Here is a 228,494-nt window from a genome sequence, read left to right as displayed (position 1 = left end):
GCTCGGGTGGCTGGAGTCTCTGATGATCCTCTGAGCTTTTTTCACACACCACCTGGTATAGATGTCCTGGAGGGAGGGAAGCTCACCTCCGATGATGTGTCTGGCAGTTCGCACCACCCTTTGCAGGGCTTTGCGGTTGAGGGCTGTGCTGTTGACATGCCAGTCAGGATGCTCTCTACAGTGCTGGTGTAGAAACGTGTGAGGATGTGGTGGTTCATTCCAAACTTCCTCAGCCGTCTCAGGAAGAAGAGGCACTGGTGAGCCTTCTTCACAATGGCCTCAGTGTGGATGGACCATATGAGTTCCTCAGTGATGTGGACACCAAGGAACTTAAAGCTGCTGACTCTCTCCATCCACCAGTGCTCCATTGATGGTGATGGTGCTGTGTTCTCTGTCTTTTCTCCTGAAGTCCACCACAAGCTCCTTGGTCTTACTGATGTTGAGGGAGAGGTTGTGCTCCTGACACCAGCATGTCAGAGTGTGCACCTCCTCTCTGTAGGCTGTTTCATCATTGTCAGCGATCAGACCTACCACCGTCGTATCATCAACAAACTTAATGATGGCATTGGAGCTATGTGTTGCCACACAGTCATGTGTGTACAGGGAATACAAGAGTGGGCTGGGAACACAGCCCTGCAGGGCTCCAGTGTTGAGGGTCAGTGATGAGGAGATGTTGCTGCCCATTCTATCCACCTGGTGTCTGCTTAACAGGAAGTCCAGGATCCAGCTGCACAGTGAGCTGTTTAAGCCCAGAGCCCGGAGTTTCACATCAAGCTTGGAGGGCACCATGGTGTTGAATGCTGAGCTGTAGTCTACAAACAGCATTCTCACTTATGTGTTCCTTTTTTCCAGGTAGGAGAGAGCAGTGTGTAGTGTCGATGCAATGGCATCATCAGTGGAGCAGTTGTTGTGGTAAGCAAACTGCAGTGAGTGCAGTGAGGCAGGCAGCACAGAGCAGATGTAATCTCTGATTAGCCTTTCAAAGCATTTGCTGATGATGAGGGTCAGAGCAACAGGACGCCAGTCATTTAAGCAAGTGATTTTGGATTGCTTAGGTACAGGCACAATGGGGGACATTTTAAAGCATGTGGGGACCACAAACAAGGAGAGGGAAAGGTTGAAAATGTCCATAAAAACACCAGCCAGTTGGTTCACGCACGCTCTGATGACGCGGCCCGGAATGCTGTCTGGACCTGCGGCTTTACGGCTATTCACCCGTTGGAAGGATCGGGTTACGTCCGCTACAGAGACGGAGAGTGAACTAACCTCTGTAGCTTCAGCCATGGAAGCTCTCTCCACGAGGGTGGCGTTGTTTCCCTCGAAACAAGCATAAAAAGTATTAAGCTCATCCGGGAGAGAGGCAGCGGTGTTCACGGTGGAGTTTTTATTCCCTTTGAAGTCTGTGATGATATTAATTCCCTGCCACATGCTTCTAGAGTCGGTGGTGTTGAACTGTCCTTAAGTCTTGTCCCTGTACTGGCGTTTGGCTGCTCTGATAGTTTTGCGGAGGGCATAACTGGCTTGTTTATGCTCCTCTGCATTCCCGGAATTAAAAGCGGAGGTCCTTACATTAAGTGCCGCACAAACATCGCTATTAATCCACGGTTTCTGGTTAGGGTAGATCCGTATTGTTTTGGTCGGTACTACATCATCTATGCACTTCCTGATGAAACATGTTACAGTATCAGTGTAGAAATCGATGTCCTCATCAGAGGTGGACTGAACATCTCCCAGTCCACATGATCAAAACAGTCCTGTAGCATAGAATCTGACTGGTCTGACCAGCACTGGATCGTTCTGAGGGTGGGTGCTTTCTGTTTCAGTTTGAAAGAGAATGGAAGAGTGGTCCGATTTGCCAAATGGTGGGTGGGGGAGGGATTTGTAGCCATCCCGGAAGGGAGAGTAGCAATGGTCCAAAACCCAGTCCCCTCGTGTGTTGAAAATGATGTGTTGGTAGTATTTTGGTGCTATTGACTTGAAGTTGGCTTTGTTAAAGTCCCCAATCACAATGAACGTGGCCTCAGGGTGCGCGGTTTCCTGCTTGCTTATACTCTCATACAGTTCCTTGAGTGCCCGGTCTGTGTCGGCTTGTGGGGGGATGTACACAGCTGTGATGATGACTGCTGTGAATTCCCTCAGTAGCCAGAATGGTTGACACAGAAGCATGAGAAGTTCCAGATCAGGAGAGCAGAAAGACTTGATAGAATGTACGTTCCTCTGATCACACCAGGATTTGTTGATCATAAAACATACACCACCACCTCTGCTTTTACCTGAGAGGTCTTTCACTCTGTCCGCTCAGTGCACTGAGAACCCCACGGGTTCGATGTCTGAGTCTGGAATCTCGCGCGCGACAATCACGTGATACACAGCTGCATGTGAGATAAGAAGCATATTCAGAACGGAAGAAGAATGTCATTGAATTTGCTTCGGCGGCCCGAAATTTCACTTAAGTGGCTGCTGAAAAATGGTTAGTACCTGAAAAACCCCGTTTCTTCATTTCTCTGTCTCACGTGAAGCTGCCCCTCCTTCCTCCTCCATTTCTCTGACAGAATGTGTACCGTGTACGTGTTACCTGAACAGAATGAAGTGTACATTTCTTGCCAATCGGTGGTGATTTTGAGTTACCGCGATACAGACGATAATCCAAAATGTATAACGGTTGCCAAATTTCTACCGGTTTATCATGTATACCAGTATATCACCCATCCCTACTCATGACTTGTGTGGTCACACCCGTGACCCATTTAGAGGGTATAAAATACAAGTACAGCTGTTGTTTTGAAGATCTTTCTTCTTTTGTATATCAACCGGTGCTTGCTTGAGCTCTAATAAAAGCCACTCTTCGGAGCCCTTCATCCTCGGCCTCTTGTGTCTTCTTATGGTTCAAGAGTAACATCACCCTGCTCCAACACTGGAGAGAAGAGCATTGAGTAAGTTGATCAAATTTCTGTGAAAATGATTGAAAATGGATTCCCTGCAAATACTGAGGTCACATGACTTTGTATTAAAACTCTGGCATCAATTCACAATTTTAATTTTACAGAAACAAGGCAGCATTGTTAAAGGGTTAGTTCGCCCCCAAATGAAAATCCTCATGATTTACTTACCTTTAAGCCATCCCAGATGTTCATGACTTTCCTTCTTCAGCAGAACCGAAATGAAGATTTTTATAAGCAGATTTCAGCTCAGTTGTACATTCAATGCATGTAAATGGGTGCCATCGGTCTGCTGGCTGTTTGACGGTCCAAAAGGCACACAGTTGAAGTCAGAAGATGACATACACCTTAGCCAAATACATTTAAACTCAGTTTTTCATAATTCCTGACATTTAATTGTCTTAGGTCATTTAGGATCACTACTTTATTTTAAGAATGTGGAATGTCAGAATAATAATAGAGAGAATGATTTATTTCAGCTTTTATTTCTTTCATCACATTCCCAGTTGGTCAGACGTTTACATACACTTTGTTAGTATTTGGTAGCATTGCCTTTTAATTGTTTAACTTGGGTCAAACATTTTGGGTAGCCTTCCACAAGCTTCTCACAATAATTTGCTGGAATTTTGGCCCATTCCTCTAGACAGAACTGGTGTAACTGAGTCAGGTTTGTAGGGCTCCTTGCTCGCAAATGCTTTTTCAGTTCTGCCCACAAATTTTCTATCAGATTGAGGTCAGGGCTTTGTGATGGCCACTCCAATACCTTGACTTTATTGTCCTTAAGCCATTTAACCACAACACTGGAGGTATGCTTGGGGTCATTGTCCATTTGGAAGACCCATTTGCGACCGAGCTTTAACTTCCTGGCTGAGGTCTTGAGCTGTTGCTTTAATATATCCACATAATTTTCCTTCCTCATGCCATTTATTTTGTGAAGTGCACCAGTCCCTCCTGCAGCAAAGCACCCCCACAACATGATGCTGCCACCCCCATGCTTCACAGTTGGGATGGTGGTCTTCGGCTTGCAAGCCTACCCTTTTTCCTCCAAACATAATGATGGTCAGTATGGCCAAAAAGTTCCATTTTTGTTTCATCAGACCAGACGAAATTTCTTCAAAATGAAAGATCTTTGTCCCCATGTGCACTTGCAAACTGTAGTCTGGCTTTTTTAAGGTGGTTTTGGAGCATTGGCATTGGCTGAACAGCCTTCCAGGTTATGTCAATATAGGACTCATTTTACTGTGGATATAGATACTTGTCTACCTGTTTCCTCCAGCATCTTCACAAGGTCCTTTGCTGTTGTTCTGGGATTGATTCGCACCAAACTACGTTCTTCTTTAGGAGACAGAATGTGTCTCCTTCCTGAGCGGTATGATGGCTGCATGGTCCCGTGGTGTTTATACTTGCGTACTATTGTTTGTACAGATGAACGTGGTACCTTCAGGCATTTGGAAATTGCTCCCAAGGATGAACCAGACTTGTAGAGGTCCACATTTTTTTTCTGAGTTCTTGGCTGATTTTTTTTTTTTTTTCCTTGATGTCAAGCAAAGAGGCACTGAGTTTGAAGGTAGGCCTTAAAATACATCCACAGGTACACCTCCAATTCAGTACACCTCCTATCAGAAGCTAATTGGCTAATTGTCTAAAGGCTTGACATCTTTTTCTGGAATTTTCTAAGCTGCTTAAAGGCACAGTTAACTTAGTGTATGTACATTTCTGACCCATTGGAATTGTGATATAGTCAATTAAAAGTGAAACAATCTGTCTGTAAACAATTGTTGGAAAAATTACTTGTGTCATGCACAAAGTAGATGTCCTAAATGACTTGCCAAAACTATAGTTTGCTAATATTAAATCTTTGGAGTGGTTAAAAAATTAGTTTTAATGACTTCAACCTAAGTGTATGTAAACATTTGACTTCAGCTGTATTCTATTAGCCAGAATCAAAAAGTTCAGGATCAGGATCAAATGTTCCTCTGATTCACAAGTCATGATGGTCAGTGGTTATAATCCAAACAGGCGATCCAGGCTGTTTAAACCAAGTATCCCTGGCTGCAGCTTGTAGAATGGGGCGGGGCAACATATGGGCAGGGCTACATGTGTCGCTCCGCCCATAACTTAATCTCATTGGCTCGGTCATCTTTTATAGGTGTACATGATAGGAAATGTGTTTTAAAATAGTTAAGCCTGATAATTTTGATTTTAGTGCTGTGGCTCGTCAGTGATATGAAATTGTGTTGTACCTCACAGATCTTTGCAAAAATATGTAGTAGGCGTCAGACTGAGCATGCAGAATTTTGTTGTTTTAGTCTTGTTGAAGACATGAGTGGAGGGCAAAATTACTAATCCTACTATGGCAAAGATTCAACTGCAATAATAATGCGGACGAAATCAGTGTTAAAATTATTTAGCAAGATACTTTTGATTTTCGTGCTATATCTCGTGATATGTATATAAGTGATATGACTTTGTGTTGTACCTCACATGTCATTTCAAACAAATTTAGCAGGACTGAGTCGCATGGAATGATGAACAGTGTTGATGTGTCTGCTGCATTCAAATCTGTAATTCAAAAAGTTGCAATTTCACAAAGCCATCATTATAACACATGGTTAGAGAAATGAATTAAATTAACAATAAAATATGTAATTTTTTAATATCACCATAGTGTGAAAATTAAAAAAAGTGTATTAGAATTGTTGTAATATAAACATTTTAATATATATGACACACACACACACACACACACACACACATGTTGGTGCAGCTATCATTATGAGGACTCTCCATAGACATAATGATCTTTATACTGTACAAACTATAGATCCTATCCCCTAAACCTAACCCTACCCCTAAACCTAACCCTCACAGAAACCTTTTTGCATTTTTACATTTTCAATAAAACATCGTTTTGTATGTTTTTTTTAAATGATTTGAATAATGGGGACACTAGAAATGTCCTCATAAACCACATTTATAGCATAATACCCCTGTAATTACCAGTTTGTAACCTAAAAAAAGTCCTCATAAACCACTTAACCCCCCCCAACACACACCCAATTGTTATTGCATTGTTATTAGTTCTTATGCAAATGCACCCGAAAACCAATAGCACCATCTTCTGTAAATTAACTGTAAATTACACTCCAATTCTCACAAAAGTTTTAAAGACGTAATGATTCTTAATATAAACGTGTTTTCAAATATCGTAATATTGGGGGACAGAATACAAATACACATATTGTTGGTTCGTTCGTTCGTTTGTTCGTTCGTGCATTCATTCATTCATTCATAAGCATGTGCTTGTATGCAATTGGCTATTCTTGATAAAATGAGAGCAGTTATGCGTGCACTTTTACTCTCCTGGTAGCAGCCATAACAGGTCATCATCATGAGTGATTAATTTGCATAATTAATAATAGATTCATTCATTGACCAAGTTTGCTTTATGCATGCCGTCTGTATCTGCTCGATCTATTATGCTGCATTTTAGGAATTTAGTCATTTTAATTTATGCCCTCAATAATAGTAAACAAGAGGCTGATGAATTGATGAAAATTGTTATTCCATTTTTTAGATAGTTGCGGTGCATTCTCTCGTATTCTCTGTTGATTCATATCCATTTATTTGAAGGGCTGTAAATGATTATCTCTCCTCCTCGCTCCAAAAATGTGTGCTCCGTTATCTCGTCTGTCTAAAAATTACTTTCTAATTGACATGCACACAGAAACCAACGGCATGTAATGAATAGTATGTTACAGCAGAAAATAAGGCATATTGCATTAGGCATATATAATCTACTGTTAATACTGTACTGACAGTGCATGAGCCCAAAAAAAAAAAAAAAAAAAAAAAAAAAAACCACATGCTTCATACATGCTTCTCAGTTGGCATTTCTTTAAGAACATTTTCACATCAGTTTCAGCCTTTAAATCCTGATTTGTTCCTCACTTTTAACATAGGATAAAATCCATGGAATTTAGGATTGAATATCACATAAAAGTAAGCACTATAATTAAATTGTTTGGCTCAACTATTCAGTTTCTCTCAGACAATGATAACACCGGCAATGATGACAACATCTCCTATCATTTATGTCTATGAAAGATGAACGAGCCAATGAGAGTATGTTATGGGCGGAGCGACACATGAATGTGTAGCCCCGCCTCATTCTGCGGGCTGCAGCCAGGTCCTTTTCATTTAAACTGTCAGGAGATTGCTGCTGCTCGCTGGATAGACTTTCTAGCAAGTCAGTCCACTCTCGGGAGATGATTTTTAATAAAAAAAAAATAATAATTTAAACAACTTAACACCTTGAATAATACACAAGTTTTAACAGAAGAATTAATGCAATTGCTTTTATAAAATTATAAGCTTCATATAGGTGTTTAAACCCTCCAAAAATTGGCGACTCACAGTAAACACAATTTTTGCTTTTTTAAAAAAAAAAAGAAAAAAAAAGAGGGATGGGTCGAAATTAATTTTTGCTGTAATCAACATTATGCCACAAATGCTGTCGACTGAGCTTAACTTGTATTGAACCTGGAACATTCCTTTAAGGGTTAATGATCAGCAGGCTTACAAAATATTTTATAAGTATTTTTTCTACATAGTACAAAGTAGTAATTTATGTTCAAGTTATTTATATGACTGTAAGTGTACAATCAACATTTATTTCCATTGACATCTGATGTTTTATTCTGCAACATGTATCCTTCATTCATGCATTTACAAATCCTCTCTGGTTAGATACAAAAGCTTGCAAAGTTGGAAAGTTGGTTACCTCCCCCCATCCCCCCTAGAATCTATGCCCATGGGTACAGCAGAAGACAATGTATTTAAATGTATGTTATATTGTGAGACAAACTTAAGACTTCTACCTTTTTCATGCTCATTTAGACCTCTATGAACATAAATGCAGAAAATGCCACAAGTTTTGTCCCTGAAATTAACAGTGTTTTTGAGAAAGTAATGACATTTTTAACATCTATTCACCTTGTGTATTATTGACTCGCTATGCAGGCTCGCGCGTCATAAGACATTCGTGAGCGGAAGTCAGATAAATGAATGAACTAAAGTTAAGATTTAGAAAACATGAAAATTAGAAGTGTGAAACTGATCATGTTGATATTGCCAATCTCCAATAACTGAAATGAGTCCAACATGGTGAATTATCTATTATATATTTACCTCGGTTACCTGATGCTTCATGGAAGACTGGCTGTGCACAAACAGGCAATTTAAAATTAGCCTACAAAATGACAAAGCAGGAAAGTTTTTAAAACAATGAGGGATAAAATATTTCAACTATAAAGTGATACTCAATGACATATGTACAAACCACTGCGTAAAATTATGAATAAAATATATAATATGTCAGTGTTGTGTTTGTGGGCGAATTCCAATCGAAAGTGATCATCCCTATAGATGAAATTACTCTGATATCACACTGCAGGAAACCGCGCTTCCGGGTTCTTTCGAGCATCAGATTTCAATGGTGGAAACAGCCAGCGCTGCAGTTTTAATAATCTTTGAAGCTTTATAGAATGTAATAATGTATTTTAATGTTAATAAATGTTGGGGGCCTGGGTAGCTCAGCAAGTATTGACGCTGACTACCACCCCTGGTATCGCAAGTTCGAATCCAGGGTGTGCTGAGTGACTCCAGCCAGGTCTCCAAGCAACCAAATTGGCTCGGTTGCTAGGGAGGGTAGAGTCACATGGGGTAGCCTCCTTGCTGTTCTTGCTCTCAGTGGGGCACGTGGTAAGTTGTGCGTGGTTCGCGGAGGGTAGCATGAGCCTCCACATGCTGTGAGTCTCCCTGGTGTTGTGCACAACGAGCCACGTGATAAGATGCACGGATTGACGGTCACAGAAGTGGAAGCAAATAAAAGTTATTATAAATGGTTTATCTATGGTTTACAGTAAAGACGTTATATGGGTTATTTTCTGAAATATCAGAAAAAAAGTATAAACTTGGTTCAATGAGCCTGTATGATTATGTCGGACATGTAACAGGATGATGAATACACATCCTCACATGTTTAACACACTTCTAAAGCCTAAGAAATGTGATATATAAAAATGAAAACTACCACTAGACATGCAATATGTGTCTTTATTGCTTAAATTATTAACCCACATACAATAAATAATAATATTATTCAATATGATCATATTCCATATCAATACTTAATAAAAGCTGTTTTCGATTGAACAATATTATTTACTGCATTCAAAATAAATGCAAAGAGATCATTTTAGCAGTATGACATTATTTTTATTCACTTATCCTTTCACAAACAGTAGTCCATGCACTGCGGTGGTGGAGACAGGATCTGTTCCTCCTGCTATATGCTTATATGGTGGCCTTGATCACATAAGATAATCATTAGATCATATTTGACTTCATATCTGTCAAAACTTTAGAAATTAAAAAAACAGTTTGCAATCAGAGTTTATGCAATTTATTTGTAAAAAAGTTAATATCAACCAACAGCTACTGCGGGTCAGTTGTATCTAATAGAGCAGACGTGATAACAATGACGGTGACCCATGAATTATCATCATCATTTATGTAAAATCCTGTTTTTCCTGATGCAACGATATGGTGGAAATTTAAGAAGCCTCACTCTCCAATAATTTGTGGAAAACGGGGTGTTCCAACCCCACAAACAGCACTTTTTGGGCAGTTTCATCACAATTTGAGACAGCAGTTATTTTCTGGGTAACCAAAAGAACGTTTGTTTGTAAACAGTAAATTCATCTATGCCCTATACTCACTCCAAAGGACAGAGCTCTTGATGTGGGCACTTTGAAGGGAGCATGTGATTGTACCCTTCCCTGACAGTCTTGCGGTAGGGCCCTGAATTTGTGAAAAAATAATTGTCTTACTTTAGTTGGGAACGACCCTATGAGTGGTTTGCTGGGTTTTCATTGGACTGTTTACTGGTCATCATCTGTAAAAAAAATAAAATAAATAAAATTACACCAATGTTTGTACACTGGAGTTTCAACTCCAATGTTGAGCCTCAGAGAGACATGGGACGTTTAAACAGCTGAAACAATGGACATATTTTGGAAGTGAGCAATTTCAGTTTCTGGATATTGTAAGTTTTGGTTGAGTAGGTCTTTGTTTACAAAGGTGGGCTACTGTATTTCCCTTCAGCTTTACTCTACTCTTTATAATACTGAAATGAAACCACCGAGATCCCCTCTGAGGTGTAAGAATTAAATTCTAAGGAAATTGATATTTGGATAAAGAATGACTGAGTAATAATAATAAAAAAAAACTTAAGCCATTGAAGAAATGCATACAGGCAAAAACAAAATTGTATGGCATTATAATCACTTGTAAAATGACAGATACAGACAAATGATGGTTAATCACAAAGCACAATAATCAAAATACATGGAAAGTGCATGTAAACTTACCTTCTTTTTCACCTCAAGGATAGAACAGCAGCGCAGAGACTGGGACTTTCTAAGTGTCCGGTCCATGTTCTCCGGTGAACAGCGATCTACCCACTTTAAGCAAACCACCCTAGTTTTGTTTAGCTCTGCATGTCCGAATAGCGTTACACATCACTGAACAAGCGGAAAAGTAGGATAGATGTCCTTTCAGATAAAATAACAAAAACAATGGCATAATTTCTCTTTTTAATAGTCTTTATCTGCCCCCTGGTTTAGAAGCAGACTGCTGAAAGATGAACATGCGTAGGCCAATTACGGACCGGGCCAATGGGGCCAGTGACCAGGGGCCCGGGAGGGCCCTGGGCTGCAAGGTCTTGCAGCCCATCTACTTTGAAAACAAATATTTAATATAAGCTTGAATATGTGGACCCCACAGCTTATACAAGGCCCCCTCAATAGGCCCCTGTGACTATGAGGGCCCTCAGTCCTTTTATAGAACCCTTTTGCCTTCCCGTTTCTAATTACATTTTTTGAGCTACTCTTTAACCTTATAACACCGCTTGTATCATATTTGATACATGACTTTCTAGAGCCTCTATCTACATCATCAACATGATTAAAACTTAGCTGATAAACCTTTTGTATGCCGTGTACTTGATGTTTACTGCCTCCTGATGAAAGTTTCCATGCTCTTCTGGAGGTAGAAGACCTAGTAATATATTTTCCAATATGGCTACCTTCACATTGCGATGCACTCGTCTTTTTGATGTGAAATCTTTGCTGATTTTGATAAAGAAAAAAGTACAATAACTATTATATTTTTACTGATATTTTAAAATGAGTATTTATTGAATTGAAGCAACATGTGCTCACATAAAATTTCATTATTTTATAGACAAATCATGTTGAAAATGGATAAAATATGATACAACAGGCTTTTGAGGTATATCTCTAAATCATCATTCCATTTCATTCATGTCCACCACAATAAAAAATGTACAAGATTTTACAATACTGACAAATACATTTTACAGATATATTTGAAGTGCAATTTATTTTACATATGCAGCTTGCTCTCTCATTATATAGATCTCATGGTTTTTATCTCATGGTTTGTTATTATAATGTGATCTTACTATAAAAAGTTTTTACAATTGAACGTTTTCAAACATCAATATAGTGTTTGATGTATAAAAACATGATCATTTATTTAAAAAAAAAAAATCATATTGCATTTGAGGTGCTAAATTGTAATGTCATACATTTCTATAGAGCAAGGAGATGAAGTTTGGATGAAACTTCAAAACCTTTGGCATCTCTGAAAAGCCCAGGGTGTCCTCTTAAGATACACAAATTATATACTATTCATTGCTATAACTGCATGGTTTCCCTACATTAAAAAAATAACTTGGCTTAGGTGGTTGGGAAAAATAAGATTTTGATATTTTATTTTGTGTGGTTCAAAAGTACCGATTTATCTAGATCTATAGAGTTTGAGACAAAATATAATGTTGGTTTGACAAAACCTTGTCTTAAAGTTTTTAATTGTTTTAAATAGGGTAAAGGGATGATCACTTCTGAATGGAACGCTGATGAGTTAGAAAAGATATGCCTGAACTCTTTGCAGAGTTTCACCAAACCCATGCATAAATGTTCTAAGAGCCTATTTTTTGTTTTTGTTTGATGAAGCTAAAATATTTCATAATGTATTATTGCCCCTTTAAATATATGCATGTTTACACTTCTTGTTACATGCTTGTTTTGTTTTTTGTTTTTTGTATGCATAATTTTTTTTTTTACAAGTATTTACATTGAGTTTACATTGATATGTATAACAAATGCTAAAATAGTACTGTCTCTTTAAGAACAGTGGCTGTTTAGCAAACAGTTCAGCGGTTTATTTATCACATACGTGCTATGTGTTTGAATTAATCTGACTGTAAATAACAGAACGTCCTGGTTACTTGCATAACCTCCATTCCCTGATGGAGGGAATGAGAGGTTGTGTCGATGTAGTGACACTAGCTGTCACTCTTGGGAGCCTGAGACACCTCTGGTCTTTGATAAAAGGCCAATGAAAATTGGCGAGTGGTATTTGCATGCCACTCCCCCGGACATACGGGTATAAAAGGAGCTGGTGTGCAACCACTCATTCAGGTTTTATGCTGAGGAGCCGAGACAAGGTCCGGCCATTTCAGCGGGTAGTTCAGTGTTGTGGCAGGAGGGACACAACCTCTCATTCCCTCCATCAGGGAACGGAGGTTACACAAGTGTAGGGCTTTACTGGTTGTTTAGATCAGTGTTACTATCAGAAATAATTGGTAATTATTTCTTTAATTATTAAATAATATTTAAATTAATTAATTTAATCTAACTCATTAAAACCTCATATGGGGCTCCAGTAAATGTAGTGCGCTACGTTTAGGAGCAGGTTTGGTTATTAGCAATAATTAATAATTATCAAAGATAATTATTAATTATTAAAATCAATAGAACATTGATGAGAATGTTAGCTTTTTTAATCCTTTAAATCAACAATTATCAAAGATAATCACTAATCATTAACATCGATGAAACATTAATTAAAATTAACACTAGCTTATTGATCATTCAAATTCAACAATTATCAAAGATAATTATCAATTGTCAAAAATCAATAGAATATTAACAAGGATTAATATTGACGGGGCACCACCCTGGAATCAGGGACTAATAACCAGATAGTATAACAGTCTCAATATTAGATTGTTTTCTTAGGAAAATCGACATCCGAAGAATATCGATTTTCGGAGAAAAAAAACAATGAATGAAGGCTTGAATCCGAGCACTGACATCCCATCAGCATGATACAGGTGTATGCAAAACAAACCAAAACACTTCTCTTTGAAGTATAACAAAGTTTATTTATGCAGTAATATCAATTAATAATTAATACAATGCAGTCAATAAACTTCCGACTTACAACTACAAACTAAACAGTGATATGATTAGATATGGAAATCAAAATAATCCTATAACACATGAGGGTGTGTGTGTGAGAGTGTGTGTTTGTGTAAGGAGGGACAAGCACAAAATGGCGGACATGACTCTCGTGGAGAGTATGTCATGCGAGACTTCCGGCCAGAGAATATGGCCACGAATGTGGGCGGAAAGAAACCAGTCAATGGTGTCTACCAGTTACCGCGTGCATCCGCTTGTACGATAGGTTAGGGACAAAGCTGAGCTTTATCACGAAACTATCTACGAGCCAAAAATGTGTGCGAGAATGTTTGTGAGGGGTCGCGTGTGTGTGTGTGTGTGTGTGTGGTTAGTACGAGAGAGAGAATTAAGTGACGGCTCCAAAGCCGGTTTCGCGATCGTGGGAGAGAAAGCAGCTGTTAGTTTATCACTCAGAGACACGGTGGACGGCTAATAAACCATCCCACAGTCTTTGATTCTTTAATGGATAAACTCAGTTTGCCGGTCTCACCCGCGATGGTGGAAATGCACAACAGTCCAATGTGGTTGGACTACAATACAGCAAATCTCATTCGTGATAATTAATACCCTGAGTATTAATAATGAGCGGACCTTTCCGCTGTGCACCAAAGCAGACAAAGAGCTGCTCAGAGATCCTAAAGCTCTGCGTGTGATCCAAATAGATGCATAAAGCACGCACCGGACACAGCAACGACAGGGCTGGGTCTGCCTCCTCCTGGGGCAGCGCTCGCAGGTTCACCACCTGGTCCCTAAAAGGGGTCATGGGAACCTTGGACACATAGACCGGTTGGGGTCTCAAGATCACGTGAGAGTAGCCCGGACCGAAATCCAGGCACGTTTCGCTGACAGAGAACACTTGCAGGTCTCCTACCCTCTTGATGGAAGTGAGCACAGTCAGGAGGGCAGTCTTCAAGGAGAGTGCCTTAAGCTCAGGTGACTGCAAAGGCTCAAAGGGGGCTCTCTGTAGACCCTGAAGAACTACAGAGAGGTCCATGAGGGAACGAGGCGCGGTCTGGAGGGGTTCAGCCTCCTGGCACCTCTCAGGAACCTGATGATCAGGTTGTGCTTCCCTAAGGACTTACCATCCACTGTGTCATGGTGTGCTGCTATAGCAGCAATGTACACCTTCAAGGTGGAAGGGGACAGCCGCCTTTCCAACCTCTCCTGCAGGAAGGAAAGCACCGATCCGACTGCGCATCTCTGGGGGTCTTCCTGTCGGGAAGAACACCACTTAGCGAACTGTATTAAAGGCATACAGGCGCCTCATAGAGGGGGCCTTAGCCTGAGTGATTGTGTCTACCACCGTGGGTGGTAGACCGCTTAGGTCTTCTGCGTCCCATCCAGGGGCCAGATATGGAGATTCCAGAGGTCTGGTTGCGGGTGCCAGATGGTGCCCCGTCCCTGAGAAAGAAGGTCCTTCCTCAGGGGAATTCGCCGGGGGGAGGGGGGGGGGCTGTCGTGAGGAGCGTGAGGTCCGAGAACCACATCTGGGTGGGCCAGTAGGGTGCTACCAGGACGACCTGCTCCTCATCCTCCCTGACCTTGCACAGGCTCTGTGCAAGTAGGCTCACTGGGGGAAACGCATATTTGCGAAGGCCAGAAGGCCAGCTGTGTGCCAGTGCGTCTATGCCGAGAGGTGCCTCGGTCAGGGCGTACTAGAGCGGGAAGTGGGAGGATTCTTGGGAGGCAAACAGGTCTACCTGTGCCTGTCCGAATTGACTCCAAATCAGCTGGACTATCTGAGGGTGGAGTCTCCACTCTCCCCTGAGGGTAACCTGCTGTGACAGCGCATCCGCTGCAGTGTTGAGGTCGCCCGGGATGTGAGTGGCTCGCAATAACTTGAAGTAATGCTGACTCCAGAGGAGGAGACGGCGGGCGAGTTGTGACATACAACGAGAGTGCAGAATGCCTTGGTGGTTGACATGCTATTGTTGCCGTGTTTTCTGTCTGAACTAACACGTGCTTGCCCTGGATCAACGGCAGGAACCTCCAATGCAGCCACGGGCCTGTCCATAAGCCGGCGGCTGCGTGCCCGTTGCAAACAGTGCCTCAGCCCGTTTTGGAGGCGTCTGTCATGACCACGATGTGCCTGGAGACCTGCTCAAGGGGAACACCTGCCCGTAGAAATGAGAGGTCGGTCCAAGGGCTGAAGAGACGGTGACAGACCGGTGTGATGGCCACGCAATGTGTCCCGCGACGCCATGCCCATATCAGGACTCGAGTCTGAAGCCAGTGCTGAAGCGGTCTCATATGCATCAACCCGAGTGGGGTGGCCACCGCTGAGGATGCCATATGCCCCAGGAGCCTCTGAAAGAGTTTCAGTGGAACAGCTGTTTTCTGTTTGAACGCCTTCAAACAGGTCAGCACGGACTGTGCGCGCTCGTTCGTGAGGTGCGCTGTCAATGAGACCGAGTCCAACTCCAAACCTGAGAAAAGAGATTCTCTGAACCAGGAGGAGCTTGCTCTTTTCCCAGTTGACCCAAAGCCCTAATTGGCTGAGGTGCGAGAGCACCAAGTCCCTGTGTGCACACAACATGTCCCAAGAGTGAGCTAGGATTAGCCAATCGTCAAGATAGTTGAAAATGCGAATGTTTTTTCGGTACGTTGAAGTAGGGGCTGTAAAACCCCTTCTTCATCTCAGCCGGAGGGACAGGTTCTATCGCACCCTTCCGTAGGAGGGTGGCGATATCCGCGCACAAGGTAGCAGCGTTTTCGTCCTTCACCAAGGTGAAGTGGATACCGCTGAACCTGGGCGGATGCCTGGTGAACTGAATCACATAGCCGAGTCGGACGGTCCGGACCAGCCATCGCGACGGATTGGAAAGCGCAAGCCACGCATTCAAGTTCCATGTGAGGGGGACCAAAGGGACAATGTCGTCGGATGTACCGGTAGGTGGGGCCTCGCGTCGGGACGGAGCTTGAGGTGCCACACCATGTCGTGGCCGTGCTGAGTCTAGGGACATCGAAGCACTTACCTGGCTCCTTGTGACCACCCCTGGAACAGCCTGGGATGGGGGAGGAAGAGGCCTGTCCTCGCAACCCGTGGAGACTGTCACATCGGGGGCGGATGTGTGCCACAGCTGGGCACGCAGGGGCGGGGAGACCTGCTGGAGCACCAATCCTGCAAGGGAAATAAAGGTGGACGGTGGTCGTGATGATGACCGTGCACACCGGGTATGTGACCCAGGGAAGGAGGAAACCGCTCTTTTGCTGAACTGTTGGGTACTGTATCCACTTGGGCATGCGGCAAAATCAAATGAAAAGGCAAAAAAAGATTCTCCACCCGGCTGTCCACCGGGGGATGGAATGGTCTTACTAACAGCTCCAATGCAGTGGGTTTCGTCGACCCTGGGTTGCCCGTCTCAGGGGCGCTTTGACGACCTTCGTGGATTCTTGGCAGCCGGCCATGAGACAGGTGGCGTCTGCTTCCTGTGGTGGGCTCCACGCCGGTGCCAGTGCAGTCACCACAGGGGGACGCCCTTGGCGACGAGGAGACGTGGTGCGGGATCTTGAGCCGTGCGGGGTAGGATATGCCGGATAGCCTCCGTCTACTGCTTCACCGTCGAGAACTGCTGGGCAAAGTCCTCGACGGTGTCACCGAATAGGCCAGCTTGGGAGATGGGGGCAGCAAGGAACCGTGTCTTGTCGGCCTCACCCATCTCGACCAGGTTGAGCCAAAGGTGGCATTACTGGACCACTAATTTGGACATCGTCTGCCCGAGAGACCGCGCCGTGACCTTCGTCGCCCGGAGAGCGAGGTCGGTCGCCGAGCACAGTTCCTGCATCAGATCTGGGGCGGAACTACCCTCGTGCAGTTCTTTTAGCACCTTGGCTTGGTGGACCTGCAGGAGAGCCATGGCGTGCAGGGCGGAGGCGGCTTGTCCAGCAGCGCTGTAGGCTTTGGCCGTCAGGGATGATGTGAACCTACAGGGCATGGACGGGAGCTTTGGGCGTCCTCGCCAGGTGGCGGCGCTCTGTGGGCATAGGTGCACCGTGAGCGCCTTATCCACTGGGAGAATCACCGTATAGCCCCTGGCTGCCCTGCCATCGAGGGTAGTGAGGGCAAGGGAACTGAGAAATCGCAGTAAAAGGTGCCTCCCACGATTTTGTCAGCTCCTCGTGCACTTCCGGGAAGAAAGGCACTGGAGCGGGGCGCGGCTGTTTTGAGCGGCGCCGCGGGAGGGTTCCACTCTAGCCCGACGCTCGTGGCCGCCTGGGAAAGCATGTCCGTCATCTCTGCATCAGCCTGTGACTGGGCAATCGTCCCCGAAGGGAGGAGCTCTCCGATCGTGACCGTCTGAAGTTGAGAGGTAACGACTGCAACCAGGAATAACACACAATCGGAAAGGCATCTTTAAAAAGACGCGTCTTTAAAAAGACGTTCTGTGTGTGCCGCTCTTTTAGAGAAATATACTCTCAGGAAAATATACTCTCTTTTTTCTGCCGAAGCGCCCAGGGGCGTTCTCTGCAGTGCACCAGTGCAGAGGAGGGAGAAGCCGCTGAAATGCGCCGTCAGATCCAGCAGAGGTGAATGAACAGTCGTGAGAATTCAGCTCAATGAGCATGACCGTTCGGCTCCGAAGAGAAAATCTGAATGAGTGGTTGCATACCAGCACCTTTTATAACCGTATGTCCGGGGGAGTGGCATGCAAATACCACTCGCCAATTTTCATTGGCCTTTTATCAAAGACCAGAGGTGTCTCGGGCTCCCAAGAGTGACCCCTAGTGTCACTACATCGACACAACTTCGAGTGAGTGACAGATAGGGAACAGGTATTAAAAGAGACTTAAATAAAAGAAAATGGATTGCGTGGATCTCAGCTTTAAAAGATAATTCAATCTAAAATATAATTGGCCCGGGGGGCCCTAAATGAAAATTGGCCCTGGGGCCCTTGCAAGTCATAATCCGCCCCTGTGAACATGCAATCAAGATACTAGCCTATTATTGCGCTTAACGGTTGCCTAAAAAAATGGTGGAGAAAACGTACTATTAGGGGGAAAACATTAAGAAATCTGAAATGATTTAATTGCTATTCAATAAATAAAATAAATCCAAAATGACTGCATCAATATGAACAATTATAAACAGCTCTATAATATGCATTACGCAGTATGAAGACACAATGTTATTAATTATTTTGTACAGTAGCCTATTCTAAGTTTATTTAGAGTAATTAGCATCAGGATGAGAACATTTTTCAAACAATCAGGAGGTATATCAATTTATACTGTGCTGTTCAATTTAACACATCTTAAGCCTTTTATTAAGAAATTATATATAAAGTAGGCTACTTAACATTTACAGCTAAGCAAGAGGTGAATCATACTAAAATGACAGATTTTCCCAGAAAATAATAAGATCACATTTACTACATTTTCATTTTAGAACATCATGATTATTCTGTCTAATTAAGGTTTTTTTTTTTCATATGTTTTGCTGGGTTGAAAAGAAAGGAAGAACAGATGGCTCTGTGGTCTGGCCCTAAGCCTTAACCTCATCAGGAGGCTGGCCTCCAGTTAAAGTGACCAAGGCATTGGTCACCATCCTCTCCACCATGACCTGAGTTGTCTCTACAGTATCGGTTCCTAGGTGAGGCAGGACAATAACATTTGTAAAGGACAGCAGGGAATAGTCCCTGTAGAGAATATAGTATCATTAATACTATAACAGTGATGTGTGTAATGCAAGAAAAAGTCTCTAAGGAATGGTAAGCATACTATATACAGTGCTGTGAAAAAGTATTTTTGTGTATATCTCATACTAAATTGTTTCAAAAATTCAAACAAAATCTAACATAAAACAAAGGCAATCTGTGTAAACACAAAATACAGTTTTGAAATGATAATGTTATTTATTGAAGAAAAAAAAAAGTTATATAATACCAACTGGGCCTGTGTGATAAAGTATTTGCCCCCTTAGTTACTAAATCCCCAAATATATGAAACTGCACTCCTAATGAGGTTCAGCTGGACTAGACACACCCAGGCCTAATTACTGCCAGCCCTGTTCAATCAAATCAACACCTAAATAGAACTTTTTAAGCAGCATGAAGTTGGCTAAAAGGTCTCACCCAGTAGCACACTATGCAAAGGTCAAAAGAAATTCATACTTGAACCCGATTGAGATGCTGTGGGAGGACCTTAAACGGGCAGTTCATGCTTGAAATCTCTCCACTGTGGCTGAACTAAAGGAGTTCTGCAAAGAAGAGTGGGCCAAAATTCCACCACAGTGTTGTGAAAGACTGATCTCCAGTTATCGGAAGAATTTGGTAGCAGTTGTTGCTGCTAAAGGTGGCACAACCAGCTATTAAGTTTAAGGGGGCAGTTCGTTTTTCACATGGGTAATATAGGTGTTGGATGACTTTTTTGCTTAAATAAAAAAATATATATATTTGAAAACTGTGTTTACTTAAGTTGCCTTTGTTTTATGTTATAGCTTGTCTGAAGATCTAAAACAATCAAGTATGAAAAATACACAAAAATAGTAGAAATTAGTCAAATACTTTTTCACAGCACTGTACACTCATTGGCCACTTTATTAGGTACACCTGTACATCTACTTATTCATGCGATTATCTAATCAGCCAATCGTGTGGCAGCAGTGTAATGTATAAAATCATGCACATATGGGTCAGGAGCTTCAGTTAATGTTCACATCAGCCATCAGAATGGGGAATGGCTTGTTAATGACAGTGGGCAGAGGAGAATGGCCAGACTGGTCCAAACTGACAGGAAGGTGACAGTAACCCAAATAAACACGTGTTACAAAAGTGCTATGCAGAAAAGCATTTCTGAATGTACAACACATCAAACATTGAGGCGTATTGCCTACAGCAGCAGAAGACCCCTCCGGGTGCCACTACTGTCAGCTAAGAACAGGAAACAGGCTGCAGTGGGCACAGGCTTACCAAAACGGGACTGTAGACGATTGGAAAAACCATAACCTGGTCTGATAAATCTGGATTTCTGCTGAGGTACACAAATGGTAGGCCCACTGCAGCCTCAGTTTTCTGTTCTTGGCTGACAGAAGTGGAACCCAACATGGTCTTCTGCTGTTGTAGCCCATCTACCTCAAGGTTCGACATGTTGTGCATTCTGAGATGCTATTCTGCTCACATCAATTGTACAGAGGGATTATCTGATTTACCATAGCCTTTCTGTCAGTTCGAACCAGTCTGGCCATTCTCCGTTGACCTCTGTCATCAACAAGGTGTTTTCATCCACAGAACTGCCGCTCTAGAGACTGTTGTGCATGAAAATCCCTGGAGATCAGCAGTTACAGAAATACTCAAACCAGTCCATCTGGCACCAACAATCATGGCATGGTCTAAATCGCAGAGATCACATTTTTCCCTATTCTGATGGTTGATGTGAATTTTAACTGAAGCTCCTGACCCATATCTGCGTGATATTATACATCACACTACTGCCACATGATTGGCTGATTAGAGAATCGCATGAATATGTAGAAGTACAGGTGTACCTAATAAAGTGGCCGGTGAGTGTATAATCATATATATAGTGACTAAGCAAAGCAAACCTAGGCTGAGGTTCAGGATAAGCGACATCTAACGCTGCAGCTCGTATCAGTTTCTTCTGGAGAGCATCCACTAAGGCATCTTGGTCCACTACAAAGCCTTTGAGAAAGAAGTATGCTTCATGTCATTGAACAGGTCAAAAACATATGTTCAGTACAGCCGAACTAGCTTAACATGAGAAAATACTAATGAATGTGACAAACTGGAAGCAAACAAAAAGTGAAAGTTGAAAGCTTAGTCAGGGGTTTTCAAATTGGGATCTAAAGGGGGTGCTAAGGGGTCCTTGGAAAATTAGAGGAAAAATTATAAACTGTTTATTATATTCCGGGTTAAATACAATTTAAGCTCAATTAACAGCTTTATTTTTTGGCAAAATGTTGTTTACCATAAAAAATTATTTAGACCCTCCTTTAAAATAAGCAAAACTCTGAGTTACAATGAGGCACTTACAATGGCAGTTACTGGGGCCAATCCATAAATGTTAAAATATGCACTGTTTTAAAAGTATATCCACAAGACGTAAATAATATGCGTGTTAACATGATTTTAGTGAGATAAAATCACTTACTAACCTTTTCTGTGTAAAGTTCTATCCAATTTTACAACTTTGTGTGGAATGACAAACACTGTTAACCCTAAAACAGTTGCAAAAACAATGATTTAAACAACTTTAAAGATCAAATAATACACAAGTTTTAACAGAAGAACAAATATAAGTGCCTTTATAAAATTATAAGTTTCACATAACTGCCATGAAGCCCTCCAAAAACAGATCCCATTCACTTCCATTGTAAGTGACTCACTGTAACATCGATTTTTCAGAAGCAAACGCTGACATTTATTTTATTTTATTTATTTATTTATTTATTTTTTTTTTTTTTTTTTGTGGTAATCAACATTATGCCACAAATGCATTTGATTGAGCTTAACTTGTATTGAACCCAGAATTTTCATTTAACGGTCAAAAACAAATCACAGTATACAATATACAGTTTGGAGAATTATGTTCATCTCTCCTTCAGAATAGTTGCTGTTTTGCTGTACATTTAAATTTAATACTGTATAAATTATTGTAGCTTGAGTACAATGACAAATAAAAGCCAATTTGTATTTTACAAATATATTTATACTGTATGTCATTACAATATCATGCTTACCATGATTCACAAACTTTATAAATAGGTCTTTATGAGAGAGAGAATAAAAACAGCCTTTATAGGAAGGGGTCCCTTGCAAGTGGATCATCCTTTTTTGGGATCCTTAGCATAAAACATTGGAAAATTCCTGGCCTACGTCACGATCACATCTGAATTTCTCACATTCTCTAACAAGGCTGCCTCCCTTTAATTGGACCGCATTGTTCGAGCCTATAATGTTACCTCTGCTAATGTTGATAAGGGTACTGCTGGGTTTCATCATGGCAAGCTCTTTGGCACCAATCAGTTTGTGTGTATGAGGGGACAGATTGACCACCACCATGACAAAGTCTGACCTCTGTAGCAGATCCTCCATCCTTTGACAATATGTGGCCCCAACTGCGTTCTTTTCACTCTCTGTCCTGAACATATATAAACAATGTATAATTTAAAGGATTACATTTAGTGAACATAATATAAAACACTTCCTGACCAATAAGAAATATCATCCTCATCACAGACTTACTTAGTATTGAAGGGCACAATTTTAAAATGAAATCTCAGTAACTCTTAAGATCATGCATTGGCCCTTCAGGATTTTAACATACAACCTTTGGATTACCACGGGGAAACCTGGAAATAACTCTCCAGTTTATGTATCATTGACAGATGTGGGTAGTCAAAAACTGTACTCAAGTAAAAGTACAATTACTTTAACAAAATAATTACTCAAGTAGAAGTGCATACATAAATAATTACTTGAGTAAGAGTAAGAAAGTATCCAATTAAAAGAGTGCTCAAGTAATTAGTAACTTGTTACTTTCACAAATGGCATAATGGACATTAAGTCCCCTATATTCCATTACATAATACACACTGAACATGCATTACAGAATTATTATTATTATCAATAATGGAAATTGTCGTCATTCACCATCATGTTGTTCTAAACCTGTATGACTTTCTTCCATGCAACACAATAAGGAGATTTTAGACGGAATGTTAGCCTGAGTCACCATTTACTTTCAGTGAATGTGTTTTTTATTCTCTGTATTTTGAAAGAGAATGGTGACTGAGACTGTCAGTCCCTAACATCCTGTTTAACATCTTTTGTGTTCCACAGAATACAGCAGGTCACATGGGTTTGGAACAATATGAGTTTAGGGAAATTATGACAGAATATTAAATTATGGCTGAGCTATCACTTTATAGGGATAGTTCACCCCAAAATGAAAATTCTCTCAGAATTTACTCACCCTCATGCCATCCCAGATGTGTATGACTTCCTTTATTCTGCAGAACACAAATTATGATTTTTAGAAGAATATTTCAGCTCTGTAAGTACAATTCAAGTGAATGGGTGCCAAAATTGTTATGCTCCAAAAAGCACATAAAGGAATCATAAAAGTAATCCATACAACTCCAGTAGTTAAATCCATATCTTCAGAAGTGATATAATAGGTGTGGCTGAGAAACAGATCAATATTTAAGTCCTTTTTTTGCTAGAAATTCTTCTCCCTGAATGTGAATCACCAAAAACAAAAGAAGAATGTGAAAGTGACCTGTTTCTCATCCACACCTATCATATCACTTCTGAAGATATTGATTTAACCACTGGAGTCTTACGGATTACTTGTATGCCGACTTGTGATTTTTTTAGCTTTAAAATGTTGGCACCCATTCACCTGAATTGTATGGACCAAAGGAGCTGAGAAATTCTTCTAAAAATCTTAATTTGAGTTCAGCAGATGAAAGAAAGTCATACACATCTGGGGTGGCATAAGGGTGCGTAAATGAGTGAATTTTCATTTTTGGGTGAACTATCGCTTTAAGGGCTCTTGTCAGATCTGGATGAATTTGTCAATAAGAAGAGAGGTTTGGAAACCTTTCTAGTAATTATTACGGTGAAAACGTGAACAATGTTCCACAGGGAAATATAAACCGAAGCAAGATCAATGTGGCAGGGCGGAGAGTGGGGCCGGGTCGTGATTCTGCACACCTGGCCCCTAATCAGGCTGATCGAGCCAGAGAGGGATAAATGCGACCAGAGATGCCAGTACAACAGAGAGAGTGTTAAGGGCAGCTGCCCGACACCTGTGTGTGTGTGTCTTTTGCTTAAGTTTCTGATTAGGGGCCGGGTGTGCAGAATCACGACCCGGCCCCACACTCCGCCCTGCCACAATCATGTTTTATTAATGCCTACTTTCGTTATTTCATAGCTTTTAGTTGTTGGTTCAGTGTAGTTATAGTTTTTAGTGTCGAAAGAATTTAGATCATTAGTTCTGTACAGCAGTACCACCACTCCCTAAACGCAGAGTACGCAGCCTGTGTAGGGCACCGCAGAAATGCTGTCTGTTCGCGCTTCAGTTGTCAATCACACATTCAGCAGAGCAAAAGAAATTTACACTTAACGTGGATGTTTATATGTATTTATACTTATAGCTGCGATAGTTTCCAGTACCCCCGCGAGGGCGCGGGGTAAATGTTGAAATACTGCGCACTGATATATTGCTGCACTGTGTAAAACATACACTTAAAAACTGATGTCTCAAGAGCCCATATTTACAGAATCACCCTGAAATGACCATCACTATGTCACAAAGAGCCTGTTATTATTAGAGCCACAACTTACCTCAACACCCTGCCTTAATTTAAAACTGCAATTTTAATCTTGAAATATCAGCTTGTCTTGGTGTTCAATGAAGGCATTGCATGACGAAACTATTCTTTTTCACTGTGCAGAGTGAAGAAAGTGTTTCAGAAGAGCTTGGCGCTGCAGCAGTGATGGACTCGGCTTGAGTGACTGTAACAGCGTGTGCAGCTGTGTGAACGTCCGCTGTCGTAAAAGTCCCATTCAATAATCTATTAATAAATTACGCATTAATTAAAATTAAACCCAGTAATGTAATGACAGGAACGCCACCCACTGTAACGAAGTAAAAACATTTCATTCGAAATTTACGATGGTCTACCCCTACCCCACCACTGACTACAACTTTGAGGTTAGGCAAGGACTGTATCAGATTTTGGTCAACTTTAATTGTCACACCCCACACAAATAGTGCCTGGATTTTGTCTGCGAAGTCTTCTTTCTTCTTTACAAATCTTTCATATGGGATTATAGTGAAGTGTTTCTCGATACAAGGTGCAAAACACTGGTTGATGCCTCCTTTTCTTCCAAGTGTGGTTGCCAAAATGCATGGTTTCTCCATAAGCTATGAGAAAATTAATTTAGAATCTAGGTAAACAAACAAAAACGACAATTTCGCATTTGTCTATGAACCCACTGCCTGTATGACTGTAGATTGTAGATGTGATGTGGATTGACACCTTTTCTTGTCATGTGCAACATGGTATTTTAGACTCTTTTGAGATGAGCAAGTTCCGTGCAGAACCGATCACTGCAGTGATCACCGGCAGGTGCATGCCGGCTAGAAATCTGTCAGACTTGCTACGATGTCATGACGACGTATGTCAAAAATAGGCTTGTTGGAGATGAGCAAATCTGTGCAGCACAAATCACCAGTGATCACCGCGAGGTGCACGCCGGTTAGAAATGTGTCCGAGTGTGGTCCGACTTGCTCTGATGTCATGCTGACGTATGCCAAAAAACTCTTGCGACTGCGAGGCGGCTGTGCCAGGCGGTGCAGTCGAGCGCAGTTACTCTTGTGAATACCACTGAACCTGGGTGGGCGCCTGGCAAACTGAATCGCGTAGCCGAGTCGGACGGTCCGGACCAACCACCGCGATGGATTGGAAAGCGCAAGCCATGCGTCCAAATTCCGCGTGAGGGGGACCAAGGGGACAACGTCGTCGGACGTACCGGCAGGTGGGGCCTCGCGGCGGGGCAGAGCGCGAGGTGCCACAGCACGTCGTGGCCGTGCTGAGCCTAGGGACATCGAAGCACTTGCCTGGCTCCTTGTGACCACCCCCAGAACAGCCTGAGATGGGGGAGGAAGAGGCCTGTCCTCGTAACCCGTGGAGGCTGTCACATCAGGGGCGGCTGTGTGCCAAAGCTGGGTGCTCAGGGGCGGAAAGGGCACCGCTGGAGCGCCAATCCTGCAAGAAAAAGTCCGTGGACGGTAGTCGTGGTGACGACCGTACACACCGGGTATGTGACCCAGGGAGGAAGGAAGCCACTCTTTTGCTGAACTGTTGGGTACCGCAGCCACTTGGGCGTGCGGCGAAATCAAACGAAAAGGCAACAAAAGATTTTCCACCCAGCCCTCCACCGGGGGATGGAGTGGTTTTGCTACCAGCTCCACGTGAGTGGGTTCCCTCGTCCCTGGGTTGCCCGTCTCAGGGGCGCTTTGAGGACCTCTGTGGGTTCTTCAGCGCCGGCTGTGAGACGGGTGGCATCGGCTTCCTGCGGTGGGCTCCACGCCGGGGCCGGGCCGAAGCGCACCGATTATCAAGCGCTGAAACTTTACCAGGTGAAAAACAATCTGGAATCATGTGTAAATCAAATTAAGTCCTCTTTGCAACCTGAACTTCAGAATGTCAGAATGTCGATTTGTGACACCAGCACTGAAAAACTTGATGCAGCGCAACAAATGGTGATACAGCAAACACTCTTAACAGTCCCTTTTATCCTGCTTTACCTAGTGTGATGTCTAAATCTAGCACTTGATGTTTTAAAGCTTCATTCACTTCTATCCCTACATGAGCAGGTACCCATAAGAAGTATATGACAATGCCTAGTCTATTAATTCTAAATATGCTTTGTAGAATTTCACAGATTATATCATCACTGGATGATGGCTGCCCGCTTGCCAGACTTACCAATACTGAATATGAAAATGTGGGATGGATATTGCTGATGCTGTATGACCAGAAATAGGGTCCTTTGAACCATCAGTATAAATCTGTAATACTAAAAATTATTTCTGGTTTATATATTGTCTAACCACAACCTCCTTTGAAATCTCACATGGTTTATTATTGATTATTTCCTGGAGCTACAGATACACTTTTGGCATTGTAAACAACTATGGGGGTATTGCAGACCAAACAATAGTGGGGCTAATCTCCATACTTGTCAGACACATTTCCTGAGTCTTTCTACCAGCAGTCCAACCCAAACTTGTGACTTTGTTGTTTACATGTTCCCAGCAATCCTCTAATATCTTTTTCACAGGATGATTATCTGCACAACCTCTAATTGAACCCAATAGGCCAGTCAATTTATGTCTTCGGATGTCCAGCGGAATTTCTCCCATCTCCACTTGAATTGCCGGGACTGGAGATGTTCTAAAAGCACCACAACATATTCTCATTACCTGTGCTTGTATTAATTCAAACTTTCTTAAGTAATGTTGTTGATGCAGACACATATGCTATACTCCCATAATCCAAGGATGACCTTATCACTGCACAGTATAGAGACCAACGACTTGCTTCCCAATCCAAACCTCCCAGACGTCTTAATATATTTATACCTTTTTTACATTTGGTTATTAACTTTTGAATATGTACTCCAAATGACAACCTTGTATCCATACACACCCTTAGATATCTGATTACCTGGACTTGTTCCAGTGTTTGACTATACATCATTATTCTCACTGATGGCACTTTGGGCCTTTTTTTATCCTTTCTCTACTTGCCTTAATTTCCTCTTAAATATTATTATTACAATGAATGTTGGTATTTTGTCTAAGATCAATGGTGGCATTCTGAAAATCACTGATGTGGAAGTAAAGACTCCCAAAAAATCAGGCACTGTCTGTCAGTAACGTGCTACTTTAAACTGTTTCCAAATCAACGGTTGGTTGTCATAAGAGTTGGTAGTCTCTCAAATAACCAGAAGGGGGTGTTAAAAGCCCACGAATGATATTAATCATAACTTGTCACTTTTTTCTTTCACAAAAAGAAGTACATATATCGGTTTATTGACATCTGCTTCGTGTTTGTACTTGTACACTATGGTAAGCTTTTTAAATTTCTTTTAAATAAATCGTGAATGTACTTTAATCACGAATGTTTTCACATGAAGGCCAAGGTCTGTCAGTTAATGATTGTATATCTCCTTTGTGTATATAGCAAAGGTTTATAGGCTACTATTTAGCTATTAAACTCTTGGTCTCAATGACAGCTGTGACTTTATCTTTTCCATTACCATATTAACAATGTTAAAACTAGTTCACCCAAAAATTTAAATTCTCTCAGCATTTATTTACCCTCACCCTCAGAAGAATATCTCAGCTCTACAGGTCCATAAAAGCTCCAAAAAGCACATAAAGGCAGCTTATAAGTAATCCATACGACTCCAGTGGTTGAATCCATGTCTTCAGAAAAAATATGATGGGTATGGGTGAGAAACAGATCCTTTTTTATTATAAATCTCCGCTTTCACATTATTATTATTTTTTTCATGCGTATCGCCAACTACTGGATGGGGCTGGTCAAAGGTAGAGATTTATAGTAAAAATATTAAATGTTGATCTGTTTCTCACCCACACCTATCATTTTGCTTCAGAGGATATGGATTTAGCCACTGGAGTGGTATGAATTACTTTTATGCTGCCTTTATGTGCATTTTGGACCTTCTGAGTTCTGGCCACCATTCACTTGCATTGAATGGACCTACAGAGTTGAAATATTCGTCTAAAAATCTTAATTTGTGTTCAGCAGATGAAAGAAAGTCACACACATCTGGGTTGGCATGAGGATGAGTAAATGATGAGATAAATTATGGGTGAAATATTTCTTTAAGCTCAATCAATAGCATTTGTGGTATGAGGTTGATTACCACAAAAATTAATGTAGAATTGTCCCCCCTTTTCTATAAATAAAAAAAAAAAAAAAAGCAAAAATCCGGGTTACATTGAGGCCCTTACAAGTATGTGGGGCCAATCTGAAAATGTTAAAATACTCACTGTTTCAAAAGTATAACCACAATATAAACAACTCTTCATCTCAAATAATACACAAGTTCTTTTATTAGTAACCTCACTGTAACCTTGAATTTTGCTCTCTTTTTGTTGACGCTGACTACCACCCCTGGAGTCGCGAGTTCGAATCCAGGGCATGCTGAGTGACTCCAGCCAGGTCTCCTAAGCAACCAAATTGGCCCGGTTGCTAGGGAGGGTAGAGTCACATGGAGTAACCTCCTCGTGGTTGCCATAATGTGGTTCTCGCTCTCGGTGGGGTGCGTGGTGAGTTGTGCGTGGATGCCGCGGAGAATAGCGTGAAGTCTCCACATGCACTATGTCTCCGTAGTAACTCACTCAACAAGCCATGTGATAAGATGCGCGGATTGACGTCTCAGACGCGGAGGTAACTGAGATTCGTTCTCTGCCACCCGGATTGAGGCGAGTCACTATGCCACCATGAGGATTTAGAGCGCATTGGGAATTGGGCATTCCAAATTGGGGAGAAAATCACAAAAAAAGAAAAGGAGGGACGAGTCTAAAGTACTTTTTGTGGAAATCGCAAATTCCACGAATGCTGTCGATTGAGCTTAACTTATATTGAACTTGTCATTTTTCCTTAAGGCACAAGATATATTACACTTTACTTAAAATGTTTATTAACAAACTTTGGAATATATTTAGTCAAAAACAGCCTCATTCACAAGGTCTCAGTAGATTCACAATGCTATGATACTATAATACTATCACAAGCAATGATTTTGTTCTTAAGAACAAAGCACATAATGGGTTATTTTGTTAGAATATTTCAATTAAATACAATACAAATACAAAAATTGCATTTAAGGAAAGAAACTTTGTGTTGTAGGCTTTGTAAGGGCCATAGCATTAATTCCAGAACAGTTATTATTGGCCATGGTAGTGCTCCAGCTTTCCTGCAGACTCCATCTGTTCTACAGACCATGTGTAGAGGTTCAGCATTAGAAATCAACTACCAAATAATTTAATATGTTATGCATTTGCTGAATTCCTGGCAAGCCAGCATATTATATTATTATCAAATATAATTTAACTTACATTTGACAGGACACTAGAGGAATTTCTGACCTATCATGTATAGTCTTACCTGGCAAATGTGGCATAATTTCATTCACTGGGTGTTCTGGATTGGCTGATCCAAGCTGAATACCCCAAATCCATCTGCTACAGCTGACAATATGCAAGAATAAAGGTCCATAATGCATAATATGCTGTGTGGATGCAGTAAAAGCATGGTGTCTAAAGCAGATCCATCTCTACCAACTTAAATTGTGTCCTATATTTGTATAAAACTACTTTCTTGAGGGTTTGCTTTGGTTGGCAAGACACCAAAATCTTTGGTTCTGCTGAGCACTTCCCTTCAGTGTCTTAGTCTTCTCCATTGACTTTGGCCCCAGGGACAAGCATGTTTTAAAGTGATGAATTGATTCCCCTCCAGCAGTGTGCCCCATTATTAGTGAATTACAGCATTCATAGTCTACTTAAAACCCTATTTTTCTAAACTAACCAGAAGAAAATACAGAACAAGCTCTTGCAGACTTTACACGCTCATGTGATTTAACAAAACAAAGGGTGCAACAACCGACACGATCCTCCTTTTCAAACTCAAATTGACAAAAGGTCATAAATAGAAAACACAGCCATCTATGTTCATGAATGTACATTTTTGCTCATGAATTTATGACTAGTGTATCAACGCTATCAACAGTAATTGCTAGTGAATGGTAGTATCATATTGTGAAATCTTAAAATGCATATTTTATCTGAAAAAAAGGTAGTTTGTTCTTTCATGAATTGTTTGTACTTTAAGGCCATTGTGAATTAATATTTTAGATCCCAAAACCAATTGCAAGTTTTCTCAGTTTAGTTTTCCTGTCCTTGGCATTTGCAACTCTGACCAAAAGTCTCTGCTATAATGAAATGGGCACTTGTGCTGTGATATACCTCTTGAGGTATTTTAACACTGTTCCAATTAAAGAGGCCTATCTGCCTTCAGGCACTGACTGAATGATGGCATTTCTGATGTGCTTTCCGGGTAGAAAGACAAAGAACAGACTACCAGTTCTTCGGCAGCACAATCACAGGAATATACCATCTGTATTACCTTTTCAGAGCTCTCCTGCAAAATAAATAAATAAATAAATTATAATAATAAAAAAATAAAAAAATTAATAAAAAAGGAAGAAAAAGAAAACAAAATTCCAAAACTAAAAAAACAGTGTTTGGCAGACTGATAAAATCTGAAGCTTAAAAATCAAACGCTACTTATAACATGGTGCATAGATACTTTGAAAGAACAATTTACACCCTTATGTATCAAGAACAGTTTATAAAGTATTCCCAGTATTGTGGAGAAGTATATTAAGAGACACATCTAACAGAATTGCAAAGTAATAGTAACACAAATCATTACAAAAGTTTTCCCTGTTGTCTTATTCAAATTAATTACACACACGTATTTCACAATGTAGTAGAGAAAGTACCCCATCAGTCTCAACACCCATTGCTTATCAGGGGGTTTTATTTTTAGAAATCCTTGGATTATCACAGAGAGGAGTTGCTATAATCTTTATGGACTTCTTGATTTCACCATCATTGGCACAGTACAATGCATTCTGGGTGTGAGTTTCCAAAACTGACAATTGTTGATTGTATTTTTGAAGATGTTTATTCAGTTCGTAAGTGCAACTGTCATAAAGTGGGAGTTACATGTCAATTGTAAGGGATTTATGTTGTTTATAGGTTCATTTATTATTCATTTTTTAATTTGTTATTAAGTTATTGGTTGTAATTTATTCATAACACAGGTTCATAAAATGTATATTTTAGTTTTAATAAAATTTTGTCTTTGCGGTATTTTAACATACAACCTTCATATGTTTCAATCTGATTGTTATTGCATTTTGACCAGATGCAGGTCATTTAAACACATGAACATATTTGGTTACTTTTGTTTTATTTATTTATTTATTTTTATAATTTAGTAACACTGTTGTTTTTTTATGATAGTGTAAATTACATCATCATGACAACAATCCCAATAACATTTAATGGTAAAAAAAAAAAAAAAAAAAAAAAAATTATTTGTCCTACATGGTGAAATATTTTAATGCAAACATTCAACTTTTGGATCTTCTTACAATCAGTACAATAGACAGCAGATACACATTTTATTTCATCACAGGTTTAATTCAGTGGACAAAAAAAATAAAACTGGTATATATATATATATATATATATATATATATATATATATATATATATATATATATATATATATATATATATATATATTAGCCTATTTGCACCAACCTTTTCAAATGTGCCGCTAAACGTGCCGGTGAGTGATAGGACGGAGCCTCTTAAGACGACACTAGGTCGCATTAACATCGGTGCCATTGAGTTCACACAATATGAGGGAGCACAGCGGCAGCCAAAACCCAACTCCAGATTTTTCAGTTTGGCGTGTTTGCCTCTTGTGCACTAGCATAAATGTGATGTTAAACGAAACATTATAACCTACGAGAGTAGAAGCCCAAATCTGGCTTTTATTTTGACTGCATGAATGTGGTGCGGTGAACTGACAATACGCCGAAGTAGCGTTCAAATGGAAGATTGGCTGCTCTTTCAGTGGATATGTTGCCGTGGTGGTTTTTTTGCATCAATCCTTTTTTAATCGTCACGGATGTTTAGATTTGGACCCTTTATACCTCGTTCGTGTCCTGAGCTGTGAAAAGAAGAGAGGCAACGCCAGCCAGGATAAAACATTCCCTGCCTACCTCGACATATTGCACCAGGGATTTAAATAATCACATGCTACAACAACAACGGAAATATTTTTTTTTTTAAATCAGACTTGATGTTGCCGTCTGACCTTTAATGAATTCTGGAGAGCAAAATGAGTAGGGAAAGGCCGAAGAGAAATATCATTCAAAAGAAATTTGTAAGTGGAGATTTGACATTTAATCATCTTGATTACTCGTCGCGTGACCATTAGATTCAGTGCAGGCTGCATCAATAGAACACTTTTATTTACATTAACCACATCTTTATTGTCCCCTGTGTTAGGCTGTCATCTGTTTTGGTGACGGAATTGGGTCAAATGTTTAAAAAGACCAGCTAGGAAAGCTTATGTGGGCGACTTCGAATTTGGGGTTAAGGACAGACTGGACGGTGGGAATCTTGCTGTTGACCCACATATTGCATTCGGCTTTCGAAGTGTGCCTTGTTACATTTCGCATTTCCGGTGTCTGTGACATGTTGCTATGTTGATTTCGACTGTCAGTTTTGTCATATAGTAACAGTAGTCGATGCGCCGTGAGTCTAATATGAGACGACGGGAAACACCGTGTTGAGTGGGTCGGTTACAGCGTGGTAGTTTGTGGACGTGTGTTTTTGCGGTCAAGAAATTCTCTGTGTGCGTCGGCTTTTCAGTGTCACACGAATTTAGCTATTTAAATCGTGTGTTGATGTTTGTACTGTAGTAGAGGCAGCCTATCTCTGACCTCTGGTTAAATGGTGCTGGCAATATTTACATCTTTATTGCAAACAGAATATGCTAATAATTAGTACCCTACTGACCCTCTATTCGGGTCTTTTCTTATCAGGTGTTTCTGTTTTAGTGCAAAACCTCCAACCCGGCCGTCATCCAACCCAATAATCAAATTACAATTGATAACTCTTTGCTGAGCTCTTTATCTACTGAATTAGGTGAAGCAGCATCCAGTTTTTGATATAACATTGTAACAGAGTGAGATTTGTTTGTTGTGAGGATTACTTTTCTCTTGGTTGACCCATATTTGATGTCGGATTCATTCCATCCTGATCAGTGACATTCAAACCTATAAAATGTAAAGAAAATAAATAATAAATAAATAAATAAATAATAATAATAATAATAATTATATATATATATATATATATATATATATATATATATATAGTTTAAAAAGTGCCCTTTTACTGGACAACAACTTATGATTAGATTTGTACTTATTGCAACCTATATATTTTATTAATTTTTAATTGACTTGTGTTTTTAAGAAAAGATGAGAAATATCTTAAACTGTTAAGGCCTGCTACTGCTGCTTATATTTATACAATATCATTTTGACTGGGTAAGATTATGATAATCTTGGGCATATTTGTATATGCCAACACTGGCTGTGTGCTTTGAAAAATGTAGATCAGGGTCAGAAATGCGCCTTAAAGTGACAAAAATGCCCCCATAATTTAAATTTTGGGGCAAAAATGCCCTCAGAATGAAAAAAAATGTGTGCAGCTAGAAGTACAAGGACAGATTTTTAGTTAAATGTGGCTGGGAATGGTGCATTTGACTGTACAGATGATTGTATGAAGCTCTCTGCTCTAGCTTTAGATGGAAGTCACTGTAATTATTGCAATGTGGATCAAATACAGCTGTTGCTAAGATTTTAGACTTGTGAAGGAGCCTTCACTGTCTGTTAGAAGCACACTCAGCAAGCCTAGTTCCTAAAGGGACAGTTCACCCATAAATGAAAACCATGTCATTATTTACTCACCCTCATGTTGTTCCAGACCCATATTACTATTTTCTTCTGTGAAACACAAAGGATGTCAGGCAGTCTGTCACTTTGATTGCATCTTTTTCTCATGTGATGGAAGTGAATGGTGACTTAGACTAAACATTCTGCTAAACATCTCATTTTGTGTTTCATGGAAGAAAGTCTACAGGATTGGAACAACACGAGGGTGAGTGAATAATGACATGGTTTTCTTTTATGGGTGAACTGTCCCTTTAAGCAGTCGATATCAGTTACTAGCACAATCACTTTTAAAAGTTCATGCAGAAATCAAACATGGTCCAATATGAAGGCAATTTTATGTCTAAGCTAAAAATCTCTAGTGTTTTTGAAAAGCAGTCCCATGAATATAAATAGCACATTTTGATTTACTGCATATTGAGACTCAGATTTTTTTTTACATTAATTCTTCTCACTTGCCAAACAGGATGTGGTTGGTTATTAAATCAACACAGGGATCAAGAGACTTAAGATTAGGACTGCATGAATCAGCAGCAGAGTTGATATACCACTTTGGATTGAAAACTGGCCTGTTTTTACACAGTGGTTGCTCTGTTACAGTTCCCACAATGCAGTCTGAACCGATCTCATTCTTTCTTTTTAAGAGTATTACACAATGTTGTTCTGGATTAGGTGAGGTCACAACACACATCTGTGGATTATTGTAATTTCTTGAACATGTATCGCAGAACTGTTAAAGGCTCTCGTTGTCCCTAGGGTGATATATGAAAACGTCACGGTTACTTGTGTAACCTCCGTTCCCTGATGGAGGGAACGAGACGTTGTGTCAATGAAGTGACACTAGGGGTCACTCTTGGGAGCCCGAGACACCTCTGGTCTTTGATAAAAGGCCAATGAAAATTGGCGAGTGGTATTTGCATGCCACTCCCCCGGACATACGGGTATAAAAGGAGCTGGTATGCAACCACTCATTCAGGTTTTATGCTGAGGAGCCGATATAAGGTCCGGCCATTTCAGCGGGTAGTTCAGCGTTGTGGCAGGAGGGACACAAGGTCTCGTTCCCTCCATCAGGGAACGGAGGTTACACAAGTAACCATGACGTTCCCTATCTGTCACTCACTCGACGTTGTGTCGATGTAGTGACACTAGGGGTCCCTATACGAAACACCACAATTGGCTGAACTGTGTTACGTGAACTGGTGGTGTGTGGTGGGCAGACTACTGTGTGCCTCATAGCCAGCACACCAGGTCGACACGTAACCTCCCCCAACATAGTTATGAGTGTCGAACGGCCCTTTGGGGACAAGTCAACTACCCAAAAGATAGAGACAGGCTTAACCCAGTAGTGGCCTCTTTTCCCCTTCTCTTTTTCCACTCCCTAAAAAAGATGGGGGATTATCCGACTGGGCCGCCAGGTCTAGTCGGGGGGTGTCCCTCCCAAGGGAGGGAGACCACACCTCGCCCAAAGAGAGGGGGGGATATTTAAGTGGAAGAATACATCACATGGTCTTTTCGACCATGTGGAGAGTCTTCAAGGTAGATCCTACCCAACGGGGAAGGAGTTACTACAAACATGGAGACTGGGGCAGAGGGGCTCTGCCCTAGGAAGACGCAGTTTGCCAACAGGGAAACGAACTAGCGGAAGATATATATTGCATGGGGTTAGCCTTACAGGGATCCACCACATGCGGAGCACCTACCTCAGAACAGGACTCTTAGTTAGCACGTGTACTGGGCTGGCAGTGAGTCTCTCCGAAAATTTGACTGCGACAGGGCTCGGAGGAAGTCAACCAGGGAACAAAGTTTGTGAACACTACTGGGAATTAATGGCACACGTCTTCAGCTCCAAGGCAGGTGGAAGGCGCTATGTGCAAGCGATGCACCCTGCCAGCTATCCCGGGCTTATCCGCTTGTGTTGTGTGCCACTACCTGGGACGAAACCGGTTCCACCCGGAGGTTGTAGAACCTTGCAAAGGTGTTGGGTGTTGCCCAGCCTGCTGCTCTGCAAATATCTGTTAGAGAGGCACCTCTGGCCAGGGCCCAGGAAGCCGCTGCACCTCTGGTAGAATGGGCTCGTAGCCCTACCGGGGGCGGCATGTCCTGGGCGAGATATGCCATAGTTATTGCATCAATGAGCCAGTGGGCGATCCTCTGCTTGGAGACAGCACTTCCTTTCCGCTGTGCACCAAAGCAGACAAAGAGCTGCTCAGAGATTCTAAAGCTCTGCGTGCGATCCAAATAGATGTGTAAAGCGCGCACCGGACACAGCAACGACAGGGCTGGGTCTGCCTCCTCCTGGGGCAGCGCTTGCAGGTTCACCACCTGGTCCCTAAAAGGGGTGGTGGGAACCTTGGGCACATAGCCTGGTCGGGGTCTCAGTATCACGTGAGAGTAACCCGGACCGAACTCCAGGCACGTTTCGCTGACAGAGAACACTTGCAGTTCACCTACCCTCTTGATGGAAGTGAGCGCAGTCAGGAGGGCAGTCTTCAAGGAGAGTGCCTTAAGCTCGGCTGACTGCAAAGGCTCAAAGGGGGCTCTCCGTAGACCCTGTAGAACTACAGAGAGGTCCCATGAGGGAACAAGGCGCGGTCTGGAGGGATTCAGCCTCCTGGCGCCTCTTAGGAACCTGATGATCAGGTCGTGCTTCCCTAAGGACTTACCGTCGACTGCGTCGTGGTGTGCTGCTATGGCGGCAACGTACACCTTCAAGGTGGAAGGGGACAGCCTCCCTTCCAACCTCTCCTGCAGGAAGGAATGCACTGATCCGACTGCGCATATCTGGGGGTCTTCGCGTCGGGAAGAACACCACTTAGCGAACAGACGCCACTTAAAGGCATACAGGTGCCTCGTAGAGGGGGCCCTAGCCTGAGTGATCGTGTCTACCACCGCGGGTGGTAGACCACTTAGGTCTTCCGCATCCCATCCAGGGGCCAGACGTGGAGATTCCAGAGGTTTGGGCGTGGGTGCCAGAGGGTGCCCCGTCCCTGAGAAAGAAGGTCCTTCCTCAGGGGAATTCGCCAGGGGGGAGCTGTTGTGAGGAGCATGAGGTCCGAGAACCATGTCTGGGTGGACCAGTAGGGTGCTACCAGGACGACCTGCTCCTCGTCCTCCCTGACCTTGCACAGGGTCTGTGCAAACAGGCTCACTGAGGGAAACGCATATTTGCATAGGCCAGGGGGTCAGCTGTGTGCCAGCGAGTCTATGCTGAGGGGAGCCTCAGTGAGGGCGTACCAGAGTGGGCAGTGGGCGGATTCTTGGGAGGCGAACAGGTCCACCTGTGCCCGTCCGAATCGACTCCAAATCAGCTGGACCACCTGAGGGTGGAGTCTCCACTTTCCCCTGAGGGTAACCTGCCGTGACAGCGTGTCTGCTGTAGTGTTGAGGTTGCCCGGGATGTGAGTGGCTCGCAGTGACTTGAAGTGCTGCTGACTCCACAGGAGGAGACGGCGGGCGAGTTGTGACATACAACGAGAGCACAGACTGCCTTGGTGGTTGACATATGCTACCATTGCCGTGCTGTCTGTCCGAACTAACACGTGCTTGCCCTGGATCAACGGCCAGAACCTCCGCAGGGCGAGCAGAATTGTCAACAACTCGAGGCAGTTGATGTGCCAATGCAGTCGTGGACCTGTCCAGAGGCCGGCGGCTGCGTGCCCATTGCAAACAGCGCCCCAGCCCGTTTTGGAGGCATCTGTTGTGACCACGACACGCCTGGAAACCAGTTCTAAAGGAACACCTGCTCATAGAAACGAGAGGTCGGTCCAAGGGCTGAAAAGACAGTGACAGACCGGTGTGATGGCCATGCGATGTGTCCCATGGCGCCATGACCATCTCGGGACTCGAGTCTGGAGCCAGTGCTGAAGCGGCCTCATATGCATCAACCCGAGCGGGGTGGCCACCGCCGAGGATGCCATATGCCCCAGGAGCCTCTGAAAAAGTTTCAGTGGAACCGCTGTTTTCTGTTTGAACGCCTTCAAACAGGCCAGCACCGACTGGGCGCACTCGTTCGTAAGGCGCACCGTCAAGGAGACTGAGTCCAACTCCAATCCGAGACAAGAGATGCTCTGAACCGGGAGGAGCTTGCTCTTTTCCCAGTTGACACGAAGCCCTAGTCGGCTGAGGTGTGAGAGCACCAGGTCCCTGTTTGCGCACAACATGTATCGAGAGTGAGCTAGGATTAGCCAGTCGTCGAGATAGTTGAGAATGCGACTGCCCACCTCCCTTAATGGGGCAAGGGCAGCCTCTGCGATCTTCGTTCCCGAAGGGGGAAGCCCAGCTGAGGCTTCTGCGTCCGACTGGACAAGCCCGCTCTCCGATGCTGCGCTCGAGAGCTCATCATCTTCGCAGGCTCCAAACAAGTAGCCAGACTCACCATGAGATGAGCTGGCGAACTCATCCGGAAGCCTGATTGGGGCAGACGAATGTGCTGGGGAATGGGAGGTCCGCGGGGGGATACCCGGCAGAGACGATCCCATTGGGGTCCCCAAATCGCCCCCAGTGCTAGCCGCGCTGGCCTCATACCCATAGGTAGAAGGACCAAGGCGGGGAGCCGCTGGGGTGGCTTGCTTTCTTACGAAAACAAGCCGCGACTGCAACGTTGCCATGGTCATGTTCTCGCAGTGAGAACATGAACCATCCACAAATGCTGCCTCCGTGTGGTTCGTGCCCAGACACGAAAGACAGCGATCATGACCATCCAAAGTTGAGAGATAAAGACCGCAACCAGGAATAACACACAATCGGAAAGGGGTCTTTAAAAAGACGTTCCGTGTGTGCCGCTCTTTTAGAGAAATATATATATACTCTTTTAGAGGGGAAAAAGCACTTTCAGAAAATATACTCTCTAGTTTTTCTGCCTTAGCGCCCAGGGGCGTTCTCTGCAGTGCACCAGTGCAGAGGAGGGAGAAGCCGCTGAAATGCACCATCAGATCCAGCAGAGGTGAATGAACAGTAGTATTCAGCTCAATGAGCATGACCGTTCGGCTCCGAAGAGAAAATCTGAATGAGTGGTTGCATACCAGCTCCTTTTATACCCGTATATCCAGGGGAGTGGCATGCAAATACCACTCGCCAATTTTCATTGGCCTTTTATCAAAGACCAGAGGTGTCTCGGGCTCCCAAGAGTGACCCCTAGTGTCACTACATCGACACAACGTCGAGTGAGTGACAGATAGGGAACAAATCTATTTAATGTGACAACAGAGCAAAAATTTCATATATTGCTCTATATTTACAGTGAACAAAGATCTCATATGCCAGAGATGACCATCTTAACTGTAAGCTCTTATGTCTCACACATTTTCTTTGGCCTCAGTAGTCAAAGATATTTGATATATGTTTAGCTCTCTCAGACTCATCCTTGGCATCAGTTTGCTTCGCACAGTAATGGGGAGCTAAAGCCTATGCTACACTGACCCACTTTTGGTTAGCGCTACATTTACAAACGCTGGCAAATCAAAATCATTTAAGCATTGACTTTACAGAGTTTTTAGTTCAGTCTAGAAAAAAGGTGAGTGTTATAGCATGTTTAGTGGGGTAGCCTCACGGTTAAGAAGTTTGGCTGTTAACTCAAAAGCTGCAGGTTTAATCCCAAATAGGGGTTGGATCATAATCAAATCTATTTCCATTACATGTATTTTCATTACTCCTTTGAGCAAAGCCCTTCGATCCAATCCATAAGACTGCAAGGGAAGCGTCCCAGCAATTCTTGCGACACTTGTCACAATAACTAATAAATTATAGTCTGTTTTGTAAAGGTTATAACAACTGGTTACATAGAGCAATTTAGGGCATACGTGAAAAGTTCTGAAAGACAGAGTGGCTGTTCAATTCATCACAGTCTGTTTTCACTTCTTTCATTGGCTTTATACTCTATATCTCAGATCAGATCCAGAGATTTGATATACTTTCATATGATGTATGCAGTGTTGGGTAAGTTACTCAAAAGTAATTAATTACTAACTACTAATTACATCTTCTACAGTGTAATTAGATTACTGTACTAATTACTCTGTCTGAAAAGTAATTGCATTTCTTATTACTAATTACTTTCTAAAACCCTTATCAACCTCAACCAGATGAAAAATATAAGGATAGACATGAAACTGTTCTTTTAATTCTTTCAAATAAATCATATAAAATCAAATAAATTATTTAATGAACTGGCCAAAGAATTTAAGGGGGTAGTGTTAAATTAGTAGTAATCCCTTACTTTACTTTTTTCAATGAAATAGTAATTTAATTACAGTAATTCATTACTTAGTAATGCATTACACCCAACTCTGTATGTATGATTACTAATTTGGTTTGAAATTATAGGGCCTTGGGAAAAACTAGGTCACACTTTATATTCCAGTGTTCATGTTACATGTATATTTACATACAGTAAGTAATGAGTTACACTAATGAACTACATGTGTCTGCTATGTAATTATTTTGTAGATCTTTGTGCTATTGCTATATATTAATTAATTATAGTAACATGCAATCATGTGAAACACTGACACTGAAATAAAGTGTCACCAAATACTCATAATGGTAATTTAACATGGTAACAGCAGACTTTCGTGAATGGTGTCATGTGCTATTGATTCACAGTCTATTTTTTTTTTTCATATACAGGTGATTTTTTCTGAACTTTATCTCATGACACTTTGAAAAATTATATATTTATATATACTGTATACATATAGCCTACATTTTTACTCACCAAAAATTATGATACATGACAATGATAGTTTTCAACAACTTAAAAATGGGTAATAATCAGCTGTGATAAGTTGATATATTAGTCAGGAACTGATCAATATAATTTACGCAGACTACTTCTGTACAACCTCACTTTTATTGCACTTTATCTGTGTCATGAAATTTTGTGGCTGTGTTACAGCTCTCAAATAAAAAAAAAGGATGATGTAAAAACTGCAGGCAACTTGTAATAGCTGCTTTATGCCTTCGTCTTAGACATGTCCAGCTGTGCTCTAAATGATGCAGTCATCCCAAACTCCATGGAGAAATACTGTCTTAGAAAGGGCTTGCTGAACTGGGTGCAGTTTTTACTGTATTGTTATTATCAGGAGGTCGTTATTATCAGGAGATGTCTGTGGGATGGGTTTAAGTGATTTAAAGGCTCTTTAATTTGTTTAAACAGATCATTCTGTTAACTGTCCCATATGAAGTATTTAAAGAATGCAGCACAATTTAAATGATAGGCAAGGGCTTCGGCTTTTGGTGTTTTCTGGTGGCAGTATGGCATTTGAGTCTATTTCAAATAGCAGTAGCAACCTCAAAGGGGTTTCTGTTTTTTTTCCACTATCCGCCTTTTTGACAGAATGTTAATACACTGCTGTACAGCATTCTTAGCATATAAGCAATAGATTTACTCTGCATTTCATGTCCCCAAATGAATGAAAAATTAGTGCAAGGTGACTCCATTTGCAGCTGTTGTCTCTCATGCTTGTAGCAATTTTTTTATGCCACTCTCAACCACTGCATTGGATCACCAAGTCTGCTTTGAAGTATCACCAGCACTGAGTTTGTTTGAAATGTACCCAGTACAAGGCATGTTGTTTAACCCTGCTGGTATGTATGGAGAGAGAGGGAGGTGCATATGATCAAGTGGCCAGGTTTGCTACTGGCATTCTACTGTTGTCATGGCGAGAGAGGGGCTTGTCATAGGGTGGGTCTGTGCTTTCTTGGCTCTGTCTGCAGCAATCTGTCTTCACAGCTAGGTGAATGTGTAGAGGGTGCTGTCACTGGATACAAAGTGTCCTTGATAAGCAAACTTATAGGATATAGTGTTGCAAACATGATTGTGGGGACTCCCTTGAGTACAGTCAGAGATACTGAAGAACAGAGTCTGAAGATTGCATTGCACAGAGCTGAACACTAGATTTAGACATCTGTAAACCAAAAACGACTAAAATTTTTATGTAGTGCTAGTGTAAGTGCAAGTGCAAGAAGAAGAGGACTAAGTATTCTGTGGCTCTGCAGTTTTGCATACAGCTCAGGAAAATTAATCCCCAATGTTTTTCAGTATTTATCTTAGGGATTGTGCATGCTCTAACAAAGAGATGAGAGATCAAAAAGATTTTTCTGTTGGTTCTCATCTGAATACAGCATACACCATTCTGCTAAAATGCACATTTTTGCAATATGTCATTCAATGGTAACATCAAGGTTAAGATAGCAGATTTTCTCAAAGGTTCCTGATCTATTTGCTGTTGGTTGAAGTCTTAGTTTTGACTCTAAATTCTAATTTGTTGAGTTACAGGCAGTTGACTATAAACGTTCCTGTGACGGCATATTCTATATTAAAGCTGAAGTGTGTAATGTCTGTGCCTCTAGCACCACCAAACGGAATTGAAATAAACAAAAATAAACACTGTCTTCCGAATACGCCCCCCCCATCTGCTGTTGGTCAATCAGACAGATAGTTCTGTCCCCAATTCACACCATTGGTTGAGTTAATGTTGTTGTGTTGAACTGGATGGGTCGCTCAAAATAAACAGAGGAATTCTGTAGTGCAACAGTGACATAGTGTTTACAGTTTTCAGAAAATTAACCCATGAATGGCATAATGACAGTTGTCTCTGCAGAAAACACTGGGATAGGAGAAGGTATTTTAACACCAAAAAAGTTACACACTTTAGCTTTAATGTGTAAAGTTGGTACATTTCTCACAAACAGTCTACAGTTAGGCTAATGTACTATATGACTAGGTGTAAGAATTGTTTATTCTGATAATTATAATATATTGTACACTTTTATCAGTGTTTGTGTTTTACAGTGATTTTACCACAGGTAAGGCGTGTTCTTAGGGACTACACAAAGCATAATGTAAAATCCAGACTGATCCCACTGTGAATTCAATGACAGTATGTAGAAAATTCATCAGTTGAAATCAATCCATGCTTACCAAAATTGGAACCAATGCCCCCAGTGGCCAAAGCTGGAAGTGTTGTTGAATGAATGGGCACGTCTGTGCTCCATTTTCCAGGTGAAATTAGGGCTGGGCGATATGGCAAAAAAATAAAATCTTGATTTTTATCAAACTTATGGACGAATTCGATTTTTTTCAACTTTTAAGTGTACTCCAACATGATTCAAATTTTATGTTCTTTATTAGAACGCAAGGCAACCTGTTTAAAGAAATCCAAATTCTTGTTATTATAGGAAACAAAGGTGTGCAGGAAAAATGTACAAATGCACTACAGGGGGAAGTTGTCAACAGAGTGTAAATGTTAAATAAATTAAAATCTAATAAACCCAGATGTTCAGAAATAATAGAATATGAAAACGGCAAAATAATTCTTAGCCAGTGTAGGTATTCATTTGATCTAAACCAAGTCTATCTAGAAAGATATATAGAAATCAATGTCTATAAATTATCAAGTTTATCTAAAAAGTACTCACTGTATATCAAGCAATTTGTGTGTATATTCATAAACCCCTGCAGATAGAGAAGCACCCTCTAGCGGTGCACGTTGAGCAGCACAGCGATATTAAATAATTTATCATTACAATTCAACTAGCAAAGTATCAAAATGATCGCTTGCCAAATGTTGGCTATAGATGCAGTACACTTGAAACACATACAATAATTGTCACGTAACTAACACTTTTTATGGAAGGAAAAGAAAGGAGACCGTTCATCAACTTGCGCACGTCGAGGCCAGTTACAGTCTTAAACCGGTTTATACATGCATGATGGATGAAGCTGAGCTATGATCACACTGTGTACAATCGACATGGGGATATTACCGCTGTCTTTTATATCAGTCTCCATGTTGTTAACCTGTCACATTCATTTGGAGCGCGACATACACGTGCAGCTGATCAGATCGGTAGCGGAATTAAGACAAGTGCTGTGAATTATTTTTCTCTTCCTCATTCAGCCTTTGGTGGATTTACAACATATCTAACTATAGCATTTGCAGTATTTTCTGCAAAATCTTGATTTCTCGATTTAAAAAGAACAAAAAACCGTGTTAAAACGCAAATTCTAATTAATCGGAAAAAACGCCCAGCCCTAGGTGAAATGTCCACAGAGTGGCGCCAAAAGCGAGTTGTAATGTGAGAATGTTCTCTGTCTCGTGATGTATACTACCGTTCAAAAGTTTAGGGTCACTTACTCATTCTTTATTTTATTTTATTATTATTTTATTGTATTTTTTTTTTTTTTTTAGAATAATAGTAAAGTCATCACAACTATGGAATAATAGAAATGGAACTATGGGAATTATGTTGTGACTAAAAAAATCCAAAATAAATCAAAACTGTGTTATATTTTAGCATCTTCAAAGTAGTCACCCTTTGCCTAGAATTTGCAGACATGTACTCTTGACATTTTCTCAACCAACTTCTTGAGGTTTCACCCTGGGATGCTTTTTAAACAGTATTGAAGGAGTTCCCATCTATGATGGGCACTTAGTGGCTGCTTTTCTTAATTATTCGGTCATCCATTTAAAAAAAATTTTTTAAATAACATTTTAGTTTTGTAATGAAATAAATTAATATGGTGGCACAATTATATTTTTGTCTACAAAACTAATTTCAAACATTTAACCATACGCTTTCAGATCAAAAGATTTTTAAGACCATGAGAAACATTTCAGGCAAGTGACCCCAAACTTTTGAACGGTAGTGTATATTTGCAATAAAAAAAATAAAAGAAAAAAAGAATGGCACCAAAAGCTAGTTGTAGTATGTGTTGTAAATGATGTAATATATTCAACAGGAATGCATATTTTATTAACCATACGCCCTAACCCCAACCCTAAACCTAAGCGGCAGTGGAGTAAAAATGTAATCTTAAAGGGAAATTTCCTCTGAATCAGTTGTGCTTACCATTGATTATATGAACGTGATTGCTTCCACGGCACCAGAACCTCTGTCTCTAATGTTGCTTTGAATTGATGTAAAAATGTCTGATGGTGGGTGGCGCATGTCAGGAACTAGGCAGAATGGGGTCGATGTCAGGGTTCTTGACCATTCGGTAGCAACATTTTGATCATGTTGGTAAAGCCATTGTACAAATGACTCTGACAGTGGTTCTAACACCAGATTCACTCATCTGTGAGGAGGGCTGATTTTGCCCATGTAAATTTATCGTCAGTACGTATGTCTTTTCAGACCTGGAGAGATTTCATGCATTGGATGTGTGACATTGAGGCATGTTGAATGGCTTATTTGAGAAGCTTATGTGAGTTACATTTCCACAGCCTGTCACATCATTTACAATCAGCTGCCAGTGTGTACTGTGCTGATAGGCCATCCGATGTAGGCTTTGTCACACTGTTGGCCCTTTGTAAATAATAGATCTATTTTTCCTTTCATGCCAGCTTGCTTCTGTTAACATTAGTAATAATGATCTCTGTGTTTTGTGTTGTGTGTGTGAGTGGCCAGTGACTGGTTTGAAACAGATGGGTAGCAAGGTCAGATTTGATGTGTTGGCAGGCTGGCCAACAGCCCTGCTGCTCTTGCTGCCCTGTTTAAATTGATCTGTGTGGACCAGGGCTCATAGACCCAACTAATGCTGGCAAGCTCTGTCTAAATCACTGTCTTCGCAAAAGTTGTGTTTGTGATTAATGCTTTTAATTGAAAGCTTTTCTGTTAAGGATTCACTGAATATAATGCAGTCTGCTTTTGGATTCAAACTTTTGCGGGACCAATTTGCTCATTAAAGCCATCATGTTTGATAAAGGCAATTTGACAAGATATCTGTATGCAAATCAAACCCACAGACTAGAATTAAATCTGTGCAACAGGCCTCAGCCTACAGTTTATTATTCTGCCATTATGCCTTTGACTTTGTCCTTGGTTGTTTGGTTGCTTGCTCTTTTTTTGTTATTTTGATGACTTTCTTGATCTTTCGATTATAGAATTCAAATGTGAGCCCCCCAAGAATTCACAGTCATGGTGAATATGGTTGTGGCAGAATTTTCATTTTTGGGTAAACTATCCCATGTAATGCTGAGCCAGAGTCCTCTAATTCTATGGTTATATGTTGTTGATCTTGAAAGAGTTGCTTTGTGCTTACTGTGACAGACTTGTCCTCATGACTTCAGACACAATACACCTTTATCAATAATTGACATCTGCTGGCAGGTTGCTGGCAGAGTAATAAAAACCAGCTAACAGATTAAACTCCTGTACTGGTGAGAGATGCTGGTGTAATTGTAAGAGCTACTGAGCCTGAAGCTAGATGACCTGACACAAACAGCAACATAATGTGGTTCTAAGAGGATACGAATGTGGAAGTTATTACAAAGGAATTGATTTAGGCAGTTAAATGAGCAACATGAATCATGTGGTTAATTGATTATGGAGATTTGGGGTTCATGTGCTATCTGTGATTAATGCATTGTTGTGGTTGCATCAGATTCACTGTAAGTTTCTTTCACAGCGCTCATAAACACATAATGGACATCAAGATTTTCACTGAAAAATTACTTAAATTTCAGGTTGTTTCACCCAAACCTAATATATGGCTTCAGAAGACTTGGAATATGATGCAAAACTAAGCCACATGGGCTACTTATATTATACTTTTGGGTGCTTTTTAAGCATTAAAAATGTCACTATCAGCTGCAATTGTATTGAAAAGACAGGCTGGGATATTACTTAAAACATTTCCTTTTGTGTTCTGCATGTGTAGAATCAAGCAAGCAAATTTCATTTTGCAGTTGGCAAATTAACTTATGCTAGCATAAAAACAGTGAATTTGGCATCTATCCTCCATCCACCAATTTTTCCACCAGTTGCCTGAATGACTTTTAAGATATTTTTGTCTCTTTTGCTGTTGAGTGGCATCTTGTGCACAAGTTTATACCTCAATATGAAATTGAAGACAAGTACATCAAAACAAAGAGATTATTTTGTGCTTCTAAATCTGTTATTAGAGAAGGGTGTCCTTTTCTGTCTGGCAATGTATTGATAGCGTCTTCCACTTTTTGGTGTCTCTTTGTGGGACCCTACTTGCATAACCTCATAAATAATACAGCTTACCCCTTGCTTGTGAAATGTCATAGCATTTCGAGTTCACCCTGATGGGGACTTTAACATGACCGCTTCAATAGACCTGTGGAAGACTGTCTCCTAGCGACGAGAAGTTCCCTAGAGAGTGGCACTTTCTTCGCGTGCCATGAGGAGTCCCTAAGCCGAGGTCAGGCACTTCACATCGTCCTAATCATCTCAAGAATTTCACATTGCTCTCACTGGGGGGAGGGGAGCATTCGAGCTTATAATGACTCTTGCTCTCAGGATCCAAAGATAAACTTGTGTGTATGAAGATAGATTTGTAGTGACACAGTCTGTAGGTGGGAAACGTTCTCAAAATATATCAAATGTGTAATGTATTTAAACTGTCTGAAGGTGTTGTCTGGGCGAAGATTCCTCACTACACAGCATTCCTCTGTGTTTTGGCCCCTGGCCAGTCATGCTCTAGAGCTGCTTTCAGAGGGCTTAACCCACCGTTTTACTTGTTACACTTCAGCCAAAATGTTGGAAACTGGGTAAATAGGTGAATGCTATTAGTTCATTGTTTTAAAACACAATTTGTTTGGGTTTCTTTTTCTTGAAAATGTGTTGACCAATCTATTGTTTCCATCATGAATGGCCCCTTGGTGGGCAATTTAGTGGAAGGGCTAAACTAGGGGAAATATCAGAGAACAACAAGTGCTTGGCTGCATATTTCTCCCTGTTTACGGCCGACATGTTAATGAGATCTAAAGGGATAGTTCACCCAAAAAATTAAATTCTGTTATTTTTAATGGCCCACATGTCGTCAAACCCGTATGACTTTCTTTTATCTGTGGAACACAAAAGGAGATTGTCAGGTAGAATGTTAAGGAGTGACAGCCTCAGTCACCATTCACTTTCATTGTTTGGGAAAAATCAGCTTTAGCATTATTTAAATTTCATTTGTATTTATTTAATTTAAAAAAATGTTGGTGTTCCATGGAAGAAAATACTGTAAGTAATGTAGGTTTGGAATGAGGAGAGTAGCCTAAATAATAACACAATTTTCATTTTTAGTTTAACTAACCCTTTAACAGAAGCCTGTATATGGGATTGGATGAAAGACTTGTTTTGACATTTTGACAGAAATGTGTGATAAAGTGAGACCTCGTCATTCAGCTACATTGCGGAAGATGTGTTACTACAGCGCATTAGGTAATCTGTGGGGAACAAATGTTATGCTAACAATGAGAGTGTGTGTTGTGATTGCTTTTGGAGAATTCAGTAATAAAAGGCTTCTGACACTTGCTGGCTGATTGTTCAAGGATTGAGAAGCCGCAGCCAACTCTACTATTTATAGCCTAGTACTCTGTCTGTAGAGCTTTTCTTTGGTTTCACAATACGAAATTTTTTTTTTTCTCACTTGTTCACGTTCAGTGTTTGTCATTCAATACATTTTACAGTAATTTATTCATTCTCTGTTTTCATTGTTGTTTGACCTAAAAACCCTGAACAGTTTATTTAGAGAGCACATTCTTGCTGAAAAGACCAGTTTAAAGTAGCCTAAGGTGGTTTGATGGACTTCGCTGGTTTAGCAGGTCATCCATCCTGGACCAGCTGGTTTTCATCAGCCTGACCAATGAAAACCAGCTTGGTGGTTCGACAAGACCAGTAAACCACCTTAGGCTGGTTTTTAGCAATTTTTTTTACAGCTGGAAATCTTGTGATGTGGTTTTGGGTCATCTGTTTAATTTTTAGATCTCTGATGTTAACAATAATTTGCTATCTGCAGGATGATAACGATGGGATCCCATGGTCAGAAGAGAGAGTGGTCCGCAGGGTTCTCTACCTCTCTCTTAAAGAGTTTAAGAGAGCTCAGAAGAGTAAAGTGGAGAATGGCACTGGACTAGTTAATGGTGAGTATTCATCTTTTCTGGTCAGTGTTGAAACATTTAAGGATATTCATAATGATAATTATTTCTTATTGTTATCAACTGTGTATGTAATTATGGTACAAATGCATAATCTAAGTTAAGATGATGCTTAATTAAATGTAATTTGTCATATACTTAAACTGTTTAAATGCTTGCCGAAAGACGGTTAATTAATCTGACAACCACTGGCTGTATGTAGAAACTTGTTATCAACTTGGTTTGAAACAAAGTGGTTTCAAAATTCATGTTTGAGGTATGACTGTCCCTGCATCTGAAACTGTGTACTGTCACAGTATATACTGTATTTCATAAAGGATGCACTTCTCGGCCGGTAAACAGTATGTTCTTTTACGTATGTATGCGAGTAGTATGAACAGATTCCGGACATACTTCATCCGGAGACATGGGTTTTGACCCGTGACCCAAATATATGACGTAATAACAACAACTGCGGAAATAATCTACTCTGGTTTTGTCAAACAAGCACTATTTAGAGAAAACCGCCGTTCTTTTAAATCCAGCATTTTGAATGTGACGTTGCCTCAGCTCCTTAGGGTTTATGGGATAGTAAAGTGTCCAGTCAATCCGCACTTCTGAATCTCACCAGAAATAGTAGGTCATCCGGGTATTTCTCACTGACTGCTTCATGAACACTGAGGATGCGGACATACTACTCCATTGACATACTGTTTTTGGCATACTATATAGGAGGGAAGTATGGATATTTGGATGCAGCTTGTGTGCAATTTATGATCTAGAACAAAACGTAAAAGTCTCTTTAAGTAATGGTAACCACAGACCTTATTTTACTCGTAAATCCAAAAACGCTATTTTAAAACCCATTCGAAATTCCTGAGGGAAACCATAGCTTGAAAATGCTAATTGTCTTCGGGGCTTTATGATGGCAAACTGAACAGCTCTATACCTTTAGCATCCACAGATTTTAGCTTTAGAGTACTGCAGTATGTTGTGGTTAAATGAGCCAGATGTTTTCATGGTGCCAGTGGAATTCCACTGTGGATCTCCAGGGCAGTGACTTCAGTGCAATAGACCAGGTGTTTTCAAACTTTTTAATTTCAAGGACACCCAAATATGATGATACCTTTGCAAGGTATTGTATAACAATAAATAAAATATCTTAAATAAATATCTGGAAAATATTTACTTTTTATTAAGCTGACCACATGTCTTTTTTCTACCCACTATTAGAATAATGTTACATTTAAAAACCTCAAGAAAAACATTTTCAGTTAAATTCAAATCTATCTGTACTACATAGAAAACAGAATGAAACTGTAATAATGTTATTATTATTAAATTATATAAATTATAAAGATTTTATTTAAATGTTTTGTTTCTCTCTGAAATCTTCCACGGACCCCCTAGCACCCCCTTGTGGACTCCTGGGATCCAGTTTGAAAACCCCTGAAGGATACTTACCTTTAAATCATCTGTAGCAAAGAACTCACTTCTATAGCTCTCAGCATCTGATGGTGCTTTCAGCTGGCATTCTGAAACCCTTTAGATGATATGTGGTATACGTTTGGATTATCATACCTAAACATGCACTGGTCATTTCAGTCTTTTCTCCAAAAATGTTCACAAAGTTTCATTATGATCATTTAATTCTTAAAAATATTGTGAGAAGGCCTGCTTGAGATGCCACTTGAGATGGTAAGTCATATATGGAATGTTCAGAACTTATATGGAAACAATTAGTGCACTTTTAATGATAAAGTTGCACTGCCAAGTATTCTCCTTGTAAAAGACAAGAAAAACCTTTTTTAAATATTGTATTTATTTATTAATTTATTTATGTATTTATTTGTCCCGTAAATAGAAAAAAAGGATAACCAAGCATGCTGAAATGAATCCTCTTTTAAACAAGATGATGTCCCCATGTGGATTCAAAGCAATGCTCAGTAAAATACCACTGTTCCATTTGAATGATAAAGAGTAAGACCTTTTCATTCAACCAGCTCTTAAACAACTAACATGTGGAGACTTCCAGTTTAAAAGGATTACCTTCTTGGCTGTAACCATGCCTACCATTAGAACCTGCTTATAGGTAAATAGATTAAGAAAAACCTTTTGATTTGTGAGAGAAAAAACAGCATTGTAGGATTTTAATTTACTTATGCTAACAGATTTGAGGCTCTATTTTAAGAGCGCTAAGCACAGCGCTATGCTTTAAGAAGGGATGTCCGATACCATTTTTTTGAGAACGAGTACGAGTACGATACTTCATTTTTGGTACTTGCCAATTTTTTTTATTTTATTTGTTTACTCCATATCAACAGTTTATTTAAATGTTATCTTTGAAATGGTGTTTAAATAAATGAATTCATTAAAAATGTTATCAAATGAAAATATAACAATATATTTTCAATATAATATTGTATTATTTGTTTTTATCAAATGAAGTGCTTATATATAGAACCTCACAGCACAATCCAAAATACAGCATTGGAGTTTGTCAAATAAAGTGCTGCATAACAGAGCATCGCAAATGTTAGATGCTTAAGTATAATACATTTACTACTGATTTATTATTATTATTAGTATTAATAGTATTACAGTGAATATTACATAACTTTAATGTAGTGATACATTTCTGTCATAGTTTTTCCTATAAATGTAGCTTTTATTTTGACTGAGCTTTTATTTTGAAGTGTTTTTGTGTTGTTTTGACCAAGGAGCTCTGACGTTGGCTCTGTAAAAATAAAAGCTACATTTATAGGAAAAAGTATGACAGAAATATATCACAACTGTAAAGTTATGTAATATTCACTGTAATACTACTACTGCTAATATTAATAAATCAGTAGTAATTATATTGTACTTAAGCAGTATCTAACATCTGTGATGGTCTGTTATGCAGCACTGTATTTGACTAAATATGATGCCAATGTTGTATTTTGGATTGTGCTGTGAGGTTTGTATATAAGCACTTCATTTGATAAAAAATAATACAATATTATGTTGAAAATTAATTGTTATATTTTCATTTGATTAAAGTTTTAAAGCTGGAGTATGCAATTTCTGCGACACTAGTGCCACCGAACGGAATTGCAAAAATAAACATTGTTTTTAAAACAGTTTTCTGAATACTCCCCTTGCCTGCAGTTGTACAAACAGTCAGATAATCCCGCCCTAACTCAAGCCATTGAGTGCAAGGGCAGTTAGACAGGCAGGTTGGCCATCCAATCACTGCATTCGGGCCGAATGAAATTATTGGAAGGGCCTTTCACAGGCCTGTGACTACCACAGATAGTGGATTTTTTAATTTATTTTTTGTATCAGAGCACTTGATTTATTGATTGCTGTCAGAGACTTTCAACCAGTATAACAAAAAAACACTTCTGGTATAAATTGCATACTCTAGCTTTAATTAATTCATTTATTTTAACATAATTTTGATTATAAAATTGAAAGAAACTGTTGATATGGAATTCGTTGAAACAGATGCAGCGCAAAATGGAACGTGACATCCGTTTTTTGTTGGCACGACGGATGCTTCCAATGTAGAGAGCATCGTTGATTATAATGGGATTCTATTACTTTTGACGTAATGTACCGCTCACATCCAGTGTAGACAGGATGTAAGGCATATTTCTATGACAGTGATTCCTTTTAGACGCATGTAAAATTTGGTTCAGGATTTGGATGTGTAGGCTCCATTAAAATGATAGAGAATGTAAGTATTATTAATCATATCGATCAAGTGACTCACAATCATGGCTGGTATTAAAAGTAATTGTATCGGCCTTCCAGTTTAGGCTGTAGATCGAGGGATCCTTTTTTTGTTTTTTCTTGCACTTCACTTCTACCGGTTGATTTTGCTTTAAAAATTGAATTTGTTTATTGAAACATGAAAACCAAAAATATTTCTAAATTCAAATTCAACTTAAAACGAAATGAAAAAATAATCAAAATAACAAAGTGGTAAAAAAAACAAAAAAAAAAAAACATAAAAATGACATCTAGCAGAGAATGTCTAGGACATGAACAGAACACCTCATGAGCTCACCAACTGTATATGTATTCAGCAGCTGATGCATCCCGTTGATAGATTTGGTATTTTTACTCTCAGTTTTATAGGACAGGGAAGAAGAAAGACAATAACGTAAGCATGCTTTGTATTTTTAGTTATTAGACTCATCTTTAGCTGTTTGACATGAATGAAACCTTAGATAATTATAGCTGGACACTGTCAAGTCAAAAAGGCTTGTGGCTTTTACTTATTCAAAAAAGGCGATGCCAAGCATTCTCACACCCATACAAAGCCTTAGCGTACATTGTGAGGCAAACACCACGCGATGCGCGCAATAGGCAACAAAAACAAGACAGGACACCTGTGCGAGAGTTCGGCCACACACAAACCCAAAACCTTAGACTGAAGTGACCGAACCTCAGCACAACATGAAGACAGCTCGTGACCCGGGCGCACAGCGCAAAGCGAGCGCAACAGATTATTGACGCAAGTGCATCCTGCCGAGGTGATAAGCGCAATGCACTCACGCCAATACAAGGCAAGACATGGAACGTGAGTGTCCGGATCCTGACACCAAAACCGAAACTGAACCCGAACCCGAACCAGACAGAAGGGTCAGGATCCAGACACCATGCTCCGGACATGAGACACGACTGACCAAAGAGCGCACGGTGGGAAATCACAATTGGACCCGTGCACTCACACAAGACAGCACACTCAAACAAGACAGACATCGGACGATGATGTCACAGCCTCCGTGGCTGTGGGCATGGCAGCAGCAAGGGACGGCCTCTGTGGCCATTGGCAGAGGCAGGGGAACGACCTCCGTGGCTGTGGATGCTGGCAGCGGCAGGGGAACGGCCTCCGTAGCCGTGGACGTTGGCAGCGCCAGGGGAACAGCCTCTGTGGCCGTGGACGCCAGCTGCGACCGAGTATAATGTGCCCTTCTCCTCCTCCACCTCCGGGCGGTGAGAAGCACTGCTGCTGAAATGGCCACCACCTTCTGGCGGTCAGTTATGGGTTCCTCCGCCTCCTGGTGGTCAGCTGCGGGCTCCACTTCCTTGTGGTGGTCCGCGCGGATGAAGCTTGAGGAGCTGGCAGGGGCTGGGAGGTGGGAGCGTCAAAGTTGGGTTCCCACAGTCCGAGTAGGAACTACCACCTCCCAGAAAGACCAAGCCTGCAGGTCTCCCCATATCTCCCAATCCAATGGCTCCTCCAGTCCGGACAGGAAATTATATATTAGGACAGCGTCACTATAACCCAAACCCTGAGCCGCATCGAGGAGTGCCTCGGCATAAACACAAACCCGAAACCTTAGATTGAAGTGACCGACTCTCAGCACAATGTGAAGACAGCTCGTGAACCGGGCACACAGCGCAAAGCGAGCGCAACGTGTGTCCGTGGTCGCGAGAGACAGAACAGCTTATTGATGCGAGTGCATCCCACCAAGGTGACAAGTGCAATGCGCTCACGCCAATACAAGACAAGACATCCAGAGACCAAAACCGAAACCAAACCAGACAGAAGGGTCAGGATCCAGACACCATGTTCCGGACATGAGACACGACTGACCGAAGAGCGCACAGTGGGAAATCACAACCGGACCCGTGCACTCACACAAGACAGCACACGAAACACAAGACAGACATGGGACGATGATGTCACGGTCCCGTCAGACACAGACTGACAGAGTGACAGGACCGTGACACATACATGATATTGGATAAATATATTGAGATTGTTAGTAATAATAGGGATGGGGATTTTCTTTCTTCTGTACATATGTTTGCCTATTGTTTAAATTTAACCACATGTCCTTTCACAGGCTCCTTTGCAAATGGTCATTTGAATGGTTCTGGAGCTAAAGCTGGGCTGTTTGCTGGGAGCTGTAAGTCAGACAGGATGCAGCATGCAGCTCAGAGCAAAGACTGCAGCCATGAGTTCTCAATAGAGGGGCCTGTCAGGAAGAGGTGAGTTTACTATCTTTTCCTCTTAGATGTTTGAGATTTTCAGCTCAGTATTTGGTGTTGTTGTGTCATCCTGAATGAGTGCAAAAAAAATTGTGGTTGGATGGTTGAATATGGCATGTATTTTTATGTTTTTATTTACTTTATTTTCCTTCACCTGTACTTCTTGTCTTTATGACACAATGGTTGTATTCATACATTGTTGGATCAGTGTAATTTTGTACAGTGTAACTTTGTAGTATAGAGAATTGATGGAACCTTCTGTTCTTCAATAAATCCACAGTTTTAACACAATGTGCGGACTGTTCTGATGGTCCCTTACCACATCCTCCACAGTATTAGTGTGTTTCAGGACAATGTGTGGACTTTTCAGATGACCCCTTACCGTATGAAAAATTTCCAACTATAATGTATCAGTGTTACTTTAACAATCTGGAATGACTTTGCCGTGACACCATCTGACCAGCTTACTGGACAAATCACGTCCTGTAGGCTATTGTTTCGATTTGGGACGCATCATTACATATCTAAAAATGGGACGATCGCGTATTTTACGGGACAGATGGAAACGCTACCTGGAGGTCAAATACATTCTCATAAGCGTATACTCTCATGTGTATATGGAAAATCGTGAGTTTATCAGGAGAAATTGTAAATCTGGAGTACAGCGGGAGGAGGGGTGGAAAAACATGAGAAACCCAGTAAAATCAGGAGTGTTGGCAGGTATGTTCTAAATCCCTATGAACTTATTCTGTGAAACATCAAAGAAAAAGTTTAGCAGAATGTCTGAGCTGCTTTATTCCATACAGCAGGGGTTGTGTTAACAGAAAATTAAACGTCTTTTACCGATTTTTATAACACTGATAGATAATTTCAAATGCTGTCTATCATTAAGAAAAACATTTTAACTAATCTAATTTAAACTAATTTAATCTAGTGCATCAGTTTTGTCTCTCTCACACATATAAAATCATAATCTTAGGAACCTGTGAGGAACCCGCTTAAACTTAATCATTATTCACTATAAATCTAGCTTGACAGCCATGGTCACCATTCACTTTCATTGTATGGAAAAGAAAAGAGACATTTAGACCAAATATTTGGTCATTTTTCATTTTAAGGTGAATTATTCCTTTAAAGTACAGTGTTTAGAAAAATAGAGTCAATCAAATCAACAGTAATCTGGAGCCGGATTCACGAAAATCAAAAGAAAAAAAATTATACAAGTATTCCGGGTTCAATACAAGTTAAGCTGAATCAACAGCATTTGTGGCATAATGTTGATTACACAAAAAAATTATTGTCACTTGTCCCTCCTTTTCTTAAAAAATAAATAAATAAATAAGAAGCAAAAAATCAAGGTTACTGTGAGGCGCTTACAATGAAAGTGCTTTTATCAAATTATAAGTTTCACATTTCTGCCTTTAAACCCTCTAAAAATTGGCCACATTCACTTCCGTTATAAGTGCCTCACTGTAACCTTTATTGTCATTTATAAATAAGTACAGTGTACCTCATGAAATAAAGTTGGCTGTTCACAGCATTTTAAACAGTATTAAGAGTATGCAATTTGTTCACTCTTGTTAACTTCCCCCGTCTCACAATTTTTCTCTCACCAGACCAAGACTGCAGGCTCAGAGGAAGTTTGCTCAGTCTCATCCCTGTTCTCCCAATGCCACCCCACTAAAAGTGCTAGAGACTATGCCCCTGAGCCCCGCCACCCTGCTCAACCATCTCACTAAACGCAAACCCAAAACTGAAGACTTCCTCACCTTTCTCTGTCTAAGAGGTGGGTCCACTCAATCTCTCTCTCTCTCTTTCTCTCTCTCTCCATCATCTTAACGTTCTTAATCTTTTTCACTCTCTCGACTTTTAAAATGTATATACTGACTCCATAATTCACCTCTGTGCTGCACACATTCAACTCTCATATGGGAGTCTCAGTTATTACTGGCAAACATTTCTGTGACTCTCTCGTGTATGCTGCTGTTATTTACAGTGTTTGTTTTTTGGCTGATTTCCCAGTGTACATCAGAGTTAGAGCCTGTCCCACAGCACTCTGCCTAAACCTCAATCTTTACCTCAGACCCCAAATCTGTGCTTATTCTAAACCCTAATCATTCACTCTCTTTCTTCCAGTCTATTGTTCTCTGCCTCTATCTCATTCATACACACAAACATATATTTGTCTTCACAAACACAAGGCCTTCACTGACCACTATCTTGTTTTTGTGTCTTTTCTGATTACACTGGTGTTGAAGATAAGTCTTACCTCTAAAGATCATGTGTCAGTCAATACATTTTCAACTTAATGGCAATTTTTAACCCTTACTATTCTGCCGTGCAAAGGCAAAAGGCTGTAACTTAGTTTTTGGTTGAAAATGAGTTATTGATATTTTTGAGACTTTCAAGACCTCCTTTATCATGTGGATAAGTATCTTGAGTCAATTCCGTTGTTTTTTCGAGAAAATAATGGGTTGTCTTAACAGTAACTTCCAAAAGCCCAAGAGAAACCAAGGCAGAACTCCGTAACTCCAATTACCGCTCTTTGACTTTGTTTTGGAATGCTCAGATTATGTTAGGGTACTCTGCCTTTGTTTAGCCGTGCGTCAAAATGAATTATAATTTAATTATAATTTTCTTTATTTATCACACATTATACATTTGCACATATACAGTGAAATTCTTCTTTTTCACATATCCCAGCTAGGCTGGGGTCAGAGTGCAGGGTCAGCCATGATACGGCGCCCCTGGAGCAGATAGGGTTAAGGGCCTTGCTCAAGGGCCCAACAGTGGCATCTTGGCGGTGCTGGGGCTTGAACCCCTGACCTTCTGATCAGTAACCCAGAGCCTTAACCGCTGAGCTACCACTGCCCTATTACCTATAACGAAGTTACTGTGCCGGCATGGAGTTACTGTACTCTGCCTTTGTTTTTACATTAAAGTTTACCACGTTTAAATTACGGTGTAGCCTGTGTACTGTCATGCATCTGTCATTGAAGCAATCTGACACACACGATACCTGAATAAAAGTGTAGTAAACAAATATTGTTGAGTGTTTTTCTATAGCATTTAAGGGAAAATGATGGTTGAGATGGCTTTGAAATGCCAACATAAAGGTCAAGGTAAGAAAGTGTGTAACACAAAAGATGCATTAGACAAACAAATTAGATAGATAGATCGCAATCTACTTCATTTAGCTAGCTAGCAGCCTATAGCATAAATAGGCTACTCGGATATCCAATGAATAGGCTACCAAACTGCTCCATATAACAAAGCACTGTAAACAAGCAACGACTGGATAACTTGCCAGCAATAAGTAATCGTATATATTCTCAACATTTTTTTTTTTGTTTTGTTTTTTCATAATGCAGATTATTCAGTCAGAGCCAGCCTATCAGTGACTGCTGTCAACATCAGTGTCAGTGAGTCTGGGGCTGCCCACTAGTTGCACGAGTGTTGACTCGAATGCCATGACAGCATAGCATGTAGCATGATCACACATAAAATCAGTAGTAACAGTTCGCAATTAAATCTGTCCTACCTTTTCTAGTAACCCGATAAAATCCATGGCAATGAACGTCATTGCAGATGTTTAATCCACAGCAATCCACAGGCATTCTGATTTCTGAGCATTATTCCTACTTGCTGGCGTTCACATCAATCCACAAGTCGATCTTTTAGGCTAGACTACTTTCATTCAATTCGATGTAAAAGCACTTAGGCTAACTTATTGTCTTGTATCCTTTTATGTTAGTGAACACTGCAATAAATAAATTGGTTTCAAAACGGTATCCAACCACATGTATAACTTTTTGTCTGGATGTCAGTTACGGTCAGATTCAGAAAAACAACAAATATAGTCACATACTCTATATTATAGCCTTTGAGATTGGCCAATCCAGTCCACCAGTCAGAGAGCTGTGCATTCGAGCATGGTAGCTAAATTTAACCCTTGATTAACCAGCTGTGGCACTAACTTGTAGGCCTGTGGCTGTATTTATTATCTCTTATTCCAATCCATGCATTTTAAATTTGTACATGATTTGTTATATCTTTGCATTCCATTATTAATTAAATTATTATGTTTACTCATTAGAAATATGCTTATCTTGTATTTATTCATATAATTAAGTGTCATCTATCTGCAGTCAACCTGTTAGTTTTGCTGCACACCAATTGAAGATATTCTTTACCACTATGAAGGTATGTGTCATGTCTAATGTATTAAAAATGCCATCAGAATACAACCAAAGCACAGGATAGCAAAAAGTACATGGCTATAAGTAATTGTAAATCATCCAAAATAAATGCCATGATCACTAGATTTTATACAGGTGTTACTATAATGATTTTGTTAATGGTGATCAGCAACCAAATATTGATAATGTGGAAGTTACTGCCTTTTGCCTTGGCGTGAATTCTCACTTTTTGCAGACAATACAAAGGCAGAGTACAGTAACTTCAAAATAGGGGTCAAAAGTAAAGTTTGAGCTCAAGATTTTTTTATGTAGGTAAATTTCATTACTAAAACATCTAATTGCCAGATTTTCAGTGTCCTACCTATAATACATTTGGCTGGACAACTAAAAAACTTTAAAATCATTTTTCTCAGTTCCACACTCTAGCGAGTTAAGGTCTTTTGCCTTTGTAGGGCAGTATTGTTAATGCATTAGCAATGGAGGTAATATAAAAAGTGTAGTGGACAGTCAGCTAGTAAGGATTGTAAAATAAATCCTGACAGGAGGATCAGGACCCTGATGGTTATTGCACAGCTATTTACCAAATAAAGAAATAAATGAACATGAGATATTGATTTGCGCTAAAATTGTTTAGGAATGGAGGGGCCTACAGTATGCAGGAAAATCAGTTGGCTGGGACAATGCTCAATTATACAAAAATATTGACCATTCAGAATTAAGTGTTCCAGAGAGATACGGAGCGGTTTTTGTTGGCCAACCCGGAAGGTTAATTCGTCATGGGTTCCCTCCCTCAGGACTTTCTTTGAATAGTTGTTTCGTTGTATGAACAAAATAAGATTTGTGGTTGACATTATTGAAGAGACTTTCATTAAATTACATATGCTCTAAAATACATTTAAAATGTGGACAAACCCGGTGGGTTGAAAATGTAAATTTTTTCTGGGGTTTTGGGACTACAAGCTAAAAAGCTCTATAAACCCCTATTCAAATGGGAATCTGCCATATGGATTCAGATTACTGCTTGTTTTCTCCTGAAAGACAGGATCCACAAATCTGAATAATTCCAGGGACCGCAGAGCACGCTGATGTGTTTATCTGAACATCTGATGAGCAAACAGCACATTTCAAGTCAGTTTAGTCTTCATTGGGTTGCATATGCATGTGCAGTATACGTTGAAAGAGAGAGAGATATCAGCATCACTGATAATTTAACCACAATCTGGATGTATGACAGCTGTAAGTGATGTGCTGTCCTTCTGCTTCAGTCCCTCATCATATTTTACTTCTCATCTTTCACTGGCAGTCTGAAGCTGAACAAATTTAGAGGACACAAATTGAGCTAACTTCATACTCTTTTTTTATTCCTTCTCGCTCATACCCTTGCACTTTACGTGTGCCTTTGCAAATGGTTACAGGAACATTTCACCCAAAAATGCAAAATTCTGTTGTCATTTATTCACCCTCATGCCGGTCCAAACCTGTGCGATTTTCTTTCTTCCATGGAACACAAAGGGAGATTTTAAGATGTAATGAAAGTGAATGGTGACTGAGGTTGTCAATCCCTAGCATTTTGCCCAGCATCTCCTTTTTTTATTCCATAAAAAGAAAGTCATATGGGACCGCACTGGAAATAAAAAAACTTTGGGTGGGCTATCCTTTAACTTTCGTTTATTCTCTCTCTCTTTCTTCTTGCACACACATGGCTGTGTAAAGACAGGAAACAGACTGATTAGATTTGCCATGGACTCTTGGCTGAGGGCAAAGTGGGTTAATTGATTTTCAGACATAAAGGATGTAAATGAGAACATATTTCCCCAGTCTCAATCTCTCTTTATTATTTGGTTAGTACTGAGAGCTGCCTTGTAGATCAGTTGTTGGATTCTAAAATATAACCGGAGCTCGTAGTGTCACGGAAGTCATGACTGATTTAATGTATGTCATCAGCAATAACTCTGAAATAGATGGCTATGTCAGCTTCTCAATCCTGTTTTATAGTGCACATAAATCTGTTGATAATATCAATGCTGCTTAAAGAGGCTCTATTATGCTTTTTGGAATTTTACCTTTCCTTTAGTGTGTAATATAGCTGTTTGTGCATGTAAAAGGTCTGCAAAGTTTCAAAGCACAAAGTCCACGCAAAAGGGAGTTATTCTCTCCCACAGACAACACTGCTCAAGAACTATACGAAACAGCTGGATTGTAGTCCAGCCATTTTTTCCGTTAAGTATCTACATCACTATGTAACATATTTGCATAATGCCCGCCTAAGGGCTACTTTGTCCCGCCCTCAAACAAACGTAGTTATAGCAGAGGCCAGGATGAGTTGGGTTAGTGTAGTCGCCATGTCGAGATGATGCTGTTTTCTTCACTGCGAAAGCAAAACCTCTTTGTTTGGACTTCCAAAGGCAGACGAATTGAAGAATCAAATGTATTTTTAACACTGTTCCTCAGCAGTACAACCACAACCAATGCCAGATTTTCAAGAAGGTTACTCCTGAAAGATGGTGCAGTTCCCACTTTATTGGGACAATCTGGCACTTCAGAATCACAACCTGTAAGTATACTTGATTATTTATGAATTTATCTGCTTCCGAGAGTTCAAATGCGGAGTTTTGTGTTGTAGCTACGGTGTACACCCAGTGCACAGCTGTAGGCCTCTGCTAACTTGATAGCTAATGTTATTGTGTTGAAACAGTTTAGCTAATCAGCTGCAGGCCCAATTTTAACTACAATTGTGTAGAATTATGCAGATTGTTTGTCGTTCTTACTATCATGAATAGTGATCGAGTTTGGAGATGGATTTATTTTTACAAATGGTAAGTTTACGTCTGCAATCCATGGTAGTGCTCTGCTAACTTTCTATGTAATGTTGTGTTTTGGTAAGGATTTACTATTCAGCTGTGAGCTGGCTTTTACCTAAAACTGTGTAACAAAATGGTCGATCTCAAGAGTCTTATATAATTACAAGCTGTAATATTACGGCCACTATCCATGGTAGTCCATGGCTAACTTGCTCACTAACCGGGAGTAAGCCTCTGTTCTCCGTTCATAGCTCTGGTGAAAAAAGTTTGGCTACACCCATTCCAGTAAAAGATGACGAACTTAGATGCACTACGTGTCTTTTACTTGAAGTTTTGTTAGGTTCACAATAATCAACAGTGTACTTGTAAGAAAAGTAAAACTTACCACTCTGAAACGTCCTGCTCAAGTCGTGCTTGCGAAGGTGGTTCGGGTCGATAAGCTTGTTCTTCCAAACTTTCATTATCGACTCAAACTGGTACGGCAAAAACCGACGCCACTATTACCATAGTTACAATAGCGTTTACAGCTGTTAAGGAAGCCTGAAACTCAGTTATGGTAAGGGGTGTTACATTTCCAACACACGCTCTATGCAGTTGACCAATCACAACAGACTAGGCCAGCTAACCAATCAGAGCAGACTGGGCTTTTCGGAAAAGGGGGCTTTAAAGAGACAGGACCTAAATCAGAGCGTTTGAGCCAGAGGATGAAAATAGGTTTAGCAGAAATGTACAGTATGAGAAAAATAATGTGTTTTTTGAACATTAAAGCATGTAAACCTATTCTAGTAGACCCCCAAAATAAAATCATGAACCTGTAAATTTTCTTTAAGTCAGATGCAGGCATTTAAGTCAGGTGGAGGCATAGGGCTTGGTTGTCGACTAGATGTCCAACAATCAATTAGTCGATTAGTGAGTTTTTAGATAATTTTTTTAATTTAGACAGTTTGCATGGTAAAACCCTCTCTGAAAAGTTGTGGCTTTAAATTCATCCCATTTAAACCACTGCCACTACAGCTATTCACATTCAGGTGGACGTCTTTGGCCACTGCATTTCTTGTGCTGTTTTTGTAACGTTCCAGTCCATTGAATTTTTCAGATGTTGTGTCAAGCTAAAAGTAGTCCAACTTTTAAAAGTGCATCTCGAGACTCCTGCATTCTGTTGCATTTTATTGTATTCTGTCTAGCTGTTTTTGAATGCAAGAGCAAGTCTTATATAAGTGCCCCTAAAGGCCGAAACATACTCTACGCAGACGCTTCTAGCTATGCAAGCTTGTTTTGGTCAGGTGAACCCAAAACCAGCCTAATTATACAGGGCTTCCTTAAGATCAGTTACTCAACTTGTCATGTAGGCAACCCAACGACTTTGATTTTGAAAATATGTACTTTTGCACATTCCTATTCATGTATATTGAAAACATAATTCATAACATTACATTCCAGGGCTGGTACTAGGATGCAAACTTTGGAAGGGGATGGGGGATGGGTGCACTGTGATCTTGGGGTGGGGGAGAAGGCAAATCTGGTCGTTTCACCGTCGGTCCGGGGCAGTGGTTTTTCCTTGATCATTTCCCCCCTTTGACCCGGCCATGCCTCCTTCTGTTGTGCCTCTTTTAGCCTCTCTCTCTCTCTCTCTCTCTCTCTGACTCTCCATCAGCCTATGAGGGACAGACATAAAAAAGATTTGGCTTCAAACACATAGACCCTCAAGCAAAGTCACACTTTGCTTCAAGAAAGAATTAAAATAAGAGGATGTCATTTTCCATAATGTTGCTACTCTTTCAAAACATATTAAGATACTTTATTCAGAGCTTCTAAACACAGAAGCCTTTCCTCTAGGTACATTGTGCATAATAAATGTTAACTGGTGAAAATTAGAGTTACAATAAGGTTGCATGTAACATTAGTTAAAGCATTAGGCATAATGAAAAGTGTTTTTATTTTTATTTTTATTAATCTTGGTTAATGTTAATTTCTAAATATACTGTTGTTCATGGTTAGTTCATGTTAGTTCATAATGCATAATGTTAAAATATACAATATTCAATGTTAAAAATATATTAGTAATTGTACAGATTAAAATGAAATAAGATTAATAAATGCTGTTCAATTATTGTTAATTTTATTTAATCTTAAATAATGCAGTTAATGTTAACAAATACAACCTTATTGTAGAGTATTACCAATGTATTCGTATAGTAGAAATTAAGATTCTCAATAGCATATTAATAAAAGCTGGGTGGCATTTGTTCATTATTACTTCATTAGAACAGTTAATGTGTACAACCTTATTATAAAGTGTTACCATTTTATCATATCAGATCATCATCAGTATTGCTGTAGTGTAGTATTGTGACATGAAAATCGCAGGACATTCATTAATATTCGTATTTGAATTGGCTCTTCTAAACCCCCATAAGACCTAGGCATTATCAGAGAGCATCGAAGAATCATTCAGTTACCTCTTGAGCTGTGGACAATAGGCAGTAGCTGAAAGCCCCCAGGAGCGCATATTAAAGCCCTTGATGATAGAGGACTGGCTTAAAGTGCCGTTCCCAGTAATCTGGGGGCCTAGAGACCCTTTCTTTCACCATTCAGCCCAGCTTTCCTTTCACCTGGACATTATAACTCTCCATCCATAATTAGCCACTAATTAGGTTTCACATAAATCATTTAAATTGATTCCAAATTATTATGAGCAGGTAGCAGTGTGAATTTAACACTCTATTGGTTATTGTGGTCTCTTCAGATTTACAAAATAGTTTTAGGGGAAACGGATTGGTTGAAAAGCAGCTGAACCACCTCCCCTTTCCACAACCCTCTCTCTAGGTGGCCCTCTTTCCCACCCCCACTTCCCATGTGCTCACGTACACAGTCTCTCTTGCACTTGCACACAATCCAATGCTACTGCACATGCGAGCACCATGGACCCAATGACTCTGGTGCAGATAAATGGCTATTGAGGGACAGTGGAATAAAGCTTGTGAACAGGCACTCCTTTGTGAGCACTGGACCCTACAGTGAGGATCAGTAACACGCTAGATGCGTGCTGGACTCGGCCACTCTACCATATCAACAATTAACTGCACTCTCTCACGCAGTGCTGCATTGGACAGTGTTGTTAAACATGATACGGAGCTTTGCACAGGAATACAAATTCTCATTTACACCAATTTGAGCATTAGCATCTTGATGCAGTGGATACTTGCTGTAGAATTTTAGGAAGTTATTATTAGTGACTAGTTATTGGACTCTCATGATCCAGGGAGTGAGAAACATAGAGCACTGAAACTTCTTACATCTTGCAGATTAAGGGCAATCAGATTTCTATCAAAGAGAGATATGTGGAGACTTAAGCATATAGAGGTCTGTTTCTGTCTCAGATGCTGGCCATTACTACTGTCTCTGCAGGGTTCGACAATAAAGATGAGCCAGTGTAGAGAGTTGGGCCAGTTGACGAGACTACCACTTGTTGCATCAGGCCAGTGCTGTGCTGCCACTGTATTTTATGTTCACTGATCATGGAAATGTGTTTTTATTAGAGATGCACTGATACAATTAAGAACGTCTGCCAAAAAACTATTTGGTGGTTGTGCTTTTGTATGCAACATTGTTTCAAATCACTGATAATTATTTGCACAACTTTGAAAGAAATTAAGATAACTTTATTCCAGGACTGTGCAATATTCACAAAAAAGCTTTTATATATATATATATATATATATATATATATATATATATATATATATATATATATATATATATACATACACTACCAGTCAAAAGTTTTGAAACACTTACTCATTCTTTATTATAATTTATTTTCACATTTTAGAATAATAGTAAAGTCATCAGAACTATGGAATAACATAAATGGAACTATGGGAATTATGTTGTGACTAAACAAAATCCAAAATAAATCAAAACTGTTATATTTTAGCATCTTCAAAGTAGTCACCCTTTGCCTAGAATTTGCAGACATGTACTCTTGACATTTTCTCAACCAACTTCTTGAGGTATCAACCTGGGATGCTTTTTAAACAGTATTGAAGGAGTTCCCATCTATGTTGGGCACTTATTTGGTCCAAGTCATCAATTTCAAAAACTTTTTTTTTTTTAATTAAATTTTAGTTTTGTAATGAAATAAATTAATATGGTGGCACAGTTATATTTTTGTCTACAAAACTAATTTCAAACATATAAGCATACACCTTCAGATCAAAAGATTTTTAAGATCATGAGAAACATTTCAGTCAAGTGTTTCAAAACTTTTGACCAGTAGTGTGTGTGTGTGTATATATATATATATATATATATATATATATATATACACTGGCAGCGAAAACCTATGGAAAGAAATTGGTAATTTTATTCAAAATGTTCAGAACTTCTTAAACTACTTGAAAGAGTTCTCATCAAAAAATCCTCCACGTGCAGCAATGACAGCTTTGAAGATCCTTTCATTCTAACTGTCAGTTTGTCCAGATACTCAGGTGACATTTCAGGTGACACTTCCTGTAGCACTTGCCATAGATGTGGCTGTCTAGTCGGGCACTTCTCACACACCTTACAGTCTAGCTGATCCCACAAAAGCTCAATGGGGTTAAGATCCATAACACTCTTTTCCAATTATCTGTTGTCCAATGTCTGTGATTCTTTGCCCACACTAACATTTTCTTTTAGATTTTCTGTTTCAGAAGTGTATTTTTCTTTGCAATTCTTCCCATAAGGCCTGCACCCCTGAGTCTTCTCTTTACTGTTGTACATGAAACTGGTGTTAAGCGGGTAGAATTCAATGAAGCTGTCAGCTGAGTACATGTGAGGCATCTATTTCTCAAACTAAAACTCTGATGTACTTATCCTCTTGTTTAGTTGTTCATCTGGGCCATCCACATCTCTTTCTATCCTTGTTAGAGCCAGTTGTCCTTTGTCTTTGAAGACTGTATGTACACCTTTGTATGAGATTTTCAGTTTTTGGGCAATATCAAGCATTGTATAGCCTTCATTCCTCAAAATAATGATTGACTGATGAGTTTCTTGAAAAAGCTGTTTCTTTTTTGCCATTTTTGACCTAATATTGACTTTAAGACATGCCAGTCAACTGCATACTGTGGCAACTCAAAAACAAACACAAAGACAATTTTAAGCTTCATTTAACAAACCAAATAGCTTTCAACTGTGTTTGATATAAGTGATACAAGTGATCTTCTAGTACCAAATTAGCAATTTAGCATGATTACTCAAGGATAAGGTGTTGGAGTGATGGCTGCTGGAAATGGGGCCTGTCTAGATTTGATCAAATATGACTTTTTTCAAATAGTGATGGTCCTGTTTTTTACATCAGTAATGTCCTGACTATACTTTGTGATCAGTTGAATGCCACTTTGTTGAACTAAAGTACCAATTTCCTTCCGAAACAGCTACATCTGTACATTATTCCAAACTTTTGGCCGCCAGTATATATATATATATATATATATATATATATATATATATATATATATATATATATATATATATATATATATAAACTCAGCTAAAAAAGAAACATCCCTTTTTCAGGACACTGTATTTTAAAGATCATTTTGTAAAAATCCAAATAACTTTACAGATCTTTATTGTAAAGGGTTTAAACAATGTTTTCCATGCTTGTTCCTGTGGAACGGTCGTTAAAACACTAACAGCTTACAGATGGTAGGCAATTATGGTCACAGTTATAAAAAGTTAGGACACCAAAGAGGCCTTTCTACTGACTCTGAAAAACACCAAAAGAAAGATGCCCAGGGTCCCTGCTCATATGCGTGAATGTGCCGTAGGCATGCTGCATGGAGGCATGAGGACTGCAGATGTGGCCAGGGCAATAAACTGTAATGTCCGTTCTGTGAGATGCCTAAGACAGTGCTACAGGGAGACAGGAAGGACAGCTGATCGTCCTCGCAGTGGCAGACCATGTGTAACAACACCTGCACAGGATTGGTACATCTGAATATCACACCTGCGGGACAGGTACAGGATGGCAACAACAACTGCCCGAGTTACACCAGGAACACACAATCCCTCCATGAGTGCTCAGACTGTCCACAATAGGCTTAGAGAGGCTGGACTGAGGGCTTGTAGGCCTGTTGTAAGGCAGGTCCTTACCAGACATCACCGGCAACGACGTCGCCTATGGGCTCAAACCCACCTTCGCTGGACCAGACAGGATTGGCAAAAAGTGCTCTTCACTGACGAGTTGCGGTTTTGTCTCAGCAGGGGTGATGGTCGGACTCGCGTTTATCATCGAAGGAATGAGTGTTACACCAAGGCCTGTACTCTGGAGCGGGATTGATTTGGAGGTGGAGGGTCCGTCATGGTCTGGGGCGGTGTGTCACAGCATCATTGGACTGAGCTTGTTGTCACTGCAGGCAATCTCAACGCTGTGCGTTACAGGGAAGACATCCTCCTCCCTCATGTGGTACCCTTCCTGCAGGCTCATCCTGACATGACCCTCCAGCATGACAATGCCACCAGCCATACTGCTCGTTCTGTGCATGATTTCCTGCAAGACAGGTATGTCAGTGTTCTGCTATGGCCAGCAAAGAGCCCGGATCTCAATCCCATTGAGCAAGTCTGGGACCTGTTGGATCGGAGGGTGAGGGCTAGGGCCATTCCCCCCAAAAATGTCCAGGAACTTGCAAGTGCCTTGGTGGAAGAGCGGGGTAACATCCCACAGCAAGAACTGGCAAATCTGGTGCAGTCCATGAGGAGGAGATGCACTGCAGTACTTTATGCAGCTGGTGGCCACACCAGATACTGACTGTTACTTTTGATTTTGACCCCCCCTTTGTTCAGGGACACATTATTCCATTTCTGTTAGTCACATGTCTGTGAAACTTGTTCAGTTTATGTCTTAGTTGTTGAATCTTTAAATGTTCACACAAATATTTACACGTTAAGTTTGCTGAAAATAAAAGCAGTTGAAAGTGAGAGGACGTTTCTTTTTTCGCTGAGTTTATATAGATAAATTGTGGTTGCGATTTTGGCAAATGTTTTTCCTTATTCACACATTTTACTTAAAAACAAAAAAAAAAGTTTTTCTTTATTCTGTATTCTTTATTCTGTATTCATCTTCCAGATTTTTGTTCTGTTCTCTCACTGGTATCTTTTATGCACTGTATTCTGATCTCGTGGGTGTGCAAAAGATGTGCTCAAATCAGAATGGCGAATACACTTAAAAATGATGTATTAAATGAGTCAAATTAAATACAGTTTGAGCTTGCAGCGATTTAGAAATAGCACATACTCTGCGTTTTTTTGCGATTGCGATTTTATTGCACAGCCCTACTTGATTCTCTATGGGCTCTATTTTCGTGAGCGTGCTAGGCGCAGTGCGACGTGCAATGACCGTGCACTATGTCTTAGCCAATATTTGTGATAGCGCTTAAACTCTGCTGTCATTGCCACCCATAATTCCACACAAGAGACATTTTCTTTCATACAAAATATGAGTTGCAGGCTGACTCATTTTTCCGCCCCCTTTTGTCAAAAAATAATGGGCCCTGATTATCAGCAATAGTGATATTTGTCCTATACATCGGAGCATCTCTAGTTTTTATACTGTGTAAATTTAAACATTTGGTTTGTCTAAGATGCATTAACATTGTTGTTGCGAATTCTGCTGATTTGAATATGTCACCAAATATGTGTCGGAATTGCATGAATGATTTGTGGTAGTTGTGGAAGCATCAGTTAGAATATCAAAAATAATCAACAAATCACTGTATGCCATCGTTTTCCAGCAATTACTGCTTGAAAATGCTTAAAAACCTAATACATTTTTGTGAACATTATTATACATATTAGCCTTTAAAATACTAGGGGTGTAATGATCCATCGATCTGGATCAATGCATCAAATATTTAACCAACGATGCGATGTCATCGATACAACATGTAAAGATCGATGTTTATTTTTTTTAAAGATGCACATTTGTTTTAATGCTCTAAGGCCAGCCACTTCCGTACGAATTTCCGTCATGCGATGCAGCAACCTTATGATATTCATCTCGCTTTATAAGCACTAAATATGCTTCTCATGATGTGGGACACGGATGTGCGTGGAGTAAGTTGCGCTCTGAACAGAGTGTTGAGAGGATTATATGCATTAAATTGGGCTTACCTCAAATATGGTGGCGCATGCGGCACATTTTAATTCAGCATGAGAATTTTCGCTTTTAATGCATGTTGGAGCAATTCAACCATGACAAATAGCTAAAGAGCCTCGATATGGTGAACAGCGCTGACAAGAGAAAGAAAAAAATGCCTGTCCTGCTGCACCGACATCAATTACAAGACTTTTCACATCTTAACATTACTAACTTTATCACTGTAAATTTTAACAGATTTTTTTTCAATACAACCATGGAAGATGAAGCCAAGAAAAAACAATCATAGCACATACTCTCCTGTCGTGTGTATGTAAGTATTTTGGATTGAAAGTCTTGCTTGACTGTTGTAGAGATGACAAATTGTCACTGTATGTTTACCTCATTCCACAAAGCAATGAGCTGTCATCAAAAGATTGATGATCACTTGTATGTCATTGTATGACTTTTTTTTTTTTTATATTATTATTATTATTTTCTGTATTAACTGAAGTACCTTATTTTGTTGTGGATGTCCCAATGTGGATACTGGATTTGCACTTTTCAGAGAACTCATTAAAATATTCAAATCATATTTTGGTTACATTTTTGACATAATAAATATAATTGATTGTGTAAAACAGGCACATAATATCGTAATGTCGATTGCAGGCCCCTGAATCAAATCGAAATCGTATCGCGGCAGACTTTGAGGTATCCACAAACATCGGATTGCTGGCTAAGAGAATCGATACACGATTGTATCATGATGAAACTGGCGATTTACACCCTTATAAAATACATATTAGCCTTTCATCAAATAAAGTTGAATCTCAAATTTTCCTTATAGAGTCAACCTCCTTCTTTTTAAAGTATTGCATTTAGATTTTTGGTTGCACCTCCTCTTTAGTTGGTTGAGCACCTTTTTATTTTACTTTTTGTGAACATTAATATTGAATTTTGTTTTTTCTAAAGTGACCTAAACATCTACTTTATTGAGTAGCTTAATATATATATATTAGCCTAAGATATTAGAAAGAAATATTTTCTTTCTGGAAGTTAGAAAATTATGTCTCTAAAAATAAAGTTTTTAATTTTTTTGTGGTGGGGCCAATAAAAATGTTGGCAGGGCAAGTAAAAATCTGAAAATCCACATTGTTGCATACTGCTTTATTCTCTCTTCTGCTCTCTACTCTATTTCTCTCTCTCTCTCTTTCTCTATGTGCATGATACTCCCTCATTTTGTCTTTCTTCTCTTTTCTTATTGGCTCAGGCTCTCCTGCGTTGCCCAGCAACATGACATACTTTGGTAGTGCTAATGATGATGAAGATGTAGATGAGGAAGATGAAGAGGAGGAAGACACTGCTTGCAATGCCCCTTCTTCCTGCCAGTCTACTCCACGCAAGAGCAAAGCACCCAACAAATGCATTGTCAACGGTCATGGTACCTACACCCCTGAAACTGTCACACACACAATTTCAATACAAAAATACAATACAATTTTATTTCTATAGCACATTTAAAAACCACTTCAGTTGACCAAAGTGCTTTCCAGAATGATAAGAACATGAAATCAAAAAAATTTCAAATTGCTAGTTCACCCAAAAATGAAAATTCTGTCATCATTTACCCATAATGTTCCCTGAATGTTCACTTTTGGGTGAACTATCACTTTAACATCCACTTAGTGACATCATCCATTTAACAGTTAAAGTCTACGTGTAACCACATACTCTCATAAACTTTATTTTACTTTGTCTTTTATAATATTTTTTACTCAAAATAGTGATTTACAATCCTTTTTATTGTGTAGTCTGTGTAGAGTGTATTTTTGCACTGCCAGTAGCAGACAGGGTGGACATTTGGTTCCCATTTAAGGACCCCAGCAAAGTGAGTTATGGTCCTGCCTCTCTCCACACCATACAGTTAATGAGCCGTGTCTATACACAGCTCTCTGTCAGATTGCCTACATTTGCTGTATGCCATCCATATAACATGAGGTATGCACGTCTGCAGTGTTGTATAAAGTATCCATTTGTCATACTTGAGTAAAAGTAAAGATACCTTCATGGAAAATGACTCAAGCAGAAGTTAAAGTAGCTCATGAAAAAACAACTTATGTAAAAGTTTTAAAGTAACTGATTTTAAATTTACTTAAGTATCAAAGTACAAGTAAATCGTATAAATTACAGAACAGTTCATTAAACCCATGGCAACTTATTTGATTGGTGGTGCTCATCATTTACTCACCCTCATGCCATCCCAGATGTGGAAGACTTTCTTTCATCTGCAGAACACAAACAATGATTTTTAGAAGAACATTTCAGCTCTATAGGTCAGTTTAATGCAAGTGAATGGTGGCCAGACATTTCAAGCTACAAAAAGCACAGTAAGGGAGCATAAAGTTATCTATACTACTACAGTGGTTAAATCCATGTGTTCTGAAGCGATTCAGTCAGTTTTGGGTGAGAACAAACCAAGTTGTAACTCATTTTCACTGTATAACTTGCCATTGCACTCTCTAGGCACGATCATGATTTCAAGCTTGATTTCACTTTCTAGTGCTTGACGCATGCGCAGAGCCCTAGGTGGTGCAATAGGAAGTGTAATCGAGCTTGAGATCCTGATCGCCAAGGAGACTGCTAATGTCAAGATTTATAGTAAAAAAAAGAGTTATATTTTGGTCTATTGTCACCCAAAACCAATTGGATCCGTACAGAAGACATTAATGAAACCACTGGAGTCTTATGGATTACTCTTATGCTGCATTTATGTGCTTTTTGGAGCTTCAATGGTCTGGCCACTATTCACTTACATTGAATTGACCTACATAACAGTGATATTCTTCTGAAAATCTTTTTTTGTTTGTTTTCTGCAGAAAAAAAAATGAAAGTCATACATATCTAGGATCGAATGCGGGTGTGAAAATTAAGAGAGAATTTTTATTTTTAAATGAACTTTCCCTTTCATGGCGCATTCAAGTCACATCAGAATTATCATATTTATGGGATGATTGTAAATGAACACCACAGTCCATAAAAATTGGAACACTGTAGGAGAGAGTTGAGTCATATGAGTGACCAGAACAGAGACTTGTGGGGGTGGGCTCTTTTCATTTGAGCCAATAAGCAACCACCCAGAACACCCTGGCAACTGCACAGCAATGTGCTAAAAACAGAGTTAAAACAACTTAACAACAGCATAGCAACAACCTGACAACTACCCAGAACACCTTGGCAACTACAGGTTAATGTACTAAAAACACAGAAAACAACTTAGCAACAGTACAGTAACAACCTGGCAAGCACATATGGTAGCAATGAGCTAAAACACACAGCTGATCACCCTGACAACTGCATATCATGCCCTGGCCACCATCCAGAAAACCCTAGTAAGCACATACTGTAGCATAAATGTGCTCCAAAGCAAATATTACACTTTAGCAACCACAAGAAAACTAGTTTTGCTTAGGCAAAGACCATTCACATCTTCATAAAATACAAAAATAAAATGTGATTGACTTTTATATGAACAGGTCTCCTGGAAAGGCGGGAGACTGATCGCACATAACTTCATTATTTCACAGCTTTTATAATGTTTAAACCTAAACTTATCAAATTAATTATTCCAAAAACAAATGTAAATTTACATGTGCAGTTTCTTGTCTTACCCAGTGGAACATGTAATCTGGTGTGTTTCGCTTGTGATTTTGATTCATATTCATGATTCGCAAAATGAATAATTCAGACTGCTTTTTGAATTTTTTTGTTCAGTTCAAAAGCATCAAATTAAAAAGATTAGAAATTATTCTTTCAACAAATCACACATCACTATCGCCAATCTGCATGCATTTTTGCACGTACAGCTGTTATTTTTTTGCCGTGTTATGTCGCAAAAGGAACAAAAGGGTCTGGAGAAATTTATCGGAGTAAAAGTATCAGTTTTCTCTTCAAAATTTAGTGAAGTGAAAGTTAAAGAAATATTTATACTCACGTAAAGTACGAATATGAAAAAACTGTCCTTAAGTACAGTAACGAAGTATTTGTACTTCGTTACTATAGACCTCTGCATGTCTGTCTACACACGTGTGCATTCCTGAAAGCAATAACACAATATATGGGCAAACGACTTGCAGTACACACATAATAATTTAGAGTAGTATCACAATAAGCAATATACAGTGTAATTCTTATAAATGTTATCTGTTTATTAAAGAAACATCTAATGAGCGTATCATTAAAGATCGCATAATATTCAGAACTCTATTAAAGAAAGAGTTCACCCAAAAATAAAAATTCTGTCATCATTTACGTAACACATGTCTTTCGAAACCTGTATGAATTTTAATCTTTCTGTCTTTATATCTGAATAGATGCTCTTTAATATACAATGAAAGTGAATGGTGACCATAGCTGTGAAACAACAAGATTTTCAAGGAAATTGTTCTGTGAATAATGAGTTTGTTCCTCACACAAAGCTATGAGATGTCTTCAGAAGACTTTGAATATACAGTAACACACAATTCAGGTTGACTACTTGTATGATGCTTTTATGGTGCTGTGTTTGTCCTTTCTGGAGCTTGACAGCTCCTGGTCCCCATCCACTGAAGAAAACAGCTCAGACATTCTGCTAAACTTCTTTTGTGCTCCACAGGAACAACATGAGAGTGAGTAAATGATGACAAAAATGTATTTTTATGGTGAACTAGCCATATGAGGTTTGCTTTATTAAAGTGGTTAAATGTTGTTTCTCTGTATATTAGCGATGACTCATCACTGTGCTCATTTTCTTTGTTCTCCTGAGATTTCAATCCTAATTATGGTTAACAGATAAAAACAGGACACTCAGAATTAAGCACAGATTTGATTTGATACTGCTAAACGTCACTCCATCCTCTGTCTTCCGAGTTCTTGCCCTATGTCTGTCTGTGTCTCTGGGTTTGTAAACGGACCCTTTTGCCCACTCAGCAAGATCTTTTGGGTAATCTGACACTGCAGTCACCTAATACTGCTCCACATCCTCCATGCATGTCTGAGGGACTCTGGACATACTACCACCATACACACTACAGACCCCTACAATAAACAGAGCATGCAGTGTCTGAAACTGGGCGTGCTAAAGAAAATAGCTTTTTGGATTATTGTATTGTAGATTTTCCATCTCAAATGCTTAAAGGTGTACTCTGTAATTTTTTCCCCCATTAAAAATGTTTTACTCCTAAAGAAATGAATTGTAATTTTGAAACCTATGTATAAAATCATGGCCACTCACATGAGATGAGGACTCATCTAGTCATATCAGTAACCTTATAAAAGCTGTTTTAGTCTACATGGGGCAGGGGCACCCTCATTGAATCTGCCATTTTAGAATCACATGACCAGCTGATTACTACTCACTTAAAGAGCACCTATTATGGTTTTTCAAATATTACCTTTCATGTAGTGTGTTATATAGCTGTTTGTGAATGTAAAAAAGTCAGTTATTGACTCCCAAAAGAAAGAACCGATTCTGAACACCTGAAACGAGTCGTTAGTAATTCCAGACTTACTTCCTGTACTAACCTACGTAATTTGGTAACAAAAAACCCGCCTCTGGTCTTCATTGGCTGCTCGCGAACAGCTTTGACCTGCCCTCAAACACTACACTAAGCGGTAGACCAATCACAACAGACTGGGACATCTGACCAATGCAGAGTAGGCTCTCTGAAAGGAGGAGTTTAGAATGAATCCTTTAGAACGGATCATTGAACGAGTCGTTTTTAACACTGGGAATAAAAGGTAATGCTGCAATTTAAATTATGAGCAAATTAAAGTGTTTTTTGACCTTGGATGCATGTAAATCTATTGTATGAGACCTTTAAAACAAAATTAGGCACGTTTAAAAACCATAATAGGTGCTCTTTAATCTCAGTAACCATCTTGTTATTGGACACTTTCATTTTCAATGTCATCTGTAACTGAAAACTATTGATTTTGAATGATGCTGCATCCACACCACTAGGTGTCATTATAAGTCCAAAATGACATGAGCAAAAAGGTACTGAGTGCATATTTAAAGGAATACTGCTCTACAAAGGCCAAACACAGAACCTATTTTGTCAAAATTTTGTTAAAACTGAAATCGGGTCTTGTTTAGACTACAATTTGTATTAGATGTAGACTGATATATCAGTTTTACTGATTAATCTGTGCCTGATAGTTGCTTTATAGAACTATCGGTTATCTGCAAAAGTCTATGCTGGTAGTTGCTGATTTTTTTTTTTATTTCCTCCATGTTCCTCTGTGGCCGTGCTGGAGGATTCTATAGTTAGAACAGTTTGATTCTACAGTATAACAGCAGCCTCTAGAAGTGAAATTAAAAACAATTACTGACACGTTGTGAGGATTTGATCGTAATCTTTTATCATTGATAATATTCATCCATATTTATAACCTCGCTTCAAAGCATATTTTGTTATTTTGATTAGATAAACCAAGTGTTCTGAATTGAAGCGAAGGCATGCAAAGAAAAATGTGAGTATATGGAAGCTTGCTCCATCAGGACATAAAGTGTGTTACCAACTTCATATCTTGTCACTAATAATAAACATTATTCCTCATTAAACCTCATCTAGTGAATATTTACATTAGGCTATGAAAAGCTAAATTTGGTAAATACTTAAATACTTTACAGAGCATTGTAACAGGGCCAAGTCTCTGTCATTTCAAAATAAGAGTCCCCGGCGTGTTTCAGGCTTATTTATAGTTAGAAGTCCCGTATTATGCATCCAATCTTAATTTTTTCTGGTTATTATTGGGATTTTGTTTGAACAATAAGCTGCATTTGGGATTTTATTCATTTTAGACTGGTAAGGAAATTTGTTTTGTTTTTTTTAAGTTTTTAACATTCTATAAATCGATATTAAAATTTATCAGCCAATTAATTGCCTTTTCCACCACCTCAGTTAGCGGTATCTGCAAAATCTATTATCGGTCAACCTCTAATTTGTACAGGTTTGTCTCAACTATAATCAGTTTCAGAGAAAACAAAGTGTGGTTATTTTATAATCCACATTTCGCTGGACAATCAGAAAATTTTTAAGCCATGTATTTCAGCCATCTTATTAACTTGTGTCGTTCTTTCATTTATGAACCACAAAAGATGAATTTTTAGTGAAGTCCTGGCCTCTCTGCTCCATAAATGAATGCAAGAGCGTAGATTTGCCGTGAACAAGTTTTATAAGCTGTTTTTATGGTACTTGCATGTGGTAGTGTTTTTTTTGTCATTTCAGTCTTCATTCACTTTCTTTATATAGACAAGTGTGGGCAGAATAGTCTTGAAAAATGCACCTTTTGTGTTCTACGGAAGAAAGAAATTCTTAAAGAAAAGATTCTTGAAACAGTTTTTGACCAACAGTTGAAATGACCCCTCAAGTTGTGCTGCTGTTTTGAATCAGGTCTCTGCAGAGAAACCCGCATGGCCAGCTGGTCTGGCGTGTGTGGACGTGGGATCGCATGCTGAAAGGAAACTCTGTGTGAAGCCTAATGAAATTGGGATTCATGTTGAGCATCCATAGTTTGTAACAAAACCAGAACCACTTCTCCCTATATATTGTACGAGCCCACAAGCTAAATATGACACTTTTATGTGCGTTGTTGGCCAAGATCCAAACAGTTTGAATGATAAGTTGGTCCCTCTAGAAGCAACATGGTGTAGCTTTCATTTAGAAGAGTGATCCAAAGAGCACTTGTTTAGTATTTTTACTGCTAACACTGGATTCTCTGTTGAATGCACCATCTGTTTAATCCATGGAGGCTTAAAACTTCGCAAACTTTGTAGCTTCTTTTGTCTGGCTGCAATGTGGGTGGCTCTGTGTGGTCTCAGTAAATATTAATGCACTATTATATTGATTGTACAGTCAAAGCAAGAGATTAATTTTTAATCTTTTAGATATAGGCCCTTTTAAGTGTTTTTATAGCATTCAGCAATTTGTGTTACAGGGTTTCATGTTTTATGTATGATTTATTGATGCTAGTTTGAGAGCTGTAAGCAGCTTTGCTGTTACAATATTTGAGCATTAAAAGCCCATAAACTATAGTGTGTCAGGCAAGGCGTCTATGCAGACTCTGTTAGCTCCTTGGCAGTCTTCGTTTACTGGAGCAATTTACAAGTCAAGTGTATAGAAAGTGGAAAACAGAGCAGTCAGGTACAGCAGGACCATTCAGCAGCAAACCTCAAGGCCCAGGGTGTTTTTTTCCCACTATGGCACTAAATCACCTGGTTTAACTCACCTAGGAGGGGAAACCATCTGGTTAAATCAGTCACTTCAGTGTATAGAACTTTGAGGCACTGTGCACCTTATCTTAACACCCTTTAACACAGACATTAAACATGTAAATCAGTGAATCAGTGTTAATTTCCGAGATTTGTCTGATGCAAATATTAGTTAAGGGAACACTGTAGTTCAGTAAAACACTCATGTCTTTTTTCTTTTTTCGTCGTGGAACACATCAGATGAAAAAGATAGAATCAATGCGCTCTACCAGTTTAGGGTGCAGAGATCAATGAGACTTGATAATCTCAAGAGAAAAATGATCCGCACTACTTTTCTAGTTCTCGCAAGTCAGGGGACGCAACAGCCTTCCTCAGTTTTTTTGTGGAACACAAAATGAGTTATTTATAGCAGAATGTCCAAGCTACTCTCTTCAAAACAATCGAAGTAAATGGTGACCACTGCTGTCAAGCAAGATATTCAGTGAATAATGACTTAAATTTCAGCCTGTTCCTCACATGAAGATAACGTATGAATTCAGAAGAGTTGGAATATAACGCACAAGTCATATGGACTACTTAAACAATGATTTTATGGTGCTTTTCATCCTTCTTGGAGCCTCGTAGCCCCAGTCTTTATGTACTTTCATTATATGAAATAGAATGGCCAGGGCATTCATGTTTGAAACAACATGAGGTTGAGTAAATGTCAGAATTTAGATTTTTGGGTGTACTATCCCTTAATGTTTGCATACGTACTCAAAAAAAGTGTGCTTACTGCTAAAGGAGTACTTACCATTAGTTCTGTGCTCTATGCTCTCTTCCTCCAGTATTTAATGGGCAAGTGGGAGCTGCTGAGGAACCAGAGAGCAGTTTGAGGGCCAGAGGTAAAGAGGGAGTCCAGGGGAAGGAGAAAAACTCTGTAGCATCAGCTAGAACCTCCAGCACACACAATTTACGACCCAGCAGATCTGTACAGGAACAAAAACAACAGGTATGGCTGGCTTTATATTGCATTGATTTATTTATTTGTTAACTTTTTATTTAATGTTATAAACTTGGATATGGCGTTGGTAATAGATGGAAGATGCCCACTTATTTTATTTGCTATTCTTTTAAATGTAAGACATAAAAATGTGTTTGTAAAATTGTTTTCTAATGATGTATTCTATTTATTTTAAGAGCTACATAGCCATTTAACAATAACATGTTTTAAAGCATACAATCTCTTAAGATTGTGCTAACATTAAGCATTTGTTATCGCTTTACTAATTAAATGCTGATAGTTTCTAGTCTTACACACCAGAAAAGATGTTCTGATACAGTCCAAAACCTCTCCTTAGCTGAGCCAATATATCCAAAAAAATAAACATTTAGTCATTTCCTTAGTCATCATTCACTTTCATTGTATTGAAAGAAAAATGCGATGACTGCTGCCTCACGTCTCCTGAAAGTCATACATATTTGGAACAGCATGAATAAAAGACTAAATAATTGTCATTCTTGGGTGAACTATCTCTTTATTTACCCTGAAACCGCCAGCACAATGTACACCACACAGGAATCAGTGAATTACTTATTCAGACAGATTTGCAAGAGCACAGAGACAATTATAGACCCATTTGTGAGTGCTCACCAAAATTTCCTCTCCTCCTGCCAAAGCTTCCTATTGCAGAGCAGCATAGCGTATGGTTTACCCTTCCCTACCATCCTGCAGCAGGACTATAGCAACACATGATGTCATATCTCCACCACCCAACCCCCCCTCTGTGTCCACACACAGTCAAAACCAGTGGAGTGTGGGAGTACCACATATTTGGGATTCTGTTCATTTTCTGTTAATGTGAACTGAGTCTCTATGTGGTGGACCATTTGTATATCTGTGGTGGTTTCTGTTTGAACTTTGGTTTTGGGCAAATTAATTTACTCCCATCCCCCACCTTGGAGATGGAACAATCATAGGACATGGCCCAAGTCACGTGCATTCACTCCCAAAAGAATGAAAGAATGGCTCCACTGAGCCCCCTAGTGGAGAGTACACTCTTTTAGAGTGAATTATTGGAGGTCATTGTTAAGGCTTATGGTTTTGAATTAAAATCGAGGAAATTATTGAGGCAGTTTTGTGTATAACAAGACCGTTGTATTTTTTTGCAACTCTAAATTATATTAACCTGGGTTGTCAGGTGGAAGCATTTTTTTCTTTGTTAAAGGAAATTAAAGCTGTAAAAAATATATTTCTGCGCCACTAGCATCCCCATACAAAATAACAAAAATAATGAATGTTTTCAAACAACCCCCCCATCATCCATTGGTCGGTTAACCAGATTTTCCCGCCCCAAACTCATGCTATTGTTTGAGACAATGTTGCTGTGTCGGGCTGATCGGGATGCTTAAACATACAGAGCTATTTTTTTTTTATATAACCACAGAGAAACTGTGTTTACACTTTTTGGTGAAATCAGCCTATAAATGGCTTACTTATAGTTGTCTCTGCATATTAGGCTGGGATATGAAAAAGTTTTTTAACAAAAACGATTACACAATTCAGCCTAAAAATTACAAAATTAACTCATTCTGTTCTTTTCCTCATCCCTCAGCCCTCCAAAATGAACAGAACTTCGGGAGCCTCTGCTGTCAATTCCAGGAAGATGAGAGATCTCCGCACTCCTCCGACCAAAGCTGTGAAATACCCCAAGGGCCACGTGACTTACACCAAAGCCAGACTGCTGAAAGAGGCCAAGCTCAGCCTGAGCACACAAACACGCCAACTCAGCTCGCACCACACCCACACACACCCTCAACACTCCAACTCAGGTAAAGCCCAAACCAGCCACGCCAAGATGCAAAAACAGGTGCTATCACCAGCAACTGCTGGGCGGCTGTGTAGGACGGACACATTCTCACCCAGACGAAATGGACTGAGACAGTCGAAAAGACAGTTGGAGATGGCCGGGGTTAGAGCAGAGGTTGAGGTCAAAAGGGTCAAAGTGCAAGTCATTCCCTTGGAGACCCGCAGTAGGAAAGCAGCTCAGGAGACACCAGCGCCCGGTAGCCATGGTAAAAAGGTGAAACCGCAACTGACTGGAAGACCCAAACGGGCTTCTGCGGGGAAGCTCATGTTCACCAAACAGATGCACTGTAAAGCCGCCATTCAGGCTAAGAACAGCCCCACTACCTCAACACAAGACATTTTGAAACCAGCCAACTCCCCCAAATTATCTTTATCCCCCAAAATAAATAATGCTCGAAAACAAGTCGATCCTTCTGATGTGACCGAGCCCCTCAAACTAGTTGAGCCTAAAGGTGCTACAGACAAAGAGCGAGGCAGGCGAGGCACGGTTGCTGAGGTAACAGAGATAACAGAGGTTCCGGTTTTCTATCCAAGCACACGAGAGTTCCATGACCCTCTGACTTACATGGAGTTTGTGCGGGGACACGCAGAACTATTTGGGTTGTACCGCGTTGTTCCGCCAGTGGGCTGGCGTCCAGAGTGTAAGCTTAAAGAGGAGATGCGCTTTGTCTCTTACGTGCAGCACGTGCACAAGCTGGGCAGACGCTGGGGCCCGAACGTGCAGCAACTGGCCTGTATCAGAAAACACTTACGGACACAAGGCATTAATATGGAGGAGCCTCCACTCATAGGTATGGACAAGTATGAAGTATTGCTTGAGATTCATAACTTTTTAGTAGGCATACAGTGGCTCCAAAAAGTATTTGGACACCCACACTGAAAAATGTATGAATTTCATTGCAGTATTTAAAAAATATCAAACCAAGTGGCATCTGCAAGCACTTGCTTCACTTTTCTGAGCACTTTTTGCAATTACTTTTAACCAGTTGGTTTTAAGGTGATTTTTAGTTGATGCATGAAGTCAGTTCCTCTCAAGTTCACATACGTGCAGAGCAGGGTTAGAAATTTAGTAGGGCTGAGGCCAAAACTGCCATCAAAAATAACAAAAATGCCCCTGAAATTAAAAATGTGGGAGCAAAAATGCTCTCGTAGTAAATAAAAAAAAAAAAAAAAGTGTAACATCTGATTACACTCTATTGTAGTTCTCCTAATTATACAAATTATGGCATAACATGTGAATTAATGTTGATTTAATTCGTAGTGTAAGAGGTAATAAATTCTCAATCTTGAGTATTTGTATTAATATATCAATTAAGTATTACTTAATTATTTTTAGAGTTTATTTAAAAAGGTCTGAAAAAAATATGCTCTCAAAGATAAAAAAATAAAATAAAATAAAAAAATCCCTGAAAATTCGTATGTTGTCCCATAATGTAAAAAGTTCATTTTTGACACTGGTGCAGAGTAACCACAAGTGTAGTTCATCACATTAATTATGGACATGTTCCACTAATGTTTGATAACCAGAAAGTGTCCAAATACCTTGTATCTTCATTTTGAACATTTTAAGCATCATTTATAGTTTAAAACTTAACAGACTTCTTTTTTCAAAATGTGTTGGTATCTTCTGCAATTTCTAATGCAATTTCTAGATTATTAAAGGTGTCTAATTACATTGTGGGACCAACAGATTTGACAATTAGTTAACTGCATGGCATTTTTAGTGGCATGCACATTAAAGAGGGTCTGCTATTTTTATTTACAATAATATTGACCCATATCACATTTAAATTGTCTGTCAAATTCATGCTACTATATCCTCAGTTGAAGTATATCAGATTAGTGTGTTAGGAAATTTCTGTCATTATTTACCATTTCAAACCTGAATGGTGTTATTTTTCTTTAGAACATAAAAGTAGATTTTGTTTTAAGAATATTTACAGCTCTTGCTATACAACAAGTTAATATTGACCACATCTGTCAAGCTCCAAAAAGGAGTCTATTCCAAGTCTTTTGAAGCCATACAATAGCTTTTTGTGAAAAACAGACCAAAACTTAAATCATTATACACTGATAATCTCTGCTGCAGATTGAGACTAGTCAACATCCAGATTTAAAAAAATGGCATGTCAACATCACTGACGCCAAACTATATTGGTTTTCACATGTGTTGCAACTGAATGTGACACACCATTCTTTAATTCTGGATGAGATCCAGACTTGGGCTAGACTTGAACTTCGGTGAAGGTTTAGATTATTAGTGAATAATGAGTAGGATGATTTTTGGGTGAACTATTCTATTTAAGTGCACACATCTGTTGGTCATTCAGTGGCTGACCTGTCCAATTTGGATTGATTACCCAGCTCGTGCCAGGACGGACAGTACATCTGAGCTGTCACAGAGCCAGTAGCTCAGTATTGTAGTTTGGTGACTGGGAAAATCATCTTGTCGATGCCAGACAGCACTGCTTTCTTCTTGTCAACCTTGAATCCTTCTCTAGTTTCTAAGTGTCACTCACATAGTGACCATGTTGTGCCCTGCAAAGACAAGGCTGGCACTAAAATGAGCCATTAGAATGCTTGTGACTAATGGGGTATGTGCACACACATTTAGAGACAAAAGTGAAGCAAAATTAAAGAAACAGCATTTCAATGTCTTGTGGATGAAGTAAAAAGATCATTGGATACATGCTTGAATCGAAATTGGTTTTAAATATACTGTTTTTGTCCATGAAGGGATAGTAAATTTGGACTGCTTTTCACATTCACAAAACATTGTTGGTTTCATTCAAATCATTATATAAGCAGGAGTAGTAAATAATAATCCTGTTACATTTCATAATACAAATAATAAATGATAAAACTCAATAAAAAATATGTTGTTAAACATATTTAAGCACAAAAATATTATACAGACCCACAGGGTTGTTTCTGAGCATATGGGGGCCCTAAGCTAAATCCTACTTGGAGGCCACCGTAATGATAACATATTACTTGGCTACTGACAAGGACTTTGTGTTCTTAAATTCCCAGCTGCCTTTGCTGCACCTAAATATTTCAACATGGCACCTGAAAATAATGCAGACAAGACAAATTTGGTTGATTGAATACTCTACCGTCTACTGCAATTACCATCAGCTAGATAGCTAACTAACTGAAACGAAGATAGCGTAGAGTCTATGAGCTAATCTTGGCTAGCTACACTATGTCCAATGTCTACACCTATAGCTAGCAGAAATGTCTGAAAACATGTTCTTTTGAAAAATAGGACACAACTGCAAAACTTTAGCTACCAAATTGTTGCAATTTAATGCATGACAACAAACAAACACCATCTAGCCAGGTAGCTGGCTTACATTAATATCTTACAGTGGTCTGGCTGTGTCTCTTATCCTCTTTTTCATTTTTTCTGCTCCCAACTTGTAGGTGCACATTATGAAGACGAAAAACCCTAGCTTCAACTCTCTCCTTGCAGTTACATTCTCCTTTCCTTCTCTGGCCACAAGGGGGCCCCCTATACATTTTTTAACCTTGACAGGTGCCTTAGTCTTACTCGCAGCTTTTGGTATATTTAAAAAATCGAAATAGAAAAATCAAATAAATTTTTTTTTAAAACGACATTGCTTTGCGGGCCCCATTGTGGCTCAGGGGCCCTAAGCGGCTGCTTATACCACTTATAGCTAGAAACGGCCCTGCAGACCCATCAAATAACAAAAATAAAAACCTTTCAGCAAATGGATATGTATCCACTTTGTTATTTAGTATATATGTTATTTCACATAATCTCAACTATTTTTCCATGTTTTAGGCATGTTTGCCATGTTTCTCCCTTCTCATTGTCTTTTTGCCTCCTGTTAGGCGGGTGTGAGTTGGACCTGGCCCGATTCTTTCAGCTTCTAAATGAAATGGGGGGCATGCAGCAGGTGACAGACCTGAAAACATGGGGCCGGCTTGCAGATCTGCTGGGCATCCCACGCTCTGCTCAAGATCGGCTGCCCAAGCTCCAGGAGGCGTACTGCCAGTACCTGCTTTCCTATGACTCCCTATCACCAGCCCAGAGGGCTCAGTTGGAGAAGGAAGTGCTGATGGAAAAGGAGACCCTGGAGAGAAAAAGTGGGCCCCTAGAGGGCCAGGGAGACATATCCCAACATGCCGCTCTGCTGCTTCCACGCTGCGAACCCAAAAATGGGTTGGTGAATGGAGCGTTGCACAGGAGCGGAGCACGTGAGCACCTGCGAGAGTTGGACCCCACAGCGAAGAGCAGCCGGAAGAGACGACTAGAGAAGAGAGGAATGGAAGAGGGGGTGCTAAGTGAACAACAAAAGTGCATATACAGGGTACAGTTTTCAAATTTGTTGGTACATAAATATATTGGTTTACATTATTATTATTATTTTTTTGTGACCAATGTTAAAATTCTTAAGACTTGCCCAACAAGGCTTACAACAAGTAGTCTTGATTCATAGTTAATACATAGAGGGGTCGTTGACAAATAAGGTTGTCTGAGATGATAAAAATTCGAAAAATTAAAGAAAAAAAAAACACATTAGTTTAATACACAAGTATCAAGTATCAAGTTCATAGAAATTCAATATTTGTGTCCATGTTGATTTTATACATTTTTAAAAAAAACATTTATAATACATCTAAAAAAAAAAAAAAAACAACAACAACAACAAAAAAAAAAGATTTAATGATTAAAAATGTTTAATAGTGTACAGGGGCGGGTTTACGATTTCTGACACCCCAAGCATCCGACCCAGTCGAAAATGATTACATAATTACATAAAATTTATTTTAAATCATAATTTTAAATTCATCCTATCAAACATTGTAGCCAAGTACATTCAAAATGTTTAATGAAATAAAAATCTTGTTAAAGATAATTAATGCATGTTTTCCAGTTTTTCCACAATACAGTGATAAAAAATAAATAAAAATATTTACCTACATATATTTTTACATAATTTTTTTTGTTTTCTTTTTTTTGTGTGTGTGTGTGTGTGTGTGCAAAACCTACTACTTCACCCCTCAAGCATTTTTTTACGGAGCTTTCCTACCGGGGTTGGGGCCCCCTACCCCCCGACGTCCGGAGCCCCATGCAATTGCGTGGTTTGCGTGGTGGTTAAAACCACTACTGGTTGTGATATAGATATTAGAAGATATTAGAAGTAGAAGATATTAAAATTCCTTGCACCTTGAATACATGTGTGTACATACCTTAATCATTAATTTCAAAAATGTTTCCAAACATATTTTTAAGGTTAAAGATTATATTCATGAATATCAAGATGTTTTCTAAGTTTACTCCATTTAACCTGAACAAAAGGCCTTTTCATAAAAATATCTACATATCTAAACTTTAGTCACATGACAACAGAATGGCTACCTGACTGGGTAAAATAAAAGATTATTCCTTTTTTTTTTTTTTACTTCAGCTTTAATTAGCCTTTTAATATGTGTGTGTGTTTATTTGTTTTGTTTTTTGTTTTTTTGTTTTTTGGACATTAGATATTTTTTTACTTTAAGCCCCAGAAAAAAATATCAATAAAACTTTCAATACAAAATAATGAAAGCATGTTCATAGAGGTGTATTCCACTAATTGTTTTGTGTGACTTGAATCTTTCATGTATTTTTTAATAACTTTCGAATCCGGACAAAAATGAGCACCACGTTCTTGACCCATATTCATAAATAAACAAAATATACATATACATACATAGAAATTCTAATGTCACCCAATTATAGAAAAATAGACAAGTGGTCATGTATTTAAACTATAAAGAGTTGCTCAGTGTATGTCTATGTGCCACATTAATATTGAAGACCATCATTCTCAATTCATTTTTTTTCTTTTTTTTTTTTTCTTGGCATCATTACTAATACACATAAAAAAATAACATAAAATCAAAATTAAACAAACAAGCAAAAAAGATTAAATTAAAGAAATTACACTCAATCTGTGTATAGCCCTGTTGTTTCTAAACATAATCCTTTGGTGTTGACATTCAGTGTTTGCTGACAGTCTGTAGAAGGGATACATTTAGTTCATCTAACTGCTTGTTCTTGTCTTTCTCAGGGGAAATCATTCTCTCTAACAACATTCTACAGGGCAGCCAGGAATACCATGAACATGTGTTTCAGCAAAGAGCCAGACACCGCTGAAATTGAGGTACATCTTCATGTTAAGTGTGTGTTACCATAACAAGCTATCTTCATAAAGCTTTCGTTGATGAGTTTACATGTCCACATTTGAACTATCCTTCCTGTTCCTGTTGAAATGTTATTACAGAAAGAGTACTGGAGATTGGTCGAGGAAAAGGAATGCCATGTTGCTGTGCATTGTGGGAGGGTTGATACAAAGACACATGGAAGTGGATTTCCTGTGGGCAAGTCTGAGCCATTTTCAAAGTAAGATAGAAAGAAAAAGATACATAGTGCATCTCTATTCTGTGGTTTTTATTTAACTTTTATTGTTTTTATGCATACAAAAGTATTGTTTATATTCCTCTAATTTGTTTGGTCTTGTTCTCAAGGCATGGATGGAATCTAACTGTCCTTTCCAATAACTCAGGATTCATCTTACGTCATCTTGGTGCTGTGCCAGGTGATATTTCTCTTTTTCTGAAATGCTGAAAAAACAAAATCTCATGGATAAAATAAAACCTAATAACCAAGGCTTAAATCATATTTCCATACTTCTAGATATTTCAAAACTGTGTGTATATTTTTATCAGCTTGCAAAGCTGTTGGATCTGTGCTGCAGTATGTGTTCGATACTGACCACCTGTTTGTGTTTTTTTAAAGGAGTGACCATCCCCTGGCTGAACATAGGCATGGTCTTTTCTACCTCATGCTGGTGTCGGGACCAGAACAGCCTTCCGTATATAGATTACCTACACACTGGTGCTGATTGCATTTGGTAAGAGTTTAAAGTGCTTCATATTTATTGAAGACATTCGCTGTTGTTTCTTATCTGGTATAAATTCATCAAACTGAGCAAAGTGGTATTGCATCTCATATTTCTGCAAATATGTCCTTTCCTTAAGGTACTGTATTCCAGCTGAAGAGAAATCAAAACTTGACAAAATAGCACACGCACTGCTACAGGCTAATGGAACTCCAGGGCTGGAAATGCTTGAGAGGAACATTATGGTAAGAGAAGACCACTGGCTCTTTTATACTTCTGCACTGTTTAGGTATAAGGTTACGGATTAAATTCACTGAATATAAGGAATAGTTCACTCATGTCATTCCAAACCAGTATGACTTTCTTCCATGGGATGCATATTGATATATTTTGTACAAGTAACCTGCTCCATCAGTTTGAGTTGCATTGACCCAAAATCACATGTTGAGTTTTATGCACTAAAGTAAAAAGGAAGGTCTCAGCTTCTTTTGATATAGTTTTTTACATAAAATGTCATGGTTACTGGTGTAACCTCCGTTCCCTGATGGAGGGAACGAGACGTTGGTGTCGATGTAGTGACACTAGGGGTCACTCTTGGGAGCCCGAGACACCTCTGGTCTTTGATAAAAGGCCAATGAAAATTGGCGAGTGTTATTTGCATGCCACTCCCCCGGACATACGGGTATAAAAGGAGCTGGTATGCAACCACTCATTCAGGTTTTATGCTGAGGAGCCAATAAAAGGTCCGGCCATTTCAGCAGGTAGTTAAGCGTTGTGGCAGGAGGGACACAACGTCTCGTTCCCTCCATCAGGGAACGGAGGTTACACCAGTAACCATGACGTTCCTTATCTGTCACTCACTCGATGTTGGTGTCGATGTAGTGACACTAGGGGTCCCTATTCAAAACGCCACAAGGCTGAACGGTGTTACGTGAACTGGCGGTGTGTGGTGGGCAGACTTGCTGTGTGCCTCATAGCCAGCACACCAGGTCGACATGTAACCTCCCCCGACACAGTTATGAATGTCGAATGGCCCTTTCTGGGGACAAGTCGACTACCCAAAGATAGAGACAGGCTTAACCCAGTCGTGGCCTCTTTTCCCCTTCTCTTTTCCCACTCCCTAAAAACAAGGGGGATTATCCAACTGGGCCGCCAGGTCTAGTCGGGGGGTGTCCCTCCCAAGGGGAAGACACCGCGGAGACCACACCTCGCCCAAAGAGAGGGGGGATATTGAAGTGGAAAAATACGTCACATGGTCTTTCCAACCATGTGGAGAGCCTTCAAGGTAGATCCTGCCCAATGGGGGAGGAGTTACTACAAACATGGAGACTGGGGCAGAGGGGCTCTGCCCAAAGAAGATGCAGTTTTCCAGCGGGGAAACGAACTAGCGGAAGATATAGATCGCATGGGGTTAGCCTTACAGGGAACCGCCACATGCGGAGCACCTACCCCAGAACAGGGCTCTTAGTTAGCGCGTGTACTGGGCCGGCAGCGAGTCTCTCCGAAAACTCGACTGCCACAGGGCTCGGAGGAAGTCAACCAGGGAACAAAGTCTGTGAACACTACTGGGAATTAATGGTGCACGTCTTCAGCTCCAAGGGAGGTGGAAGGCGCTATGTGCAAGCGATACACCCGGCCAGCTATCCCGGGCTTATCCGCTTGTGTTGCGTGCCACTACCTGGGACGAAACCGGTTCCACCCGGAGGTTGTAGAACCTTGCACAGGTGTTGGGTGTTGCCCAGCCTGCTGCTCTGCAAATGTCTGTTAGAGAGGCACCCCTGGCCAGGGCCCATGGAGCCGTTACACCCCTTGTAGAATGGGCTGGTAGCCCTTCCGGGGACGGCATGTCCTAGGCGACATATGCCATAGTTATGGCGTCAATGAGCCAGTGGGCGATCCTCTGCTTGGAGACAGCGCTTCCTTTCCGCTGTGCACCAAAGCAGACAAAGAGCTGCTCAGAGATTCTAAAGCTCTGTGTGCGATCCAAATAGATGCGTAAAGCGTGCACCGGACACAGCGACGACAGGGCTGGGTCTGCCTCCTCCTGGGGCGGCGCTTGCAGGTTCACCACCTAGTCCCTAAAGGTGTGGTGGGAACCTTGGGCACATAGCCCGGTCAGGGTCTCAGGATCACATGAGAGTAACCTGGACCGAACTCCAGGCACGTTTCGCTGACAGAGAACGCTTGCAGGTCACCTACCCTCTTGATGGAAGTGAGCGCAGTCAGGAGGGCAGTCTTCAAGGAGAGTGCCTTAAGCTCGGCTGACTGCAAAGGCTCAAAGGGGGCTCTCTGTAGACCCTGAAGAACTACAGAGGTCCGATGAGGGAACGAGGCACGGTCTGGAGGGATTCAGCCTCCTGGCACCTCTTAGGAACCTGATGATCAGGTCGTGCTTCCCTAAGGACTTACCGTCGACTGCGTCATGGTGTGCTGCTATGGCGGCAACGTACACCTTCAAGGTAGAGGGGGACAGCCTCCCTTCCAACCTCTCTTGCAGGAAGGAAAGCACTGATCCGACTGCACGTCTCTGGGGGTCTTCCTGACGGGAAGAACACCACTTAGCGAACAGACGCCACTTAAAGGCATACAGGCGCCTCGTAGAGGGGGCCCTAGCCTGAGTGATCGTGTCTACCACCGCAGGTGGGAGACAGCTTAGGTCTTCCGCGTCCCATCCAGGTGCCAGACATGGAGATTCTAGAGGTCTGGGCGCGGGTGCCAGATGGTGCCCCTTCCCTGAGAAAGAGGGTTTTTCCTCAGGGGAATTCACCAGGGGGGAGCTGTCGCGAGGAGTGTGAGGTCCGAGCACCACGTCTGGGCGGGCCAGTAGGGTGCTACCAGGACGACCTGCTCCTCGTCCTCCCTGACCTTGCACAGGGTCTGTGAAAGCAGGCTCACTGGGGGAAACGCATATTTTTGAATGCCAGGGGGCCAGCTGTGTGCCAGCGCGTCTATGCCAAGGGGGGCCTCGGTCAGGGCGTACCAGAGCGGGCAGTGGGGAGGATTCTTGGGAGGCGTGCACCTGTGCCTGCCGAATCGACTCCAAATCAGCTGGACCACCTGAAGGTGGAGTCTCCACTCTCCCCTGAGGGTAACCTGTTGTGACAGCGCATCCGCTGTAGTGTTGAGGTTGCCCGGGATGTGAGTGGCTTGCAGCGACTTGAAGTGCTGCTGACTCCAGAGGAGGAGACGGCGGGCGAGTTGTGACATACAACGAGATCGCAAACCACCTTGGTGGTTGACATATGCTACCATTGTCGTGTTGTCTGTCTGAACTAACATGTGCTTGCCCTGGATCAACGGCCGAAACCTCCGCAGGGCGAGCAGAACTGCCAACAACTTGAGGCAGTTGATGTGCCACTGCAGTCGCAGACCCGTCCAGAGGCCGGCGGCTGTGTGCCCATTGCAAACAGTGCCCCAGCCCGTTTTGGAGGTGTCTGTCGTGACCACGACGCGCTTGGGGACCAGTTCTAGAAGAACACCTGCCCGTAGGAATGAGAGGTCAGTCCAAGGGCTGAAAAGACGGTGACAGACCGACGTAATGGCCACACGGTGTGTCCCGTGGTGCCATGGCCATCTCGGGACTCGAGTCTGGAGCCAGTGCTGAAGCGGCCTCATATGCATCAACCCAAGCGGGGTGGCCACCGCCGAGGATGCCATATGCCCCAGGAGCCTCTGAAAAGGTTTCAGTGGAACCGCTGTTCCCTGTTTTAACGCCTTCAAACAGGCCTGCACTGACTGGGCGCACTCATTCGTAAGGCGCGCGTTTGGAGTCCAACTCCAAACCGAGAAAAGAGATGCTCTGAACCGGGAGGAGCTTGCTCTTTTCCCAGTTGACCTGAAGCCCTAGTCGGCTGAGGTGTGAGAGCACCAGGTCCCTGTGTGCGCGCACAACACATCTCGAGAGTGAGCTAGGATTAGCCAGTCGTCGAGATAATTGAGAGCGCGAATGCCCACCTCCCTTAACGGGGCAAGGGCAGCCTCTGCGACCTTCATAAAGACGCGAGGAGACAGGGACAGGCCGAAAGGGAGGACTTTGTACTGACACGCCTGACCCTCAAACGCGAACCGCAGGAAGGGTCTGTGTCGAGGAAGAATCGAGGCATGGAAGTACGCATCCTTCAGGTCTACCGCCGCGAACCAATCTTGATGCCGGATGCTCACCAGAATGCATTTTTGCGTCAGCATCTTGAACGGGAGTTTGTGTAAAGCCTAGTTCAGAACTCACAGGTCCAAGATTGGCCTCAACCCACCGCCTTTTTTCGGTACGATGAAGTAGGGGCTGAAAAACCCCTTCTTCATCTCGGCTGGAGGGACAGGTTCTATCGCGCCCCTCCATAGGCATTGTGAAGTGAATCGCACAGCCGAGTCAGACGGTCCGGACCAGCCCTCGCGATGGATTGGAAAGCGCAAGCGAAAGTTCCGCGCAAGGGAGACCAAAGGGACAACGTCATCGGACGTACCAGCAGGTGGGGCCTCGCGGCGGGGCGGAACTTGAGGTGCCACACCACGTCGTGGCCGTGCTGAGTCTAAGGACATCGAAGCACTTACCTGGCTCCTTGTGACCACTCCCGGAACAGCCTGGGACAGGGGAGGAAGAGGCCTGTCCTCGTGACCCGTGGAGACTGTCACATCGGGGGCGGATTTGTGCCACAGCTGGGCACTCAGGGGCGGGAGACCGCCGCTGGAGCGCCAAACCTGCCAAATAGAGTGGTGGACGGTGGTCGATGATGGCCGTACACACCAGATACATGACCAGGGAACAAGGAAACTGCTCTTGCTGAGTACTGCAGCCACTTGGGCATGCAGCGCAATTAAATGCAAGAAGGTAACAAAAAGATGGAGATCTGCTTACCAGCTCCAAAGCAGCGGGTTTAGTTGTCCCTGGGTCACCCGTCTCAAGGGCGCTTTGTAGCCTTTCACGGGTTCTGGGCGGCCACGAGACGGGTGGCGTCTGCTTCCTGCGGTGGGCTCCACGCCGGGGCCGGGCCGAAGGGGTGGGCTGCGGCGGAGCCGGTGCAGTCACCGCAGGGGGACGCCCTTGGCGATGAGTAGATGGGGTGCGGGATCTTGAGCGAAAACTGCTGGGCAAAGTCCTCGACGGTGTCGCCAAATAGGCCCGCCTGGGAAATGGGGGAGCAAGGAATCATGTCTTGTCGGCCTCACCCATCTCGACCAGGTTGAGCCAAAGGTGGCACTCCTGGACCACTAGTGTGGCCATCGTCCGCCCGAGAGACCGCGCCGTGACCTCCGTCGCTCAGAGAGCGAGGTCGGTCGCCGAGTGCAGTTCCTGCATCAATCCCGGGGCGGAACTACCCTCGTGCAGTTCCTTTAACGCCTTGGCGGACTTGCAGGAGAGCCATGGCGTGCAGGGCGGAGGCGGCTTGTCCAGCGGCACTGTAGGCCTTAGCCGTCAGAGACGACGTAAACCTACAGGCCTTGGACGGGGGCTTTGGGCACCCACGCCAGGTGGCGGTGCTCTGCAGGCATAGATGCACCACGAGCGCCTTTATCCACCGGGGGATTGCCGAACAGCCCTTGGCCGCCCCACCATCGAGGGTAGTGAGGGCGGGGAAGCTGAAAAGATCGGGACCGGGCAGTAAAAAGTGCCTCCCGCGACCTTGTCAGCTCTTCATGCACTTCCATGAAGAAAGGAATGGGGGCGGGGCGTGGCTTTGAGCGGCACCGCGAGCCCAGGAACCAATCACCGAGCTGCGAGGGTTCAGGGAAGAGCAGTGAGATCCACTCTAACCGATGCTCGTGGCTGCCCGGGAAAGCATGTCGTCATCTCCGCGTCAGCCTGTGACTGGGCAATCAACCCCAAAGGGAGGAGCCCAGCTGAGGCTTCCGACTGGACGAGCCCGCTCTCCGATGCTGCGCTCGAGAGTTCATCACTTTCGCGGGCTCTGAATAAGAGGTCGAACTTGCCGTGAGACGAGCCGGCAGACTCACCCGGAAGCCCGATCGGGGCAGACGAGCATGCTGGGGAATGGGAGGTCCGCGGGGGAATACCTGGCGGAGGCAGTCCCATTGGGCAGTCCCCAAATCGCCCCCTTTCTTACGAAGGCGAGCTGCAACTGCAACGTTGCCATGGACATATTCTCGCAATGAGAACATGACCATCCACGAATGCTGTCTCCGCGTGAGCAGTGCCCAGACACGAAAGACAGTGATCGTGACCGTTAGAAGGCGAGAGATAACGAGCGCAACCAGGAATAACACACAATCGGAAAAGCGTCTTTAAAAAGACGTTCCGTGTGTGCGCTCTTTTAGCGAAATATATACTCTTTTAGAGGGGAAAAATACTCTTTCAGAAAATATACTCTCTAGTTTTTCTGCCGAAGCACCAAGGGGCGTTCTCTGCAGTGCACCAGTGCAGAGGAGAGAGAAGCCGCTGAAATGCGCCATCAGATCCAGCAGAGGTGAATGAACAGTAGTATTCAGCTCAATGAGCATGACCATTCGGCTCCGAAGAGAAAATCCTGAATGGGTGGTTGCATACCAGCTCCTTTTATACCCGTATGTCCGGGGGAGTGGCATGCAAATACCACTCGCCAATTTTCATTGGCCTTTTATCAAAGACCAGAGGTGTCTCGGGCTCCCAAGAGTGACCCCTAGTGTCACTACATTGACACCAACGTCGAGTGAGTGACAGATAGGGAACCTTGTTTTTGAGAAAACAGGCTCTAATATTCCGTTCGCACATCATCTGGCCAGGCATAGTTCCAGATCAAAATCGCTGAGGATGCTTCTGAAAATAATGGGGTGCTCTGTATAAAGTGGAGACATTATGTAATAAAATTTTTTTTTTTAGATGAAATCATGTTTAATGCTACCAAAACAACTTAATATTTAATCCACAAATTACGCTGTAAGTTTTTTTTTGTTTTTTTTTTACAATAATTTATAGCTATGTTATTTCTGCAAGTGAATGCAGCAAGCGATGTTGGAAGATGCTGTCCACAACCACTGATCTAGAGTCAGTTTCATGTTTCCCTAATAGTTAAGGTTTGGATTTGGATTTGAGAAACTGATCCTAGACCAGCAGTTATGGGCGCTTTTGCCGGAGCAGAAATAGGAAGCAACAGGCGAATTTAGATCATTTTTAAGATCATTCTGCTACGAATTGTCTACGCGTGAGTGGAGGCCTTAACCAATCAAATGATCATATGTACATTGGAGGCATGAAATCAGAATGCTGAGCCTGCAAATTACGACACACTGATTTGCAAGATAGTACATGTTTATTAGTTTTGATACAGGGTTTTCTGTGTGTGTTTGCCAGGATTCAAGGAAATCTGCTTTGCCAATATAAAGTATTATTAGGCTTTCATATTTAATTGAGGGTGCTCTAATGTTTATTTAAGGGTTCTTAGCAGGGTGCTTAAGCCAGTGTTATCGTTAACGAAAACTAAAACAAAAACTAAATAAAACATTTTCATTAACTGAAACTAAATTTAAATACTTTTTCATAACTCTCATCTAATTAAAATAAGATAAAACTGTTCTTGATTAATTTTAGTGTTAGTTTTTGATACACAGTAGGGTGACTATGGGCAAAGTGGGGCACTTTTAGATAAGTTAAATTTTTTGCCACTTTTATTTATGTTCTAAATGCCACATAAAATGACATTATACCTTTAAAGAAGGATTAGGATGTCTCCTACCTTGATCGAAAACAAAGTTAAATACTCAAGACTGGGAAGAAGTACCTTTAAAGACTCTCTTTTGACCAAATCACAGATTTTTTTCAGGCAGAGTTGGTAAAGTGGGACAGAGTAAAAATGATTGCATTGATAAAATTTAATTTGCTATTAATTTTTACAATTTCTCATACTCTTTCACATTCTAAGTCATTATACTGTATGTAACATTTACAAACATTAAGTGAACTTTTAGTATTTTATCATCTTAAAAAGATTTACCTCAAATTTCTTTACCACTGCTTTCCCCACCGGTGGTCATGAGATGAGATCTGCCAAACATCCTGATGTAAAATCATTAATTTAAAACTTCAGTAAGTTAATTGTTTACTTTGCAAAGATTAGTTTAGTTATAATTTTAACAATTTAACAATTATTGCAATTCATATACCCATCTTTACCCTATATTCTAAAATTTGAAACATTTACTGTACCATCCACCTTAATTAAACAAGAAAACACCACTAGTTAGAGGTAACACAAGACTGCCCTGAGAAATGTAATGATGTTAGATATTTTAAATGATACCAGTAATAAATGATACCAGTAAGCGCTTTAGCTTTGGCAGCCATAAAATACTAAAACAACCTAACTACCTGACTAAACTGAAAATAGAAAACATTATGAAAACAAAATCTAAGCTAAAACTAACAGACAAAATGTGAAAAGTAATGGAAACTAAATTGTAATGACAAATTGAATATAAAATAAAAACAAAATTCAAAATCCCAAACTATAATAACCCTGCCTCAAGCACCCCTGTAGAATCGGGCCTGCATCTGGCACCGAAGCAGTTAAATTCTCTGAAATTAGTTGTGTACACCCTTGTTACATCTCTGACTGTAATAGAATTTAAAATTTTAGCAATTTGCTCATCTCTACAGTTCATTTGAAAAAGCTAATAAACATTTGACATCAGATAACTCTCCTGAAGTAAAGGTATACAGTTAAGTAAAGGCTATTGATATCATTGACGTTTTCCAGTGGTTGAAACACTGATTCATAGATTATATGAGAGATGATAATTTCAGCCAGTGGCATTTGATGTTTACTCATGTGTTTTTGGTGCTGAAATTTCGTATTAAAGTGTAGGCTGATCGGAGGAGAGATGCTATATACGGAGCTCCCGTCTGAATTGACAGTAGCACGATTTGACATAACGCATTAAAGAGCAAACAACATTTATAGTTTGAATTTCATGATAACATTGGCATTATTTGAAAGCGGAGACTTTTTCAAAAATAACATAAAACTGAAAAAAGTCAAGAATCAAGTTTTTGACAAAAATACTGTTTTTTCAGAAACAGACCATTGCAACTCATATATATTTCTATAAAAAATATTTTTATGGTACTTTTGATTAAGTCACTATTCATTGTAATTGCATGAAAAAGAACAATCAGCACAGTCTTTAGAAGTTTTTCTTTTGTGTTTCACTGAAGACAAACAGTGAAAGTTTGGCATGACATGAGTAAGTGATGACAGAATTTTCATTTCTCGTCTTATGTAAATGTGGTTTGAGTTGATCTTACTCAGCATTTTACTTAGTCTCTCTTTCATGACACAGATTTCTCCAGAGGTGCTCCGTCGGAAGGGAGTGAAGGTGTACCGGACAGTGCAACAGAGTGGTCAGTTCATGGTATGTTTCCCAGGCACCTTTGTGTCGAAGGTGTGTTGTGGCTACTGTGTCTCAGAGACAGTGCACTTCGCCAACCCCCAGTGGATGAAACTGGGCTACGAGGCAGCTAAGGTAAGAGACTCGGTGCACGAACGGACAAAGTCAGCTGGAACTTGGCTTGATTTAACCAAAAATGAGCCGTATGTTTGTTAGTTAGGTTTTTCTTATTTCCAGAGGGAGTATGGATTTTTGCTCTGACTTATGAACTTGTGTATCGTATTTGCTTTGCAGGACCTTAAACGGCGTCGTATAGAGGAGCCCTTCTCCACAGAGAAACTGATCTACCAGATTGCCACATCTGAGCGGAATAACAAACAGCTCCTGAAAGCAGTCTCCACTCTCATCAAGGATCTCAGGTAGGTTTCACTGCCTGAGCTTCACTGGCCAGAAACCTCCCAAAAATCTGTTTCCTTGCTTTGATTACTTGCTTTTTGGTCCTTTTTGCAGCTTATTCTGGCTAAGAAATGCCTACTTAGACAGGAAGAGACTGTCTGATTGACATGTAAAGCGGCCAACAAATTTGTGTTTTGTTTTTAAGTGTGGTAGTGTTATCTGATATAGATGACAACACAATAATAACAATTTATTCAATTCAATTAATTCTGCTTGTGGATATCTAGTAAACTTGCTATGAAGTGTTTTAAACAAACACCTTAAAGGGATAGTTCACCCAAAAATGAAAATTCTCTCATCATTACTCACCCTCATGCCATCTCAGATGTGTACGACTTTCTTTCTTCAAAAGAACACAAACGAAGATTTTTAGAAGAATGTCTCAGCTCTGTAGGTCCATACAATTCAAGTGAATGGTAACCAGAACTTTGAAGCTCCAAAAACACATAAAGGCATCATAAAAGTAATCCATATGACTCCAGTGGTAAATCCATATCTTCAGAAGCTATAGGATAGGTGTGGGTGAGAAACAGATATTCTTTTTTAAATTTTTTTTATAAATCTCTAGTTTTACTTTCACATTCTTCTTTTGTTTTTGGCGATTCACATTCTTCCTACATATCGCCACCTACTGGGCTGGGAGGAGAATTTATAGTAAAAAAGGACTTAAATATTGATCTGTTTCTCACCCGCACATATCATATTTCTTCTGAATACATGGCTGTTAAATCCACTTGAGTCATATGGATTATTTTATGCTGCCTTCATGTGCTTTTTGGAGCTTCTATGTTCTGGTCACCATTCACTTGCATAGAATGGAACAACAGAGCCAAAATATTTTTCTAGAAATCTTAATTTGTGTTCAGCAGAAGAAAGTAAGTCATTCACATCAAAAGTGGAAAGAAAGTCATACACATCTGGGATGGCATGAAGGTGAGTAAATGATGAGAGAATTTTCCTTTTTGGGTGACCCATTAAGGAGTTTGTTTAAAACACTTAATAGCAAGTTAACTCTACGTTTTCTTTAAAAGTGCTCATTAGGTGTGTTTCCACTGCAGAAACTTTTCCTAGTTCCTGGACCTACACCGATCATCCACAACATTTATTATTATTTTTTTTTCCCTTTTTCTCCCAATTTGGAATGCTCAATTCCCAATGTGCTTTTTAAGTCTTCGTGGTCGTGTAGTGATTTGCCTCAGTCCAGATGGCGGAGGACGAATCCCAGTTGCCTCTGCGTCTGAGACCGTCAACCCGTGCATCTTATTAGGTGGCTTATTGAGTGCATTGCCACGGAGACATAGCGCGTGTGGAGGCTTCATACCATCCACCGCGGCAACCACACTCAACTCACCACGCTCCCCACCGAGAACGAACCACATTATGGTGACCACGAGGAGGTTACCCCATGTGACTCTACCCTCCCTAGTAACCGGGCCAATTTGGTTGCTTAGGAGACCTGGCTGGAGTCACTCAGCACACCCTGGGATTCAAACTAGTGAACTAGCGAACTCCAGGGGTGGTAGCCAGCGTCTTTACCACTGAGTACCCAAGGCCCCTCGATCATCCACAACATTAAAACCACCTGCCTAATATTGTGTAGGTCCCCATCGTGCCGCCAAAACAGCGCCAACCCGCATCTCGGAATAGCATTCTGAGATGCTGTTCTTCCCACCACAATTGTACAGAGCGGTTATCTGAGTTACTGTAGACTTTATCAGTTCGAACCAGTTTGGCCATTCTCTGTTGACCTCTCTCACCAACAAGGCATTTCCATCTGCAGAACTGCTGCTCACTGGATGTTTTTTTGTTTTTGGCTCCATTCGGAGTAAATTCTTGTTGATGAGAGAGGTCAACAGAGAATGGCCAGACTGGTTTGAACTGACACAGTCTACGGTAACTCAGATAACCGCTCTGTACAATTGTAGTGAGAAGAATAGCATCTCAGAATGCTATTCCGAGATGCAGGTCGGTGCTGTTTTGGTGGCACGAGGGGGACCTACACAATATTAGGCAGGTGGTTTTAATGTTGTGGCTGATCGGTGTATTTCAGGTTCATGTTGTTTTTCCACCACACGACATGAACTAGTTCCAAATCAAACTAAACCCTAAACCAAACCAGGAAACTTTTTACTGTCTGCTCCAGAGTTAGTACTTTCCTTGCAAAGTGGAACTAACATTTCTCGTTGGTCAACAAAAATGTGTCATCAGCCGACAGCCGATACCTGACATTTTTAAAAGACTGGCTAGTAAGCTTAGCTAAAACCTTTGTTGAGTTGTTGTTATTGTAGGTTGTTCAAATCAACATGGATAGATGGACAGATGCTGTGTGCTACTGTGTCGGCCCTGCTGAGAATTTATGGAGAAGAAATAATGCAGTTTGAAATGTTGTCCAGAAATGAGAAGGTGCACAAATAATATCTGACCATCTCTTCAAGTTAGGCTTTGATGACTGCAACATTAAACTATATAGATAGAAAATGAAGAAAATTAAACAAGACAACAAGAGAACAAAGGATCACAACATAATTTACGTTTCATGATTATGGTGTGTATAGTTTGTACATTGTGTTTATTATGTAAATAGTTAGCTTGTTCTACTGTTCAGTATTTAAATGTTTTCCTTATATTTTTGCACAGCCTCATTTGTACAATTGTTTGCACCTTTGAAAACTTCACTGTTTGCATTATGCACAAATAAAGATGTTTTTACTTTACCTCAAGACTATAAGTGAACTTTTTTACGTTCGTTATGTGTACGTACGATCTATCCATCCTGTCACAGCAATGATTTAACTGCTAGTTGAAATCAGTGTTAGAAAACTCAATACACAATAGTTCACATTGTCTAAGTGAAGTTTTGCACAACAAAACAGGTTGACAAAAACAACACAAAATCTTTCACAGAGCCACACAATGTTTTTGTTTTGAAATGAGCCAAGCTGTTATCGCATTAAGTTCAAGTGTCGTTGTTATAACAGCGTCACATACTTACACCGATCAGCCACAACATTAAAACCACCTGCCTAATATTGTGTAGGTCCCCCTCGTGTCACCAAAACAGCTCTGAGCCATCGAGGCATGGACACCACAAGACCTCTGAGGGTGTCCTGTGGTATCTGGCACCAAGACGTTAGCAGTAGATCCTTTAAGTCCTCTAAGTTGCGAGGTGGGGCCTCCATGGATCGAACTTGTTGGTCCAGCACATCCCATAAATGATAAATTGGATTGAGATCTGGGGAATTTGGAGGCCAAATCAACACCTTGATCCTTTTGTCATGTTCCTCAAACCATTCCTGAACAATTTTTGCAGTGTGGTAGGGCGCATTATCCTGCTGAAAGAGGCCACTGCCATCAGGGAATACCATTGCCATGAAGGGTCTGCAACAATTTTTAGGTAGGTGGTATGTGTCAAAGTAATATCCACATGAATGCCAGGACCCAAGTTTTCCCAGCAGAACATTGCCCAGAGCATCACACTGCCTCCGCCGGTCTGCTTTCTTCCCATTGTGCATCCTGCTGCCATCTCTTCCCCAGGTAAATGACGCACACGCACCTAGCCATCCAAATGATCTAAAAGAAAATGTGATTCATCAGACCAGGCCACCTTCCATTGCTCCATGGTTCAGTTCTGATGCTCACGTGCCCATTGTAGGTGCTTTCGGTGGTGGACAGGGGTCAGCATGGGCACTCTGACTGGTCTGCAGCTATGCAGCCCCATACGCAGCAAACTGTGGTGCACTGCGTGTTCTGACATCTTTCTATCATAGCATTACATTTTTCAGCAATTTGTGCTACAGCAGCTCTTCTGTGGGATCGGACCAGACAGGCTAGCCTTTGCTCACAATGCGCATCAGTGAGCCTTGACCGTTCCCCGGTAATAATGCGCATCAGTGAGCCCATGACCGTTCACAGGTTGTCCTTCCTTGGACCTTTTTTGGTAGGTACTAACCACTGCATACCAGGAACACTCCACAAAACCTGCCGTTTTGGAGATGCTCTGACCCAGTTGTCTAGCCATCACAATTTGGCCCTTGTCAAAGTCACTCAGATCCTTATGCTTGCCCATTTGTCCTGCTTCCAACACATGAAATTCAAGAACTGACTGTTCACTTGTTGCCTAATATATCCCACCCCTTGGCAGGTGCCATTGTGATGGGATAATAAATGTTATTCACTTCACCTGTCAGTGGATTTAATGTTGTGGCTGATCAGTATAGGTCAAAGCTTATTTAAATAAATGCTTAAATAAGTGTCCCTGGTGGAAAAACGATGTTATAACATGTTATCGGAGTGAGTATAGTTCCACCACAAACTGATTTTAGTTCAGGTACTGTCTTTACTCCCAGAATTTGTGTAAAGCCAGCCAATAAGATTTTAACTGGCAATGTCAGCCAGCACTTGACATTTTTGTGTGCAATTGCATCAGATGGTCAGTGAATAAGCTATGGGTGTACAGTTTGAGGATAAAACTCTCCTAAATTTAAGGGAATTGCATGTTGGTTGAGGCACAAAGTCAGAAACAGTCCATAAATCTTGGGTAAAATTCCTGTTACAACCTTACAGGGATGCAGAGATTAGCCAGCGCAGGGGTCTTTTCGAGGCTGGGCTCCATCTGTCTGCACGCTATGGCACGAACTGCGAATCTCACGCAGACAAGAAGAAGCAGCAACGTTTAAGATTTACAGAAGACACAGCCGACAGGCGCTGCCAAGTGTGTCAGCATCTGTGTTACCTCTCCATGGTAAATCTGTGATAATACTCATGACCTGTTAGTCTTGGTATATACGTTTTCGATGCAGAATGGTTTGTATTGAAGTTTGGAACTAAATAGTGCAATTTGCCCAGTTTATTATATACACCACCAATTCTGAAAAAGTTGGGACAGTATGAAAAATGCTATTATAAACAAAAAGGAGTGATTTGTAAATGTTATTCATCTTGTGCTATATTGAAAGCACTACTTTACCAACTTTTTTTGGAGTGTGTTGCAATCATCTGATTTGAAATAAGTGTATATTTTCAAAAACAAACAATTAAATTCACAAGGTAGAGTCAAGTGTTTACTACTTTCCTTCTAATAACACTAAGTGTTTGGGCACTGAAGACACAAGTTTAAGTTTAGCTAGCAGAATGTTCCCCCATTCATCTATTATGCTGGTCTTCATCTACACAATTCTACATGGCCTTCGTTGCCATATGGTATGCTTCATAATGCGCCACACATTCTCAATTGGAGACTGGTCAAGACTGCAGACCAATCTAGCACCCACACTGGTTTGGCATTGTCCTCCTTTGAAATGAGTGTATATTAAAAAAAAAAAAACAATTAAATTCACAAGGTAAAACTTCAAATAATGTGTTGCTGTAGTGCTTTTAATATAGGACAGAGTGAATAGGATTTACAAATCACCCCTTTTTTGTTTTTATTTGCATTTTCTATACTGTCCCAACTTTTTTGGAATTGGGGTTGTATAACTTGCCATATTAGAACACATCAATGCAAAACTATTTGTCTCTGTCTTTTTCAACAGGTTGTTCACGAGAGTGATAATGTGGTTTTCTGCCTGGAATGTGCTCTTCAATACATCCAGAAGCGCAGGTCCCCACGTGGCCTCAAGATGATGTTTCGTTACACTGAGGTAGTTCATTGTTTACACTACAGCATGTGTAGTTTGTCATAGAATACTAGAGTCTACAGTTTTTTTTAGTAGTGTGTCGAACAGTATCTAATACTATGCAAATATAAAGTTTCAAACTGTAGGATGCTACATTGTTGTCACATGACCTAATTATGTTATATGTGAAATTCAGCAAGTGCTGTCCAGTGGACTACTTGCACAACTCTTTCCGTGTTCTACGGCTCAGGTGTATCTATCGATTCAGTTCACAAGACATTGCTGAACGCTTTGGGGAATTCCTTTTCCATGACCTAGTTGAAGCCTTTGTATTGTAACGGCAATCTTATGATTGGCAATGGTGTTTGAGCCCTGCCCTTTTGGGCACGCATTTGCCCTATATAAGCGGGTGCTCTCACACTATTTCTTCAGAATTTTATTAATTCAAGACCGGCATCATCTCGTCTTGACTACACACCTGGATCAGCCCTCTCTTCGCCATCGACGAAAACCCATCAGCGGATGGGATTCCCTGCAGACGCATCAGGACGTTCTTCGCCTGACTCTCAGCGTCTTCACCCACCCCCTCTTGTGTTCCGGCAAAGAAGTCTATTGCAACACTTCCTATGCATTGCTTGAATAGCACGCGTACCTCGTAGCGGCTGTTAGAGAGGCAATGGGGTCGTTCCTTGTACCATGCACAGAGAGAATGTCACAGTGGCTTCCGGCCTATCTGCACTTGTGACATTTGAATTGAGTTCTGTTCATAATGATAACATACAAACAATTATCTCTCTTATGTTTGCACGCTCATAAACCATACCTTAGTGTACTTATTAACTTTGGATCAGGCCATTCTTGAGAATTTGCCTTGCTTCCCCATTTCACACACTGTGCACAACCGCTTCCCAATGGTGAGTGGCACGCTATCACAGTTAGTGTCAAATATAAAGCGCCCGCTATGTCAGATTGGGTGCTAAAAATAATCAAACACGGGTATTCGATACAATTTGCATGCAGACCGCCTCGCTTCAACAACGTTTTGTCCTTGATGGTTCCGTCACGGGACGTGCCTGTATTACGTGCAGAAATTCACAATCTCCTCGCAAAAGATGCAATAGAGGATATTCCGAGCTGCCACAGCCACAAAGGATTTTACAGCTTCTACCCTTTCTTTCTGAAGAAAGATGGCGGGCTACGGCCGCTCCTAGATCTGAAACGCATGAATCACACGCTGGCAAAACACCCATTTAAGATGTTAACTCAGAAACAGATTTTATCGCACATCCGCCCATGGGACTGGTTTGCGTCAATAGATCTAAAGGACCCGTACTTTCAAATCCAAATTGTACCACATGACAGGTTGTTCTTGAGATTTTTGTTCGAAAGGATGACATATCAATTCAAAGTCCTTCCCTACGGATTGTCTCTGGCACTGCACATGTTCACGAAATGTGTCGATGCGGCGCTCGCCCCTTTGAAGATGAACAGCATGCGCATTCTAAATGTCCTCGATGATTGGCTATTACTGGCCTGATCAGAGGCTCTGCTATGCGAGCATAGGGACAATATACTTCACCATTTGAACAGCCTGGATATCAATGTCATCTGAGCGAAAAGCACACTTTTCCCCAGCCAACAAATCTCCTTTTTGGGAGTTCGACTCAACTCCCTGAGCATGTGTGCACACCTTAAGTGCATTAACCAATGTCTTTCACAGTTCAAACTGGGAAAAACATTTCCACTGAAGTCTTTTTAGAAAATGCTGTATTTTATGGCGTCATACCGTTAGGTCTTTTACACATGTGACCTCTCCAGTGCTGGCTCAAACACCATGTACTGAGTCATGCCTGGCATCAGGGGCGCATGCGCATCACCGTGACTCACCGCTGCCTGGCTGCTCTAGCACCATGGACAGCTCCAAACCTTTATCAGCACGGTGTCAAAAAGTGGTGACCACGGGTGCGTCCAACACGGGTTGGGGCGCACTGTGTGATGACACCTTGCTTTCGGCACTTGGATAGGTGCAAAACGAGCATGGCACATCGCTTGGAAATGCTAGCCATCTATTTAGCAGTGAAAGCTTTCCATTCCGATATAGTGAATCATCACGTTCTGATTCGTTCAGACAATATGTCAGTGGTAGTGTACATAAATCGCCAGGGAGGCACTCAGTCGCTACCAGTGTTGAGCCTGGCGCAACGCCTCCTCATGTGAAGCGCACACCATCTCCTCTCCCTGCACACAACATATGTCCCGGGCCGTTTGAACTGTGGAGCGGACATGCCGTCACACCAGGGGCCGATGGCAGGGGAAAGTAGACTTCATTCTCAAATGGTTATGAGGATTTGGGAACTGTTCGGCAAAGCGGAAGTCAACCTATTTGCTTCCGCAGAGACATCCCACTGCCCTCTTTGGTACTCCATGTCCCAAGCCCCGCTGGGAGTGGACGCCTTGGCCCAACCAACTATGGTTTCTGGAAATGATGGAGATATTAAGCAGCCCTCCATGGGAAATATCGCGGAGGAGGGATCAGCTGTGGAACCTACATGTATGGCCCCTGAACGAAGCACTACGAATGTGCCAGAATTGGCTCAGTCTGTAATAAACACCATTTTGCAGGCTAAAGCGCCATCTACGAGACGCCTCTATGCAATAAAATGGCGTGTGTTTGTGGATTGGTACTCTTTACACAGCAAAGACCCAGTGAATTGCCCCAAATCGGAGATCCTTACATTCCTTCAAGAGCAGTTGGATGCAGGTCTTACTCTGTCAACGCTTAAGGTTTATGTAGCGACCATCTCGGAATTTCACGCCCCAGAGGCTGGCTCTTCTATAGGCAGACACAATCTAATCATAAAGTTCCTTAGAGGAGTGTGGTGCTTCAACCCCTCTCGCCCTGCTACGGTTCCAACATGGGATTTTAATCTGGTGCTGAGGGCGCTCACACAGACGGCACTGCTGTTGGCTCTGGCCTCAGTCAAATGGGTTGGCGATATACATGCGCTGTTGGTTGACAGTTCATGTCTGGAATTTTGTACCGGCTTTCAAAAGCCACCATCAAACCCAAAAAAAGGCTATGTGCCTAAGGTGCTTTCCACAAACTTAGGGCTCAGATAGTGCACCTACAAGCTTTCTCTTCTCCACCATCTAATTCAAATGAGGAGCAGTTAGCGTATTTATTATGCCCCATGAGGCATTGCACACGCATATGGCGTGCACGCCCCAGTTTAGACTGTCAGGTCAGCTCTTTGTTTGTTATGGAGGATGCACAAAAGGCATGTCCGTCACCAAACAAAGGCTATCTCACTGGATCGCTGATGCGATTGCCCTAGCTTATGAATCACAGGGCGTGAGATGCCCTATTGGCTTGAAAGTTCATTCAACTAGAGGCATGGCCTCTTCATGGGTATGGACAAATGGTATATACCTACAGCATATATGCTTTGCAGCAGGATGGTCTTCACAATACATGTTTGCAAGGTTTTATAACCCAGACGTGGCGTCCATCACTTCACGAGTCCTCTGTCTAGAGAATTTACTATTCCAACACCCGGCGGGTGAGCACGAGCCCCTTATCAAGGACAGGCTACCTGTTATATTTTAATACAGTTGCCTGTGTAGGCCGCTACCCAATTTACTCCCACTAGAAGTCACAAGCACTTCCAATAAAAATAATAGAACCTCTCTTGTACGAAGAGGTTAAATTATACTGTGTGTATTATATGACTCATACACATCCTCAGACTAAGATTAACTTCCCATCTGTTTTTCACCATGTGGGGTTATTCATTTTCATACACACTAAAAGAGATATTATACTAGGTCATATTATAATAAGGGCCTGTGACCTTATATACATATTCTTCTAAGTGTTTTATACCCTGGTGCATCCAAGGGTATTACGTTATGTAGGGCTTTACTGGTTGTTTAGATCAGTGTTACTATCAGAAATAATTAATAATTATTTCTGTAGTTATTAATCAATATTTAAATTAATTAATTGGATCTAACTCATTAAAACCTCATATGGGACACTACATTTAGGAGCAAGTTTGGTTATTAGCAATAATTAATAATTATCAAAGATAATTATTAATTATAAAAATCAATAGAACATTGATGAGAATCAATGTTAGCTTTTTTTAATCCTTTAAAATCAACACTTATCAAAGATAATCGTTAATTGTTAACATCGATGAAACATTAAAATTAACACTAGCTTATTGATCATTCAAATTCAATCAAAGATAATTATCAATTATCAAAAATCAGTAGAATATTAATAAGGATTTACATTGACGGGGCACCACCCTGAAATCAGGGACTAATAACCGAATAGTAAAACAGTCTCAATATTAGATTGTTTTCTTAGGAAAATCGACATCCGAAGAATATCGATTTTCAGGAAAAAAAACAATGAATGAAGGTTTGAATCCGAGCACTGACATCCCGTCAGCATGACACAGGCGTATGCAAAACAAACCAAAACACTTCTCTTTGTAATATAAACAAAAGTTTATTTATGCAGTAATATCAATTAATAATTAATACAATGCAGTCAATAAACATCCGACTTACAACTACAAACTAAACAGTGACATGATTAGATATGGAAATAAAAATAATCCTATAACACATAAGGTGTGTGTGTGACAGTGTGTGTGTGTGTCAGTGTGGTTAGTGAGAGAGAGAGAGATTATTCAGTGACAGCCCGAAAGCTGAGTTTGCGATAGCTGGAGATAAAGCAGCCGTGTTCATCACTCAGAGATGCGGTTTTACGAGCGGGCTCGTAAAAGTCCTGCGTTATTTGACTCTAATGGATGAACTCAGTTTCTGTCTCACCCGCAATGGCGAAAATGCACAACAATCCAATTTGGTTGGACCACAATACAGCAAACAAATTCGTGATAATTAACACCCTGTGTATTAATAATGAGCGGACATGGCGATCCGTAAACTGTACAAGCAAAAAACCTTGAAACACAAGAATAACACACTATAATATTCTATCTCTGCCCAGACGTAACCTCTTACTTGAATCGCATGAGGACACAGGTAGAATGTGTTTTCCTCCGTCCTTTAACTTTGACCCGGTTCCTTGAGGCTCGGGTGATGACGGGAGGCCGTTTCCTCGCGCTGTCGGCGGGCGGTACGGCTGTTGATTCTCGGCGGGCTGGTGGAGAACTCAGAAATGTCGACTTGATTGAAGATGGAAGAGAAATCTTTAATCTCTTCACTTCTGTAGGCCAACGGATGAAGATGCGAATTGCTCGGCGGTCTCCTTCGGATCCGTTAGAGTGTTTGGTTGAACACAGAGTACTCTCAACTCGTCCAGCGAGATGGAGATTGTATGGCTACAGTTTCAAGTCGGACATTACTTCCTTATGCCACGAGGCTGCACCGGAGAGCAGCAAAAAGCTACGTCCGTATTCGGTGAACCAAGTCGCTGGAAGCAACTCTGGAAGCATTTCAGAATTATTTGAAGTCCTGATGATGTCATGTTTGAGGGACGTTCTGTGGTGTGCCTCATCCAATAGGAGTTGAGTGCTCGATCCTTTAGTGAGCAAGGCTTCATGGATTTGTAGTCTGTTTTGGACTCCCTTTGTTTGATTTTGGCGCGATTTTTATCAGTAAAATTTACGACTTAGAAGGTGGGGGCATGAGTTATGTTTTTGTGACTGTTAGGCCTACCTTTGTCTTCTATCTGAACACATGAGGCCCAACAGTTACATAGCACGGCGTGACTCCGTTCTCCAAAGCATTCAGCAATGTTTTGTGAACTGAATCGATAGGGAACGTCTCCGGTTACTCTTGTAACCTTGGTTCCCTGAGATGAAGGGAACGAGACATTGCAAACTTGGCTGCACTACTACTTCAGATTTTCGAGGTATGAGTGATGCGTTCTTATCCTCAGTCAGAAAATTCTGAAGAAATGTTGTGTGGGCGCCCGCTTATATAGGGCGAATTCGTGCCTAAAAGTGTGGGGCTCAAACACCATTGCCAATCATAAGGTTCAACTAGGTTGCGTTAAAGGAATTCCACAAAGTATTCAGCAATGTCTCGTTACCTTCATCTCAGGGAACCAAGGTTACAAAAGTAACCGGAGACGTTTATGGTAATAACGCTCAGCCCGTATACATCTGAGACTATTTAGCCTGAGACAGAGCATTTGTATTAAAATGAATGGGAGAAATTGGAACACTCAATAGAAAAAAAAAAGTCCTGCCTTACAGGTGAAAGAGCCAATCACCTTTTAGATAGAGACATCACCTGTCAGTCAACTCGCATGCGTCCCTTTCAAACGCATGCGCATTAGCTGGACCAGCCTAAAAAATAGAAATTTTAGCGTGATCTTAGCTAAAGAAGCACAATGTATCGATTTTCCTGCTGATTTTAAATGTTCTGTGATTGTAAAGTTAACCAACCATTTTGGAGATTTCGGTCTTTCCCCATTCAAGAAAAGGAGCTGTACTTTCATGCCACTTGTATCCATAGAAAATAGCTGCCCAGAAGCGTTCCAAATAGATGGCGGCTGAGTGGACTGAGTTGCCTTGAAAGTGACTTTGTCTACATGCAGAGATTTATTCATTGGAAGGCAGATTATTTCTACTTTTTAGTACTGTCATTTGAAATTCACAGAAATTTGCCTCTAAATACAGTATAAACTGAAACTAGTGAGCTGCATTATTTTAAAGGGGAAGTACATCATGAAGCTCAGTGATAGTAGTATGTTATAGTATCGAAAATAAAAATGGCATTGTTTTGCATTTTGTATCTTCGATAAAAATGTTTGTAAATATGTCTAAAAATGTGGTGCACATCTAAAAATGTCCATATTGTACATACTGCTGAAATGAGTAGCATGGTAATGTAATATTTTTATGATAGTTTACTTTTCCAAACATCCCTTCAGCTTTAGCTAAAAGGGATAGTTCACCCAAAAATGAAAATTCTGTCTTGATTTACTCACTCTCCTGACATCCCAGATCTGTATGACTTTCTTCTTCTGCAAAACACAAATGAAGATTTTTAGAAGAATATTTCAGCTCTGTCTGTCCATACAATGCAAGTGAATGGGTGCCAACATTTTGAAGCTCCAAAATCCACATAAAGGGAGCATAAAAGTAATCCATATGACTCCAGTTGCTAAATCCATGTGTTCAGACATGATATGATAGGTGTGGGTGAGAAACAGGTCAACTGTCAACAGGTCAATTTTTGGTCATAAATTCTTCACCCTGCCCAGTAGTGGGTGATATGCACATATAATAAAGAATGTGAATCACCCAAAACAGGAGAAAATGAAAGTGAAGGAAAAAGGACATAAATATTGAACTGTTTCTCACCAACACCTATCATATTTCTTCAGAAGATATGGATTTAACCACCAGAGTCGTCTGGAGTACATTATGTTGCCCTTATGTTGATTTTGGAGCTTAAACATTTTGGCACCTATTCACTTGCAGTGTGTGGACCTACAGAGCTGAGATATTCTTCTAAAAATATTCAAGTTCAGCAGATGAAAGAAAGTCATACACATCTGCGATGGCATGAGAGTAAATTATGAGAGAATGTTCATTTTTGGGTAAAGTAATCCTGTAAGTGTTAAGACCTTGAATGCGTAATTACAAGTTATTCAACCATATTTTGCACAGGAGCAAATCAACAGTCTGGTAAATCGTGTTTTTGGCAAAGCATTGGAGAAGGGTGGAGAGAAGCAGAAAGCTGCCGGCCCCATCAAGACCCCACCAGCAAAACGAAGTCCTAGAAACAAGAGCCCTGCCCTGGTCACTCTCTCCTGCTCCACCTCAAAGAGCAGCAGCCGCTCCTGACCAGACATTCCTCCTCACCCAACATCACATACCGTATAAGGCCATAGTGTCTCATTTTATATCAGGTGTTCCTAATACTTGTGTACAAACACACTTTAATAATCTTTGTACCTAGTGTATAGTATCAATACAACAAGCTGTTATATTGCACTTTTGCATAACAGATACGTGTAGTTACTGGCTGGTTAATATAATATATTGAATGTATGGAGGTCAAAGGTTACATCGCGTTTCACAAAAATACAAAGGGGCAAATGCACAACTGTTTAGGCACCTGACATAAGTAAGACTGTTGGGCCTCATCCGGCAAGCACAGAATATTTTGCACTAGTATTGAGATTGGTTTTAGATGAGTATTTTCTGGTTGTTTTAGCATTAAATTGAGTATAGATATGCGTATACATAGATATAAATATATCCTATACTATTCCTATCATTTGTGTTTAACTGGTGCTGTAATGACACTTTTCTCCATCACCCCTACAGCCTGTTTGTATCTTGGGCTCACCTTTTTTAAGTCTTAAAGGGATACTTCACCCAAAAATGAAAATGTTGTCATCATTTACTCACCCTATGTTGTTCCAAACTCATAAGACTTTCTTTTCCCTGTGGAACACGAAATATGATGAATGTTAGACTCACTATTCACTTTCATTGTATGGAAAAAGTTGCATGAAAGTGAAAGATGACAGACTAACATTCTGCCTAACATCGCCTTTTGTGTTTCAGGAAAGACAGTCATAAGGGGTTTTGGAACAATGTGAGGGTGAGTAAATGATGACAGAACCTTTTAGTGAATTGTCCATTTAATATGATGTCAGGAAGAAGGCAGTAGCCCTCTCATGTCAAACTGTATCTGTATAGTACATGCAGTTACTAGCATTCCAGCTCCAAATATGAATCGGTGTCAGATCAGTTTTAACTGACTTATGAAGAAGATCCTTCATATTCACAGATTTCTAAATGCCTTGTGTGATAACACTTGGAACTCCCCATTTTTTCAAAACACATTTTGATGCCTCTTACTAAAATCTTTGAAATACAAACATTTATAGCAAGTTTGATGCCGAGGGCAATTTTTAAAGTTATTATTTTAATTTTAAAGATGCACTTTCCCTTTTATCCCATAAATGTTTCCCCCGCAGGTTTTACATTTGTAATTGGTTACCAGTGTGTTCTAAAATTGCTCCCACCTTAAATATTCTTTTGTTTACATAGAATATTATAGCAAAATACTATGTTAGTTAGCCCCAAATATGTTTATATGCCAGTAAATCAAAAAAATAAAATAAAAAATGAGCCTTTGAGTTCGGGTCTATAGGGGTTTGGACGAGAAAGCCAAGATGAAGAAAAAGCCTTACGTCTATATTGGTTTCTTCATCAATATAAATTAGATGTGAACAGGGTTACTACAAAAACATACAAAAAATAAGTGCTGCTTAAAATCACTGAAGAAGTATGTCATAGTGGTGATCCCTAGTTTTTTAGCTTTACTTTTTTATTCAAAAGTCTTTTACCCAAAAGTAAACTATTGTAGTAGGCCTAGCTACCCATTGCACTGACTGTATCAAAGTCCTGTAATCAAACACGGTAGTTGCCCTTTCCAAATGACTGACTTGTATTTAAGGTTTAAAAACTTAAGTGTCTCCAAAAATGTGGTTCTATACTTTTTATGGCCTTAAATTGTTATTATCCCTTTCACCCTATTTTATACAGTAATCCTTCAGCTCCTTATACTGTTTATTTATATGCATTGTTACTAAATCCTCCAATCCAGTTGAGATCTTTTTTTGTTACTTGTATTTTTATTTTTTTTACTTTTCAGGTTTGTATATTTTTGTTTTAATAAATAAAATCACTTTTTAAACATAAACATAATCATCCTTCCAAAAGTGTACTGGCTTCATGCTTTTAGAGACTTCCTATTGAGTGTATTTTCATGCATGATCTTGCAATGATTATGTCTAACAAGATGACAATGTGAGTGGTCATGTAGCTAAACAACTTACAGGGGCATTTCTTCATTGGGTATGGTCGTAAATGTTCAAGCAAAAAAACACTGATCTGGTGCTTGCGCGCACATCAACGGCCATTTGAATTGTAGTGAGAAATGTTTAAAGGGGTAGATTTTTGTCCATTACCACAATTTCGCATTGCATGTACAATAAATAACTTTTACAGGTGTTGTGTCGAATTTCCACCTAGCAGTTCTGTATCGCTGTCATAATGCGTTCCCCCATGCACAAACCTAAGCCTAACCCTTCTCTACCCTACCGTACCCTACTTACCCTAACCTACACTACCCTACCCTAACCATAACCCCATACCCTATCGGGGTTAGGAGGAAACAGATTCCGATGGGGAACACAATTCGATACAACACCGGCGTTCTCATCAGCTCATCCAATATGCACAAATGTTGTGCGCATGCCTGTTTATGTTTTGCGGTCAAAAAAAAAGAGAATAATCCCAAACGTTTAAATCAGGTAAACCTGATTTTTTGAACATGCTAATTTTTGGTAGTTCAGCGTATTAGTCTGCATGTAAACGCGCTAACCATCATCAAAAATCATGCAGTCAGACATTAGAAGAACCTTTCTATTTCATGATACTAACTGGGTATTTTTTGGGCATCAGAGCAAAAGCTTGCTGTAAATTCTGTAATCACAGATGGTCCAAATGTCTACAGCTAATTATATACCAGAGATGAAGTCCCTGGAGTACGAAAGGCTTTCTAGATCACTACAATATGATGTTTAATATTAGTCCTACACTGATACGGTCCATGAGGCTTATATTATTTCATGGTATATTTTATTTCAGTGTATTCTTTCAATAGGCTCAATTATCTTGTATGCAAAAATGAGCTTTGCATCACAAATTCATGCAACATACATCAGTGATATTATCAGGAACACTGTAAAATGCTTATTATTTTCTATATATATATATATTTCTGATGCAGCAGGTTTTCCTTTATAATACGAAGATTTGTATCATACGTTGTATTGATTTTAAGTGGAAAAGAATAAAAAAAAAAAATCACAGTGCTATTAGTCTGAAAGAGCTGCTCTCTAGGATGAGCACAAACAGTGTTCTAACAAGGCTCCAAAATCCTCATCTCTAAGTGCCACACTAATCCGTGAATAAATGTTCAGTTTCTCCTTCTATCCGGGCCTTGATGTAAAACAGGGTTTCATCATAAGAAACCAGCTTGAACCGAGCAAGTTTCCCCTCCATGGCCACTAGGGGGCCTGTGCGTCACTGTCATCTGAGCTCTTGAGTGGCTCCTCTGTTTCTGCCAGACCCATGAGGGCAGTGTCAGCATGTACCTCCTCCTCATCTGACTGGACTAGCGGGGATTCTCCACTGCAGCTTTCCTCGCTGGCATCCTCTTCATCATCCGGACCCTCGGTCACACCGCTGATAGTGTCAGTGGAGGAGGAGGAGATGGTGGAGCCAGTCTGCCGTAGCTCTGTCTGAGATGTCACCTTCAGGCTGATCTCTGATGGGGATGTGCCAGTTTCCAGAGCTGGGCCACCTGCTGAAAAGACAGAACAAGGTTAAAATGAGTCACGCCATCTATTTCAGAATATTTATTAGCCCTGAGAGTGCAGTAATGACCCTGTATTTTTACATGCTATTAGAGACACAGTATGAGTCAGTATTGTGCTCAGCTTCTGCACATTTCAGTACTCAGGAATAGGTCTAGACAAAATCTGTGGACATGTTATATGTTACAATACATGTATTGTTAGCAAAAAAACAAATATTTAGGATTTGTAGGATTTTTTTATTTTATTTTACGAATGACAAGCATTCCAATTCTGCAGAAATCTGTGGAGATTCATTAGATAATGTGTGGGCCTGCACATGGATTTTTTCTGATTTGTTTTAAGGACTTAAGTACATTTCCATGCACAGTTATAATTAAGCTACAGTGGGTTTTTGCATAGTCAAGCTAAAGTCTTAATTTTTCTGTAGGAGTATACATGACACAATGCGTAATCTAATATTTCAAGGGAGGATGTCAGCTGAAACAGAAAAACATATTTCCAAAAAAATTCAGTAAACAAAAACACTCCATGGAAATGAGATGTGATCTAGGAGCTTTATACAGCTTTTTACAGTGCATGCCATTGAAGAGACTGTAAGTCCATCCCTTGTTTTCATTCCTGTGAAAAATCAAATATGGTGCTACTGTGAATAAGGTCTATTGTGGTCAGATAAACATGTATACGTGTTAGACGAAACCAAGCTAAAATCGCAGTATCTACTAGGTCTGTTTGGTGTGACTTTCCAAAAATCTTACTGGTACGATTTTAGTCCAACTAAAGCATTTGCAAAACACTTTAAAAAGACAAATTATTGGTTTAGTCCAACTGAAAGTGAACTTTTAAAGTGTGTGAGTGTTTTTCTGCAAGTGGTCATATAAGATTGGTTAGTTCGAACAGTGGTGTCAATTTCAGGTACATCTACTGTACACTGGTTGCTATAGCAATGATGTAGGTGTCACTACGATTCAACAAGATTTTCTTTATGGAAAACTGAAAATTTGTTCTCATTTCCATCATCACATATTGAACTCAAAGTGATGGAGGATGTATTCCTGTATTTTCCAAATACCTAGACACTCCTGGTAATTTTGCATGACTTATACAGTTAATGTCCTGAATGATGAGGAAAACTACTCAAATTCCAAACTTGGACTAAAATAGTTCTCTAAAAATCCAGTTATATTCGAATTTGCAAATGTGGTTTGAGTCAGATATGTCTAAAAAACTGATTTGGGCTACCAGAGTGAACAAAGCCATAAACATCAATACAGAGTTAGAAAGCAGGTTTTAACATAACATGTCTGGAAAAGCCCAACCTGTGTCAGGAGATGACGCACCATACTCTTCCCCAACAGAGCTGAGGAAAACATCGAGAGCCTCATGGTCAGACACATCTGTAAGATCCATTTGTTCCAGCAGATCAACATTCACCTCCATTGAGGACACACTGCCTGCTGGATCTGCCCCAGAGAAAAACATTAATCTCAATGACTCCTTTCACACAGTTCATTTCTAATGGTCAAAACCAATCTGACTGATAGGTTTTACTACATCTTGATTCACTTTTAAAACCTACAGAACAGTTGGTCTAGTGCAGAAATATGGAGTATTCTACATATAAATCAAGACAGAGTGCAAGCCCCAAAGGAAGGGAGGTGCAGGGCATACCTCACAAATAGTGCAGCATTAAGGAATGAGAGAAAAGGAGAAGAGCATCAGTTTACCATCAACATCCCTGCATTAGCTCTTTAACCTCCCTATTAACACAGCATTAATACATTTAAATATTAATGAATGAAAGAGCACAGCCTTGATCAGCAGTTTAGAGTCTTTAGACTCCATACAGGCTATGACTTAAACTACACTATATGACCAAAAGTTTGTGGACACCCCCTTCTAATTAACGAATTTGGTTACTTCATTAAATCCAGTAAAGAAAAATCTTAATGTTTCTTTATGTAAAGGCTTGGGCTTTGTGTGCTTCCAAATATGTGGCAACTGTTTGGGGATAGCCCTTTTCTGTTCCAGCATGACAATGCCCCTGTGAACAAAGTGAGGTCCATAAAGAAATGGTTTACTGTGTCTGGCGTGGAAGAAATTGACTGGCCTGCACAAAACCCAGACCTGAACCCCACTGATCACTTTTGGAGTGAACTGGAACAGCAATTGTAAGTCAGGCCCCATCGACCAACATCAGTTCCTGACCTCACTGATAGCCTCATGTCTGAATGAGAGCAAATCCCTGCAGCCATGTTACTACATACAGTATAGTGGAAAGCCTTCCCAAAAGAGTGGAAGCTGTTATTACAACAAAGGGGGAAATTGATGCCTAAGGTTTTGAAATCAAATGTTCATCAAGCACATATGGTGTTCACAAACTTTTGGCCATATAGTGTATTTTTTTATTTTCAGAACTTCACTACAAGGATACTTACGCAAAAGAGAACAGCACATTTTAACTCCTAAATCTGTTTTATGACTATAAACTATAAATATATTTACAACTATTGACTAAAATGTTAAAATTGAAACTACAACAATATGGCAGAAAAAAAGAGTGAATATAAAAAGAAAAAGTCATATTCAGGCATTAAATGTATGTGAAAAAGGGGTATGTGTAAAATAAGAAACTGACCTCTCCTATCAGTGATCTGGAGGTATCCTGTAGAGAGGTACTGTTCCATGTCGTGCTGAAATGCTTCCTCAAAGTATTTCTGCCGCTCCTTTAGCTTGACCTGCTGTGTATGTTCCATCAACAAAACTTTCTGGGCATTTTCTGCATCAAGCTCTGCTACAGAAAGACATAAAACACCAAGTACATTACAAAATGACAGACATGAGCTGGAGAGAGAGAGAGAGAGAGAGAGAGAGAGAGAGAGAGAGAGAGAGAGAATAGGAGGACAAAACAAACTGGAAACTGATGCAGATTAACAAAAATGTCAAGTTAAAATGTCAAATCACACCACACAGACTCTCTAAATCCCCAAACAAAACTTCTTAACAAATGAAGACCAATTAGTGGTATTGCTTTGGCAATGTTCAAAATAATGTGACTTAGTCTGACCAAACTATTCCCACAATCATTGTTCTGCATGTCTCCTTTTAACTAGTGGTGGATTTAGGCATGGGCAGCCGCCCCAGTCAACAAGTTTGGGGGTGTGCTGAAGTGGCTTTTGCCCAGGGCGCCATAAAAGCTAGAACCGCTACTGCTTTTAACACAAAAGAAACAGAATATAACCCTAATATCTGCCTGATCACACATGTGCATTTCTATCAAGACTATCTGCATACTGTATATTTAACACAAACCAAACAAAATAAATTTACCTGTATATAATTCTTAACCCAAAAATACAGGAACTTTAAGATTGGAAAAGATTTTAAACTGCTTCAGTTTTCAAATGTTCTTACTACAGCCCGACAAACATCAAGATCCAACACAAACTTCTTTTCTTACCACAGAATGTGATATACAGTGGCTTGTTCTTCTAGTAGATCAGATAGAACATGCACTGCTTCTTTTGTCTAAGCTGTACATGTGTGTGCATACACATATGAGTGCTTATTCTGAGTGGTATAAACTGTGCAATGAAATTCTTTATCTCTCACAGGAAGTGCACACTCTTTTCTTGAACAGCAGGAAGTCTGCCTGTGCTATTAGAATGTCAGTGTATTTGTGTGTGAGATGTATGCTTAAATAGGCATGCACAAACATCCTGTCAAAGATTATCTTGTTTGACATTCTACTGTTAAGACCAAAACCTGCAGTTTATTTCTGCAAAACACTTCCTCTACAACTCCCCTTCCAACACGTTTCACAAAATGTGCCTATTTCAAGACATGGTCAAACAAACAAATGCCTTCAATTATTATATTCAGGTATGCATGTCTCAAAATCAAACATAGAATATTATACTTCCTCTTTGCAATATACAGCAGACACTTGTTATCCTCCTGTGTATAGTGTGTGAATAAAAGTAGTCCATTGAAAAAGATGAGCGAGCAGTGAGAGTCATACTTTGTTATTAGGATGCGCTTTTAATCACAGTGCTGTCACATACTCTTGTTAAACAGACATGTAAATTGCAAGCCTGAATGCAAGCATACGCACTACAAAACTGCTTAGAAGCCATTGTTGCCCATTTCAGCACAATTTTAACCTGGGACATGTAAAGAAAGCTGATGCAAGCTCACTAAATATACTGTATACGCATGTATTTTCAGGACATCAGTTTAGTAATTCATCAGTTTAGTCTCTGGTTGACACACTCTTTTTGATGTTGCCTGCTTAAAGGTGCAATATGTAAAAATGTTCACGTAATATTCGCCTTTTTTTTGCCAGTGTGTGAACAGCTTGTAACGCAACTTAAAAAATGAGCCCTTCCCGGACTTCCTAGTTTGCCTATTAAAGCCTGTAGACTGATTTTCATGCGAAGGGAGCGGGTCGGTTTTGCCATGAAAATCCAAAGGATGTGACGTTTATGCGCACTCCTTGAGCCTTGCCTCAGTGCTTCTCTTCCACTATTCAACAGCAACAACTGTCTACAACACTAGGTAACGTTATCTTAGAGATGGGATCCAGCAAACGTCCGGCTCCCAGCACAACACCGACTCCTACACAAACTCAGAGTAAGCCAAAAAATGAAACAAAAAATTATCTACTGAATCCCATCTGGCTACACGGGAACGTGATCGTGGTTGAGCGAAAACTAGAGTGAACATCGGCAGGGCATTTGATTCCTGGAGGGACCTTCGTTCGGTTTTGGGGATCAAAACTGACCCTGAACTGGCGTTCTTCTTATTGGACAGGTAAGCTTACATAACTGCAAAGCATGTGAAACATAGTGTCATAAGGATTGATCTGTGTAATTTTAGCTAGACTACAAAAACACATGAAATGAATGCTAGACAATGTTCAAGATAATGCAAAAAGCTCCATTCATTAGTGTAACGTAACTTGGTTATACAGAAAATATATACATTCTATTATTATAAAACAATAGCACATCGATATATCAAAATGACAGTTGTGATGGAATCACATCAATACTGAATTATATCAACATATTTATAATGTACAGTCTATTTCATAAACAGCTACTGTCATCATCCACCATATTTAGCTTACAGCTATTGATAAAGCTGGCTAGCTAGCTAACGCCGACATAGGCTATCGTATAAATGCAGTCAATGTATCATGCAAAGAAAAGTGATTACTTCAATCTACAGTCTCGCATAGCCAGACCTATATCCACACTTTGTTTTAGCCCTGTTCCAGCACTGGAGAGTCAAATATAATATACAGTCTCAAAGTTTGTAGTAAAACAATCATAACTTTATTGCTACCATAATTTTAATAATGCTACCTCATCTGTCAGCATGATGCCGGTGGATCACATTCAGTCTCTTTGTAAGTTACGTCATTGTTTTGGTCGATGCTCCTTTGCTCGCGTCCCTATGGAGTGTGTGCACGAGCGCGAGCACGCGCAACAGGCAGCTGGCTGCAGTTCACTTAATGGCCACAGGTGTCATTAATAACAAGGGTTTCTGAATCTTACATACTGCACCTTTAAGTAATCTTCAATCCCTCCTGCTTGTCAAATCAATATTTCACAGCAGGTCATTATTATCCAATGACTTCCTTTCACACAAGTGCACTCGCTTCCCTTAACACAATAATATTTCAAAACAATAATACCTAGTTTTTAGAGTAAAAAAAAAAGAAAAAGAAAGGAAATCTCAACGCTTGGATTTTATGCCAATTTAATGTTAACAATAAAAAAAAAAAAGTATATACAGTATATTTTAGGTGCCATGACTGGTCACCATGTCCTTTATTTTGTAAACAATTTTAATCACCCTTTTGCATTTCACCTACACAGACCTACGATATATTCCATCCAGTCTCTCTAACAGTATGAGGATGTATAAACGGCATGCATAAGAATCATACAAAAACTTACAAAATATGGTTTAAATAGTTTTAGATGTAGAAGTACAACATGTCACACCACAGGAACATGCTGTCACTCATTGAAATGTGTTGTCAACTACCCATTAATATTGGCTTTGCATTAGGAAAGGCAAAATGTTCATAATTTCAAAAAGCAAATATCTAGTACAGTATATTCTTATGTAACACAAATCATGAATTCTGGCTAACACACATAGCCTTCCATCGACAACAAGTCTTAATTTTAGATGACAACCTTAAGTGATGGATGATCTCAATCTGCTTTACTCATTTTAAGTGGTGTACACTGAAGTTAGCATTGACAAGCTTAAGCCATTTGCAGGAACATATGAAAGAGCAGGTTTGTTGTATTGTACCTGATAACATCAACTGAACTAATTGTCACAAAGTGTGAGACTTCTCCTGCCTAAGAAATAAATGGCACTGACTATCAGCTGCATTTCAGCCAGAATCTGTGTTCGATGTGAAGCTTCCATAGACACAGCATTGGAGAACTAAATCTGGATGGACAGGCTTTGCTTTTTGACACATTTTCCAATGCGTGTCTGTGACGGCTAATGATAGATTACAGCATGGTATAAGCCTCAGGCTCTCTGATCACACTTGTCACATCCTCCACAGATGATCCTCAGAAGGGAGGGAAACACATTAAGAATGCTGAGGGGCAATATACAGAGAACCTCAGCTAAGACTACACAACACATCTTCTGCACTGAGTAACCAAACATCTCTATACAGGTTAAATTGGGGGGAATGATCCGGAACAATGTTCCCCCACATTAGGTTATATTATCAATAAATGACTGCCAATTTGTTTAATGCATTCCATTTTGTATCTCTACACTCCAGTCCAATTTTGGTTCATTCTAGTGGGTCATTCTATAATTGTAGGTACATTTCATGTCTGTGCGATATATATTTAATGAATGTAATCAATATATAGTACCAATGCTTTTGTTCTTAGTACATAATTATAATTTTCCAAATCACATCATTACTTGTTGGTTAAACCATCTCTTTTGTTCAAAACGAAGGTGTATATGAAATAAAACCTTGGTATTCAGCTGTCCGATTTTGTAGAGTTGGTCATTCTACTTTGCAAATATGCATGAAAATGACTTCAAACATAAATGATTTTCATACTTATGCCTTTATATAGATTAGATTATCAAGACATTTTATGCACTACAAAAAGTACTGTTTCTATTGCAATACGCCTCATTTTATGTTAAAAATGAACTGTTACCCATCTGAAAAACACACTTCAAAAAGGAACAGTTTGTCCCATTACCACATAACTTGCACAACATGGTGTAATTTCCTTGGGAAACACAAGGATGGAGGACTTAAAGTTAAGTTCTTTCTCTTTTTGCCAAATATTTGTTCAAAATCCAAGCATGGATCAAGTATGGATTAAATGACTGTCAACAGTGTTACTCAAGTGGTATCGCTTAAAATCTTTACAAGAAAAAATGACAAAGAATTATTCAATATTTTTGAAAATGCATTTCCAAAGATACCATGTGCTCAGTAGTTCTAGGCCTCCTATGTTAAGACGCAAAATGTTAAAAACAGTCCCCCAGTACTAAGTAAAGGTAAAATAGTGGACAATATGTAACATAGTTGACATTTTTAAGCACATTCTACAGATATTAAGAGTTGTTTAAAATGTTCAAATTTAAATTATACAATGTGTTACTGAACATTAGCTTAGCAGTCATATGGAACATTTTAAAATCATGTTCAGTTCAGTAACTTTAAAACAACGCACTGATGGAATAATAAATATAAATGACCATTGTCATAACCTGTCAAATGTTATCCTTTGCTAATTTTGCTACTGTACTTAGTAGCTACTGCTATAATTGACTGTTACCAGAGTCAATTATTTTTGATACGGTCAACTGTTACCATGAGTTTTTACATATATATATATTTTTTAAACTCAGTTGCCTCCTGTACAGATATGAATAGTGACAAGTGCCTTCCAGAAGTGTGTATTGTCCCCTTCTAACCAATAATGCCCTTAATGGTCTTGCCCCTTTCTGAACTTCTCCATTCATATACCCCAACACTCACTCTCAGGTCCCCTGATACTGAAAATTGTTGATCTCTTGATTGCTTACTGCTCATGAAATTGAATTTGTTGATGTCTATTTTGCTCTATTTGTCTTGTCTGAAAATGATTAATGTTTTCCTGTTTATTCCTGAGATTGTAAAGTGTCCTTGAGCTCTGGAAAGGTGCTATATAAATTAAACTATTAATATAAATTATTATTATTATTATTATTATTATCACAATTAATGTTTTTGGTGAGTGGCCACACAATCTATCAAATTACGTTGCTATGTTAATTCTTGGTGTTTTCCAAAAGTGTACAAAATTTGTCAGTAACACGGTTGACAAATTAAGCACTAACATCATACTTTTTTTAGAAAAATATCCAAAATGAGGCTACCCTGAGTTTGCCAAATAGCAAATACATTTAATTTTAAGGGTCCTTTTTAAGATCATATTTGTGTTTTGGGGTAAACTTCTCTTTTTCTCACTATCAAATGCCAAATGTACACCCAATTATAGAATAAACTTATACACCCATTCTGACTCCATTTAGTGTTTGAGTGTACAACATATATATATATATATATTTTCAATAACGGTAATGTTTTAAAGATCATTCATTTTATAATAGAACCATTTCACAGACAGTATATGACCTGTTTCCAACTTATTTAGCAGCAAAATGTAGCAAATATTTGTACATTTTCTTAATTATTTACTGTTAATTTATAACATTATTCTTTGTTATATTACCCTGGCATTCACTAAGAAAAAATAAGTCACCACCGCTGTGATGGGGTTTCTAATACAAATGCTGAAGGAGAGACAGTAAAACTGGCATCTTTCTCTCTTCTTTGTATTCTCTTTTTTATTCCTCTTTTGGGAAGTCATGGAATATACAGTAATAATGGATCTTCTTTTTTCTTTTGCTGTTGGAGCAAATGAGAAAGCAAAATAAAGAATATTTGCTGTGGTCTCCCAGTCACTGCTATAGAAGTTTACCCCACATACTTATTTCCTTGTGGATTGGGTGGGGGGTCATGATGTCTAGGGTACCAGGATCTTATTTTAGAGTTCCCACACCTCCAAAATTCCAATTTAACTCCTGCCGCTAAATCACAAATGCAAAGAATCCATACACCTGTCGACCATGTGATGGAGTGCAGTAACCTGCACAAAGCAGTTTCACGATCAGCGTTCTATGAATATGGTCACACATCATCAGAATAAACTGATGTTAATTTACATAGAAATTCAGATTTTATCATCTATTAGCAGCATACACCAAAATACATTTTAGTGTACCGATAAGCCTGCTGTGAATGCGAGGGGCATCTTGTAGCTAATCATTGGAGCATCAGGTAGCGAATGGAAATGCAGGTTGAGCCTGTGGGCCAGACAAGTTAATGACTCATTCTAATGAGCTGACTGGCCTCCACACATCATCACAACACAGAACACAGCCCCAGTATCCATCACAACAGCAAGAAGAGAAAATAGAGGGAATGGAATGCTGACACATTCTCTCCACTGACTGACAGTTTATTCAACATATAGAAGATAGTTCAGGTGCATGCTTAGGATGCCCAACATTTGTCATTAAGAGTAAAATAGGGGCCCTTTCCAAACCTTCATAACTATCAATGAAAAACTCAATGTGGTGATGAAGTGTCTTAATCTGCATGAAGTTGATCAGTTTTTAAAACAGGACAGTTAGCCCACAAGTGAAAATTCTGTCATCATTTACTCACCTTTATATCATTTGTCACCCGTATGACTTTCTATCATCCGTGGAACACAAAATGGGATGTTTTGAATAACAGGGGACAGGGACAGTCGGGAAAAAAACAAAAACCACACCATAAAACATCAATTGTGGTCACTACCCATCATTGAGGGTGAGCAAATTTCATTTTTCGGTTAACTATTCCTTTAAGGATTCACATGATATATGTGTGCATTATGGCCACAACTCGCACAGCAGGTCTCTTCTGGACCAATCAACACAACCACCTTGAAATGTCCCCATTTTGTTTGAAGTCCCTTTTTGCAACTGTAGCCCTGCAAACAAAACAATGTCCACAGAAAAAATATCAAGGCTCCTTTAATTGTTTCTATAATAATATATAACATAAAATGACCATTTATGCCCAATTATGTCACTGTAAAGATGACATGAGTGAGTTGCTCATATAAATACCCTATATGGGGTTAATGATGAAATCATAAGGCCACAATAAGGTAGAATCTTTCTGGTGCCATGACTTAGAACTATGGACTAATATTTCTCATTACCACTGATGATGACATTTCTCTCAAATGAAAGCTGAATCTCTGAGATAATTGGGCTACTTCATGAGATGTTGTAATGCATGAGCCACTAAGAGGTTGTAGGTTTACAACTATCTCCTCAATTTAAACACTCCAGATTACAGGGCAAATCTAAATACCTCTAGCACATAGATTGGTCAAGCACATAAGAAGATGAGGGCATAAAGTTCACCAATCAGCACTATGGCTCTTTATGACCATTCCTTGTTGCACTGATGCTCTCTGCACATAGCATGACTTGAATAATCACCCTGATCAATTAAACTCTTGTTTTTCCTTTGCTTAAGGTTAATAACTATGACAACTCACAATACATTAGAGCTAGAAGTATGTTGTGCCAGCACAGTCTTTGGGAAAGACTTCACACAGGATGCACTGTTGTGTCCATCAGCACTGTTTTGAATTGCATTTCTTGGTAAACATGCGCTAGACTTCTGTCTTCAACCACTGAAACTTGCCTTTTTTTTTTTCTTTCTTTCTTTTTTTCTTCAGCATTTTGGAAAATGAGCAACAGTTCAACTTTTAAAAATGCTTCACGATACACGTTTTGTTCCATTCCATCTAGCTTTTTAAAACACAAGAATGTGTCCAGTGCAAATGGCCCATTGCAGTAACATTAGGCAATCTGATGAATTCAAAATTACTGTATACTTCATTCATAGGGATGCATTATGGTGACTGTAAATCAAAGCAAATGCTTGCTTAAGTTCCAACAGTATTATACCATCTTAAGTCTGAGATCAAAATAAATAAAAAAAAAAAGTAACTGTAGGCATCCTAATCTGTGCTGAAATTCCATTCCTAAAGCCTGCCAAGCCCAAAGATGATAAACAATGACTGCAAACCCCAAATTAATTCCCTGAAACACCACCAGATTTCTGTACGACACTTCAATACAACATCGCCTCAGCAAATGAACCTTAAAAAAACTGAGAATATTGAAGATTGAATTTAAAAAATAAAGAGTGCCTGAAAACCTACAGGAATCTCTCACGCTGCTGTCCAGAGTTCCCGACGTGGACATTTTGTGTTTCTCCTTGAAGAATTTTGATGGGCAGAACGCAGAACTGATAAGCCAGAGACTGCAGTTAATGTGAGGCTGAAGAATGCCTTAAACTAACATTGTATATTCTACTGCACTTTTATTCCACAAGCAACTCATTTATGGAAAGCAATGCTGAGACATAGCCTGCTCAGGGACACAGAGCTACAGATGCAGTTGGAGTGAGAAGATGCAAGCAGGGAATGTACCATTCACATGCCTGATATAGGGGTGAGGGTCTGTTAAAAGAAAAGGACAAGTAGTGGATCTACTGGAATATGGGTTATATGTGAAATACGTGCCTTCACAGCTTTGCAATTTAATCACCTGATCTCATACCTCATATTTCATTCGGCTAAGCCTATTATTAATGGTCCAAAGAGAGAAAATGAATAAAATGAATATTACTGTTACATCATAGTCACTCCAGATTTCCAATCAAGGATAAATCTAAAAGTTTTATATGGACAATAAAGTTGCATTTTAATACTCTGCACTTAAAATAGCACAAAAATCGATCACAGCTCCCTTTCTCACAGTCAGATAAATAAATTTAGAACAAATAAAAAAAATTTTTTGAAAACATAAATAAATAATATTTATAAATTTAATAACATAATAAATTTAAAATAAATAATAAAAAATGAACAAACAATTTCAAGCAAATACATATATAAAAATCATTTTAAATGTTAAATAAAAAAAGAAAAAAAGAAAAAGAGGTGTGAAGTCTTGAAACATGCTGCCAATACAAAAGTGGAGCCAAGCTCAAGCAACACCACCCACATGCAAAGAGAAGTGTCATAACCACTTCAGCAATGACAACTACTCTTGTGCTATGCAAAATAAATAAATAAAAAAACCTTATCATTTGTCAAATAAACCATGTAGACCTGATTTCTGACAGCTGCCAATACAAACTCTTTCATCAATTTTAAATGAATCTAAAAGAATTTACTGCAGGTATAATAAATGTGAACCTTAGATTACATGAATTTTCAGCAGATCAAGGGCATGGAAATGTGAACAATGATGCACATCCACCAAAAGGTCATTTCTGTTAGTACAACAGCTTTAAAAGACAGCACAGAGAGACAGTATACGTTCCATCATGTCATTTGATGAAAGACTGCTGATCTCTTGCTTGTCAGCGTAAGACAAACATCTCTAACCGATACATTAAAGAGCTGTGATGATGAAAGTGAAGGTTATTTTCACTGACAGTAGGCATGAACAGATGGAGCAGGCAGCACCCCTTGGAGGTCAGTTTGGAATTAATGGCATAATGATGCCAAATAAAGACAACAGATTCCACTCACTAGAGCAGTTTTGGTCTCCCTGAAGTTAATTAGTGTCGGCTGGGTAATTACAACACAGTTCTTCTCATTGTGGAGCACTAAGTGATGTTCATGAGGTAAATAACGAAATGATCAAATAAACTATACAAACAAGAACTAAACGGTAGATTCCACATCACTTTTAAAACATAAATCAAATTAGCTTATGGCACTTTCTTTCTTCCATGTAACATGTTAGTCTCAGTGACCATTCACTTTCATTGTGTTTTTTTACCATGCAATGAAAATTAACATCTCCTTTTGTGTTCTATGAAGGAAAGAAAGTCATATGGATAAGGAAATGATGACAGAATGTTGGATTAAATAAGTGTATTCTGTAAGTGCAGAGGGAGAATGGATCTGCAATGGAGCACTTTGAGAATAAAAAAAGTTGCTTTTTCTTACCTTTGAAAGACTCGAGTTCTTTCCTAAAAAAACAAATAAAGGACAGTTATGTCAGCTTTACATTTTTACAGCCAACTAAACAGCACAATAATTCAGCAGATGTCACATTAAGTCAGCCCCATTTAAAACTGCCACAGACTCCTGAGATAAAGAGGCTGCAGCGCTGCCGACTTTTGCATCTGTGTGTTTGTACTAATGAATACCCACATGCAAAAGAGAAGAGCAATGAGAACTGAGCCCAGCTGCCTTCCTGCTCACTGGGCAAAGTCAGAGATGTATGATTTAGCTTCAGGCTCAAACAGTGAAAACATGAAGCATCCAAAGACGTCACAGATGACTGTTTACAACACACATACAAGCTTTGCATTAGCCCATCTGTTGCTTAGGTTTTCCACACAGAGAGAACATTCCAGTGTTTTCTGTGTGGGGGTATTCACATTTATGCAAATCTACAAAACACACTGTACACTGTGCTGAGTCATCTAAAACGCAGGTGTTATATTGCTTATTTCATCTGTATTTAATATTGCCATTCTAATTTCTGCTTAACATAACCAGAATGCAAAACATAATGTCCATGCCAAAATGACAAGCTATATTTCTGTTCACTTATTTAGCTAAATGAATTATTTAAATGGGCAGCAATTTACACAATTGTCTAGAAGCAATATACTATTTTCATTGCAGGATAATCACTGAAGGCCTTCAGAACATTTCCCACTGAATAAGCAAGTGCTCAAGGGAAATGCCTGTCATGATTCTGGTCTTTAATGGTTTGACAGCCATGCATTGATGCCCTTGTAACTTTTACCTTAATCTCATTGTATGTTTCTACAGGGTCCCCAAACACAGGGATCCTGAGACATAGTGCAATCTAAAATGCCCTGCATACGCAAAATGCAGTAACTACACATTATGTCAAAATTTTGTTATAACCGAAATGGGGTCTCTTATATTATGACCTGTCCTGCTGTGACAGACAGATTTGGATCAACTATGCTCAGACTGAAAGAGAAAATGAAGCCATACTATTAATACATACACAAATTATTGTTTGATCCACCACTGGCATTTATAATAATCACTCACAAGCGAGCGATAGAGATAAGTGTATGTATTTTAATCCATCGACATGTTCAAGTTCCTCGCACCTGCATGACAAATCTTCCTCTTTCTTTTTAATCCTTGCTCATATTCGGGCATCTTGTGTATTTAGTTATGAACTGATTGGAACGCTAACACTATTAAAGTGTGACGAAACTGAGCTAGTCAGTAGAACAAACCATTCACGCCACATGCTCATCAAGAGCCTCTCAAAGTGCGACACACATCAGGTTCAGCAGCGCTGCAGTAGAGGGTCGCGTGAGTAAACGCGTCTGCTTTGCGTTGGTTGCGTTATGCGGTTGAGAAGATGACAGCCTACAGTTTCGTTTATTACTAGTTGTGTTTTGCTTTCAGAACAATAGCGTACTTGCCTGGTGCAAATAAATAGTTACCGCTGAGATTATCAAGATGGCATACACAGTCCTTAACATTCCACACACACAAGACGGTGACTCTTAAAACAACATAATTCAAGGTGCACTCAGTCATTGCTGTCTATCTATCTATCTGTCTGTCTTGTCTTTTTATTTTTATTAAGGAGGGGGTATGGAACAGTGATTAAGAAGGAAAATGAAAAATGTCAATTCATGTCAGAAAAGATGCAGACCCCTAAAGTACATTAAATAATGATTATTTAAATAGCGTTGCACTATAAGCATCATATGTGCATACAATAATATGGTAGCCTACCATACACGTTTTTATAGGAATACAACACAACACTCAATTTAATACAACATGTCACATGGGTCCCGGCTCCATCTCTACCCACAAAGGGGTCCTTGGTTTGAAAATGGTTGAAGACCCCATGTCTAAGTTTTGGTGTAGTAGTAACTGCGTTTTGGATTTGTTGAGGAGTATAAGTCAGCCAATGGGATAAAAGGAGCAACAGATGAAAGCCAGGACAAACACTCATGCTGCGTTCATTTGAAAAGAATAAAGTGCGCTTTTATTTGTTCTCGCTTCTTCTAACTTGAAACATAAATAACTACAATAACTAGTGGTCGACCGATATGGGTTTTTTAATGGCCGATGCTGATATACAGAAAGCAGGGCGGCTGATAGGCCGATCCAATGCCGTTATGCCACACAATTTAATATTGTAAATAACAAACAAAAAATTGCTAATATATATATATACACACACACACACACACACACAAACTCTTATTTAGCACTATATTTACTCAGTTTCACACAAAACTAAAAAAAAATATTGTATTTTAAATGGTAGATAGCAGTTTCTTCAGATTTCTGTTTAGTCATCAAATTTTAGTAATTTATTTGCACATGAAGTTAATATATTAGGAAGAAGGAAATATCAGTACACACAGTAGTCCAGCAACCATGGATGGCATGTCCATATTAGCAATTGCATTTACTCAAAAAATACAGAATCAAACCAATTGTACATACAGTGCATATTGAATAATACATTTACTTATAGCACACGTGAAGTGCTTGTTACCTTGCTGCCTAATCAGTTAATGGCCTAACTAACAGCTGTTTTGAAAGAATGGAACTCTTATGGAAACTGGTCTCCGAACAGTTTGAAAAGCAACTTATTTTCATCCTAGCTCCGTATACAGCCTCTGGAGGTAGCATTTTCCTGGTTTCAGATGCAGCCTTGAAGTTGCACTCATGCACTCGTGCGGATCCAGCGAGCAGCGAACAGCCTGGATCGCCTACTTGGATTGACATGGACTGACCATCATGATTTGTGAATCAGAGGAACTTTTGATCCTGAACCTGAAGTTTCTGATTCTGGCTGATAGAATACGTGCTTCAGAGGAAGATAAAAAAAACTCCGAAGAAAAAGCTGGATTTTCGTGAGGTTTGTGAAAGACATCTGTTTAAACTAGATATCTGCATATTTGCAAATGTTATATAATACAAGTTTTATTGATATTTGCCTTTTATCATTAGAAAAGAAAGTTAAAGGTGACAGGGAACTGTTGAGGAGAGACTGTTAGAATACGTGCTTCAGAGGAAGATTTATGAGCGCTCCACTGGACGCTGGATCTGCTGGAGTTTTGTGAGGTTGGGTTATTACATCTGTTTAAACAAGATATGCGCATATTTGCAGACGGTATATGATATTAGTTTTATTGATATTTGCCTTTTTATCATTAGACAAGACAGTTAAAAGTTACAGGGAACTGTTGAGGAGAGTGAGGGAGAATGAAACAGGCAAGCACTTTAACCTTATGAGCTCAAAAATGTCTGCCGCAGCTCTGATATGCAGACCGTTTAAATGACACTGTGTTGCACACCGGTCTATTATTGTAGTAACACGATGGCACATAACAACAAAAGAACCGTGACTGGTCGTTTACATGTCTGTCACTTCACATGCAAGCCGGCGATTCATGGCGCCCTCAAGAAACAAATGGGAAAATGTATCGGCCGAAGTGATAATTAAAAAAAGTCAGCCAATGGGATTAAAGGAGGATAAAAGGCTTCGGCGAAATATCGGTCAACCACTAACGATAACATTACTTTACAAAATAAGGTTACTAGGCATGTCAAACTGACTGGAATTTTGTTCAAAAGTGAATAAATACCTTTTCTTCTTCTTGTAGTTTTCCAGCTGAAGGATCTGAAAGCGTTTGAAGCGTTGATGTTCACACTGAGCACACAAATCTTCCAGATACATCAGACGACTCTCCATTTCCTCAAAATCAGCCTCCAGATGAGCTGTTCAGATATGCAAAACACGAAGACTTTAGTGATTTGCTGTGTGTTTATTGCGTTTGAGAAAGTAAATTAAGAAAATTAGATCCATTTGCTACTAGCTAGTGACATCAACAGTGCTGACATAAAACACAAGTCAAAATGGTCAAATGTTCTAATTTCCATATTTCAGCTTCACGTGCAAAAACACTTATTAAAAACTTTAAAATGGACACAAATGACTGAATAGTGAATGAAAGCTGACACATAGGCAAATTGTTTAGTGTCACTGCAAGTACATAGAGAGGCAGAACTTGACATAGCTACATTACACCACCAAGTGGCAAAACTAAAAAATGCCTCAATGAGAAATCACACAAGTTCTGTTTAATCACAGGGAATGTGAGCCGCTTTACTTATCTCTGTATACGCTAACATAATAGCACTGCATACTTTAGGAAACTGGTGACTCTCTTTGGTATAAGACATAACAATTTCATAACAACTTGTGTAAATTCTTCTGCTGATGATTTCAGAGGCCTAAATGCATTCACACACACAAATCTATTAAAGCTATAAAGAGACACATTATGTGTAGCAATTAACATCACAATGTAATTCAAGTTTTCAGAGGAACGCAAAACCTTAAGAACAAAGATAAGACAAACTGACAGGTCTGTATGGTCAGCACATCTAATTGTGAGCTTGACTCAGCCAGCAAGGAATTTAAAATTGCTTGCAATTCTTGAGACAAAACTGCAGTAACTACTCTTCAGTTAAACAAACCTACACTAAAGTATGAATCCATTACCTGAGAATCTCTTGCTGTTATTTAAGCTTTAGCAGGTAATACAAATTGTTTGAAGCACGTAACTTGATTCTCAAATGACAAATGGACAGCATAAGGTGCACATGCCTAAAACAAACTATGATAAATTTAGTTTGACAAATATGTGTATATTAAACAGAAAATGTATTTTGCCCTAGATGAAAAACAATCTGACCAATAACATCACAAAAAAGAAATGTATGTGAATGACCGGAGATGATTCCCAATGTCAAAAGAGCTTATGACAAATGAATGATTAGAGCAACCACTATAGACTCTATTTGGCTTTTGTACAGGTATTCTACACAATACAGTTTTTAACAAGGGAGCCTATAGGTTCAATAGGATGGCATGAACAACAGCAACAGACATCAGCAGGAGGAGCTCTACAGGAGTCATTCTAAAAAGCTGCATATTTCAGTAACACACAGATCGTGAAACATTATGCTCAGACAAATGCTTTGCAAAGTCAGTCAAGGTGATCTCACCTCTTTGCTATCACAGTAAAGCTCTATGTAGGCCATGAGATGTACAACAAACATTACAAATTTACAAAAAAAAAAGCTATTACGCCATAATCCACAACATGTGCAGGGGCAAAATACACCAAAGGGAACAGGTGCCCCTGATGCTGCACCGACTGTACAAACAACTAAAACAGCCAGTTAAACTAATTGAAGTCTTAAACTTACAAACAGTTAACTTGTTGAAAATGCATTCTTGGGCCTACAGGATTTTCCAAAGTGGCTTGATCCAGTTCCAAACAGCAACAACACATAACTAACTTCAATAAAGTTAATCCATCATGTTTTCTAATATGTAACAAATGCCTTGAGGCTTTCAATGTAACATTAATCCTTTGTAAAGTAAATCAAAGTAATTAAAATATTTTAATTGCTGTAATAGAATAAATATTTAAAGTACCTCTGTGTGAATAATTTTCATTTGTGCTAGCCAATATGGTAATCATTTTGAAATAATGTTGACATCAAGTGGCACTGATGCAGCATCACACAAAAACAACAGTTTTCTGTTATCACTGCCACTGTAGAAATTCACTTTTTGCAGTCGGTCTAATTTATTTATACAGTGAGTGAAAGTGTCTTATAATTACAGAGATAAAGTATTATTAAGCTGGTAATGTGATCTCAACATGTTAGCCCTCATGAGGAGATCTGCCCCATGTAAAATAAAACACCTTTTATCTGGCTTCTGATGTGATCTGAGTTGTCTCATCTCATGTGAATTGTCATGATTTTAAACATTATCTTCAGAAGTGATATGATAGGTGTTGGTGAGAAACAGATCAATATACAAGTTCTGTTTTGCTTGAAATTCTTCTCCCTGCCCAGTAGAGGGTGGTACGCATGAAGACTGTGAATCATCAAAAACACAAGAAGAATGTGAAAGTGATCTGTTTCTCACCCACACCTACCATATCACTTCTAAAGATATCGATTTAACCACTGGAGTTTTATGGATTACTTTTATGCTAATTTATGTGATTTTTGGAACTTCAAAATGTTGGCACCCATTCACTTGCACTGTATGGACCAAAAGAGCTGAGAAATTCTTCTAAATATCTTCATTTGAGTTCAGCAGATGAAAGAAAGTCATACACATCTGGGATGGTATGAGGGTGAGTAAATGATGAGAGAACTTTCATTTTTGGGTGAACTATTCCTTTAAGTACTAGTAATTTCTTTAGGGTTAAAACTTTTTTTAATAAGGAAAAAATAGTAAGTACACCTCTAAGATTATTGATGTGTGATGGCTGTTTGCAGTGGCGTAACTTGGATCTTACGGACCAAGTGCAAAGTCCACTTTTATCTTTTCGCCTTCCAGGTGGTGGGGGTGTGTCCCCCTTGGCCATTTCCATTTTCCCCCTTTCCTCCTGGGCCCCAGTGCGGCTGCACAACCTGCACTTCCTGTAATAATGCCACTGGCTGTTTGTTAATGTCTTACCTAGCCGTGAAGTAATAGTCTCCAGGTCAGAGAGGAAAGCAGGAATCTGCTGCAATTGTTCCTGTAGCTCCAACACTGCTCCTCGTCTCTTCTCCCAATGTGCACACAGCATCACTACATCCCCATCCACAGTCTGACAGAGAGAGACAACCACAAAGCCTAGTTACAAGGACTACAGCACCACAACTGCTCCACTACTCTGTGTAAGCTCTTCAGTGTGAACTTACTTCCCCATTCTTGGCACACTCTTTAGCTTGCTTGTGAAGAACCACCCAAGTGTCTTCATACCTTGAGAAAAGTAGTACACACATGATCTCAAAATCGTTATGAACACTTTCATCAACAATGAATACTAGATATTTATCAAAATATTTCCAAATTAAACTCTAGGAAAAAAATGCATACCATTCCATTGACATTTTTGGCAATGTACTGGACAGATGTACAGTAGTATAGCTTTTAGATGCACAGATATGATGAGATATTGTTGTTTATCAAAGAAAAGTAACATACCGACTGAGTAGCTCTACTCCAGCAGAATATTGAGGAAGGTGCTCATCTCTTCTGGTGGGAGCACACGTCACATAAACAAAACACTGATATATTACAATGCTTTTGAAAACAATAGAGTAACAACTTTTAAACTCTTTCTTCCACTACCTCTGTTTCTTCTTTACTTTAGCCTCCTTGGATTTGTCACTCAGTGTCTTGATTCTGAAATGGTTGAATATAAGCATAACAATCCAAGCAATGACCTTGTTACAGAAGTGTGTCATATTTTTTATTGCTGTGAGTTGGTTCCCCGGTGGTGCCTCTTTAGTTGTTCTGCTCTATGTAACCAACTCCTTATTGAATATGAGCTACAGGGACTAAAAACAGGAATCAAATAATTTTTTCTGCAAACCAAAGACCAAACGGTTTATTACAGTACATTTTTGGAATTACACCATTTCCCGTTGCCCGAAAAAATTAGGCTTCTCTCTCTCTTTTTAGTACAACATAAACATTTGCTTTGATTCTTAAGGTAATCACTAGTTTAAAAACTAAAGTAAAAAAAAATAAATAAATAATAATAATAATCTTTCAGCCTGCAAAAGATGACGTATGCCCAAGCAGTGTATGCGTGCATGTAGGAGAGAGAGATTTAGGATATTAATTGATTTTAGGTGGCCAAATGAATATTTGAAATATTTTTAGAGATATGCAGTACTGTGCAAAAGTCTTAGGCACATAAGATGTTTTTACAAAAGCATTTGTCTTAAGACGGTTATTTATATCTTCAGTTTTAGTGTGTCAATAGGAAATATAAATGTTAGACTCCCAAACATTACTTTTGCAAATAGAAAAGATTAGAGTAGAAGAACAGGGAGCCCTGCAACAGATGTCATGGCCCCCACAAAGCCTCCCACTGAACATCGTGTCTGTCTGAGATTACATAAAGAGACAGAAGCAATTGAGACAGCCTAAATAAATAAAAGAACTGTGGTGAATTCTCCAAGAAGCTTGGAACATCCTATATGCCAACAACCAAGAAAAACTGTGTCCAGGTGTACCTAGGAGAATTGGTGCTGTTTTAAAGGCAAAGGTGGTCACATCGAATATTGATTCTGCTTTTTTATGTTTACTGGACTTTGTATGACATTAAGTGAAATGAATACTATTTATGTCATTATTTTTGAAGACATCCTCACTATGCAACATTTTTCACAAGTGCCTAAAACTTTGCACAGTACTGTATTTTATATTAAGGATACATTTATTGAAAAACTTTATATTTAGCAGAGACAGGTCACTTCTATTAAAGTCGGCATGAAATGGAAGTTGCAATTGACTCTACTTCCGTATTGTGACGTATTTCTGAGTGAAACTGAGCTTATCGAACAAGAAAAAAAAATGTAGGGCGGGGTTTTAAGTTTATCCATTGGTTGTTGATTGGATTGTGAAAATATGGGCATTGCATAGCGGAATGGAGACAGATCTGAATGTGAGTTTGCAGTAAACACACACATACCCCTACCACCATGCTGCTCGAGTCAACACCGGTTATCGGTGACATTGAGCAGCGATCTCAACACATTTATGATCAAACTGACAACATAAACGCATGAGTACATTGTGGTTTTTTGCTTACGAAGAGGCTGTAGCCGCTGAAAAAATTAGTGAGTAAAAGATAACCATATTTTAACGTTTTGAATCACAATACACTAAATATAAATGAAAAAAAAAAAAAACCACTTACTTGTGCTGTGCATCTCAAGATAACTGCATTCAAAAATATAAATAAACTCCAGGAGCAACCGAAGCATTTTATTCATTAGTGATCAACTCAGCAATTCAGGCATGAAATGTAATGTCTCAAACACAACCGTGAATTCAGCGTTGTTCCTCCTCATTTGAAATATAAATTCAAGCCAGCTGACCCGTAACCAAGGAAGTTTGGGTTAAGGAACGATAGTTTTGAAGGAAAACAGACGGAAACACACCTTGCCATCTTCACCAACATGCGACAGACACCTCGTTCAACTCAACGCAAGGTTGTGGTTTTTATAAGAAAGGGGCAGGGTTTAAGCGGACTAAATGATTGGAGAAGTCCTGCACAGGTCACCAGAGAGAAATCTGTTGTTTCACCGGAAGATCGTGTTATGACATTTTGATTAAAGATTACGAGGTCAATTGACAGTTTTTACGATTTGTGAATTGTGACAGGTATAAATGTAATCTTGATTATTTATTAGATTAATTGTGCAGCTCTGGCACTGAGTACTGTCATTTTAAAAAGAACGTTATTAACCGTTCTTGAAACAGAACGAAAAAAATACAGTTTCTGCTCAGAACAAACCGAAATGAAAAATGTTTTGTTTCGGTCCATGATACATAGACAGCATTTTTTAAGCACCCGGTCCGAATTATGCCCTACTGCCTGCAATGCTGTCTAGTTAGGTAGCTCACAACAGGTTTTGACACACAGCCATTGTTTCAGTTACTGTTATGGTAAAAATAACACATTTTAAGATTCTTTAATGTTAAAAAGGAGAAAGTTCTACTTGATATAGTGTGTAATAAAAGTGCAGAAATGTCCTGTCTCGCCCATCAAATGACAGTCAGCTGGACACTTTTAGTAGAGACTTTGGTACAATTTAAGCATACAGTTGTTAGCATTCGGCTAACGTGATAGCACTAAATATCTTGAATGTGTCCTTCTGCTAAACAAAATTACAAAATTAAATACATTTTCTTTCTACTTCTACGCAACAGTTTTTTATTTTGTGAACAACTTAAGCCAAAACAAATTACACACGTTGTTTTAAAGTCAGACGATGATTAGCCGGCTAATTAGCTAGCATCCACATCTCTCGGCTCCTCGCTGAATCGTGGCAAAGCAAAAGTTGTGTCAACAATGTGTAGTACTTGACGTGTTTAGATTATAAAGACCGTTTTATTTTGCCCCGAAACACCTTATGCCAGACAAAAAATACATACCCTGATGTGAAATCCTGCTGCACCGTTTGCAGTCTCTCTCTGAAATTCTCAAACATGTCTTTTATTTCCTTAACACAGGCTTGAAAGATAACATTTAACTAGATCTCAGTGTGCTTATAGACTTTCACGGGTGCTTCAATCATCCTTAATAAGTGGACAATGTCATGATGTCCCGTTGTAGGCTGTGACAGGTTAACATTTCTGATTCATCGTTGGCTGTGAGATTGCTGTACTACTGCTCCTCCTTCCGTCACGTAGTAGCAAAACAACACACGCCCCTAACTGAGAGTGAACTGAAAGTGAGTGAGAGGGGGACGAGTTGTTCTAACGGAGCACAGGGAAGTCCGATTCATTATACCGAATCGGTTCGTTCGAACTGTTCGTTTCAATGAACCTGGTCAAAAAACAATTCGCCGATCGCAAGTTCTCCACGCACGAGATTTTACTTCTATTGTTCAAGTAAAAAGCAAGCAGCTGAACACTTTGTTTGTTTGTTTGTTGTCGTGTAAATATTTTATTCATAAGAACAAGTTTCTGGATTCTTTGCCCAGATTCGAGGTCTTTTTGGTTGAACTACCTTATATTCTGCAGTCTCTTAAACTCACTAATAATGGCTTTCACATGTCTCAAATATTATTGTTCATGCATTAGGTATCATGAACTAACAATGAACAACAGATTTTTTAAATAATTTTCAGTAATCTTTGTTAATGTTAGTTTGTAAAAATACAATTGTTCATTGTTAGTTCATGTTAGTTCATAGTAAACTCATGTTAACATATACAACTTTTCAGTTTACAAAAACAGAGTGTCTATTTACCCTAAGGGCAAATAGCCCATGTTGTTCCGCCCACCACTGCTCAGACCAAACTCAAGACAGCAACAACAGATTTATTTGGGGTCAACTTCAAATCAAATGAAGGCAGCCATGTTTGAATTTTTCGCAATGGGGCAGAGACATTAAATTGGTTTATGGGTTAAACATTTAGTGGATTAAGAGATTGAATAACTAAGTGACTATTTGCACTCCAATAGTCTGGTGGAAACAGGAATTTATGACAAACTGTGCTTCTATGTGCAGTTGTAGTAGCTCTGGGTGTAACGACAGTATGTATATGTGTTGTTGCACTGGAGATTTGGGTTCGAATCTCAACCCCTTGATATTTCCTATAATACTACTTATAGTAATAAATAAAAGAGATTTCTTGCAGTGATATTTTCACAGTGAATGTCTGGGAGTTGAGACAAGGATTTGATCAGGATCAAATTAACCATGGTTTTACTGTAGTAATATTGTATTAACCATGTGTTTTGGTGGAAACTATATATTTCTGATGTACTAACCAACATGTTACTACAGTAACATGTTGATAATAGTAGTTAATTTTTACCATGTTTAATTTTGTGGTTACTATGATTTTACTAGAAAAATACCATGGTGATACTACGATTGCTGTAGTAAAACTATGGTTAATTTTTGTAAGGTAGTGTCTTACAAAACTAGGGGGTTGGTGTAGGGTGTCTGTGGGACTCCACATAAACACAATAAAAATGCTGCAGTAATGCCACTATACTTTATGTTAGTATTTAAACAGGGGTGTAAGAGTATCTGCCACTATTTGCACTTAGTGCAAAGAAGATGCTTTTTGTTGCTTTTTACACTTAGTGCAAATAGCCTTTGCCTTAAAATCTTTGTAAGTATATGTTGAAATTAACATTAACCAAGATCAGTACATGGTGTAAAAATATTGTTAATTGTTAGATCATGTGTACTTATGTTGTTATCTAATGTTAACCAATGTAACCTGATTTTAAAGTGTTACCAATATTATAACCTTCTGACTGAGAAATGTCAGATTATTTCTCGGTTCTTTGTCTTTTCCCTTTTTCCATGTAATTGTCTTATACAGGGCTATTGTTCTGTTTATGTAATGTGTAAAAAAAAAAAAAAATTAAAAATAAATAAAACAAATCTCACGAGATTTTACGATCGCTATTTTACTAGATTGTGTCAAAGCTGGATTGTTTATGATTCCATGTAACCCGCATATCACAGTTTTAACACAAGTCGAGTGATTTACAAATGCTTTGGGAATCGGTTCGACTGACTCTTTAAAAAGAACCGGTTCGAAAGAGCAATTCGCTGGCTAATCGGAATCACTGTAACGGGGAGGCGGATCCTTGCGTTAGACCAGGGCTTCACTAACCTCCTCTCGCTGGTTTGCCTTTGGGGTTTGAGCCAGAGAAGTAAGTTAAATGTCACTTTATCCGTTTTCCTGGACAACGTGTGAAACAAGAACCTGCATCAATCATGCTATGCCACATAACTCGTCCGGACTCTGTGGTTGTGGAAGTGGAGGTGGACCCAAAAGCAAACGGAGAGGAAATTCTTAATAAGGTGAGCAATGCGAATTCAGGACTTTAGGCACTTCTTGATTATTACATTTGGAACATGCTCGTTACCATCATTCATAATACAGCAAAGATCACCATGACTGTCGTGCCACATGGCTTTTATCAAACAAAACAAAAAATGTGGCTGTATTAAAGTAATACTCATCTCTTTAAACAAAAAGGATGAACAAGAATTATAACTAGCTACAAGAAGAGCAAGCATTTAGAGGTGTAACAATTGAGGAAACGTACCTATATAGCCTAAAATGTCTTTATTTTTTCTATAATTACTTATACAACACCAATATACATTGAAAAGTGGTTTTGTTCCTGCCACCTAAACGTCCCTCTTATGTAACACGTCTTGTCTTTCGAAAGGGGAGGGGTAGACAGAGCCCAAGTCCCAGCATGGATGAGAGCACAATTTATGCATTCCAAAAACTTGTAACGGAATGTTTTTTGTTTGTTTGTGGCAGATATGCTGGAAAATGGGGATCATTGAGGTGGATTATTTTGGACTCCAGTTCACTGGTACAAAGGGAGAAGTTTTATGGCTCAATCTCAGAAACAGATTTTCTCAACAAGCAGACACCCTGTCCCCCTGCAGACTGAGGCTGCGAGTCAAGTTTTTTGTTGAACCCCATCTAATTCTGCAAGAGCAAACAAGGTAAATCTCCACTTCAGTAATGGGAACCTTTTTCATTACAGAAACATTTCTAGTAATATGTTATATATATCTGCAGAATCATTGAGGCTTCACATTTTTGCTCACTCTGGAGAACGTGAGGCACATTTTTTTTTTTTACATCTCACACATCTCTCGCAAGCAGGAAGCAGCTACATAAAGTCAGATGACTGTGATTCATAGCACATTATGCCTCAGCAGTGCTGTTTTGTTTTATTTCTCCACCTTTGACCAACTTTTCATGCATCTTGCTTAAAATGTCACTCTTTTGACTTTTTGCCAGGGAGTTAACTGTTACATGTTTGTTCTTGAAAGTGGCACACTTTTTAGGGAGTGTCTCCTGTATCGTAGTAGTGTACTGAGGTAAAAACTCTTCTCTCTTGGCAATCTAAGGGACATATGTGGTTCTGAATACTCACATGTCATATGTATTATCTGCACATTTGGTTCACTGTAAATGCTTAATTTATAGAAGAGAAGCACCTTCATAAGATGTTCATATAATGGAAGTACAGTGTGTTCCGAACTAGAGGACTAGTGGAACTGTTTGGTCATGTCTGATGAGTGCTGTTGGTTTTGAGGGTGGGTGCTGGGAGGTGTTAGTATGCCGGATTCTGAGTAGAAAAGCGCTGTAATGTGATGCTGCCTTTTACATAATCTTACACAATGTCTGCAAATCCAGGTCCCTCTGGCCAGCCTTTGTTATTCTTTCTCAGACTTTCAAGGTCTTTCATAAATTGGATTGTGCCAACATGGATTATTATTGTAGAGACTGTGGACTTTATTGTGTTATGTAACACTTAATGGGTTTTATCAAATATGTTCATAGTTTTTTAGTAATGCAACAGATCTTTGTACATTAGTGTGGTGTTTTGCAAAAGGTTTGGTCATACATTATTGTGTAATGTATTAATTTATTATAGTATTTCTTTATAGTATCACTTGTACATGTGATTTATATCGGGGTATAGAAATATGTGCCAGAAGTCACAAGTGTACTCATGTTACTGAACTTCACTGGGTTTAGGTCACTGATTAAACCTGGCTTCAAGCAGACACATTGTTTTTATATTGTAGATGGGCTAACAGTGCATGAAACTCTGTTAATGAGAGACAAACTGGGTCTTTACATATTGCAAGTGATATGTTTAAAAAAAATCTAAATAAAAAGTTTATATTTTCATATATATATATGATGTATATGTATTGTATATATATATATATATATATATATGTATATATATTTATACGGCTCTGGAAGAAGATTAAGAGACCACTGCAAAATTATCAGTTTCTCTGGATTTACTTTTTATAGGTATGTGTTTGAGTAAAATGAAAATGTTTGTTTTATTCTATAAAATACTGACAACATTTCTCCCAAATTCCAAATAAAAATATTGTCATTTAGAGCATTTATTTGCAGAAAATGACAACTGGTCAAAATAACAAAAAGATGCAGTGTTTTCAAACCTTGAATAATGCATGAAAACAAGTTCATATTCATTTTTAAACAACACAATACTAATGTTTAAACTTAGGAAGAGTTCATAAAACAATATTTGGTGGAATAACCCTGATTTCAGTCACAGCTTTCATGTATCTTGACATGCTCTCAACCTTTCACATTGCTGTTGGGTGACTTTATGCCACTCCTGGTGCAAAAATTTAAGCAACTCGGCTTTGTTTGATGGCTTGTGGCTATCCATCTTCCTCTTGATCACAGACCAGGTCAATCAATGTGTGGATGGAGGACCACTGGATCAAGACCCTGTCATGGCCAGCCCAATCTCCAGACCTGAACCCCATTGAAAACCTCTGGAATGTGATCAAGAGGAAGACGGATGGGCACAAGCCATCAAACAAAGCCGAGCTGCTTTAATTTTTGTGCCAGGAGTGGCATAAAGTCACCCAACAGCAATGTGAAAGGTAGAGAGCATGTCAATACACATGAAAGCTGTGATTGAAAATCAGGGTTATTTCACCAAATATTGATTTCTGAACACTTCCTAAGTTAAAACATTAGTATTATGTTGTTTAAAAATGAATATGAACTTGTTTTAGTATGAACTTTGCATTATTCAAGGTCTGAAAACACTGCATCTCTTTTGTTATTTTGACCAGCTGTCAAATTCTCTAAATTACAATTTTTTTATTTGGAATTTGGGAGAAATGTTATCAGTACTTTATAGAATAAAACAAAAATGTTAATTTTACTCAAATACATACCTATAAATAGTAAATCCAGAGAAACTGATAATTTTGCAGTGGTCTTTTAATTTTTTCCAGAGCTGTATATATACCTGTATATATATACAGGTAGTTGTATATATACACTGGTGGCCAAAAGTTTGGAATAATGTACAGATTTTGCTCTTATGGAAAGAAATTGGTACTTTTATTCACCAAAATGGCATTCAACTGATCACAATGTATAGTCAGGACATTAATAACATGAAAAATTACTATTACAATTTGAAAAAAATGTTCAGAACTTCTTAAATAACTTAAAAGAGTTCTCATCAAAAAATCCTCCATGTGCAGCAATGACAGCTTTGAAGATCCTTTCATTCTAGCTGTCAATTTGTCCAGATACTCAGGTGACATTTAACCCCACGCTTCCTGTAGCACTTGCCATAGATGTGGCTGTCTTGTCGGGCACTTCTTACGCACCTTACAGTCTAGCTGATCCCACAAAAGCTCAATGGGGTTAAGATCCATAACACACTTTTCCAATTATCTGTTGTCCAATGGCTGTTTCTTTGCCCACTCAAACCTTTTCTTTTTGTTTTTGTGTTTCAAAATTGTATTTTTATTTGCAATTCTTCCCATAAGGCCTGCATCCCTGAGTCTTCTCTTTACTGTTGTACATGAAACTGGTGTTGACGTATTTCTCCTCTTGTTTAGTTGTACATCTGGTCTCCACATCTCTTTCTGTCCTTGTTAGAGCCAGTTGTCCTTTGTCTTTGAAGACTGTAGTGTACAACTTTGTATGAAATCTTCAGTTTTTTGGCAGTTTCAAGCATTGTATAGCCTTCATTCCTCAAAATAATGATTGACTGATGAGTTTCTAGAGAAAGCGGTTTCTTTTTTGCCATTTTTGACCTAACATTGACCTTAAGACATGCCAGTCTATTGCATACAGTGGCAACTCAAAAACAAACACAAAGACAACATTAAGCTTCATTTAACGAACCAAATAGCTTTCAGCAGTGTTTGATATAATGGCAAGTGATTTTCTAGTACCAAATTAGCAATTTAGCATGAATACTCAAGGATAAGGTGTTGGAGTGATGGCTGCTGGAAATGGGGCCTGTCTAGATTTGATCAAAAATGACTTTTTTCAAATAGTGATGGTGCTGTTTATTTACATCAGTAATGTCCTGACTATACTTTGTGATCAGTTGAATTCTACTTTGGTGAATTAAAATAACAATTTCCTTCCGAAACAGCAAAATCTGTATATTATTCCAAACGTTTGGCCGCCAGTATATATATATATATATAGACTATATAGACTATATATACTATATATACTGTATATAGTTATTGTGACTGACTGACTGACGGACTGATATAATTACTTTTGCCTTTCTCTAATAATGTTGTAATTACAGTATTATAACTATAAATATTGGATATATAACTAAATATATAACTGTAAATATTGTAGTTACATTATATTAATATTATACAGCAGGTACATTATAATATTATTTTTACAATATAATATTGTAATTATTAAATATTGAGATTTTAAAAATCTTCTCAGCAGCATAAATTCAATCAACATCAATTTGTCATAAAAACAGTTTAGCAAAAAAAATAAAAATAATAACATTGGTGTGCAAATATATAGGCTATTTTTATTTTGATGGAACTGAACAGTATTAGACTATGGTCAGTGTGTTAAGTGATGAAAATATTTGGCTGGTTTAAAAGAGTCAACTATATTCTTCTTGCTCTTTATTGGATCAACTTTAATATTTAGTTGCTAAATATGGATCGATGTCTGTTAACTAGTTTTTCATGTATTTTTGCTTCTCTGCAGACATTTGTTTCTATTGCATGTAAAGGAGGAGCTTTTCAAAGGAAGCTTGCGATTGGACATGATGCAGGCTATAGAGTTCTGTGCGTTATTGGCTCAGGCAGAGTTTGGAGATTACAACCATAACATGGCCAATTACTGCTACTCACAGATCTATGGTCAAGAACCCAGCCATGACACCATCAATAAGTAAGAACACTAGGAGTTTGTTTTAAATTCTCAGTCAAAATAACACAATCACAGATTCTTTCTCTGAATGTTGTAGAAAGAATAAAACAATACAGATAGAACATGGAAATTCTGACCAAACAATTCTGACTGACAAAACAAAACATCTAATTTAATTTGAGTGTTTATATGTGGAACGGCTGTCTTATTTTTATAGTATTTGTTGGAGGCATAAAGAGTTGGAAGGTGTCAGTCAAGCTTCTGCAGAATATCAAGCCCTGCAGTTGGTTTCCTCCCTTAATAACTATGGTGTAGAGTGGCACTCTGCTCGTGGCTCAGAGGGACAGGAGCTGCTCATTGGGGTTGGACCAGAGGGCCTGTTTGTCTGCAAAACGGATTTCACACCTATTGAAAGGTAAAGACTTGAAAACGATGATAAGAGATCTCATAGGCTCATTATGAAGTACAAATTTCAATCCTATTACATGATTTCCTTCAGAATCATGTATCCAGTCATTCAAATGGCCACTCAATCTGGAAAGAACGTATATGTGACCATCACAAAGGACAATGGAGACAGTGTGGTGCTCCTCTTTAAGTTCATCAGCCCCAGTGCTGCCAATGGACTGTATCGTGCTATCACAGAGATCCACACCTTTTACAGGTGAATATTGCTACAATTCTATCAGCCTTACTTAGGAAAGAGATGTCAAAAGAGAATACAATTTAAGTTATTCTTGTTTTGAACTAAAAATCATCTTCAGTCCTATGACCCTTTGAATTTCACCCTCTGACAACATCAAATTTTATATTAGCTCAGTGGTTCATGACTATATTGTTTTTGGCACATTGCCTAATTGCATAATTATCTTCAGGGAACACGAAATATGAAAGATAGAAGATAAGAGAGATATGAATGTATGTATGAATTCTATCAGCTGCACTGTAAAAAGTGGTGACCTGCTGTTGTAACCTTAAAGAGCTATTTTTCCTAAGCTAACTTTTAAAATTAGTTTGGTTTGTGTCACCTAATGAATTCAGATCGATTCAGTGATGTTGTTAAATCATATTTTTGACTTGAACTATACCAGTTTATTTAGATGTAACCAAATGAAGCGCATTTTTTTAGGTAAAAATGATTTTCATTGTGGTTAAGGTGTGCCAAAATAGTATAGTTTAAGTCTTGACTGACATTCAACTCATTCAACTCAAAACCTTAAAGTAGTACTTTGTAAAGTACTTTGGCATATTCATAATGCAAAAGTACTACTAGACTAACTGCAACAAGGAAACTTAATGGGCTCCATTAGTGTTCATGTAGGCTGTTAGCTTATTGAGCACAGGTTTCCATGAAAAATAAAAAGGTTTTAATAAAAAACAATAATAATCAGAATAAAGTCCCCCTATGCATACACTTTATGTGTAATAATAATTCATGTGGTAACATCTAAATGAACTGGTTTTATTCAAGCCAATATATATATATACACTGAATAAACCTGACTGCATTCTGTTACACCAACAGAAGTCTTTTTTAAGGGTCAGATTTAACACAAATAACTCACAAATAACAAATAAATATTAAAGGGATAGTTCACCCAAAAATGAAAATTCTCTCATCATTTACTCACCCTCATGCCATCCCAGATGTGTATACATTTCTTTCTTTAGCAGAACACAAACAAAGATTTTAAGAAGAATATCTCAGCTCTGAAGGTCCATACAATGCAAGTGAATGGTGACCAGACCTTTGTAGCTCCAAAAATAATATAAAGGACACACAGAAGTAATCCATATGACTCCAGTGTTTAAATCCATACAGTATCTTCAGAAGCTATATAATAGGTGTGGGTGAGAAACAGATACAAATTTAAGTCCTTTTTTAATCTAAATCTCCACTTTCACTTTTACATCTGAAAGCCACATGTGGTGCCTGTTTATTTTCACTTTTACATCTTAAAGTGAAAGTTAAAGTGGAGATTTAGAGTAAAAAAGGACTTAAATATTGTTCTGTTTCTCACCCACACCTATTATATCGCTTCTGAAGATATGGATTTAACCATTGGTGTAATATGGACTACTCTTTTGTTTCCTTTATATGATTTTTGGAGCTACAAAGGTCACCATTCACTTGCATTGTATGGACCTACAGAGCTGAGATGTTTTTCTAAAAATCATCGTTTGTGTTCTGCTGAAGTAAAAAAGTCATACACATCTGGGATGGCATGAGGGTGAGTGAATGATAAGAGAATTTTCATTTTTGGGAGAACTATCCCATTAAGGTAACAACTGCACCTATCAACTTTTTACAGTGTAAATACCTTTGCGTAGATATTTGAAAATGCCTGTTTGATGAATGAGACATGCCTTTACTTGCCTATGTTTTATTAACACAATTATAACTTATAACTCTTCCAGGTGTGACACGGTAATGAGCTCAGTAAAGATGCAATACAGTCGGGACTTCAAGGGTCACCTGGCCTCCCTGTTCCTCAACGAAAGCATTGACGTTGGTAAACGGTATATGTTCGATATCCAGCGGACGTCCAAAGAAGTGTATGACCGTGCCCAGCGTGCCCTGTTCAATGCAAGGATGACTGGAACTGAATGTGGGAGCATGCGAGACAGCTGCAGTCCCTCGTCCTCTCCGCTGAGGCATGTGAAAGTTGCGAGGGAGGAGAGGACATGCATGAGCTGCAGAGAAACTCACATTCTGAGGGAGAGGCTCCAAAGGCTAAAAGAGGCTCTGACCTGCGCTCTGTGCTGCGAAAAAGAGATCAATGCTGCCTTCTGTCCTTGTGGACACATTTTATGCTGCTATAACTGTGCCAGTCAACTTCAGGTGACTATTGTAGTAATAATAAAAATTAAATGTACATATAAATACATATAAAATGAAAGTGTGATTTGTCATGCTTAGAAACTGTCATCTGTACTAAATTGACCAGTTAAGTTAATAATTAAGAGAACATACAGGATTAGGTTTACGTAACTTCTAGTTACCCTCCTAACATATTTCCCTACATGTGACCAACATGTGACGTCATCCATTAGTGTCTGTTCAGGCAAAGATCTTGATAATCAGAATTGCTCTATATGCGGCAGTCCTATGACCTTTTGAATTTAACCTTCTGTCATTATAAAAGTCTTATATCAGTTCAATGGTGCATAGCTGTATAGTTGAAACTGGCACATTGCCTAATTGCCTATTTATCTTCAGTGAACACATAAGATGAAAGATAGATAAGATATAGGTTTATGTTAACAGTTTTACTTTTTTTTTTCTAATCAGCTTTGCCCAGTGTGCCGCTCAGAGGTGAACCGTGTTCAGCATGTTTATTTACCCACCTGTGCTAGTCTGCTTGGCCTGGTGGAGGCAAAATATGTCACCTACAATGCACCCAGAGGGACTGCCATCTCAGAGAACTGTGACAATAAAGAAAAGAGCTGCCAGATGTAGAATGGATAATATCTGCACACTGCATATGGACTGGTACACTATCCACATACTCTTTAGAAAGTAATGACATTTTTATGATAAATAATCTATGGTTCTATGGAGTCAGCATCAAAGGATAGTAGTTCACCCAAAAATGAAAATTCTATCATCATTTACTCAATCCAACTCATTTACTCATGTTGTTCCAAATCAGTTTGGCTTTCTGTCTTCCGTGGAACACAATAGAAAGGCAGAATGTTAGGGAGTGACAACCTCAGTCACTATTCACTTGGTGCAATGAAAGTGAATGGTGTAATATTACAGATTAAAGCTGGCTATCTGTAAGTACCTTGAGAAATAACGACTGAACTGTCAGTGCTGCAACATTCTTCAAACTACAGAAGAGCAGCCTGACAGTATAGTTTTATTTATGTTTCTTGTTTAATCAAAGGCTAATTATACTTTACAGGAGTAAACAAATAATTAATACTGCAGGGGAAAAAACTGTATGTCAGCACAACCCAAATAAAGAGTGTATGGTATTAGAAAACAATACAGAGATGCAAATATTTGCAGGGTAATGTGTTATATGGTGCCTTAATAGTCTTTAATAATGTAATAGACTTTAATACTTTAATACCGAGCCACAAAATATCATTAATGCATAATGTGTATTGCTTTTTCTCAAAAACTCATATTTATTTTATGTTCTGCATACAAGTTCCAGCAAAAATGTGTAAGTTGACCTGATTGTAACAGGATGCAATTGTAACAGGTCTCGATAACACTCCACACCAAGAAGGATTTTTAAAAGGTATTTATGTGTTATTATTTTCAGTTTTAATTATATAAATATAAATATATCTAAAAATACATTTTAGTAAATTATATGAGTTTTCATTCAGTGCTATTGCAGTATTTACAAAAAAAAGGGACACACTTTATATTAGGAGGCCTTAACTACTATGTACTTAATCATTTGACACAATGTACTTATTATGTGCATACATGTTGTTGCATTGTATTTACATTTAAAGTACTTGCATGTAATTACATTTGTAGTTACACTGTTAACATTACCCCTAACCCAACCCTTAACCCAAAACCTAACTCTTGCCCCCTAATCCTAACCCTACCCTTACTCTTAAACCTACCCTTACCTCAACCTCAGTAGCAGCAAATGTGGGCATTTTGCAGAACAATATGTAGTTACACAGTAAATACAGTACATAGTCTTGTATGTATTTAAAGTTAGTACATAGTAGTTAAGGCCACCTAATATAATGTGTGACCAAAAAAATAATCTTATGCACTTTATAACAAAAGGTCCAACTAACACAAATAGTTCTATCTTCTTCTATGTTGACATGCATTTCAGTTTTAATTTTGGTGTGAAATAAAGAGTTTTTACCAACCTTTTAAAATCTGACATTTGTTCTTGTTTTGAAGAAGTTTTTTGTAAGGCTTTGTTTATCTACACAGGATGTTTGTTCTGTTGAATTAATTCTAAGACCTTTTAAGTGCATTCTAGTTCATACTGATACCCTATACACACACACACACCTTTTAATCTCAGGATCCAACCAGATTTAGCTGTATAATATTTTTGACAAATGTGATAATTAATAAAGTATTTGTAGATTTTTGAACAAGCAAACCTTAACATGGCATAACGTTACATGAGCTTCATGCAAAATTAGTATGAAGCAAGCAGCCTTAAAGATGTTTCTCAAACATACTGTAGGTCCACTCTATAAACCCTACTGTAATAAAGTAATATTAGTACCAAGTAATTTTGAAACTCACATTTTGCACATAGAGTATAACTGTACTGATACTGTACATACAACTTTACTGATATGCACAGATAACTACAGTGTCTGATGCATTGATGGTAAAGGTTATGCCTAATAAAATCTCCTCATAACTCTTGACAGACTAGATAAATACAGTAATAGCAAACACCTACCAAAAGCGAATAGCTCATACCTTACAGTGGAATGTTTCCTTACAGATCATGGCCATTTAAATATAATTTTCCATTTGTTTTAATATGATTTTAAGGTCACATATGGATGCAGATGCCTTGAATTATTCAATGCCACAGACAAGGTTGTATCTGTCTGACCCTTTTAGAAACCCTCCTAAGACAACAACATTCTGATTACACATCCCTCATACATGAACTTGGTGTGAGAAAGGATGCCAAAAGCTTGACAGAGGACTCATTGTTAGATTACTCAGCATTTGTCTGAACGGGAGCATCTCTCAAAAAAAATATTGCCCCATGTCACAGCCCCATGTGAGCACATATACTGTAGATAAAAGCTCTCCTGAGACACTAACCTTATATCAGATACGATGTCTTACATAAAACCCCAGCCACCCCTCTGTTACATACAGGGTTGGGGAGTAACGGAATACATGTAATGTAATTATTATGTATTTAAAATAAAAAATATTAGGAACTGTATTCCACTATAGTTACAATTTAAATCATTTGTAATTAGAATACAGTTACATTCAAAAAGTATTTTGATTACTGAAGAGATTACTTTGCATTTTATTGTCATTTGTTTCATTTAATATTTAGTCCTTTCAGATGGAAAACATTTATATACTACATATAAATGATGCGATCCAAAGTGCATCTGAACAGCGATGAAACACTTTCTTATGATGTGTTACATTCATACAAGCAGAAAGAGAAGTTAGTTTGAAGTAAGTTTGGAGCAGAAGAAATAGAAATAAACCTTGTGTAAATTGTCAGCTTTACGCTAAGCTAAAATGCTATTTCTAGTCATTTTACATGCACGTTACCTGCCACAATCATATTTTTTTATCAATAAAATTCACGTTGGATCATAATTTCTTTTTTCTAGTAAGACCTTTGATATTAGGGCAAAAATCATATTCTTGATAAAAATATCTAAAAGTCCTTAAAACAAGATCAATTTGATTGATCTTGTTTTAGAAACAACACTGCATAAGATATTTAGGTTTTTCGGAGAATGTATTTTAACGTGTATTTTTTTTTACTGTACTGGCAGAGTTTTTATAGTCAAAACAATTGAAAAAATCTACCAGTGCTGAAGAAGTAATCCAAAGTATTTAGAATACATTACTGACCTTGAGTAATCTAATCTAATTTATAATTGTTACAAATTAAATTTTACAGCATGTGTTCTGTAATCTGTAGTGGAATACATTTCAAAAGTAACCCTCCCAACCCTGGTTACATAATCATTGATCTTACATTCTGAAAAGTAGTGTGCTGCCTGAGGCCTCAAGGTATAGCTTGACATGTAATTGCAAGTGATTGAGATAGGTTCAGTTGAGCAAGAGTGATGAACTTTGGGCTGTATGTTGTGTGTAAGCCTAAAATGGATGCATGGTCAACATGATCACTCTGGCATGGTAGGAGATTTCTTCACAGAAGACATTTGTCACCTTGTTCAAGTGTCGATACTAACAGGCCCTCCCAATCTGGGGCAGCAGGGGTAATAATGGGCTGTGTACTCTTTTAAAACGTTTACTAATTTATATCCTTATGTCTTTCTGCACTAATTAAAACCTAATTTAATCACTTATTAAAATCTAATATCTCTACTAGTGCACTTCTATACTACCTAATAAAATCTAATTTAAACACTATTTGATATGCAGAATATAAATTGCATTTGCTTATACATTTATAGACATTAACAGAGCAGTTTTCAGCATGTCAAGTTTAAGATAAAGAGCGAATGTGTGTATATTGTAAAGGAATGTGGTAATCTGGCAGGTTTTTAAGGTAGCTTTTTAGAAAATTCTCTTAACATTGTCTAAGAAAATTATCTATAAAAAACACAAAGTAGAGCGTTATCACCCAGATCAGAACTAGAACATTAGACCAGCAACTTGTGACTTCTATTGTGCTTTTAGGTTTTGGCAAGGACAGTGTCATATATTCTTAATGAAAATATTATTAGGTAATAATTTAGTCAATTCAAGATTTTCTAAATAATTTCTTTATGTCTTTAAATAATTCTGAATTTTGTACAGCATCTCCTAAAAGTCTTTTAAAAGAGACCATTTTATTTAGAGTATGTCTTGTCAGGTTTGTGCTCAAAAAATGAGCCACCAGTTAAAGGAGTAGTTCACCTCAAAATGGAAAATGTACTTTTACTCACTCATTTACTCACCCTTATGTTGTTCAGAACCCATATGCTGGGTTTTATCTTGGAACATAAAAATAGATATTTTAAGCAGCTCTATTCCATAGAATAACAGTTTATAGTGAGCAGGAGTGGTCAAGCTTCATAAAGGACAAATACTATAAATTGTTATTAAAGGTTCAGTATAAAGACATCATAACAGTAGTCCATATGACAAGTGCACTATATTCCAAGCTTTCTGGGGCCACACAACAGCTTTGTGTTGTATGGACTACTTTTATAATATTTTTATAATGATTTTTTTTCTCTTTGGACCTTGACAGCAGTGGTCAATATGAACTGTTTTTGTATGGAAAAGAGCAGCATTAGGATTCTTGAAGAAAATATTGTGTTAAGATTCTACTGGGAGTAAAAAACAATGAGGGACAACTTGAGGGCAGTAAATCATTTTGTGTATTTTCTTTTTGCTAGCCAGCTGACACAGTCATGTCATTTTACAGATACATCAATGATGAAAAGAAATTCAAATTATATTCATCTTTTCTTTGAGACAGCACAAAAAAGAAAGAAAAGATGATTGAAACCAGCAAATTGCTAGCAATGCAGACACAGTGTTTGTCTTGTACTGTTTGAACTTTAAAAATACATGTATCTTTTAAAACCATAAATTATACAATTTTGGGCCTTTATCGAATTTCAAGCCTTTATTCAGAAAATTATTGCATTCAGCCCCTTTACTATATTAAAAGACCAAAGAGGACCATTATATTTGTCACCTCAACACCCGTGACCCATGACCGCCCAAAATGGTTTGGTCCCCCCCAATGTTCAAGACATGGTTACGGCCTTGGTAAATTATGACAGAATTTTCCTTTTTGGCCAGGGACTAAAAACGATTCAGGGAACGAAAATTAAAACCGAAAACTGACCCAAATTGGTAACACTTTACAATAAGGTTTTATTAGTTTACATTAGTTAATGCATTTTTAAATCTTTAGTAAGTTAATAAAATACAATTGTTCATTGTTAGTTAATGTTAGTTCATGTTGCATGAACTATTGTTAACATATACTTTTGATTTTAAAAATGTTGTCCTGACCTCACGCGCCTCCTTCGTACAGTTCCTCGGAAGCCGCAGAAGGAGTATAGTGGGAGGTGAGGGGGGCGGCTTCGGCTTTCAGAACGAAAACGAGCCAAGAGCAAAGCACCTTGAGATTCATGCAGTTACAGTGAACACAATCAGCCTCAACGAGCACTGCTTTACGTAAAACAGTGCTCGGGCCCGCCAGACAGAGGGAAATATGCTTGTTATTATGTACTTGTGGAACCATTTGCAAAACGCAATCTTTATAAAGACGTTGTGAAGCAAACGCTCTTTTACAATTGTGCACAGTATACAAATAGCCTACACACAAACACAATCAGGCTGTAGCGCTTATGTTACACTGTACATAAAATTCCAGTAGAATTCCAGTAATTCAAAGGATACTTTCGTTGAGGCCCACAGGCCGTAGAATAATCTGATTGCTGTGAAGCAGTGAAAATGGCGAAGATGCTCGTCTGTCCGCTGTCACACAGGAGGAATATTCCACATGCTGTCGTTCAACGGTGAAAAGTGGTAATCGGTGATCGCCGGAGCACCACAGAGATTACAAGAAAACCAGCCTGGTCTCATGAAATTTACGTGAACGTTGCAACGTTTTTGCAAAACTGAAATTACGCTCTTCATTCCATGTTTGGCTGCAGTTTCAAAGTGTTCAGCGGAGGGCGCTAAAACCGAGCAAAATTAGGTTGTCATCAGACGAGGTTTTCAAGGTGAATTTTAGATGGAGGTTTTAATGGGTAAAATGTACCTCCCTGACCTAAAACTGTACCCTAAACCTAACCAATAGTGTCTGGAAAGATAAATGAGAGTTTAACAAAACAGACATGTTTACCCTTAACCAACACCTAATCTTAACCGATAGTGTTTTAAAATACAAATTCAAAAAAAAAAAAAAAAATACTCATTTACTGAAGCAACCATGTCATTCCGTTTAGCTTCTATGCCACTTTCACTTTCATGTGTCTTTAACTGGATATGAACCGTGATGGTCAAACTCAAAGTCCAACGCTTTATCAGGTGAGCTACAAGGCAAGCTTACAATACAGAAATAAGTGTGTATCTGTAGTGGGTCTGTAATGCAAGTGTTAAAATATATAGTTTTTCAAATCATGTGTTAAAGTAAAGTGTTTTAATATCATAACATAGCAGGGGGTGAGTAATAGAGTGAAAAATAAATTTTTATAAAGTTCTAATCATCAATTTTACTCGTGATTTCTGTGACAATGAATAAAATGCACTGTTGTTGTAGCTCCTCTAGTGTTCATTTCACCAGAAAACTGCAGCGAAATGTAGAAATCGGCATGTAAAAGTCAGTTTGCTGTGAAGAGTGCAAATCTTGAAGGTGATTCTATTAGAGAAAATCCAATTGATGTGCAGAATACGAGAAATAGATATTGCTATCCTGAAGGGGAAAATTCTGACAAGCTAGCGCTGTGTGCCGCCATATATACGCCCAAATGATACGCACAAGGGAGGCAGAGCACAAAGCACTATCTGCCAATTAAAATTGACTTTAGAGATTGATTACACCTGCAGAGATAACCCCTAGCATCAGCTAAAGTGACGCAGCATTGAAATGACTGACCTGTAAGGGAACTAAGATTAATAAATCATTGTTCATTGTTAGTTCATGTTAACTAATGTTGTTAACTAATGTTAACAAATGGAACCTATTGTAAAGTATTACCAAGAAATTTTTACAAAACATACCCGAAAACAGGAACAAAATCTCAATTTTCAATTGTTCTGGAGTGAAAACGTTATTTTAAATGCTGTTACTGGTTAATAACCAGTTAATTTCGGAGTCACGTGATGCCATGCGAGGATCGGACGTGTGAACGGGGAGCTCTGCGCACTTTGCTAGTTTTAACACTTTTAATGACATAAACCGGTGAGATTCGATACACTCTGTTCCATAACTGTTCTAGGAGGACAATATGTCAAAGAATTCAAAATCCTCGGACTCTGGAGACAATAAAAGACACTTCTGTGCTCAAGCTGATGCCCCTGAGCAGACCGCGAGCCAGGGAGTCGATTTAGTCGGAGAAGTGCAGGAAATGTGGTGAGAGATGCTGAAAATGACGGCAATGCTGACGAAAGTCGTTGATGACTTGGAGGATCTTGCTGTGATATGTCGATCGATCACTACCATGGAGGCGAAGTTCACTGAGGTGGTTACAAGAGTGGGGGATGTCGAGAAATGGATCAGTTATCTGGAGTCATCGGAGAGGGAATTATCTGCTAATCCACCAGTGACTGAGGTGGATTTGGAGCATGTCTGGGAGAAGTTGGAGGACATGGAGAACCATAGCTCGCGGAATAACGTCCATATCGTTGGAATCCCTGAGGGAGCAGAGGGACAGGATATGGTGAAATTCCTGGATGGGCTCTTTCTGAATCTGCTCGACATAGCAGGCCATAAACTGAAAATCAAGCGAGCTCACAGGGTTCCTGCTCGTCGATCCGCAGAGGATTCTGGTCAAAATTCTGGCCAAATTTCTGAGATCATCCGATAAAAATCTTGTGTTATGTGAGGTGAGGATTAAAGGAAGGCTTTCTTGGAAGAACCACAGCATTTTCTTGTTCCCAGACTTTGCGAATTTGACAAGAGAGAAACGTGATTGATTCAAGGAATGCACAAAACTTTTACATCAACGTAAGGTCGCTTTTGCACTGATATTCCCGGCCAAATTGAGAATAAATGCTAAGGTTGGCCATAAAATATTCACATGCCCACAGCAAGTGATGTCCTTCATAAAGTCAGTGGAGTGAGCAAGTCATCTCATTGTACTCATGTTGCAGCCGAGAGGACCGGCTCACTGAACTTGAGCTACACGCACTTGACTGTTTGAAGATTCTGCACACTTTTTTTTGTGCTGGTTCCGCCTAGCGGCTGGAGTTTATTTTGTAGAGTGGCACACCTTCGGGACAGTTTTGTGGATGAATCTACATGCTCTTTGTGCTTATTTCTCCTGTTGGCTGGGGTTATTTTTGTGGAGTATTTCTTGCAAAGACATTGGAGTGATTAAGTCATTTGTTTGCACTCATGCTGCAGCCAAGTGGACCGGCTCACTGAACATTCATTTGACTGTTTGAAGAATCTGTATGTTCTTTTTGTGCTGGTTCCGCCTATCAGCTGGAGTTTATTTTGTAGAGTAACTCACCTTCAGGACAGTTTTATGGATGAAACTACATGCTATTTGTGCTTGTTCCTCCTATTGGCTGGAGTTTGTTTTGTGGAGTATTTTTTGCAAAGTCAGTGGAGTAAGTGGGTCATCTTGTTGTACTCACGTTGCAGCCATGTGGACTGGCTCACTGAACATTCGCTTTACTGTTTGAAAAATCTGTGCATTCTTTTTGTGCTGGTTCTGCCTAGCGGCTGGTGTTTTTTTTTTGTACAGTGTCACACCTTAAGGACAGTTTTATGGATGAAGCTACATGCTATTGGCTGGAGTTTGTTTTATAGATTATCTATTGCTGTGTAATTCTGTTTCACAAAATTTGTATAGAAACACCAGACTTGAGCAATCCGATGGCAAAGTTGTCGCGGGGGTTCTCGTAGGCGTACATGGACTGTTTGAGTTTGGAGGGATGGACGCCAGTTGACGCTGTTGTGTGCACATTTTTTCTTTTTTCTGTTTATTTTGTTCTGGGGGAAGTTCAGGTTTTGATTGTCACACTATTGTTGGAATGTGGTCTTATAATCTTGTTTTTGAAAACACATTTTTTTTATGTCAAAATGTGAAATGTTAATATGAGTGGATTGTCTCTCTCCACGTGGAATCTGAATGGGTTGGTGCACCCCATAAAAAGAAGGAAGGTTATTTCTCTTCTTAAGCGTAAGAAATATGATATAGTGTTTCTTCAAGAAACGCATCTTTCTCTGCAGGAAGCTGAAAAATTTGGAAAGATATAGGGTGGGCATTTTTTTTTTATAGTGCTCGTTCAAGTAAGAGCAGGGGAGTCATTATGCTGATAAGTAAACATCTACTATTCAAATGTCTCAAACAGAGTAAAGATAAATTAGAAAGAGTCATTATTGTTTTAGCTGAAATTCAGGGACAAAGTCTTATTTTGGCTAATATTTATGCACCTAACATTGATGATCAGGGCTTTTTTATAGATCTTGAAGGGATGATGCAAGCTGCTGGGACCCCTCATGATATAATATTGGGAGGAGACATTAATCTTTTGATGGACTCAGTCCTTGATCATAGTGAAGCAAAAGTGTGCAAGCCCCCTAGAGCAACATTGACGCTTCACAGGATGTGTAAAAATCTTGGTCTTACAGATATTTCGAGGCTTTTGAACCTATCTGTTAAGGACTATACATTTTTTCATCAGTCCATAAGATTTACTCTAGAATAGATTTTTTTTTATATATATCTAAGTCCCTCATATCATCTGTCATTGATTGCTCAGTTGGAAACATTTTAGCCTCAGATCACGCCCTGGTGTGTTTAGAGGTGTTGCCACATATAAAGAAAAGGAAATTATATAGTTGGCGCTTTAATGTATCCCTTTTGCAAAATCCTGAATTCCAACAAATGCTAAAGGCTGAAATCAGTGTTTACATGGAGACCAAATGGTCCTCAGTATCCTCTGTGGGCATGGCTTGGGAGGCACTTAAGGTGGTTCTTAGGGACCGGATCATACATTATGCCGCATTCACCAAAAAATCCAAAGCACAAGCACTCATGGAATTGGAAGGGAATATTAAAAGAGCCGAAGCGGCGAATGTCATCTAATGGTCTCAGAGAACTGACCTGATTGAAATACAGATATAATACTATTTTGTCGTGGAAGATGGAGTTTTGGCTATTCAGGGCAAGACAGTCATACTTTGAGTCAGGGGACAAAGCAGGGAAACTTCTGGCAAGATATATAAAACAGAGAGAGTCTTTTTCTACCATTCCCTCAGTGAAATCTGCTGGTGCTGAAATATTAACCTCGGCAACTGATATTAATAATGCTTTTAAAGAATTCTATCTTGATCTTTATAGTTCCACATCTTCATCTACTGAAGAGGATATTAGAAACTTTGTTGAACCATTAGAACTTCCTAAACTTCGGCTGATTCTCTTGATTCTGAGATAACCTTGGAGGAGCTTGGCGAGGTAATTAAGGCCTTGCCTACAGGCAAGTCTCCGGGGCCAGATGGCTTTGCCGCTGAATTTTTTAGATCTTAAGCTACAGAACTGGCTCCACTTTTGCTAGAGGTTTATATGGATCATTAAAGAATGGAAAGCTTCCTCCAACCAAGACACAAGCCCGGATCAGTCTGATTCTTAATAAGGACAAAGATCCAAGCGAGTATAAGAGTTCCTGTCCAATTTCCCTGATCCAGCTAGATGTTAAAATTTTGTCAAAAATTGTGGCTATTCGATTAAGTTATGACATCTCTTATACATATAGATCAGGTGGGGTTTATTCGGGGCTGTAGCTCTTCTCATAACATTAGGCGTTTCATCAATATCATGTGGTCAGTGGCGAATGATCAGACTCCGGTCGCTGCCATCTCACTTGATGCCAAAAATGCATTTGATATGACAGAATGGGATTAACTTTTTAAGATTTTGGAAATGTACGTGTTTGGGAATACTTTTATTGGATGGATCAAGTTACTTTATAGACACCTGGTAGAGGCGGTACAAACAAATGGATTAATTTCAGATTATTTTACTCTGGATATGGGCACCCAGTAGGGTTGTCCTCTTTCCTCATTATTGTTCTGTCTTGCCCTGGAACCATTAGCAGCCGTGATAAGAAAGGATGATGATTTTCCAGGGGTGATGGCAGGAGGTGTGGTTCATAAGCTTTGGTTTTACGCAGATGATATTTTATTATTCGTCTCCCACCCCACTAGATCTATGCCTTGCCTCCACAGAATTATTAATTCCTTTTCTAAGTTCTCAGGATACAGAGTTAATTGGTCTAAATCCGAAGCTTTGGCTCTGACAGCGTACTGCCCTGTAATGGCTTTTCAGCCAGGCACCTTCCAGTGGCCCAAACAGGGCATTAAGTATTTGGGTATTTTATTCCCAGCAAATTTGTGTGATTTAGTTAAGAGTTAATTTTGACCCTTTAATAAAAAGGTTTTTGAGCGATGTGGGCAGGTGGGCTTCATTAAATTTATTTATTTATTTACCCTATAGATGTCCCCCTCTCTTATTTCAAGCAATTTGAAAGTATAGGCCGATTTGCAAAGGTGGGCTAGGCCTACCCAAGATTCTGTTTTATTATTATGCATTCAGTCTCAGACATTTGATTCACTGGTCGCTTCCACCTGAGAGAGCCCCTTCCTGGTTTTGTATTGAACAGGAAGTTCTTGCCCCTATTTCGCCATTGCAAAGCCTTTCTATCAAACTAACCGGAGAAGTTAAGTTACAGCCCGTTATCTCGCATTTGCATGTGGTATGGACAAAAGTGTCCAGAGTGTTTAATTCGGACATTTATTTAAATGTTGATTCGAACATATGGCTGAACCCAAAGTGATGTATTAATAAGTCCCCTTTCTGCTGGACAGAGTGGATTGTGAGGGAGGTTATTACACTCAACACTCGGTGTTGAGATCCATTGAAAATATGGTTCAACATTTTGGGATTCCCAGGTCTCAATTCTTCAGGTATTTACAGCTGCGCCACCTGCTCTGTACTATTTTTGGGAGTAGCATACACCCATCTAGAGTGGCAGATACTCTGGGAGTGGTGGTTACTGCATTTGGAAAAGGTCATGAGGCATCAGTGTATTACTCCCTGCTAATTCAGAGTCTGGGGGATGGAGCTTCAGCTTCTTTCAAGAGATTATGGGAGAAAGATTTAATCTTGGTATTGGAGGAGGGAGTGTGGGCTAAGATTCTAAAAAACAAGTCTACATCTAGAGATGCAAGGACGCGTCTTATGCAATTTAAGATTTTACATCGATTCTATTGGACCCCCTCTAGATTATATAGGCTTGGTCTTAAAGGCACACCCACCTGCTGGCGATGCCAATCAGAAGAAGGGGACACAACCCAGGTTTTTTGGTGGTGTGTTAAGATCCAAGAATTTTGGTTGAGGGTTCAGAGTTTTATGAGTGACGTGCTGGGCACTCAAATTTCATTTTGCCCCAGACTCTGTATTTTAGCGATAGGGTGGCCATTAATATAGGGGATAAATGCATAAAAAATTGGGTCCTAGCCAGTGTTATGATCAGCAGACAGATTATTCTTAGGGAATGGAAGTCAGCTGGAGCACCCTCATTTCAAGAGTGGTGCACAGAGATGGGGAGGTTAGCGGCATTCGAGGAAATGTCATGTAGAAGGCTAGGCAACTTAGATTTATTTAATAAAAAAATTTGGCAGCTATTTGGCCATTTTGGAGGGCTCTCGGGGAGGGGCAGTGGAGAGAGAAGTGTAGTTTTAAATGTGTGATTATTTTTTTTAAATATATATATATATATATATATATATATATATATATATATATATATATATATATATATATATATAAAATTTCTTTATTTTTTTTATAATCAGGTGTGACCACAGGGATATTTGTTGAGGTTCAGGGTGGGGCTGGGGATTGGGAGGGGGAAAGTTGGTTAAATGTTGATTATGTGAATATATGTTTTGCTTTTCTGTGTCAATTGTGTGAATCATTAAAAAGTGTTAATCAGAAAAAATAACCAGTTAATTTCATTTTTATAATTTTTTCATGGGGTTCAAGGGTATTATCACAGTACATACAGTTTTGGGAATTACATCACTTCCTGTTGCCTGAAAAAACGTCTCTTTTTAGTTTAACGTAAGCAAGTGCTTTGGTCCTGAAAGCAGGATCCCGTAGCATCACACATTTCTTTGCATGCTGTGGCTGCAGTGTTCCATGACATGCTGAAGACCATTTTAACAACTATATATAATTACTACATTATAAAAAAAAAATTGTAAAATTTTTTTGGCCCAAATGCCAGATGGCCAGATGTGTATCTGAAAATTTTAAATATTTTTGGGGAAATATTTAATTCTAAGAAAACTTTTATTGAAAAGACGTAATTTTATATAGGCTACTGAATACTATGCTTGTTATGATTTCTATCCTAATAATTTAATAAAAAATTTAATTGAATATTTTTACTTATTTTAGTGAGGCAAATCCCTTATTTTTAGCTTGTTTTTCCAGACCAGGTCACTTGTTTCTCTTGCAAGATCTGGCAACACTGCAACTAGTACATCACCCTTAGCACAGAGTTCTGTCATTTTAAAAAGAATGCCATTAACCATTCTTTTACTCCTTCTTATTCCAGTTAAAATTTGTTAAGGAGGCTGTGGAACGCCGGAACAGGAACTAAAAAATACCTTTTATGCTCAGAATGAACTACAATGAAAATATTTTGTTTTTATTACCTGTTTTTTGGTAGATTATTCCTTTAAAGTGAAACAGTTGCTTATGAAAAGAGATTTCCCTTATTATTGTTGTTTTGCAATGTGTCATCCCAAATGAAATCCCATTTCATCAAATAAAAGAGGCACATACAATTGGCACAGTATTTTATTAGAGTGATTATGCAGATACAATAGATTTGTACTATACAGGAAGTCATTGAACAGGACATAATTGCCAAAAGTCTAATTCCTTTTCATTTAATACAAATCAAAACAAAAAACTTGCAAGCACCACCAAAGAAATGATCACTGATTTCACTGAACAGTCTCAGATGCTCTGTTCACATAAACACACAACAGTTAGAAAAGTTGAGGTTGACTTCTGTCTTAATTGCTTTGTGTCGGTTTGTAGAAAAGGAGCTTGTCAAAGAATGAGAAAAATATCACAGGTACAACAAATCACACAAATATAGTAATTTACATTGACTGTATAAGAAAATGATAAATCAGTTATGTGCTATTTTTTGTCTTTTTTAAAGTAAGTGTCACTCTGGCATTGAGGTTTAACAGGAGGTAAAAGATCTACCCCAGAACTTCCTTTACAACAATATTAAAAAAACAATGAGTTCAGTGACTGAGTGTGTTCTGATGAGTCACTCTCCAGACGTCAAGTTTGGTCTCCCAACCCTTAATGAGGCCTTGTGCTATTGCTAGAGCTATTCCTGGCTATGGACCATTGAGGCATATATGCATACATGCATACAGTAAAATCTGACTGTCTTTGGATATATAATATTTTGTTGATGCCCAACCTTGTAGATACAACAGAATGGTGTATTTCTCATATGAACACATTTTCAAAAGAGCACATGAGCTACAGGAACAGAAACAGTCATTGGGCCAGTTTCTCAACCTGAGAATACAGTTTGACTTATGCTATAATTCTTTATAACGCTTTTATACCTTTAAGTGGTTGACAGCCTTAAAGGGATAGTTTACCATAACTGAAAATTCTGTCATCATTTACTCACATTCATGTCATTCCAAACTTTCTATCTTCCTTGGAACAAAAGGAGATGTTTGGAAGAATGACAGCCTGAGTCACCATTCACTTTCATTATATGCAAAAAAAAAAAAAAAAAAGACACAACGAAAGTGAATGGTAACTGATACATTCTGCCTGAAAAAGTCATACAGGTTTGGAACAAGATGAGGGTATAAATGAATTTAGATTTTTTTTTTGATGAACTATCCTTTTAACAAATGTTTACAAATTTGATATAAATTATAATAAATTGATAAATAAAGCACACGTTGGATGAAGGAACATCAGCCGAAACCTGACTATATTCAATGAAGTTCTCGATAGGTCTAAATGTACATAGCAACACAGGAAGAAAGAGAGAGAACAATTATACATTTGATGCAAAGAACAATCCAAAAAACATTGACACTTTCATTATGGTTTCTTGTCTATTGTCAGAGCACTGAGCCTTATACTGCCTTCCCAATATCACTGTTACAATAGACTGTATTAAACATATTGTAGCTCTGCATGGCTACTAATTAACCATCCTTTAATTTCTCTTGTATTGTCCTCTCTCATCGAAAGTGCATAAATCTATCCAAATAGGACTGAATGTGCAATCAAGCATTACTTCTACAACATGAGGTCAATTGTGATTCCATCTGAATATAACCCTTTTGAGGGCCTCACTCCAGGGCCTAGATACACAACAATGCCTTTCTTAAGTTAGTCAACAAACTGAAAACTCACACTTATGACCACACCTATCAAAATGTATAGCTTAGGTGAACCACAGAGCTGGCGATATTAAGTGTTATCTATAAGACTCCATACATACACTCGGCTTTAAACTACTTTAATATTTCTACTTGTGCAAATTGCAAAAATCATATATTCTAAGAATATTTCTGAATTCATACAAGCACTCATGTATAAACAGTCAGTGAAAATGTTCGTAAGATATTTTTTTTTCTTACTTTTTCCCCACAATTATTATTATTATTATTATTATTTTATGTGAAAATATTTCCTTGGCTTTTATTTATGGAATAAAATATAACAGTTGTATTCATGATTTAAAATAAGTTTGTCATATAACCATCTATAATTGCAATGTAGTAAATTCATTCATTTGAATTTGTTTAACATGACCAGCACAGCTAAGATAGAAGAGCAGAGAAAATAAAGTAGAAACTAAAATCTAAGGATATTATTCAACATTCAGGATTTTGAATTTTCAGATTTTTGTTATTTTTCTTTTTATTTACAGAATCTCTACTTTGCAGGTCAATCCAATGCCTTTGTAGAAGTGTCCATGTTTAGGCCATTATCAGCATACTGCTAAATATAGAAAACAAAAATATATAATTTTTAAAAGAAACACATAGATGCAGGCTTATAGTAAAAATAAGGCTGTGAGGGAGTGAAGTACAGTACATTTATGTTTATTTTATCTTTTTGATTTTCCAGTTTTTGCCCAGTATAATTATATATATATATATATATATATATATATATATATATATATATATATATATATATATATAATTTTTTTTTTATATGTATTTTCAGTTAATTTAAATAGCAGAAAGATCAATAACAGTCCCGAATATTGAATGGACTGTACTTCTGTTCTTCACAGCCTCTTTGTCATTTATGTCAGTTTAATACAGCCTACTCTGACTAAGGTCTATTGTAAAATAAAATCTTCAGCAAATTAGGGTTACTCACCATGTTCCAGGACACATCAGAGGCACAACAGGACTCTATAACTGTAGCTTTCTTGCTACTGGCCCAGATCCTCCTTCGATACACTGATTACAGATAATTAAATTCTTAAATGTAGGAACATTTTATGTGAACTTCATCAGATGTTCATTAGACCATTTCTGAATGGGAAAAACCCATGAAGTGTTGCTTGTTTTGAAAAACATCAAGGATGCAACAAATATAGTTGCTGATGTACGTTGATTATTCTGACTTTAAAAGAGCGTTCATTATTGCAGCTGGACTGAGTAAAGACCAAAATACTTACAATGATGTTAAGACATCATTATTGAAAAATACTAAATGAAAAGTGCTTTGCACCTAAAATGGGAAGTAATGCACAAAATTACTTACAGCACTCAAAACTGTCCGTTGCTGTAGTAACAAAACAGAGGTGGGAATGTTTCCATCCATTCATTCAACTTCCCTTAACCTTTCTTTAAAGTGCTTATATGTTGACTTTACTGTTTTGCAATGTGAAGACTTCTCTAATGCTTTCTTACTCAAAGCTAAGATCACAGATCCGATCAGGCCATTTAATTGGGTTAGTTGTTAAATGCACATATGAGGTATGTGAAAGCTCAGTATTGCATATCTAGAAGACTATCAGCAATTGAATAAAAAAATAAGGATAAATCATTCAACATTCAATGTTGTATCTTGATGCTATACTTGACCTAGGTCTGATTCAAAGTAATCACTCAAAGCCTGTCACTCTCAAACAACTTTGTATAAGCAAGGGCTTATTGGGGCAGTAACAAAAGGAAGGTGGCTCCTGTCAAGATAATCAAACTACTACATATTAGTACTCACACATATCTCACTGTTAACCTTTTGCCTTCAATCCTTGTAACAGACTACATGCAATCAAGGCCCTGATTATGAATTAATTCAGCACATACCAGGAGGCTAAATTAGACACTAGACAAAAACTGAACTGAAAATACTCACAAACATACAAGTATATACAACTGAATATTGTCATGCCCAGCTGATTTGAAAAGAAAGATTAAGCATTAATTACATACTTGTATGACACAACAACTCAAATGATCACACACATTCTTGTGTAGAATGATCCAACATTACAGTAACCTGGATATGAATGTCACAGGAAAGCAACAAAGTTCCAAAAAGTAAATCTCAGCTACCTTGTCGCTCATTGAGAATGGGTTCATGGCAGTATTGGGGAACGCTTTGTTTAGAATCTCTGTGTGGTTAAAGCAAAAGCATTTTCTTGGACACCAAGCAAAAACATATAAATGTTTGTCATCTCTCAAAGTCTGAATTAATTGAGTAAGGCTAATTAATGTATTTCTTGGTTTGAAATAGACCCTTTTGCAAGAGTACTCCCCATCACTGCTCTGTGGTGTTCAAAAGGCCTTCAGCAACCTGTGCTGGAACGGCCCTCAATGCTGATCTTCAGCTGATGTGGGAGGAAGGAAAATCTGGGTAAAATCTGAGGGTCCTCCTGTGACCTCCTCGTTTCCCCTTTCTCTGGAGCAGACCATCTCCTCTTGCGGCAAACTGCTCTCTCAGCACCAGATGTGTATGTTTTTTGAGGGTTTACGCCTCCATTCTCTGATAGGGTCAAAATGTTTCCAGGCTTGGGAGTCTCAACTAGTGTTCCTGCAACACTGTTCTCCTCTCCTGATGTAATTTTACACCCCCCTTTAAGATCTGACACTTGGGTTGGTCTTTCCTCAGTGAGCCCATTGCTTTTGGTTCCTTTCAAATGAGGGTTGTGTTTCAACACAGAGTCTGAAAAGTGATCTTTCTTTTTAGGGCAATTTTTCAGGCTTTTAAGGGTGAGAGAGATACAAACATCACCCACAGAGAGCTTGGCACAGGACAGTGCTAGCAACTGGGTGGTGCGGTCAGGACAGCAAGATGACCAACCTTGACCAAACACGAAGAAAGGGTATTCCACCAGTACCTCTACACATACCTAAAATGAAGAGAAAAAAAACAAGATATATTTTAGAGATCCAAAGGTTCATTCAACGGTACTCAAGGTTACCACTAAAAGGGATGAGTTTGAAAAAATGAAACATAGGCTGTGTCCAAAAGCTAGAGAATGACTTTACAGGCAGCGTTTGGTGTATGAAGGCACCATAACATCAAGTGTAATTATATAAAACAAATTCAAGTGAGCTTTAGAGATAACCAAGCAAATATTTAGCAACTATAATGTTTATTGCTCGGTAGAAATGGAGTCAAGTTGAAAAAAAGTAAAAACTGGACATTAATGAACAAATTAACTTCTTTCAACCGCTCCTTTAGACATCATTTTTGTTTTTTTCCACCAATTGCTGAACTACATGAACAGGATTGTGGAATCTCATAGTCAGTGAAGGACACATTTATTCTGCCTTCAAAAACACAGTGAAGGCACCTCAACAGACAGGATATTCAACAAATATTTAAATATTGGATTAGGATGTGACTTGATGCATTCCTTTCACTGAATACAGCCTCCAAAGGTAGCATTTTTCAGCTTTCAGACACAGCCAGGGTAACTGATTCAAAAGAAACTGCCATACCTGTGCTTTGTTCTCTCCAACTGAGAACTGGATGATGACAGCATTGGGTGTGTGGCTGAACTCTATACGCTCTACAGTGCTGGAGTCAAGCTTCAGCTCTCCGCTCACTTCCGCACTCTGCACAAAGTCCTCCGTCCGCAGATCTTCCACACGCTTCAGCTCGCCATCCGCCATTTGGATAATGGAGCCCTTCATGAAGAACGGTGGTAGGCTTGTTGATGGTGATGATGGTGAGCTGTGAGGGCTTGAGGATGTTGGAGGTGTTAGAGGGACCGGAGGTCCCACTACACTGGCTGACACAACAGGCAGCTGTGCTTGGTTTGGACTTTGCATGGCAGAGGGGGCATGAATTCCATCAGAACCTGTGATGTCTTGACCATTCGGTAAGACTGAAGCTGTAGCTGCAGGTGGTCCTGTATTGATAAAGGTTTGAGGCAAAGCTGCTGATGCATTGGCTGCACTAGGGATGACAGAACAGCGGATGACCTCCGGTTCAGCAGTTGATGGATTGAAGTTAGTGGCACTCACCGGAATTAGCAGCGAGGGGCTGCCTGAGATCACCACATGCTGTGGCAGGTTGCTCTGGTAACCAGCTACCGCTTGCTGGGACCCATTAGGAGCATTGGTGATGTAGCCAATAATAGGGAGCTGTGTGGCAGAGTAAAGACTCGTGGAGAGCTCCTGTTGGGGAGTGTTGTGAGGAGCCTGCAGGAGTGTGTGTGGGAAGAGTGTGGAGGCTGGAGACACCTGGCTGCCTGAGGACGTAAGGGTGGACACTCTGGACATTGGCTTGCGTAGACAGATCCCTCCACTCTCGGCAAGGTTCAAAGATGAGTGGTCCTTACCCAAGATACTTTGGAGCTCTGGGTTACTGTTTGCTGCAAGGTGGCTACTGGAAACCAACATCAATGATGTCTGCAGCTCTGCTCTGTCATGAGAGGTGTAGTCGGCTGGGAGCAGAACCTGAGCTTGGGTCTGGAGGCCAAGGTTCTGAATGCTGGAAGCTTGGGAGATGCCAGCAGTGGTGGTCAAGACCTCTTGCGGTGTCCTTCGTGGCTGTGTTGGACTACATGTTGATGGCATAATCTGAGAAGAGATATAACTTGTATAGGGGCCTATGAGCTGGAGATTGGGGGGAAGTTGTGTATACTGTACGGAGCCTATGGTTTGATGAAGGCTTGTGGAGAGTACAGCAGAATTGGCTGTTAGCACGGTAGGCCCAGAGAAGACGTCTCTGTACGTTGAACTATTTGAAGGAAATGAAAAACCAGCAGATGTAGTCACTGGAGGATATTCCATCACCACAGTGCAAGCCTTATTTGATGGTGGGGGGCTGTCAGGCTCGTTGCTGTTACTCCGTAATGGGCCTGCATTGTTAGGGATTTGGGCCATGCTAGCCATGGTAGCAACGCTGGCTAACCAAGCCAAATTCTCTCCACTCTGGCTCTCACTGGCAGCAGCTGACACAAGCACCTGCTTCTCTTCCAGGGCTAAGATCTCCCGCTTCTTGGGCGGAAGGCACTCATTACTGCGCTCCTGGTTAGACTTCATGGTCTTGGAGTTTTTCCCGTATTATAACCCACAAAGCTTGATCAGGATATTTCAGAGTGCAAAGTGGAACTCCGTTCTCAATATTTTCATTGTTCTACAATTGTGCTCCCTTTTTTACCTTAGTCTTGCCCATTGTCAGGCCTCTTGCCATAAATGGATCCATGAGCTTCATGTGGAATCATCTCACTGACTGTTAATGGTCCTTACCTTCATCAAATAAACACAAAAGTAGAAAACACAAAATTTACATTTGAAACAACATATTATATTCCTATCTTACAGACCAAAGCCTTTTTATGCACTGCCTTTCGCATTTAAACTATGAAACCATCTCTAAACTAGCCATAATATGTGCCTACAAGTAGCATATTTTGTGCGGTGGGTTTACCAGTGCCAAATAAAGAAATATTTTGACATGGCATACTAAATTTGGTTAGTGTAGCTGCGGGGGGGGGGGGGGGGGGGGCTTGCTAATGCTTCTGAAAGACTGAACACTTCGACTTCTTTTTATCTTTAATGTATAGCAGTGTAAACCACCAATTAACAGTTTAGAGAAAAAGAAAACATCTAAAACTGCATCAATAGGATCATGCAACAAGTGACCATGCATAATGGTGATACATATGTTTGAATACATGGAAAGAGAGAGACAAAGGGAGAGGGAGAGGGAGAGAGAGAGAGAGCAAGAGAGAGAGAGAGAGAGAGAGAGAGAGCACACTGGCTCTCCTGACCCACATTGAGCTGTGCCTGCAGTGAGTATGGTTATTGAGTTAGTGTTACACTGGAGAAGAAAGAGAAAGAGAGCAAAGGAGGGAGGGAGTAAGAGAGGGAGGGGGGTGAGAGATCCCTTCACCACAGTATAACTGCACCAATCACTGTGCTATTTTCCTCTGCTACAGCTTACACCACACACAGCCATGAAAGGCTTCAGTCTATTGTACACAGAACATTATACACACACGTACACCATTAGCATATCCCTTGAACTGATACCCACTTATATGCATGTAATTTGGTGCAGTGTGTTCACGAATCAAAGAACAATAAAATTATAGTGCATAGATCACAGTGCTACACTGTGTTTAAGGCACACAGCATAACAGAAGCACATTCAACCTATTACTATGTGTGCACATACACATTATTGCATTCAACTGTATCATTTCATGCATTCCATAAGGGATCCATTACAGAAATTATAGTTTTTGTGATACAACATTAGGTCTTAAAACTCAATAAAAAATACACACACATATCGCTAATGCAGATGGACAATATTGCTTAGGTAAAACCTAAAATTACTTAAAATAAGCAAACTAATAATATATGTCTAAATGAAACATCAAAATGCAAAGAGGTTTCTGTGAGGGCTAGGTTTAGGTGATAAACATAATCATTAGTTCAGTATAAAAATGTAGGGCTTTACTGGTTGTTTAGATCAGTGTTACTATCAGAAATAATTAATAATTATTTCTTTAATTATTAATTAATATTTAAATTAATTAATTGAATCTAACTCATTAAAACCTCATATGGGGCTCCAGTAAATGTAGTGCGCTACGTTTAGGAGCGGGTTTGGTTATTAGCAATAATTAATAATTATCAAAGGTAATTATTAATTATTAAAATCAATAGAACATTGATTTGAATCAATGGTAGCTTTTTTTTAATCCTTTAAATTAACAATTATCAAAAATAATAATTAATTGTTAACATCGATGAAACATTGATTAAAATTAACACTAGCTTATTGATCATTCAAATTCAACAATCATCAAAGATAATTATCAATTATCAAAAATCAATAGAATATTAATAAGGATTAACATTGATGGTGCACCACCCTGGAATCAGGGACTAATAACCAAATAGTATAACAGTCTCAATATTAGATTGTTTTCTTAGGAAAATCGACATTCGAAGAATATCGATTTTCGGGGAAAAAAACAATGAATGAAGGCTTGAATCCGAGCACTGACATCCCGTCAGCATGTGACACAGGTGTATGCAAAACAAACCAAAACACTTCTCTTTGAAGTATAACAAAGTTTATTTATGCAGTAATATCAATTAATAATTAATACAATGCAGTCAATAAACTTCCGACTTACAACTACAAACTAAACAGTGATATGATTAGATATGGAAACCAAAGTAATCCTATAACACATGAGGGTGTGTGTGTGTGTAAGGAGGGACGCACACAAAATGGCGGACGTGACTCTCGTGGAGAGTATGTCACACGAGACTTCCGGCCAGAGAATATGGCCGCGATGTGGGCGGAGAGAAACCAGTCAATGGCGTCTACCAGTTTACCGCGTGTATCCGCTTGTACGATAGCTTAGGGGCAAAGCTGAGCTTCATCACGAAGCTATCTACTAGCCAAAAATGTGTGCAAGAATGTTTGTGAGGGGTCGCGTGCGTGTGGTTAGTACGAGAGAGAGAGAGAATAAAGTGACGCCCCAAAGCCGGTTTCGCGATCATGGGAGAGAAAGCAGCTGTTAGTTTATCACTCAGAAACTCAGCGTGCCGGTCTCACCTGCGATGGCGGAAATGCACAACAGTCCAATGTGGTTGGACTACAATACAGCAAATCTCATTCGTGATAATTAAATACCTTGAGTATTAGCAATGAGCGGACACGGCGGTCCGTAAACTGTACAAGCAATAACGTTGATACACAAGAATAACACACTATAATATTCTATCTCTGCCCAGACGTAAACCTCTTACTTGAATCGCATGAGGACACAGGTAGAATGTGTGTTCATCCATCCTTTAACTCCAACTCGGTTCCTCGAGGCTCGGGTGATGATGGGAGGCCGTTTCCTCACTCTGTTGGCGGGCGGTATGGCTGCTGATTCTTGGCGGGCAGGCAGAGAAATCAGCGATGTCGACTTGATTGAAGATGGAAGAGAAGTCTTTTATCTCTTCACCTCTGTAGGCAAACGGATGAAGGTGTGGATTGCTCAGTGGTCTTCTTCGGATCCGTTAGAGTGTTCGGTAGTAATCTCAACTCGTCCAGTGAGATGGAGATTGTATGGCCACAGTTTCAAGTCAGACATTACTTCCTTGTGCCACAAGGCTACACCTGAGAGCAGCGATGAGCTGCATCTACGCACGGTGAGCAAAGTTGCTGGAAGCAAATCCCGGAAGCATTTCAGAGGTATTTCTACTCCTGATGATGTCATGGTTGAGGTGCGTACTGTCGTGTGCCTCATCCAATAGGAGTTGAGAGTTCGATCCTTTAGAGAGCAAGGCTTCATGGGATTTGTAGTCTGTTTTGGACTCCCTTTGTTTGATTTTGGCGCGATTTTTATCAGTAAGATTTATGACTTGGCATGTGGGCCTGAGTTATGTTTTACGACTGTGTTAGGCCTGCCTTTGTCTTCTATCTGAATACATGAGGCCCAACAAAAACAGTAGTTGTTAGAGGTCACCCGATAGTGGATTTTTCAGATACCAATTATTAAGGGGGTGGAAAAGCATTATCGATTCAATATTGAATGTTTAAAAAAAAATCTTAGTCTTTCCTTGCCATGACGGGCACAGACATAGAGGCTGCAAGAGTTCAAAATGAGTTTCAATAAGGGGGTGGAAAAGCATTATCGATTCAATATTGAATGTTTAAAAAAAAATCTTAGTCTTTCCTTGCCATGACGGGCACAGACATAGAGGCTGCAAGAGTTCAAAATGAGTTTCACGAGTTCACCTGCCCATATGATCTTTGTAGTGATGAAGGGTAAACGTATGTGGCTTGCTGTCCGAGAAGGAGGGGCCTGAGGATGAAGCTCGACTCGGACTGTAATTTACCCCCCAAAAAGTGCTAAGATAAATTAGGGATGGCAAGCGCGAAAATACGTCTTTTGCACTTTAGATGAATATTTATAGGATTATCCTTAAGCCGCCTTTGCCGGGTAATTGTAAAGTTTTGAAATTAGATTAAATAGTGATTGAAAGTTTAGAGCCCCCCAAATGAAATAGAGTAGACGTCAATGTGAGGTTAATGCGCGGTGCCGAGTAGAAGCGGTGCTCTTAAGGCTACTACACCACTGGCCAAAAAGCGTGACTGTCTCCTGCAGGAGCTGCTTTGGAACTGGAGGGTTACGACTTCTAGACGCTAGGGATCTCCCACCACAGTGACCATGGCATTGCAGCTCACAAAGTAAAATAACGTGAACTCATGAGTGACGCGAAAGGGTGGGAGCTGTCCATACCCTGAAAGCCAGGATCCAACTACGTCCAAAGGCCGAGTCAGCCCGACACATGAGGGAAGTAGTCCATGGTATAATTTAACGTGGAGACCTAGCATCCCCGAAGTGGGGGCCTCGTCGGCAGATGAATGAGCGAGCCTGTTGTATCCAGGGTAATGAGTCTTGGGACCTCCAGCCATGAACCGTTTGGATGCGAGAACTCGCACTGCGATTAGAACAGGGAGAGCCTCCATGGGATGAACATGAGGGATCACACTGCATTCGAACAGGAGAGCCCACACTGCATCCGAACGGAGGCTCAATCTGCATTCAAATGGGAGAGCCCACACTGCTATTTGAATGGACGAGTCCACGGATTTAAATAACATGGAGGCTCGTGCTGCATTCGAACGGGAGAGCCCACACTGCGATTCAAACGGGAAAGATGAGGTGGTGCAGAGAGAAGAGCTTGCCGAATTATGTCTGAGTGACTGGTACAATTTGAGTGCCCCGCCCCTGGTTTAGCTAGATCAGAGCCAAGTGAGCTTGTTTAATATGAAATAGATTGGTTCGTATATAAGATTGGAAGGCATCTGAGGGCCAACAGCCAAGCAATTTTAATTTGATGTTCAGGCAAACCTCTTTGAGCAGCTGTAGTGGCGGCACCAATATGAAAAGAATGGGAGGAATACGGATGCGAAGGAATGCCTGCGGCAGAAAGTAGGATCTGAGTTTTTTGAGAAACCAATGTCTAGATGCTGGGAGGTTATCGTCGTCAACAAAAAGCGGGTCGAAGGGAGAGTTGATTTGGGCTACTCGTTGCTTTAAGAAGAGAAAGAGAGACTGATAAGGTTGTATGGGGTTTGGATATTGAAGATGTACATGAAGTGGCTTCATTTGGTTTGCTCTGTTTTGCTCTTCTTGATGAGAAACCGGATGGTGTCGTCATCTAGGACTTGAAGATCCGAGAAGGTGGGGTCGATTTCAGAGTTGATTTTGGAATTGATAGTAAATCCCGCACTTCCAAGGAAACCGAAAAAGGCCAATATAAACATTGCTTGTAGCGTCATTGCGGTGTTTTCAGGGAAGAGACCAGAGCGGAGGGTTTTAACGCATTTATTTAGCAGATCTATTGTAAGAGGTTGCCTGATGTCGGGGCGGGGGGATTAATTTTTTGAATTCCTTTGATAAGGAGAGATACTTGTGTATTAGTTATAGCGGAGCACCTCTGACCGTTGATGAGCTTGTAAAAGAAATGGACACCGCTGAGGTAAACTTTGATGTTACTGGATCGGATGTGTTTTGTTTGATATAAGGAAGTGATAAATGAAGATACTGAAATCAAAGACAAGTCTGGAAACGGCAGGTTGAAATTTGCATGATCCCCAGGCGGTCCAGTAAGCTTGCAGTGTACGATGAGAAACTGTATTAATTATTAGGTCCATAGATGAGGAATGCAGGTGTTTGAGCAGATGACTTAACGGAATGTCAGTTTGGAAAATGGAGGGACTGGGGTTGGAGTTCTGCTACTGGAGCCAGTGCTCTGAATTTCTGAAAAAGAAAACGAGACAGAGAGTCGGCAATTTGGTTTTTGTTTCCCGAGATGTGCTCAGCTTTGACAATGAACTGATTGCAAGCTGAAATCCAAATGAGACGTCTGAGGAGAAGCATGATTTTGGGGGAGTTTGAGCGACCTTTGTTGATACAATTTACTGTAGCTATATTATCGGAAAAGAACAAGATGGATTTTGAAGTCCATTCTTTTCCCCATTGTTGGGCAGCCACGTAATTGGGTGCAGCTCAAAAAGAGTAGAGGGAACGGCTGACGGGGAGAATTCAGGTGGCCAGGTGGAAGTGAACCAGCGGCCATTAAAGTATCTGCCGAAACCGACCGAAGGAGCCACGTCGGTAAACAGCTGGATATCGCTGGGGAGAGAAAGTCATCATAGAAGAAGGTAAGCTCGTTCCATTGATTAAGGAAAGTTATCCATAATTGAAGTTCTGCGTGGCTGCTGGCGTTTAGAGACAGTGAGTCATCTAGAGCTGGGACGGATGAAGTGAGGGAGAGCAGGTGGGAAATAAAAAGGTGAAGTTTAGATGACCCAGCAATGACAGCAGATCACATTTAGTGAATTGCTGGGTTTCAAGCAGGTTTGAAGTGATCATAATGATTCTATCAATTTTCTCTTTTGGAAGAGAAGCTTGGAATTTCTCTGAATCAAGATACATCTGAGAAATTAAATTTTATTGGACGGTCCTAACGTTTTCTCAGGAGAGAATGGAACTACTAATTTTGAAAAGACGGATTGAATAGTAGACAGATGAGCGGCTGGTGGGAAATGATTTGGGGAGATGGAGAGAAAGTTGTCCAGGAGATGCACGAGGAAAGGGACAGAGTAATTATTCAGCAAGATCCAGTATAGAGCCTCGGATAACATGTCGAAAATTTTCTGGCTGCTTTTGCATCCGAACGTTAAAGTAAAATTTTCCTCACAGTGAACGCCGAACAGATGCTAGAAGTCTGAATGGATGGGCATGACTTAAAAAGCAGATGTTACATCTACTTTTGCGAGCCAAGCTCCCCTCCTGGTGATTTTGAAGTGAATGGCTTGATCGACATTGTGATAATACAGGGAGTATTCCTCTAGGGGAATTAAGCTGTTTATGCTAGGCTGTGTACTGCTATGGGGAGTGGAGAGATCGATTATAAGACGTTTCTTTCCAGAAAATTTTCTGGTAACGAATCTGATCGGACCGATCGTAATAATTTGTATGGTGGGGTGTCGAACAGACCAATCATAAAACCCGACTCCACTTCTTTGGATATTAGGACATCAACAGTTTCAGGGTCGGATACAGCGGATTGTAATTTATCGAATATTAAGCTGGAATTTGGTAGATTTTCAAGACCTGGGTTGAAACCTTTACTCAGGCCTGTTAGCAGGTTCCGGTTAAATTCTTTGTCAGGGTGATTGGTAGGTTCCAGAGGCAGAACTTGGGTTCTGTGTGCCGAGATCGCTCCAGGACTGCAGGACATATGTGGTGGATTTTATTGCTTCAGAATCAACTTTGGCTGTAACAGTGCTGGGATTAATCTGAGGGTAAGCCGAGGTCTGATGGTTGACGGATCTGCAGATAGCACAGGAAAGATTTCGACAGCCCAGGAAAACTTTGCTGAAAAGCTCTAAATCTATAGATCCCCAATACGGGCATTGATTCCACTGGGCTACTCTAGCAGCGCTTTTGGCAGAAAAAAGCTTGTGGAGTAAAGAAACGACTACCTCCAAAAGGATGGGATAGCTCGGCCATAATGGAGAGGTAGTCAGTTCAATTACTTACGTCAATTTGGGAACGCAGAGTAAATTATTTCTGTGAATCTCCCAAAAGCGATGCAGAACTCTACGAAGGTTAGAATGTGATTTGGATTGGATGACATTTTTTAAATTGATGGTTATTGTACCGCAGTCCAAGGAGCAACACATTTCATTTTGGGGAAACGAGGAAATAAGTGAAGCCAAATCTACGTCAGCACCTGCTAAGATTTGACATCGGAGATTAGCAGATACTGGTGGGAGGATCCATGGCAACTGCGTGGGGAGGAGCCGGGAGGGGAACAGCTGAAACAAGAGTGAAAGATGAAAGCCAGGCTGCAGTAGTGGGCATAGGAAAGGTGGGACGATTTGGAGGCGGAACCATTAACTGAGGCAGCCTCGCGTTGTGGTCCGCTCCGTGGAAAGGTAGGTTAGTTTGGAGTTGATTATCTAATCAACAGTAGATAATCATTCATCAATAGTAGATCATCAGCAATTGCTTATCATTTCTCATATGTGTCCTTTTAATAATTTTTTTTGCATTTTTAATCGTGAATTAGTCCATAAACAGTGATGGTGACAGAGTCTTGGCTCATTGACAATGCTCTGTATTTAAATATTCACCAAATTAAAGGAATGTTCCGGGTTCAATACAAGTTAAGCTCACTCAGCAGCATTTGTGGCATAATGATGATTACCACACAAATGAATTTCAACTCGTCCCTTCTTTTCTTTAAAAAAAAAAAAAAAAAAAGGCAAAAATCGAGATTACAGTGAGGCACTTACAATGGAAGTGAATGGGGACAATGAAAGTGAATATGGACAATTTTTGGAGGGTTTAAACAGAAATGTGAAGCTTACTATTTTAAAAAAGCACTTGCATTAATTCTTCTGTTAAAACGTATATATTATTTGAGCTGTAAAGTTGTTTAAATCATTATTACAGTAATTTTGGGTTCCCTATCTGTCACTCACTCGACGTTGGTGTCGATGTAGTGACACTAGGGGTCACTCTTGGGAGCCCGAGACACCTCTGGTCTTTGATAAAAGGCCAATGAAAATTGGCGAGTGGTATTTGCATGCCACTCCCCCGAACATACGGGTATAAAAGGAGCTGGTATGCAACCACTCATTCAGATTTTCTCTTCGGAGCCGAACGGTCATACTCGCTGAGCTGAATACTACTGTTCATTCACCTGCTGGATCTGATGGCGCATTTCAGCGGCTTCTCCCTCCTCTGCACTGGTGCACTGCAGAGAACGCCCCTGGGCGCTTCGGCAGAAAAACTAGAGAGTATATTTTCTGAAAGAGCATTTTTCCCCTCTAAAAGAGTATATATTTCTCTAAAAGAGCGCACACACGGAAACGTCTTGGAAACGCTCGTTATCTCTTGCCTTCTAACGGTCACGATCACTGTCTTTCGTGTCTGGGCACTGCTCACGCGGAGACAGCGTTCGTGGATGGTCACGTTCTCATTGCGAGAATATGTCCATGGCAACGTTGCGGTCGCGGCTCGCCTTCGTAAGAAAGCGAGCCACCTCAGAGGCTCCCGCCTCGGTCCTTTTACCCACGGGTTTGAGGCCAGCGCGGCTAGCACTGGGGGCGATTTGGGGACCCCAATGTGACCGCCTCCACCGGGTATCCCCCCGCGGACCTCCCATTCCCCAGCACGCTCGTCTGCCCCGATCGGGCTTCCGGGTGAGTCCGCCGGCTCATCTCACGGCGAGTTCGACCTCTTATTCGGAGCCCGCGAAAGTGATGAGCTCTCGAGCGCAGCATCGGAGAGCGGGCTCGTCCAGTCGGAAGCCTCAGCTGGGCTCCTCCCTTCGGGGTCGATCGCCCAGTCACAGGCTGACTCGGAGATGACGACATGCTTTCCCGGACAGCCACGAGCGTCAGTTAGAGTGGATTTCACCGCTCTTCCCTGAACCCTCCCGGCTCTGTGATTGGTTCCTGGGCTCGCGGCGCCGCTCAAAGCCACGTCCCGCCCCGTTCCTTTCTTCCCGGAAGTGCATGAAGAGCTGACAAGGTCGCGGGAGGCACCTTTTACTGCCCGGTCCCGATCTTTTCAGCTTACCCGCTCTCACTACCCTCGATGGTGGGGTGGCCAAGGGTTATTCGGCAATCCCCCGGTGGATAAAGGCGCTCGCGGTGCACCTATGCCCGCAGAGCGCCGCCACCTGGCGCGGGTGCCCAAAGCCCCCGTCCAAGGCCTGTAGGTTTACGTCGTCTCTGACAGTCAAAGCCTACGGCGCTGCTGGACAAGCCGCCTCCACCCTGCACGCCATGGCTCTCCTGCAAGTCTGCCAAGGCGCTAAAGGAACTGCACGAGGGTAGTTCCGCCCCGGGATTGATGCAGGAACTGCGCTCGGCGACCGACCTCACTCTCCGAGCGACGGAGGTCACGGCGCGGTCTCTCGGGCGGACGATGGCCACACTAGTGGTCCAGGAGTGCCACCTTTGGCTCAACCTGGTCGAGATGGGTGAGGCCGACAGGACACGATTCCTTGCTGCCCCCATTTCCCAGGCGGGCCTATTCGGCGACACCGTCGAGGACTTTGCCCAGCAGTTCTCAATGGTAGAGCAGTAGATGGATGCTAGCCGGCTTATCCTGCCCCGGCGTGGCTCAAGATCCCGCACCCCATCTACTCATCGCCGAGGGCGTCCCCCTGTGGTGACTGCACCGGCTCCGCCGCAGCCCGCCCCCCCGGCCCGGCCCTGGCGTGGAGCCCACCGCAGGAAGCCGACGCCACCCATCTCACAGCCGGCACCGAAGAACCCACGGAGGTCTTCGAAGCGCCCCTGAGACGGGCGACCCAGGGACAACGAAACCTGCTGCTCTGGAGCTGGTAAGCAGATCTTCATCTTTTTGTTACCTTTTGCATTTAATTGCGCTGCATGCCCAAGTGGTTGCAGTACTCAAGAGCTCCGCAAGAGTGGTTTCCTTGTTCCCTGGGTCACATATCCGGTGTGTACGGCTGGCATCACGACCACCGTCCACCACTCCATTTGGCAGGTTGGCGCTCCAGTGGCGGTCTCCCGCCCTGAGCGCCCAGCTGTGGCACAAATCCGCCCCCGATGTGACAGTCTCCACGGGTCATGAGGACAGGCCTCTTCCTCCCCCGTCCCAGGCTGTTCCGGGGGTGGTCACAAGGAGCCAGGTAAGTGCTTCGATGTCCTCGGACTCAGCACGGCCACGATGTGGTGTGGCACCTCAAGCTCCACCCCGCTGCGAGGCCCCACCCGCCGGTACATCCGATGATGTTGTCCCTTTGGTCCCCCTTGCGTGGAACTCGGACGCATGGCTTGCGCTTTCCAGTCCGTCACGAGGGCTGGTCCGGACCGTCCGACTCGGCTGCGCGATTCACTTCGCCGGGCAACCGCCCAGGTCCAGCGGTGTCCACTTCACCTTGGTGAAAGTCGGAAACGCTGCTACCTTGCGTGGAGATCGGAAGGACGCGATAGAACCTGTCCCTCCAGCCGAGATGAAGAAGGGGTTTTACAGCCCCTACTTCATTGTACCGAAAAGAGGCGGTGAGTTGCGGCCAATCTTGGACCTGCGAGTACTGAACCGGGCCTTACACAGACTCCCGTTCAAGATGCTGACGCAAAGAAGCATTCTAGTGAGCGTCCGGCATCAAGATTGGTTCGTGGTGGTAGACCCGAAGGATGCGTACTTTCACGTCTCGATCCTTCCTCGACACAGACCCTTCCTGCGGTTCGCGTTCGAGGGTCAGGCGTATCAGTACAAAGTCCTCCCTTTCGGCCTGTCCCTGTCTCCTCGCATCTTTACGAAGATTGCAGAGGCTGCCCTTGCCCCGTTAAGGGAGGTGGGCATTCGCATTCTCAACTATCTCGACGACTGGCTAATCTTAGCTCACTCTCGAGACGGGTTATGCGCACACAGGGACCTGGTGCTCTCACACCTCAGCCGACTAGGGCTTCGGGTCAGCTGGGAAAAGAGCAAGCTCCTCCCGGTTCAGAGCATCTCTTTTCTCGGTTTGGAGTTGGACTCAGTCTCCTTGACGGCGCACCTTACGAACGAGCGCGCCCAGTCGGTGCTGGCCTGTTTGAAGGCGTTCAAACAGAAAACAGCAGTTCCACTGAAACTTTTTCAGAGGCTCCTGGGGCATATGGCATCCTCGGCAGTGGCCACCCCGCTCGGGTTGATGCATATGAGGCCGCTTCAACACTGGCTCCAGACTCGAGTCCCGAGACGGGCATGGCGCCACGGGACACACTGCGTGGCCATTACGTCGGTCTGTCACCGTCTTTTCAGCCCTTGGACCAACCTCTCGTTTCCACTAGCAGGTGTTCCGCTAGAACTGGTCTCCAGGCGCGTCGTGGTCACGACAGATGCCTCCAAAACGGGCTGGGGCGCTGTTGGCAACGGACACGCAGCCGCCGGCCTCTGGACAGGTCCGCGGCTGCGTTGGCACATCAACTGCCTCGAGTTACTGGCAATTCTGCTCGCCCTGTGGAGGTTCCGGCCGTTGATCCAAGGCAAGCACGTGCTAGTTCGGACAGACAGCACAGCAGCGGTAGCATATGTCAACCGCCAAGGCGTTCTGTGCTCCCGCTGTATGTCATAACTCGCCCGCCGTCTCCTCCAACGGAGTTAGCAGCACCAAGTCGCTGCAAGCCACTCACATCCCGGGCAACCTCAACACTTCGGCGGACGTGCCGTAACAACAGGTTACCCTCAAGGGAGAGTGGAGACTCCACCTTCAGGTGGTCCAGCTGATTTGGAGTTGATTCGGTCAGGCACAGGTGCACCTGTTCGCCTCCCAAGAATCCTCCCATTGCCCGCTCTGGTACGCCCTCACCGAGGCCTTCCTCGGCATAGACGCGCTGGCACACAGCTGGTCCCCTGGCATTCGCAAATATGCGTTTTCCCCCAGTGAGCCTGCTCGCACAGACCCTGTGCAAGGTCAGGGAGGACGAGGAGAAGGTCGTCCTGGTAAGCACCCTACTGGCCCACCCAGACGTGGTGCTCGGACCTCACGCTCCTCGTGACAGCTCCCCCCTGGCAAATTCCCCTGAGGAAGGCCCTTCTTTCTCAGGGAAGGGGCACCATCTGGCACCCGCGCCCAGACCTCTGGAATCTCCATGTCTGGCCCCTGGATGGGACGCGGAAGACCTAAGCTGTCTCCCACCTGCGGTGGTAGACACGTTCACTCAGGCTAGGGCTCCGTCTACGAGGCGCCTGTATGCCTTTAAGTGGCGTCTGTTCGCTAAGTGGTGTTGTTCCCTTCAGGAAGACCCCCAGAGGTGCGCAGTCAGATCAGTGCTTTCCTTCCTGCAAGAGAGGTTGGAAGGGAGGCTGTCCCCTTCCAACTTGAAGGTGTACGTTGCTGCCATAGCAGCACACCACGACGCAGTCGACGGTAAGTCCTTAGGGAAGCATGATCTGATCATCAGGTTCCTAAGAGGCGCCAGGAGGCTGAATCCCTCCAGGCCGCGCCTTGTTCCCTCATCGGACCTCTGTAGTTTTTCAGGGTCTACAGAGAGCCCCCTTTGAGCTTGCAGTCAGCCGGGCTTAAGGCACTCTCCTTGAAGACTGCCCTCCTGACTGCGCTCACTTCAGGGTAGGTGACCTGCAAGCATTCTCTGTCAGCGAAACGTGCCTGGAGTTTGGTCTGGGCTATTCTCACGTGATCCTGAGACCCCCGACCGGGCTATGTGCCCAAGGTTCCCACCACTCCTTTTAGGGACCAGGTGGTGAACCTGCAAGTGCTGCACCAGGAGGAGGCAGACCCAGCCCTGTCGTTGCTGTGTCCGGTGCGCGCTTTACGCATCTATTTAGATCGCACGCAGAGCTTTAGAATCTCTGAGCAGCTCTTTGTCTGCTTTGGTGCACAGCGGAAAGGAAGTGCTGTCTCCAAGCAGAGGATCGCCCACTGGCTCATTGACGCCATAACTATGGCATGTCTCGCCCAAAACATGCCGCCCCGGTAGGGCTACGAGCCCATTCTACCCGTGGTGTAGCGGCTTCTTGGGCCCTGGCCAGAGGCGCCTCTCTAACAGACATTTGTAGAGCAGCGGGCTGGGCAACACCCAACACCTTTGCAAGGTTCTACAACCTCCGGGTGGAACCGGTTTCGTCCCAGGTAGTGGCACGCAACACAAGCGGATAAGCCCGGGATAGCCGGCCGAGTGTATCGCTTGCACATAGCGCCTTCCACCTCCTTTTGAGCTGAAGACGTGTGCTGTTAATTCCCAGTAGTGTTCACAAAAGTTGTTCCCTGGTTGACTTCCTCCGAGTCCTGTGGCAGTCGAGTTTTCGGAGAGACTCGCTGCCGGCCCAGTACACGCGCTAACTAAGAGCCCGGTTCTGGGGTAGGTGCTCCGCATGTGGCGGTTCCCTGTAAGGCTAACCCCATGCGATCTATATCTTCCGCTAGTTCGTTTTCCCTACTGGCAAACTGCGTCTTCCTTGGGCAGAGCCCCTCAGTCTCCATGTTGTAGTAACTCCTCCCCCATTGGGCAGGATCTACCTTGAAGGCTCTCCACATGGTTGGAAAGACCATGTGATGTATTCTTCCACTTAAATATCCCCCCCTCTCTTGGGGCGAGGTGTGGTCTCCGCGGTGTCCTCCCCTTGGGAGGGACACCCCCCGACTAGACCTGGCGGCCCAGTCAGATAATCCCCCTTCTTTTTTAGGGAGTGGAAAAAGAGAAGGGGAAAGAGGCCACGACTGCATTAAGCCTGTCTCTATCTCTGGGTAGTCGACTTGTCCCCAAAAAGGGCCGTTCGACACTCATAACTGTGTTGGGGGAGGTTACGTGTCGACCTGGTGTGCTGGCTATGAGGCACACAGCAAGTCTGCCCACCACACACCGCCAGTTCACGTAACACAGTTCAGCCTTGTGGCGTTTTGTATAGGGACCCCTAGTGTCACTACATCGACACCAACATCGAGTGAGTGACAGATAGGAAACGTCATGGTTACTGGTGTAACCTCCATTCCCTGATGGAGGGAACGAGACTTTGGTCCCTCCTGCCACAACGCTGAACTACCCGCTGAAATGGCCGGACCTTATATCGGCTCCTCAGCGTAAAACCTGAATGAGTGGTTACATACCATCTCCTTTTATACCCGTATGTTCGGGGGAGTGGCATGCAAATACCACTCGCCAATTTTCATTGGCCTTTTATCAAAGACCAGAGGTGTCTCGGGCTCCCAAGAGTGACCCCTAGTGTCACTACATCGACACCAACGTCTCGTTCCCTCCATCAGGGAACGGAGGTTACACCAGTAACCATGACAATTTTTTGACATCACATCGTCATGGCAACGAAGTTGTAAAATTGGCTATAAGAAAAGGTTAGTAAGTGATTTTAACACACTAAAATAATTGTTAAATGCATAGCCTTTATGCCTTGTGGCTATACTTTTGAAACAATGAGTAATTTAACGTTCAAAAATTGGCCCCCATTCATTTCCATAGTAAGTGCCTCACACAAAAGAAAAGGAGGGACGAGTTAGAATAAATTTTTGTGGTAATCAACATTATGCCACAAACGCTGTCGATTGAGCTTAACTTGTATTGAACCCTGAATATTCCTTTAAGCTTTTGTAGCCCAAATATTCATCAGATGAAGGCTTTTGGCCACAGAGGAAAAAATAGAAATAACACACACACACACACACACACACACACACACACACATCTATCGGTAACTATTGCTGTCGATTTTTGCAGAAAGTGAAAAGTGACATATCGGTTGTCCTCTAGTAGCCAATGGAAAGTCCCCATGATATTTGTGTGCGTGTGCATGTGCATGTGTCTCATACTAGGTTTTGTATTTGCCTTTCTATTTCCAGGAGCTTTAATGAAATACACAAGCAATTCAAAATAAGACTGCAAGGCCATACAGCTGCACAGATACAACAGTGATGCTTCATTTCTGTTTTCTTTCTGTTAGTGACATACTGCCACAGAGGTGTATAGTCCATGTTAACTACAGATGGATTTTCTATTGCAAAAACACCCCCACTACCACCTTGAAACACACACACACACACACACACATGCACACTAGCTAAAGAGCAGAAAGATTAACAACCTGCAGTATCCTTCTAGTCCTTTTAACAGTAGACCTCATACTCTGCATGCCTGTTGCAGTTCAAATGCCATCAACACACAACATATTCACACCAATAAACACAAACCCAACATACAAATTAAAGCAATGTTGATGTAAGATGTCTGACTAGTTGACACAAAACAAAGACTTCGTAATGTAAATAATCCAGTTTTGCTAATTCAAATGTCACACAAACAAATAATGTTACATAATTTTGTTCTCTATTTAAAACAAAGCTAATTCTGTGCCCAGTTTTTCAATGAAAAATGCCCAGGAACATAATACTTGCAGGATGCTGTGGCACCTTTTTCAATGATGTCATCTCAAAGATCAACGAACCAGAGGAAAGCGATGATTATTTCATATGGGTACAAACATAACCACTCTGAAATTAAATGCTCATGTTTACTTCTTTCCTTAAACAAAACATGCTCTTTATGAAGCAAAGGATTTCCACTCACGTATATATAGTGCCTGTAAGCAGCTCCCCTCTGCACTTAACTACCTTTTCTGTGGGTGTCTGTCCCTTTAAGAGGCAGTCTAGGGAGTCCTAAGCTAGACATGAATCCAAACAGAGCTGTTGCTGCCTTTACAACGACTAAAGCCTGTTTCTCTGCTCTCTCTCTCGCTCTCCCTGTAAGCAAACACTACATACAGAGTGACACTAAATTGCACAGAACTGCACACAGCATGCAACTACTTGCAAAGCATTATGTGCATAATATCCTTAATGCATAATGACTGTTATTAGCTATATAGCTATAATAATAGAATGACTGACCCCCCACCCCCCCGTACGTATATGTGAGCAAACAATTCATCTTATGGGTGTAATGCTTGTATATCTTGTGAGGAGCCTTACCTTGCTTTATAGGGGAGCCTTTAACAACTCTCTCTCTCTGCATGAGTGTATCTCACTCTACCCACTGGCAAGCTGTCCTTTGTCCAGCTCTGCTATCAGGTCACACACGCAATCCTTTGATTTATATTTTATTCCATGTCCTGTGTTTCCCCTGCCTGTACTCTCTTCCACTTCCTTCGACAATGGTTTGGAGGGCCGAGGGTAAAGGAAGTCCCCTTGTCTGCGCTGTTTCACTAGCCCTCTGTGTGAGAGCTACAGCGTATGTTATGCAAGGCAAACAGACTGCTAGCTCTCTCTCTCTCTCTCTCTCTCTCTCTACCTCCCTCCCTCTCTCTCTATCTCTCCCTCCCTCCCTCTCTTTCTTCACACACACACACACACACACACACACACAGACACAAAGCCTTTGCAGCTTCATCAGGTATTCATTCAAAAAACACACTATATTTGGCAGGGTGCCCAGACTACACACACATGGATTGTGGGGGGGTTAGAAGGGAAAATTGTGAGGGAGGATCCAAGCACACTAGAAGAAAAAACACGTAGCCACAATACAAGCACTACCTCACATACATACTGTACACCATGGTGCACTCATAATAAACACAAACACAGCAACAGAGAATGAAATTCTCTTGAGGGTGCCTTTGTACGGTTTTCTCAGAGCTGCAATGCATCTCACTATTTTTCGATGACTAATTAGTTACCCTCAGTGGAAAACTAATTCTCATCTCTTCCTCACCACCATTACGTGTGATGCGAGAGTAAGCACATTATTTGCATGGGACTTTACAAGTCTGTGTTGAAATGATATCCCTTACTACACCAAAACATCAAGCTCCCACCGCCAGATATATAAGGACCTCAGTATATATTACATATGATATTGAGCTGTTGTATAGTGTATATTGTATTTTGAACCATTTTACAGATACTATTGTACATTTCACACACTGTATCATGTACGTTGTAGAGCTGTGCCTGCCTATAACAAGGGCTATGTGGCAAAACAGATTCAATTCTATTCTATTCTATTCTCAGACTGACAAACACACTAGTAGTTGTAGTAGTTGTAGTTGTAACTCACCCTCAGGGGGGACCCACATACAAATTCAAAAGTCACTGTCCCCATCACGCACACACTCACATGCAAAAATGTTATCTGCATGCTCAACCTTGAGAAGATCTGAAAACACCCTGTGTTCAAAACACATACTGTCAACAAGAGGAGAGAAACACTGGGAACAAGAAAAGCCCATCAGCAATATGCAACCTCTAATATTAGCATGGCCTGGTTTACTCTCTCTGAGCAGACCCCCGCACTGCATTGGGAGTGTTTGCCAAGTCACAGACAGATAGTAAGCTACCATATAGTATATGAAAGGAAAAAGCTCCTCTGGTCCTTATCCAAATGCTCCATCACTAACCAAAACAGACTGCTTGTAGCCTGTCATTCTACCAAAAATGGAAGTCTATGAGTCTGACTTATTTTCAATATTAAAGGCATAGTTCACCCAAAAATGAGAATTCTCTCATCATTTACTCACCCCCATGCCATCCCAGATGTGTATTACTTTCTTTCTTCTACTGAACACAAACAAAGATTTTTATAAGAATATCTCAGCTCTGTAGGTCCATACAATGCAAGTGAATGGGTACCAACATTCTGAAGCTCCAAAATGCACATAAAGGCAACATAAATGTAATCCATATGACTCCAATGGTTAAATCTATATCTTTAGATGTGATATGATAAGTGTGGGCAAGAAACAGATCGATATTTAAGTCCTCGTTACTATAAATTCTCCTCCTTGCCCAGTAGGTGGCAATATGCACAAAGAATACGAATCGCCAAAAAGAAAAGAAGAAGAATGTGGAAATGATAGTGAAAGCGGAGACTGATAGTAAAAATTACTTTTATATTGATCTGTTTCTCACCCACACTTGTCATATTGCTTCTGAAGAATACACCACTGGAGTCTTATGGATTGCTTTTATGCTGCCTTTGTGCATTTGGAGCAGGGGCGGACAGACTATAGGGAGAACCAGGACTTCGAAGCATCTTAATAATTTATGGTGTTACTAATATAAAAGTCGTAGAATCATAAACATGAAAGTACTCTCAAAATTCTTTTCTTTCAGTATTTTTGTCTTAATTTCCTATAAAAAAAATAAATAAAAAAAAACACCTTGAAACAAAATACATTTACTTGAAAAGCAAAATGGCATAGATAGTGTATCAAGACTTCAGAGAATATATCTTGAATAAGGTTTGTTTTTGTTACCTGTTTGAAAATTGTTTCTTGTTTTTAGCATAAATCTAACAAAATATAGTGAGTTTTGTGGAAAACAAGACAAAAATACTTTTTTGAAATTATAAAACAGATTTGTGTACAGACTGTAATAGCAAACTGCCAAAGTAACTTTGGTATGAACATCTGAACATCTATAGATTAGTTGTAAATAGAGCAATGCATGTCATGTAACTATGACACAACAACAAAATTAGAACTGTAAGGCAAAAATGGAGACAATTATTTTCGTCAGAAAATACGTTTTTTGTAAAATATGTTTTCACTCTGGCTGGCTCAATATCTAAACTGTACAAAGCCCTGCAGAGACATTCTTTTGTTATTAACACTTTTTATTGATTCATACATAAACAAAACACACACACACATATTATATATATATATATATATATATATATATATATCACAGAATCAACTTTAACCCCCCAACCCCACCCTGTCCCTCAACAAACAACCCTGTGCTCAAAGCCTAAATTACACTCTGCACACATATAAACAAAAAAAAAATTTTTTTTAGAAAATAAAAGTATAAAAATAAACAAACAAAGAGAAATGAACGAATTCTACAAAGAACAGAATCCACAATTACTACCATAATTTTGTCCCTCTCCATGTGTTCCTCACTGAGAGCCTTCCAGAAAGGACAAATACCTGTTCCATTTCTTACACGTCCAATCTGCCACACTGTTTATGTGACATCCTTTCAAATGCCGCCACCCTGCCCAATTCGGTAAACATTCTTGAATGAGGGAGTGCCAATTGACTTCCATCCTCTAAGAATTATTTGTCTGCTGATCATTAAGCTAGTTTTTAGTATATTTGTCACCTAGTTTAATAACCTCCCCATCACCCAATATACTACATAGTCTAGGGCAAAATGAAATTTGAGTATCTAAAACCTCACAGATACAATTCTGGACTATTGCCCAGAATTCTTTAATCATAGCACAGAACCACAGAGCATGGGCTATGTCTCCATCCTCTAACTGACATCGCCAGCAGGTCGGTGTGTCTTTTAAACCAAGCCTAAACAATCTAGAGGGAGTCCAGCAGAAACGATGCAAAATCTTAAACTGAATAAGGCCTACCCTTGCATCCCTAGACATAGTTTTAACAATTTTTTAATTTTCGACTCCCCATTCTCCAATACCAAGCCAAATCTCTTTCCCATAACCTCTTAAGAGCAGTTAAGGCCCCGTCACCAAGACTCTGAATCAACAAGGAATAATATACTGATGCTTAATGCCCCTTTCCAAAGGCTGTGAGCACCATAGAGAAGGTGTCTGCAGCTTTAAGGAGCTGTGTACTACCAACAAAAATAGTACAAATAAATGACGCAACTGTAAAGTCCTGAAAAATGTTGACCTAGAAATCCCAAATTGCTGTGTTATATTTTCAAATGCAAACCTCCTTTGTCAATTGGTTTAATTTACAGAAATGCAACCAAGGTCGTTTATCATTCCAAATAAAGGACTTAGATATTCTATAAAATTGTTCCAAATAAGAAAGAGGAACTTCTAGAGGGAGAGACTGTAGTAGATAACTGAATTTGGGGATACAGTTCATTTTTATAACATTGACCTTCCCTGCCATATACAAATTTAGTGAAGCTTTATATTAATGGGTCAAAATGAACTCTAACTAAATATCTCAAATTTTCTGGAAATAAAATGCCTAAATACTTAATGTCTTGCTTGGGCCATTAAAAGGCACCAGGTGGGAAACCAGTTCACCCTATATCCTGAAAATCTGGAGAAAGAATTAATACATTTTATGGAGGGAGGGCTTATGGACGGCATGCGAGGTTCATACGTGTGAACGGCAAGTTCTGCGCACTTTTTATGTCATAAACCAGTGAGATTCGATACACCCTGATCCTTAACTGTTCTAGGAAGACAATATGTCAAAGAATTCAAAATCCTCGGGCTCTGGAGAAATTAAAAGACACTTACGTGCTCAAGCTGACGCCCCTGACCAGGCCTCAAGCCAGGGAGCCGATTTGGCCAAAGAAGTGAGGGAAATATGACGAGAACTGTTGAACATATCGGCAATGCTGATGAAAGTCGTTACTGATTTGAAGGATCTTGCTGTAATACGTCAATCGATCACTGCCATGGAGACGAATTTCACTGAGGTGGTTACAAAAGTGGAGGATGTCGATAAAACGGATGGATTATCTGGAGTCATCGGAGAGGGAATTAGCTGATAATCTGCTAGTGACCAAGGTGGATTTGGAGTGCGTCTGGGAGAAGTTGGAGGACTTGGAGAACCGTAACCTGCGGAATAACGTCAGAATTGCTGGAATTCCTGAGGACGAAGAAGGTCGGGATATGGTGAAATTCCTGGACGGGCTCTTTCCGAGTCTGCTCGACATAACAGGCCATAAGCTGGAAATCGAGCGAGCTCACAGGGTTCCGGCTCGGCGATCCGCTGAGGGACACAGGCCCAGATCAATTCTGGCCAAATTTCTGAGATCATCCGATAAAGATCTCATGTTACTTGAGGCAAGGAGTAAAGGAAGGCTTTCTTGGAAGAACCACAGCATTTTCTTGTTCCCAGACTTTGTGAATTCGACAAGAGAGAAATGTGATTGACTGTAGGAATGCAAGAAACTCTTACATCAACGGAAGGTTGATTTTGCACTGATGTTCCTGGCCAAATTGAGAATAGATGCTAAGCATGGCTGTAAAATATTTACATGTCCCCAGCAAGCAATGTCCTTCATAAAGTCAATGGACTGAGTAAGTTATTTTGTGGTACTCACGTTGCAGCCAAGTGGACTGACTCACTGAACATTCACTTGACCATCTGAGGAAACCGAGCACCTTTTTTTGTTTCTTTTTGTGCTGGTTCCGCCTAGAGGCTGGAGTTTGTGTAGTAGCACTCCTTCGGAACAGTTTTATGGATGAATCTACACACTCTATGTGTTTATTCCGCCTATTGGCTGGAGTTTGTTTTATAGATTATCTTTTGCTGTGTAATTCTGTCCCGCAAAAATTTTTATAGAAAAACCGGACTTCAGCAATCCGATGTCAAGGTTGTCGCGGGGGTTCTCGTAGGCGTGCATGGACTGTTTGAGTTTGGAGGGATGGACGCCAGTTGGCACTTTCATGCGTGGGGTAGTGCTCACGTTTTTCTTTTTTCTGTTTGTTTTGTTCTGGGGGATGTTTGGGTCTTGATAGTTACACTAATGTTGGAATGTGGTCTTTATAATCTTGTTTTTGACACACAATCTATTTTTCTTGTATGTCAAAATGTCAAATGTTAATATGAGTGGATTGTCTCTCTCCACGTGCAATGTGAATGGGTTGGGGCACCCCATAAAAAGAAGGAAGGTTATTTCTTTTCTTAAGCATAAGAAATATGATATATTCTTAAAGAAACACACTTTTCTCCGCAGGAAGCTGAAAAATTTGGGAAGATATGGGGTGGGCATTTTTTTTATAGTGCTGGCTCAAGTAAGAGCAGGGGAATCATTACGCTGATAAGCAAACATTTACAATTCAAATGTCTCAAACAGAGTAAAGATAAATTAGGAAGAGTCGTTATTGTTTTAGCTGAAATTCAGGAACAAAGTCTTATTATATAGAATAGATTTTTTTATATATATATCTAAGTCCCTCCTTTCATCTGTTGTTGATTGCTCAGTTGGAAACAATTTAGTCTCAGATCATGCCTTGGTGTGTATAGAGGTGTTGCCACATATGGAGAAAAAGAAATCATATAGTTGGCACTTTCATGTAGCCCTTTTACAAAATCCTGAACTCCAACAAATGTTAAAGGCTGAAATTAATGTCTATATGGAGACCAACTGGTCCTCAGTATCCTCTGTGGGCATGGCTTGGGAGGCACTTAAGGCATTTCTTAGGGGCCAGATCATACAGTATGCCTCATTCACCAAAAACATCCAAAGCACAAGAACTTGTGGAATTGGAAGGGAATATTAAAAGTGCCGAGGCAGAGCTGAAGTGCCAAATGTCGTCTAATGGCCTCAGGGAATTGACCCGATTGAAATGCAGATATAATACTATTTTGTCACGGAAGGTGGAGTTTTGGCTATTCAGGGAAAGACAGTCATACTTTGAGTCGGGGGACAAGGCAGGGAAACTTCTGGCTAGATATATAAAACAGAGAGAGTCTTTTTCTACCATTCCCTCAGTGAAATCTGCTGGTGGTGAAATACTTACCTCGGCCATTGATATTAATAATGCTTTTAAAGAATTCTATCTTGAACTCTATAGTTCCACGTCTTCACCTACTGATGAAGATATTAGAAACTTTGTGGAACCATTAGAACTTCCCAAACTGCTGACTGAGCAAAAAAATTCTCTTGATTCTGAGATAATCTTGGAGGAGCTTGGATAGGTAAATAAGGCCTTGCCTACAGGCTTATGCTATAGAACTGGCTTCACTTTTGCTAGAAGTTTATACGAAATCATTAAAGAAAGAATGGAAAGCTTCTGCCAACCATGACACAAGCCTGGATCAGACTGATTCTTAAAAAGGACAAAGATCCAAGCGAGTGTAAGAGTTACCGTCCAATTTCCCTGATACAGCTAGACGTTAAAATATTGTCAAAAATTATGGCTAACCGATTAATTTATGACATCTCTAATACACATAGATCAGGTGGGGTTTATTTGGGCCGTAGCTCTTCTTTTTTTTTTTTTTTTTTTTTTTTTGGGGGGGATTTTTCCCCTTTTTCTCCCAATTTGGAATGCCCAATTCCCAATGCGCTCTAAGTCCTCGTGGTCGCATAGTGATTCGCCTCAGTCCAGGTGGCGGAGGACGAATCCCAGTTGCCTCCGCGTCTGAGACAGTCAACCCGCGCATCTTATCACGTGGCTTGTTGAGCGCGTTGCCACGGAGACATAGCACGCATCCACCGCGGCAACCACGCTCAATTCACCATGTGCCCCACCGGGAACAAACCACATTATAGTGACCACGAGGAGGTTTACCCCATGTGACTCTACCCTCCCTAGCAACCGGGCCAATTTGGTTGCTTATGAGACCTGGCTGGAGTCACTCAGCACACCCTGGGATTCGAACTAGCAAACTCCAGGGGTGGTAGCCAGCGTATTTTACCACTGAGCTACCCAGGCCCCTGGGCTGTAGCTCTTCTAATAACATTAGGCGTTTCATCAGTATCATGTGGTCAGTGGCGAATGATCAGACTCCGGTTGCTGCCATCTCACTTGACACTGAAAAGGCGTTTGATATGGTAGAATGGGATTATCTTTTTAAGATTTTGGAAATGTATGGGTTCGGGAATACTTTTATAGACACCTGGTAGCAGCGGTACAAACAAATGGATTAATTTCAGATTATTTTACTCTGGATAGGGGCACCCGGCAGGGTTGCCCTCTTTCCCCATTATTGTTCTGTCTTGCCCTGGAACCATTAGCAGCCGCGATATGAAAGGAGGATGATTTTCCAGGAGTGGTGGCGGGAGGTGTGGCGCATAAGCTTTTACTTTACGCAAATGATATTTTATTATTCCCCTACTAGATCTATGCCTTGCCCAGATTTATTCATTCCTTTTCTAAATTCTCAGGATACAGAGTTAATTGGTCTGAATCCGAAGCTTTGGCTCTGACAGCACACTGCCTGGTAACGGCTTTTCAACCGGGCGACTTCCAGTGGCCCAAACAGGGCATTAAGTATTTGGGTATTTTATTCACAGCAAATTTGTGTGATTTAGTTCGAGTTAATTTTGACCCCTTAATAAAAAAGTTTGCAAGTGATGTGGGAAAGTGGGGTTCATTACATTTATCTATGATTGGGAAGGTTAATGTTATTAAAATGAATTGTATTCCATAATTCAACTACCTGCTACAATCTCTCCTTATAGATGTCCCCCTCTCTTATTTCAAGCAATTTGATAGCAAAGCGAAGTCCTTCATTTGGAATGGTAAACGTCCCAGATTACATTTCAGTAAATTATAGGACGATTGACAAAGGAGGGCTAGGCCTACCCAAGATTTTGTTTTATTATTATGCATTCGGTCTCAGACATTTGGCTCATTGGTCGCTTTCACCTGAGAGAGCCCCTCCCTGTTTTTTTATTGAACAGGAAGTTCTTGCCCTATTTCACCATTGCAAAGCCTTTCTATCAAGCTAATCGGAGAAGTTATTTTACACCCCGTTGTCTCGCATTTGCACATGGTATGGACAAAAATGTCCAGAGTGTTTAATTCAGACATTTATTTAAATGTTGCTTCGAGCATATGGCTGAACCCAAAGTTATGTATTAATAAGTCCCCTTTCTGTTGGACAGAGTTGATTGTGAGGGAGGTTTATATGCTCGGTGACCTATATGAGAGTGGAGTGTTGAGATCCTTTGAAAATATGGTTCAACATTTTGGGATTGCCAGGTCTCAATTCTTTGGGTATTTACAGCTGTGTCACCGGCTCTGTACTATTTTTGGGACTAGCATACACCTCCCTAAAGCGGCAGATACTCTGGAAGTGGTGATTACTGCTACATCTAGAGATGCAAGGGTGTGCCTTATGCAATTTATGATTCTATTGGACCCCCTCTAGATTGTATAGGCTTGGTCTGAAAGACACCCACCTGCTGGCGATGCCAATCAGAAGATGGGGACACAACCCATGTTTTTTGCTGGTGTGTTAAGATCCAAGAATTTTGGTTGAGGGTTCAGAGTTCTACATGTGACGTATTGGGCACTCAAATTTCATTTTGCTTGTATTTTAGGCAATGGGGTGGTCATTAATATAGGGGATAAGTACATAAAAAGTTGGGTCCTAGCCAGTGATCAGCAGACAGGTCATCCTTAGGGGATGGAAGTCGACTGGAGCGCCCTCATTTCAGGAGTGGTGCACAGAGATGGGCAGGGTGGCGGCATTTGAGGAGGTGTCGTATAGAAGGCTAGGCAACCGGGAGTTGTTTCGATAAAAAATGGGGCAGCTATCTGGCCTTTTTTGAGGGCTCTCGGTGAGGGGCAGTGGAGAGGGACTTATAGTTTTAAATGTGTGTTTATTATTATAAATGATTATGTATTATATATATATACATATATAATGGGGTTTAAGGGGAATAATGGTTGACTCTGTACATGAATGTTTTGCTTTGTTATGTGTCATGCTTGAGGAGCAACCAATAAAAATGTTAATCTGAAAGAAGAGGTTCAAAGATTATAGGGAATACCTCTTTTAAGAGTTTTGTTAGCTCTTCATGACATATGACAGTGAAGGATTGAAGTTGCTTGTGAGGAAATTATGAGACACTGTTTTCTGAAGTACTGTGACAGTTGATTGCATAGTTCCAATTTTATTTCTGATTATTTCAATTTTATTAGTAAATAAATTCATGAAGTCATTACTATTGTGCTGCGATGGAATATCTGGTTCAGTTGATGCTTTATTCCTAACCAATTTAGCCACAGTACTGAATAAACACAGAGGATTGTTGTGGTTATTTTCTATGACTTTGCTAAAATATGCTGACCTGGCAGCTTTTAGTGCCTGTCTGTAAAAGACACTATCCTTCCATGCACTGCGAAATACCTCTAATTTTGTATTCTTCCACTTACGCTCCATTTTCCAAGCTGCTCTCTTGAGAGCATGAGTGTGATCATTGTACCATGGTGTGGAGCTTTTTTCTCGAATTTCCTTTAATCAAAGGGGGCGACACTATCAAGAGTGCTAGAGAAGACTGTATTTATATTTTCTGTTATTCCATCAAGTTCTTCTAGACTTTTTGGCTTACTGAGTATGTGAGACAATTCTGGAAGATTATTAGTGAAGCTATCTTTAGTGGTCAAAAGAATAGTTCTACCTGAACAATAGTGTGGTGTAGATTGAGTGAAATTAGCTGATCGTAGCAAACAAGAGACAAGGTAATGATCTGAGGTGTCATCGCTCTGCGGTAGAATTTCTATAGCATCAACATCAACTCCATATGACAGAATTAAATCTAGCTTATGATTATGGCGATGAGTTGGTCCCGTCACATTTTGTCTGACTCAAAATAGAGAATATTGATAAATGCTAATCCCAATGTGTCATTTTCATTATCTATGTGAATGTTGAAGTCACCAACAATTAAATATATATACACTGCCGTTCAAAAGTTTGGGGTCACTTGACTGAAATGTTTCTCATGATCTTAAAAACCTTTTGATCTGAAGGCGTATGCTTAAATGTTTGAAATTAGTTTTGTAGACAAAAATATAATTGTGCCAACATATTAAATTATTTCATTACAAAACTAAACTTTTATTTAAAAAAAAAAAGTTTTTGAAATGGATGACTTGGACCGAATAATAAAGAAAAGCAGCCAATAAGTGCCCGGCATAGATGAGAACTCCTTTAATACTGTTTTAAAAGCATCCCAGTGTGATACTTCAAAAAGTCGGTTGAGAAAACACCAAGAGTACGGTTCTGCAAATTTTAAGCAAAGAGTGGCTACTTTGAAGATGCTAAAATATAACATATTTTTTATTTATTTTAGATTTTTTTAGTCACAACATAATTCCCATAATTCCATTTCTGTTATTCCATAGTTTTGATGACTTAACTATTATTCTAAAATGTGAATAAAAAATAATAATAAAGAATGAGTAAGTGACCCCAAACTTTTGAACGGCAGTGTGTATATCTATCTGTCTATCTGTCTATCTATCTATCTATCTATCTATATATATATATATATATATATATATATATATATATATATATATATATTATATATACACATTCATCTATATATAATATATTCATCCGGTTTAAGCCAGGTTTCAGTCAAGTAGAGCACATCCAAACTATAATCTGTAATAATTTAATTTACAATTAGTGATTTGGTAGAAAGAGATCAAATGTTTGTTAAATTAGTTTGGTTTTTTGAAAAAAAAAAAAAGGTTTGACCTGAAAAAAATTCTAAATGATTTAGTGAGTTTTGTGTTTGGTAGTTTGGGGAACAGACACAGTCTCTATTTGATATCTAGGTGATACAGTCTCTATGTGTTGTAGTTTATGTGACCTGTGTGATGTCTCAAGGCAGCTAGCAGATATTCGGATTAACCAGTTTGTCTGCTTCCTAACTTGGTCTCCAGTTAGTCAAATACTATCACTATTACGACTATGAGCCAAATTACTAGAGAGAAGAGCAGCACCTTCCATTGAGGGATGGGGTCCGTCTCTCTTTAGCAGGTCAGGTCTACCCCCAAAAACTCTTCCAATTGTCTATAAATCCTACACTATTCTCCGGACACCACTCAGACATCCAGCCGTTCAGTGACACTAATCTACTATAAACCTCAGCACCACGAGGAGCAGGGAGGGGGCCAGGGCATATTACAGTGTCTGACATCGTTTTTGCAAGTTCACTCACCTCATTAACATTATCTTTAGTGATCTCTGACTAGCGAAGCCGGACATTGTTAGTGCCAACATTAATACAATTTTTAGAAAATCTACGTTTAGCATTAGCCAGCACTCGTAAATTTGATCTGATGTCAGATGCTCGAGCCACAGAAATGCATTTAACAATGGTGGCTGGAGTCTCTATTTCCAAATTCCTTACAATAGGATCACCAATTATTAAGGCTCTTTCAACATGATTCTCAGTGGGTGCATCACTGAGTGGGGAGAATCGATTGGAAACCCTAACAGGAACGGGAGAGTGGTGTCGCTATGCTGAGCGAGTATTCAGCCGAGATGTCACCTAAACACACTGCTGCAGGGACTCTAAATCCAGAACCAAAGTGTGAGTGTTGCTCGCTGTACTACCCTCATTCGAAACAGTTTCTACCGGCTTCTCTTTCTCACTGACCTCCACTAGCATTCGGATGCGTGTCTCTAACTCATTAACTTTCTCCGTTAGCCTGGATTCCTTACATTTATCACATGTGAATCCCTCACTGCTGACGGAAGAAGCTATAGTAAACATGTGGCATACAATGCAGGAAGAAATAACATGAGCGGATGACATGACTTACCGCAATTGTTTGTTGTTGTTGTTATGGTTGTTCTTGAGCAGCGAGGGTTTGAGATTGATGTGGTGGACCACCATAGCCATACTGTCCACCAGCAAAACTTAGCTGATGAAGCTGTTGACCAGCATGGTCTATCTGATAAAGCTGGTTGACCAAAGATTTCTTGCTGGTTAAGCTAGTTAAAAGCCTGGTGGAAACACCAGTACACCAGGATCCCAAACTGGGGACTAGCATCTAAAACACAACATGAACCATGACAATGTTGGTAATCAGTTAGGTCCCCCACAAGGAGGTACACATTCACCAATTCATCTTAAAGTCAGCAGTGTATAACCACAAATTACTCTCTGCAATAATGATCTATGTATGACAGAAAAGCACTCACATATATCATCCATCAGGCCCACTTTCTTCTCTCAGTCTCCCAGTCACATTTCCAAACCACTACAGGAAAGAAATATAGTACAATTCCATAATTCGTTTTTGTGTGTGCTATATTAATTTTGCACCTTTTCACACTTCAGACTGGCCACCCTGCAGAACTTTCCTCAAACTTTTCAGAGATATTGAGACATGTCCCAACATGTCCAGACATGTATAAGGTGGGACAGGAGACCAGAGCATGTGCTAAGATATGGACTGTAATGCGTAAAACATGGGCAAGGAGGAGGCGGGAACTGGCAGAACAGTCAACATAACTTTAATGACATAAACTCAACTTAAAACAAACTAAAACACATAGACGCACACACACAGTGGCCGCATGTGTCTCTCTCTCTCTCTCTCGAACTGGCGTCCCCGGCTCCTCTTTATCCCTCTCCCGCTGATTGGGCTGATTCAGTGCCGGGCATCCATCGTTACGGTCCGGCCACACCCTCCTCCTCGTCACACTCCTCCGCCGACCAATTCAGGCCAGGGAAACCTCTGGCATGACGTACTCCCCTCCCCTCCCTTCCTGAAGGGGAGGTGTTGCCCTTCCGGCCGTCCTTCTGCCGGCAGGTCTTCCCCGCCACTCTGGAGCCCTGGGAGAGACAAGGGGAGGTGAGGGGAGAGGGAAAAAGCGAGGGGGAGAGACAGAGAGAAAAAAAACGCTCGCCAGTCCCCGGACACGCTGTTGCCTGTTCCTCAGCCACTCCTCTGTCCTCTGGCGGAAGACAGCTGCACCTCCCCTGGTGGACGGCAGCGGTTCCTCTGAATCTTGGCGGCAGGCAGCGACTCCTTCGTCCTCTGGTGGACGGCCATGGCTCCTCCCCTGGCAGACTGCAGTGGCGAGGACTCCATGACAGCATCCTCCTTCCCTGGTTTTGGCACCAATGTAACGCTAATGCTAAAAGATGGGCAAGGAGGAGGCGGGAACCGGCAGAACAGTCAACATAACTTTAATGACATAAACTCAACTTAAAACAACATAACACACATAGACGCACACACATAGTGGCCATGTATGTCTCTCTCTCTTGAACTGGCGTCCCCGGCTCCTCTTTATTCCTCTCCCGCTGATTGGGCTGATTCAGCGCCGGGCATCCACCGTTATGGCCCCGCAACACCCTCCTCCTCGTCACATGGACTTACAAGTATAACATATGACATACTGTATATAGATGTCAGACTAAATACAGATTTGATGGTTGTGATGCATATTTGCATGTCACATTGGACTGTTTTAATTCAAACCATCTTAAACAGCCAACAAACTGTGAGAAAATCAACAAATTATTCTTGGGTTAAGGTATTAATGTATAACTAGGAAAAAGATCCAAGGTTTTGCAAGGGCTGGAAGCGCAAAGTTATGGTGCTTGAAGTGTGTGCTGAGGTGGAGTAACAGGGAACAGGAGCGGATCTGCCCAGATCTGCATCGCCTAAGACTCCAATCAGGTTATTTGCAAAATAGCTTTCCGGGGACCGCCCCACGTATTTCGCACCGTGGTCCATTCAATCTGGACATTATGCCACATTCCCTGCAAAGGGGTCACCCCTTCATAGTTACTCTGAAGGGACAGGAATCATATACTGGAGTAGTTTGGAACTCCCCTAGAATTTCCAGGGTTCAACAAAAGTAAAGAGAAGTCGTTTCACAATATTAATAATATTAATAATAATAATAATAATAAATGTTATTTATTGGCACCTTTCGCAGCACTCAAGGACACCTTACAGCATAAAAGCAACAATTAAATGTTGCTTATTTTTCCTGATTCCTGAACCCTGAAGAAAATTCTGTGACTAACTTTTCAAAAGCTGTTTTGGATTTTTTATCACTAAAGCAATATTCCGTGTTTAATTCAAGTTGAGCTCAATCAACAGCATTTGTGGAATAATGTTGATTGACAACTTTGTTGCCATGATGACTTAATGCTGTAAACCCTAAAAACAACTATTTAAACAGCTCAAATAATACACAAGTTTAAACAGAAATATTAAAGTGCTTTTATACAATTATAAGCTTCACATTTCTGCCTTTAAACCCAGGCAGATGTCCCAGGCAGGAATAAAACAAACTACACAACCTTTTCTAAAACTCCGAAGCTGATGGTCTTGCTTTCCAGCTCACGAAAAACGTCTGTCCATCTCTCAGGCACTACCGTCTTTTTCATGTTCCACTCAGTGATGCGATGAGTGACAATGTTTTTCGCGCAAGCCCACTCATCAAAGAGCGTGGTTTCGTCAATCAGTCTGAGAGTGGGGATTCTCGAGTAGAAGTGTTCGAGGCTGCTCTGAATGTCTTTCCACTCTGGGATGTCTCTCAGTAGGGCCCACTCAAGTTTTTCTGTGTTCTCCATTGTGTTTCTCGGGTCATGAATGTGCAAAGCTATATATGGCCCTGCACAACAGAATAAGCAAAAAGTCCTTCACTTGCATGCACCTTGTCAGATTCGGAACTTTGCTTCACAAAAAAATCGCTAACACTTCGTGTGGCACACTTACTTTTAGCAGCAACCACATGCTTTTTTATATGAACATGCTGCGCGATGCCGGTGCGGCCTCCATGGGAGATGGAAAAGCGAGCTCCACAAATCTCACACCTCACTTTACTAGGCTCGGTCTGTGACTCCTATTTTAGAAATTTAAACTCTTTTTGAAGATCCTCATTAAATGCAAATGCAGGTTTCCTTGACATTTTATCAGCTGCAATTTTGTCTGTGTGCTCTTTCAAACTGACTCTTCAATCAGTTCACTAACTGAACGTCTATTGATAGGGGATTGTGACTGGATAGTTTAATGCAATCATGTACTTCAAATAACACGGTGTGATTTTATTGGTTTTACAAGCCGTATCCTTGGCTACTTTTGATTAAAATACTCACGTGACTGAGAAAGCCGCATATGCAATAGAGACATTTTAGGAGAGGGGAAATATGGGACAAAACACAATTTTTTCAGAATAAGTCAGGACACTACAAAAAGTGCTTGAATACGGGACTGTCCCGGGAAAAATGGGACGTCTGGCTACCCTAATATTCTGTATAATGATTGTAAAACATTTTCATTTTCTAGCATAAATCCTGTGAAAACAGTTATGGGATTGTTTCAAGGTCTAGCTTATGGCAGATACTGTACATTTTGAGGAGGAGAGGACCACTCGTATATATATATATATATATATATATATATATATATATATATATATATATATATATATATATATTTACAAAGACAAACAGTTTGGGAGATTTAAAGTAGATAGGATATGTATTTGTATGACTGGAAATAGCTGGCTGGGGGCATTGCCAATATGACCACCAAATGAACTGAACTTGCCTTAAAAGGAACTTTTACAGTCTAGTGCCCTTTTGAGAGATCTGCTGTACACACGTCGGACTGGAAAGCTCCTTGATTTAGGAAGCACTATACTTATACTCTGAAAATGTGGGAAGATTATGTTAAGACCTGGGTTGACTAGGTTAAAAGGACAAGATCTACATGTGTCCCATTAAAACTAAATTTCCATGTGTTTTCTAAATGCATGCTTGTGAAAACAAATGCTTTTATCGATTACATACCATTTAACACCTCATTTACTGTGTACAGAAAAAATTAAAAGACAGAAACCCTGACTGTGAGTCAATGGACATTGGACAATAAGTGGAAATCAAATTCTATGTAAGCTTGGTTGTGTGAGAAGCATTTTTTGAAAATATTTTTCTATTGGAATGTAATTTGTCACCAGTGCAATAAATGATATAATTACAGAGTTTTTTTGTTTTTTTTAATGGTCCAAGCTCTCTCATAATCGAATTATTTAATGGTATAATATGGAAAATACACTGGAACATACTATGCCATAACGTTTGAGAGAGTATGCATGATATGTATGCTAAAGAACTACATAAACTTACTAAATAGAGCTGACCACAGTAACAGACAGCCAAATCTCTCAGAAAGCTAAAGGTTTTTCCATATCTTTTAGAGCCAGTTTTTCAAGCATTTATCTAAAAATAGCTCAGGCCTACACACTTCAGCCTAAGAATACAACTCAAGGAGTGAGGACAAGAATGGCTGAAGGAGCAGCTCAACCACTTTACAAGCACAGGCATGAAGAACATTATCTTTGTTTTCTTTAACTGCAAGGGGGGCTGGGGAGGACAATGGTCAACAGCAATGGCCAAAAGTGCTGAAAGCTTACTGAAAACCCACACTGGTCACTCAACATTTGAGGCTTCCAGTAAGGAATGCAATAAAACATTCTCTTAATCAGAAACTCTAGCAACATTCAGGGCTTAATACTAGGCACAAGGGAGGAGCACCACAGCCTCAATAGTGGTTTTGGCAGCCTATAAGAGAGACAGACATACAAAACACACAAACAGCAATTTTAAAGCCAAGGTATAATAAAACCATTACTAGAGCATCTCTAATCACTGTCACTGTGATTTTCCTCAAAAGAACTGGAAATTACTAACCCAGTGCAGAAATGTGATATGTAAATGTGAGAATTCTGTTATAACTGAGCAAACCATGTGCAAATGATAAAAAAGCCCCCTTCAACTTAAATTATAAATTTTACCATTTGCAGGTTGCTATTAATGTTATGTCTTTATTGTTATATCCAAAGTATACATTTCACTTTTACTTGAAAAGCCTGTGTGAGTGCTCTGATTTTTTCTCCCAGTGAAATGCAATGGATTCCATTACTGTAAAGCCATTTTCTGGAATGACAAATATTTCCGCTCACACATATCTGGTAAGGTTGTGCAGGCATTATGTGATAATTAGGCAATTTTTCTGATTTCTCTTAAACATTTAAATGGGTCATGACATGAGGAATAAAAATTTCCTTGATCTTTTAACATACAGTATAAGAGGTCATTGTCCTATAAAAACATACTGTAAGTTTTAGAACTCAAAACTTCCTCACTGCAAAAAGACCATTTGTCAAAACCATGCTGCCAAAATGACTCGTTCTCCACTTCCTCCATATTGTGATGCCACACTGTGGTGAGACATTTGCATCTGACCACCTACACAACAACACATCAACTCCTACTTTACCTTATCACCTCCATAGTGGAGAGCAGTGAGATGACAAGGAGAGAGCAGGTCAGTCAAGAGCAGAGAGCCAATCATAACAGTGGGCGTTTACTGTAAAATCTTAAAGGAGAGGCAGCACCAAAACTGAACGTTTCTGACAGAGGGTCAGAATGAGGGTTGAAAATGATCATGTTTTACAAATATATGATTGTTTTTTGTCCAAAACCTTTAATAATATTTTAAGTTAACCTCAAAGAACATATTAAAATAATAAAACAAGGCATGTCATGACCCCTTTAAGGTGAACATGTGGTTTTGTCATGCCAGTGGAAATCTTTTGACTCCCTGAGTAGCAACAGCTTCTCTGTTGTCAGATAATATACTGAATATGCTTGGCAAACCACTGCCACAATGCTTCAATGAGATCATCATTTATTGTTTTTTAAACAAACCCTAATTGTCCATTTATATTTGCCTATTAATAAATGAAATGCATTAAAAGCAATGACGAATTTTTGTATTCTTCAATGTAGTTCCACCCAAAATGCTTGCTTGACAATGTCCCCAAATTAGATGCTGATTGATTGCAAACATAGATGTCTCTGTAGTAATCCAAATTTTTTGCTCTGTTCCTACAAAAGGATTGGCAATGAAGGAATATGAAGTATAGCTGTTTGAGTCAGCAGCAATTATTCAAATGAAATATACAGAGAGGGTGGGGTAACCTGTAAGGTTTAACTTCATTAATTCCAAAAAATAAAAAGCAAACACATTTCAGCTGTGAAGACACACAGATGATTAAAATATTCCACTGCTTCTGTTTTGCTTCATAAAAATACCATAGTGTACACATAATCTGACCTGTCTAGGCTGTAATTGCAACATTTATAACCTCATAGTGAAACAGTCACTCTTTCCAAAGATGAACATTTTCATTTTAATTTCTCTCAGTTATTCCAGACAGTACTCCTCCAATTACCACACGTTGGGAAAGATGAGAAATGCAATTCGAAAAGAGGCCCTGATGTGAATTTGTTGAGGTTTGAATTGTTTAGTAAACAATGATACTGTTGCCAGGCAGACACTTTTCCTCTGCTTGAAGCCAAAAAGGAGAGCTTGTACAGCTTGACAATTTTCACTACTAGCTGAATAGCTGAGGGACAAGAATGTCTCACACTTCATCATTCAAACAAATGTGCTCACAAAATAATGATGAGAATTTCCTCATGTGAGGATGAGAAAATTATTTATTGGTCACTATTTCCAAAATTAAGTACACAACTTGCCAGGGAAATGCAATCTTTGAATACATACATTCAACCGTGCATTTTAACCAAGCACTGTATCTCTGTCTCCTATAACCTTGTCACCTGTCTTTCACAACACTGTGAATCCTTCAACTCACTGGCAGCTGCCAATGAATGGAGCCCCCACTCAGAGCTTGTTTTGAAAATCAGCTCATTAATAATTAATTACAGGTCTAAATTAAATCATCACATTACAGACAGCGAGTCCAGGGTTCAGACATGGAAAATAGAAATGCTTTTTTTGCATCTCGCTTTTAGTGTGAAATCAGTCCCCTCTGAGATTGCACCCCCATCCATTCTCATGTCAACACCTTCTGTTATAAAGGACACTGAAGTCTCCATTGAGTTGCAACTGGATTACTAATGAAAACATCTGCCATATATCCACAAGTCACACAGCCATAGTTATAAGGCTGTCAGTGTGTAAACTTGGTAGGTGTTAAACATTAATTGGCTTACAGACAGACACTGGGCCATTGATAAGGATAGACAGCACATTTGAATTGTGATAACTGTGTGCTCTAAATTCTGAGGATGACTGGGCCTCAAAATTAAGATAGCGTTTCACTAAAGAAAAGAATATTGTATAATTTTCTCCTTTTGCCATCCTTCCCATGTTGTAGGGGCCTATGTGTAAATTTCTTGCTCTGCCGTTAACTGTTTTGCTGCTGCCTTTGAATTTCTCTTCCCACAGGGATGCATAAAATAATTTGCAAACACACCAGTTATTTTTGAAATTATAGATTATTTGTTGACAGTTACAACAACTAACAATGACCTTAAATACTTCACAGTACTAAAGGAATGTTCTGAGTTCAACACAGTTTAAACTCAATTAACAGCACTTGCAATGGAAGTAAATGGGGCCAGTTCATAAACACTAAAATACACACTGTTTTAAAAGTATAGCTACCAGATGTAAACATTTTACATGTTAACATGATTTTAGTGTGTTAACATGAAGTTGTAATATTGGGTATAACTTAACACAGATAAGATTAGGAAGTGATTTTATAATACTAATACCATGTTAACATGTATAATGTTTACATCTTGTGGCTATACTTTTGAAACTGTCTATTTTAATGTTTATGGACTGGCCCCATTCACTTCCATTGTAAGTGCCTCACTGAAACCATGATTTTTGCTTCTTCTTCTTTTCTTTTTTTTTTTCTAAATAGACAAGGGACCAGTCAAAATAATTTTTTGTGGAAATGATGCCAAAAAAAAGCTGTTAATGGAGCTTAACCTGTATTGAACCCAGAACATGCTTTATCAGAATACAGGTAGGCTGCTTGTTTTAGCCTCACACAAAGAGGAAATCTTCATTTCTTGACAGCACTATAACTACAGAACATTAAGCTACAATTCAACAGTATGATACTCTATGCTGTAGCCTCAAGATGTTAAAGACAGGGTAACAGCGTGGCAAAATCTTACTATCATGGGTTAAACGATGACAGTGAGGGTTTTGATGCTATTTGAGAAAGCCGTTCCTTGCTATTGTCTATTTTGATAATTGATTTAGCAGAGCAGACTCGTTTTGAAAAGCCTAAGAGTGAACATCGGTCTTGGATGATAAGATACCCAACCCCATCTTATTTTCAACTGAATAGCCAATCAGCTCCTACCAATCACAGTCACCATGGCTTTTGATTGGCTGCTGATGACATCATTACTACAGAAAGTAAGACACATCACCAATTAATAAGAGAGTGCTGTCCAGTCAGCCAATTACCTTGTTCAATAGAAGCCCTTGACAACATGTCTTGAAGGCTGATTTGGTCCATTTTCTCTCACCCTTCAGGCCACCCAGACAACTCTACTCACTCACAGGTATGCAACACATGTACAGTATGTACCGTATATGCTTACAAAGAAACTTACCTACTTACACTTGCAAAGATGAATGCCTGCATGAGCTTGTATTGTACAAGACATCCTACTCTAGAATTAACTTTTTGATCAGATATAATAGATCAGACTACACATCTGATGATGTCACACATTAAGAGCTTGACATTCTTGGAAGAATGTATTTAATAATATAACCAGCCAGCATCATCATAATAGCAGTTGGAGGACTGGTGGCCCCACACAAAGTCATGGCTCGAACTGACGTCATATAATAGACATTGCATGCTAAATCTGACTTGTGAGATAAAGTCAGGCTGAGAATGGCTGGCCATTGCTCAATGATAACTGCAATGAAACATCAGTGGAAGCAGTCTGATAGTGAGTGGCTTTTACAAGGCAGTATAGGGTCGAGGAGAGAGGGAGATAGAGTGAAAAAAGGTCTGTGTGGAGTGAATGAGGGTCAGTTTGACAGAGTCAGCCATCTGTGCCTGTCAGCTTTACACACTATAACAGTAGAGCTTCAAACGTCCACAATCAACCTTTCATTATCACTTCCAAAGAAAGCCTATCACCTGAAAAAGATGTCCCATGGAAATGGCAGATGTGCAAGGCCAGGTCAAACAATATTAAACAATGGGGCATATATTCCTATTTTTAAAAGCACTGTAATTAACCATAGGTTTTTATAGGTAGGACAAAAAGTTTCCTGACTCGTATATATCTCTTAAAACAGAAGGCTATGTTATACCTACAGGTCGATGCAATTTAGAATTCAGACTTACTGTAACTTCTATGGTTCACTGACCTCATCACTCTGACATCAGTATGTTGCCTCTTGTAACTTTTTACTAATCCCTCGTCTTTATTACAGGAATCGATCTTCTGGAGTATTATATTTCACTAGGGTTTTGTCTTATTTTGAGATTTCAGCAATGCACACAAGCGTTAATGATAAATAGGGCTCCATGAACCATTTTGTTCCTAAATAAGCAGAACAGATTTGTGTGTAAATTATTTATGATTTAATTGCCCAATTGCATTAAATGGACCATCAATTTATGGTCATTTTTTTCCTGCATGTTTCATGTTCCCAATGAGTGATTCCAGCTCGACTTGTTCAATGTCCACAGGCAGTGCACGTGGCAAGCCAGCTGGTCTCTCACTCCATCTATTGGTGACTTATGAGATTTGATGAGGAACACACCTAATAGGTGCGTTCACGGTCTAAATATCAAGCGTCTAAGCAATTGTAGCATTATTATTACATTTTTTGTTTTGTTTTTTTTTTTTTTTTGCCCAAATTAAAAAGAAAAACTGATATGCTGAGTCTGGGTAAAAGAGGTGTTGAGTCAATAATATTGTTGTGGTTATATATCTTTACGCAGTTTGTTCACATGTATTATTAAAGCTGATGTGTGGAAAGTCTTTGATTGTAAAATTTCTTTCTTGTATCCCAGTTTTAACACGCAGAGTCAACTATATACAGGTGCATCTCAATAAATTAGAATGTCGTGGAAAAGTTCATTTATTTCAGTAATTCAACTCAAATTGTGAAACTCGTGCATTAAATAAATTCAATGCACACAGACTGAAGTAGTTTAAGTCTTTGGTTCTTTTAATTGTGATGATTTTGGCTCACATTTAACAAAAACCCACCAATTCACTATCTCAAAAAATTAGAATACATCATAAGACCAATAAAAAAAACATTTTTAGTGAATTGTTGGCCTTCTGGAAAGTATGTTCATTTACTGTATATGTACTCAATACTTGGTAGGGGCTCCTTTTGCTTTAATTACTGCCTCAATTCGGCGTGGCATGGAGGTGATCAGTTTGTGGCACTGCCGAGGTGGTATGGAAGCCCAGGTTTCTTTGGCAGTGGCCTTCAGCTCATCTGCATTTTTTGGTCTCTTGTTTCTCATTTTTCTCTTGACAATACCCCATAGATTCTCTATGGGGTTCAGGTCTGGTGAGTTTGCTGGCCAGTCAAGCACACCAACACCATGGTCATTTAACCAACTTTTGGTGCTTTTGGCAGTGTGGGCAGGTGCCAAATCCTGCTGGAAAATGAAATCAGCATCTTTAAAAAGCTGGTCAGCAGAAGGAAGCATGAAGTGTTCCAAAATTTCTTGGTAAACGGGTGCAGTGACTTTGGTTTTCAAAAAACACAATGGACCAACACCAGCAGATGACATTGCACCCCAAATCATCACAGACTGTGGAAACTTAACACTGGACTTCAAGCAACTTGGGCTATGAGCTTCTCCACCCTTCCTCCAGACTCTAGGACCTTGGTTTCCAAATGAAATACAAAACTTGCTCTCATCTTAAAAGAGGACTTTGGAACACTGGGCAACAGTCCAGTTCTTCTTCTCCTTAGCCCAGGTAAGACGCCTCTGACGTTGTCTGTGGTTCAGGAGTGGCTTAACAAGAGGAATACGACAACTGTAGTGTCTGTGTGTGGTGGCACTTGATGCCTTGACCCCAGCCTCAGTCCATTCCTTGTGAAGTTCACCCAAATTCTTGAATCGATTTTGCTTGACAATCGTAAGGCTGCGGTTCTCTCGGTTGGTTGTGCATCTTTTTCTTCCACACTTTTTCCTTCCACTCAACTTTCTGTTAACATGCTTGGATACAGCACTCTGTGAACAGCCAGCTTCTTTGGCAATGAATGTTTGTGGCTTACCCTCCTTGTGAAGGGTGTCAATGATTGTCTTCTGGACAAATGTCAGATCAGCAGTCTTCCCCATGATTGTGTAGCCTAGTGAACCAAACTGAGAGACCATTCTGAAGGCTCAGGAAACCTTTGCAGGTGTTTTGAGTTGATTAGCTGATTGGCATGTCACCATATTCTAATTTTTTGAGATAGTGAATTGGTGGGTTTTTGTTAAATGTGAGCCAAAATCATCACAATTAAAAGAACCAAAGACTTAAACTACTTCAGTCTGTGTGCATTTAATTTATTTAATACACGAGTTTCACAATTTGAGTTGAATTACTGAAATAAATGAACTTTTCCACGACATTCTAATTTATTGAGATGCACCTGTATCTTTTAAAGGTTGATTTCACCTAAAAGTAACATCATGGTTCTAACAAAACATTGCTGTTTGTTCAAGCAGCCTGTCCAGCCCACATTGGCTCGACCAATGGTGTAGGCTTGGGGTGGAACTGTTTACAAAACCAATAGAAGATGAGAGGGGGGGCATAATCATTTGTGCAATTCCATTTAATGACACTAGCAGCGCAGAAAGTTTTATTACAATGTCATTATTTTCCAGCAGCATTTCCCATTTATTTAATAACTCTTTAGTCACTTTGGAACTGTTAGTTGCCTCATGTGACTTTGAAAATTCACACATATAAAGCTCATAGATCTCATGAGATACAAAAATTAAAAAAAATCCAGCAAAAAGAATCTGAAAATAAGTAAATAAAATAAACATCAAAAAGTGCTTTCAAAATTGGTCCATAGCAGAGAGTAAAACAGACTGATACTAAACATTTTATAAAATAATAAAAGTTAGTATAGATGCAATTATTAAATGTTTTACTTTTAAAATAGAATGTTTTCTTGACCAAATGAATGAATAGAACTTTTCTGTTTTTTTAGAACTCACTTTGTTCATGATTTTAGTTTAATCTTCCCATTCCGTCAAAATGAAAACCTCTGCAAGCATCTAAAAAGAGCGGCGCTCCTGCACGAGACAATGTAAAGACAGCGAGACATGGTGCAATGTCCGTCTTACACAAGAAAACAATTGAAAGACAGCGCGCACAGACACAAAACATGTTTGGTATGAACAGCCCTTAAGACAACTGACAACTTCACACAGGCCACTGGAAATTTCAATCGGGCCAACAGCTGAATAGGCCTGGCCTACTGCTTTCTGGAAGTGAACCTAAAGCAACTTGCCTTTGCATGTAACTCTGAAATCAAAGTTGAATTCTATGTTTCTAACACTTTAATTATTTTGTCCATCCCTGTACAAAATGTGTTGTCTATTCTAAAGAGTATAACTCCCTAATTGTTATTGGTATAAATAGTCAATCCATAAACAGAGACAACACAGAAAGCTTTCTCTGGGACATAACTGAATTCTTCTGATTTGGCCATTTGACCAAGAAATTCTGAAAATAATGAGGCAATTCTAATTAAAAGAAGAAGAAAAAAAGTTCTGAGCTGATTAAGCTCAGGATAGTGCATTACACAGAGCTGAAAAAGGCATGCACTGAAAATTACAGTATGCAAAACAGCACTGTTGTACAAATAAAAAAAAATAATAAAAAAAAACACTATCTGGCATTTTAATACAATAGAGTAATAATTAGGTACAAAACAATAATCTGAAATAAAAATACAGTCAGTAGATTAGAATCAATGACCATACTTATTAGCACTAGGAGAAATGTTAATTCCTTCCGAAATGTCATTTGTCAAACATAAAATGTCCTAAGTATATGTTCCAATCAATAGCCCACACACAAAAGAAATTAGAGGAAAATATTTGTACCAGAGGAAGTTAAAATACTGCGAGGCAGCTCATTTATAAATTATCTTACTTTGGCACAAGAAAAAATATTCAAAGATGTCAACAGATTCATTCAAAAATACTTCTAAAAAGCAATTAATGCTTATAAGACTGTCCAGAAGAGATGGGTGATAAATACTGGAAGTACCATTTTCTGCTGTTGAAGCAAAAGATCTCCTAGAGGCCAAATAGCTTTAGTTCAGTTCAATGTATCACTTCAATGACACTTTAGCCGGTTCTCTCTCCCATCTCTATACGCTTGTTTTTTTGCATTACAATGTTGGGTTGATAATGACACCAATGACAAATTCATCTAAGCCTGTTTATTCTGACCACAATGGTTCCAGCCACAATGTCATAAACAGTCCTATTGTGCTGAAAGAAAAGAAGTGTGATGAATGCCGGAAAGAAGAAAGCAATGGAGAAGTTCTTGTTTAAAGCTCTCACTGTTGACCTGCAAAAAAGGAATGATCATCATTTCTTCCAGTATTTTTCTCTATAAAACAATAAGTATTAAAGCATTACAAAGCAAATGTACTGAAAATCTTTTTTAAAAAGTCACAGAGATCTAAATTAAAAGCAACACTAACGCAGAAAGGGTGACGTTATTCGCTGGTACCACAAGAACTCGATTGGGCTGCACCAGGACAGAGCTGTCACATGTGACAACTCGTAAGCCAATGAGGAACTTTCCTGGTGTTGCCCCACCAGCTCCCCAAACACATATGATCTGTTAAACAATCAAAAGTAGTGATACAGGTCTGATCTCATTGAGCTTTATAATTTCAGCATAAGAGTTCATTTGTGTGTTTGAACTAACCTCATATACACAAACTAATATCCTGTACATTAGAGCTACAAGCATCATCTTCTGTAATTCCTCCATGGATGTGTCCTCATCTATCTCCTCTACAATGAAATGCATGGCAAACTTTGAGATGTCCCTAAAAAGGATATTAAATAGACAGAGGTTAAATTCTCTCAGTGCATATTTTATTTATTTACTGTATATACAAGGGTAATATAAGTGGACATGTAAAAAATAAAATTCCAAACTCACTTCATTCCACTCAAGTGGACAATACTGAGGATAATTGTTGCTTTAATGAAGAAAAGAATAAAGAAATCCACCATTTCTGCCAAGAACCGTTGCAGAGGAGAGGGGATGGCATATTCCCGACCTAGAGAAAATGCATTGTAGACATGAACTGCTTTTCCAAAGTATCAGCATGATGCAGATCATATGGGTAAAACTAAATAATAAGCATGTTGTTTAAACTACAAAATTTGCACACAATAAAATCAGCCACTACAACTGGTTACTGCTAAGTTAATTTAAATGCAACATGACAAACAAACTAAACTTGTTTTAAAGTGTTGAAAACAATGTCCTTATCCTGATTCACCGCGGTAAGCCAACAATGATTTGTATTTTGAGCTGTCGGTTCGGATTTGGCATGAAATCACAGGTTTGCTGTTCATCCTTATATCATTACGTAATGTCCGTAAACACAGAAAATGTGTACCGGCTGTCACATGTTCTGGCAGGGTAAACTACGCTGTTCAGTTCAGTTAGTCACTGTCACAAAGTTCAGGACAACACCGCTGCAGTCTGTATGGATGTTTATTGGTTAAGTGTTTGGCAAAGTTCTTTACTTGCTATAATGCTTAGATATGTTGTCTGGTAGGGTTGTTGAAGCTTATATTGCTTGTCATGCTCGTACAAATCAAACAATACTTGTGTGTTGTCAACCGATCACGACATATCTACATTGTCCGGTGAAGTTCCTGCAACTTGTTTACTAATATTCATGACTTTTGAGTATTTTATTACACTGCTGTAGTTTCCAGGTTCCCCAAGAGTGTGTGTGTGACGCTGTTTCTCATTTATTTAGCCCCAGTCACAGAAATGCACAAGCTATCACTTACTGTCCATTTAGCATTTAGTCTGTCTCTTTACAAGTTTGTTTAAAAGCCACTATAGGTACAAGTTACTACAAGGTAGTTCCCCATGAACTGTATAATCATCTCAAGTTGTTTAAAATTTACCGATTTCATAGCACAATAATGTACATATTAAATGTAGTGTGTAACCATCTATCTAATATAACTTTACTGCTAAATAAATTATTAAACAAACATATTATTGTAATTGTTATATAGCATATTTCTGTATATTTTCATGTTTAATAAAGTATATTTCATCCCCATCATTATTAAATGCTTGTCTGTTTTTTTTATTTTACAGTGTTATTGTGTGCAGTGCATAGACGCACTATTGTAATACCGTGGTTTTTCTTTGCATTATCAACTGAGGCTGTACAATGCACATTGTGATTCAACTGATCATAATGTATAGTCAGGACATTAATAACGTGAAAAATTACTATTACAACTTAAACTACTTCAAAAGAGTTATCATCGAAAAATCCTCCATGTGCAGCAATGACAGCTTTGCAGATCCTTGGCATTCTAGCTGTCAGTTTGTCCAGATACTCAGATGACATTTCACACCACGCTTCCTGTTGCACTTGCCATAGATGTGGCTGTCTTGTCGGGCACTTCTTACGCACCTTACAGTCTAGCTGATCCCACAAAAGCTCAGTGGGGTTAAGATCCATAACACTCTTTTCCAATTATCTGTTGTCCAATGTCTTTGTTTCTTTGCCCACTATAAACTTTTTTATTTTATTTTTCGGTTTCAAAAGTGGCTTTTTCTTTGCAATTCTTCCCATAAGGCCTGCACCCCTGAGTCTTCTCTTTACTGTTGTACATGAAACTGGTGCGGTTTCTTTTTTGCCATTTTTGACCTAATATTGACCTTAAGACATGCCAGTCTATTGCATACTGTGGCAACTCAAAAACAAAGACAATGTTAAGCTTCATTTAATGAACCAAATAGCTTTCAACTGTGTTTGATATAATGGCAAGTGATGTTCTAGTACCAAATTAGCAATTTAGCATGATTACTCAAGGATAAGGTGTTGGAGTGATGGCTGCTGGGGTATTTAGACCTTTTTTATTTTATTTACTAATGTCAGTTTTTGCATACCTGAAATGGGTAGAATAACAAGTAATAACCTAATTTATCCCTGGTTGTGACAAGATGAATATGTGTGTGTGTGTGTGTGCAGCATTGTAGATGTGTTATGGTCTCACCAATTCATTTTGGTGTGTGTGTGTTATGCATTGTGGCTGATCTATTTTATTATTTTATTTTTTTTGACAAATTAAAATAATTTCTGTTTTATAGTCTGACTAGTTCAGTTTTGTGTGTGTGTTTGTGTTTTTCACTCTTGATGTTTGGGAGTCTCACCCCTTCACGTCTGTGTGTGTTTTTTCTGCATTGTGGCTGTTTTTAAGATTTTATATAATAAAAAATGGAAGAAAAAAAAAATCTGTGATTTTTAGTGTTTCCCATTCATTTCTTGTTGGTCACTTTTGACCAGTACAAGTGTCACTTTTTTTTTTTTCTTTCTACCACTTAGACTGATCGAATCAGTTCGAATTTCTTTGTGTGTTCAGATATCAAATAGATGAAAAGTCACCAAGTCTCCTACCCATCAGATAAAGGAAACCAGTTTTATTGAAGAAACTAAACTGATTTTGGTCAGAAATGACCAAACAGTGCATGAGGGTTAAATAGAATAATATATCAACATAAAAATAGAACATTATGACTCCAGATCTAAGTATCTCCCAGTTATAATTACAAGCGATGTCCAGGTAAGCTCAAATCATGAGATTCATCCGCACAGGACAACAGTGCCGAAACACAACTCGCGTAAAATGTTCTTCCGCAAATTGCTTGCAATTTTAAGTTTCAACCACAGATGTCACTACAGAGCATTCATGTCATGTCGGAATTACTGTAAATTGTAAATAAATTGTCAGTTGTTGGTTTCTATGGCAGCACTTATAACACCAAAATGGCTTTGTTGTTGATAACAGCTAAATATTCATCAAAAAATGAATTAAAAAAAAAAAAAAAAAAAGCTCCAGGCATCAATGACATTTCAAACAGAAATATGTGTTCAGCACCTTTAACTGTTCAGGCCACTGCCATCTTGGTTCTTTTTACATGACATCACAGCTGTCAAGTCAGAGCTTTCATAGAATTCTTGTAATTACAAGTTGTACGAAGACATGAATGCTTTTTACAAGTTGGAATCTCGTAATTATGGTAATTCGACATGATGTAAACATACCATAATCGAATAGTATTCGGCTGGTCTTGTGATCCTAACATGTCCACCTCCATGAAGGGACCCCCTCCATGTAAAATAAAACTGCTTTTATAAGGTTATGGATATGACTGGAGTCTTCATCTCATGTGAGTGATTATGATTTTATATATATATATATATATATATATATATATATATATATATATATATATGTATGTTTCAGAATTACCATTCATTGATTGAGTACTCTGCGTTCCATTCAAACCAGATATGGTATATTTCTACTTGATCTCTCTGATCTCCAACCATAAATGCATTCCATTGCCAGATGCTCAGAAGATGACGTTTAAGGAAACAAAATTGTAATGCTCCCGTTAGCTTAGCAGGTGTTTTAATATCACCAGAGATGTTTCCTAGCAACCCAATTCAGAAACAATCTACAATGCTAGCATTTGTGCTACAGGTGTACAGTTATCAAAAGAGAGTATAATTTATCATGTTTTGAACACCTGCTACTCTGCTAACATTTGTTAAACAAACTTTAATATAATGTAGGAACTTTGAATCATTTATCGATATTATTTAATAAAAGTGAATGTTTATCACTTATTTTGTATATCTTCCTGGGTGCACTGCAGTAAAGTTAGTTTTACGTTTGATATTCGTTGGATATTCGTGTTCATACACATTAAACTTCAAGTCCGTTTGACCTAAAGATGTCAAATCAACTGCCAATTACTCAGAATATTATACCCTCTGTTGCACAAGGCTTATTTTTGGGAGTTTTTATTTGGTAGTTTTTAATATAGAATATTTAATCCCTGTTTTTGTATAGAATATTTGGTCCATTTAAATCCATTAAACTCAAAGACGCTTGGCCTAACGATGTCAAACCAACTGTAAATTACTCAGAATATTATTCCCTCTGTTGCACAAAGCTTGTTTTTGGGAGTATATATATATTTTATACACTGGTGGCCAAAAGTTTGGAATAATGTACAGATTTTGCTCTTATAGAAAGAAATTGGTACTTTTGTTCACCAAAGTGGCATTCAACTGATCACAATGTATAGTCAGGACATTAATAACGTGAAAAATTACTATTACAATTTGAAAAAATGTTCAGAACTTCTTAAACTACTTCAAAGAGTTCTCATCAAAAAATCCTCCATGAGCAGTATTGACAGCTTTGCAGATCCTTGGCATTCTAGCTGTCAGTTTGTCCAGATACTCAGGTGACATTTCACCCCACGCTTCCTGTCTTGTCGGGCACTTCTCACACACCTTACAGTCTAGCTGATCCCACAAAAGCTCAATGGGGTTAAGATCCATAACACTCTTTTCCAATTATCTGTTGTCCAATGGCTGTGTTACTTTGCCCACTCTAACCTTCTCAAAAGTGGCTTTTTCTTTGCAATTCTTCCCATAAGGCCTGCACCCCTAAGTCTTCTCTTTACTGTTGTACATGAAACTGGTGTTGAGTGGGTAGAATTCAATGAAGCTGTCAGCTGAGGACATGCGAGGCGTCTGTTTCTCAAACTAGAGACTCTGATGTACTTATCCTCTTGTTTAGTTGTACATCTGGTCTCCACATCTCTTTCTGTCCTTGTTAGAGCCAGTTGTCCTTTGTCTTGAAGACTGTATGTACACCTTTGTATGTAATCTTCAGTTTTCTGGCAATTTCAAGCATTGTATAGCCTTCATTCCTCAAAACAATGATTGACTGATGAGTTTCTAGAGAAAGCGGTTTCTTTTTTGCCATTTTTGACCTAATATTGACCTTACGACATGCCAGTCTTTTGCATACTGTGGCAACTCAAAAACAAACACAAAGACAATGTTAAGCTTCATTTAACGAACCAAAAAGCTTTCAACTGTGTTTGATATAATGGCAAGTGATGTTCTAGTACCAAATTAGCAATTTAGCATGATTACTCAAGGATAAGGTGTTGGAGTGATGGCTGCTGGAAATGGGGCCTGTCTAGATTTGACCAAATATTACTTTTTTTCAAATAGTGATGGTGCTGTTTATTTACATCAGTAATGTCCTGACTATACTTTGTGATCAGTTGAATGCCACTTTGGTGAATAAAAGTACCAATTTCCTTCCGAAACAGCAAAATCTGTACATTATTCCAAACTTTTGGCCACCAGTGTGTGTGTGTGTGTGTGTGTGTGTGTATATATATATATATATATATATATATATATATATATAAGCAAACCAAAGTATACTACTAAAAAAAGCTTTGTGTAAGTAAGAAGTGTTTTGGCCATGGAGTTAAAAAGATTAATAAGATTCTGTCTAAAAACTACCAAAGAAAAACTACCAAAAACAAGCTTTGTGCAACAGAGGGAATAATATTCTGAGTAATTTACAGTTGATTTGACATCTTTAGGTGTAAACGGTGTATGACCGTTTGTGTATGAACCCGAATATCCACGAATGTCAAACGTAACACTAACTTTACCGCAGTCCTGGGTGCAGATATGATTGTGTGACGTCACGCACCTGCATCACGTCGAAATCGGAGATTAAAATTTTCGCACGACTTTTCCAAATTGGAATTACGACTTCAAGTGGCGTTCCAGTGCTCTTTTCCTAGTAGGAAGATGGAAAATCCGACTTTCCGAGTTGAATGGAATGCAGAACTTTTTTATTTAAGTAGACTTTTTGGTTTTGAACTGTTAGATTCACAGCTGGGTAACGATATCATATTGTAGCTGGCAGCCTTAAAAACAAATAAAGCTAATACATTGTTTCTTGGATACCTGGCTGTTGGGCATTCCTATTTTGCTGTTGCAGCTGCGCAGGTGCTGTGGCTGTAGCTCGAGAACTGCTGCTTGCGTCCCCAGATTGACCTGCAGCCGCAGCAGAAAGAGGTGGTACAGGAAAGGCAAACGCATTGCTAAACCAGTAGCGAAGGTGTCCATCAGACATATCTGTCGCTCCGGGCGTTTCATTTGCTCCTTGTGATGGGAAACACGGTGGGAAGGTAAACGCAGACATGGCTATCCAGCTCTGCCAGTTCATATAACTGTAGTAGTACTGCCACATCCATTCCTGTAATTTTTCGCAGTACTCCGTGGTGTTGACAAGGGTGGATATATCTTGCTTGCCCTGGGAACAGGGCTTGTGATTCTGGATGTTCATGTTTTCGCCGTTTCCAGTCCTACTGTTTCTTACCAGTGATGTTTTGGTCCAACTCCGCCGTGAAGCTTCAGTGTTTGCCGAAGTCGGTAACGATTTAATCAACTTCCGGCAGTATTTTGTAATGCATAATAAAAGTAATAGTAGGGCGCACAATATGCAAAATCACATTGCGTAATTCAACTCTTCCCTGATTTGAAGTGTCAGCGAGAGGGGGCAGGACACGTAGCACCATTTGTTTGCCTGGGCACATGTTGGGATGGGTGGCATGAAGTGCAAAAGGAATTGTCAAATTCATATTGATGTACAAAGAAAATCTTTTACAATTTGGCAGTTGTTGATAATCTATTTGCACTTCATCAAGAAAAATCAATTATTTTATAAATAAAAATCAAGCCTTTATTCATATTTGAACAGCCCTGAGTTCAGGGAAGTTACATACTAAAGATTGACATTTGTTTTTAGTAAATGATTACAAAATGTATGCATTTTTGGTCATCAATGTTTTCAAATGATTCAAAATAATGCAAATGCATGACAGTGATACATTTTACTTTTAGGTACAGTGGTATGACAGTGAATTCATGAAAATGAAGGCAACATATTAGTCACGATGGAGTCATGTTTACAAAGAAAGAGGAAATCTGAAAACCATGGCTGCATCCGAAACCAGAAAAATGCTGCCTCGGGAGGCTGTATACCAGAGATTATTAAGCAGAGATGGACACTTCTATTAAAATTAATGGGAGAAATTGGAACACTCAACCAAGGAGCTCTGAGCGCCCAATGGTCAACGGATGTAGAAAGGAAGTCCCACCTTATAGGTAAAAGAGCCAATCAACTCTAGAACGTGCATGCGCATTAGCTATACAAGCTGGGAAAATTGCATTTTTTAGCATAATATTAGGTAAAGAATCACAATTTATGATACCAGTATTGTCAGATTTTATTGTTTTATTGTAATCTTGACAACCATTTTTTGAGATTTTGGTCTTTCTCCATTCAAGTAGATAGCTGCACTGGCATGAAGGGAAATAGCCTCCAGAGAGCGTTTCAAAGATGGCCGACAGTGGACTGACTTGCTAGAAAGACTTTGCTGTATACGGAGGTAGCAAGTGACCAAGGCACGTCTGAATCCAATGTTCGTGTCACATCCTGCTGCTGAAGCTATGTTTCCATCCAAGTTGCAAATTTAATTTATGAAAAAAAACATATTGTTGCAAAAACAATGTGCGAATAAAGCCGCGTTTCCATCCAAGGGCGTTCAAAAGGATGAAATAGTCGCTTCTGGAGAAACTGTAGCCACTGTGAGTGTTTTATTAATAAAATACTGGCGGTTTAGAGCATGCAGACAAAACACTGTCAGGAACTTTGTCTCATGTTTTTGAGCGACAGTGCGTCACATACTTCTGGGAGTGCTATATAAACTCAGCAAAAAAAGAAACGTCCTCAATTTCAACTGCTTTTATTTTCAGCAAACTTAACATGTGTAAATATTTGTATGAACATAAAAAGATTCAACAACTAAGACATAAACTGAACAAGTTTCACAGACATGTGAATAATGTGTCCCTGAACAAAAGGGGGGGTCAAAATCAAAAGTAACAGTCAGTATCCCTGTAACGCACAGCGTTGAGATTGCCTGCAATGACAACAAGCTCAATCCGATGATACTGTGACACACCGCCCCAGACCATGACGGACCCTCCACCTCCAAATCGATCCCGCTCCAGAGTACAGGCCTCGGTGTAACACTCATTCCTTCGACGATAAACACGAGACAAAACTGAAACTCGTCATTGAAGAGCACTTTTTGCCAGTCCTGTCTGGTCCAGCGAAGGTGGGTTTGTGCCCATAGGCGATGTTGTTGCCGGTGATGTCTGGTAAGGACCTTCCTTACAACAGGCCTACAAACCCTCAGTCCAGCCTCTCTCAGTGGACAGTCTGAGCACTGATGGAGGGATTGTGCATTCCTGGTGCAACTCGGGCAGTTGTTGTTGCCATCCTGTACCTGTCCCGCAGGTGTGTTATTCGGATGTACCGATCCTGTGCAGGTGCTGTTACACATGGTCTGCCACTTCAAGGACGATCAGCTGTCCTTCCTGTCTCCCTGTAGCGCTGTCTTAGGCATCTCACAGTACGGACATTGCAATTTATTGCCCTGGCCACATCTGCAGTCCTTATGCCTCCATGCAGTATGCCTAAGGATGAGCAGGGACCCTTGGCATCTTTCTTTTGGTGTTTTTCAGAGTCAGTAGAAAGGTCTCTTTAGTGTCCTATGTTTTTATAACTGTGACCTTAGTTGCCTACCATCTGTAAGCTGTTAGTGTCTTAATGACCTTTCCACTGGTGATGGAAAATTAATTGTTATGATGTAATGATGTTCATTAATTGTCTATGGTTCATTGAACAAGCATGGAAAACATTGTTTAAACCCTTTACAATAAAGATCTGTGAAGTTATTTAGATTTTTACAAAATTATCTTTAAAATACAGTGTCCTGAAAAAGGGACGTTTCTTTTTTTGCTGAGTTTATATGAGTTCATCCATTCTTTTCACTATACCGAACAGATCTATGTGATATTTTTCAAAAGTGTCAATAAACCTTCTGTTCCGTACAGTTCACGTTTGTAGGCTTTGGATTTTCTAGACACCGTTATTTCAGGATGACCAGAGCAACATTTCAGATGCAATGATTGGCCTGCTGGTTAGTCCAGTTTGTCAGTCACATGAACTTTTTGATGCGCATCTTTTATTCCTATCAAATTCAATAGGAGTTTATTCGGTAAATGTGTTTCCATTATAGTTTATGCACATTTTTTCTTATAGAATTAAAAATGTATCCACCTCGAGCGAGCGTCTACATGTTTACTGCTTATTTTAGAGATTTATTCGCATATTGGTGTTTCCATCCAGTAGTTTTTATGTGATATCCCAAAATGCGCATAAAAAAAACATTGATGGAAACATACCTTGAGATACCTTCATCTGATCAATTTTTGAAGGCAGCGTAGATGTATACTTCGCTGCCTTTGTGCGCCATTCCACAACGTTTGACCTGAAGAAAAAAATGCCATCCGAAGAGTCTGTTGATAGACAATTTGTGTTAATGAATGTTTTTGTTCACTTTTTCCGACATTTGATTAAATTTCTAGCGAGAAAGTAGTATTGTAGTTATGAAATATACACTTGGTTATTGCCAAAACTATCTTGATTTTGTTCTTGATTGTTAGACCATTCAGTCTAACCGAACCACAATGATGCAGACGCGATACCTTTAGTGGACATTAGATAGCGATAATCAGTTGCTTGTATCCTAGCAACGATGTGACGTTATGCTCCAAAACCAGTTTCTGGAGGTACCTTCGTACACGAACGCTGTCTGTTGAGTCATTGACTAATAGGGCAGCGAGGCAACAAGACACCTACCTTTGGTTTCGGATGCAGCCAACATCTCAAACCACGTGATACATGAGACAGGCGTTTGATTGAGTAATTAAAGGGATAGTTCACCCAAAAAAAGGACTTACATTTTTATTTGTTTTTTCACCCACTCCTATTATATCGCTTCTGAAGGTATGAATTTAACCACTGGAGTCGTACGGATTACTTCTATGTTTCCTTTTTGTGATTTTTGGAGCCATAAAGGTCTGAATGATCACCATTCACTTGCATTGTATGGACCTACAGAGCTGAAATATTCTTCTAAAAATCTTTGTTTGTGTTCAGTAGAAGAAAGAAAGTCATACATACCTTGGATGGCATGAGGGTGTGTAAATGATGAGAGAATTTTCATTTTTGGGTAATCTATACCTTGCTCTTTCAAGGTATGCTCTTTCTAAATTCATAAGCCACATTAAGGACAAAGTTCAATTAGCTGAAGTAACATTAAGGAAATTGTGATAATATCAAGGGACAAGTTCAGGGCAGCAAATATGTACTCCAGAGAGCAGAACCTTAAAAGTTTCTTTTGTGAATTTGTATTTGTTTTTGGTTACATGCTTTTTTGTGTGTTGTATATAGCAAAAAAAAAAGAAAACAAATTCATTGCAAGGGACACCAAAGCAGTTGCACCCACTGCCCACAGGACTGCCGCTGAATAATGCCTGGATAGCAATAACAGTTTCTTTACACTTTCACAGCAGCAAATCTCTAACGCTTGCTTTAATGAATGAAGTTGTAAAGGAAGTGTATAAAATGTATCTTTTGGAATGATGCATTTTACTCACACTGTTACTGATCCAAGGAGAAATCCCTCGACAACTGTCTATGTTGGAAAACAGCATTTAGCACTTACAAAATTGTCACAATGGCTTACTGCATTTTAATACTACTGTGGCTCTCTACTTTACTTACAAACAGCCCTAGGAAGATGAAGTTCAAGGGAACCTTGTGATGTATATCACCACAACAGGAGAGCACAATGATTAGAGCAAATATTAGACCCCTTGTGAATTTTAAGCAAACACAAAGATAGTTCATGAGGCTTTGTTTAACATATGTATGGAATCTGTTGGACACAGAATAGACTCAATGTATGCAGACTATAAGAACACAAGAAAGAGAAGGATATTTGAATGCTCACATCATAGTGTAGGTAAACCATGTGTCTATTATCCAGTTCTTAAGTGTCTCCCTATAAGAAAAAGGCAGAAATGTCAATAATGGTAATAGGGATTGTTTAATTGTTGAACTTATTTAAAATAAAGGTATGTTGGGGCACATAAAAACATAAAAGTAATTTGTTCTAGTAATAAAGAAGAGGTGCTCAAAGCAATTAAGTTGATGTAACACTTAAGTACACTTCATTATCTATCCTTTTTTTCTTTTTCTTTTTTTTCTTTTTTTTAGACATGTAGTGGTGGTGGTATGATAAATACCAGTCTACTCACCAATACAGAAAAGCACAGATGATTCCAACTGTTATTAATAGTTGAACCATAAGTGTGAAGTACACTTTTCTAATGAAACCTGGACAAAGCACATATACATTTGTATCATTGACCAGTCTAGATTCAGTCAAATAAATATGCGTAGTTATGTACATAATATTGCCCCTTATTTACTTTGGAAAATAACTGATAGCTATACAACAAGTTGGTGAAAACACATCTACTTATATAGGCTGATCAGTGGCGGGCCGTGCATTTAAAGTTTAGGCCTTTAGTGTGATTCATGCCATTAAGAAAACACAGTTTCACAAAGAATAAGGCACCCTTTGCCTTTGGGCATCATACATTATGCCCAATATGCTACCATCTAATAATATTTGCAATTTAAATGTTGCTTGCAATACATTTAGTTTCGTCAGGGTACACGGTTATGCTGTGTTCCATTCAAGTTGGATGTGGGATATTCCTACTTGATATCTCCGACCATAAATGCATTTCATTCCCCAATATTTGGAAGATGACGTTTAAGGAAAAAAAACTGCAACGCTCCCGTTAGCTTAGCAGGGATTTGACTCTCATTAGAGATGTCTCCTAGCAACCCAACTGATAAACAATGCTGCAGCGCTAGCATTTGTGCTTCAGGTGTACGATTATCAAAAGAGATTATAATGTTTTATACACCTATTTCTGCAGGCATTTGTTAAAACAACTTTAATATCATGTAATGTGGAAACAAACTCATATATTGATATTACTTAATAAAGTGAATGTTTATCACTTACTTTGTATATCTCCCTGAGTGTCGACATGTTTGTGTGACATCATGCATCTGCATCTCGGTGAAATCGGAGTTGAGAATTTCTGCAGGAGCCTACAAGTTGTAATTCTGACTTCAAGATGCATTCCATTGCACTTTTCCAAGTAGGAAGTTGTAAAATCCGACTTTCCAAGTTGAATGGAACGCAGCACTACTTTTCAAAACTTGATCCGACACTGAATGCTCCAGCAGTCTAATTTACACTTAGAAAACTCCTGATGTTGCTATAACAATGCAAAAAGCACTTACCAATTTACTTGAAGTGAAAATCAGTCCTCCTTTCCTGTTTAATAAATTAAGCAATCTCACAGTCATGCAGAACATCTCGTGTTTTTAAATCCATAAGGATCTCTTTCTCAATGGCGATAGCGGCAGTGATGACAGTCGACTCGTCAGCAAGATCTCGCGCTCTTCGCTTTCAAATTACATACATCACTTAAAGCGTGATTGCGTCACTCAAGGCCAGCTAGAAGGCCTCGATCGGGATATATCCTAAAGATCACACCCACCAAGAACAAATAAATCAATCTGATTGGCTGATGAATCTGACAGTCTGACTTTAGTTGCTCATTCATTTGCACTGTTGAGGGATTGTGTGGAAATTCTGAAGGCCTGAAGGGGTGGAGCTCAGACTCACGCGCTGCTTCGGGCATGCCATTTGTGAAGCAGTTGTCACACTTTCCTTGTAAGCACCAAGGAATACATTCTGACTGGATAAACTTTTCGTTTTTCTCTATTTGTTTGTAGATTAATTAAGAGTGGAAAGCGATTAAAAATACATAGGCAAAAAGGTGATTGAGAATGAAAGGATGAAAAATATTTAATTATTTGGCATGTTAGGCCAGCAGAGAAGGGTTTGCTGGCCATGAGAATTCACCACTGAGGCTGATGCACTGTTAACCAAAACAATAACAATTAAATTCTACAGTACACTGTTAAAAATGTTCTCATAAAAAAACAGTAAAGAACTGGCAGCAGGATTGCCAGCATGTTACTGTAAAATTAACGGTGTCTTGCTGTTGCTAAAATTAACAGCTAGATACTGTTTTTACAGCTACAGTATACAGCTGTAATTTAGCAGCATATAGCTGTCATATTACATACTATCTACTGTTGTTGAAATTAACAGCTATGTTCCCAGCATGCACTGCGGCATGAAGAAAGCACTTCGATTTTTTACTATTTATTGGTTTATTTTTATGTTGTTTTTGTTGTAGTCCAAATTACTTATATTTTAATGTTCAGCTTTTACTTTTTTATGTAAAAGTTTGTTAATTGTCACCATTGTTGCGTTTTGTATGCCGAGAGTTGATATCTTTGTGTTTTGATAAAAACTTGAGTTATGCTGTAAATGCATCAGAAACATCAAACATTCATTTTGGTAATATCATTTTGCTGAAATATCATTTACTGTTTTTGCTTTTATGTGTAATGTATCACTATTGCCATATATAGTGCCATTTGCAAGGTAGGATCAGATATTCAGTCTGACCTTAGGTTTTGTCTTCCAAGTAGCACAGTACAACAGCTTGTGTTCTACTTAAACATAAATTGACTGGTTGGAAGAACATAATATAATAATAAAGAAGGTCCAAGGTGCCAGCTCAAGAGATCACTAATCACCATAATGGTGACTCCAAACAAAACACAACTATTGATAACAAAACAACAACACTAATTAAACTAAGACTTCAATTAAGTCTGAATAAAAACTTTTGTACGTTTTATATTTATTTTTTTGTAGCCCCAATGCATTGCCAAAGCATACATACTTATTCAAGCGCAAAGGCTTATGGGTATTTCACCATTATAAGCCACATTGAAGTGCTATACTGTTATTTTACTGTGTACAGATTGTTGCTGTTTTTGTTTTTTTTCCCATAAAAAAATACACTGTTCAATCCTGGCAAAGTTGTACATTTAATATGTACATTGCTTCAATAGTTGATTTTTTTTATTATTATTATTATTTGACTTCTCATTAGACAGACAAGTGAAGGCTGATGTGAGATGATAAAGAACAGAGGAGTTGGTCAGAAACATCATAAACACTAACCATGTGGGTGGGGGTGTGGGGTTAAAATATAAGTTTCAAAATGTCACTACAGCTTTCACCAAGATGATATCATGATTTTAAATGTTACATGTTAAATTACATTTGTTTAATCCAAACATTATGAATACAAGCACAGTTTCTTTACATACAATTGTAGTGGTCTTTCAGCTGTTTTATTATTGCCTTTCTTCTAAGGAAAATTACATAACTAGAGCACATGAAACAGGTTTAAATTAAACAAGTTTTAACACAGTAAATGGAAGATTTTTAACAATGACATTCTTTCATGCTGTGATAATATAACCAAGTGATTGAGGTAAAATTCAAAAGAGCACTGCTGACCTCTTCTTATGAGTAAGAGTTCTCATTCTCAAAGTCCAAGGTGTACTCTGGGGAAGCACCTTCAGGAATCCCCATATTGACACGATCAACAACGGGGGTATGATGCAAATGACTGCCCAACTTTTCCTTGCATTTCATTAGGATGTTGCGGAGGGTAATAGGGGTTGTATGGAGGGGGAGGCTGCTCATTGCTCATATTTTCTCTTTCAGCAATCTTAAGGATAATATGTCAAGATTACTTCTGATTTGACAAAGATCTAGACAGTGAATTAAAAATTGACTATAGAAAACCACTGATAGTACATTCACTGATCTGGTAATAGATGTAATTCACACAGACAAATGCTGTAGTAAATTGACTATTTTAATCTTGAGTGGTACTGGCATATAATCAGGATCTTAAATTCATTTAGGATGTAAAATTCTCTTTATGTTTAGATTTACAACAAATTATAAATTATTCACATAGAACAGCCACTTACTTTTTAGTCTGGCACCAGTCCGCTTTCTATTATGATTTGTTCAGGGCAAATTCTGCTCTCAATCAGTTTGTCTCCATGGAGACAGGACATTGCCTAGCCCACCAAATCAATACACATTCGTGAAGGCCAAGTTCACCTATGTGTATGTTTTCCCACAATGAATGAAAAGATGCTCACAGGGAAACAATTTATAATGACATTATGTGGATACCTATACTGAGCACTTTTTACTGAGTTTATAAGTATAATTAAAATGTATGACTGATATGATCTTATGTCATGATTATCTGTGTCACTTTGACTACAATCACCTGAAAATTTAACATGCAAAAAGATTTATGTGTTTTTATCATATTAGCAGACAACCCTTTGTGGTGTCATTAAAAACAAATTATGTTAATAAATAATAAACAAACAAGTCATGTCAAGTTTCACCCACCAAAAATGATCTCATCATTCACTCACCCTCATGCCATCCCAGATGTGAATGACTTTCTTCTGCAGAACACAAACAAAGATTTTTATAAGATTATGTCAGGTCTGTAGGTCCATACAATGCAACGGAATGGTGAACAAAACTTTGAAGCTCCAAAAATCACATAAAAGACAGCATAAAATAATCCATAAAACTCAGTGGTTTAATCCATGTCTTCTGAAAAGATCCAGTCGTTTTTGGATGAGAACAGATCAAAATATAACTCCTTTTTCACTATAAATCCTGACATCAGCAGTGTCCTTGGCGATCATGATTTCAACCTGGATTACACTTCCTTGCACCATCTAGTGCTCTGTGCATGCGTCAAGAGCTAGGAAGTGTAATCGAGCTTGAAATCATTATCGCACCTGGAGACTGAAATGGCAAGATGAACAGTGAAAAAGATAGTTATATTGTGGTCTGTTCTCACCCAAAATTGAATAGATCGCTTAAGAAGACATGGGTTAAACCACTGGAGTCATATGGATTAATTTTATGCTGCCTTTTTGTGCTTTCTGGAGCTTCAAAGTTCTTGCCACCATTCA

The 228,494-nt window shown here is 39.8% G+C and overlaps 6 protein-coding genes, 2 long non-coding RNA genes and 1 pseudogene across 15 annotated transcripts; 3 read left to right on the top strand and 6 right to left on the bottom strand.

Annotated features, from left to right (window-relative positions):
• Window positions 1-13,307: 13,307 nt before the first annotated feature.
• On the bottom strand, window positions 13,308-22,434 carry LOC127452660 (glyoxylate/hydroxypyruvate reductase B-like). The gene is made up of 3 exons (XM_051718293.1): window positions 22,248-22,434; window positions 20,871-20,967; window positions 13,308-18,966 (listed from the first exon to the last, which is right to left on the bottom strand). Exons 1-3 carry the CDS (start codon window positions 22,432-22,434, stop codon window positions 18,813-18,815), a joined length of 438 nt encoding a protein of 145 aa, XP_051574253.1. The 3' UTR covers window positions 13,308-18,812.
• Window positions 22,435-32,320: 9,886 nt separating this feature from the next.
• Window positions 32,321-112,584, top strand: LOC127452416 (protein Jumonji-like). 3 transcript variants are annotated; one of them, XM_051717828.1, is made up of 18 exons: window positions 32,321-32,858; window positions 49,193-49,316; window positions 55,154-55,298; window positions 56,915-57,084; window positions 71,691-71,861; window positions 79,499-79,662; window positions 81,266-82,310; window positions 85,378-85,856; window positions 87,600-87,692; window positions 87,813-87,931; window positions 88,057-88,127; window positions 88,328-88,442; window positions 88,570-88,675; window positions 97,698-97,880; window positions 98,040-98,164; window positions 102,765-102,942; window positions 103,733-103,840; window positions 111,475-112,584. In XM_051717828.1, exons 1-18 carry the CDS (start codon window positions 32,814-32,816, stop codon window positions 111,649-111,651), a joined length of 3,618 nt encoding a protein of 1,205 aa, XP_051573788.1. In that variant the 5' UTR covers window positions 32,321-32,813; the 3' UTR covers window positions 111,652-112,584. The 3 variants fall into 3 exon arrangements, with proteins under 3 accessions (XP_051573788.1, XP_051573790.1, XP_051573789.1); XM_051717830.1 differs by lacking the exon at window positions 102,765-102,942 and having other exon boundaries at window positions 111,475-111,609; XM_051717829.1 differs by lacking the exons at window positions 102,765-102,942; window positions 103,733-103,840; window positions 111,475-112,584 and adding an exon at window positions 99,371-99,783.
• Window positions 62,925-80,429, bottom strand: LOC127452475 (uncharacterized). The gene is made up of 3 exons (XR_007899270.1): window positions 80,305-80,429; window positions 79,465-79,639; window positions 62,925-63,953 (listed from the first exon to the last, which is right to left on the bottom strand). It is a non-coding gene; the product is annotated as an uncharacterized LOC127452475 (long non-coding RNA).
• A 2,098-nt stretch (window positions 112,585-114,682) lies between the features above and the next one.
• On the bottom strand, window positions 114,683-138,686 carry LOC127452442 (dysbindin-A-like). 5 transcript variants are annotated; one of them, XM_051717888.1, is made up of 10 exons: window positions 138,411-138,686; window positions 135,591-135,644; window positions 135,444-135,491; window positions 135,158-135,218; window positions 134,931-135,063; window positions 132,028-132,160; window positions 128,360-128,382; window positions 117,844-117,999; window positions 116,525-116,668; window positions 114,683-115,192 (listed from the first exon to the last, which is right to left on the bottom strand). In XM_051717888.1, exons 1-10 carry the CDS (start codon window positions 138,464-138,466, stop codon window positions 114,897-114,899), a joined length of 1,104 nt encoding a protein of 367 aa, XP_051573848.1. In that variant the 5' UTR covers window positions 138,467-138,686; the 3' UTR covers window positions 114,683-114,896. The 5 variants fall into 5 exon arrangements, with proteins under 5 accessions (XP_051573848.1, XP_051573845.1, XP_051573847.1 ...); XM_051717885.1 differs by having other exon boundaries at window positions 135,444-135,494; window positions 138,411-138,685; XM_051717887.1 differs by having other exon boundaries at window positions 114,683-115,195; window positions 117,844-117,996; window positions 135,444-135,494; window positions 138,411-138,684.
• A 1,919-nt stretch (window positions 138,687-140,605) lies between these two features.
• LOC127452435 (E3 ubiquitin-protein ligase MYLIP-B-like) lies at window positions 140,606-149,958 on the top strand. 2 transcript variants are annotated; one of them, XM_051717872.1, is made up of 7 exons: window positions 140,606-140,808; window positions 141,281-141,471; window positions 145,538-145,723; window positions 145,920-146,117; window positions 146,202-146,366; window positions 148,121-148,544; window positions 148,995-149,958. In XM_051717872.1, the coding sequence occupies exons 1-7, from the start codon at window positions 140,722-140,724 to the stop codon at window positions 149,160-149,162; spliced, it is 1,419 nt and encodes a 472-aa protein (XP_051573832.1). In that variant the 5' UTR covers window positions 140,606-140,721; the 3' UTR covers window positions 149,163-149,958. The 2 variants fall into 2 exon arrangements, with proteins under 2 accessions (XP_051573832.1, XP_051573833.1); XM_051717873.1 differs by lacking the exon at window positions 145,538-145,723.
• A 12,957-nt stretch (window positions 149,959-162,915) lies between these two features.
• LOC127452424 (ataxin-1-like) lies at window positions 162,916-186,386 on the bottom strand. Its single transcript, XM_051717845.1, has 4 exons — window positions 186,112-186,386; window positions 168,103-169,860; window positions 165,524-167,507; window positions 162,916-165,133 (listed from the first exon to the last, which is right to left on the bottom strand). Exons 2-3 carry the CDS (start codon window positions 169,651-169,653, stop codon window positions 166,944-166,946), a joined length of 2,115 nt encoding a protein of 704 aa, XP_051573805.1. The 5' UTR covers window positions 169,654-169,860; window positions 186,112-186,386; the 3' UTR covers window positions 162,916-165,133; window positions 165,524-166,943.
• Window positions 186,387-209,960: 23,574 nt separating this feature from the next.
• On the bottom strand, window positions 209,961-218,888 carry LOC127452446 (protein FAM8A1-like). The gene is made up of 5 exons (XM_051717893.1): window positions 218,507-218,888; window positions 212,608-212,728; window positions 212,368-212,491; window positions 212,138-212,277; window positions 209,961-212,001 (listed from the first exon to the last, which is right to left on the bottom strand). Exons 1-5 carry the CDS (start codon window positions 218,886-218,888, stop codon window positions 211,857-211,859), a joined length of 912 nt encoding a protein of 303 aa, XP_051573853.1. The 3' UTR covers window positions 209,961-211,856.
• LOC127452477 (uncharacterized) lies at window positions 218,846-221,438 on the top strand. Its single transcript, XR_007899272.1, has 3 exons — window positions 218,846-218,970; window positions 219,446-219,709; window positions 219,896-221,438. It is a non-coding gene; the product is annotated as an uncharacterized LOC127452477 (long non-coding RNA).
• A 439-nt stretch (window positions 221,439-221,877) lies between these two features.
• LOC127453419 (protein lifeguard 2-like) lies at window positions 221,878-227,181 on the bottom strand (annotated as a pseudogene).
• Between the last annotated feature and the right edge of the window lie 1,313 nt (window positions 227,182-228,494).

This window comes from Myxocyprinus asiaticus, chromosome 15 (assembly GCF_019703515.2).
Source record: "Myxocyprinus asiaticus isolate MX2 ecotype Aquarium Trade chromosome 15, UBuf_Myxa_2, whole genome shotgun sequence".
In the NCBI taxonomy this organism is placed as follows: Eukaryota; Metazoa; Chordata; class Actinopteri; order Cypriniformes; family Catostomidae; genus Myxocyprinus; species Myxocyprinus asiaticus.
Note: the sequence above shows the minus strand (reverse complement) of the source record. Positions and strands in the feature narration are given on the sequence as shown.

Excerpts from the sequence above, each read along its gene's own strand:
- LOC127452416 (XM_051717828.1), top strand. The coding sequence starts at position 32,814 with ATGAGTAGGGAAAGGCCGAAGAGAAATATCATTCAAAAGAAATTT. Across the intron at positions 97,881-98,039 it reads TGGGCTACGAGGCAGCTAAG|GACCTTAAACGGCGTCGTAT; the intron begins GTAAGAGACTCG and ends TTTGCTTTGCAG. Across the intron at positions 98,165-102,764 it reads ACTCTCATCAAGGATCTCAG|GGATGCAGAGATTAGCCAGC; the intron begins GTAGGTTTCACT and ends ACAACCTTACAG.
- LOC127452442 (XM_051717884.1), bottom strand. The coding sequence starts at position 138,466 with ATGTTTGAGAATTTCAGAGAGAGACTGCAAACGGTGCAGCAGGATTTC. Across the intron at positions 118,000-128,359 it reads AGAACTCGAGTCTTTCAAAG|CAGAGCTTGATGCAGAAAAT; the intron begins GTAAGAAAAAGC and ends GTCTTTCTGTAG. Across the intron at positions 115,196-116,524 it reads TGCGTCATCTCCTGACACAG|CAGGTGGCCCAGCTCTGGAA; the intron begins GTTGGGCTTTTC and ends CTGTCTTTTCAG.
- LOC127452660 (XM_051718293.1), bottom strand. The coding sequence starts at position 22,434 with ATGTTCAGGACAGAGAGTGAAAAGAACGCAGTTGGGGCCACATATTGT. Across the intron at positions 20,968-22,247 it reads CCTTATCAACATTAGCAGAG|GCTTTGTAGTGGACCAAGAT; the intron begins GTAACATTATAG and ends TCTTTCTCAAAG. Across the intron at positions 18,967-20,870 it reads TATCCTGAACCTCAGCCTAG|GGACTATTCCCTGCTGTCCT; the intron begins GTTTGCTTTGCT and ends TATTCTCTACAG.
- LOC127452446 (XM_051717893.1), bottom strand. The coding sequence starts at position 218,888 with ATGAACATCCAGAATCACAAGCCCTGTTCCCAGGGCAAGCAAGATATA. Across the intron at positions 212,729-218,506 it reads TAGGAATGCCCAACAGCCAG|GTCGGGAATATGCCATCCCC; the intron begins GTATCCAAGAAA and ends CATTTTCTCTAG. Across the intron at positions 212,492-212,607 it reads GTCCACTTGAGTGGAATGAA|GGACATCTCAAAGTTTGCCA; the intron begins GTGAGTTTGGAA and ends TATCCTTTTTAG.
- LOC127452424 (XM_051717845.1), bottom strand. The coding sequence starts at position 169,653 with ATGAAGTCTAACCAGGAGCGCAGTAATGAGTGCCTTCCGCCCAAGAAG. Across the intron at positions 167,508-168,102 it reads TTGGAGAGAACAAAGCACAG|GTATGTGTAGAGGTACTGGT; the intron begins GTATGGCAGTTT and ends TCTTCATTTTAG.
- LOC127452435 (XM_051717872.1), top strand. The coding sequence starts at position 140,722 with ATGCTATGCCACATAACTCGTCCGGACTCTGTGGTTGTGGAAGTGGAG. Across the intron at positions 141,472-145,537 it reads ATTCTGCAAGAGCAAACAAG|ACATTTGTTTCTATTGCATG; the intron begins GTAAATCTCCAC and ends GCTTCTCTGCAG. Across the intron at positions 145,724-145,919 it reads AGCCATGACACCATCAATAA|TATTTGTTGGAGGCATAAAG; the intron begins GTAAGAACACTA and ends TTATTTTTATAG.